The 246,644-nt window shown below is 40.8% G+C and overlaps 8 protein-coding genes, 1 long non-coding RNA gene and 1 pseudogene across 26 annotated transcripts in view; 7 read left to right on the plus strand and 3 right to left on the minus strand.

Moving 5' to 3' along the window:
• Positions 1-6,070, minus strand: part of tmco4 (transmembrane and coiled-coil domains 4) — an 8,573-nt gene extending 2,503 nt beyond the window's left edge. The window contains exons 1-13 of the mRNA XM_085145827.1: positions 5,796-6,070; positions 4,957-5,107; positions 4,692-4,866; positions 4,509-4,536; positions 4,178-4,307; positions 3,701-3,798; positions 3,379-3,522; positions 3,116-3,235; positions 1,623-1,787; positions 1,351-1,487; positions 958-1,042; positions 746-863; positions 401-518 (exon numbers count right to left, since the gene is read on the minus strand). Of these exons, the coding sequence (XP_085001953.1) occupies positions 401-518; positions 746-863; positions 958-1,042; positions 1,351-1,487; positions 1,623-1,787; positions 3,116-3,235; positions 3,379-3,522; positions 3,701-3,798; positions 4,178-4,307; positions 4,509-4,536; positions 4,692-4,866; positions 4,957-5,107; positions 5,796-5,838 (1,512 nt within the window). The 5' untranslated portion in view covers positions 5,839-6,070. The remainder of the gene's footprint in view (positions 1-400; positions 519-745; positions 864-957; positions 1,043-1,350; positions 1,488-1,622; positions 1,788-3,115; positions 3,236-3,378; positions 3,523-3,700; positions 3,799-4,177; positions 4,308-4,508; positions 4,537-4,691; positions 4,867-4,956; positions 5,108-5,795) is intronic.
• Positions 6,071-15,708: 9,638 nt separating this feature from the next.
• Positions 15,709-22,926, plus strand: vwa1 (von Willebrand factor A domain containing 1). The gene is made up of 6 exons (XM_085144751.1): positions 15,709-16,105; positions 19,275-19,832; positions 20,710-21,033; positions 21,398-21,673; positions 21,868-22,143; positions 22,706-22,926. The coding sequence occupies exons 1-6, from the start codon at positions 16,021-16,023 to the stop codon at positions 22,732-22,734; spliced, it is 1,548 nt and encodes a 515-aa protein (XP_085000877.1). The 5' UTR covers positions 15,709-16,020; the 3' UTR covers positions 22,735-22,926.
• A 4,548-nt stretch (positions 22,927-27,474) lies between these two features.
• ralgapb (Ral GTPase activating protein non-catalytic subunit beta) lies at positions 27,475-47,846 on the plus strand. Of its 13 annotated transcripts, none has more exons than XM_085144737.1 (33): positions 27,475-27,625; positions 28,617-28,837; positions 30,162-30,364; positions 30,490-30,656; positions 30,756-30,942; positions 31,276-31,407; positions 31,740-31,918; positions 32,517-32,585; positions 33,053-33,204; positions 33,474-33,720; positions 34,355-34,390; positions 35,247-35,448; positions 35,534-35,701; positions 35,820-35,934; positions 36,162-36,309; positions 36,434-36,498; positions 36,581-36,725; positions 38,094-38,224; positions 39,237-39,419; positions 39,513-39,661; positions 41,011-41,198; positions 41,310-41,413; positions 41,563-41,718; positions 41,871-41,936; positions 42,374-42,583; positions 43,037-43,195; positions 43,347-43,512; positions 43,599-43,721; positions 43,809-43,945; positions 44,030-44,138; positions 44,372-44,450; positions 44,815-44,963; positions 45,475-47,846. In XM_085144737.1, exons 2-33 carry the CDS (start codon positions 28,661-28,663, stop codon positions 45,666-45,668), a joined length of 4,695 nt encoding a protein of 1,564 aa, XP_085000863.1. In that variant the 5' UTR covers positions 27,475-27,625; positions 28,617-28,660; the 3' UTR covers positions 45,669-47,846. The 13 variants fall into 13 exon arrangements, with proteins under 13 accessions (XP_085000863.1, XP_085000864.1, XP_085000865.1 ...); XM_085144738.1 differs by having other exon boundaries at positions 41,566-41,718; XM_085144739.1 differs by having other exon boundaries at positions 38,103-38,224.
• Positions 47,847-48,936: 1,090 nt separating this feature from the next.
• Positions 48,937-129,346, plus strand: prex1 (phosphatidylinositol-3,4,5-trisphosphate-dependent Rac exchange factor 1). 3 transcript variants are annotated; one of them, XM_085144734.1, is made up of 41 exons: positions 48,937-49,429; positions 66,425-66,490; positions 66,666-66,788; positions 73,050-73,154; positions 75,341-75,442; positions 75,563-75,724; positions 78,302-78,435; positions 78,756-78,871; positions 80,501-80,650; positions 84,524-84,671; positions 90,261-90,361; positions 91,685-91,788; positions 92,680-92,729; positions 94,608-94,683; positions 95,367-95,439; positions 98,357-98,502; positions 102,963-103,055; positions 104,922-105,070; positions 105,160-105,245; positions 106,739-106,878; positions 108,022-108,166; positions 108,927-109,099; positions 109,418-109,579; positions 110,218-110,428; positions 111,392-111,668; positions 112,452-112,670; positions 117,287-117,375; positions 118,040-118,122; positions 118,858-118,948; positions 119,053-119,181; positions 119,274-119,315; positions 120,103-120,320; positions 120,775-120,877; positions 122,820-122,963; positions 124,491-124,605; positions 125,178-125,244; positions 125,414-125,458; positions 126,004-126,179; positions 126,399-126,501; positions 128,134-128,201; positions 128,322-129,346. In XM_085144734.1, exons 1-41 carry the CDS (start codon positions 49,286-49,288, stop codon positions 128,362-128,364), a joined length of 4,971 nt encoding a protein of 1,656 aa, XP_085000860.1. In that variant the 5' UTR covers positions 48,937-49,285; the 3' UTR covers positions 128,365-129,346. The 3 variants fall into 3 exon arrangements, with proteins under 3 accessions (XP_085000860.1, XP_085000862.1, XP_085000861.1); XM_085144735.1 differs by lacking the exon at positions 125,414-125,458 and having other exon boundaries at positions 48,941-49,429; XM_085144736.1 differs by lacking the exons at positions 126,399-126,501; positions 128,134-128,201; positions 128,322-129,346 and having other exon boundaries at positions 48,938-49,429; positions 125,409-125,458; positions 126,004-126,139.
• On the plus strand, positions 98,509-101,724 carry LOC146495011 (uncharacterized). The gene is made up of 2 exons (XR_014871400.1): positions 98,509-98,799; positions 101,368-101,724. It is a non-coding gene; the product is annotated as an uncharacterized LOC146495011 (long non-coding RNA).
• On the minus strand, positions 98,836-101,171 carry LOC146495012 (general transcription factor II-I repeat domain-containing protein 2 pseudogene; annotated as a pseudogene).
• A 122-nt stretch (positions 129,347-129,468) lies between the features above and the next one.
• On the plus strand, positions 129,469-170,073 carry kcnq2a (potassium voltage-gated channel, KQT-like subfamily, member 2a). Of its 2 annotated transcripts, XM_085144752.1 has the most exons (19): positions 129,469-132,273; positions 150,884-150,974; positions 151,065-151,191; positions 151,475-151,650; positions 152,941-153,066; positions 153,252-153,362; positions 154,475-154,570; positions 154,669-154,763; positions 155,384-155,443; positions 159,304-159,333; positions 159,954-160,007; positions 160,803-161,011; positions 163,240-163,287; positions 163,569-163,586; positions 164,348-164,453; positions 165,682-165,813; positions 166,363-166,431; positions 167,301-167,394; positions 167,509-170,073. In XM_085144752.1, exons 1-19 carry the CDS (start codon positions 131,975-131,977, stop codon positions 168,355-168,357), a joined length of 2,790 nt encoding a protein of 929 aa, XP_085000878.1. In that variant the 5' UTR covers positions 129,469-131,974; the 3' UTR covers positions 168,358-170,073. The 2 variants fall into 2 exon arrangements, with proteins under 2 accessions (XP_085000878.1, XP_085000879.1); XM_085144753.1 differs by lacking the exon at positions 166,363-166,431.
• A 31,519-nt stretch (positions 170,074-201,592) lies between these two features.
• On the plus strand, positions 201,593-215,882 carry LOC146495014 (neuronal acetylcholine receptor subunit alpha-4-like). 2 transcript variants are annotated; one of them, XM_085147325.1, is made up of 6 exons: positions 201,594-202,725; positions 205,246-205,397; positions 206,691-206,735; positions 206,823-206,932; positions 208,881-210,312; positions 212,254-215,882. In XM_085147325.1, exons 1-6 carry the CDS (start codon positions 202,674-202,676, stop codon positions 212,377-212,379), a joined length of 1,917 nt encoding a protein of 638 aa, XP_085003451.1. In that variant the 5' UTR covers positions 201,594-202,673; the 3' UTR covers positions 212,380-215,882. The 2 variants fall into 2 exon arrangements, with proteins under 2 accessions (XP_085003450.1, XP_085003451.1); XM_085147324.1 differs by having other exon boundaries at positions 201,593-202,725; positions 206,691-206,932.
• Positions 215,883-217,503: 1,621 nt separating this feature from the next.
• On the minus strand, positions 217,504-223,695 carry zgpat (zinc finger, CCCH-type with G patch domain). Its single transcript, XM_085147326.1, has 7 exons — positions 223,500-223,695; positions 222,463-223,121; positions 222,167-222,300; positions 221,909-222,076; positions 221,381-221,503; positions 219,989-220,400; positions 217,504-219,606 (listed from the first exon to the last, which is right to left on the minus strand). The coding sequence occupies exons 2-7, from the start codon at positions 223,074-223,076 to the stop codon at positions 219,468-219,470; spliced, it is 1,590 nt and encodes a 529-aa protein (XP_085003452.1). The 5' UTR covers positions 223,077-223,121; positions 223,500-223,695; the 3' UTR covers positions 217,504-219,467.
• Positions 223,696-223,934: 239 nt separating this feature from the next.
• LOC146495016 (TELO2-interacting protein 1 homolog) lies at positions 223,935-238,649 on the plus strand. 2 transcript variants are annotated; one of them, XM_085147322.1, is made up of 14 exons: positions 223,935-224,092; positions 224,619-225,376; positions 225,715-226,052; positions 226,150-226,414; positions 228,287-228,464; positions 228,656-228,948; positions 230,953-231,351; positions 231,499-231,658; positions 232,066-232,233; positions 232,398-232,546; positions 232,866-233,006; positions 233,526-233,730; positions 236,199-236,286; positions 237,837-238,649. In XM_085147322.1, exons 2-14 carry the CDS (start codon positions 224,651-224,653, stop codon positions 238,054-238,056), a joined length of 3,330 nt encoding a protein of 1,109 aa, XP_085003448.1. In that variant the 5' UTR covers positions 223,935-224,092; positions 224,619-224,650; the 3' UTR covers positions 238,057-238,649. The 2 variants fall into 2 exon arrangements, with proteins under 2 accessions (XP_085003448.1, XP_085003449.1); XM_085147323.1 differs by lacking the exon at positions 223,935-224,092 and having other exon boundaries at positions 224,099-225,376.
• The last annotated feature ends 7,995 nt before the right edge of the window (positions 238,650-246,644 follow it).

Here is a 246,644-nt window from a genome sequence, read left to right on the forward strand (position 1 = left end):
GTGACAAAGCTTATATAAGCTGTGGATTAGGGCTGTGCAAAAGCAAATATTGAAATGCACAGCTACCTGATGTGATGGTTATGTGGTATGAAATCAAAAGTCAATGTTCCTTTTGAAATGTCATACATGAATATGGAAGAGTAGCTACAGATCTTTTGTCTGAATTTCTTCTCATATAGGAATGAGCTACTTCATTTCTCTCTCATGAATTATTCAGGTGCCGCTTCTATTATTTCAAAAACATAAATTGACCCCCTAACAGACCAAATTTAAGACGATGCACTGCATGTGGTTTTTCTTACTCTTTGAATACTTTAAAATTCCAGTTCCTTTACCTTCAGCCGTGTTTTCATTTACCAAGGTGTACTTCATCAGATTTCAAACACAGGCTCTGACTCACCACTGAGGAAAGATCCACATTGATTATGCGCTGATCCTGGATGTTGATTGGGTGCAAGCCAGCAACAGACAGCTGTGCAGCTGAACTTCGGTACAAGAATCCCAGGAGCCAGTCCCCTCTGATAGGTATGTAGATCAGAGAGTCCTTTATTCATGCAGTCATTGAAAAACACATCTTGCTGCTGTGACAGTCGTTTGCAAAGTTACATGAGGACCATAAATGGACTCAGCTCACCTACTGGCTAAATAATTACTACAACAAAAGCATAAAGCATCTGCAAGCATTTACTGTTAAAAAAAAGGTTTCATTTGTGGATTTTTAAATCAGGAAAGAGGTCTTCCTTACCTGGAGTATCCGTTTACTATTTTTCCAGCTACTACTCTTGCCATTCTCTCCCAGGCCTTCTCAGAGCCATCTACTGGGGCCCCCAGGAGGACCACATCCTCCACTACTCCTTCACTACCTGAGGATTCAAAAACTACACAGATGAATTTTTAGAGTTTGAAAAATGCAGGATACAAAGTAGAAATGTATCCATCATCATCCTCTAATTGCACCTTGGTCACTGGCGAGCTCCTGCAGGCAGTAATAGATAACTCGAGCTCCAAGACTGAAACCTATGAGGCTGACGGGTCGCTTCCCCTTCAAACACATGAAAGGAACGGTGAGTAGGTTTAATTTTCCTGCTGTTTAGTGAACACAGACATATTCATAGTAAAGAAAAACAATTTAGAGAAGCAATGATTGTAACGAATAACAGAGTCATCCTGGTTAATGTAATCGAGTGAGTGTGTACACAGGCACCACACGTGAAGCACACACATGTTGCTGCATGCCATACAGCCTTCTTTCTTCTAAGGCTTTGAAATTCTACTGCATCGAGCAGATGAAAGGTGAGAAGTGATGTGGCGATAAGATTGTATTAACAAAGATACCAAATAATAGGCTACCTGCTGTCGGCTTCTCAAAACCTGTGCCAGGTGTTTCCCCACCTCGGCGGAACGGTTCAGACAAACACACCAGGGGTTGTCGATGACGCTGGCTGCTGCCAGCAAAGACGCAGGCCACGTCAACGCCGTCACAATCCCTGATGGGAATTGTTAGAAAGCAGTTGAAACTGTAAAGGATGACTACTGGTTCCAAAGGTTACTCACATCCCATCAGCTCACATCAGATAACACCAACAAATCAGGACTAAGAGCTTCTTGCACAGTGGTCCTACCTGACAGCACAGTGTACTTTAGGGCTTCCTGAGCCACCATGCTGACCAGCCCATCCAAGAGAGACGTCATGGCTGAGCCCAGATCCCTGAGGAAGCGTGACTCCCACACCAGGCAGTACTGTTCCCCACACTCGCCCAAACTGCACCACGGGGCCTGGAAAGAACCTGGAACACAGCAGTCGTGTTTATTGTGGGTGATCAACTAAGCTGCACTTGTATTTGAAGTGTTTTTTTAATTTGTTCTTTTATTTTCGTTAGCTGTTTTTTACGTGTAGGTGGTTCACAAATTCCTTTGGGGTTGCGTCAGGGAGGCCATGCGGTGTAAAAAAAAAAATCAGCCAAATCAAACATGCAGACCTCGCCGCTGTGGCGACCCCTTGTGAATAAGAGAGCAAGCGAAAGTAGCATTTTATGTGTAGGTGGTTCTAAATTGAGTAAAAGAGCATACGTATTAGTGATGGAATAGAGCTGCAGGAATACAGCTGCATTGTTTTATGTAAAAACACATCATAAGTGGCTTGTTTGTATAATCTCTGCTAGAGTAGATTCAGAACATTATGTGCAGAACTTTACTAGGGTTGACCACATCCGCTTGTTTATCAGCAAAAAGACTGTAGCAAATGTCTTTGACTAACGTGCTTGTTAATCTGTTTCTTTACCCCTCTGTGCATTTGGCCCTGGCACTGATTCTACTAAATTTATGCAGTGCTCTGAAAACAAAACAAACTGTTCAAAGGTCACACCACAGTCAAATTACAGCATTTGCTTCAGTTATAGAACAAATTATGTGTACATTGTTTATCACGTATAAAGGTTAACACAAAAAATGCATTCAATTATGTTCGTATTTACATATTTAAAATTTTATGAAAAAAGTTCACAGCGAGGATATGGAACAAAACTAATGGTCAGCCTTGAGGTGAATCTGGCAAACTGTCACTGTATGACTCAGGAGTGGAGAGCAGTGCTCTACTAACACTGTGTAAAGTAGGGATAGAGTCCTGCTGACATCAACTGATGACACAGTCGGGCAATAAAAGGGATACTTTGTGGATCCCCTCAATCCCACTGTCATGTCTTCCATAGAGGAAGCAGACTTTGAAGATGACAAATCCATCAATGGGTCATTGAGGTAAACAAGTCCTTGATGTATGAGGATGTATGAGATCCACCCTGAGTTCATTAAAGCTCTGGATTTTGTGGGACTGTCTTGGTTGACTATAAAATGTTGTATGGAGATCCCGTACGGTGCTTCTGGACTGGAACACTATGGTGGTGAGCACAGAGACTGTACTCCAATCACAATCCAGGGCAGACCCATGCATTTTGCCCTATGACAGCTAGGACAGGGTTCACCCCAACCACCTCCAGGAGCCCAAACTGGGTGAACGGTTAATTAACTGGATGGATGCATGGATAGATTTTTCAACTGCCCACACCTAATTACTGGAAACTGGAGGCGGTTGTGGCGAGACAGCAGAAGCAATACTTACTGTATTTACCACTACAGAGCCAGCCTGTCACTGCAATGGTCACATGAAGATGCTTCCCAGAATTCAATGGCAGGAATTCAAATTCTTCTATCGCCCCAACACACTTCTTCATCTTATAGCCTGGAGAGAAAATGGATTAATCCTTTAAAATGTGATACAATTCTGTTGCCTTTTGGACAATTAAAAAAAAGCAGGTCTTATCAAATTATGTTCAAATTCTAATAACTAATAATTAGTATCAGCACAGTCATCAGTGCTGTTACCTGTCAGTCCAGCCCCTGCTGCTCCGAACAGAGAAGCCATAATTGCAATGCCAGTGACCGAGCCCAGAGCAGCAGCACCTCCAGCCCCCAGCACAGCACCTGCTCCTGCTGCCACCAGAGGGGCTGCCAGCCCACCTGTCACACCTGGCAAAGGCAAAAAAAATTTAAAAAATCAGTCAGTACATAATACAAAAGCGAGTCAAAGCCACTATCTGTCAGCTCGAGAATTCTGATGATTTCTCTTTTGTTTTTGTTGATTTAATTATCAGCTGATTATCATTTGATTCAGGAGACTTTGAAATTCTGAAGCAAGAATAATCACCGATCACTGTTCCTCCACCCACAGTAGCAAGTCCAATCAGGAGGTAACGCCGTAGCTTTCGCCCTCTTTCTTTCTTCCGCCGCCGTGAGGACTCCTCTCTAATTGAAAAGGACAGATCATCCTTATGTGGTGAAACATCTACTTGCTGTAAAAAAAATAACGTCACATGCCTCTTCTGGCCTATTTAAGTTGACATCTTGAACACAATTAGCTGATTGTTTATCTTCATGCTGTCATTCTGACTACAAGTGTGACTGTCATGTGCAGCCGTTGTGTGATTTTTAACAGTCTGGCACACAAGACAGTTGGCCAAATGAGCAAAGCAAAAACATTTTATCATGAAGTATCTAAAATGAACTAACATTAAATAGGTTTATAACAGAATGAAATGCCTTATCGTTTGTACTCTAAACGGTGAACTCAGACACGTAAATGCATCATTCATCCTTTCATCCCACCATCCAAGCCATAACCTACTCGCTCTCTTCTCCCCCTTCCCTCAGCCTCTCTCCTAGTGTTTCTTCAAACTCCTCCAGCTCCTGTGGAGAGACTCGCAGCAGACAGCTGATGTGACGGATGAGAACCCTTGCCCTGGCATCATACTCGCCTGAGTACCAAAAAATGTTAAAATTGTTAAAATTGAATTTACAACAACTGTTAAAAGTTTTGATCTGGCTGTTTCTTGATAACAACAGGCCTTTTAATATATATGTATGTATACACATATGTATAATGATGTTTTCTTTTAATTTGGAATGATTAGCCTTAAAGTATGAAAATCCCTGGTTTATTCTTAAATGCCTCTTACCATCTTTGACAGAAAAAGACACCAGATCCTGTAACGGAAAACCAAAGCTGGTTAGGGATAAGAGGGTTTGCAAAGATAAATACAATGCAATATATGCTGTGCACTGTTATGACCCCAGTACCACCAAACTATAAGGAGAATTGTAGTTCAGGGTCATTTATCCTCTGTAAGAGTGACAAACACCTGCGTGATGGGGGTGGTCCCTGCTGCCAGCAGAGGTTCGCCCTGCAGGGTGGAGAGGAAGGTGTCAGAGCCCTCGAAGCCTAAACCTGACAGGAAGGCTCCCATAACTGGCATCACCGACTCATCCAGATCCAACCAGTGGACTAAGGCCTGTAGATACTGCTCCCTAAATACGCTGAAAAATAGAAGAAGCAGGCGCTACTCAGCACAATGCCAACACTGATATTGCATGAGGGAATTTCATGGCTCATCCTTTCATGGTTACCTATTTTCAGATCCAGGAAACAACTGGCCCAAGGAGACACCACAAAGAGCAGCATAAGCAAACCGGCTCTGTTCAGAAAACTGTCTGCCGATTATTCTCTCAGGGCTTTGGTCACATGGGCCATCTCGTGTTGTTCCTGCTCCCCCTGGGTCTGAGATGATATGGTCAAAGCTTAATGATTAACTATAATGCAAGAATTGAATTTAGACAGATTCATCTAGAAGCCAAATACACGTGTCACACTAGGAATCACTAAACTTGCAGTAATGTATTCATACATGTGGGTCAAGTGACCAGCTGTAATAATGCCATAATAATGTAGACGTTATTTTATTATAAATGCTGTATGGTGCATTTACCTACATGCCGAATTTACCACAAGACCTCAGTAGTTTAAATGCGGGCTAATGTCACCTTTTACGGGATAACTTTAATGACATAAGAAAAAATCAGTCGTAGACTGTCCGAGTTTTGAATGCAGTTTGTTCTAAGAGCCATGCTGAACTAGGTACATGTCTAACTTTGTGCCTCTCACTTGCTCCCTGATGAACTGACCCGAATTCAGCGTACTGGGGCTATTCAAATGTAATCCACTTATTTATTTTTTTCAACACTTTAATCACGCTTTTACCATATATAATATTTATGTAACTTAAACCAATAAATTTTAGCAACACAAAAGTTTAGCTGCTAAACAGCTGGCTGTTAGAGGCTTCTTCTCCGGTCAACTAGCTAACGGTTTACTGGGAACTTTTCATAACATTACCACTCCTATTACTTACTACTTACAATTACTACTATGGCACCAGCGAATATAGCAAACTCATTTTATGCGGTACCTGGTGCAATGTTGGCTTCCGTACTGCTCTGTTTTTCCTCCATGGTTATTGATATCACAACTCCGCAGACTGAACTTTTGTTGCATTGACGTGTCTGATGTGAAATGCGCAAGACAAACGCGGTCTAAAATGTGGTCAACTTACTTGATAAAACCAAGTATGTATGTCGTTATAACAATCAAATAATAGAATCGCCTCTAAAATTCAATTTTCTGTATTACTATAAAAACTGTTTTTGAGTCGCACCCGTGGCTGTCAAAAGTCCAACTTTAACATGTACGACGGTAAGTGAAGGTATCATTTGTTTTTCAACTTTTAAGTGACGTAACTTCCACGTACTCCGAGGAAGGTCCGTGGTGTGTTCAACTGTTGTATTCGTTTGGAAGTGATTTTCGAGACACTGATTAAATATAATTATTTTTTCTAAAGTTTGGATCAGGACTGAGCAGTTAAGTGCGCTCGTTTTACAAAAAACTGCTCCACACAAGGAAAGGAGAAATACCGATAAAGCCCTGCTTGTGACACACTGGTGTTATATAATTCTGACCAGTAGGTGTGAGTGTAGCATTTATTTTCCAACACAACCTTTTTCTGGTTCATAACCCTGCTAATGTTTGTTTTGTTTTGTTTTTCTTCAAATTGATCATTGTGAAGTTTTTCAAAATTTGAAGAGCATGTTGTTCACATATATTTACCGACATTATGATCCAAGGTCCATTTCTGACAGTTTGACTGCCTCCAGTGATGCTTATCCTCAGATGTAGACTGACAGTGTATGAGAAGGAGGGCTGTCTGCCAAGGACATTGTCAAAGAAGCGCATTGTAATCACTTGATCAGATGTGGCCCATGGCCAGATGTGAAACAGAGAATTACATTATTCAGTGCAGTGTTGTAAATAAATGGATTTGATCAGTGTTAAAAGCATAAAGAGAAAAGAACAGACACTTTCACAGCAGTATGTTTAAGTATATAGTGAATGTAGTATATGATGCTAGATTAGTTCATTACAGTATAATGTGGTTTAGTAAATAAATGATGATAAAATTTTAATTACTATATTGTGCATTATATATATATAATGTTACAAATTTTAGTTTAAAAAAGGGGAGGGGTGGCAGCATGGTGGTTAACGCTGATGCCTCAGAGAAGAAGAGAGAGCAGGTCCTGAGTTTGAATCCACCATCTGGCTGTGAGTTGCATGCTCCCCTGTGTCTGAGTGCTTCTCTCTGGCTATTCAGCAGATCTCTATTCAACAGACTGGTGACCCTGCTTGCATGGATAGGCTCATATGTAAATATACATATATATATTTCAAACGCAAGTCTTTTGGGGGAAAGGAAGGCCAAGGCACATGTAAATGAAGTATTAAAGTAAAATGTTCAGATTAGCACAGCATAACATAGCCTCCAGTCAATTTATACAAAACAAAAACTGCATGCTTCACTAGAAACAGCTGTTCCAAGTGACCATCTGATGAAATCACATCTTCTACAAGGTTCAGAAAAAGGTCCCTGAACCTTTTCAAACAACTGTTGTTTGTCTTTCAGTGTATATCTTATTCTTCCTCGTGGAAGGCCTGGGAACATTTGTCTAATGTGCAACATTTGGTTCATGAGCTTTGTTTTCCCCTCATTCTTTTTCATTTTTTTACTTTCGTACTTTATATTTCTGTTTTTATAACTGTGTTCCTCTGAATACAAAGCTGAAATAGCTCGGTTTAGTAGATCCGCTTTTGAAATACTCTTCTAAGAGGTCTCTCTGACCTCGTCCCAAAATGTTTATTACACGTGTATTTTACCCAGACCTTGTATATGCACTCTGTGGTCTGTGCTATGGCTGATGTTCTCTCGTATATCTTGTGTTTGCGTGTTTGCCTTCTTACTCCTTTCCCGTCTGTGTCATCAGCTCCTCCACTTTTACTGTATACCCCCCCCCCCCCAAAAAAAAAAACAACAAACAAAAAGAACAAACAAACCCAAATACAAAGACGAATGCAAACACAGGATATGTGAGCAAAGGTGGATTACACTCCCACCAGGTCTTTGTGTGAAAGAACAGCCAGTACAGTGTGGGTACTTTGTCATAATAATATCCGGGCCTTGTCACAGAGGAATCTCCAAACCTATGTGAGCCGTATTTGTCTGACCCTCAGAGCCATCCTGTTTATACAGCCCCAAGAGTATCATACACAAGCCTATGTATGATGTGATGATATATACAGTGGCATGTCTCTATTTATTTAATTTCTTTTTTGAATAGTTTGAATAATGATTCATACATTAAACACAACAAGTACAGCACCGCTAATCACAGACAGTATACAGATTAGAGGCACTGTAAAGAGTTGCTAAATAGGACCCCCATGACTTATCAACCTTACAGACATAAGCTTTTCAGCTTGTCTCGACTTGTAATCAGGGAAAAATAAAAGCCCAGGATACGAGTTTGAAAAACCTTGAGTGTTGAAAAGCAGTGATAGAAAAGATACTACGAGGTGAACCGCTGCGCCGTCTTGCATAAAATTCAGGCTATGTATTTGCACACCTGCCCTCAGTGTCCCTGGCAAACACATTTCTGCTGTTACCAGTGCACCGGTGCTACTTTTTATAACACTACTGGGATTAAAATAAACTGTTTTACTGCTGGGCAGGCTTAACTCTGATCTATCAAATTTGTGGTCTCAGTCATGCTTAAAAAGGCAAGTCCCTTGATGTGCAAATATTAATTTTTTTGCAACTGCCTACATATTCCACACAGAGTGCTTTTACACAGGAGTTCAAAAATCTGCCATCTGCCTGTGTTTCCACACAAATGCTGCAAGGAAAGGAGCATTTTCAAATCCCTGCATTATATTTTTGATCTACTTATTTTGTCTGTAACAGTTGTGGTTTCCAAATACACTGCTGTAACCTATTTGAAATATTTCACATGTCAACTTTTTTGACATCTTTTTAAGTTACTTAGATTCTTAGAAGAACATGCTACTGAGCATGCACATAGTCTTACCTGTGGTTTTGTGTGTTAGCCTGCTACCATTTTCAAATGTGTGGTAAGAAAAAAAAAGTGTGCCTGAGGCTAAAGGGGGTTTGTCTTTCTGGTAATTCATCCCAGACTGTTGTGGAAAATACTTTATTTTTGATCTTACATAGAAACTTAAGGTTGCCACCATTCAATCTGCCCATGAAATTTATACCAATGCTAGTATTTTTACTCAAAAGCAACAATCTGCAGTTAGCGGTAAATGCAAGAAACATTAGGGGATCACAGAAGAATCATCTTCTGGGTACAGTGAATATTTAATGCCCGTCCATCCTGTAGCTGTTGATATATTGTGGTCTGGACTTAAGAGAGGACCAGTCAAAACACTTGTCTGACAGTTTTAATGTTTACATTATTGCCTAGCAGCCAATATTGACACTTTTTTTCCAACCTTGGAACTTAAGGTATTTTTTTGCACACGAAGAAGACAAAGTCTTTAACTCAGCCTTCGTATCTCGCCAATCGATCACACCTGAACTAAAACCCCTCTTCCGTCTTGTACTAGAGCTGTATGTGTACATATGTGTGTTCAGTCTTACAATGGATTACTCATTGGAAAACACACAGGCAGACAGGCAAAACTCAAGCCAGACAAGTTCAAACAAAACACCTCTCCTGTCTCCCCCCTTCGCAGCGTTTTCGCTAACAGACAATGTCAGGCTTCTTCTTTCTGTCACCTCAATGCTCCACGCGAGGGGAGTTGTATGAAACCAAGACAGAGTGGAGTTTATGACCTGTGGGGCATTGTGTTGGGTGTGTATGTACTTTGAGAAGAAAGAACAGGAAGTAAGAATTTGATAACAGAGAGAGAAATAAACTGAGCATGTGTTGCATGTGCCAAGTAGTGAAAGGCCCAGGCTTAACATGGGAGGCAGCGGATGTGGATGACAGGTGATTGCAGGGACAGGCGGGATGGGCTGGATGGCACAGCTGCCCTGTTTCTGTCCTTAAAGGGCTGCAGATTGTTTGTCCGACCTGGAGAGGCGTTTGCTCTTCAAGATGTCAACCTCGCAGTCGCTCTTGATTTAAAGCGTCTGCAGCACGAAATGTCCTTCGGAACATTACATAAACCTTTGTGTGCATCATCTTTTCATGTGAGCACTCCTTTAGAGAACAGAGATGTAAGGGAGGGTGTTGGTTTGCCTCACTGATACCTTTGATAGGTTGCCAGGTCCTCCCCTAACTCAACCTGCCCTAACAGATTCCACTCTGGACGCACTTGTAATTACAACACATCCCTTCTTCTTTTAAACCCTCAGACATACCACAAAAGTGACTTCAGCCACATCTTGTGCGTGTACGTACATATGTGTAGATCTCTGTCAGTGTACTTGTGCATTTGTATAGTATACAAACGTGTTACTAATGGTAGAAGGCATGTGAGTCTGTTGAGGAGAAAGTGCGCGGGATGAGGAGCAATAAAAGGGTGAGGAACTGAAAAGGGAGGAGAGAATGGAGAATCCAGCTGCTGTCTGCCGTGGCCAAAAGAGCAAACTGAAAGAAGGATTGGGAAAAAGAAAAAGGACAATGATAGGCATGCAATATTAAAAGCAGTTGGGGAGAGGGATATTCTGGGGAAGAATTAAAAAGGAAGAATGAAAGAAAGATTTGAGAAGACGAGGCAGGAAAGAAACCACAGGATTGACTTATTCCATGAATACAGGCTCAAACACACAGTTCAGCACAGTACTGGGCTGTGTTTGCCTGTGAATGTGAGAAAATGCTGTTACATTCAGCCAACTGTAGCCTACCATCCTCCTTCCCACAGGCCGCACGAGTGCAGCCAGCGCTCGGAGAACTCTGACATCGATGAGTCACCGCCAATGACCTTTCTCATGTGGTTTCTGAATAAGTGGGACTTTAGTATTTCCCTGCTTTTGGTAAGCATTAAAGGTTCTTTGAGTACTCTGTTCTGTTGGATGAAGACCTTTATGTTATGCAGAATGAGAGAGCTGTGAATGGAATGACTTTTAAAAAAAAATTGGCTGAACTATAACAACAAAGCAGAACTCTTGTGGTCTGGGTTCCTCTATTGAGGATTTCTTGGACGCGATCACGTAGACCCCTTCCAAAGGACCTCAGGCTCATTAAGGGCTTCTTACATGCTGCTGTGCTGTTAAATTTACCCTTTAAATGTTCTTTCTGTCAGCTTCTTCATAAATAATAGGGTTTTGTTTGTTTTGTTTTTTTTTACCTCAGCTGGTAGGTGCAATTGAAAATTTGACTCTACACTGTCAGCCAGCTCTCTTAAGTTTAACCAACTCGTTGTGATGACTTTGTATTAACACTGGGCCAAAACAATGAGTGGATTTATCTTCCTTCTGTAAATAAACTCTGTCTGGCAATCCTCAGCACTGTAAGACCATTGTCTGAGCCGACCTCTAAAGGAGCTGGGCCTGGTAAAAGGGCAAAACTCCAGTGACCCAACTTGGCACAGCCGAAGGCCGTATGTGAAATTTTAGTGTGGAAACATGCAGTGGGTGTTGGCCTCACTAGCGTGGAGACTCGCTGGCTGTTGATTACTGCAAAACAGATGTTCTAACTAGTGAGATGGCTCTGGCTGCATACAGTTTTGCTCAAAGATAGTAAGCAGGCACGGGTGCTTCTGTCCAAACTTAAATACACAGTCTGATTTATTCTTCTGAAATTACGCAAAGAATTGGACAGTCGCTTGTGTTTAATGTAACTTGTCGTATTTGTTTGGGGAAAAGAGATGATTGAGCATTTCCCTAGATACAGTTAAATCTTAGCTTCTTGGAACACTTTGCAAAGAGCAAAGGTTTTCTAGAAGAGGGATCCTATAAAACCAGTATTGGCTCACTTTTACACTGACTGACACTTTTTGATGTAAAAGTTGAGACTTTAGGATAGGCCTTTGCTTAGCTCAAAATACGAGCCACTATGGACATATACAGGATAATGGTTGGTGGGGGCAGGAAAGAAGTTCTGACGCAGAACGGGATGGGGTTGTGTTGCTCAGGAAGGCAGTGGGTACTCATCTGCACATCCCACTGATGGGAAATCCCTTAGACTTTCCTGTCTATATTTTTAGTTTAATTGCTTTATTATTTGTTTATCTTCTCAAAATCCACTGCGCATGAGGCAAAGAGGCTTCTGGGCTGTATGGAACAAAATCGGTTTCCATTTGCCTGAAAAGTCCCAAGCTGGCGAGATTTTTCTGCTTTTGGAATCCATTTTATTCGTCCCTCTAATCCATCACTGTACCTACATCACCCATATTCCTCTCCAAAATCAGTGTTTCACGGGGGCTTTTCTTGCAGTCTTTTTTTCACTGAGAAGAGGGCAACATTCTTGCTCGTCTTCCAGAAATCTGCATAAGAGCCATAGTTTGCTGTGAACCAAACCTTAAATACCATAGACTGACAAGAAGGCAGAGAAAAACACTGGCAAATATAACTCTGTGGAATTCTACTTAACCATCAAAAAGTGGCATTCCTATAAGCAGCCAAATCCTCTGCTGACAATTTTTTAAGGGGTAGCCACAATCCTTGTAGGCCAAATTTACGAGAGACTATTAAAGGAGCAGTAGCTGGAGCTGCTTAAAAATTGTTTTCAGGCTTCCTGTTATTCCGCTCTGAGTGTTGTGATGAACAAAATGTTGTAAACTCTTCCATTGCCTCGATGACATCTTACTGTATTCGCCTCTCCTCCCGTCCCACCCATTCCCTCTGCAGCTATTTTTCCTCAGCTAAAAGTTCAAGTTTATTCCGCTGTTGTTGTCCCTCTTAAAATATTTGTATTCGTTACCCCTGCAACGATACGAAGGTACGCACAAATGAGCATAAACAAATCTGTGTCAAGGTCGCATAAACTGACAATGTAATCAAGCCAGGGGTAGAAAGTGTGTTGACATGAGGCTGTGCTGGGTGGAAACAGCTGGCCATTTCTGTGGATTTCAGTGCAATATCAAACACTAACACAGTTCGTGTCCTCGGCACAAGTTGGTCACGCACTGCACAACTGATGCAATGTTTGACAGTGTGAAATATGGAGAGAAATGCGTGGCTGTGTGTGTGTGCGCGCACATACATATTAGGCTATTTACTGCTCGCATGCACATACACACACCAGCGTCACTGTGAGTGGGGGTATACTGTATGAATGTAAGTGATTTACAGCTCACTGACGAGACTGTAAAAATCATCCAGCACAGTGTCAATGACCATGGGGACCGCAACTGTGCTTGTGAGAACTTGTTCAGCTCTGGAGGGGGAGGTCCACAAAAAAAACCACAGAGAAATTAATGTTGCATGTCTGTTGAGTAGAAGCAGCAGAGTGTAAATGGATCGTGATGTGACAGGGAGCTTTGGGCAAGGCTGCATTAAAATAAATAAATATTATATGTCCAACTCATCACAAACATAATTTGTCAGGGACGCCCGACTCTTTCTTAAATCATGACACAATACAAGCATGATTCAATGTTTGCACTTGTCTTTTATCGCCAGTTACAATTACACAATGTTTCCAATACAGATGATAATAAAGAAATATAGTTAATTTCAGCTCTCATAATGCTTCTGAATCACTGACTGCACTGTAGTGGGGTTGTTTAGTTTCTAGGTGTGTGTATTGGGATGGGCGTGCCTACTGTCAGTGTCTTACTGGAAGAATACAAGTATTTGAACACGATGCGTCACAGAAGAATTCAGAGCTTTGTTTGGTCCCACTTGAATTCTAACATCCTCTTCCATCCATTTATTCCCTCCTACAGTCGGGTTTCCTCCTTGTTTGTGTCTCTTACACACATACAATATTAATAGTTTCCATGTTGAATCATACAGTAGGTGACTTCATGCATGCCTGTCCGTAATTGTCCACTTTATTTACTTTCTACATGTAAATCTTACTTTAGTTTTTTAAAAGGCACAATGGTTGAACACAGAGAATAGTCTGCATGGAGAGCTGTTTACCTTTTTTCCACTCTCAAGACTGTGTGCCGTGTAATTTCACAGATTCACTCCCAGTGGTTTGAATGCTGAAAGTATTTGTGGTTGCTCTTGGTAAACCAGAGGTTTCCTTAATTTTTCGGATAGCTGGAATACTTGGTAGTCTTACCGTTATAGTAAATAAGATAAATGCAAAAGTCTAAATATTACTCGCACTCTTTGAAGACAAAATCTACAAGTATGTCACAAGAGAATATATAATAAAAAAAAGAGTTATATTTGTACAAATCCTTTGTTTCTATTCGTATTTCTGAATTTTCCAATTGTTACAAACCCTGTATTAGACGGTTCTTCCCTTTGGCGAGTCCTTTTAATGACTTGTGAGCAAAAAACTGTTAAGTGACTTTTTTGGTGGGTTCTCTAGTTCCAGACTCTGTTAATGGGGTAATTTGAAGACTCAACTCTTGTCCTGGATCAGATTCAAGATGTTGACGCCTGGATAGTGGAGCCTATTTACTATTCTGAGTTACAGGGGAGACAGGAGAGAGAAGGAGGAGTGAAAAGCTAAAGAGCGAATTGTGTCAAGTAACAGTAACCACGAGGAAGTTCAAGGAGTCCTACCTTCAAAATAAACGTATCAGTTGCTCACGTGCTTCGGCAGTGTTGACTGATTTGATTGCTTTTCCACGCTGTGCAGAAACAAGTTTATAGGCAGCTTGTTCTGGGAAATATTGAGACTCATGCAAACTTTGTTTTCCAGTTTCAAAAAAGTTCATAATTGACTTTTCTAGCAAAGCATTAGAATCATGAAAGTGGTTGGCTACACATCCAAACAAACTTACTAAAGTTTTCATGACTGGGTTCAAGCACTGATACATATGCTTGAATCCAAGTTGATATGATCTTTTTCTCCCACATGAACCCTGCTCTTGTTTGTGAAGTATGTGAAACCTTAGTTCTGCTTCATTTAGAACCCCATTGTCCCATATAACATGATACTAATTGAGAAAATTGGGTTTTTTAAGCCTTAAAAGACTAGATTTTCAAATTATTTTCTGGAGAGTTCCAATTACTCAAGTGACAGAGTGATTTTAATTTTTTGGTTAAAGTTTTGCTACTCCATACTGAAGAGGTCAGGAGGAATCTGGAGCCATCTGTAAAACTCGGTGGAGGCTTGGTCATGGTTTGGAGCTACATTTCAGTCAGTGGTGTTGGAGATCTTGTCAAAACTGATGCAATTATGAATGCAGAAAGGTACCATCAGATTTGGATCCACTATGCAATACAAGGCAGAAAGAATCTGATTAGTAGCAGCTTTATGACACCATGACAACGATAGAAAACACTCTGCCAAACCAGTAAAGGCATACCTGGATAGAAACACACAGTGGACTGGTCTCCACAGAGCCTGGAGCTCAACATTATTGGGATCACCTCGACAGAGAGTTTAACAAAAGGCAGCCAACATCCAAAGAGGAGCTTTGAATGTCCTTCAAGACTTCTGGAGAAATATTCCTGAAGACTACTTAAAGAAATTACAAGGTTGCCTAAGAGAGTTCAGACTCTTGAGGAATAGTGATAGTCTGAAAGGAAACCTTCTGAATGAACTGTTTTTAGGTTTTGTTTAATGTCTGTTTTAAAAAATTTTTAAAAAATGAAGCGCTGAACATGATTTATTTTTACATTTGTAAAATGTAAAATAAAATTATTTTGACAGTTATAAAAATAAAAGGGCCCAGGTTTGTTTCCCTTAATAGTATTATTTTTGTTACGGCGGTAATTAGGCTGCTTAACATCAAAATAACATAATCGTTAAAGACCCCCCCCCCCCCCCCCCCCCCCTTTAAAAAAGATTTTGTTCCTCTCAAGCAAAAATCCATTCCGTTTTGCTTCGCAGTAAGACATCTTATTTTGAAAGTGTTCCCGGAATTTTTGGTTTCGCTTCGTGTCCCGAGCGCGGGCGAAGTGCGTTTGGGTTAATCAGGAGCGCCCAAATCTTACGCACGCAGTCAGGAAGTTTTCGCTCCAGTTTAAGTTTAACACCCAGTGACTCCGGTTACAGACAGCGTGGTCATGGTCAGAGAAGAAGAAAGATAAGACGCTAAATAAAAAAAGCCGGGCTGAATGTGACTCATACAGGCTGAATTATGCCTCTGCCTGTGATTTACTGACCCGGAGTGCGCTCCTCAGACTGGATGTATGGTTGACTGAAGAAGTCCTAACATTTGTCCCACATATATATTTGCTTCCGTGGAGCTAACTCGTGAGAGTTCTGATGGAGGGCCACATGTTGTTTGCGTGGATGCTGATGTGTTTGCTCCTGCGGCCCTCGACCGCACAGAACAGCCCACCTGAAGGAGGTAAACCAGTCTAATTATAATTATTTGCATTGCATAACAGGGGGGCGATAGCGACTAGCAGAATAACATTTTTTTTAAAGAAGAAGATTACAAATAAAACAATGTGAGCCACAATGATCTGTAATTTTTGGAAATAAAGCGACTTAAAGCGTTGGTGCCACATAATAAAAGGAATACAGCTGGGCTCGGGGCGGATTAGGGTGGGGTTGACATTACACCAGTGTTCTCAGTAAAGTGGCATGACTCCAGGTATTGAATTATCTGTTGATGAAAACAGCCAAGAGCAGCGACTTCACATAGTAGGGCTAGGGGCATGGGTGGGGGCACTCTGAGCGACCACCCAGGCATGCTGAGGATGGCTTCAGGTGCTCCCGGGAATTCTCAGGTTATTGTCAGTTGATGACATCTCAGGGCTTTACAACAGACTTCTAATAAGGGGAAGACCAAATAGCCTCCAGGTCTGCGGGAAAAGGTTTCTTGTTTTTAAATGATAATTTGGTTAATGTTAGTAGAACATAAGAGTGCAAAGAATGACAGATTTGATGCATCTTATTTTTTTTTTCTAAACACGCACAATAAGATGCTCGTCTTTATAAGCTGTTTTTGATTCTGATCAGTAACTGCTGATTTGCAGACCCCAAATCTAAACTAATCCTATCAGCTCTTATCATAGCAGTGCCTTTGTGCCATTCTGGCAAAGCTCATGACCACAAAGTGACAGAGATTTCCCCAGGTGGTGATGGCACCGGCAGGTTTCTTAGTGAGAGTGGATATTTATGAGTTCCTGTAGTTAGGGATATGCTGATGCTTTGCTGTTCCATTTATAGGGATACGATGAGATAACTTGGTCTACGGTAATTAGGCTTTATATAAATGTACTTGCTGTTTTTTACTCTAGTTAAATAAAGGTCTTATGTCTGTAACCTTTAACAACAGTTATAAATCACTAATAATTAACCATATGTCTAATAAAGGCTCAAAAAGTAATGTTATACTATGCTCTAAACCCAGGATGTCAAACTTATTTTATGTTTACTTTGATGTGAGTGGGCCAGACCTGTGTAAAGACATTTAAGTCTATGTTTCAGCCCCACCCCATGTCTTAATAGAAAAAGAAACGCAATTTCAAGAGAAATGTTGCTGTAGTGTAGCACATGAGAGAATTCTTGCAGCACTAACAAATAAATGTGTAACAAAGTTCTAGTAGTTCATTATCCAAACTGTCCTGTAAACAGAAAATCTGTTTTCTGACTGCGTGCTGATAATAAAAAACAAAAACAAAAAAAAGAGAAACGTATGTAGTAGGTAGAATACTTTAGTGTGGTATAGAGATCTTTATCAGAAGGAAAAAGCTGTAAAACTTACATTTTTTACAAATCCTGAATTAACGCTCTCCTTCACATTTTCCAAAGCTGCCCAGTTTACTGCCCGATTCGGGCCCCCTGGGCTCTATGTTTGGCACCCCTCCTTTAGACCTTAGACTGTCTGAAAATGAAGTAGCTTATTGTATTGTATTATACTGAGGCAGTGCCTTGTACCTTCCAGAGACCAGTCATCAACCACTGGTAGCAATTCTGTGCCTTATATTTTTTGGCTGCTTCTGGTTGTTCCCATGTTACAAAGCGTCACCGGTGTGGGTAGCTCTGCATGTTTCTATTTTGCACAGTTTCATGCTTCTCATGACAAAACCCCAAGGGGGGACTTTTGCATTACGAGCTGCAGTCAAACCAGAGACACCACTACACTGCAATTGTAATGGTACAAAAACAAGGTCCTTTAAAGAAAATGTGCAAAATTAGACAGGAATACCACTCAATTTTATTCATTTAAACTTCTATAGTGCTTTTCTGCTCTTGCTCAAGCTTTATCCTTTTCATATCATTCTCATCCCAACATACAACCTATTTAAATCTTCACCGTGTTTTTAGCCAACCCCCCCCCCCCCCCATAACATACTCATATGTTTTTGTAAGGTGCTCAGCCTGAACTGCTTGCTGTTTTACTCACGCTTCATTTTTTTCCATCACGTCATTAGCTAAGATCTGTAGTGCATGCGATAACCCGAGACAGCATTCAACCACGGCAATAAAGAACAATAAAATGGCTCTCTCCAGCAGTAGGTCTGAAGATAAAGGCATACCTGCACAAACGTAGAGGTAAGGGGCTCCTATACGAGTGATGTAAGGAATTCTTTAGGTTGATAGAGGGGAAAAAAGGCAGCAAGCATGCAGGCTGGCATGTGTGCACACACGCTTGATTTGTGTGTATACATGCTTCGCTGCTCAGCTTTCAACACCTTGAAGCCTAGTCCACACCTCATGTCATGCGTTGGACCTTGACATATTTGAAAAACGAGACACTGAATTACACGCCTATATAACTGTATTTTCTGCAGAGTCATATATGTGTAGTCCAAAGTCTTCATCTTAAAAGTTTCTGATTTCTCGAGTGACGATTTTAACAGTAGGCAGGATTTCTTTTGGATCTGTGCACAATCTGTAGATCTGAAGCTAAGTTCTGCTTGTTGTGCTGCTGTTTCCTGCTCTGTATATGGTCATCCAGCATTCCTCTTCATCCCTCACATGAAACTGGCAGTACCCCCCAGCTTCATTCCTCTCCTTTTAACGCCTTTTATTTCCCTCGTCCCGCCTTCTTTCTCCACTCCCTCCCTCTCTCCCACCAGTACCCAGCACAGCTACTGTCATGCCTGTTCCTCTACTTTGGGCATTGTTGCTTCTGTTATAAGATATGCAAAATTAGGGAGTGGAAAAAAAAAAATCCACCCGTAGCTTTGTGCTTGGATGCCTTTAATCCGTTATACAACTTTTGAAGTTACAGTATCATGATGCCCGCATCAGTTTTGTACTTCCTCTGTTTGTTTTACAGTCTTCTTATCTCCAAAACCACAGCCTATTTTGGGGGGTTTTTTGCTTTTAACTTTCTTCTGCTTTCATGTAAAACAAACAATTTTCTCTATAAGATTTGTTCACTGTGACACTGTTTTTCTCTCTCATAAAAACAGGATGGAAATGTGTGTAGGGGGAAGCACGAAAAGAGACCTGTGGAAAAACAGAATCATAGAGAGAGTTGTTGGCGCAAGTCAGCAACTGATTCTGCCCGCCTGATATGCATATTAATGACTGTATTGATGTTTGTTTCTACTCCACAGTGCTGAACTGCTGTGAGGGGGACGTCCTCTTCTTGGTGGATTCCTCGGGGAGTGTGTCATCCTACGAGCACTCCCGAATGCTAGCCTTCCTGTCTGAGCTCATCTCCCCCTTTTCGCTGGGAGAGGACCAGGTAAGGGTAGGACTTCTGCAGGTGGGCACCAAACCACGTCTCGAGTTCGGCTTTGATAAATACAGCACCCAAAGCGGCCTTCAGGCTGCTTTAAAAACCATCCAGCCTCTCAGGGGGGACACCAACACAGTTGAGGCGCTGAAAATGGTGAAGGAGTGGGTCCTGCAACCTGGAAAGGCTGGTGGCGCCCGGGAAAGGCTCCCGAGGGTGCTAGTGTGGCTGACTGATGGAGTAAAACCAGGGGATGTGACTGGACCGATGGCCCAGCTTCGGGATGATGGTGTGGCCGTGCTGGTCGTGTCCACTGGCCATGGCAACTACCAGGTGTTGAGGCAGGTGGTGAGCCCACCTGTGGAGGACCACCTGCACTTTGTGGACATTGACGATATGAGCATCATCACAAAGGAATTCCGGGATGCCATTATTGGTGAGTACAGCATGGGTAGTGTCTTTATGTGTTGCAAATAAAAGATTTAAAGAATGAACAGATAATTAGAATTAGTCGTTGGACTGAACACAACACACATTCTGCTCAATAAATAATGTGTATCTGCACATGCCTGTACTACAGAGACTGGGAAAAATATTATTTATGATCGATCCTGACCAATTAAAGCTGGATTGCTCATGCGCTTGAGTAGCTTTGGGAAACCCCCCTTCCATTCAAACGCGCTTCTCCCTAATTCCACACATGCTCTTGAAGACAAGGAGACCAACTAGCCGGGACACTCTGCGTGCATGTGTATGAGTTCCTGTAATGAGATAGGCCAATCTATTAATGGATTAATGATTCACCATCTCTTTCTGCTCCATCCAACACTATGCCCAACATGACACACACACATATATATTTATATATAGAGACCTGGAAGATGAGCCATTTCTCTGGATGGATTAGGTAACTGTCATAACACTCACAAGGGTCACTACAGCATTTATACAACAGCTGTAAGATATGATGCATAATAGAAAATAGGGCTTGTGTAGAACAAGGTGGAATGCATCAGTCCTTGCTGGGTGCATAAGGATTTAATCACAGATATCAGTGCATCTGGGGAATTTGTTATTTTGTTGCAGGGCCTCACTGGGTTGGCTATTTCAGGTTGTCTCAGTGCTGTCGCTGTGAATGCATTTAGGTTTCAAAGTCTGGGAGTCTATGTGAGTAGCTGACTGAAGCCAAGGCATTTTTAGTGCTCCTTCTGTCCTGTCACCATCATTTCTCCTCCTTTTTGAAAATTAAAAATGATAACTCAACCCCAACAACGTGTGCACGCGCTAACACGAGATCCTTCCGTCTCCAACAGAGATCATCCGAGCTGAACGAATTCACGTTCGAGACGTCTCCACCAGCTCCGCCACGCTGCAGTGGCGACCCGTTCTGTCCGGGTTGACGGGCCACTATGAGATCCTCTTCAAAGAACTTCGGAGAGGAGTCGGTGGGGTTGAGACCAGTAGGCCTGATGTATTCACTGGAGGACCTCCGTACCAGAGACTTACCCAGACTGCAGACTCCAGCACTGCCAGGTTAACTGGCCTGAAGCCTGACACCAACTATATCGCCATACTGAGACCAGAGTCCAACGAACAAGCCTTTAACGAGCTCCATGTCACCTTCAGAACTAGATCAGGTTGAGTTCTCTCTATATATACGCTTGCTTTGCAAGTTGCACAAAACCTTTTCAGTGGTTTGCTATAAATATAAAAAGTCAAAGTTCTAATTTGCTTTTGCAGTCTCTCAAATTTAGGAAGTTGCTCTTTTTATCTGTTCTGCATGCAACACTTTCAATTTTGTTGACATTCTGAATGAAATGTCTTTGTTATAGGCCCACGATAAGAAAATAAAAGCTAAATCCACTGCAATTAAAAAGCTTGTGTAAAAGATTTTATTTTGTGGTTCGGTGAAGAAGAAAAAATTCAAAGTGAAAATCATCATATTCTCCTCATATTTTTTCTACTGCCTCAGCAATTGTTCTCGTCTCTCTTACACACCAGAGGTGCTGAGCCCAGCTGTGGTAACAGTTTCTGAGCCTGGACAAAGCAGTGTTCGGGTCAGCTGGGGTCCTCTCCAACCAGGGATGGTTGAGAGTTACTCTGTTGAGTATTCAGCCCTGCCCACGGGTAAAGTGCACTATGTCCAACTGAGTCGAAGTCAGAATTCTACTCTGCTCAGAAACCTCCAACCAGATACCACTTACTTGGTCACTGTTACCGCCAGGCACGCCTCAGGAAAGGAGAAAGCCATGTCTGTCAAAGTGTGCACTCAAGAAGGTGAGGTCAAACTAGGTCATAATCCCACTCCTTCATTGTCTTATGCATTCTGCATCCTAAATTCTAGATAATTGCAGTTCCGTTCAGTTCTGGAATGGTCAGTTCTCCTGCTGTTTTGTTTTTTTGCTTCACTGCTTTATAGTTCTATTTCCTTTTGAAATATAACCTAACTTTTGAATGGTCTCTGTCTCTAGCGACTCCAGCGCTGGCAGACCTCCAGTTGACTACAGTGGGTAGTGACTCAGTAGAGGTTGAATGGAACAGTGGCACATCTGGCTTGAGGGGCTACTGGCTCACCTGGGAGGGACAGCAAAGCTCTGCCCCTGGTCAGCGCTCCTCTCTCTACTTGCCACCCAACTCCCTCTCAACACGGCTCACGCACCTGCCCCCTTCGGCTAGAGTGTGCGTGTCACCCATTTACCGGACGGCACGGGGAGAGGGACTGTGTTGCACGGCACAGTTTCACTCAGGTGAGTGTGGGCCTGGTAGATTAAAAAGCACCAAGGAATTGAATTTTTTTTTAAGTTAGTTGGTTAATATATTATGGATTAGTTTGAAGTATTTCTACAAAACACTGAAGCCCAAAAACAATTATACAACGCAAAAACTCATGCACTATTTTGGTACAGTATCAAACCATGCATATAGTAGATTTCAATTAATACCCCAGTAGAGCGGAGTTCACATAAGTCTTGTTTATTGAGATCAGACCATTGAAAAAAAAAAATCTTTCTCTGGGATCCTTTTCCTGGTTTAGGTGGGTAACCCACAGGCCTCACCAGCAACAGCTACTAAATATTAATAGTCTTTAAAATTACTTATTTAAATGTAATTTTGCACTGCAGCAAGCTCTGCAAATGAAAGTTGCTCTGTATTGGGAGTGGAAGCAGAAATCGCAGTGATATTTTTCTCATAACAAGTTATTTTAATTCCTTAATAAATGCCCCATGTGTGCACTTTGTATGTAAGTTTGAGAGCTTAAAATGTATAAATACTAATATCTCAGCTGCTTCTTTCCTTCTTTTCCTTTAGATGCATTAGTGTATGGCTACCAATCATAGCACCCTGAGTCTGCAACTCTGCAACTGTACCTTACCAAACATGGAGGGACGAAGGCGAGAAGAATACTGACTTTCATCCATAATTCTTTTCCCTGCCTTTCCCCTCTGTGGAAATCCTCCAGGAGTGACGTGTGGGTTGGCTTACCGAACACTCATGTGGAAGCCATGGACACTTAAGAGTCGGGGGGGGGGGGGGGGGGGGGGGGGGGGACAGCCACATGCTGACTGCTGCAATCTGCAACACAAAGGAATAACTACTTTCCTGTTTTTATCTTCTCATCTGGTTTGCCCCTGTACTAAATGATGCTTCACATTAAGGACGTGCATTAAAGAAACATAATTTGTAGGTGTGTTTCACAGCTACGGAGAAGGGTGTGATGGGAATGTTGAGGGTTTATGTGGCTTGTCTTGAAAAATGGGTTTCCACCATATGCGGGCCATGTGTTCAAATCTGCTCCCTCCCCCAAATCCACGTAAAGCACAGAAAACATCTGATTTACATTTTTGATGAATGCAATGAATTCTGCTTCAGTTGACAGTATTCAAACGATTAAAGCTTTGGGCAGATTCAGTTACGATTGCTTTGACCTTTCAAGATATTATAAAAACACCAACCACGTGCTGAAAGTAGAGGGATGCTGTATATGATGTGCAGATCTGTGTAACTGAGAGTAGCCTTCTACCGATGTCTTGTACATCCAGTAATATTTATTAATCTGAAAATCATGCAAATATAAGAATCTATAACTTCTTCACAGACATGCTCTTTACATTTTAAGACTTTCTTTTATAGCTAGTCTCTGCTGCCCCCTACTGAAAGGATTACAGGCTTCTCTTTTACTGTATACTGAAAACATGTATTTTATGCTGACTGCCTTTGGAATTTAATACCAGCTTACAATAAAGTCATTTTGTAATTTTGTTTACATATTTGGTTGTTTATTTTAAATTTTAGCATATAACAATACTACTGACTGGAAAAACAGCCAAGTCTGGTGGGTATCGCATTAATTTTTTTTTAACTGAGATAAAAAAAGTACAAACATTAAAAATGTTAAATTAAAAATAAAACTGCAGCTGGTCTGCTGGTAGTCTCCTCTGGTGGCTTTAGTCTGTGAGGTGGACCTCAGGAAAAAAACTACTGCTGATGCTTTTTGAGCTGGAGGTGTTAAAAGTCCAGGTGACTGATTTTGAACACCCAGACTCCGCCTGCTCTCAAAGCCACTCTAATCTGTGCAGGGTCTTCTCCAAACAACAAAGCTCTAGAATTGATCTCCTGAAATAAATTTAGACAACTTTTTTCATTTTGGTTTATTATTTTATTACTGTGATTTTTTTATCGAGGCAGCTGATTTAGTCTATCACAACACTGAGAAAAATGGAGCATACCTCTGTTGAGGCTCCTTTAAATTTTAAATGAAAAACAGGTGTGTGTGTGACAGATTTTTCTGTAGGTACATGGCATCATAAACAAATGGTTCAGTGTCATGGGGAAGGACACTTCAGTAACATTAGCAGCCCTTCAAGCTTTTGTTGTTGTTTTCAGTTACTTCTTTTTTCATCACATCATTGGAGATTCTAAAACTCAAAAAAATTGATAAACTATGTTATATTTTGTCATGTTTCGGCTCTGTGCAGGCAGGAGAAGGACCCAAACGCAAAACTCACCACACAGGAATTAAACTCAGAGAAACACAGGGCTTAAATATACTGAGGGATAACGAGGGAATGAGACACAGAAGGAGAGCACAGCTGGGAGTAATCAGGCTGGACGAGACAAGGGAAGCAAAACTAGAAACACTGACATGAGACACGGACCTTCAAAGTAAAACAGGAAACACACTGACTGAACTCTAGACATGTAAACTTAACAGCAACTGGGGAGACAGAACATAGGAACCTGAAACATGGTACAGAAAGGCACAGTAGACACAACATGGAACACAGGGAAGCCATATTACAAAACCTAAGAAATAAACCTATGATAACCATAACTGAAACCTAGGAAAATAACAAACACAGTACAACAAAGGACTCAAAACATAAACCATAATATAAAAACACAAGAACTGGGTCAGAAAGACCCAGAACCGTGACATATTTGTACCTGGACAGGTAAATAGAATGGCACATGAATGTGATGGAGGCAAATCGGGAAGCCCTTGTTCTGTGGCAAAAATGCATTTAAAATGTTAAAAGCCTCCATCACAGTCATTAACGTGCATGAATGCCACGTCAACAGTGACTTAGAAAGAAAATACATCCAAGAGTTTTGGTTGATTTCTGTTTATTTTATGTTGTTGGCTGTGCAAATTAAGACTGTAGGTTTGGTTAGGGGTTACATTCAGTTTCACTTCAATTTAATTTTACTCACTAAATCAGGAGAACATTTGTCAAGCTGGGATAACCACATTTACTCAGGGCTTTCTTGACGTGATGTTCTTCTGTTTCCCTGGCCGCTGTGTCTGTGGGGATGGTTTTTGCTCTGTGTTGTAGTGTCCTGATGACACCCAGTGGATGCTCCACTGGATGATAAGAGTCAAAACTTAATACTGATCCTATGCATGGGTTAACAGTACAGCTGTAAGCTGTTTTATTAAAGATAAAAGCTGTAGCTTTTAAATATCTTAATGTGTCGGGCCACCAAGTTAATATGATCCTTGAATTGTGGTATGTCCTGAGATTTGATTTTCACCCAGGTGTCATCCACATACCTGAACCAATGACTTGGTGGTGTTCCAGGGTAGGATAACAGAGCCCTCTTTCCCACTTCTTCCATGTACAAGTTATCCAAAATGGGTGAAACTGGGAAAGCCACGGCACACCCCTGTTTCTGCCTGTAGCATTGACCTTTGTATGTGAAATATGTGAAATGAAGACACAGTTCTAAGAGTAAAACACGCTCGGTAGGTGCTGAGAGAGGTCCTGTTATTCCTCGTGAGCTACCTCCACTTCAGTGACTCAAACGCAGGTGAAGAGAAATGTTACATCATACGAGACCATTGTTTCACTTGCCTCCATAATGATGTTCTTGATGTGGTGTTTAGAGCTGCCTACCAATTGGTTGAGGATCAAAAGTCAATCAAAAAGATCAAAAGCCAGAAACTTTGAGATGTTATAGGTGACCGAGTTGATCATACAGACAATTGGTCTTTAAGGTACACATTGTTTATATATCTTCGGTGAACCATACTTGATGTAGCTTCCCCCGGTTATAGCCTGTGTTATGAGGGCTGGTCAATAACATTGTCTTGTTCTAACTGCTACAGACAATCTATCACCCTCTTCCTGTAACCACTTCCTGGATCTCTTTTCAGGGGCTCATAAGTATTTTTATCACTGAGCAGTGACAGAATTTTCTCATGATAGTCTTTCTGGTTTAGCAAATCCGTGCACCTGCCCTAGCTTCCCGGAAAGATGAAAACGCTGTTGTTTTTACTAAGCAATGTGAGTGCCTTCCTCTCCTCCATGCAGATGTTGGATGCTCAGCTGTTCATTAAAAGCTGGTTCTGTGCCTTCTGGGGGACTTTAAAAAAAATAAATAAATAAATAAATAGTATGTTTATTGAGTTTTATATTACAGAACAAGCAAAGAATAGTAGTACAGTTAACATAAGATTTATATTAAACATCATAGTCCCCAAAATAAACAAATATAGATTAAAAAATAATAATAATAATAAAATAAAACAAACAAAGCAAGAAGAGAAACAACTAAAAACAAACAAACAAAAAAACTCAGCACCAAGTATCATTTTCTAAATTAATTCACTTCATAATGTCTCAGAAACTCAGCTAAAGGTAACCCTATTTCTTCAAAATCTACGCCCTTTCCTCTGATAATATAAGTATGTCGTTCCAATACAATATATGATGCCATCTCCTTTACCCACATATGACTTGAGGGTACATCCATTTTCTTCCATTACAAAGGTATTAACCGCCTGGCTTGCAGGAGTCCAAAGTCAATTAATTTTAGCTGTCTGGAGCTAAAATCACCGTTCTTTGGATATATACCCAACACACACATTTTTTGCTTCAACAGGTATATTTACTCCAACAATCTTTGATAGAGTTTGTGTGATTGATTTCCAGTTTTTACTACAGCTATCTGGAATGACAGGCGACCAGCGATTCAGTTTGACTGGGGTTATGTAACTTCTTATCAACCACTTATATTGGAGGAGTTTCATGGTTGTATTAATTGATTGTCTTTGGGCTTTTAAACATACAGTGTCTCAGTCCGCCTCCGGTATCTCCACTTGGATGTCAGCCCTCCATGCATCTCCTTTAACAAACCCGGAGTGCTACTTAAAAAAGGCCAAGAAAGCTGGCATAGAAGAGTTCAGACTGAAGTGAAGAATAAAGATGCTCATACCAAGCGAATTGGGATTGTACAAATTACATTTTTGCTATCAACGCTGTATTTACATTGACGTTTGCATTGTACTTGTGTCAATAAACTGCTCCACCTATTTCACATTTTACTAGCAAAACCAAAGCATGCCTCGCCTACTCCCATGCCTTTACTTCCTTAAAAAATAGTAATGCATCACGCAGAGGTTTTAGTTATAGTTAATCGGAGCATAGTGAAACAAAATAAGTACATTCACAAATAGTATCTGCCCGCCCAAAAAACAACAACAACAAAGAAACAAAAACATTGTGTTATTAACTGAATGAACTGAGGGCTGCATCGGGTCCGATAGACTGTACCAAACAGTAGAGGGCGTCAACCTACGGATCTTGCTTCCCGTTAGCCCGTAAAGCTGCAATAACCAAGCCTTGACATTGCAAAGATGGAGGCTGTTATAGTTTAGACCAGGATATACAGAAAGCACAAACTGCGAGTTTCAGAGCTCTGTTATGACATCATTTCCAGCTGGTCAAGGTAAATGGAAAAAAGTAGCTGAGCTATCCGCTTAGTAAACATTAGCGTCCTTGCAAAGTTGGATAGTTAGCTAGCACAAATGACAGCCAGCTAATCTAGCTAATGTCAACGAATAGGCTAGCGTAGTGAGCATTAGCTGAGCTAGCTAGCAAGCAACATCGGATCTACTGCAGTGTAGTTTGGGATAATCGATAAGTTATCGCAAGCGGTTTTTATTACCGTTAGTTTCTTGACTTGTTCATAGAGACAACGAAGTCGTTAATTTCATATAATGTCATCTACAATATGAGGAAGATGTTTTGATGTCAATGCTAGCCATCGTTAGCAATCTGCTCGTTTTCAGAACCGTTTCCTGGTTATTCCTCGGCTTGGTATTACCGAGCCGAAGTGTAGGGCACAAATGTTTCGTTCCTGTTGTTAGTTTAAGGCTTCAGTGCAAAACAAAACCCGCATCCAACCTTTGCAATGTTGGCCGTAATACTTTTTGTTTTCTCTTACCGGAGAGAACGTAACATTAGCCAAAACATGACATATCTAGGCTGTTTGGATCTTTTTTCCTGTCACGGCACATATCAAGAAGTACGACAACAGACTCCTTATAAGGTTTTGCTGCAGTCTTCTTCTTTTTCTTTTTTTTTTTTAAAGAACTAACCCGCAGTTAGTCCACACTCATTTTACTTTCACTAATACGTGTTTTGTTGTAGCTAACAAAACATTTAATTACAAATTCCAAAATGTGTGAACTACGCATTTTCATTGGTTGGTCAACTTGTTTGACAAACCAGTCAAACAAGTTAAAGCTGAAAAACTGCTGTGGTGGTCAAGACCTAAACAGTGAAAGAGGTGTGACCATTTCTCTGTTTGCAATGTAACAGCAGTTCACAAGTAGCACGACTGTATCCACGCTGGTATTATAGTTTGGGCAAGTAGCCGATTGGTAGTGTGCCTAACTTTCCGTATTAAGCTTCCCTCTGGATTTGTGTGTCTGCAGGTGGAGGCAGGAGGTGTGAGTAGAGTACAGTAGACATCAGCAGCATGTACTCCGAGTGGCGCTCGTTGCAGTTGGTGGTGCAGAGTGACCAGGGCCACCTAAGTGTTTTGCACACCTATCCCCCAAGTGTGGGCACAGAGGTGGCAAATGCTGTGGTCAAACCTCTGGGCACAGCTGTAAGCCCAGTTGCCACAGAGAACATCCTCAAAACAGACAAAGAGGTAAGAGAAGGGTCAACTACAAGCATGTCATTTTAATGCTTTGGTAGTCTGCCGGCCTACATGTCTATCACCATGACATTTTAACTCCAGTTACCAGAGCTAAGTAAACACATGAGTACTTTTAGTGGTATCAGTGTGCTGTTGTTTTTTTTGCTGATGATTATTTACATAGAAAAATAGAAATTAGAACATACTGTGGTCCATATATTTTTGTATGTGTGGCTCTTTAGGAGAGTGTGGGAAAAACTGGTCTAAGATTATCCACTTAAATATGTAGCACCAACTACATTCATAGGTGATGAAAAGTGTAGTACATGATAATAAAGTAATTATGGGGTTTGGGTCACCATATTTAAAATAAAGGTTCTAAATACATTTTTATATCATTATCAGAATCTGGACTCCCTCTTTTTGTTTTCTTCATCTTCCACTATCATTCTGTTGCTGATGTTGCTGCACAGTGCTCAGTAAGGGTGTCAGGACTATCTGTTTTGTAGCTACTCTTGCATATGCAGGCCTGACTGATAGAAGAAACCATCTAAGTAACACTCTATCTGTTGCTTCTATTAAATGGTTGATGTTTTTGAACACATTAAGTGCACATTATGCAAGAAATGAGAAGAAGGTACTCTGCAAATAATATTTTTTATATGACAAAACAACAAAGCACACACAATTAATCCTGTAATGTACAGTATTCGTGACACCTTAAGCTTATGTGTAGGCTAGACACAACTTGACACGGGCCAATTTAAACAGTTAGCTATAAATGTAAACCAGATACAGCTCTGATCTCTTTCTTTGCATGATCCCCATAAACACTGGAACGTCTGCTGACACACCACTGTGAGAAAGTTAATGGCAGAGCTCACAGTAAAGCAGCTGCTTCAATTAATGATGTGACAGCGTGTGTCAGGAAGTGATGCGAGTGGAGCTGCCTTGGGTTAAAAATACATCAGCATTACTCAGGTGCACCATGCATCTGAAGTGCTGCTGTTGCTTTGAATGCCGCTTCTTGCTGAGGGTAGAGCATGGATAGGAATACTTAGCCATACTGACCTCTGCAGGATTCTTACACAAAACCATTGTGGGAAATTATGCAAAATATCACTGGAAACTGACTGAATACTTGTTAAGTATGCAGGTTTATGTTGGGTGGGGGCGGGGGCATATTTTGATTGTATTTGTAGGATACAAGGAGCTTTTCTAAACGTAAAAACTGTTGCCATTCTTCCTCATTTCATTAGGATTGGGTGATGTAGCTTCTCTGCAAATATAAGATAATTACTTATAATAAAATATCTAACAATGGTTTGGTTCCCAGGTGAAATGGACTATGGAGGTGCTCTGTTATGGCCTGACCCTCCCCTTAGAGGGGGACACTGTCAAGCTGTGTGTGGACGTGTACACAGACTGGATGATGGCCCTGGTGTCGCCTAGGGACTCGATGCCTCAGCCTGTGGTGAAGGAGCCCAACATGTATGTCCAGACTATTCTAAAGCATCTCTACAACGTCTTTGTACCAAGGTATGTCTAAAAACTTTATTTCCCATTAGCTTGAATTTAAGGATGAATGCCTTTTCACTAAAATCTTGGACTGCTTATATTGCTTTCATGTTCCCTCATTTCAAACAAGCTGTTTCTCCCTCCAGGCCTGAGCAGCATAGTCTGAACCACATCAGGCTTTGCCAGCAGGTTCTGACTGCAGTCCAGAAGCTGGCACGAGAGTCCGTTTCCATGGTGAGAGAGACCTGGGAGGTGCTGCTGCTCTTCCTTCTTCGCATCAATGACACCTTGCTCGCACCACCCACAGTTGGAGGTAAACAACCCTTGCTCTCCTAAACTCTTCCTTCGTTATCTACTTGGTTATTATTTGTGATGATTAGTTATAATACCCCCCTATTTTTCCCTTTTTCAGTGGGGGTAGCTGAGAAGCTGGCAGAGAAACTGATGGCAGTGTTGTTTGAGGTGTGGCTGCTGGCGTGTGCCCGCTGCTTTCCTACGCCGCCATATTGGAAGACAGCAAGGGAGATGCTGGCCAATTGGAGACATCATCCTCCTGTTGTAGAGCAGTGGAGCAGAGTAGCCTGTGCTTTGACCTCCAGGTTAGATTGGATTCAGTTCAACCTTTTGTGTTTTCAGTGGTAAAAGATTTTGTTAGAATTATGATATCTATATGTAGTTAGGTCCACAGGTTGTTGGACAGTGACAGTTTTTGGAGAGACTGCCTTCTTCAATGGAGAAGGCAGTCTCTCCACCTCAGACCAGTAGAGCATGCTTTGCAGTTACTGAAGGCAAAGAAATTCACAAACAAGCAGCAACTGAAAGTGGCTGCATTAACAGCCCAGTAGAACATCTCAAGGGATGAAATGTGGTTTGGTTTTTCGAGGTCTCTGTTAATGTAGTCTGTGTATTCCTGTCTCATTTCTTCGTTTCAGACTCCTGCGGTTTACTCATGGACCATCCTTCCCACCTTTTAAAGTTCCTGATGAGGATGCCAATTTGATTCCTTTAGAGATGGACAATGATTGCGTGGCCCAGACGTGGTACCGCTTTCTACACATGCTCAGGTGCTTATTGCCTCAACTGTATAAAAATGCCTTTGCTTGAAAAAGACATGTTCTTTCCTCTTTCTAAACGACATACATGGTGTTTGTTTGTTTGTTTTATTTAAGGGGAAGTTGAAGTTCCCTATCTGCTCTAGTTCAAGTCTATTTAACTGCATCCAAACTTTCATGTCTGGCTTTTTTTAATGTTATTTCATTTGTCGTTCCCTCCTTTATTTCCTTTTACTTCCTTCGTCTACCCAACCTTATGTCACATTTATTCAAGAAAGATTTAGCAACACTTTTAAACATTTGGCTTAATCCATTATTACGTTTGCTTTCCTTTTTGTTTCCAGCAACCCAGTGGACCTGAGCAACCCCGCAGTAGTAAGCACCACTCCAAAGTTTCAGGAACAGTTTCTCAATTCGAGCGGCATACCCCATGAAGTGGTGTTGCATCCATGTTTGAAACAACTACCCCAGATCTTCTTCAGGGCCATGAGGGGTGTCAGCTGCTTGGTGGATGCCTTCTTGGGTAAGAGGAATCCTGAGTTAAGATGAAAAGCTCAGTTGAGTGATATTTAAGACATTCAAAATGAAGCAGAGGATATACTTAAGAGATGAATGATAAAGCAACTTCAGCTTGGAGACCATTTTTGCAATCCATTATTTAATGGATTATGTTTAAGAAATATGTTGTTCCTGCTTTTGTGGCAGCTACCTGCTTTAGGAATTTATCCCCACATGTTATTGTTGCCAGAAATTATTTGAGAAACTGCTGCAAAAGAAAGCGTTACTTTGACAGAAGTGTAAGCAGCTGGTTTTTATTGTGATCTGTTTGGCAAAAAGTTTAAGTCGCTCTAAATTCAATTTCATCCTGTAATCGTAATCTGTAGAATCTTGTCTTTAACAAACAGTAAAGCCAAACACTTCTGATGGGTTTTATAGCGTAGATGGAAATTTGTGTTATTTGTAATTTATAGAGAGAAAAAGATTTAAAATGTATTTTTTTTGCCAGTGTTGTTCTCTTACTACCTTTGAGTAATCTCAAGATGGAGGATGTCAGTCAGTAATACCTGTTTAAAGATTTCAATAGAAACATACCCGTGTGTATTTTTCTCTTTACACTGTAGGTGTCTCTGTTGAAAAGAAAGCTGTACGGGAGAGGGTGTTCACTTTTTGTCCAGTGCCGCTCTCTCATGGTACAGACATCAGCTGATACGATATAATGTTTTGCTCTGGGCATGTTAGTGGATCGGTCCATTCACTGTTGGTGATGATACTCAGACTCACAAGTGATATATGTCAGATATTCAGACTAAACTACAAGATCATCAGGGGGGACTCCTGCAGGCATGAAAATGGAAAATCAAAATGGAAATCAGTAATTGGTGATTTGTATCTAACTATTGTCTTGCATGTCTGTGAATCAATGCTGTCTATGATCAACTCACGTACATTAAATAATACTGTAAATGGAAAACGGCTTCAAAATGATTATATTTACCCAAAACATGGTCTGTTCCCTGGGGGGGAAAACAGTGGTTGCTGATTTATTTTTTTTAATTTTTTTCGCTGCCAGGCTAATCAGATGACACCGCCCCACCCCCAGATTTCTGAGGAAAATTGGACTATTATACCCCGACTCATTTTACTTTTCTGTCACCAGGCATATCACGTCCCAGGGCTGACAGTGCCCCGCCCACTCCAGTCAACAGAATTAGCATGTCGCCGCCGCCCTCAATCACCAACACCACACCTCCTCATAGCCGCAAGCAGCGCCACACGGTGGTCACCAAAACTACAAGCAAGAGCTCAGCTGTAAGTTCTGTAACTGCTACAGAGATGCAGAACAATAAGTGTAACTGTTAGATGTTTAGATCTTAGCTTTCTGTTGGTCTGCAGACAGAAAAGAGTTAAATACTTGAACTTGGCACATTATTCTTTCCATGCTGAAGCTGCAGTATCTATCTATCTTTGTAGGCAGTATTTCAGTACACTTGTTCAAATCTTGTGATCTTTTACTTGAACTAGTCAAGCTGTTTTCAGCCTATTGAGATATCTTTTTCTATTCCCACCGCACCCTGTAGGGCAGTGGTGGTCAGCCAAACAAAACATCGCAGCAGCAACAGCAGCAGCAGCAGCAGCAGCAGACTTCGTCCTCCCCGACCCTTCTTTCCAGCCCCAACCAGAGCAGTTGGGAGTCTCGGCCCCTGCCAGCCCCAGCACGACCGAAGGTCAACAGCATCCTCAACCTGTTTGGCCAGTGGCTTTTCGACGCTGCTCTCGTCCACTGTAAGCTCCACAGCGGCCTCAGCCGAGACCCCAGCATGACTGGTAAGAAGCGAAGCGACGTCTCACGCTGTTTAAAATTATGCATGGGCAAGTCGGTGTTCATAAGTATGTGTTCATATGGAGTTCTGTGTTTTTTGGTCTTTATTATTATTATTTTTTTAATTTAATTTTTTGAAAAATTTGTACTCTGTTGTTGGGATATCTTTTTTGTTTTTTCACCATTTTCTCTGAAACTCTGTTGGGCCTTTCTGTGTGTGGAGGGCTTGGTTAGAAGTGGCCTCGTATGAGATTTCCAGCTGACTCTAATCCATTTGCATCGACCAACAATTTAGACCTGGTTCAAACTACATATAGGCTTTAACCCTATCCTAAGGAATTCATACAGTCATTTAATTGGTACAATCATTACTGGCAGCGGCGCTAAGAGTTAATGACAGCACATACACTTTTTAGCGTTTGCAATTGGCCCTCTTTGGCTCTTCTCACATTTCTCTTTTTGGTGTAGTGTCCTGCACGTGTCTATCATGTCTGATTAATGTAAGAAATTTGTAATGGTCAGAAGTCATGAGTAAAAAAGAAAAACCACACAATTCATGCCTGATATGAATTGATCCCAAAATATTGGATCTGCTTTGATTTTTTTTTTTCTCTCTCCACTATTTCTGTTATCTTGCAGCCTCTTTTATCCAAATTCTCCTTTCTTATAAATCTTGTAAGTAGGAATGGCAGCTTTTTTTCCCCCTCACTTGATTTGCGTTTCTTGACAAAATCTTCTTGCTTTTGAGTTGAGTTCCTCATGGTCATCGTCATCATCACCATCGTTTTCTGTTCCAACTCCTCGCCATATATAAAAGTTCACCAGCATTCTTTCAGCGTTTCTCCAGAGGTTGATGGAATGGGTTTCACCAAACTGACCACTTGTCTCGACATTAACGTTGCCAGTTTGTGACAGTACCACCCCATTTAAGTTGCCATTTTCTTTTTCCTTTGAGTCACGCTAATCCGTACTATTGTGTTTCAGACTCCCCTCGAGTTTAGCATTGTTTCTTGTATTTTCTTTTTGATGTTATCAGTTCACTTCAGTTTTGAATTATATATTTTTTTATTGGTTTAGTGCCTCAATGCATGAAGTGAATGTGACAGTCATATGATTGCAGCATTGAGGGATGCTGACACAGGGATTTTGCTTTATGTTCCTGCAGCAGTGAACGCCTGACACGTTTTTAGTACGAGCACACTACAACTTATTCATGCTTTGTGCTGGTGATAGGCAGAACTTCTATGGCAAACTCTTTGTGTCAGAGTTCCCTTTATTGAATGCTTTTATTAAAGGATGTGAGTGTGTGTTTGCAGTTAATAAAGCCCTTCCTTTCTCTTGTTGTGATAGTGAGTTAATATCTGCTTTTTGTTGCTTTTATGTTTTTGAATTTTTACTGTTAACTTTTCGTTCTAGTGTGCATATAGTATATTTTTGTCTGCTTTTGCCTGTTTTGTCATACATGCATGAAAACTGAGGACTGCAATGCAATTCAGGGTTCTTTCATTCTTTTTTTTCACACTTTGTACAGCGATAGCCACTCAAGTGTCCTTGGAGCTGAGGAGGAAGGGTTCCCAAATGTCCACTGACTCCATGGTGAACAACCCAATGTTTGATGCCAATGAGTTCCCAGAGAGCTATGAAGCAGGACGGGCTGAGGCCTGTGGGACTCTGTGTCGCATCTTCTGTAGCAAAAAAACTGGAGAGGAGATTCTACCAGTTTACCTGTCGAGGTATATACTTTTTTTTGCCAAATTTATCTGGTTTTGTTGCCATCTTCTTAACAGTGATATGGTTTTCTTATTTCCTTTTCTGCAGGTTCTACATGGTCCTGATTCAGGGTCTGCAGATTTCTGATTTCATCTGTAGACCAGTTTTGGCTTCTATCATTCTCAACTCTTCCTCTCTCTTCTGTACTGACCTAAAGGGCATCAATGTGGTGGTGCCCTACTTCATAGCTGCGCTGGAGACCATTGTGCCAGACAGGTTAGACTGGTAGTTTACTTTCATTTGAGACCATTATTTGTTTTTACTCAGTCATGTAAATGTGTTATGTTAGAAATCAATTATATTACTTAAAGCATGTCTCCATTATTTTTGTTAGGGAACTGTCCAAATTTAAGATGTATGTAAATCCTACTGATCTGAGGAGAGCCTCCATCAACATCCTGCTTGCTATGCTCCCACTGCCACATCACTTTGGCAACATCAAATCAGAGGTAATGACTTTGGCGATGTTTATCTTTAAGCTGATAGTAACAGTCTTGCTTACTGCTGTGATGCCACTGATTTCCTGTGTATTGTACACACATCGGTGGCTCTTTCTTCAAATATTAAACTCTTTAAAACCTGTTGATGATTACATAACCATAAAACAAGCCCTTTTCTTGTTGTAGAGTTTAAAGTTAATCAAGGTTGCTAACCACACTGACTCTGTGTTCTTTAGGTTCTGTTGGAGGGAAAATTCAACGAGGAAGATGGCTGGCCTCATGACCAGCCTGTGTCTTTCCTTTCACTGAGGCTGCGTCTTGTCAATGTCCTCATAGGAGCTCTGCAGACAGAGACTGACCCCACCAACACACAGCTCATACTGGGTATTTGCTGATAGCTTCATATATTTGATTGCAGTTATTTTAACTCTGTATATTGTTTGTACTTTATGATTGTGTAAAATTGTTTTATTTTTGTTTAATTATTATTTTTTATCCCTTTTTTCAGGTGCAATGCTAAATATTGTTCAAGACTCAGCTTTATTAGAGTCCATAGGCGCCCAGACTGAAACAGTAAGCTTTCTGCTAATTAGTTAATGTTTACGGTGCTACAAGCTGGACTGGGCATTAAGATTTCTGTGTTTTTCGGTGGCAGGGGAGCATAGATGGCAGCCACTCAACCCTGAGGACTCAGGGTCACAGCCGTACCAACAGTGGCATCAGCTTCAACAGTGGAGGCAGCACGGAGGCCACCAGCCCAGACTCTGAACGCCCTGCACAGGCGCTTCTCCGTGACTATGGTAGGACATGCCGCTCCTGAACATACACTAATATTTTTGTGCTTAATGAATTAACACAATAATACTTTATTTGGTCAGATAGCAGGTTTGCTGTAAGATTATTTTTAATGATCCCTGGCTGATTTCTCATTAGCTTCCAGCTCCTGTTGACTCGTTTGTGTTTTTTTTTTTATAGCTAACGTGGTTAAAGTGGTATGCAGAGTTAAGAAGCGTTGGGTAAAATATCTTTGTAGGTGATGTAAAGTGTTTGCTGTGATGTTGTTTAAGAAGAATTTGGGATTGGGGTGGGTGGAGTTTCTGCTTTGATTTGCATTTGTTTTCTCTTAATGATTGGTTGCAACAATGTTGCCCAATAAGATGGATTTCAAATGTAGTATTTACTGTGCAGGGCTGAGTGATGTTTTGTTTTCATTTTATTTTTTTCCTTTTTGCACAAATTTATGTCTGTTTTCAGTGAACAGTGCTTCACATAGGCAGTCGTTTTCCAGCAGGAAACTGGGGGAAGGGATTGCTTGGTTCCTGTGAGACACATCTGTAGGACTATAGCATTGTGTTGTGAGGCTTAGTACAGGAAAAGCAATGCTTTAGAGTGAGTCATCTGTTGTTATAAATGCTGCAGCCATTTCAGTGTTATTTGGGTTTTCTAGTCATTTTCTGTTCTGGTCCGCTCATTTAATTTCTTAACATTATCTCTTAAAAAAACACTTGACGGTGCAGAGTTCTTTGTAACAGAGGTTGTAGTAAAAAACGGAAGTAAAGAAGATTGTTGTTGTGTCACATACCTCACACAAGGTTGTGTTGCTTCCACTTGTAAAATTTCTTTTCTGGGACAAAGGTGTCCAAATAGTGGACTTTACATTGTTGTTGAAAATCAGTCTTAGGACTCTTTGTTTTCAAAGTTTTTAGCCCCTGTAAATAGTAGCTCAAACTAGGAAAGTCTTTTGTCAGATGAACTGGAATTTTCCTTCCACTTACATATATTTAATGTAATTGGGTGATAAATGTTAAGTAATTTTTAAAAATTTCAGTGTTCCTCTGTTTTTTTTAAAAAAAGTCTCCTAATTATTTGTTAAAATAAAATTTGAAAATGCTATTTTGATGTAAAAATGCTAACATCACTCAGTTCTGTTCCTCAGCAGCTTGTTTACTGCCGTCTCTTCTTTACTCTGCCTGTAATTTGCTCAGGATTGTGTGCTTTGCTGTATTCTTTCACCTTTAATGCATGTTGTATGTTAATATAAAGCAATATCTGCTAACACCTGAGCATTCAGAAATGTCTTTCTGTGTGACTTTCTAGCTTTGGTGCCTTAATCCTGCATTGCTCTATTCTTTGCAGTGTTTGGTATTTTGGGGTGTTATATGATCTAGCTCTTCCAGATACTGCGGCAGGCCTGCTGGTGCGCAGCATCCACCTGGTCACTCAGAGGCTCAACTCCCAGTGGAGGCAAGACATGAGCATTTCACTCGCTGCCCTGGAACTGCTGGCTGGACTGGCCAAGGTAACTTGAACACCATAGAAGCTCAGTGTAAGAATGTGCAGTCATTACTAGCTGGACTAGCTAAGATAAAACTGCGGTGTTCCAGTACACCAATGTTACTCAGGTCTCAATAGCTTTAGTTACTGTAGTCTTAAAAACTTAAAAAAATCAATTAAAAAAAAAAAAAGAAGAGTTTTTGAAAGAGCTCTATTCCAGGAACACCCTTAATAAAATGTCTGGGCCTATTATGGGGGCAAGCGAAACCAGCTGCGTGTAGGGCGTGCTAACTTATACCGATAGTTATTACACCCCATTCCCAAATGACACAGTGCAGCTTCACAGAGGACTTGTGATACATTTGGGTGTTTTTTTGCCACCTTCAGTCAGTTAATTTCCTAGCTCAGAATAAGGGAGTTGCCCTCACATTGTACCACAGATTATTGTAAAGAGAGTTTCTCTAACTTGTAATGACTGTGGAGTTTGTGTTTGCAATCACACTGCCAAAATGCATGAGCAATTAATATGTCAATATTCTACTTGATACAGAATTCCGAGTATAGAAAAGACAATATTCTTGTCTTTTGGCACAACCCAGTTTCATTGTTGCACTTTTTTGTTGCACTGTTGTGTCTGCACTGTCTTGTGCTTGTATCATTCTGTTCTGTCTGGTGTTGCACTGTTTTTGCTTTGTTTTGTCTTTTTGTTTTTGCAACTTTTGCCATTTTTGCACACTTGCACTTTATTTAGTCATGTGTTGATCACCTGTTATATGTAGCACCAGGGTCTTGGAGGAACATTGTCTCGCTTCACTGTGTAATGTACCACTGCACATGGTTGAAATTACAATAAAGCAACTTGACTTGACTGTTCCTTTACATACTTTTCGACTCATAATCAAATATGTTGTCATTTTGGAAAAAAAAGGGCAACATTTTTAAACCAAGTTTTTTCACAGTTGCATAAAACAAACCACAAACCAATGTATCTAATATAGAAATTTTTTTTCCTGTGTCTTTGTGTATGTCTTAATCAGGTGAAGGTGGGGGTCGACTCTGCAGACCGTAAACGTGCTGTCAGCTCGATATGTGGTTACATTGTGTTCCAGTGTAGCCGTCCAGCTCCTCTTCAATCCAGAGACCTCCACTCCATGATTGTAGCTGCCTTCCAGTTTCTGTGTGTGTGGCTCACAGAACACCCTGACATGTTGGATGAGAAAGTAAGTCTAAAGACCTTTTTCCCCTCTCTCTTTCATGTATGTCGGTAGGTAAGAGAAAATCTATATATTGTTTTGTATTTTCTTTTGCTCCAGGACTGTTTGGTTGAGGTTTTGGAAATTGTGGAGTTGGGAATCTCAGGCAGTAAGTCCCGTCAGGAGCAAGAGGTTCGACATAAAGGGGAGAAGGAGCACAACCCGGCTTCCATGAGAGTGAAGGATGCTGCTGAGGCAACTTTGTCCTGGTGAGACTAAAGCCCCTTTTTTCATTAGTACCTACTCCGGTCAGCTTGCCATGCTTTTCAGGGTTTTCCATTTGGTCATAGTACCTGGTGCCAGGTACTTTATTTAGCACTTACTCCGCCGGGCTTCCAAGCAATCGTATCCAAAAATGTGACATCAACGGACTGCATGCCACCAGTCAGTGGCATCACTTGATGAGTCATGAGAGCGTCTCATTCAGGAAAATACAAACCAAGCAACGAGGGGAACGGCTACAAAAACACAACGCTGTGGTCCCCAAGTCTGACAAAAAAGCCACAGACCGAGCACCAGGTATATCGTTGCCTCAACGCCCAGCTTTGTTGTAGCATTCATGTCACATACTAATTACGCCACGGGACGCTCGGCTACATTGCTATAACCACAATCAAGCACATTAGGTGGTATTGGATTGTAATGGAATGGGAGTCCGGTCAAGATCAGACTAGGTACTAATGGAAAAAAGGCTTAAGCTCCATTGGCCGTTCAAACCCTTTTCATTGTAAATGGTTACGTTACCATTTCATCACCAAGTCTTGTGATGTGACCAGCAGTCTGCAGCAAACACCAGATTTCCTGCTGTGGGATCTCCTTATGTTTAAACTTAAACACTTGTATTGCACCTTGGCTTCTTGATAAGCTAGTAAAAGTATGTCTACTGTAAATTGTCCTTTGTTTGCTAGATAGGCTAGACAGATTGATATCACCTCCAGTGGCAGTCAATCACACAATAAATTTGTATATAACTTAAATTTAGCTACCTGTGACAAAGCACAGCCACAAAGTCAGCCACAGCCACAGACTGAGAATCTCAGCTGCACACAAAAACAGCTGCGCAATGACTAAACTCTTCCTGTTTATAAAGGTCTATCAGAACTGGGTCCAAAAATGGAGTTTACTGAACAGTTTATAACAAAGTGTAAATAAAATTGCACTATTTTGCCCCAGATACTCATCCAGCAAACCTCTCGGCTGTGAGGGGAAACTCCCCACTCAGCATAGCCGTGGGTTGCGACTTGGTCAGTCAGCCAGCGAAATTCACCCCCATAGTGATGCTGATGACTTTTCCGTCATTAGTCTTGGTGATAACACTAAAGTGGATTGTGACTGATTCTTATAAACCAAGTAGGGTTTTTCTTCAAAATCTTTTATGACTGTGCTAAAGTGTTGTTGCTTCTGTTGTTTATTTTTCTGCTTCCTCAGCATCGTAGCTGGCCCACTTTTTCTGCTGAACCTTCATACACATGACTGTTGGATAGTGAAATATGTTGCATTCATTGACCCAGTTTGCTTGTATTTATGTTCTTTCTTGTGTTTCCCTGGTGCTCCCTAGTATCATGCAGGTGTTGGGGGCCTTCCCGTCTCCCAGTGGGCCTGCGTCTACTTGCAGCCTGCTGAATGAAGATACTTTGATTCGCTATGCCAGACTCAGTGCCACAGGAGCCAGTAACTTCCGTTACTTTGTCTTGGAAAACTCTGTCATCCTTGCAATGCTGGAGCAACCTCTTGGCAATGAGCAAAGTCAGTAGCTTATTGTCTCGCTTTTGATATTTTTAGTTAATAAATTTGAATGCTGGGAGAAAACAAAGTGTCTGGTATGCTTTTAATATGGGTCTGTTTTTGTCCTCACAGACCCCAGTCCTTCTGTGACAGTTTTGATCCGGGGAACGGCTGGTCGACATGCTTGGACCATGCAGCTCTTCCATCAACCAAGAGGGGCCAGGGCTAATCAGAGGGTGAGATCGCACTCTAGATTAATACTAATTAAAGTTAACACATTTTAAGCTAACTTAGCTAAAACATATGCACCATTTTGTCAAACTTGTAGCACCACATCTGATAACACATCTCTGTTATATATCTGTTTTCTTCTCCCCTCCCGCAGCAGGTGTTTGTTCCTGAAGGCCGTCCAACACCCAACAATGATGTGGGGATTAAGTACAATGTGAAACAGAGGCCCTTCCCTGAGGAGGTGGATAAGATCCCTCTTGTCAAAGCTGATGTCAGTATCCCTGACCTGGATGACATTGTTAGTAAGGAGGTGAGAGATCAGCTTCCCGTCGAACCCTATAATTAAGCTTCTATCCACATTATGTCTGATAACACAAAAATTAAGTTATTCTCTTACAGGTATCGGGTAAACCATGATTTGTTATATCTTAAAGAGTATTGTTTGTTATTGCACAAACATAGGTGTCTTGTATGGGCTGGGAGGAAGATTCGAGAGCTTCAGATTCACTGAACAGAATTTGCCCTCGTGTGAGTTGTTGAAAACAGGAGGGCTCATTGGGTGTTGTGTTAAATAGGTCAAATCATCTGGTTTAGATGATGATCATTTTGTGTGGTTTCTCAATCCTTTGCAGTTTCTCTGTGAAACTACTGGTGCTTCTCTAACACTGTCTCAACAAACTTTTATAAGGGCTGGAGAATGCAATCCAGTACAACAGCCCTTTAATAAACTAAAGGGCTGTTGTACTGGATTGCATTTGATGGTATGGGTGATCCATTATTAAATATTTCCCATGGTTATAAAGTACAGATGACACTGTCATAACGTTTCCTCTCACCTTTGGGGGTCAGTATCTGTTTGGACTGTGAGGGTTCTGCTTCAATTCATGTTGAGCTCATGCAGTCGACGACTGTTCACGAGGCCCACCCTACCCTGTTTTAAAGATGTCCCGTCCCCATCTTTTCAGCTGGAAGTTCAGCACGACAAGCTTCGTAATCTGATGACCAAGCAGATAGAGTATGAGAACGCCTTGGAGCGACACAGTGAGGAAATCTGGAAGTCCACTCCTTTTCCTGACCCACAGACAGACTGCAAACCCCCTCCACCCTCACAGGAGTTCCAGACAGCACGTCTCTTCCTCTCCCACTTTGGCTTCTTGTCTCTGGAGGCACTTAAGGTCAGTTACTTTTTGATGTCAGATTACAAACTCTTTGATTGATCGGTATTAAATATACATGCTAATTGGTAGGTTTCCATTGTCTTTCTATTTAAAGCCTTTTTCAGATAAACGATGGGTTGGTTCTTTTTGTTCTTTCTACTATTCCGTCAAAGTCGTGATGGAGATCTTAATATTTCTCATCTTGTAACATTTATGTATCACTTTAAATACGGCACAAGTTTGAGTGTATGTTATCGCATTAATGGATAGTATAGATCTTGAGTTGCTGAGATAATATGAAGACATGTTTGCAAGAATGTGCTAAACTGCTGTACATGAAAGAAAGATGGATGTCTAAAAGCTCTTTAATTTGAAAAAAGGTCATATTAAAAATCTGATCCTGACAAAAAATACTTAAATCTGTGAAATAAAATGTATTTGTTAGAATAATGTTTACATAACCCTTCATAGGAACCCAACAACAGTCGTCTACCTCCTCACCTGATTGCCCTGGAGTCATCCTTGCCAGGATTTTTTGATGACATCAGCTACCTGGACTTGCTTCCCTGCCGACCTTTTGACACAGTCTTTATTTTCTATGTGAAACCTGGACAGAAGAGCAGTCATGAGGTAAGGGAATACAGATTGATTGATTATTGTTTACCTTTACAATGTACTGATGTTAACTTAGTTACTTCTTCCAGTTACTTATTTATTTACACACATAAAGAGAAACAGGAAGAAGAAACTCTTTCATTATCTTGTTCTTGTTGGTGATTAGATCCTAAGGAATGTAGAGTCTTCGGCCAGCGTCCAGCCCCACTTCTTGGAGTTCCTGTTATCCTTGGGCTGGCCTGTGGACGTGGGACGCCACCCAGGCTGGACAGGACACTTGGACACCAGTTGGTCTGTGAATTACTGCTCTGATAGCAATGATGTACAAGCAGGTAAGACACTAAGATAGTCATCGCAATTGTTATTTATCTGTTTATATGTTATTAGTAACTCAATGAGTCTTTATTTGTTTTTCCAGAGGAAGCGGGTACACCGGAGGACACTGGTGGTTCGGTGTTCAACGGAGAGAAGAAAGTTTTGTACTATGCTGATGCTCTGACAGAAATCGCCTTTGTGGTTCCTTCTCTAACAGAACACTCAGGTCAGTATTCACGATCTTCAATATGAATTCAAAGATACTGAAAGCCTCTGTGCTGGTTTGGAGTTGCAATTTGCTCTCATTTGGCAGAGGAGTCTTCAGTGCACAGTGACTCCACGGTGGAGGCAGACACCAACTCAGAACTCATGCCCGGTATGCTCAAACAACCCAATCTCACACTGGAACTGTTCCCCAACCATTCTGAAAGCATGGAGTCCGCTAAAAAGGTAGATTTCGGCTTCTGTGAGTATATGTGGCCTGCAATGTTTGATGTAATGCTTGATCAAAATGAATTTACCTGTTTTATCTAGCAGAGTCCTTTAGTGAAGGCAAAGAGGTCATCGACTGGAAAATCCTTCCCCCAACTGGGGCCTGAAACAAAGGCGTTTGTGGTCTGGGTGGAGCGCTTTGATGATATTGGTAGGTATAAAGTCTCCATTTGGCCCACCACCCCTCCTCTCATACTGTAATTTAAGACTAGCCCCCTTCATAGATTATAGTCAGCCAGCAGGTTTATCCTCACAAAATATTTCAGTATAAAATACTTCATCTCTGCACTGTTAGTGCTTCTGTAAGAAGGTGTTTGCCAAATTATCAATGTGCATGAAAGTCTTAATTTCTCTGTTTTTTTTGTTTTTTGTTTGTTTTTTTAGAGAACTTCCCTTTGACCGACCTTTTAGCGGAAACCAGCACGGGCTTGGAAGCTAGCATGAGCAACAGCACTTCCTGCAGGTATTCACAGGTTTATGCTTAATGCACTTGCCTGCCGGTATAAAAAAACATGTGGTTTCTGAATTGGTTTTGGTCAGGTGCAAAAAGGAAGAACAAAAAAAAAACAATGCTGCAAAACCCAATGTGCAAAACAGGAAGTGCTATGCAGCAGGCAGAAAAGAGGAACTGTGGCAGAGCAGTGACAGCAGTTGTCAAGTGCCTTGAAAGAAAAATGAATTAAAAGCCTTTTTGTAAACATTGCTCCTTTGTTCACCATCAGCAGAATTACACAGTTATTTAAATAGACAGAGTACATACATTTGAAATGTAGCTATCTTCTTATCCTATCTTTGCCTCCCTTTTCACTTTATTCGTAATGTTGCAGGTCCGGGTTACTAGAAAAAGACGTTCCTTTGATCTTCATCCACCCTCTGAAGACGGGACTCTTCAGGATCCGCTTGCATGGTGCTGTGGGTAAATTTGGCATGGTGATTCCTCTGGTGGATGGCATGGTGGTCAGCCGCAGAGCTCTTGGTAATTGCTCATTTATCTTCCACTTACTTAACTTGTCCATCCTTACCTTACCACACTTCAGCTTTTTTCATACATCACAAGGAATCATTTTCTCACTATTAATGCGCACGCATGAGTATTGCACAATGGATGTTTTTACTTGGAAATGCACAGGAAATAAACTCCCATTTAGAAAGTGCGTGGTGTTTCCCTCAGAAGTTCTGGTTTCTAATGTAAAAGTATTGCTCATCTGTGTTATCTAGTTGCATCACCAGGCTTTGAAAGAACCCATTTAAGGCATTTATTTAACTTTCCTGTGTTGATGAATAAGTTTAACTTTGGGGGGAGATTAAAAAAAGTCTTACTCTGTTGAATGTGCTGGAACTCTTGGCCAGCAGATGGCACAGTTAAGTGTTTTGGTTTTATCTGTGGCTCTACACTTTCACACATAATAATCTAAATCCACGTAACTCACATTGGCTGTGTCGCGTGTGAGTACTGATGAGCTTCTGTTTGTGTGTCTGCCTCTCAGGGTTCCTCGTGCGCCAAACGGTCATCAACGTATGCCGACGGAAGCGCCTGGAGAGCGACTTGTACAACCCTCCTCACGTGAGGCGGAAGCAGAAAATAACCGAAATTGTGCAGCGTTACCGCAACAAACAACTGGAGCCCGAGTTTTACACCTCGCTTTTCCATGAGGTGGGGGAGGGAAAGCCTCACCTCTAACCCTCCCCCCTCTCCCCCGTGTCCTGTCCTAACACTGGCACACAAGCGCACACAACAATACACACATGCACGCACACACCCCCGTTACTCTGTACTCATAAGCCACCTACAACTGTGCTTGTACACACACAGACACACACACATGCACACACAGAATCTTTATATTTATACTGTATAATTTTGTTATTTATATGAATACATATATCAACACTGTTTGCCTTTGACTCTTAGATCAAAGTGTCAAAAACCATGCCAAGGTGGGAAAAAACAAACGACATTTCTGTGTTGCGGCTACTCACTGAAGATCTGAACGGCTGAAGTTCAACAGTGAACTTTGCTCCTCGTTTTTAGGTTCACGCTTTGTGGCAAAACAATTTCTGCTTGTCTTTAACCGCAATACAGTAGTTACACTGTTGGCCTTTCTGAACTTGTAAAAAGTTTGTCCGTCGAACCTTGTAATATGAATGAACTTCAAGAGGTTTGGTAATACAGAGTTGTGTCCAAAATCCAGATCTGCTCATCTGTTTTTGTTTCTAACAGATTTATGGTTGGATTATTATTTTTTTTTTGCCAAGGAGATAAACATCTTGTATCCACCTTAAAATGTCGTAAACACATATATATGTATATATAGCTTCAATGCAGGTAACTTAAAAGTTGACCCGTCATTGGATCTGACGACAGACTTCCTCGACGTTCACACACATACACACACATGCAGACACACACCCTGCTTTAGTCTTCCTAGTGTGAACGCACACTTGGCCACCGCAGCAGCTGACTAAGCACATGAGACGTTTATAGTTTTGTATCATTTTCTTCTGGCTTTCTTCTGTATGTAGACGTCATTTTTGACACTCGTGCTCTGTGCCAGGCCATCCCATTGCACAGCTGCCACTACATTTTGTGTGTGCATGTGTGAGTGAGAGTGTGTGTGTGTACACAGCCACGTTTGCTTGTCCAGCCAGTCACTTGACACTACAAGGAGTCCGAGACCCCTAAAAGCCCAACACGTTGCATTTAAGGTTGAATCCTGTTACTTTAAGATATACAGTTTCAAAAATGCCACGACATACGTCGATCGCGACATTAGATTTTGGTTTACTCTTAATGCTTGGAAACACAAGAGTTTACTGATAGTGAGAGCGGCTACAGAGCTCCTGGAGTTTGCGCTTGATGTTTTCAGGCCTAATTTGAAATCACCACATTTTTAAGGTTGCAAGTATCTCATTACGAAGCAGAACCAGAGCACAGTTTTTAAGTGTCTCGCTCCTCCAAACAAAATCTATGTGATAGATTCAGAGGCCAAAATACTTGATGTAGCTAACAGGATTATGTGACTTTATTTTGGCTGATCAAAGCTGTATTTTCTTTCTTTTTCTCCTTTTCTTTTCTTTGGAAATGTAAACCCAGGAAGAGATAATATTTAACATGTCAGTTATCTTCAGTTTGGATTGCAGAAATGTGCACTTTTGCCTTCACAAATGTTATAATAATTTTTTTTTTTTTAAAGAAAATACAGTTTCACTCTTATTTTTCTCACTGTACTTTTGGTTTTAATTCAAGCCCTCTCACTGTCTGCCTGTAACAATGTGAATTTATTTATCACAGAGATGGAGCAGGGCAAACACCTCTAGTTTCTTTTGTTATATTGGAAAGTCTTAATGCACTGAGCACATTTTTATGTTCATTTTATGTTTATTTTCTATTCTCTTTGGTTACCTTACATGTCCTCTTTTGTACTTTTGTGCATTTTTGGAAGAAAAACCCTGCTGAAGGAAGAATTTTATCTTGTGAAATATGAATGAAGAGGACGCGTTGTGGAGTTTTTAAACCTGTCGTGTCTAATTGTGACTCACTTTTTATGACAGTGCTGTATGCACATGCCTTTTTCGGAAGGAAAGTACATACAATGAAAGACAAAGAAACTACATACAATGAGTCACACGTTGTATCCTGTAAGTCCTCTGAAGTTTGAGCATATTTAAGGATTGCCATGTACAGAAGCAGAGGATAATTTGTAAATATGTGATAGATCAAGGCATTTACAAGTTGTTGCATTCCTCATCTGAGATGGCAGAAAAATATATGTATGTATGCGTTTTTTTTGTGTGTGGGAGGAACGCAATGGGTATTGAATGTAACATGCATCAATTAAAACTATTATTGACATTTTAATTTCCTTCCATTCATAATATTTGACTTTTTCTTCACAGGTTGAAATCTTTTTCCTCTTAATATTTTTTTTATATTCTATTCAGTGAGTTTCTTTCTGAAAGCAGATGTGTTTAGAACCTGTCAGATGAATTAGAATATTAACTGTGAATATTTGCACCGCCTGCAGAGTGAACCTGCCCTCTGGTGTGGACTGGGTCAGTCTGACTGCAAAGATACTTGAGGGATATTATCTGTAACCCAAGGCTGAGATAGTGACAGCCAATAAGCCTGTATGCCCTGAAGCTATGTTAAAATATTTATGTTCTGCAACTGAAAAAAACACAAAAAAGGATTTGGTTAACAATATTGATAAATCCAGATTATGAAAAACAGCTTCTCTTCATAGTCTAGGCCTTTTTGGCACAGGTTTGAACCTTTAATTGCCAGCAAGGTGAATGGAGGATTACCATTTGAATTTGTATTGCATCAAAATACACACCTTTCGTGACCACGTGTTTAAAAAAAAAAAAAAAAAAGCAAACGTTAGGAATTGCTGGGGAAATCAATGATGATATTAAAAAGTTAATTTTCTTGTATCAGAGCTTGTAGACCGTTCCTGATGACCCCCTGCCCATCCCGGACTTGAAAGTTGTATTTTTGCCTGCAACCACTTGAGGGCGCGTTTCTCCTATTAACGCACACTGAGACCCCGCGTGGGGATAGCTCCTGTGACAGGCAGGGGGCCTAAATGAGCATTGTTATGGTAAATATTTGACATCAATGAAAGTCAAGACCTTTAAGGTTTTAGGATTACTGTCATATTTCGCCTGGTTTCTCACACGTTGTATGTGTTTAGCTCACTAGTATCGTATTTGACTAAGAAGGAGAAACGCCAGCAAAGTTAAGAATACCTGTATGACTTGTACCTGTTAACCGTCTTCTACAAAGGCAGCTTAAAGTTCAGTATTTGTTTTAGGCGAGCTGCGTTTAGGTTATTTATAGTTTGTTGCCTTTGGGGCCCCTTTAGTACCATGGGAAATGGGATACTCGGGGAGTTTACTTAATAGTATCAGACTGTAGCGTGTACGCATTAAAAGCTACTGTGTCTGTAGCTCTCGGTGTCCAGAGCGGTAGTGAGCTCTCTCAGGCAGCGGGTCCCTCCCCCTCCTCCTCCCCCTCCTCCTCCCCTCTCTCCGCTTTGCTGCCTCGCTCGCTCGCTCTCAGCTGCTGCTGCTGCTGTGACTGCGCTCACTCCGCCGGGCTCTCTGCTTGTTGTTTGGTACTTTTGGTGAACTTTTCTTCCAGTGTTTCGCAACAGTGCTCTGCGAGGTTTTCGGGAAAAACTTCCTAATGCAAAAATGGACTAAAACAACGACCCGACAACGTGCGGATACTTAGGGGGAGAAAAAAAGGAGAGTATTTCTGTAGAGAGCGACCTTTCTGAGGGTTGAGTTACCGTCATGGAAGAGGACGACGGGCACCAGGAGAACGGTACCCCCGCAGCCAAGGACTCGGACCGACAGCAGCGGCTGAGGCTGTGTGTTTTAAATGAAATACTGAACACCGAGAGGGATTATGTTCGGACGTTGCTTTTCCTCCAGTCGGTAAGTTTGACATCCTCTCGCAAGTGTGTCTCCCGTACACTGGCAGAACATGATGCCAAACTCTAGTTACAAATCTGTATATTAGCGGATGTTTTTTATTTATTTCCGAATGCACGCTCATCTCGTGTATTGTTCTAGATGTTTTTCCAATCCCCGTGCTACTGTTTTTAAATCGGCATACACAGAAAAAGATTAAGAAGCAGCCTTTGCAAGGAAAAAACAAAAGCAAAAAAGCAACCCACCCCAAAGATCTAATCTGATCTAACCTGTCAGATTAAACCACAATAAATTTGCATTCAGTTTGGCGTGATTCTGTGTCCACGCGGGCTGCTTGAACCTTTACTTCAGCGCTGTCTGTGAACGCTTCTTCTGTAGGAACGGGCTTGGGACGCGCAGTTGCCGTTTGCTGCTTTTTGCGGGGCTTTTAATTGCGACGCAGACTGCCGCTGACAGCTTTGTAAAAGACCTGCGTGCATCTGAGGCTACTGTTATCAATGAAAACTTTTGAGATGTTAAACCGTGTTTCTTGGGACGTCTGCGGGGACTCATACATATTTAGTGTTTTGAGAGGAGGGTGGTGGTGTTATTCTCACCTTTCCATTGTGTGTTAAAGCTCAAGCTTGAAACAAACAAAGGAAAGGAGAGCCCAGTTCGCACATGCATTTTTTTAAAATACAAATAAATAGGTATTCATGAACATCACCCTGCCACGCCTCCTTTTTTCAGACAGCGATAAGAAACCGTTTGCTTATTCGCTCTTTGTACATCAGCTACCTCATGAATGAACGTCCTGGTAATTTTGCATGCTCCATTCAGCCGCCGAGCACAGCGCGAGTATAGATGGCACCCACCTGCAGGGGGACTATTCAATTTGTTACTTCCCCTTGTCATTTTCCGTTGGCCTTTCCTCCCCTCATCCCCGCCTTGTCATCTCTGGTAATTGTACAGTGAAGGTGGCTCCTGCCTCCAGCTGAGACTCATAACCACAGCGTGGTTAACTCCACCTCGCTGCATTTAATGTGATGACTATAATGCGACCTTACTTATTTTTCTTTTATATACAATGGCTTATTTGTCTGCTTCAGGGAAATTCCCACTGTCGTTGCCCCTTCCACATAAAGGTCAGCACAACTACGTCTATCTTTCTTTTGCACCCTGTCGACTCGATGGCAGACTTTGATTCTCATCATTTTCACTTTGCCTTTAAAAAACAGTTTATGGTGACATTGCGTTTCCTGGTGTTTTTTTTTTAACATTTCAACATATGACGCATTTTTGCTAAACAATGTCACGGTTCCCTCTTTCCTCTCTGCTGTCACGTGTTGAACTTCCTCAAAGTTCTTGAGGTGACCGGTGCAGAAGGCTCACCGCACCGCCGTGTCATGCCATTCGTGGTGTATGGCATTTTCAGAGTTATACCTACGTAATATATCTTCACTGTTCTGTATCCAGCTCAACAGTGGACTCAATTGAGGCTTATCTTCTGTTGCAAGATGGCAAAGGGACATTCTTTGACCTCCCTCCACTCTCACCACGCACAATGGTAATGATGAAGTCTCAAAGGTTTATCAGGGAAGTCTGAACATCTGAAAACTGTCAGTGCTTTGTGCCCTTCGCCATACCCTGGCCTATCATCACGTGAGCTGGGAGTCTTTTGATTTAAGCCACATGGTGTTTAGCAAGTGATGAATAGGCAAGTGATATGGTCTGGCTTGTGTGATGTAATGTTATCTCCAGGGTCTTTTCATAGAATGGTCTCTATGCCCATTTCATGAGCCAGTGAGATTTTGTTTTAAAAGTAAATACTACCATTTGGCAACTACTCAATACAATCCAGCATCTTTTAAAAAAACATTTTTTAAATGCCAATCATATCCAGCGATGTTCTGTGCTGCAGAAACTGACAGGTTGGTTATTTGTATCATCTTGTTAACAAGTGTTTCTTTGGATCGGAATGCATGTCTGTGAAGGCCTTTGTTAACAGTCATCTTCACGTGTGCACTAAAGAGGCCTGATGGCAAAACACACTGCTCCCCATTAACCTACATGCGACACTGTCCACTGAATTTTCACCTGGGGGGGTGGACGGGTGATGAGGTGCTTACGCTGCTAAAGGCAAACATGAGGATCCAGAACAAAACGAGAAAAGAAGCCTCGCTCTCCACCACCTCCTCCATGGCCAATCCTTTGCGAATCCCCCCCTCCACCACCCAGTGTTTTCTGTCCAGGGTCCAGCTCGGCAGAAAACCCTCAGTGAGAACCCTTGCTGGGAGCCAAGGCTATGTCACCATGCAGCTCACTGTGGTGTTGATAAGGAAAAGTCTGGCTGTGGGAGCTCAGAACATATGTTTCCAGTAAAGATACAGATAGGTATGGGCAGCCTATTTAAATAAAATGGTAATAAGTACGGTTTTTGTTCAGCTTCTCAGCTTTTTCTCACCCTTCCTCATTGCTTAGATAACTCCCACATTTCCCAGAATGCAGCTCATTCACAGTGCATTGAATACTAATGCATTTTACTGTGTAATGAAAAGTGAATTTTGCCTGTGACTAGAACACAGCACAGTTTACGCTTGAACAGCTTTCAAGTCCAGGCATGCTATTGTCACACCACGTGTATTGAATGTAATTGCCACTTTATTTAGTTTTGATTGTGTGAAACTCACACTAAGATGTGAATAATCTTAACCCTGTGAAGTCTATCTACCCCCCACCCCTTAACCTTATTCCCCTAGAAATAGGTTAGTTCCCCTCTGAATGTAGCGTTTGATTTACTTCTCATCATCAGTTATGACTTACTTAATTTTTCAGTGTACTGATTCTTTTTATGCATGTCAGCTTCTCTCTTATCTGTATCCGCTCGCGCTATGATTTTGTTTTCTGGTCTTGTTAAGGGTTTGATAGTACAGTAGCTGTTGACCATCTTCATCATCTGCATTGCCTTATCATTGATTTATTTTCCACCTCTCTTTATGCACTTTAAAAACCCAGTGGAAAAAAAAAGCCCTTAGCAGAGCAGCTTCTCAGCTGCAATGATTGCAATGACACACACACACAAAAAGAGATGGTTATCCGGCTTTGGCACCTCAGCCATTCTGCATGTCACTCATCCCTTGGCAATTACCAGCGCCAACAAGCTCATCCAATGTGCTGTAGGGAAGCGTGTGGGGATAGTGGTGAGGACAAGAGGTGAGAAGGGGGTTGGGGGTGTGTGAAAAGAGGGATTAGAGGATTCATTTTTTCCCCCTCACTGTTATCGCAGCAAATCTCTAAATCTATTAACTCTTTGAGCAGATCGGAAGCTGTCACATTTAACAAGCTGCTTCCTTTTTACGAAGATTGCTGTGCTCTTCAAGCTTTTGTGGCGATGCGTTCCCTTGTTTGTTTGTGTGAAATAATCACATCCTAGCTCGATAGATTTATGGGAATTTTCTTCAGGGTATGGTTTAATCTGCGCAGCTGGATTTTCCCAGCCATGATGCACCAAAATACTAGGCTATCTGTGATAGGAATGTGGTCGGTGGCGTCATACCTGCTAGATGTGAGGGATTTTCCTTGAATGCCATGAATATGATTGGTTGTCATTTAGGACTGTTTTTCTTTTTTGACCAGGCTGACCCATGTCTCGGTGAATCCTGGAAATGAATGGCCGATAGTTTTTTTTCTTGGCTTGTGACCTTCCTTCGTAATTCTGAAAAGTGAGAGATGGAAAAGAGTCGAGTGACCGCAGAGGTCCTGTCAGTGCTGCGGGATAATAGGAAACATCTGGAAGGACTGTGACCTTTACTTTGGGCCACACACAAGTGAGAGTACTCATCCGATGCTAACCCGCGCTGCCATGAAGAAGTAAAATTGTGTTTTGATGCTAGACTTTTTTTTTTTTTACACCTCTTTGGCTGTAGCTGAGCAAACAGGATGACACGGGTATACACATCTTAGTGCTCACAAAGGTAAACATGCAGATAGACAACTCCAAGCTTCCCCCTGCAAGCACAAGCCTGTGTCTACCTTTTTCCTACTTTCCTATATAATGTCCATTCATATTCCTATTCCCCACCTTTTTCTTAATGTCCTAATGTCCATCTTTCCCTCTCTCTCGTTCGCTGTCCCTCCTTAGTTGTAAAGACCAGCATCGGATTTCTCTGGGCTTGGGCGTATAAATAGCTTAAGATTTTAGCTCTCGTCGTAGCCACAACGCTGGTGGTTTCAGTTCACTGCAGCCTTTAGCTGAAGTCACACACACTCCACTCCACATATATGAGTGAGGGCATTGGGGGGCAGCCTGTGAAGACTGAACAGCAGGTAGAACAGTTACTGTGGCAGACTGCTGGGACTTTTTGAGGGTTTTTAATATTGTTGGGCTTTAAAAGCCCTGCTGGACAAACTTGGGAGTGTAGACAGTCTTCTTAGAGTCTTCTCATACAGCATGTAACTCGTAGGTTAATCAAACCTGTAAATAGTCCGTGCCTCTGAATGCAGCTGAATAATCGGTACATGCTTTGGCTTTTGTGCTAACTGTACTTCAGTTCATTACATAAGCTGCAAATTTTCATATAAATAAGGTTTCAAGCTGCTGCTGCTGTGCACCCATCAATCACAGTCTGGACAATTGGTACCTTGCAGCACGGGTACTGTGCCAGACGAACTTATTGCAATGTCGGGGTGGTAAATGTCAGTTTCTGACTTAATCTCTCTGCTTTTTTTAGTCATGTGTTTTGATAAGCTATTTTTTTGAAGCATAAGACTGCAGCAGGAATTTAAAGTATTCAAGTTAACAAGTCTAAACCACTGTAACACCCAGAGGCATGATGCAAAAGCAAAGAAAAGCTTCCTTCTCTTTCCGAGAGATGCTTGCAGATTATCAGAAGAAATCCCTTTTTACTATATCCAAGAATTTTCTCTCTTAGTAGTAGCATTTTAAGAAGTGGAGCTATTCAGGAGTGTGTTCTTTCAAATCTGTGATCTACAGAGGTCAGTAGCATTTCATCAGTTTGCATATCAATGTGTCTGATATCAGATCATGTAATGTCTGGTGAGAACTTGGACATTCACTGTTTTGTACCGGCTGGAAATGGTAAAACCGCGTATCTGGGGCACTGTGCTTTTTAACAGGGTGATATAAGATACAGCAGATGACATGGGCTGAATAGTAAAAGCAAGGCAACGTGACACCTCCAATGTTCTTCGAGATCACATCGTAGTCTGGACGAAGTTGGCGCATGTACTCTCTTAGGGGAGACACCGGGTGCAGCGACTGTGCAGCGTGGTGAAAAGGTAGCAGGATGGACGGATGTCTACAGAATGACTTCGCACAAGCTCTCCCTTGAGGGTTTGGTTTACAGACTGAGGCAGCAGGATTACAATGTTTGTTTGCTTTTTTAAATACTACCAGATGTGGGTCTTCTTTCAGGAGGGGGTTAAAGGTCATTTGCCTGATAGAAAAATGCTGGACTAGCACATCTTCACACAAAACCTATTAAGGGTACTGACTGGTGCAAAGATATTTGGTAAATCATGGACAAGCTTACCAAGCCAGTTAGTTTTAATTATACAGACTAATATAACAAACTGCCAGTTTGCCTCACAGGGCTTTAGAGTCACAGTACACAAAGTTCTGCCTTTTTCATTTTTTATTACTTTCTGATCAACTAGAAATGTTGTGATCTGGCAAACTGAATATTGCTCTGTCCACCTGGTGAATCCCCATCTAAGGGTTATTCCTGTTTAACTTTGAATTGTTTTTAACTCTCCATTAACAACAAGGTTCTTTTTGATTGGCCAAATAGAGTTTCCATAAGCTACTGAAAACAGCAGCATTATCTTCTTGGTTGTGCACTCACTACTTAATTTTAAGTCTGTTTCATACTTGTTAGAGACAGATATGCATCATACAAGAGAGGCTTATAGACAGCTCGTAATGCATATGGTGTCATTGTTATGTAGCTGCTATGTTGTACAACCAGGACTTATTTCATAATGATCATTTTAAACCAGAAGCTTAGACACTGCACTCCTGCTTTCATATAAAGTGGCAGACAGTACAGATTGAGCATGTCAGCTGTATGTGATGACCTGAGTGTTGGAGTGAACACCCAGAACATCACAAGATTTTCTTTTCCAGCTAAATGCCACAGCTAAAAACAAAGAACATTTTCACTGTTATCTTAAAATTGTTTTTGACACGACTCACTTAATTAATGAGCTTCGAGATAAACAATTTACCAACCAGCCAACTTTTCTGTTTTCAACCCCCCCGCTAGTCAAAGAAGCTCTGACAATGTTGTGGTAACTGTTCATGACAGCTGCTGACAAAATCTTGGGCATGGTAGCTGAAGGGCTTTTATTTTGGCATTTGCGAGTTGTGGTGACATTTTTGCCAACTCACGTGGCTTTATAAAAGGCTTGAGTCATACATGCGGGTACCGTAAAGTTTTTGTTCTCATGTGCTGACAGGAAACCTTTTAAGAAAAATGTTGTGATATGGCACATTAACATGTTAAGTTTTCAATTTTCTATCCATCCTGCAGGGACTCTTCAGCTTCCAAGAGCTTTTGCAGGATAGATAGTGGTTTTTATTTATTTTCTTCTTCTTTTTTTATTCACCAGACCTATTGTCTCTTTATTACAAAATTAAATGTGGCTCACTATTTAACTTGCTCTGCGGCTGAATATGGTGACTCAAAATCAACCTGCAAATATCACTTCTAGAAGTGGAAACTTACCTCGGCGTTTGCTGCATTTGTGGCTGCCAAAACGAGAAGTGAGATAGGATGTAGGTTTGTGCTTTCAGAGACTGAGAAGTACTTTTTTTTCAGACAGGCAGGGCTTTGACTAGCTGCTGTCTGCCCGTTTAATGGCATTCTCTATCAGGCTGGTAAATGCTGTTTAAGTCAGAACCAGCGAACAGTCTCTGTGATCTTCCCCCTTGCTTTGCCAAAGAGCCATTATGGTGTAATGTAAGCCACTAATTTGTGTCTTTGCCACCATTCAATTTCCTCCCTCTCTGTCCCTGTAACCTTGTTTATGTCTGCTCAGCTGCATGTTAGGTGTGGCAATCGTACTTTGGTTTAGCTTGGATGTGTACATGAAGGCAAGCTGCAATGTTCTCTTGGATACACACGTATGAATATCATGGAGTTTAGCTCGAGTGATCACCTGTGCTACATCAATTGGTTAGCCGGCAGCGTCACAGGTCACTGATGGCTCACTCAGCTTCATACTTGCCACACTCTGGTCCAGTCTGTGATACCCGTGTCTGTGGACCCCCCCACCCCCCAAAAAAACAAAAAACCAACCAAGTGTACAAATGTCCAGATGGCCTCTCCAATCTGGTCCATGATGTTATCTACTGATCAACACATGTCACCCCTCTACAGGAAAGCAACTTAGGAAAAAATTGTTGTGGATGTTCCCTTTAAAGACAGAATGTAATTTGAGCCATGTATGCTACAGGTAGAGACATTTGTAATAGGTTTTGAGATGGCTGTAACATTCAGTGAAACAAATACACAGATGTTTCCATTTCCAGCATGTCGTCCAAGTATATAAGAATAAGTGTTCTGTGCTTCTCTGTCTTTTGTTCCTGTAGAGAGAGTGGTAGAATTGATATTAAGCCTGAAAAATGTGTCCGATGCTGCCTAACGCATAAAGAACTGCACACATTGCAGTTTTCTTTAGTCCACATTGCAGCAGATACACAAAACGAATACAAAAGGAGTCAAACATTTGCTGGTTTCATTTATGAATAATTATTAGGACCACAGGTGTCCTCCTGGAAGTTTTCTCTTTTGTAGTTGGGAGCAGCTTGTTCAACAAAATGTGCAAAGCAACTTTGTGCAATACTGGACAGAAATGTCAGCAAGCTCAGAAATGTAAATTGTAAAATTCTAGCAACTGTGGAACCTTTTGAAAGTATAGTTTTGAAAGCCTAACATGCTTACTGAGACAGTCTCAACAATTTGTCATCTGAGGTGTCCAAAATACGTAGTCCGCATATTCATCGTGTGTCATCCATTCATTTGTACAGCAGGATTGTGATGAATACCCAGTCTTAGACAGGAAGTATTCGGTCCAGCGCTTTGTGCCTGTCCTCTGTCGCGGAGGCACTGTGTCATCCCCCTGTCGTGTTTAGTTTCCGCCCATGTGAACAGCTCAAAGAGCCCTGAAGTTTAAAGTCCTTCAAAGTGGAAGTGAGCGAGATGGGGAGGGGGGGGAAAAAACTGGACGAGACTCAAAGAAGACTTTGTGTTTTGGTGATTGGCGCTGCCAAAAAGGCTTTCTCTTGGAAGACAGCAAGGCACTGGTTGGTGGGTGAAGGGGAGCTGAGGGAGTTTTTGGAGGGTTGGGGAAAGATGTGAATTACGGCCTGAGAGAAAAAGAATTCTCCTAAGGTTTGCTGGGGTCCCTCATTATGGCAACGCCACGGGCCATTCTCTGGCTCTGCTGCACCCAGGCCACAAAGAGGGGATTTCTTCATTTATTTATTCAATTTCATGCCATGTCGACCCCTAAATGGCCCCATTCCCTCTCCAAAATGCCCCGTCTCCCTTTGTGACTAGCCACTCCAATCCTCTTTCCAAAAAAGAGAGATCCTTAATGGGTGCATTGTTTTAAGCTTGTTGTTGTTTTCTCTTGGATGAGAAGGGGTAGAAAGCTTGAGGCTGGTGACCTGAGAACTCGCTTAGAAAACGGCTGAATCTGTGGATCTGTGGTTCTGTTTGAGGTTTGCTTCAGTAGGTGTGGGAACCACAGCGAATTGAAAAGAGGCTCAGAGGGCCTGCTAGAAAAACCTTGACAAGTGTTCAAGCTTGTTCTTGATATACGGGGTCTCTTGTGAGATATCTGAATTGAGTGAGATGGCGCAGCATTGTTGCTGAATGCTGATGTAGCCGTGGGTAGGCAGAAAAAATGCCCTAGTTCTGTTCCCATTAACACTATTGGCCCTCTCATCATGGAGAGAAATAAGGAAAAAAATGTACTCTCAAAGAAGATAATCAAGTTTGATATTTACAGTAAAGCAACAATGTGCTTACGACAGCACGGTCTGATTGGATTTCTAATAGCAAGTCTAACACACTCCAAACTCTGCTTGTTGAAAGGATTTAATCCAGACAAATGGCTAAGGAAACATTTGACATGTACATTATGTAACCATTATACCACGTTGTTATTGATTTCCTATACATTCATATTTGCACTTGCTGTAATGAGAAATGGGATGCATACATGGTGATGGCAGCAAAACAAATGCTAATATCCCTCGTCACTTCTCACACATATTGCTGTTTATTATGAAACCTGTTAAAGCATTAATGTCATTGTCTAACAGGTCCAAGCTAAGCATGTGTGCTCACTGGGTTTCGTTTAACTACAGAAAACGACCTAAAGTATTTATCCAGCCTTGATGAGAATTCGTTTGACTGACAGCGCTTTACTCTTGTTTTCTTTTCTGTATAAACTTTCACCTCAGCTTCTAATATGGCAGCTGAGATCTACACGCACAAGTTTGTCGTTCTACGGTCCTTGGTTATTACAGATAACAATTGGCCGCTGCTGAGTGTCGAGCTTGAAAACAACCTCAGCCGCACACTGTGAGTGACCCTTAACATCCTGTGCTCGTGGCTGCTAACTTCGACTCCATATGCGTGGTCGCCTCCCGTGTTGCAACATGACCTAGTTTGACACTTGTTACATTACTTCTTGATATTTTCATGTTGGCTTCATACATTCATTGGTGAAAGGAAATGTGAAAGGGTAAATAAAATATTGTAGCTTTTTTTTTTTTTTTTTTATCAGTGGCGTGTTTTATTAGTTTTTTTTTGTAAATATGTAGGATTCTTTGCCAACAAGAAGGCTTTCACCTAAAAACGGATAAATAGGAGATGAGTCATGTTTCATAGTTTGCTTTAGCAGCAGGTAGAAAGCTGCGTTGAGAAGCAGACAAAGCAGACGTGAAGGCAGCAGGCATCTTACTAACTGTCCACTGGAGCGAAAACATAGCCTTCACCAACATATGGTCCATCTGCATCTTCACACCTTACTGTCTGGCCCTTCTTCGCTCTGATAAACCTCAGCATCTAGCAACACCCACCGCCCAATCAAACCCACAATGACACTTTGGCTGTCAGTCATAATAAATGCTGCCTTATGCCTTGCATGACAAGAGACATAAGCGTTTGGTATGATTGCACTATTTTGGGTTTAAGGCGATGACAAGCTGTAAACCTGAAGCTTCTGCAGTGGGTGTACGTTAAAAATGAAAATGACCTAAAGCTTATAGTTTTCCATTTCAGTCCATTCATTTTTATCCACACCAATAAATAAAAAAAAAAAATCTAAAAAAAAATCTGCAATTCCTTTGTCTTGAGAGCACGGTGTGATTTATTTCTTTGTTACAGCTTGGTTGCACGCTAGCACAAAGTCGTCAGACTTTACTTAGAACAGCTGAGTTAGTGGCCTTCAAACATGTCGTATACTTCCTTTTCACAAAAGCCACACTTCCTGTCCAGAAATGGCATCTGCTGCTTTTGTGTTGAGAGGAGCTGCTTCATTCTGCCGACGTGTTTGTTTTCCTTTCTCGCCTGACTTGAGCCGCCTATGTTCTCGAGAAGAAAACGAAATTCTTGTCGTCGAATTTGAGCGTCAAAACAAGACAAAGAAAAGCACTGGCCTTTGTTCTGTGCCATTGCTCTGTTTTCACTTCCTGTTTGCATGTCACACAGTCGCGCAGAGGCATGCGTGTGCACTTCTTCTGTTGCAGTTTGGGATTTTTTAACTTGTCTTCAGTTTTTCTTGCACACACTTTTTTTTTCCAATAAACAGAAAAACAGAAAGAAACGAGTGACTCAGTTTGGTGGGATCCCCCAAACTTACTTCAACCTGCTCACATGCTGCTTGAACAAGTGGCACATTTGACAGCATTCATGCAATTTGTGGGAGAAAGTGATGCATGTATATCCATGAACTGTACATAAACTGTCTGGCACCATCATATTTTTTTTGAGTGATATTGGAGTGACATAGACAGTCACTATGAATTTGCACTTTCCAGTGCCATCACTGCCTTCCACACTAAAGTACCCACTACTGCTGTGTCTAGAAGTGTATTTAAATTTGCACTAACTTGCACACTAATTTTCATATTTTCAGTGGACATGAGGGCAATTTACTGAGTGACAAGAGGTTTCACACACAGCATTTGACTGAAAATCAAATCTTGCTTATATCATGTACACCAGATAACTTATAAGTGAATTCAGAGGTGTGGGTGTGGGGTTGGGAAAATGCTAACAAAAAATTTTTAAGCTAGCACACATATTTCTAGGGGAAAAAAGACTCTTGTCATTGTTATATATTGTTATATTTAAAGCTTGCTTTTAAGGGTTTTTTTTCTACATATGAAAAATAAAGTTTTAACAGGCCTCTGTGCAATCCTTTAAAAAACTAAATGTAACCCATGATTTGATAGCTTGTAGATGTGCCTTTAGCAGCAATAACTTGCAATAACAAGCAATCTGCCCTACTTTTCTGTACAAGATTGCTTCACAGAGGTTTGATGGCATTCATTTATACACAGCTCTCATAGGGTCCTGCCACACAATTTCAGTTGTATATAGTCAACTGCAATGTCCTTATGTCCTGTGGCTGCAAAATCCTCACCCCTCCACCACCGTGCTCGACGGTTGATATGCTTTGTTTGGATTTCATTGCTGTGCATTATGACTTAACATCTCCACTTTGCCCTCATTTGTCCGAAAGACATTGTTCCACAAGTTTTGTGGTTTGTTTGTTTATTTGTAAACCTAAGCCATGCTGCTATGTTCCTTTTACAGAGAAGTGACTTTCTCCATGCATGCCATACTTGTTTTGCTGTTTTCTAATTGTGCTGTCATTAACTTAAACATTTAATGTGTTAACTGAGGCCTTTAGAGTCTCTTGTTTTATTTTTTTTCCGGTTTCTCTGAGCAGTGCACAGTCTGACCTTGAGGTGAATTTGTTGGGATTGTCCATTCCTACCACATTGTGGTATTGTGTTAGCACATACCTGAAAGAAGTGCGTTTGTTTAGCAGCACCTGGCAGCTACATACTCTCTTACTTCCTATGAAAGCAGCAAGGATGTACTTGGGTTTTTCACATAGTTGCGAAGAGCGATGTGAAAACTTTATCACATGACTGTATTTGGTTTCTCTCTTTGTACAGCTAATTAAAAAAGCTTTAGTTTGACTCTCACTATTTAAATTCTAAAGCAATAAACATAACTGTCATGCTTGAACTCTTTTCGATCCCTGTAAAGAGTCACAGCTAAGAAATTTTAATAATGGCTGACATTTTCCTGTGTATTGCTCTCATCATTGTGAGTTTCAACCCCAGTGAGTTTCTCTAAGTACTTTCAAAAGCATTGTGGGCTTCTCTTCATAGGGAGAAAAAAACCCAAAAAGAGTTTTTAATAATGATTGAGCAATAGTAAAGAAAACTTGAGCAAAATAATAAGAGACGCTGAAAAGTTTGCATAACAGCAGTGTGGATTTTTAAATGTCTAACTGCCAAGAATTTCATATATATGTATAAAAAAATCAAAAAAACAAAGATGTGTTCACAGTATGATGATACACTTTGAGAATGACTTTCAACTACTTCCTGTATGGAGGATGTTGGAGTTTCCAGTGTATATCATAATGAAATGTCAGTGGGTATAATGCTGCATCAGTGTGCTTGGCAGCTACTTTGTGGTTTGCCAAGGAGCTTCTGGTTGTGTTACTTGTCTCCTGTGGGATTGCATCACGAGCAGCTTTCCCTTTCTGCCGTTCACCCCTGTGGCATCATGTGCAATATCCTCGCTGTGCTCTGTGCTGCAGCTGAGCCCTCCTCCGAGCCAGTCTGACTCATTGTTATGAGTCCAGAAGTATCACAAAACTGAGTCTGTGTCCCATATGACCAACTATTATTAACACACTGATTGATATCGTTTCTATTTTTAGGTATTGAAGCGTAACAAGGTGCGCCATCTAATGCGATCTACACAGGAAAACCAGTGCGGGAGAGGCTACACTGCACTCCCTCTTTTCATCCCCCTACTGTTTTTGATTTGTTGGGGAGCTTTTGAAACACCGTCATGCCCTTTTCCATCTCCATCAAATTCATAGTGAACTGACTCAGATTTCAGACATCTAAACACAGACTTGTCAGCCAGAGCCAGTACAGGCAGGGTTATTGTTGTTGTTCATCAGTCAAGCAAATATTATTTATCAATGTCTGATCCTCCACTAAACAGGATTACACAGACACACACATGCCTCGCCTTGCTGATGATGACGTGCTGATGTCAGAGAAGAGACAGATAAGGTCACCTGAGATGAAGATGGCGATATGAAAGTAAACAAGGACCATCAGACGCATCTTGCCGTCTCTGAGTTTGGTAATTAAGCAGTAATGAGCACAACAACTGCACACAGTGGTGTAGAGTAGAATTACAGTGTTCGTAAACAACTGGCTTAACTGCGTGCTGTGGAAAGAGCGGGTCTTGTCAATATACGTATCGTATTTCCAGTTTGTGTGCATGTGCGTAATGCTCTGAGATACTGTCCTCTCTATCGTGCATGATTTGTAATATGCTGAGGGTTTTCTTAAAGTGCAGTCACATCTGCTTATTCTACGGTAGCGCAATAGAAGGAGAAATATTGGATCTTCCACAGTGACAAAGCCAATAACATTCATAACTTGTCATATATCAACTTATTTCGATTGCAGAGGAAGTCAAAACAAATGATGTCAGAGTATCTCTAACTTCTGCTTGAGCATGACTGGAAGGAAGTTACAGTCTCTGGTGGTCATTAGTGGAAAGGCCCAATAAATAGCCAAATATGAAAATAAGCCCAGACTGCGGTTTGTCCAATTATGATACTTGGCTGTTTGCGCACAATGAACTGCTGTCCATCAGATGTCAACACATTTCCAATTACACCCAGAGTACCTTTCTCTGGGGCAATTTCCTGTTTCTGATTTCATTCACGCGCTGAAAACAATTACTGTACAAACTGCGTAAAAGTCTCAGTTTGAGTAAACTTGGACATGCTTGGGGTGCATGCTCAGTTTATGCTCTGCACTGTCCTGTATTCTGGCTTCCCTGTAGCCTGCCTTAGTCATGATGGTGGACGGAGAGAGCCAATTTTCTCTCCAAATAAACCTGTCTTCTTTTGTGATGGAACAATGAAGACAGCCAATACAACTCTGGGGGGAGACTGTCCTTGTTGGGGTTAGACTTTGACTGAAAGGAATTCTTTGTTCCTTCTTCCTACCATCCTCCCTGCTGATTCCTGTCTCACCACATCTGTGTGGCACATTTGTTAAAGGAGTGATTCCTGCCTGGATGGTAGCTGTCACAGAGGAATACATGAATAACAGATACTTTACACCTCACCGTCTCCTCCACCATTGTCCCCTTGCTCGTTGTTGTTTGTTCTGTTTTCACCCTTTGCCTCCTTGGCTCTTTTCTTCACCCGCCACACCCTCACTCAGCGCTAACCCTGTCTGAAAGCAACTGAGGAAAAGCTCTGTTTCCTGCCTGTCTCGTATCCTCTGCTGGGGAGCAATCTCTCACTTGAGTGACTCCTACAGTGTGGACACGGTACAAGCTGCCATATGGGAGATTTAATTAGTGTATGCCTCAAGCACAATCAGCTCCCTCCCAAAAAAACAAAACAAAAAAACAGTCGAGAACATGACAACTACCGCTTCCCTTTAATACTGGTCTTAATTAGCGAGGTCACAGCTCACTGCCGTGAGGAGCCGTGCTTTCTATTTTTGGTGCGACTTACGCAAAAGCTAGTAAAGAGAGGCAGAAACAGAAAAAAAGGCAGAGGAAATTATAAAATTGCTGCCTGACTGCTTGGTTGGCTGGGTTCTGTCTTTAGAGTGAACGCCTGATTAGGAGTGTCAGTCTTTAATTATGGGAAGTGACTTTCTGTAACTGGTGCTATGTGGAACTGCAGGGAGCGTGAAAAGGTTTTCTATAAATGACACACTTCACCTAAATTACAAAAACTGATCCTGTTACTTAACATATGTATTTATTTAGGCAGTTTGTGTTATAAAGGTGTCATTAGGTTTCATAGGGACTATTTTCTTTAGTGGAGCATGTTCAACCTGACAACTCTAGCGTCGGATTGCACCTAATGCTGAATGTTTAATGCATTTTGAGTACTGAGCATCAAAAGCAGCCCATACTCAATGCTGGTGGTCAGATTATTAGAGATGTTATAGGGAAAATGTTTGTGTCTTTAGTCGATATTTTGCTGTAGCTAAAATCTTTTTTCCCCTTGATTATGCATTTAGATCGTAGACATATTTTGCTAAGGGGGTGATATTAAAACTGTTATACAATTCTATACCAGATAAGCTAAAATGCATGTAGCAACCAATCCTCAGTTTAATCCCTGCAAAAGCCAGAGATGCTGTGTTTTCCTCCTCTCTATCTGTGTTTGCTGTCTATCTTTAACCATAACTTTGGATGGAAGAAAGTATTGCTTTGCAACCTGCAATGAAACATTTATTGCATTGTCATTTGGCACTGTTAGTGATAATGTCCTATAACCTTTTTTACTAGAGTCATGCATTATTTATTGATCCATTGTGCTCGTGTTTGGGTTGACACTGGATCTCACAACTTGAACCATAAAGCAAACACGTAGAAGCGGCACCTTTTAACATGACATTGTTGGCATGCATAAGGATCATGGTGTCATACTTTTGTACCAAAAGTATCGGGCGAAGGCTTCTTGTTTAGAGCAGTAGTCTCACTTAAACCAGGACTTCTTTGTAACACCCTTGATTCACATGGAAAGCTATCAATTTCTAAATCTGAGGCAATGAAATGCAGGCAGACACAACAGCAGGAGCCGGGTTGATGAAGTAGGCTTCAGGATAGAGTTTTATTCATCGGTTCAGGGATGCATATCTCCTTTCTGATATCCCAGTATTGGCGTCTGAAGGGCAGTCAGACTGAGGCAGGTTAAGCCTGTGAGACACAGGGCAATAGACAGAGAAATGGGGAAGAGAGAATAAAAGAAACTGTTTGCAGATTCACTTCCCTTCTATTCACCATTTTTTTTCTTTTTTCCCCCAAGTCAGGATCTGATTGGCAGGCACCAACACACACAAAAACTGTGCTGCACACGCAAGCAAAGCTCAACTTGACACGAGCCTTATTATGAGCTATGTTGGTGTAGTGCTGTGCGTAGACACTGCAACAGTGAAACAGTTCATTTTGGAGGATGTCTTACAGTTGAATGCTCAGGCGCTTTAGGATCCATACAGCGAGGCTTTAAGTGTAAAAGGAAAACACGTCTTGTCTTATTAGACCCAAGGGACAATGAAACAGCCCCAAAATGTCTGTTTGGTACCTGAAAAGACATTTTCATGAAGCATTTAAGAGTAAATGTGGTTTTCTGTTCAAAGGCTCATGTGGTTATGTTAATGCAATGAATCTGTCTGCACTGTATCTGTTTCCTCAAAGCTAAGATCACCTATATCCTAAATTTAAAACAGTCCCAAGAGGGAAGCTGGACTTCCACTTCCAGACCACTTTTTGCATGCACAAGTCACGGTGCATGATTACCAAAACCTAAAGAGACTAACAATTTCCAGATATTCTCCTCCATTTTTATATATATAGTCATAGATGTACATTCGGGGTATCAAACATAAGGCTAGGGGGGCAGAATCTGTCTGACAAAGACTATAAGCTGTTGAACTGGACAGCTTTGGAAAATGTAAAGGAGTGTTTAATTTAAGTTTTGCAACTTTTCCTGTTGATAAAGAACCTTTCTTAGTTTTTCTTAGTAAAGAACATTGTTTAATAGCTACCCTGGTCTGACCCACTTAAGATCAACGATGTAAAATCATTTTGACATGTCTGATGAACATGCTTTAGCCGTCTGCCTTATTGACAGTAAAGTGTGGGACATTTTAAACCCGTTTTGTGTTCGTCTCCTCCACAGGCATTTCTGCACAGAATCAGACAAACTCCAGACGACCAACAGTGTCTCTCACCTGAACATGTCAAGGTATGGCCAGTTTTTTATTGCAAATATCAAAATGTCAGAAATCGTCCATGTGAAAATGCTAATTGGTCATTAATGTCTTTACTTTTCCCTCATCTCTGTGCTCCTCTGTGGTCTCCTCTTTTCCTTCCCTTCTTTGCTATATGCCCTCCTTTTACATCATCCTCTCATTTTATAGATTCTGTTTTCCAATATCGAGGACATCCTTAAGCTGCACCAGGGGGTGTTGTCTGCAGTGGAATACAGCCTGTTGCCTGAACCTCAGCCTCACCATGCACTGGGGCATGTGTTCCTCCAGTTTGTAAGTGCAGGACACACAAAGAGATTCTCGTAAAACTGCACACTGTTACAGGCACAAGCTCGTAGGCATGCATATAGGAGAAGCTGGATGTCTGAATGCCTCTTCCATGCAGATACACACACATAAGCTCTTTTCATGGACTGCCCGTAACCACAGATGCAGGGAAAGCGTGCAAAGCCTTGTGTGGAAATACCCTTTAATGCTCTCTTTCTCACATGAAGCACCCCTCCCATCTCCTGGACTCCCTATTCACCAATACACATTCTCTACCCCCACCCAACCCGTTGCGTTTTCCGCCTTCACAGAACTGACCTGCATCCTGTCAGGCAAAAACAGTCTGTCTTCCTTCAGTTTCTCTACATCAGTCTTTGCTAACATCTCCTACTTTTTACGAATCCATCCCTCCATATTCTTCTCAACTCTGCAACCCCAGTGCACAATCCTGCACCCCACCCACCCCGCTCCACTCAGTTTGAACTCGTTTGGCCTGAGGAAACAAACAAAGAAGGGTCTGTGTCCGGGGAGGAAGAGATGGTGTGTCACTCAGAGAGGGGACAATGCTTCTGCTGGTAGCACTCAATCTCAGGCTTCTTCTCTGGGTCTCTGTTTGTGTCTCTCTGATAAACTATCTTGACTTTACTTTCACTGAGGCACTAAATACATCACCTAGGTATTCTATCAGGGCTCTGCTCCACCAACCTACACGACAGTATCGCCAGAGGCAGAGTGACATTTTTTCCATCCAGCTGCAAAAATCCAGCTGCAGCCAGTATTTGGTGACTTTCCAAAGAGTAAACCCAACAATTAATAAATCCTGCCTTCGCAGCAGATTTTGTGGCTGATAACTGTATTTAGACTCCAGTCTCTGTCCATACAACACACCAACTGTTTTTGGTGAAATCATCTCGCAATCAGATCAGTTCAAACGTTCAACACAAAGTGCTCTATTGGGGTGATTGGGGGTACTCTGAGGTCTTTGAGATCTGATTATTTGATATTCTATAAGAAGGAGGAGAACAATTTTAAATTTGATTCTGGATTTAACAGGGAGCCAATGAAGAGACGCCAGTATGGGAGAAATATGCTCTCTGTCAGTACTCTCACTCCAGCATTTTGGATCAACTGAAGGCTTTTCACTGAGTTTAACCACAACCTGATAATAATTAATTATAATCAGTTGCAATTGATCTGCCACCTGCTTGCAGTGTGGATGACATTTAATAACTTCTGCAGGAAGCTGCTGAAGTGGCTTATCAGAATATGTTCTCACACATGTGCGAGCTGTGACAGTCATTTGGTTTGTCAGACGGAGCGTGAGTGTGGGAAATTGATTAAAGGAGCTTATTGTTCTTTTTTAATTTCTCCATGGTCAGACTGATGTATATGCAGAGACTTTTTTTTAGCTCCCTCGGACTGAAGCACAGGAAAGGACAACTTTGCCGGGACATCATGATGTTTTGCGGTAACACTTTTCTGGAAGTTTTCAACACAGGGAGGACTGTAACCATATTTCATATTTGATAGCAAAGGGAATTTTTGCCCATCTGGAAGTTGTGCTAATTGTAAATGACATACTGAGGAATACTGAATTACTAATGCCTTACTAATGCTTTGTGTTTTCTTGCTGTTGTTCCCGTTCATCTTTATTTGATCTCTCGGCATGTATTCGTGCGTGATAGTGTTTGCCACTCTCTTTGTGTGCGCGTTTCTCTTGAAGCATTGAGCCACCCACACTCCACCTTTTCCTGCTGCATATCCATTACACCTCCCTCACCAAGCCACGACCTTTGTCTCCTTCAGCACTCACACCTCTCAGCCAATCGGCTGGCCCCGTCTGGCAACCTCCAGCCGTGGCCCTTGACCTCGATCAGAGGTCAACACCATGACTGGGATTTTATTAACCCCCCCGCATTGTTCCACAAGGAGGTCTGCCACTCACAGCTAGGGATGAAAAACTGGAAGATTCATTGCTTTTCAAAGTCAGATGTTGCCAAGATGGTTTGGAAGGCTTTAAAAGAAAGAAAAAGAATACTCTTTGATGTCGAATTAAATAAAAAATAAATCTCTTTAACCGAAACACTGATGTCATAAAATTGTGAATGAAATAAAACATTGTGCAGTTCTGACCAACTATTATTTACCTTACTAACTAGAGGCTAACATGAATGAGTCTCTTTCCTCTTTTAACCACACGCGCGCGCACACACACACACACACACACACACACACACACACACACACACACACACACACACACACACACAGTTGTTAATCCCTTGTTTAAAGATCACTGTATTTAAACTGTGCAGAGGTGAAAAAGTGACTCATGTCAGAGGAGAAATCAGAGACATCAATATTTGCTCTATTTCAGGGAATGTATATGCGAGTGCTGTGCAAGAAGCAACAGTCATGTCATTATGCATGCTCTGACCTCGCTGAACTACACCCATTCTGCTTTGACTCAATGTGATTCCTCAGTGTGATGCTACTCTCTCATTTAGTCTCCAGAATAACATTCCAGGGATGAAGGATTCAAATAAAGACTTATGTTTATCAAAGGAACACGCAAAATCTTTGCGCTATTCTGGGCACAAGTGATGTTTTTCAGTTTTTTGGAGTAGAAATTAAAGCGTCACATTTTGGCGCCGGTTTAGGCTTATAAGCTACTTTACAGGTACCTGAATCGACTATGTTGTTGTCATCTGAGGAAAGGAAATACCTGAGAGTTTGCCTCAGTTAGAAGCATAGTTGGAGTTGCACAGAGGCATGCAGAAGGGTTGAGCAGAAGGGTTTCATTGCACATAGCAATGAGAGCAAAAATAGTTATACATTGCAAACTGGTATACAGTGGTTTCCCTAACACCACCTTCAGATTGCTAATTATTCTGTTCTATATTCTTTACCTGGCAGCAGACCAGCAGAATTCATATTCTGCTCATGTTACAGGTATTGAAGGGAAGCCTTTGGATGTTTTAAGTTGGTGATTAGGGTCATGCTGCTACTTTTCCTATGCTTAAACTGTTAAATTTTATGCTGTTCACGTTTCAATCGGACGATTTATGAAGCCTAACACGAAGTATGTATATTTTTGGAGAACAAAACATTGTTGAACATTTTGAACAATGCTGAGTTAGTTATAGGATGTACTCACACAGCATGTTTAATCCCCCAAGTCCAGTTTGTTTGACCGTTGTGGGCTTGAAAAAGCGAGCTAAGGAACAGTTCAGTTGATCTTGTTGGACTTAATGCCCAAGCACAGAACATGAAAGGCCGCTTCAGCACAGCCCAACTGAAAATCAGTGTATCAGATAACTGATAAATCTACAAGGCAAGCAAGATTTGCCAAATAGTAAGCCGCAAAGCAAACAGAATCACGAACTCCCATTGTGCTGCGCAAAGCGATTCGATTTTGATTCAACAAAAATCATCACATTGTGAAGAAATTCATGTGAGAGTGAGGATGGGAGGGATGATGCTCATATGCTCAGATTTGTGTAGTTGTTGTGTGTGTGTGTGTGTGTGGGGGGGGGGGGCAGGCTCTGCAAGCAAATGGGCATAGTACAGTCTTATAGTTTTATTATGATGTGAGTTCGGACTTTGATACTGTTTTAATGCCGCAGCTGCTTCCTGTTTAAAAGGCAGGGGGTTGTCTGATTGGGGTTTTCTCTCTATTATTGATTACTTCTCTGTATTAAAGCACCTTGAGGAGACTTTTATAATGATCTGGCTCTGTATAAATAACATTGAATTGAATTTGCATAGAGGTTGGAGTTAGGGTGGACATCCCAAGCAGCTCAGAAGCTATAACCGTACGTTATCCACAAGATGCAGTGACTCTACGATACTCTGATCACTGCTTTATAGGAATCTACAACACATTGAGTTATCTGAGTAACTAAAGGAAAAAAAAACATTGAGAAGGCCAAAAGCAGGAGTAAATTCAGTCACTGCTCTGTGGTGTGTGAGTGTTTATCATTACTGTTGTGCTGTTTCAGTAATGTGTTAATTCAGTTAATTAACTCTAGGCATTGCTTTCCCCGTGGGCTTTTTGTACAACCCAGTTGATTTTAATTCTATCCTGTTATGATTAGAACTCTTGGCATGTGTAGTACAGTTAGTAGCAATAGTAATAGCCCTTGTTACTGTGTCACTGTTGAATACAGTATGTGTGAACAAGCACACCAAAAGGATTTCTTGAGCTGCGTGCTGTATTAAGTCAGTTTGACAGAATCTGGGGTTTCACACCATATGCCAACCCAGCTGCTGCTCCCAGTAGTTCAGTGCTCCCCTGCCAAAAGTGGCTTTGGGTGTGTTTGTGGTCCTCCCTGTGTGGTTAAAAGATCCCCACCGTTTACACTGTGCAGCCTACTTGTGGTAAACATCTATAAAAGAGTTTCAGCTCCCTGGTCAAAGGGAATAAGATGGAGTAGAGAGGGGTTCTATAAAAAGAGCTGTTAGCTTTGTTTGGCTGGTGCTGTCTGTCACCGCCAATGGTTTTGTATTTTTTTTTTTTTTTTGGGGGGGGGGTAAAAACAGGCACATGCACACTGAGTGGCGAGCTGTGTATGTGTGTGGGAGCAAAACCGCGTGCATGGTTGATTTGCACATCCGCATCTACAGGAAGTTGGTTTTGCAGGCCTTTGTTATCTGAAAGGTGCCATCAGTGACTGAGTATTGTTTATTCTTTTGCAACATTGTAGCCTGGCCAGATGTGAATGCGAACACCTTCAGGCAACTGCACGTCAGTTAAGGCTGAAAGTAGCGTCCACACACCTGCAGTTTTGGATTTCACTTACAAGACTGTTTCAAGTGACGGTTTCACTCACTAGACCTCAACATCAGGCCCCACCGTGCACAAAGTTTCACATCCCAATTACTACAAAACTCCCAAGAATACATGAGATGTTTATAAGCTACAGGGTGTAAGTTTGACTTCAGCTGTGATGCAGTGTGTATGCTGCTGTCTACAGTGTTTTGCATAAATAATGCAGTTCACAGGACACTGTGTATCCACCAGCCCAAGTGTTGAATTACGTATTGTAAAGAAAAGAACATGGCAACCCGACAGAAGCTTGTGCATTAGGGTGTGTGTTTGCATTGCTACACAGTGATGCTATAATCTTAAAAAAAGAGGAACTGTTATATCTTGTATGTAGTTTATTTATTAATTTCCCCTATGATGCATGCTACTTTTGAAAAGAGAAGTGTGACAAAGGATGTCGATGAATGCTTTTGCTTCACGATTGAAATAGTTCTGAAAGTATTTCTGCAGTAGTCTTTTGGTCCCTTTGCAATCCATGTCATCTACACTTAATTACAAACCACCTACATTTAATTGAAGTCATTTCAGAAGACAATATTTCCAGTTTGCGTTTGTTGATGTGTCTCTTTTTTTACCAGTCTGTCTACTCTCAAATCATATGTGTGTAATTCATGATAAGAGATTTTGTACTTGTTTAAATACAGGACACTATGGTCCATAAAGAGAATTTTATTTACATTCTTTTCTTGTGGTTTACTACGTTACATTATGTTATAATGATTTACAAATTATGTTGAATCGGCCATGCTTGTACCGTGTATGTTGCACCAAACTGGAAAGACTTATTCCACTCTCCTTTAAACTTGAAATCTAATATATTTGTAAATAAAAAAAATAGGTTGATTTTTAAATGCAGAGTCATTCGCCTGTAATAATAATAATTAAACATTTTTAATATGCATTGTTTACTCGTCACTTTTCATCAGGGTAACGACACAAAGCATAACGAACAGAATAATGATGGCCCTTATGGCTGCAGAGACACACGCCATTAGCTCCAATATTTACATTACAACAGAAAAAAGTGGTTCTAAAGCGTGTTGTTCTCCGTATGTGTGCACGCGCTATTAAACTAATTGATTTTATCACAACAAAACCTCATGCTGCTTTCTGAGAGTTCTCAGCATGACTCGATGATGTACTGACAGCTGAGCTGCGTGCCCTCGGCATTGTTGTCTGCCTAAATACTAGCCCTGCTTGAAAGCCTGGAGGAAAAAGCAGTGAGGGGCAAATGCTCTGCTAAATTTCCTTGTTGTGTAGCTTCAGTTACTGATGTGATATAAACAGTGTGTTGACACATTACTACTCAAGGCCCAGTTTCTGCTGTCAAGTGTCTTTGTCTTGGTAGATTGATCATGTGTACAGTAGTTAGTCAGATTGGCTACAAAGTCCCTGGCATACAACCCTGAACCTGTTTATTTTATTTTATGTTTTTGCAGAGGGACAGTTTCTCAGTATACGGCGAGTACTGCAGTAACCATGAAAAGGCGTTGAGGCTTCTCATGGAGCTGAACAAGATCCCCGACATAAGGACCTTCCTACTGGTAAGACACCAGTGCTCCTCTCCTCTGACTTGTCTTGTCCTTGCACGCTCCTCGAGTCATCAAATCTGCCTTGCTTCTAAAATTTAATTGCCTTCCTTCCCTTTCTCGTTATGTCTCTAACTTCTCTCCTCATAATTATTAATAATAAAAAAATAAAATCTTCCAAAAAAAAGTTTCCATTATTGTATGCCTCATGAGTTTCATGCATCCTTTTTTGGTCCCATAATGCATCCTATTTTCTTGCTGGTATATTTCCCTGCCTTCTTCCGTTGCCCTACATTTCTTTCCTCCCAAGAGCCTCATCTTGCTTATTTCTTCATCATCCGCCTCCTTGTTTTTCTCCTTCATTCATATCACCTCCACTTCCATGTTAACACTTGAGTAAAGGGCAGAAACTGAAATGAGATCAAATGTTTCCTCCTGTGCGGACAGGATGCGACCAGCATCAAGGTCACTTTAATGCATTGTTGGTCTCGTAGTGTTTCCACTGCCAGCTGTTTCCGTGTTTCGACACTCAAACCTTTGGGCCCTGGACAATCAACTTTAGAATGGGGAAAAGGGGGGAAGGCCTTTGAGCTGGGGTCCAGCCACTGAAATCATGTGCAGATCCTGGGCCAGCCAGCTGTGGAGAGTTGGCAGCCTTTCTGGGATTGGCCAAGAGATCTGAAGCCCCACGTTACTGCCTGATGGTGTGCTTCCATGGTTTTATTCTGACCCACAGGAGTGGGAAAAAGTAGGATCGCTGTTGCTGTGCTGCACTGCACCCCCCAACCCCACGCCACTGCCCCCCACATCCTCCTCCTGGCCGTGTCATGCTACAATTGATTGGTTGGGTCTAGCGCCACAATAACGAATCCAAAATAAAATCACTGCACAACATCTGCTTTTGTATTAAAGTGGTTGTCAGACCTGCTTTGTCATCTCAAATTGTCGGATGAGCTCACATGTTTGGTGTAGCAACAACCAGCAAAACAGAAACGACACGGAGTCACTGAGATTTGAACGTGCGTGAGGTACCGGCGTAGAAAATATGGGAAGCTTTTAAAAATATATTTAGAAGAGACTCAAGTTTTGCATCTACATTTGTCAGTTTGTTAGTTTGTTAACTCATTAAATCATTTTCATGGTAATTTAAAGGCAGTATAATATGTATTGCCATTAGCTTTCCCCCCCCAGCTATGTTTAATCCCATTGGATTTTTTTTCTGGATTACACAGTTTCCATCCAAATTTAATCACACAACTGAGGGAGCTTCTGAAATTGTACCCAGAAACTGCAAGTGCTAATTGCATTGGAAGACTACAGAGAAAAGCGAAGTGAAAGCAAGAAGGAGGTCAGAATGAAGAGCAGAGGGAATTCTGGCTTTTAAGCAGGCAGATTACAAATAAGCAAAAGATAAGAGGGAATGAAAGCATGAGAAAGTCTGTATAGGAGCGGCGGTGTGGGCGAGAAGTGGCGAGGGGCAAGTGTTTAACACATTAGGAATTTGTGGAATTCCAAAGTTGCACATTTTCCCATCAAAAATGCTACTGGAAAAAGCCTAACCCTCCGCACAGACTTCTCCTGCTAGAAGGGTATTACGAGGAGATTATTTAGCTCTAAACTGATCTCTTACATTTCTACCCACTGATAAACACTAGTGGTTTATCGGCATGGCTGCTTTTGATCTCTCTTCCCATCCTGACTGGATGCACTCTAGCAAAAAAATATCAAGCATAGAGAAACCATGACTGTAACTGTAACTGCTTTTTTTCCCTTTTACTCTTAAAGAAAACACCTATATTCAGCTGCTTAGGGGGTCTTTTTTTCAAAGCCCAAATATTCTGTGGAATGAGGTGACGTTACAGAGGTTTCAAAGTGATCCTTGGTGAAAAGAGGGGATGTTTTTGAGGGTGTTTCCACTAGTGAAGCAGAAGAAATGTAGCAACATTTCAACCTTGCTTTCCTCTGAGTGAAGCAAAACCAGACGGATGTTTAACTTTGCACAAAACCACCCCCCAAAAAAACAAAACACAAGTTTAAAATAGAAAAAGTAAAGAGAAGCATGTTTTGTTTTTGCTTTACACGCAAGATTTTTCAACTTGATGTTTAGACACATAATCATTTATACAACAATGTGCATTAACATGTATTGTTTTTTTGGTGGGGGAGGTTATTAATAATCTTTATTTCCCTTTCTTCTTAAGCACTGTATGTTGCTCGGAGGGAAGAAAAGCACAGATATTCCCCTGGAGGGCTACCTCCTGACTCCCATTCAGAGGATTTGCAAGTACCCCCTGCTGCTGAAGGTACTGTGCACCTGCTACAATAAGAAATTTGACCCTGACATCAAATAATAATAATCAGAAACAGGTCTGTGATGAGACCGCCGTCTCTTATTTTTAAAACCTCCATCTTCCTCGTCTTAGGAGCTGCTAAAGAGGACTCCTAAGAAGCATGCAGATTATCCGGCGGTGGAGGAGGCTCTGCAGGCCATGAAGGCCGTCTGCTCCAACATCAATGAGACTAAAAGGCAAATGGAGAAACTGGAGGCCCTGGAACAGCTGCAGTCCCACATTGAAGGCTGGGAGGTAAGGAGAGGAGTGAACAACAGTGAGAAGAGTTTTGGTGCTGTGACATTTTAGAGAGTAGAAATTGTAGGAGAGAGCGTAAGTCTTGATGAGTGTAACCTAAAATGCAACGCAACAAAAACAGTTTGACCTGTTTGAGAAAGACCTCAACCTCTGCTATCCTCATCTATCTTAACAGTTAAACTCCGCTGCAGCCAAATCACTGCTTTAAGCACAGGGGCCACAGACAGGGCTTGAGAGCCATGTGAAGGGTCCAGTGAATTTTTCACGCCTCCCTCACCCACCACAACAGAGGCCTTGTCTTAGCGGGCACCACTGGGACAATCCACCCACACAGGGTGCCGAGGGGGATGCCAGAGGGCTTGCTGCCCAATCAGAAGAGACCTAAGCAGCAGGGCTTCAGTCTCACATGTACTGGGATGGTGATGTGGTAGGACTTTTTGGAGGAGAGAAAAGACAAAACTGAGGGATGGAACCAGAGAAGGGGCCCCACTGGGACATCCCACTATCTGCTTGCCAAAACCTGCCATTCCCTCTGAAAGAAGCTGCAGTTTGACTCTGATATGATAGCTGTGTACAGCTATCATATCAGAAAGGAAAACAACAAATGGTTTTTCAGCTTATCAGTTATGTTTTTCACTGTTAAGCTTTAACCACTCTAATGTCCCACGTCCTTTATAGACCTCAGGAAGTGGTGCTGATGTAGTTAGCCAATCAGGATGGCAGAAGATGCTGTGAAATTATTCAGTGAGTTTCGTGAACTCTCAAATGTACAGAAGCAGTTTGCATTAAGGTTTAAAATATTTTAAACGATACAACTTTCAGTTTTGTGCCGTTGGTTAAATGAGTCAGTCAGCTATTGAAACATGCAAGAAACATTTTCACTATTTTTTTACATTATCGATGTAGGATAATGGATAATTTAAATGATTTCTAGTTTAATTCCTAAATATAATAATTGTCCCTTGTGTTAGATTGTTCTGATTTAAATTTTTTCTGTCAAAACAAGGCTACCAAGTAATGGAGTCATGGAAAGGCACTTTACTCTGACCTTGCCCCCTGTAGAGCCTTCAACCTAACAGCATTAGTCTCGCTCTTCTTTCCTCTCTCCAGCCACTCTCAAAGGCTAATCACCTCCAGCCCTAATGGTGGAGGCCGCTGGTTGTAGCAACACATTACTGCTTGGATTCACTACGCACGTGCACGCATGTGTACCCTTTGCATACTGAGTCATGCATCATGTGGCCGTAAACACAGGTCCAGCCTTTCTCTGCACCTATTCCCAGCAAACCCCAGACTGGTGCAGTTTAACTTGAGCGTGAAACATGATCTCCTCCCCCAAGCCCAGTCATAAGAAAAGCTCAAAAAATCATTTTTCTCTCTATGAACTTTGGAGATATGCACATCTATCACAGATATGTAATCATGAGAATCAATTATGAATGCTTAAGAGTTTCCACAAGTCTCTGGTAGACTGGAGTTAGAAACTTCAAAGATGACACTAAAGCCCAGATCTGTTGGCTGACGTGACAGAGGGTGACGGGTATCCTGCAGGCTAAAGGGAGTAAGGTGTCCACACATGGGTGTGTTTAGTTCCAGATGATTTGGAGTGGAATGATCTGTTGAACAATGAGTAATGACTTGTCTTTTAGAGTTATCATTATATTACTTGGTAGCCTTGTTTTGACAGCTTTAGCGAGCTGTGTGTGACCTCAGGCCTTCTCTATAGAACGTTATCCAGGCTAAGTTCAATCATTTAATGTTTCACATTTGGTCATTCGTGTCTTGTGCAGGATGGTTTCTCATGCACGTATAGATTCTGTTTTTTAGCTGAAAATGTGAAAAGAAGGAAAATGATTTTCTAAAAATAAACAAGCCGAGACAATATTAGCAACTGGCCCTCAAGTTCAGCCAATCTGTCAAAATGTTAATTAGACACCATGCTGCGGTCAGTCACAAAGCATTTTATCCAGCAGATCCAGATTAATGTCAACAGCCTCACACACACACACACACACACACACACACACACACATAAGTGTAATCTAAAATCTTGTGTTTAACACACAGATTGCCGGTTCAGTGCATAACGTTTGTGTCACTGTTTTAAGAGAAACAGTCGTTTCAGTCTTAATGCGCTGTGGTCCATTTGATAGCTGACGAGAAACGGCTTTTTATGTAAGAGCTGATCACACCCTGTGAAAGTGGTTGGCGGTAGAGTAACACATTACATCTTATTGTTTAAGTGCATTGTGATGGGCTGGGCTTCTAAATACGGTTTTTAAACCTCGCTCGGCATGATTGCCGTACACAGATTTGTGCCAGATTCCCTGCACAAATTCCCTTCTATCCATATATTATCTACCTATATCTATATAGGTGTGTTTTTATATGTAGGGATGTATTTTTACCTGTTTGTGTGCAAACATTTGCATCCTGAAAGGAGAATAAATGATTAAAATATGTTTTGTTTTAATCTTTTAATCTTGTGTTTCTTCTTCTTCTTCTTCTTCTTCTTCTTCTTCTTCTTTTTCTTCTTCTTCTTCTTCTACTTTTTTCTTCTTTTTTCTTCTTCAGGGAACCAACTTGACAGATATCTGCACAGAGCTCCTGCTTCATGGAAATCTTCTGAAAATTTCAGCAGGCAACATCCAAGAACGTGTCTTCTTCCTGTTTGATAACCTTTTGGTTTACTGCAAAAGGAAGTCCAGGTAAGGGAGGCCTTCTGGGGACGTAACACATTCAAAGCCGTGTGCCAAGAGGAGTGAGAACAAGAAAGCATTCAGACCTTTTTTATTTTTATTAGCAGACCAGCTAAGGAAGCCAGACGTGGAAAATTAGAGCAAATGCCCACATTCTTGCTAATGTAGACGCATCTTTAGCATGCAAGCAAAACAAAAACACCTACGTGTGTCTGCTGGCTCCAATACCTGCAACTTTATGAATATGAATGTCCTCCAGACACACGGCACTGGCATCAGCAGATGTTTTCCCTGCCGACTGTAACCACGGTGTTTGTCCCTTTTCCCAGGGTTTCTGGAAAGAAGTCCACCAAGAGAACCAAGTCTATCAACGGGCCTCTCTATGTGTTCAGGGGCCGAATTAACACAGAGGTGATGGAGGTGGAAAATGTGGAGGATGGAACAGGTTTGTGTTCGCCCAGCAGCGTGACCTTGCGAGACCGTCTATATGCTGTCAATCATTTAAGTCTTCCAGAGTATTTATTGATCCATTTCTCACGAGGTTCTTGTTTTTTATGAGGCAACTCAGTCTCTCTGTCTGTTCCCTTTTTCTTTTCTTTTGTTGTAAAGAATCAAGCCAGTGTAGAAAATTTCATTGTGCAACAACGGTAGAGGTGCTATTTGCATACACTGCTCGCTTTTGATTTCGGGTCTTTGTTCATAAAGCCGTGCCTTTTAAAAACTGTAGATTGGAAATGAATCAGGTACTTTGTTGACAGTTAGGGTGGAGTATCATATGTGTGCGCCTAGTTTCAAACAGGATGTAGCTCACAAACTCATATACCACCTTTTTGATGTCAACAACGCAGGAATAGGTTGAGGTGTCGATAAAAATCTCAAGTGCAAAAACACAATCCTGAGCTAGGTGATAAATTATTGTGCTCTCATTCAGGGTGAGATATCATACCAGAGACGCGCGACTCATCTGCAGCCTTGGAGTGATACGGTCACCCCTGTGCTTTGCTCTTGTGGTTTAGTTGCGAGGCACCATGCTGGGTTGGTACTCGCTGTCCCCTGATGAAGAAACACTCGGTCCTTCCGCTCACGTTTCCTCTTTTTTTTCCCGTCTCTCTCTTCTATGCTGGCAATTTATTTTGCGAGCTCACATGACCTTTTTCTGCATGTTAGCTGTCACATTTAGATAGCTGAGAGGGAAACCACAAAGAAAAACAGGCCTTATTCGTAGAACTTAGGGCTACCTCATTGGAAATGCATACATGTGTGAAGTCTCAGAACACAGATTATCTGATTATCTAATGCTGACAGCTTTGATGGAGTGGAAATAACCAGCATCAAGTGACCTGAAACCTTTAGCCACACAGTTATATAAAGGTGACTTAAATTTGATTCATTTAGGTCATTTGTTGTAAAATTAGGGCAAAAGTCTTCACATTTGCAAAAATTAAGAGATAAAAGAAACGCTTAATTTGCAATCTGTAGCTGTCCCATTAGGTATACTGCATATACTTAAATCATTTTTCCTAGAATCCCTCTTTTCCGTCTAAGTGGCTGAAAAGGGTCTCGGCACAGTATGGGAGTGTGTTTCAACACCCGAACTCCCATGGAACAGCAGGCTCTGCTCCCTGTGATCTGTAGTATCTGATCTATTTTTATGACCTTTGAGCGCGAAGCTAATGCACTCCATTACCAGCGGCCATTCATTATTCAGTAGCTGTTCACCTGCAGCTAAATGGATGATAAAATTAGAAAGGGGTACGAGGAGCGATTTTTGTCGAGTCGGTGAAAAAACGGTCCTTTCACTACTCTTAGTGTGCATCCTGTGTCATCTTAATTGGCTTGTAAATCATCCCGTGAGGTTGTAAATCCTCTGTAAAGATAGCTTTAATGCTAACTTTACACATGTGACTTGATTGCAGTAACTACTTTCTTTACTTACCTTTGAGGTTCATGTTACAGGTAAACATTTGAATTGTTTTTGAGCCTTAAAAAAACTGCAAGGTCACCTTAGCCTAACAGTGTCTTTGAGTCTTTTGTTTTTCTTTTTTTCTAAGTCTTCCATCTTTTTGCTTCCCAGCGGACTATCACAGCAACAACTACACAGTGACCAATGGCTGGAAGATCCACAACACAGCAAAAAACAAGTGGTTTGTCTGCATGGCCAAAAACGCCGAGGACAAGCAGAAGTGGCTGGATGCCATCTTGAGGGAACGGGAGCAAAGAGAGAGTAAGTGGCATTTTTCTAAAAGGCCATTTCTACTGTGTAGTTTGTGGGGCAGATGGCGACAAACCAGAATCCTTTTATTTTGTAATCGTGCTTTTGCAAGAAAGTCTGCGTATGAGAGCGACTCTGTTTTCCCTTTGTTGGCGTTTTTGTATGTATTGCCTGCTGCTCTCAGTCACAAAGTCTTGCTGAAAGTCTTGCTTTTCTTGATCTGCAAGATTCTGTTTTAATCGTAATCTTTCATGCCGCATTCTTTACTTTCTTTCCAAGAATAGATGTAAATCGGAAATACACAGGTGGAGTTAATGTTACTTAATACATTCCACTATGCGGGATCAAAGATTCAGCTTGTCCAGTACCACGACTGTTTTTAGTGGAATGCAGTTATCACTTTTGTTAGACACGTGCTTTTCCTGCCTTTTTTCTGAATGTTCTAGGAATCGTTTGTCAGTTCAATAGCATGCCCGATACTTTGAAGTCTCTTTGTGGGAGCTTGTTTTGGCTTTTGCTTTTCCTGATTTTTAGCTGTAACCATCCTGTTTGGCAGCTTCTGCTGCTGGCTGGTAAGCTGCCCTACATGACGGCGTCACTCTATATGCCCAAACTATCAAAGCACCTCAGCTGGCACCCACTAATGACTGTGGATGTGCTTCTGACCTGGATACGATGTTCACATCCCGCAGCCATGTCCCACCTTGAATGAGCTGCCTGCCTTTGTTTGTAAAACAGAGGCTTAGGTGACATGACATTTGGGAGGTTACCTGGTTGACCCTTGTGGTAGAAGCTGCGAGAGGAAGAAAGAAAAATTAGTGACAGTGGCACAAAAACATCTTCATTGACAAAGAGGATAAAAAAGGCATCCTGGTCAAATGCTTAAAATAGAAAAGCTTTCACTTTTCAAAGAAAGTGAAACAGTTCTGTGAAACAAGTGTGTTTTAATGAATCTGCATCTATTTTTACTGTAATAAAACTTTTGATATGCATTTTTGGCACCCCTTGAAGTGTCACGAGGAAGTGATTGTGGCACATATTTGCATTAATGTGCAGAGAGTCAAATGCACTTAGTGTTCATTCATTAATAGAAAATAGAAACCCCAGCACCACTTCCACTCATTTTGTAATTAGCAATGAAAAGCGATCATCTTGTTTCCTTTCAACTTCTGACTCTTTTGCCTCCAAATGTGTCCCCACCTGTTCAGCACCAGCCATCTGTCTTTGTTATGTTCGCCGAGTTAGACGGTGTAAAAGACTTTGACTGGTTTTGCTGGGGCACAAAACGGGCCACCTGATAACGTTGATGGCTAAAACCCAAAAGCAATCGGACAATGATTTGGCTGAATCCAAATGAATGAAGATTTAGCTGTGTCTGCTGTTTAATGGAGGACAATTACTCGATTTAACCTTAGTCGTTTTTTAAAATTACATCTGCAATTTCGGACCCCATTGAAGGATTTGGAGCCGAGTTTGACGTTATCGGCATCTGATTCTGTGATGAAAGGGTTTCAGAAAAGGGACGAGTATGAAGGAGTGTGCTGCAGCCTGTGGTGTTGAGTTTCAACCCAGCGGAAATCGACCTGAGGCTAACAGATGCCAGATCAGTCACAGTTCCCAATTTTCCCTACTCTCTCCCCTTCTGTTACCCTCACTGCCGTACACTCTGCTTTCACTGTGCTTACCTTTCTTCCAAGCTCTTTACCCGTCTAGACAGCAGCATGTTTTACTGTAATAAATCCTGGCAGCGAACCTTTTCACATCTCTCCCTGCATGCATTATTAGTTTTCTTGACATGGGTTACTTGTTGTAGCTTTTTTTTCTCCTTTTTTGCTCCAGTCCTTTACCGTGTTAGACATATGTCTCCCTTTAAAGCCCCCCAACCCCCCAAAAGGACTTTCATTGTTCAACAACTGCCAGCTGGAAGCGGTGTTCTCGTATCAGTGTTTTTGTAGAAGTTTAAGAAAAAACGGACGTCGGATACCGTGATAGGGTTTTATCTCGTGCCATTGAGCATGGGAAGATGAGGAGTAGTACAAGACAAGCTCTGACAGCTGGAGCAGAAGCTGGGGGGGGGGGCGTCTCCGCTGGACAGGTCCCGTCTGTTGTTCAATGACACTCATTGTTTAAGTCTACTCCAGCTGCTGCCAAATGTAATATAACTCCACCTCCATCACAGCCAGTGGAGATCTCTGAAGAATCAAAGGAGAAAATTGGATTCTAGAATAAGCCGTGCAACTTTTCGCATTGTTCGCCCCACCTCCCCTCTTTTCGGTGGGTCACAATCCTACACCATCACTCAAGTTCCTGCCTTTTTAAATGTTTTTACTTGAATAATGCATTTTAAAGGGTATACGTTTTCAGCATAATTGCATAGTTTATCCCGAACACCACAGACATCTATAAAGTATTAATAATGCTGAAAATATATAATATAAAAAATACTTGGGCACAAGGCATAAAAAAAACGGAAAAACAAAAGTGAGGTCAGAGGTCGAATGTAACACGATATTTTGAATCCCCACATACCAGTATCATTTCCTAAATGTTGTCAGTATAAACAAAGTTAGTGATATTTTAAGCACAGTTTTAAAGAAAGGACATTTTATGAAAGTGTGACCTCATTAGACCTTGAAAACAAGTAAAAAGTAACACGAAAAAAAGAATCACTCCCTATATGACTACATGTTGTCAATGCAAATAATTGCAGTCAGAAAATGCATAGTTTTATATCTATATAGCATTATTAGCACATTAGCAGATCAAACTATTGACCTTGAAGAAGAGGTGAGGTCTCAAATGTGACACATATTTTAAACATCTATATGGTACTTTCTATATGTTGATAATACACACGACACAGGTGAGAATCATAGTTTTTAAGTTATAAGACTTTTAAAGGGCAATTTTCGACCAATAAATCATTAAGTTGACCTTGAAGACCTTGATGGGTGTGAGCTAAATTTGAACGGATTGTAAACATGACCCCGCTCTAACCCTTACAAAGTTTGATCTGAATTCATTTTGATGAATGACACACAACGCAAACATAACCCTCTTGGCTGAGGTAATAAAATGAATTCTTTGAGAGAATTAGCAGAAAAAATTAATTGCTAATACACTTGGTAATATTTTAGTACAAAAGCCGCTGTAAAACGTTTTAAAATAGCAAAAGATATAGGAAAAAGGTAAAATGTTGATCAATGCATTTTACCCAGTGAACTGTAGTGGTGCCCCATGTGTGTCGCTTTTGAAATATAGCACTTTGCAGTTGAGTTTGGGAGCCTGATGCGCCTCTCCGTAGAGTCCAGCAGATTAGGGAGTCACAGTTGGAGCAGAGTCGAGTTGCTTGAGTCCAAAAGTCTCACTTTGCAGTCCAGAAGTTCATCAAAGCCTTGAACAACTTTAAGCAGCACAAACGGTATACTCACTGAAGACTGGAGAGGCAGGCCTAACAATGCTTTATTCCGCTTTATAATAAAGGAATAATGTTTAACAAACAGACACAGGAACGAGATCAAGATCACGCTGACCTCTTGAACTTGACTTACTCTAAAACAGCTCGTCTAGGGGAGATTAACATCTGGGTTTGTGGCAGACCCAAGCCGGCATGGCTTCATTCCATCTATACAACAACAGACTGCAAACACGCAGTCCAGGCTAGCAGCACCGTGACGTGTTTTTGCCTCTTTGCTTTTATGTAGATAGCCGTGCAGTGCAAGTCTGTTCTGTAGTGGTTCGGCTATATTTTTCTTGGCTGAAATCTTGTTTGTTCATTGATTTCTCTTCCCACATTTTTTCTTACTCTGTCGAAGGTCCTTGTATTAAATACAGTGAATCCTCGCAGCTCTAACTTGCTTCATGTTTGTTTTTTGTTGTGTTTAGGTCTCAAACTGGGAATGGAGCGGGATGCCTATGTGATGATTGCAGAAAAGGGCGAGAAGCTCTACCACATGATGATGACCAAGAGTCGACACCTGATTAAGGACAGGAGAAAGAAGCTCAGCATTGTGCCCAAGTGCTTCATGGGAAAGTGAGTTTCTTGGCTTCCTGAGTATGGGGGTCTCTGTAGGTTTCAAGAATGTGACTGCAGTGCCATGCTGTTCACATGAGGGTCTTTACAAATTGTTCTTACGTAAGATCAGCAGGCTTTCAAAGGCGCTGGTATCCAGTCTCCCAAAGTCCTGGCAAAATGCCTAAACTGCTTTATCCCTGCATCCCCTTGACTGTAATGAGCCCCCCTCACAGTCTGCTCTCATGGGTTATAGAAAGGGCCACGTTGCTGCCTACCCCCCCACCCCCCCCCACCCCCCCCCCCCACGCCATATCATTGAGCACACACTGACACAGTGACTTTCATTAGCAGAGGGCCTTTTGCTGCTTCAACAGGCCATTCCACTTTATGTCCCCTTGATGTCTCCGTGCAGTGAGAAGAAAATGAGAGACTTGCTTCTACTTCCCTCGTTTCCCCTGCATGCACATCAGTTTTTGTGAGATCCTGAGCAGCAATTAAAATTCTTTCTGGCACCATCTCGGGGAAACAAAACATAAAAACTAGGCAACGCTTACGATGGAGACTGATGGCCGCTCTTGTAAAGAGAAATCAGGGAGCAAGCATTAACGTCTGCAACACTGCCAAAGCGGCCACTCAGTATATCAGAGATTATAAAATGCGTACCTCACGCAAAAGTGTTTTTAAAAATGTATTTTTTATGCATGAGTAAATGCAGTGGACGATAACAGAGGAATCACACCAGCGATGGTGCCCAGAAGTGAATTCATAAGACTTTAAAAATATGCAGTGGTGTTTATTAGAGTCAAGTTAACTCTTCCATGTTTTCAAATCAGTCTCTGTTTCTGCTGGGAATTATAGTTTGCCATACTATGTGCCCGTATCAGTGCAAGTGTGTGTGTGTGTGTGTGTGTGTGTGTGTGTGTGTGTGTGTGTGTGTGTGTGTGTGTGTGTGTGTGTGTGTGTGTGTGTGTGTGTGTGTGTGTGTGTGTAAGCTTTCATAGTCAGAGCATATTCCCTTTTTATCATCTTCTCTGGAAGGCAATGATTCATCACCAAATACTTTCAGTTCAGGTCACTATCAGAACACTAGCTTTCGATCGTTTTCCAATTTGAGTGTTTCTGCTTTTGCCCGCCCACCTAAAATACATTTTTTAATTTCTCTCTCATCTCTTTACACTCACTAAGTTATATCATTCTGCCATCTCCCCATTTCCTCACTTTATCACTCGTTCATTTCCTGCCAGTAAGTGCAACCACGCGATCTGATATCGTCGTGTTGGTGTTGTTCCCAGATCATCATCGTAAATGTTGTTCCAGGATCAACATTGCAAGTGACCAATCAGAATGTTGTGATGTCATAGTTTTGCGACTTTGGGAAAAACCGCCGTAAAACAAAAAACTGTACTTAAGCTGCGAGAAACCGCTTCTGTCCGCCGATCAACGGACCCTGTCCATGACCTTAACCCTTTAATAAACGGTAAGCAGAACTGATATTGTCCTTGCAACATTGGAATTTTATAAATGCACAATGGCTTGGCGCGCAAAAGAATAACGTCAGAACAATGTGATTGGTCACTTGCAATGTTGATCCTGGAACAACATTTTCATGATGATCTGGGAACCAACACCAACACGACGATATCAGATCATCTTTGCATTTGTTTTTTTGATGAAATTAGCAACGGTCATAGATTTAGTGCTTATTGCATTAAACGGAGATGCTGACACTGGTTTGATAGGACTCTGTTGTGTTGATAGCCTAAATCCATCAAGTCACTGTTGTGGAAAATTGCCGGTGTTAACACATTTTTTTTCCCTTACCAGCTTAATTTTGGTTGTGCCCATCTTTCCATTATAAGACCTCTGGCTAGGAAGAGCACCTCAAGTGTTCATCTCCATTCAAATCTGCTTCTGCTCCACTAGTCTTTGTGCAAGGGCATGGTTAAAGGGGGTTAGGATGGCACCACTGGCTATATGTAAAGTTTTAGCCATTGTGCTGTTTTGAAACCAGCAAAACAATTTACTAAATTATGCGGAAGACATGTCTTATATACTGCCTTATTGACTCTGATGAAACCGTAATTTTCAGTCCTAATGGGCGACACATGGACACATTGCCTCACAGCAAGAAGGTCCGGGGTTTGAATCCACCATCTGGCTAGAGCCTTTCTATGTGGTTTGCATGGTCTCCCCGTGTTTATATGGGTTCTGTCCGGGTACTGTGGATTCTTCACACAGTCCAAAGACATGCAGTTAGTGGGGTTAGGTTAATTGGCAATTCTAATTGCCCATAGGTGTGAATGGTCGTCTGTCTCTTTTTGTTAGCCCTGCGACACACTGCTGAACTGTCCAGGTGTACCCTACTTCTCCCCCTATCGTAGCTGGTATTGGCCCCGCTCCTCTGTCACTCTGAAAATGATGATGAAATGATGAAAATGAAGTGGAAGGTAATGAATGGATGGGCATTGTAATAATGATCAGATTTGAAATTAGCAGTTGAGATCATATAAATATAACAATTTACTGAGTTTATAGATTAAGTAAACAAGACGGTTCCTTTTCCATAGACTTTTATTCAATAAGACTTCTTTTTGCATGTTTGGAAGTTGTAGGCACTCAAAAATCAGACCACGCTCAGATTCAGTGAGCTTTTTAAAACGACTCTTTAAAAAAATAAGTGTTGGTGAAGACAGACCGCATCAGTAGGTGCTTGATTAAACGCATCTGTGGATGAAACTGAAAACACCCAAATTTAAGTTTAAAGAGATTCGGCCAAACGGGGTTAACAAGGTTGTCCAATGTATTGTTGTAACCATAACTATATGATTTTGAAACAATATTTATTGATAGAAGTTTTTCTAATAGTAGCCCCATAACAATACTGTAATGGACATTTATGTGGTAAAATATATTTTCAGGCTCTGGTGCAGTATACTTTATATTATACACTATGTACTACTGCAATGCACAAAAACACAGAAAATCCAGCTGTCTTTTTATGTCTTTCTATTTATGTCTCGTAGAATTTACAGGCTTTTATGGTTCTTTGCCTGTGCTTCTGTTGGGTGTAAAACTAACCTGTGTGTCATTTTCACAATGCATGTTAACTCTAGGCAAGATTTAATTAAGCATGTGGCGTCATAAAAGCCACAAAATTTGAAACTCAAGTAAAACCCTTAGGTTCTGACCCACAGTGTCATGCAAATGGAATAGATTATGAATGATGTTTTCAGGAAAAAAGTCTCAAACAAAACAAAACACAAAAGTTTGGAAAATTGCATTTTTTAAAATCTTGATGAGGTTTTGTTAATAAAATTTTGTTAGTTTTGTTAGTAAAATTTTTGTTAGTAAAAAGTAAAATCTGTTGGTTTCTTAAATTTTACTGTATTACTCTGTATATCTATATATTAGTATAAAGTACATATTCTCTACATGGAGTTTGAGCGCAGAGAGGGGCTCACTTTTATATCTGTTGCTAACTAATAACTCAGATAAATGGTTTCTGCTCAACAAATCATCTGTTGATATTCCCACAACTCCATTACTGTCTTTCATCTAACCCAATGAGGCTCTCTCTTTTGCATTTCTGCTCATTGTGTTCATTCCCATAACAGCTCTGTGTCCCAAAATTAACCTGACTCTTACATAACACCCACACCTAGTGTCCCCTGTCATTGTCACTTAACAGCCAAAGAACATAAATGGAGACAATGAACATCCATCCATCCATTCGCTTCCGCTTATCCTTTTCAGGGTCGCGGGGGGCGCTGGAGCCTATCCCAGCTGTCATAGGGCGAGAGGCGGGGTACACCCTGGACAGGTCGCCAGTCTGTCGCAGGGCCAACACACAGGGACAGACAACCATTCGCGCTCACATTCACTCGCACATTCACACCTAATGGCAATTTGGATTTTCCAATTAACCTATCCCCACAAGCTGCATGTCTTTGGACGGTGGGAGGAAGCCGGAGTACCCGGAGAGAACCCACGCAAACACGGGGAGAACATGCAAACTCCACACAGAATGACCCCGGCCTGATGGTGGAATTGAACTCAGGACCTTCTTGCTGTGCGGCAACAGTGCTAACCACCGTGCCACCGTGCTGCCAATGAACACACACTCACAAATATTACAATCATGAAATCATGTTTTATTCTCAGTTTGAGGGAGAAAAGGAAACTTGGGACTTGCTCATGCACATATACAGCTCTACATGTTAGAGCACTCACTTGGCATGCTCTTTTCTCTTCAAAGATTTCTATATAATCATGCATACAATGTGAGCATATGGTTATGTGTTGACTTCATACATACACATGCACACATTATGTGCTTGACATTTACACATTCTTCTCATACACTAGGCTAATAAATCTATTGCATGACTGCCTGGAAGCAAATCCACACATAAGGACAGATTTCTCACATACAGCTTTCAGAATTATTACCATGCTGGCGTGCTCAATACCAGAATTAATGAACATGCACGCACACAAACATGCACCAGCTCTCTCCAGTTCACGGTTCGTCATTATCTGGGCAAGCGATTTCACTCAGCAGCATGAAAGGCAAAGAAGGGGAGAATGTAATTTTCTCCTTCAAACATTTGTTCTGCGCACACTGGGTGTGAAGACAAGTGAGCAGAGCTTAGAAGTGCTTACATTTGAATGGTTAATGCTTGTATTCAAGCAGCTGTGAGGGATATCTGGAGGAAAGGATAAACTATTCATTTTTGTGGAATCTGTGCCATTTATAACTTTGCTCTAGTTTAAAGGACCCCCCCCCCCCCAAACAAAAACCAACAAAAAAAACCCAAAACAAACTGCAATACATTTTATCCTTAAAAATCCTTACCATAGTATGAACATACTAGATTGCATAAGAGTGCCATATGACAGTGAAGCTGTTATGTAGCTAGGATATATTTCGCTAGCTGTATGGTGTGAGCATACTAGAAAAAAAGATGGCTCTGGTATAAGACACATGGCCTAACAACAATACTTATATCAGTGGAATAGAGTGCAGAAAAACAAACATTATAAACTGCTTTTCTTGCAGTTAAATAGGGTTTAAAAAATTATATAAAGGTAGAACGCTGTGTTAGCTCTGCTAACTAGCAATGATTAGCACGTACATTAGCCACATTTAGCAGTTAGAGCCACAATCTGCAATATAAGGCAGTGCTCGCTTACATACAGACACAATATTAGTTTGAAAAATCACTTCCTCAGACGCGACCTAACCTCTTTGTAGGATTTGACATGACTAATGATGTCAGTAACTAAACTTCAGGTTGTTGCATTAACTCAGTATTGATCTGTGTAGTCATTCAATAGCGCTCCGTACATTTATATTCAAAATAAATTTTATCAAACCAAAAATGCCACTTTTCACTGCAGACCGGACTATAATGAAATCTGCCTTTTAAGTTAAATATATAAAAGTTTTGGCACCATTATGACCAAATCAGCCAATGCTTTTCAGAGTTTCTTAACTGACATGGTTGTTTAAGTACTTTAGCTATGAAGAGCAGTCATAGATGAGCCATAAACATTGCTACTTTAGAGAAATACCTATATCTCTCCATTTTTGTCTTGTGTCCTCAGTGAATTCGTGTCATGGCTCATAGAGAGCGGAGAGATCAGTAAACCTGAAGAAGGAGTCAACCTGGGACAAGCCTTACTTGAAAATGGCATCATCCATCATGGTGAGATAAATTAATGTAGTTATTTCTCCAACTCCCCACTCTTTACTCCTGTCACCTTCTAATCCTCTATAACGTTTGCATTTTAGAGCTCTGTAGCGCTCCTCGTCATTTTTTCCCCTGTTTGGTCCTACTCTGTCTTCAGGCCTGCGCCTAATGGCTCCTTTTCTCTGATTCTCATTCTCCTTCTGTAATTGGTTGACACATTCATATAACTCACAAATCCTCTGTGTTTTATGGTTGTCTCACAACGATCTGAAATTATTGTCTGGTATTGTCTCTTGCCCGAGGGACAGTCATAGGTTTACTTACATGAATTATACATTTAGAAATGAAACAAAATACTCACACTCACTTGGACAGACACTATTATAGAGAGTGTGTATGAACACAACTGCTGCTGTTGCTGACGGGGCTCTTGTACGTAAGTGCAGGCCACTGTCAGTATTTCTACATGTCATACTCTCAGGAGAAATCTGCTGAGACCTAGTGTTCATATTCTTTAATACCTGTGGAAAATCCCAAGAAATCCTCCCTCACATTTACCATACAACCATAGCGGGACACAATGATGACATGCTGGGCTCTGTGGAACAGCTGTGAGGCTTTGTGGGTAAATTGAAGAGGTTTGAGCCCTGTAGGCAAAATGTAGGTGTCACAGTTATTCAGTGAAAAGAAATCAGAGAGAGAGGTAATGTAACAGATTGGGAGACCCACAGGAGTAAAAGTAAATCCATGTATTTTACAGTTCTTATCCAATTAGATGTACATGGTTGGTTTGAGGCACTTCCATCCTCCAGTTTACACCTGAATTTGAGCAATTTTGAGATCTTCTTTTTCCCTCCACAATAATTCAGCCATCATTTTATGTACTTTGAATCCCACAGCACTTTACAATGACTGATTTGGTGGTGCATTCCTTTGGTTTTATGAGGGTATTTTAAGTCTAGACTGAGAAAACCAGCAGCTTGTTTGATTCAATGCCAGCTTGTTGTGGTGGAACCAAACTGCCTCTCATTGGCAGATTTCACGGTTAGCTTTGTGACTCTTCAGCCTATTATGTGTGAATACAGCAATATTAAGCACTGGCATTGTATTAGATATGTCATCCAGTTACAGTTGACAATCAGTAGCATATATGTCCATAACCTTAAGTCCATTTTTCAGGAGTAGATATTCGCAAAGGGAATATGTAAAGCAGAGAGTTTTTTTGGCTTTGATGTTCCACATTTCACAAAAGACACCTATGTTACAAACTCTAAATCAGCTGATATTCAGCCTGGAGCAGAGCTGAGGTGACGGTTCCTTCTTTTGCTCTTGTTTTAGTGTCAGACAAACACCAGTTCAAGAATGAACAGGTGATGTACCGTTTTCGTTATGACGATGGAACCTACAAGGCCCGCAGTGAGATGGAGGACATCATGTCGAAGGTAACGAGAGTTCTGCTTCTGGATCTTTTCATTGGTGCGACAGAACAAAGAGCAACAGGATAACAACAGTTGTAACGAATGAGCTGTAAATGTTTGCATTGGCTTTATATTAACTTTGAGGTAAAATAAGAATTCATTGGCTTGTTTAAAGGGTCTGCCTCTGCAGATTTCTTCACTTTCATACCAACAGCACAGCAAAAGTCAGCTAACATTTCTTTCCTCACATGCTTTTGCATGTTTTCATGGGTTCTCCTTCTCTATTTTAGCTTCCTCCCACAGTCCAAAAACATGCAAGGGTTAGGTTAATTGGTCGTCCTGAATTGGCAGTAGGTCTGAATGTGAGCAAGAAACGTTGTATGTTTCTGTGTGTCGCCTCTGTGACACACAGGCGACCTGTTCAGGGCGTTCCTTGCTTCTTGTGACCCTGAACTGGATAAGCAAAAGAAGACGGATGGACGGATTGATAAAAACTCTAAATGATTCTTGCACTGTCATGCTAAAGCTTAAAAAAATACAATTCAGACCCAATATCTTCTTCCAGAAATTGAGAAAAAAATCAGCTTTTATTTTCTTTCTGCCGCTTTCATCTACTATCATTACAGCTTGATCCTCTCATCACATGTGGATGGATCCTGCCGTATGATGCAGTTGGCTGTTGTTCCATTAAAAAATATATTGTTCCTCCAAAACTGTCCACCTTTGACAAACTCTCCATTTGTTCTCAGTCCTGACTGTTGTCAGGGTTTGATATAAAAAAAACAAACATTTTTTTGTCCTTAATTCATAGCCTTAGGGTAGCTCTTTTCAGTTGTTCTGAAGCCATGTTCATACCTGTTTACCCAAGGTGTGTATGATCTATGAGTCAGCAGCTCCATTTTTCTATCGTTACAGGGCGTCAGGCTTTACTGCCGGCTTCACAGCCTCCACACACCTATCATCAAGTAAGTACCTGCCCTTCTCCCTCTTTTCTTTCTCCTTCTTCATTCTTTATTCTCCGCTCTTAACATCCCTGCTCTCCAGGTGCAAACATGCATATTCATGAAGGGTTCACATTCGCCCCGAGTCACCCTTTCTGTGATGACTGAACAAATGGTATCCCTGCCAGGAATGACAACCCTCAAACCCTTTTCCCTTCCAAACTAGAGAAAACCGAGCCAGCCGTGAGCTGCTGTAGGTTTATGCTTTCAGGATTCAGTTTTTCATGGCTGGAGGCTTATATAAGCATGCTCTTAGAGGATTAAGGAGAGCCACTTACTGTGAGCATTTGTCTCTTTATCTTTACAGTATTGAGCGTTACCGGGATATATATTAGTGAATAATTAGACTTATATATTCAAATGATGGTGAACTCTCTATTTCATACACAAATGCTCACACAGTCACTTTACTGCTGAGTGCACCTACTGAGAAAATTAATTACTACAGTGTGTAGTATATACATACAGATAAACACACACTTTGTTAGCCTCACTATATGTTAATGTACATATGTAGCTAAACTAGGGTCGTTTAAATTATGGTTTACCTACTAATTACATACTAATCCTAAAATAATCCCATAAGGTGGCATAGAGTTATCTCACTTTACAAAAATCTAAATTTAAACAGAAACAGGAACCATGGGAAACTCACAATGTTCCTGTGTGATAAGCCCTCAAGGACACACACTGTACACACATTCTCTCTCTGCTCCTGTCCTTTCATACTATTCCCTGCTCATCTTTCTATCTTTCCCTCATTCACTCACCCACTGATTGAAGTGGCCGGGGTTGCCATTGGTGCAAACAAAGAGCCTTTGGTCTGGGGACAAATCCTATTAACATACAAAGGCAATCCTTCTGCCTGCCAGGCACTTATTATGTAAGATGGCCTTGCTTTTATTTATTTATTTATTTGTTTTTAATTGTAAGCAGACGCCATTAATTAAAATGTCTGAGTGATGGATGTGTTGTATTTATGAATAATAAATAATCATAAAACCGTGCTACTGTTTTATTAAACTTTGTCTGGTGACAGAGCCTCCAATGATTTCCTAATGATAGAATGCCTCGGAAAAAAACAACTACATGATAAAATGCACATAAAACTAATAGAATTAACATCGATGATGTCATGGGTATACTATGTTGTTGAAACAGAAAGTCGCTGATCATAAAACGATACTGGGAAGTTATCCACTTTGTTTCAAAAGTTTCACTGCGTTGTCAGCAGTGTCATTTGTGCCCACATCATCATTTAATATATACGGCGCTTGTTTATTCTGAATATAGTATACTGAGTATGGCTGTTAGTGGCATATGTATCACAGTCTATTTCTGTGATACAACTCGCAGAACCAAGAAATTGCACGTCGAAAAACACATCCTCTGTAGCATTTCCTGTTTTACTTGTCGAGCAGGCTGGTGCATTGTGGCTGAGCGAGCTGTGGTTGTTCCCAAATCGTAAGCTTACAGAGTGAGAAGTTAAAGGGACAGCAAGTGCACGGTGCTCATCTCGCGGTCTGTACTGTGAAACCAGGGACTGATCAGCTTGTCGTCAAAAAAAGGAAGGACAAAAGATGAATTCCCAAGTTAATGACCGGATCTCATGCGGATGACTTCAGCATAACTGACCACTAGCTGAGTTCAGCATAAGCTAAGCGATGCATCTGAATAGTAACACCAAACATCAATGAGATAGCATGCACAGCAAGGTGTTAAAGCAGCTAACCACAAAGAGGTTTTGCTACACTTGTAACTGTTTCTTTTTGTTTGTTTTTTATTGAAGTTTGCACTGAACAATAAAGCTGATCTAATTCAATCTTTTGTTGCTCCTTATAGGGACAGAGACCACCATCTGAAAACCTTTAAATCAGTAGTGCCTGCTAGCAAACTGGTGGACTGGCTACTCTCACAGGTAAGATAAGAAAATATTACACCGATGTACGCTCACGTGAATCCACTGAAGCCACCAAGGGTGCATTCAGTAATGATGTGTCTTATTACTGTAAATGGATGAATTGCTGCAGTGCATTGTGGTTGTTGTGTAAAACAACCACAATGCATTGAAATTGAACAATGAAACAAAACTAGTGGCTCAAAAATGTATTAATTTTAGGGTTGCATTTGGGTAAAAGGTGGATTTTCACTTTTTAGACTTTTGTGACTGTCACATAAACATGTACTGTCAATGCTACCATCCTGAGTTTCCTCCAAAATGTAAATGTGCACCCTTGTCTCAGTCCAGACCTTCAGGATGATGTAGCATGCGTTTTCTAGCTAAAAGCACTTTTTAGTGAAACATTAGAATTCAGGAATTTAGAGTTATCATTATAATTTTGAAAAAGTTGCCTTTTATTATAGGTATGGTTAGAATGCAGTTTTAACATTTTCTACTGTCTTTACTGAAACTGAGGGACAAGTAACCCAGTAGTGTCCTAATCTCTCCCTCTCACTTGTTCTTAGACACATAGATATTAACCTGTGCTGATTAAATTGTACAGTTTTTAATGTCACAAAGTGAAGCAGCATGCTGCATATGAGCAGGTGTAAACAGGCATTGTGAATGACCCTGTGTGCGTCCTTGACTTGGTTTCCCAGGGAGACTGCTCGTCCCGAGAGGATGCCGTGACGCTGGGAGTGGGGCTCTGTAACAGCGGCTTCATGCACCATGGTCAGTTAAACTCACTCTCAAGCACTTTTGACAGATTCTAATCATTCATATTGTTTCGATTCCCCACAGCTTTGGCTTAAATTTGAATAGTGTTGTGTTTGTGGCACTTTCTCTTCAGTTCTTATTCTCTCCCCGGTCTTTCTGTGCTTTTCGATTACATCATCTTTCCCCTTCTGTCAACCCCACAAAAATGTTGTATTGGCCACTCTCTCTTGCATGCCATCATAGGCTTAAAAAAGGGGGCATCCTAAACTTGTATACCCAGTCTAAATTTTTAAAACCTCACTCACCACATTGTAGTTGGAGCTGCTTTGGTCCCAGCCCAGCACGTTGAACATAAACAGTTTTAGGAGTGTAGCCTAACCAGAGTTGTTTGGCTTTGCTACATAGCTGTCTGGGTCACTCCACTGAACCGTGAACGCTGTTTAATGCATAAAATTGAATCTGTCTTCAGCGGACACATGTATCTTGGGTAAAGTGGGAAGCACTTAAAAGTAGTGTGGAAAGGCCGAAGAAGTGACAAGTTAACAGCACTTCCTGGTTTCCTGAAGCATATAGAGAAGTATGCAAGATTATAATAGTTGGACACACTCTAATCAGGGAGACCTGCAGATTAATTTAAATGTTAAAGTTTTGAATCCTTATCAAAGTCTCTTTAACACAGTTTAACAACATCTCTGGAGTCTCATGTGCAGTATATGTACATTATAATGTGCATAAATATATACAGGATTGCTTTTTTCAGTCCTGCATCTGCCATCTGTAAAAAGTGACTATAGAGTGACTTTTGTTTTTTGCTTGCTTAGCTTGCACCAGCTTTCACTACCATCTGTTTGAGGTTGTCACCTGTTCTCCTTTTACTCTGCCCTTCTTCGGGGTGAGGAACTCTCTCTTCTCAGCCTGTCTGCCCACCGCGCTTCACAAGTCACTCTCTTTAGTTCTTAGTCAGCACATCTGCTGCTCTTGACCCCATTTCCTTTTGAACTCCTCTTCTTTTTGTCTCTCTCCATTTTTTAAACTATCCTCACCTTCTTCATTCATGTCTCTGTTTGACTTACCGTCAAACAGAGTTACAAGGTTGTAAAACACTTCATCCGTGGGATGATAATGAGTAGCAAAGTTAATATAATTTTTATTTGTCTTTAAGCTCACCGTCACGGACACCTGCAAGCATTGTAACTTACAGAGGCCGATAATAATTTACATGACCACACATTTCCCTCCCACCACAACTCAATCTGCAGCAAGTACAGATCCATAAATCAATACTGAAGCCATGAAAATTATTGTTTGATCATTTATCTTTATCGCCTCTAGAGCAAATTGTCTTGTGGAAATCCATTTTGGCGCTTTGCACTTTATATCGACACTTTGCATTTAAAGGTGCGGCTGTACCCAGATAAAGCAAAAGTATACTGCGCTGAAAATGCTTTATCATGTATCATGACACGTTTTCCCAAATTCCTGCATCAGTGCATTGTAGATTCACAAAATCTGTTTTTAAAAATAATTTTAACATTCTTTAGCATTTCTGTAAACTCTGTTCCAAAGATCCTTAAAAAAATTGATTGTTAGATAATGTTGGCAGTTCAGGGTGTTTAAATTATGATTTAGCAGTGTGTGAGTAACTGTGCATGCATTGTGTGTGTGACAGTTTCCGGAGCGGCACTCCCCCACCAGCTGAATAGGAGTAAAAGTCTTATATGGCCACAGCCTATGTGAGTCAGAGGAAATAACTCAGATTTGTGCTTCATTTTAGTTGGTGCAAGGCCAGTGTGAGTAGGTGTGACCTCTGTGTGTGTGTGTGTGTGTGTGTGTGTGTGTGTGTGTGTGTGTGTGTAATGAGTTTGTGAACACTTTTGTTGCTCATCAAATCTCTGAGCAGCTGGGTACCTTTGGCCCTCGGTGTTGCCCGTACAAGCCTCATTTTACAGTGGCCTCAGAGAGTCATGCATCTGCACAGACACGGCAGATTAGGTAACATCCTCGGATGCATTTTTTGTGTTAGGGAAATGTTTGTGCCTCATGTCACAAATTCCAAATCCTCCTAAGACGCAAACCAGATGGACTTCTTTTGGTCTGTTTCTCTGGAAACAGACGTGACAGAACGCATCGTGACTTTTTAGAGCAAACTTCAAAAAGCTGCGGCAAGGCAATGCAGTTAAAAGACATACTGTACGGTACAATAGTGTGTGTCCTGTAATTGTAGCAGTGCTTACTGATGTGCACTTGGGCTTCAGCTTAATGACTTAACTGCTGTTAGTACTGCATAATTATTGAGACAGAATAAGTTAGCCTCTCCCTTTAATTCTGTTGCCTCAGGCCTGTAACAACATAAAAATAAAGGGAGATCTTTCAAAACATTGAAAAAGAAAAGTGTTGGGTCTTTTCTTCACAATTACTGTGATTGGACAAAGCGACCATAATATGGTTCTCACCTGTTTGCAGTGCCCCATGTGTTGAAGTGAACCTCAGTACAAGAGTGGGATTTACACACACACATGCGCGCACGCACACACACACGCACACACAATTTCTTGTGTCCTCCTGAGAGTCTTCCCAACCTTGGTTTGGAAGACTTGTGTTGGCTGCAGTCCAGATGTGGTCTTGCTCCAGATGCTCTCACTAAAATCATCAGCTAATGAGCTAATTAACTGTTAGCTTGTTTGTGTAAAAGACTCCCAAAGATTAAAGCTTCTATAAACACATGTATCTTTCTAGATTTTTTTTTTTTGGAAGTTGGGTCAAAGCTTTATTTAAAAAAGCCTTTTTTTAATCTTTCTGCTCTTTTACTTTTCACTGATGTCTTGCAAGACTGATACTGTGACGTTCTGCTATTTCTCTTTGTTATCTCCTGTGGCTGCATTCTGCACACATTTACCACATTTTTGTGTTTTTAAAATTTTTTTTACTTCAGTTTTGGAGAAGAGCGAGTTTAAAGACGAGTCCCAGTTCTTCCGTTTCTACGCTGACGAGGAAACCGAGGGGACCGGCACCAAGAGCAAGCAGCTCCAGCGAAATGACTTCAAACTCATTGAAAACATCTTAGTCAAATCCCTTGTGGTGAGCAACACTCATATACACACTTTCACATGCTCCCACATCTATACATGGATACGCAGATATTGCCAGAATCTGGGAAAAAAAACACTTCTAGCATCATCATTTTCCCACGAGAAAAACGTGCTAATAATTAAAAGGTTTGCGAACATCATTCCGATGCTCTAAACATGGCACAAAGATGTTTTGATTACCTTGCACAGCATTAACCACCCCAAAGACCAAACAAAAGCATGATGGGAAACAATGAGCCACTGTACTGTAGACTGATGCAAAAATAACAAAAACAAGGTTTTTCAAGTTATCCTGTTACGCCAGGGGTGTCAAACTCAAATATACAGTGGGCCAAAATTCAAAACTGGAACAAGGTCGCGGGCTAACATTAATATGAAATATATTTATTGAAAAAAATCTTCCTCCAGATATAACAAGGAACCTTTTCTTACAGACTCAAATAAGTTTTGCTGAAAAACTGAATATGGAATAAGCAACACTTAATACTGAACGATATATAACTTATATAAAAATATATAACTTAATATTGCACACATGCAAAATTGAAATTCCAATTAAATAACATATCACTGGAATGCATTTCTTAAATAAAAATTGTATTTGCAGCCTTCTGAATTAAATTTTAGCAGTAAACTTTTTCCCCAGGCTAATAATAAATGTAAAAATAAAATAACAATAATAAACCACTTAACTAATAAAAATATCATTAAACGTGAAACCATTCAAGCCCATGTCTGGGAGTAGCAAGACAAATTGCACAAAGAAAATGTTAATTATAGCTCAGTTTGCTACACACTGATCTACTCTGATGCGTCCAAGCCAGATACCTGGCATCTCTTCTTGGATGCTAGTTCCTCAATATCTGGGCTCAGGCTCTGAGCTGAGGAAATCCTCAGGATCGAGTGAAGGTGTTCATCGGTCAGACGTCTCCTGTGAGATCTTTTAACCATCTTCATTGAGGAGAATAGTTGCTCACATATGTAAGTGCTGCCGAACATGGAGAGCATCTGAGCAGCGTGGGTGCGGAGCCCAGGCATTGTGTCAGGGATGAAATGTGGAAATTGTGAAGCGCCCACAGCATCATACTTTGATTTCAGCGTGTCACTACACTGGAGTTCAATCAGCTCCATTTGGAGGTTTGTTGGTGCTTTTGCCACGTCAACTGCAAAAGGATTACTGAGCAGTTCAAATCGACATTTCTGGGCATCAAAGTCGGCAAACCGCCGGGTAAACTCAGTACTGAGTACACAGAGTTTTTCAGCAAACTGTGCACATGGGAACACAGCAGTAGAGATTTGCATGTTCATCGTTTGGCAGCAGGGAAAATGGCCCAGGTTTCCTTGTAGCATCTGATTCTGCCACAGGCACAATTTCGTTTTAAAAGCCCTCACTGCAGCGTACATATCTGTGATGATACGCCCCCGTCCCTGAAGCTGCAGGTTCAGCGCATCGAGATGGCTCGTGACATCACACATAAAGGCCAGCTCACACAGAAACTCTTGCTCCCTGAGCTCAGCTGTGTCTTGCCCTTTGCTTTCCAGAAACTGAAATATTTCCTCGCGTAGCTCGAAACATCTGTTCAGTACTTTTCCTCGGCTTAACCACCTCACCTCGGTGTGATACGGCACGTCTCCGTATTCCGAACCACACTCCTCAAGAAAAGATTTGAATTGGCGGTGATTCAGACCTTTGGCTCTTATAAAGTTAACCACTCGTGTTACTGCGGTCATAACATGTTCCATCTTTAGGGCTTTGCCACAAAGTGATTCTTGATGTATGATGCAGTGATAAACAGTCAGCTCACCTGCACAGTTCTCCGCTCGCATCTTCTCCCGTACCCTGCCCACCAGTCCGCTCCTTTGACCACACATCGCTGGTGCACCATCTGTCGTTAACCCCACAAGTTTTTCCCATGGCAACTTCATTTCAGTTAGACATTTGGAAACCTCTTCAAATATTTCCTTCCCTGTGGTTGTGCCGTGCATTGCTTTTAATCCTAAAAGTTCTTCCGTAACACAGAGAGTTGAGTCCACACCATGGATGAAGACTGAAAGCTGGGCAGTATCAGAGGCGTCGCTGCTCTCATCCACAGCGAGGGAGAATGCAACGAAACTGTTTCCCTTCTCCATCAGCTGGTTATTTAGATTGTTGGCAAGTTCACGTGTGCGATCGGCTACTGTGTTTCTGCTCAGGCTAACATTTGAAAATGCTTGCTTCTTCTCTGGGCACACAACGTCGCAAACTTTCATCATACAACTTTTCACAAACTCTCCCTCACTGAAGGGCCGGGCTGATTTTGCGATCTCTGCTGCCACAACAAAACTAGCCTTTACAGCAGCCTCACTTTGTAATATGGCTTTTTTAAACATAGTCTGTTGTGAAACAAAACTTCTTTTCATCTCTTCTGCTTTCCGGCGCCTTTGAGTCATGTCCAGGTCCTTGTACTTCTCTTGGTGTTTCGTTTCATAGTGTCGTCTAATGTTGTACTCCTTGGATATAGCCACATGAGCTCCACATACAAGACAAACAGGTCTATCTTTTACATAGGTAAACAGATATTCTGTCTCCCACCTGTCCAGAAAGCTCCTGTTTTCGTTCTTTCTTTTCGCCATTTTGGGAGAGGTAGCGCGGCAGTATTCGCACGGTTGCTATGACTACAGTCAACAGAGGAGAGGGCGTTAATGGGTCCTGTCCTGACTGACGCGCCAAAACGCCAACAGAGCATTGTAGGATTTGTAGTATTAGCAGTACATGCGCTGTATAAGACCGGCGGGCCAGCTCTAATAGTAGTTTGGTATGGCCTCGCGGGCCAAATGTAATTAGGCTGCGGGCCAAATTTGGCCCGCGGGCCAGAGTTTGACACCTATGTGTTACGCTGTCGGGCATAAACATGCATTTTGACTGTAGAACCCTGCATACATATATACCTGTGTGTGCCTTCTTCTGATCTCCACATCTAAATTTTATTAACACCACTATACACAGCCCCCCCCCCCCCCCCCCCACTGGAGCACGAGTAGCTTTGATGACAACAAGCACATTTGAAATCGCTCTGATCACTATGCATCTGAGTGTTTTGCTCTGAATATAATTGTAATGTAATCAGCTGTATCGGCCGGGATGAATCTCTGTTGCGCTGCTGCTGATACAAGAGATAACTGTGAGAGATGACTGAAACGAACGGCAGCCGATGAATATTCTTGAAATACATTTGAAAATGTGAGCTGATGATTGATGACTGTAGTGCAGTTAAAAGCAGGACAACACCTTTTCCTTCTTTAGTGCTTGATCTGCTTTAAAGACCTTTTAAAATGCGTCAGTCAGCATTGTGCCATTTCTTGAAATGGCTTTCAGCATAGCCATTTTCTTTTTTTAGCAGCAGAAAAAGGTAAGATTTAAATAAACAGTAACTTAGTTTTAACTCATAAGGTGTAATTTGCAGCAAACATGTCCATAATCACTCCAGAACTGAGCGTCCAGTTTGACACTATTAAATATTCTTTGTAGAAAGAGGAGGGGCTGCTTAGGGGAATATGGTATGTGCACTAACTGCCCAGATATTGGGTCACTTAGGTTTTCACTTTAATTCCAATCACATCTGTGGCGTGACGCCTACAATAAAAGCATATAATATTTTTTTACACATACAGTAAAAATCAGTCTGCACAACACTGGGTCAAGTGTTTGGGGGTTTCCACAAACTCACACAGAAAGTCAACTGTTTATTTGAGTCCATTATCTTCAGGGAAACCTAGAAGCATCATCAGCATCTCTTTTCATGTCATAGTGAGAAGTAGGCACGCCATCTGGCTTTCCACAAGAAGTGGAAAAGGCCCTTTTCCTTGATTAGCGGAACTAATCCCCCCCAATGCCTATTATTGAAGTGAAGTGCAGGAACTCTTTATTTTCCACGGTCATCTCCTCTGATATAATAGCAGAGATCCCCATCTTATCAGGACTGTGCAGCAGGAAGATGGCCCCAGCAGCTTAACTAATGGAAGCCGCTAATGTGTTTGGCGACGACAGCGTTTAACTTTAAGCCTCAACCCCAAGTGGGAATACAATATGGAGAGCAGAGAGCAACATCAGGCAAAGGCACCTGAGACGGAATGAAAGTCACAAATGGCTAATGAAACTGTGATTATGTGTGAATAGTTTGCTTGTGAGACCACCCAGAAAAAGTGCCGTAAATTGATTTCTCAGACAAACCAGGTCACTGCTATGAAGACAAGTTGCCGTTTTATAGCCAGAGCCTACAGTTGCTTTCTGACTAACAGCACAGAATTACAGCAGCAGAACCAAGGGAGACAGAAAGATGATGAATATGTGTGCATCTAAAATTATTTTCCTGTTTGCTTACTTGTGATACTAAATCAGTTCAAGACATTTTAAGCCTGACAGTCAGCGGTGAAAATGTGGAAGTAATTAGTCAATTTTCTCTGTGCTAGATTCACCCCGAGGAGGAAGGCTACGGCTTTGAGATTGAGGAAAAGAACAAGGCCATCGTTGTGAAATCTGTCACCAGGGGCTCACACGCTGAGGTAAACACACACACACACACACACACACACACACACACACACACACACACACACACACACACACACACACACACACACACACACACACACACACACTTCTTCCAGCCTCGGGGTGTCAGTTCCACTAGGTAATGGCTGTCTACTCTCCGGACGGCTGCTGTCACTCTGTCTCTCTCCCTTTTTCGAGAACTCTGCTCTGATTGGCTGCAGAGCCATTTGCAGATATATTTTTACGTTTAGGAGGGAGCAGCTTCCATATTGGTATTTGTCCCGTCCGTGCCATTGTGTCAGCCTTCACTGATGATGGGGAGGGGAATAACAGTGACAGCTCAATGGCTGTGCTAATACAAGATGGACGAGCCAATGTTTTCTTGTCTTATTGATCATTCATCCTCTTTTATGTCCTCTTACTCGCCTTAGACAGGTGACATACTTTACTTCTGGCCTGTCCGTCTCACAGCCCAGACTGTATACTGTTAATCGTTGCAATGTTGTCATGAACACACATGATGGTGCCCTGGTTGTTTTTCCTCCACAGCCTGACTATAACTGTCGTGCTCCCCACTATTTCCACATTTGTATCCTCATTTCTCCCGTGCCCCTGTGCTGCTCTGCAGCTCTCGATAATCTTCATTTTTATGCACTGCCCATCTACCACGCTAAACCTTTGCTTCTCTGTTCCTTATTACTCCTTTTTTCCTTAATTTCGAACCCCCTCTCACTCTATTATTTATTCCCCCGTGCCCTCCACTCCCCACAGTGGGGCGAGGATTGCTAGTTGTGACACAGCCCGTGTGCCAGCGCAGTGAATGAAGCTCAGCTGATTCCCATGGGGCTCTGAAAAGGGCTGAGAGGCACACACTCACACACTGAGCTCTTTCACTATATGATACTATTATAGAAAGTCACGTGCAGACTGGCACCCATGCTGTGTAATCACACACACATATACATGCACCCCTCTGCATTCAAATAGCTCTGGCTCTTCCCAGTCATTCCTACATCCACGCTGGGCCTTCAAACAGAGTCGAGGCCTGGCTTAACCAAGGCCATCCCACCGGATCTTTGCCCAGGACACTGGACTCACACAGTGAGTGCACAGAGGCTGTATTCTTCTCACAACGTGACTGAAGATGACTGCATTTAAATGCATGCTGCAGGCTGATTTGCTGTGTGTCTGTCATTTGTAAAGAGATTTCAGAAGCTGAAATCTGACTGTGAAAAGCTTGAAAATGTTTGTTTCTTTGGGAGCAGGTATACTGGTTTGTGCAGCTGCAACGCGCCGTGACTGAAGAGATTGTATATTAGCTAAAGGAATCTGGCAAGATCCGACAAAGCATCAGAGGTCGCAGGCAGAGCAACTGGCAACATTAGGAAAAAAATTATAAAGTGACGCCCTTCAATCTGGAAGTGCGTGCAAATCTAACACAAAGCAGGCATGACACTCAGGTCTAGCAATCATGCATTTTTATCATATCCAGTGGCGAATCTTTATACGCACTCACTCCATACAACTTCAGTCAAATGCTGGAAAATACACGACAAGACAGAACAGGCTGTGGGAATTTGGAGCAGCAAACAATGCTTTTCGTCTTATCGCTTGTTTGTTTGTTTTCTTCTTTGCTCCTTGGAGGCACATTATCATATACCAGCACTTGATTGTGAGTAATTCACGTTAGACAGGGGAATTGTACACAGTCTCTGTCTCACTCTGGTACTCGCTCGTAATTTTAAATTGAATTGCAGTCCCCCGACCTGAAACTCTTACTGTGCGGATGTTGCCTTTGGGAGGGGGTTCAGGCTGAAGCAAGCTGCCACCTATAAATAACCACATTCTGTCTCCTGTCTGTCCGTCTGTCCGTGCAGATGGCTGGCCTGCAGGTGGGCAGGAAGATCTACACCATCAACGAGGACCTGCTTTTCCTCAGGCCTTTCTCGGAGGTTGAAACCATGATTAGCCAGTCCTTCTGCATACGACGCTCCCTGCGGCTGCTGGTTGGCACCAAGGCCAAGGAGTGAGGGCTCATGCATATATGCTGAAATACACAATGTCCACTCATATAGACCACACTGGTCTGATTGGTATTTTCTTTTTTTTTTCCAGGATCGTAAAAATCCCTGACAACCCAGACAGTCTCTCCTTCAGACTGAGTGGCTCTGTTCCTCCTCATGTCCACGCTGTGAGGAAAGGTAACTGACTTCTGTAGCCACAACAATCAGCAGAAATATGCATTTTTTTCAGAGATAGCAGAAGAATTTCATTATTACTCCTTCTCTCATGAACACTCAGAGAATAACACGTAGGACGAAAGCACGGTACCAGAGTTTAATAAGTAGGCTACAATTTATTTTATTACCCCAGATTGAAAATGTATTTTATAACAGCGTTGCTGTATCGTTAATATCTGTTAATTTCTGTCACATGGCGAAATGGCAAAAATAGTGTGCAGTTTTGTATTTAAAGCTAAAATAAGACCATCGCTTTGTACGTGTAATGGAAAAATAATCAGTTGAGCACTTGAGCACTTTACAGCTCCCGGGGAAGTGTAGTTAAATTATTATTTCTTGAATGTAGTTATAAGTGACCCATATTTTGCCTATGAGCCAACAGTGGAGATCCGTGAACAGATTTGTAAGATGTTGACCTTGTTATTTCTGCACCAGTGCCAGTAAATGCATTAAAAGTGTTTACGGTGTCAGAAAGACAAATAATTCCGAGGGAATTCAAAGGAAAGATGAGGTAACTCTAGCCTCTAACCACCTGTTACATTCTGCTCTTAGTGAGCCTCTATTAGGTTTTTATGGCCACCTGTCAGCCAGACAGCCCACGGTCAGGGTTCAAACGCTTAATAGAGCAAACTACTTTTCAAACACACACAATGTTCTGTGATCAGAGCTAAAACTCTAATGGGTAACTGAAAAGACAGCTACTTCTGTTTTCCTTTTCGTTTCTCCTACTTTTCTTTAAGGCCTTCTTACCATACAGCCTGTTTGTCAGTCTCTAAATAGAAAAATCAGCAGTGTGTTTAGAAGTTAAATGAGGGATGAATCCCAATTTGTAACCTAGCAGCAGTAAGGCGAGGATACACACATGCACCCTAATAAAAAAAGACCGGTACAGCCAAGAAATTTGGTCCCTTGGTTTTATTGTCTTTCCTCCACTTTCTCTCCCTCTTAAACCCACCTTCTTCTTCCCTACATGTTCCTTTTCTCACTTTCCTAACATCCTCAATTACTTAAGACTCAGTATGACGTATGTTTCATTTGAATTCAGTGGCTAGTATTTTTTACCCCATTGTTTTTAAATGACTTTCTCTGGGGGATTTTCATTCATGGGTCAAGTAGTCTCCTTAATGTGGTTACTGCTGGCACCCTGGGTGGAAATGATGCCATTGCTGGTATTTTTAGATTGGGCAGGAAGGTTAATCGAGGTGTTGATTGGACTTCCAGGCTGTAAAGCCATTAGTAGCTTGAGACAGCATGTTATAGCTCTCCACAGAGTGATTTCCCATTTTCCTGTAGAAACAATAGGGGAAATGTTTTGTTGAGAATTTTTTTTAATGAGTTCACTATGTTATGCTTAATTCAGTCATCCTAAAGAAGATGTTTCCCAGTGTATGTGTGGTGTTGTAAATGGTTTTTGCCTTTGTGCGAACTCATGATCCTGTGTGAAAATATTACAGGCTGGGAGGCAGCAGCGTCTGGTCTTCAGCCGGGCCAGGTCGTCCTGAAAGTCAATGGCAACAGTGTCAATCACAGCGACTACAAAGAGGTCCTGGAGCATTTCACAGCCCAGCGCACTCACCAGGAACCTCTCCAAGCGGTGAGCTAACACAGGCCACCAAAAAACAAACTATTCTGTAACATTAGAGAAGGTTTTCTAGCGTTAAGTCTCTTTTATTTAGCCCATATTATAATTGAAAGTTAAATCCCAACAAACCACATCATCTTGATCAGTACGGTGCATGGTGTTCTGTGAGGTTTTACAGTCCTTGTGTGCTGTCATGGCTCTAACTGTAGGGGAAATCCCTGAGCGCTTTATTTAGCAGACAGTAAACCAAGTAATGCCACAAGACAACATGAATAGTGTCAGTGGTAGTTTTGGAAGTTAATATGTCGGATCATTTACTAATGGGGAAAAGCTCAATAAAAAACACATTTGACAAGCTAACAAAGAATAGAGGTCAGCCAGACATTCCTGAGATGGTTCAGAAAAACAGCATTTGCATTAGTTGACTGTTTGCTCATTTCATCTGCATTTTTGGCTGGAATGGTAGGTTTCTTAGTGAGATCCAAAGTGAATTACAAGCTGTCACTATGTCGCTACAGGTTCTACAACTCAAAATACAGTCCTGCCTGGAGTGAAACAGTATCCACAGTTTTTTTTGTTTGTTTGTTTTTTCAAACTGAGCCATGACTAAATAACAAGTGTTTATACTGAATACTAGATGGCCGATGTCAAAACTACAAACTCCTCTTTGGTTGTTTTGACATTCCTGCAGAAGCAACTCATGTCTCCAGGCAGTATTTCAAAAGGCTGCAGACAGAGCAGAGCAAGGTGTCTTCCGTACGATGTTTTTTTTTTTGTCTTATTTTATTTGGCTGATCATTTAACCAGTTTGTTGTCAGTGGTTGAGTGCATTGCATTGTTCATTTAGGTGGAATCAGTCTTTATTGCATTGTCAGGGTAAAAGCTTCTCTATCCATACTTTAGCTTCTACCCTCTAAAAATACGTGTATAAAGCCCTCTCATATTTACAGCTTGATGTTGATGTTTCTGTTTTTCATCATGTTCTCATCCACATTAAAATTCCAACAAATAGTCTACCAAACACTGCAGCCATGCTGACGGCTGGTAAAACTAATATCGGATGGGTCTGTCTAGATGAACTGGTGAGAGAGCGGCGGCCCAGACAGCAGGCGCCCCGGCGACTGATTTTTATGAGCTTTAATCTTCATCCCACAGTGTCACTGGGTGTATCGAGCATTCGAGGATGTGGAAGAGCTACAAAGAGAGAGGGGTGCAGATGAGGAGGAGGACAGCCCTTTCAAGCCTTACCCAGTGGAGAATGGCTCTGACCACGAAGAGGACAAAAGCACCAATGGAACAGGTGAAACGTGTTGCTGAGAAATTGTTTGCAACAGTCTTTTGTTTTGCTCGGATTTAAAGTTTTATCAGTGTCGCAGTATGTCTTTAATTTCTGTAAGAAGCTTTCAATCCCCAATTCCTTTGCGGTTTTTCCGCTCATGTCAGCTAGTTTCATTTCAGTCAGCAAAATGTATCTGAGCGAGATTAGTGCTGCTTTGGCAGCTTTTTGCCTTGTGTGTGAATCCAGATTGATTGCAGGCTTCATGCTAAAAACATGTGACCCTGCCAAAAACATTACATCAAAACATTATGTTCCATCTACAATGCTTTTTTGTTTTTTTCATTTGGCTTCTGACTTGGGTCATATTCACCGTGCCGGTAAAAGTGGCTTCAGCAGCAGGTAATTTGCTCTGGATATAGAAAATTCGCAGTTTGAAAATGACACTTCCGCACGCTACAGTCATAGGACGCCATTAAGTAATATTCAGTGTACACTTAGTGGCCAATTTTCCCACAGTACTGGCAGGGTTAGCACACTTGACAGATGTGCAGCACACTGTGTACCTTTACATGTGTCATTGCTAAAATGACTTAAAATGATATTGTGTTTTTCCCTCAGAGATTTTTATACGCACTACATTTTTGTTTTTTCATAATTTTGAAGTGATTTGAGTTTTTTTAAACATGCACATATCATTTGATTTTTTTCGGTTATTGTATTTTAGTTGGTTATTTACTTTCGAATGTATGTCAAGTATTTAATTGAAATCTGTGATCCACAGACTGCAAGCTGGGCAGACTCTCCCTGTGTGATCTGCCTCTGGTCAGTCTGACAGTTGATAACGTCCACTTGGAGCATGGCGTGGTGTATGAATATGTGAGCACTGCAGGCATCAAGAGCCACGTCCTGGAGAAGATAGTGGAACCCAAAGGCTGCTTCAGCCTCACTGCAAAAGTGAGTTTTGTCAAGATGAGAAGTTTGTTCAGCTAAAGCCTACATATGCATTTATCGTTAGACTGGTGGATAGTCATGCTAAATATTGCTTAAGTTTCAAACAGTAAAGTCAGCTTAATATTTTGTTTTTGCTTCTGGTTTCACTTACTGGAACTGGAAAGCAGAAAGTTTAGCTGGGGTAAAACTCAGCTGCCTTATTTCGCTGCTACAGCTAGAAATGCTAATTTGAAATTTGAGTGATTGAAATGGACTAAATCGGGTTCCTAAACTGTTATCGTCAAGGTGATCCATCCTCAGCAATTGTTCTTGTCTCTACAGATCCTGGAGGCGTTTTCTGGCGATGACAACCGCTTCGTTCATAACTGCAGCCAGCTCATCTCCCCGAGCGACCGAGTCGTTACCATGCCGCAGTACGAGTTCAGACAAATCTGCGAGACCAAGATGAAGAGTATCAGGAGGCGTATCAGCAGCTATCAGCAGGTATTGAGACATTCTTGTGTTTTCTCTTGAGCATAGATGTGAACACAGGAATGTTCCGGTATTCAGTCACATTAGTTTACTAAACACAATTTATTTTGTGACATGTGACTAAACGGTTCAGTGGAACATCCTTTTCTATAGCAATAAATTCACATTTTTGCTCCCCCCAAAAAAGACATGGCAATTTCTTTTTTTGCACTACTCCTATTGCATTAAATGCGTTTTGAGCAGCTTGGTGAAAGTGTGTTAAGAGTCTCACAAAAGGCTTTTTCAAGACAGTTGTGTTTGTCGTGTAAACCATATGCCACTACCTGGTAAACACATTTTGATATTTGTCTTATTTTCTCCTTACATATTACACAGACTGTAAAAGAAATCATATAAAATCCAAACCCATTGAATTATTAAAAATAGCATCGCATCTAAGAAACATCCAGGAGCTTCATTCTGATAAGAAAGCTAATATCTACAATGATTAAATGCAAACTTTAATTAACTTGCTAACATACCAGAACCCTTATCAGAAGCTTTGCGATATCATGAAGATGCAACGGTTGTAGTCATATCATTTTTTAATTCACTAAACTCATTACCTTCTTCTTCATGGCTTCTCCCATTTTGTTTCCCTTTTTACACAGTTTGCTCTGGAACTGAGGAACAAGGCGTGGCCCTCTGTCAGGCAGGCTGGGGTTCGCCCTCACCCACTGGGCTGCATGGACTTTGTTCCTACCAACTGCCACATCAACTTGATGCAGGTCTCCTACCCCAAAAGCACTACTTCTGCCGGCAGGACTTTCAGCATCCGTTTTGGTCGTAAAAACTCCATCTTTGGCCTGGACCCCGACCAAGGTAGGAGCTGCACACAGTCCTCCAACCAAGAAGATTAGAACAATCTCAACAGTGTCACATTTTCACTGCGTAAAGTAAGCGTTGCAGGGATTTATCCCTCTCATGGTAATATAGCTTACCACTAGCTCAGTGGTCATTTTGATGCTTTGATGCATTTGATGCTGTGACTGGACCAACCCCAGCCTCCCAGTGTAACCAAAAAGGCCCAACAAGGATTCTCATGGTAAAATTAGATGAGTAGGTTGCTATTAAGGCTCCGTTAGCCCTCGGCCATTATATTCAAGTTACTGACATGAGAAGTGAGTGAATGATGTAAGCAAAGACCTCAGTGCAGAGCAGGAATGTGTTCACTCTGTGGTGCGTTAGAGGTCACAGAGCAGAGGAAAAAAGTGAGAGATTTAGTTGAAATGGAAAGTAGAAGATGTTCAAGGAGAGAATAAAGTTTGGAAATACTTTTGAAATTTGGTTTTCAATAGGAATTTTAGAGGTTAACATGTGAACTTCTACTCTCAGCAAAGATGAAAAGGCAGTACAGCTGTCTAGACAGCAGACAGTCAGCATTGTTTCAAGATGCTCGGCCCCATCTTTCCTCTGAACACCAGCTGCCGGTCAGACATCTGCCAAGCACTTGTACTGATGAGATGTTGCTGTGGCTCTTTTTTGAAAGCTGTCGTTAGAGTTTGAACTGTCTTAGATCACCACGAGTATTAAATCTGTTTTCAGTTTTTGGATATGTCAGGTTATTACAGCTTAGCTTGGCATTCAACCCAGATAAACAGGCTTCCTTTTACTGTGTATATTAGCTGAACGATGGTCTTTTTAAGACTTTGTTTTTCGTCAACACCAAATTAAGAACAGATAAGAGTATTACTTCATAGCTTTTGAACATCTGGCACAGATGTTATTGTCAGAGCGTGAAGTCTCTTTCATTCAATCACCCGTAACATCTCTCCTCTCCTTTAGCACAACTGAACCCCATGTCCCACACTCAACATTGCATGACCAGCATGGGAGCTCCGTCCTGGAGCTGCTCTGGTTTGGATGGAGATGAAGCGGATGGCAGTGGGGAAGTGAATGTCGATGGAGGGGAGGGCTTGAATGATAGTCGCCACGGAGAAGGCGGTTTGAGTTTCCTGCTCAAGCAGGAAGACACCGAGACACAGGACGCCTACATTTACTTGTACAGTCGTTTGGACGTTGCTGTGAGGGAAATGAAGCAGTATGTTGCTCAAATAGATGTGTAAGTATTACAGCTTGTATTCATCACGTTTAATTTAACAGCACTGAACCTTATTTTCACATAAACTTTTTTCTTATCTTTTGAAGGTTATGCCTATTCTGCAGATGTTTTCTTCAATCACGTGTGCCACATATTAGAAAAAAGAAAACTTTCACTCACATCCATTCTGAAATTAGTCCCAGCATTACCGACCTTCTGCTGTTATCAGATATTTCCATTCCACTGCTGTTTTTGAGTAGGCTATTTTCGTAACCTTCTCGCTCACATTCAGAGATCTCTGCGTGAAACGCTGTTATCCCCACAGCAGCCTGTCTTTGTCTGTCCTCCCTCTGCCTTGTTTAAAGCTGAGGATTTACAAAAGGAACATTCTTCAGGCCCAAAATATTTATGGGCCAGGCCCAGTACAGGAACAGGGAGTGAGGCCAGGATAACATCAAGAGAAAGAGACACATATTGTGTGTCTGTGCTGAGGAAGGGGTGTGACAATTTGAATGAATACATGTGTATGTTTTAGTTATGGGGAGCCCATGCATTGTGTATTGTATTAGAAATGTAAGCATAACAGTGTCTTGACATGAAGACTTTAATTTGAATATAAATGACTATGGATCAAGTTGTGAATATGCTAAAAACATAACACAAAATTATGGCATATATGTTATATAAATGATGATATATGCTCTTTATCATATGCTAAAGATATGTAGATAATGTCTCCAAGGTAAAGAGCAATATCTATATTTTGTTGTTTTCAGATATATTTGTTTATATTTTTTTCTCTAGGCTGTTGTCATCCATCACCGAGCCTACACAGCTCCAAGGAGAGGGCGGCGAGCCTCCAATCGACGAGGAAAATCAGCCGCCCGCCCTGGTCCCCTGTGAGGATGGATGTGACCAGGACAAAGTGGAGCAGGGCGTCACTAAACGAGTCTGCTTCAAAGTGAACGAGGAGGACCAGGAGGACTCCGGCCACGACACAATGAGCTACAGGGACTCCTACAGGTAAGTGCTTACTGAATATGCAGCTACAGGTTACAGTGTAACCTTCCACCTGAAAAGGTAATAACAAGGCGCTGATAAGACACATTAGCTAAAGCTTCCAATAAACAGGCTTAGGTTGAAGACCCCTGGAAAACCATGAAAATATGAATTTCATTGGCCTGGAGTTGGTAACTAGGGGCACTTAAGCAAAATCATCTTAAAATGACAGAAATTTCCAATGTTCAGGACAATGCCTAAGATGATGGTGATGAAGAAGAAGGCCTTGCTGGCTTGGAAGCCTATGGAAACAGGATATGCTGGATATGCTTAGGGAGCAAACTGCACTGTCTACCAAAGATGCTGGGAAAATGGGATTTACATCCATATTGGAAAACACAACTGGACTATATTCTAAAAACTTTTTATCTTGCTCTTGATTTCAAACTGGCATATTAGAGCATACTTTCACCTTTTCTGTATATTTCTATTGCAAGTCAGCATGATATCATTTAAAGTGGTATTTACCTCATGGTTTTCCAGGGGCCTTCAAGGTATTTACCTCTCAAATTATATTTTCTACAATTTGAGACTTAAGTAGCTTATATATAACTCCACTATATAACTTGAAACACTTTGACCTTAATTATTTAAAGTAATATTTTCATTTCATTCTTTCTTTATTCATTCATCTGTTATAGCAGCATCACAGGTTAAAAACAACTCCTTAAAAACAAAAACAGCGCTCTGAGACTCCCACTTTACTCCACAAACCTATAATACTTCTCATTTCCCCCCTTTGGAGGCTATAATTCATTCCAGATGTTGCCATTTTAACTGAGATGCAGGGCTAAAAATGACTTCAAAATGCTCTGGTTGAATCTGGTTATGTCATTTGCTTGTTGCAAGTTCATTCAGATGATTTTTTTTTTTTTTTGGGAAGGAGTGTGTGTGTGTGTTCACTGAACAGAGAGCCACTGAGCCCCACCCTCCACCACCCACTAAGATATAGTTATTGGTTGTCAGTGCGGTGGGCTGGTGTATAATAAAGCGAAATGTTTGGGGCGCGGCCTCCTCACCCGCTCTGTCATTAAAGCCTGGCCACGTCATGTGAAATGCAGCTACCTCATCGTAATAAAATGTATAGCAAAATGTCGACTCTTCTGTGTGTGGTATAAACACACGCTCATGCACTCACACTTGCACACAGAGCTGTTTACTCAGGGTTTTTTGAGGCCAAGTAGGAAAAAAGTACTCTGGTCAAGGTAGCTGTACAAAGCTGCCTAGTGAATGTGGATGAATCATCCCACTTGTAAAATTTTGCATGTGATGAAAAGTGCTTATGTGTTTCACGTGTGGGTGGTGCTGTTTTTTTTTAGTTTTTGTCCAGCTGAGAGAATCAGGCAGTAAAGCCTGAGGTGGTGACAAACCACAGTAGAACTCAACAGCTGGAGGTCAGTGGCCAAGCGCAGTCTGTGACAGACGCAATGTTAGGACAGGGGAGAATGACTTTTACACACACACACACACACACACACACACACACACACACACACACACACACACACACACACACACACACACACACACACACACACACACACACACACAGGGTCAACAAAAAAATGCAAAGGGGACTGGGGTGAAAAAATACACGAAGAAAATAGTGTTTGTTCCAAACTCTGGTATATTGTGTCTCCCATAAATCACAGCTTCTCTAGTGTGTGCATGTGTGCGTGTGCATGTGTGTGGTGTTGTTCGGACCTTTCTTTGTAGTAAGGTGCTGCTACATGTTGCTTACATGTGATGATGGTGATGGAGAGAGCTGTAGGTGAGCAGACTGAGATGTTTTAATCCACAGTGAGCGCTGTGTGGATGAGAGCATCATCCATCAGTAGTGGATGTTTGATCGCAGGATAAAGTGTACTGATCTGCACTAGACCTTCTCTTTAATGGGGAGAAGTGAACCCAGACACACACTAGCAAAATACTCATCTAAACCACTGAATCCCTTCCCTGTCTGAGTCCAGATTTTATTTTTTCTATCTAAAATTTCTCCAGTCTACTTTTTCCAGGTAGCTCAGAGGTAGATTGTATCACCATTTTTTTCTTGTCCTTGCTTGCCTAATATGTAAATAAGCCTAAAAACACCTATAATATGTATCTTTTCTAGGAAAATGTGCTAGAAATATATAAAGTGTCTATTGGATTATGGAAGAATATAATCATTCAAGCTGTTTTAGTGAATATGCTGACATTATTAGCATATTTTAAACCTTTTTTTTAAAAAAAAATGCATTGAATATAGGGATGGGTATTGATAAGATTTTCACGATTCCGATTCCATTTTCGATTCTGTTTAACGATTTGATTCTTTATCGATTCTCTTATCGATTCTTTTTAAAAAAGGAGAACACTAAGGTCTAATAGCTTAGAACTTTGTTTTATATCTTCTCTTTGAACAAGATAGAAATTTAGGAGTAACATGGCCTTACAAACCCAACAGTGAGATCTTAAGAGATCCACAGCCTACGGCTCTTCAATGGGGTGTCACAGGGTCCCCAGGAAAAAAAATTGTAAATGTAAAATAATAAAATAAATATTCTTCTGTAGCAATAACAAAGTATAACATCAATTATTCTGTAGCAATTACACAAGAATATCCAGTAATGTCCCTGCCTACAATTAAACACAAATGGGTGGCAAATGGGTGCAAACCTTTGACCACAAACTTAGTCACTGCTCGGTGACATTCGTCTATCCTGGCCTGAAAGGAGCGCTAACGGTAGACTGCAGCGAGAACTGCCAGCATCTGAGCCAGACTCTGTCTGTCTTTCTCATCATGGTCATCTAAATGCACAGTAATGGCAGGTTTTGTAATAAGGCAGATCGCGCTAACATAATATGCACTGTTAGTTGATTATTTACCTGCCGCATTAACGGGAGAGGACGTGCAAACGTTACTGCTGCTGCTGGGTTGAGATTCACGAGTCCGGAGCGGAATTAAAAACACGACATTCATTTAAGGTCATCGTGTGTTTTGTGAGCAAATGCTTTTGTATATTTGTAGTGTTTCCTCCCTTAAATGAAATATCTACTTTGCAAGTATTGCAAGTTGCCCTGTTGTCATCCATTCTCGTAAAGCAAAACCAAACTTTTGAGCGTTTGAGCCGCTTAGGCGCCGTGTTTCCTGCCAGGTAAATGACGCTCCGCAACGTGGTGACGTCATTCGGGGCGACTGGAATCGATAAGGGAATCGTTTGCAAAAATGGCAAACGATTCCAAGGAATTGAAACACTGGGAACCGGTTCTCAACAAGAACCGGTTTTCGATACCCATCCCTAATTGAATAGCACATAAATAGCGTATAACAAATGGCTACAGTTTAAGTAGGAATGTCAGAAGTTGCTAATGAGTTGTTCACTATCACCCCACCTGTATTAATAATTGAGAAGATATCATCTTGTATATAATTTAATGTAAGTGAGACCATGAGAGCTGTGTGCAGAGGTGTGTTTGCTCTCCATTACTGCGGACAGGTTAATTATCACAGTCGTACTCACACTGTTGGCAGGAGATGTGTGAAGCTAAATTGGATGTCACCTTTTCTATCCATGTGTGTGTGTTTGTGTGTATGTGTGTTTGTGTGTGTGAGACAAAGGCAGAAGCCAAGTTTGTGTGCATTCCTCTGAATTCAGTGAGGAAATGCAGCTCCCTATAACGAATCAGATAGAAAAAGGGAATAATACAGTATAAAGAGAGGAACATATATCAGTTTACTGTAAGTATGTGATATTGTTTTTGCACACATTTATGAGAAGCCAGCGGAGCATTCAAGCCAAGTTATCATTGTAGCACCTCTACGGTAGCCACCCCCACCATCCCAACAGCACAAATTTACATACATTGGACACCACAGAATAACCCAGCAGGTGATATCCCGGCTCCACTCCCCCCACTTTGTCACCCTGCCAGCCCAGATAATAGTAAAGCAACACAAAGCCAGTGATGGTGTTTTGTAGGTCGTAGTCGCTCGTAGGCCATTTGTCATGGTAATTCAGCTTGTGAATCATTCTGAACTTCTCTGAGGGGGATTGCAAGCGTGCTCACTTAAAGCCATGTATAATTTGAGCCACATAAATCTTCCACTTGCTCCCGGTAATCATGGTGAATCACATCGATGTATGACTATAAATACCAGCCCCGCTAAGGCTGAAATTGTCTCCGCACACCAGCAAATGAAGAAAGGAATACAGTCCCAACTAAACGTGAAAACTAGGAAAATAAGTTGTTCATAAAAGTGTCTTTGTAAAGTGGAGAGCTCCATTTTATGCACGCGCGAATTATATCCGATTTATTTGGGAATCTGATATAGCTACAGTTTTACTGAATGCAGCTCTGTGTAAGGCAGCAGCAGTTGTTGTTGTTGTGAGAAGCGTTTAATTGCCTTTGGTTTCACATACTGTAAATCAGAAAAGGCATTTACAATCACAAGGATTATTTGGCAGCATAATTACTAGATGCAGCTTTCCAAATCCTCTCTGTGGTTTAAGAACGGAATGAGCCCTTTTTTCCCTAATGCTTTTTAACTGGGTGCTACTTGTGTTTGTGTGTGTGCGTGTGTGTGCTCATTGTTACAGTGAATGCAACAGCAACAGAGACTCCGTCCTGTCCTACACCAGTGTGCGAAGTAACAGCTCTTACCTGGGGAGTGACGAGATGGGATCAGGTATTACACGGCTTTAAGTTGATCTGTGCATGTGTAAATAAGCAAGGTGTATTTAATGTTTTGGCCCTCCTCCACATTGAATTTTACACGACACACTGATCAGATCAGATCCGATGTTGGAATGAAAAGCCAGCTCAAAGGAAAAAAGAAGCATCTCTGTTCCAAAGTTAATTGGATGTAAATAATATAAGCTAGGCTTATGCAAACATACACTTCTGGATGCTTAAAAACAAGAAATAAAAGATATTTCCGTAAGAATGAATCTGTGTGAGCCGTCTCGTGATTTACTCTGTGCTACCTCATGTTTTCCCAAGACACAGAAATCCTCTAGATATAGCTTGGAGGTGACTGTGGCTGGATATTATAGAAGCTGCATTTCATTTAAAGCCACAATAATGTGCAGCGAGCCAAGTATGTGTCCACTGCTATTTATTGCTTTGTTTTTTTATCAGCGTTAAGTCATGAACAGCTCACGCTGAGATGTTGCGTTGTAATAATTTATTAGCCTTCATTTGGTCTAATATGATGCTCAGGTCAGATTTTGCAGTGACAGATGGAGAGAAGTGTGTTTTAATAAGCCCAGATGGTCGAATAAAAATTAATACTTGTTGTAGAAAGTGTGATTATTGCCTCTCATCAGCTATTTGTTTTTATTGTCAACTAGGGGACGAGCTGCCGTGCGACATGAGGATTCCCTCTGACAAACAGGACAAGCTGCACGGCTGCCTCGAGCACCTTTTCAATCAGGTTAGTTCGACCGTTGAGTTCGGAATAAGTAATTCCTGATTAACTTTTTTTTTTGCTGTATTTCCCCAAAGTGCTTTGCCTAAGCCCAGGCCTAAGTCTATCCCTAGTTTTTAAACAGACTTTAAACTCAGCCACTAGATGTAGAAGTTAAAGATGAAGAAACAGGGAACACACATGTCAGCATTAACCATTTGGAACAGATCACTGTGATAGTAATCAGTCGGCATCTGAGCTGAGTTACCTCATGCGGCTTGCTGTCCTCTGTTCAGGATTCTGGCTTTCTCTCTCATCTCATGACTTCCTTTCTTTCTCTGTTCTCCACTCTGTCTCCTTGAACACGCACAAGCTTTCACTGATGCACGGACTAAGTTGAAGACATGCGTCCGTCGTTTCATCTCTTCTCAATGTCCTTTGATTCCCTGCTGGTGGAGTTGGGGGTGGGGGTGGGGGGGTGATAGGGGCACAGCTACTTTGGCTGCAGTAGTTCTTTGCACATGTAAACAGCAGCTCAGGGGGCCTGCTAACACAAGCCTTGTTGTTGTTAATTCTGGAAAACCTTTGCCAGAAGTTACTGCAAAGTTCTGTGTGTGAGCTTGTGTGTTTGCGCTTGAGCGGCGCAGAAATAAAAGCGGTAGTTAGAAAAGAATGAAAGGTGCGTGGAGTCTGAGGTAGTGAACTAGAAGAAAAACTGGCTTCATTAACTGAGTGTGTGCATGCTTTTATTCCTGCACGCAGGTTGACTCAATCAACAGTCTGCTCAAAGGACCCGTCATGACCAAGGCCTGCGAGGAGACCAAGCACTTTTATTCTGACCACAGCCAGCCAGGTACAGATTTGTTTGTGTGTGTAAGCACTGTCGAAAGGTGTCACTACGGTTCTGTCAGAGAGCTGGCGCACAGGCTTACAAGTTCTCTGGTTTAACATGAACAGAGTTTCGCCAAACCGAAGACTGGACTGTTCGCTGTCGTTACGTTATCCATAAGAACATCCAGGAAGACCCTTGGAACCTGCCCACCTCTATCAAAACCCTGGTGGAGAGCCTACAGAGATTTGTGGATGGTTAGTAGAAAACGCATACATGCATGCATGCCACGTGTTCATATACAGTTACAATCTCTCACTCCATCTTGTTTTTTCTTCTTTCTTTATAGATGGAAAGAACCAGATCCTCCTGGCTCTGCTCAAGTGCACAGGTAGAGCAGCGTGTCACTGGTAGAAGAGAAAATCGGTTTATATTCAGATCAGCTCAGCAGCAGATAATCAGACTAGGTTCAACCCAGTTCTAATTTTCCATAAAATTAACAGAAGAGGTGGACTATGCGGTCGCCCAGCAGAACTCAGGTCTTAAGCAGCCAGAAAGGTCTCAAAACAGGAGCATTTAAAAATATTCTAACAGCTCTTTGCATATGAGGTCATCCATCATATGAACTTACAGCCAAATTCATATCAGGAATTCTGCAAATCTTTAAAACCTCATTTTAAGGATCCCATACATACACATGTATATTTATGTAGGTTTATTTAGAAAGTAATGAACACATTTCCAGTGCAATCAAATCATACAAATCATTAAATCAAAGTTTTAGCATCATTTTTGTCAAAAAGGTCATAATCAGATGTGTGACTATGTGCTGAAATGAAGATTGGTTTCAGAGCACAACATACTCCAGTCTGAACTTTCTCCAGTGACATATGGCATTAGTTAATGGCAGATATCCTCTCATGGTATTCAAGCCAATAGAATCAACTGTACGTATTAGAGTAAGTTCAGGATATGTAATAAGAGAGGTTACAGTAAGACTGGGATACCTTACCCTCTCCTCCACAGTGAACTTCCTTTTTCTGCTACAGATGTTGTCTTCTTTGGTTTCATTGCTTTTTTTCACCCACTTCAACTCCTCATAAGTCCCGTCACGTGCTCCCTGAACTCTCTGTGTCACTGGCGTTATCATTCCTTTCTTTCTCCCCTACCAATACCAGACACATCTCTGCAGCTGCGAAGGGACGTGATCTTCTGCCAGGCGGCGACGGCTGCTCTGTGCACGCTAGCCGAACAGGTGCTGACTGCACTGCGTTCTCGCTTCAACAATGCCGGCGAGTACCAAGAAGACGGCAAGGAAACCAGCCGCAAGTGGCTAGAGCAGATATCCGCCATTGGTATTTTGCTGCACTTCCAGTCCACGCTGGCTCCACACCTGGTGAGGACAAGTTTTGTATTTTTGTTTGGTTCTTAGAAAGTTGGCTACATAGCGTTGTAGTTCGCAAATTTGCCTACTAAACCCAAAGATGCTCAATTGGAGCCTGGGAAGAGGCACGAATCCCTTGGGGGACTGCCTCAGTGAGGGCATCTGATGTAAAAATCTGCCAAATCAAATATGCAGCGCTTCCTGCTGTGCTGAGTGCTCCTGAATGAGGAAGCAGCCGAAAGCAGCTTTATTTACCTATTACGGGAAAAAAACAACAAGGTTCATAGTTTGGCGTAAATTTTAAATAATAACTTTCCCGTTGCAGCTTTTTTTTTTATTGTGTGTGTGTCTTTCTGAATCAAATACTCTGAAGTCTGTATGACTTTGTAGCCGCACAGCTGTCACCACAACTACCCAAACTCTTACTCTGGTGCAACTTCTGAGCTTTCTTTCTCTCCTCGGGCAGAAAGAGGAGCGGACCATGCTGGAGGACACCAAGGCGGCCCTGTCGGATTTGGACAAAGTCACTGTGTTCTTCAGGCAACTGGAGGATGAGTGTCTAGTAGCAAGTAAGAGACTCCCATCAACAAAGACTGACTTGCCTCATTCAAAGCGCACTGGCGTTCATGAGCAGCTGTATGGTTTCACCAATTCTGAATGAACTTCTATTGTGGATGCGTGGTCGCTGCTTAGGGTGAAATTGCCATTATGCCACTGCAGATTTCATTTTCTTTTCCATGACGAGCCGCTGAAAAGGAACTCAGACAGATCTGTGGTGACTCCATAAATCACCTTAAACAAGGGCAGAGCATTTCAGATATCAAGGTCGCCTCTTTTAATCTTTAATGCTGCTGAGAGACACTTGACATATGTCACATAAGCACCCCTATAATATAAAAACAATATTTGAGTACTTAAGAACACAAATTGCAGTATGCGATATATTGGAGTAATATTTCTTTGAAGCATGACAATAGTAAGCTTTCTCCTGCCAATTCACCAAAAGGTCCAAGCATTTATTATAGTGCAGTGCTGTAGTTTCAGCTGAGGATGCAACCAGGTTGTTCAGAGTGGGCTTTGTGGACATCTTTACATAACTGGGTGCATTTGTGGCTTTAATAAGCTTGGTATCTGCATTTACTGAAGGTGCTGCGGGTTACCGGAAACCCTTAAAGTCAAAGATACAAAGGATGACTGCATCGTTAATCGCTCCTCTTTTCAACAGCCTCAATGTGGCCAGCAGAGATTGCTGCTCAAAGGAAAAGCGCAACGTGCACTTCCCATTTTAAAAGGCAAATCTGTGGATGAAGCAGGAATTTGCTATTCTGTGTTCATGCTTGGCTGGAGAAAATATTTTGTGCACATTTGCATATATTTTACACAAAAACATCACTCGGTGCATGCACTAACGTATTGCTATCGGTCATTAGTATTGTATTCCTTATGTATGGCAGGTATGTGGGGATAGATATACTTTACAGGTCCAGTCTTGTACAGTTTGCTATTAAAAAATGTTAATGTTAACCAAGCTTCTTTGCTGACATCAGCTCAGACTGCTGCAGTGCAGGTAGATGGTTTTTGGCGTCACAGTCCATTGGACACTATTGATTTGCTAACAGCATTTTCAGAGGGATGAGAGGTATATGTAAGGTACAGACGTTTAAGCACCACAGAGTCTGAAGAACCTTGAAAGGATCACAGCCAATTCCACAAGGTTATTGCTTGGTAGGTTCTCTAGAAAAAAGGATTGACCCCAGAGGTCACGCAGCAAAGGTCATTTTTTTCCATTTTCTGACAAGTGCTCATGTATCACTGCTAGAAAAGGTTAGGAGAATTGAGCCCAAGTCAGCTTCAGATTTATAAATGATTACTTATCTTATATTTTTTTTATAGATTCATCACAATTTCTTTCAAACGTACAATTTTTTAAAATGTGCCAGATATTGATGCAATTTAAAGGGTAATTAGAGAAATCAGGTGCCTCTGTTTATTTGTCCTGCACATGGATCTGGAAGTCTGTCTGTGTTTATAAATTAGAATGCAGTTATTTGCAAACCTCCACTCATCTGTGTGAAAGTGACTGCAGCCAGTGTGAGTCAGACTGCAACTGGTCAGAGACCCGTTGCCTCCCACCTCGCTGTGCAGCTGCCTTGTGATCAAAAGTGGTCGCCCAGAGGTTGACAGTGTTAGCAGCTAGCTGCCATGAGAACTTGGAATCAGTCACCAAATGAAAAAACCCTGAAAATAAATCAAATAATTCAATAAATTCAATCTTCAGTGAGGTTAGTGAAGTTTTTCTTTTAGCTTTTGATTTAACACCCAGCTATTAATGAACTCTGAATATGTGTTTGCTAGACATATGCAGCATTACATTTTAGTACACAATATTTAAATGTATTAAAATGCAATGCAACACACTTTGCACGTTTTCATTTTCAAGAAGTGCACGCCTACGCCTTTTTTGTTTTTTGTTTTTTTAACTTCTCCCTCATCTCTGTATGTGTGTTGCAGACACACCAGTGTGTTACCAGGTGGAGGGCACCAGGCATGCCCTGAGGGTCACCCTTTACCTGGACAGCTGTCACTTCAATGAGCTCCCCAGTCGGCTGCAGAATGGAGGCAGCCTCAAACTCCACACTGTCCTGTTCACCAGAGGTAAGAAAGGCAAAGAACATAATTCCAGGGTGTAGTTCAGCTAGTAAAACATGACGTAGCGCTGGCAAGTAGAGCCGAGTATCTACTCAAAACCTTTTACTGTGGAACAAGCAACAAATCATACAATGCATCAGGCACAAATTCACTTATATACATTATACATATAGCCTTGGATCATTAAAAACACTCAATGCACCATGCAGCCTTTCAGCCTCTTACACATGTGCGTTTCCTTAGAACTTTATTTGATTTTATTAAGTTAGACTGAAGCCTTGTATTGACCATTTAAAACACTCACTTTAGCGCTCCCTGAGTCTTAGTCAGCCTAGTATGAAAGTAAAGCATTATACCAGTCTGCCAGTTAGCTGCTAATTTTCCATGCACAAGTCCTCATCGGATCATTAATCTCATGAGAGACCCCATATTGTTTACCGTGTATTTCCGAATACAACAGTGCTCCAAAACATTTAGTAGTGCAGATTTGCAGATGAACATCGCCACCTACTGGAAAAGAGTCTTGACTGCAGCCTATGGGGAAGCACAGTGATATATATATATATATATATATATATATATAATGAGGATATATTTTTGTCACATATATGCACACTCACACACGCAAACGTTACATAAAGTTAAAGTCATAGGCCAGGGGTCAGCAACCTTTAACACCCAAAGAGCCATTTGGACACGGTTTCCACGCAAAAGAAAACACTGGGAGCCGCAAATACTTTTTGACATCTAAAATGAAGATAACACTGTATATATTGTTTTTTACCTTTATGCTTTGTGTGAACAACTAAAGTGTGTTGCTTATGAAATACATGAAGTGCTACAGAGAAAATTACATTTTATTTATGTAATTAACACATTTTGAACTCTTAGACCTGATTTTTTTTTTTAAAAATGGAAAAAAAAGCACTATGCTGCTAAAAAAAATGAAAAAATAGATGTTTGCAAAATTCTGCCTAAATATGTATTTTACATGGTTAATGTGTGTGGCGGGGTGTGGTCTGCAGCGCCGCTGCAGGGGAGGCGGACGCACGTGAGCGGCACCCGCAATCACGCCTCGCCGCCTTAACGTCTGTGCTATCTATGCTGTTGTGTTGGTGTGTGTCAAGCTGTGAGCTGAAAAGCTACAGCCGGCTGTATGCGAACAGCAACCGTGTGTGAAAAGTGGTCAATAAAGAGAAGCTGTAAAGCATGTTCATGGAAACATCGTCGGGTCTGCCGACGATGCTCTAACACCAAAAAATAAATAAATAAAAACCATTTATCCAGTTATTAAATACAGTCCTTATCTTTAAAATTGTTAGTTAACCCAATTACTTTTGAGCCTGAAAATGAGAGACTGTATAAAAGGGCTGCAATTCCTAAACCGAATCCCTTGAATTATAGTTGGAAGTCTGCACTTGAGTCATATGTGGACTGTTTGGTTTGAGTTCTACTGTGGTGGTGCAGTGTTATAAAACGTGTGTCATTCTCTAAATATTCATATTTCTAACTATGTGGCTTCTATTTTTCCAGCTTTGGAGCGTCCAGAGGGAGCGTCCCAGCAGGACTGCGTTGCCACGGAGGACTTCCAGCAGCGCACTAATGCTGTTTCACTGGAGAAAGTCAAGGCCTACTACCGCAGGCTCAGGTACCTGTTTACTTTTCACTACCGCTCTTCACTGGCTTTCCTGGCACTGAAGATGTGTTTCACCTCAAGGGGAGAGTTCACCCTTTAGTGTTGCATAACAAGCAGAAACTGCACTTTGTATATTACATATGTGAAAGTCAAGCTTTCAAGGTCAGAACTTAATCATGTATCCAGAGGAGTCCTTGAGCAGTTCCCACATGAACGAACAGGATTTAGCTACATATACAGCAAAATGACTGTGGTACTGTTTCTTAAGTAGTAACGTGTTGAACAATATAAATATTAACTCTTGAAGTTTTAATGGTTTATGATTGAAGATGTGCTATATCTATTATATACCAGTGTTTTTACATCGTGTGTGGTCACTGATATGTGCACCCTAATTCCCAGAAAGTGATTCAACAATGCGGCATTAATAAATGATGAAATACTCAGTTTAGCACTTGCAAAATCTGTAGATACTAGATGAGTCAGCTCTCCAACAAAAGTGAGTCACAGGATGCAAATCAGTAATTTTTCCAACCCGATGAAGAGTTTAAAAAACTGAGAACGTAATCCTTCTCTCCTCACAGAGCTTTCTATTTGGAGAAGTCAAATCTCCCTACAGACTCCAACACCACAGCAATGAAGATAGACCAGGTAAATATATACTTATCCTAACATGTATTTCCAATTGCTGTTTTTAACCTTGATGAGTTTATAGTAGTCTGTATGGTCATTTCATATGTAGCATCTGTCTTGTTATTGTAACATAAGTCAATTTTTTATATATATATATTGTTGTGACTGAATATAAATGCAAGCACAGATACTGGGCCTTGAAGTTAGAGACCTTCAACCAAGCATTTCCAAAGTAAGATGAACTGGTGTGTCATTCCCTCCACTGGAAACTCCTCCATAGCTTGTCAAGACCCTCCCCGTTAACTCCAACTAACCCCAGCAATTATAGATGGTGTCCATTTGAACTTCTAGTGTCCCACACTGACTGTAGTTGAAATAGATTGCAGTAATTAAAACTGAATAGATCATAGTTTTAATATAGAAAGAGAAAGACCGCACATTTAGACTTTCTTGTGTTGTATTTGATGGCTGTTTTCTCCCCATTTCTGTTCTCCATCTTACAAGTCAAGTTACTCTACTAGTCCCATGTTTTAAAATATTTCACATGAATATAATTATATTATTTTGGAGTGTTCTGTTCACTTCAATACATTTTTTTTGTCTTGGTAATGAGAGACTTTTTAATTCGCTTGGTTTGAAAGCGATTTAAAAAGTCAACAGTAGTCTAAGCGGCTTGTTAAGGTGATGTCTTTTGTGATGTATTATTGAATCATCTTGTTAGCAGTGCATTTAACGGCTAACCTTCCCTGACCTTTACTTCCTCCCGCCTCCCCGTAGCTGCTGAGACCCCTCAACACGCTGGACGACCTTTGTCGGCTAATGCAGTCGTACATCAACATGCGCCCGAATGCCCAAGGCCACCAGTCAGGTGTCAGCGTGCTGTGTGTGTCCTCTGAGCTGTGTAACCGCCTGGGAGCCTGCCACATCACCATGTGTGGCACAGGGATGCAGAGGTCAGTGTGGCACCACACCACAGAATTATTATGCTGCTTTTGTTGTGTCACTGGACTGTCAGACTGCATAAAAATAACACAGTGCCGAGTCAATGACATGCCCCATTGGAACCTCACAAACTCATCCTAACCTCGCCATTCAAATTCATTTTACTTCATTTTTGGGTTTATTGCAGAGGAACACACACTATTAATCACTGGCCTTCATGTTCTTTGCAGATGTACTCTGACTGTGACACTGGAGCAGGCAATGATCCTAGCCAGGAACCATGGCCTCATACCACGCTGCATCATGCAGACCATGGACATAATGCGTAAACAGGTAAACCTTTAAGAAGATCTCAGTCCTATTAAAATCAAGACTATAAAAGGTGAGCTCAGAGGTCAAATGTGGCATGATATTTGGATGTCATACTTACAATGTGATGCTGAGAATCAAAGTTTGACCTTGTTTGAGCTTGAGGAAGAGGTCAGAGGTCCAACTTAACGTGATATTTAGAATTCCCATATACACTATATTGCCAAAAGTATTAACTCACCCATCCAAATCATTGAATTCGGGTGTTCCAATTGCTTCCATGGCCACAGGTGTATAAAATCATGCAGGTAGACATGCAGACTATTTCTACAAAAGTAGAGCTATGAAGTTGTAGGCCTTGTAACATCACAGAGCGGGGTCAGCGGATGCTGAGAAAAATATTGTGAACACGTCACCAACTTTCTGCAAATTTTCTGCAGACCTCCAAACTTCATGTGGCCTTAAGATTAGCACAAGAATAGTGCATAGAGAGCTTCATGTAATGGGTTTCCATGGCCAAGCAGCTGCATCCAAGCCTTACATCACAGAGCGTAATGCAAAGCATCAGATCCAGTCAGATCCACGTAAAGTACGCTGCTACTGGACTCTAGAGCAGTGGAGATGTGATGAATCATGCTTCTCTATCTGGCGATCTGATGGACAAGCCTAAGTTTGGCGGTTGCCAGGAGGATCGTACATGACTGCATTGTGCCAAGTGTAGTTTGGTGGAGGGGGGATAATGGTGTGAGGTTGTTTTTCAGGAGTTGGGCTAAGCCCCAGTTCCAGTTCCAGTTAGTTAGTTTAAGGTGAAAAAAGTTCTGACATGGTAACAAAAGACTGGCAAAGACATTTAATGCTAAAAAGCATAACTACAACAGCCCAGTAACATAAACGAGTACAACTGAGTATCTAAGAAAAGCAGAGTGGTTGAGAATTAACAATAGGGAGAGGTTCTTTGCATCAATTTTGCTAAAGAGCACAGGGACCACTCAGCGGTGTTAGTGCACAAATGGCCTGCCGCCATGATGATAAGTGGACGTGTCATGTGTAAAGGCGCTATTAAAGCTGACAAACATGCACATCATAGAAAAATCTCTGCTGACATTCAGGCAAGGTCTTATAATGAGCAACATTCTGCGCACATTACAGATGCATGGCACCGCATTAATTGCATTTACTGGCATTTAAAAATTGTTTTCAATATTTTTCCAGTGAAAGGAACTCTTAATGGTCATCAATCTAATTATACAAACAACCAAACAAGAAATATGTATAGATTATTTTGTTAGTTTGAAATGCAATCTTTTAGGACTTATTTAAATAGACAGCAAAGTTCAACTTAATTGAGTTGATGCGTGAACACACTGGATCAGAAATCCTATGTCCTTTGCTGGACATTTAAGAGCATGTTGTACTATATTATAGAACAATAATGAGCAGTTCTAAACCCAACTTTTCATTATTTGTCAGCAATTAGCACTTCTGTTTTTCATATTTTACTGTTATTAATTTTTCATATTGCATTTCGTTTGTTTCTTTCCATGCCTCTGTCATAAAATATGAACACACGGAGAGGTTTCTGTGTTTAATCTGTTAATGGCAGTCAAGCTGTCTGTTATGTTGAGCTTTTAGCTTATATATTTTCTCTCTTATAAGGGGGCAAGAGTTGAGCTGTCTGCTAAAAATCTCAAGGTAATGGACCAGATGCCTCCATCAGCTCCAAGGTACTGAATGAAACCATTTCTAGGCACCTCAAGCCATGCCTTTCAGATAATTGCACTGTTTATATGTAATCCAGGTGGATTTCCCTCATTTGAAGTTTTGCTTCTTCTTTTTTTAAACAGGCTCTTCAAGCTATGTTTGCCACCCTCAGATGGAGACCTCTAAGGATACTGTCACTTCAGCAAAGTCATCACAGAGAGGGTGAATGAGGAACTGATGATGACAGGAGCATAGAGACACTGGCAGTGGAAAACCTTGCCTCTCCCCATGCCCCGCTTACACAGGGATCATTCCGGCGTGGATACCACTAGAGTCTTCAGAGCACCTACAGTGAGACTGATGCAACCTGAGTCTCAGGACTGGCTATGTATTATTTTACTGGAGCTAACCATATAGAAGCATTATTCTGTTGGCTCTCTTTCCAAACCATGTCGACTTAACAACCGGTTCAAAATATTCACAACAATACGAAAAATGAGGAGGCCCCATAAAGACAATGTCCACAGTGGTTATTCTCACAGTTGAGCTTATATTATTAACTGGATTAACCAAACTACCTGTAGCTGACTGTCATCCTAAATGCAGACATTTCATTTCGCCTTGGACTGCAAAATCCAGAGAGTTGCGTGTTTCTCTGTTCAGGCTAGCGTTCCCCAGGGCTCAATGTGTGGACCCCGAGTGAAGTAGAATACTTGAATGCCCTGTAATTCATATAAGATGCAGAAAGTTAAAGATTAGACGGAGAAATGGAAGTAGGGATTGAGGGGCAGATGAAGATGGCATGGGGGTGGGGTGGGATTGCTGCATGTGGTTACTGTGCAATTACTGTAGGTTTAGTGTGAGTACTGTATTACTGCACTATATGAAGGATAGTTATTTATTGTGTCCAAGAAGGAGCGTTTTATCGCCTACTTATACTATATCGGGTATTAAGAGAATCTAAAAGCATTCCAACCTACGTATTGAACAGTATTTAAAGGACCAATGGCATGCCGTCTTTTGGATGTAACTGCTCTGGTGTATTTCATTTTATTTATGTGTTACATTAATCTTCAGGGAGTGCAAGGGATGGATGTACTGAAGCTAGCTAATCAGAATCAGGACAAAGGAAGAAACTATACAAGGTTGTTTCTCAACAAGCAGCCAAGTTATCAGGATACTGTTAAATTATTAATATATTAATTCAAGTCTTCAAGTTGAAGGATTACTTTCACTTAACTAAGACACCTTTTGTTTTTTTGTTTTTTTCAATTGGCTTTTATGTTGTCTTGAAACAATTGTGTTAACTGTAGGTATTAAAAGAAGCACAAAAATTGGTCCATTCAGTGTTAGAGAAAAAGTACTGTATGCAGTTTGCTGGTGATGTGAACAAAGGGACTGTTTGATGACTGAAAAAACCCAGTAACATTAGTTTACTGACCATTTTATTATTATTATTTTGTACATACAAGCTGTAGCAGTGTCAGAGGGAGGGAGGGTGAGGTCTTGTAGAGAATTAAAGCAGAGAGTTGCTATAAATTAAACTGGATTATTTTTTATGGAAATAATATAGTATATAAAACCTTTTTGTATGTTTAACTGTGCATTTAAAGAGAACCTGATTCTCTTTTTTAACTGTAACCTCACTGACAACTTGTTTCTGACTGTTAAAAAAGGTTTGACATGGATTTCAAGGACCTCACTTGACATTACAGCAGGTCATGTGATCTTTTTATTTTTTATTTGGTTCATGTTGGAATAGTCCCTACACATCCCTTGGCAGTAGCATTACCAACACAAATTGACATCCATCAGTTGGCATATAAACCCCATGGCTATTTGCATTGTTTTAGTTTTCTTTATCAAACGTTGCTCTTAACGCGAGCACTGTAAATATGATAAAACTCCCAGTGCAGCATTAGTTATCATAACCTGGTCTTAACTGTGCTACCGGTTCAAATTAGCTAATGATTGCAGCATGTCGGTGTAGCAGGACATACATGTCACTGATTACACATGTACTTACATTATTCTAATGTTTCAAATTGTATATACTTTACCTGCAATTTTTTTGTTGCTTGCAAATAACTGTAAAAAGGATTTTTGTTGTTGTTGTTGAAACTTTCTAAAATTATCATTGTAAATGGAATCTTAACAAGCTAGTGAATAAAATGTTCTCAGTACGACAAACTTTTCAGCGCTGATGTTGTTGTTGGCTGATCCAGTGGCGGCTGGGATGTCCTTCGGGATATTTTATTTTCATTTTGATGTTTATTTGTTTCTTTAACCCTTTCTTTTTTACAGTGGGCCATATGTATGCTCATGTATGTGATCCGTGTAGGTTTGCACGAGTCAAAAAGATGATTACATCTTTATGCTTTCACACCATGACAGCAGGCTGCGACTAACTAATACCGGGAGTGACCATTGTGACGGTTTCTTTTTTCATCTTACTCATTCTCATATTTGTGCTTGATGTCATAGTGCATATGATCTGGTGTCATTTAAATTAAAACAAAAGATTCAGTAATCTGCAAATCATTTAACTCTTATAGTTAACTGAAAACAACAGCGACAAAATAAGAAATGCTTGAGCTGAAAAAAGTTCTGACATTGTAACAAAAGACTGGCAAGGCCGTTTAATGCTAAAAAGCACAACTACAACAGCCCAGTAACACAACTGAGTATCTCAGAAAAGCAGTGGTTGAGAATTAAGGGAGAGGTTCTTTGCATCAATTCCGTTAAAGAGCACAGGGACCACTCAGCGTTGTTAGCGCACAGTTTGAAAGCCTGCAGCCATGATGATAAGTGGACGTGTCATGTGTAAAGGCGCTATTAAAGCTGAAACAACTGCTGACATTCAGGCAAGGTCTTATATTGCGCAACATTCTGCACACATTGCAGCTGCATGGCACCGCATTAATTGCATTTACTGGCATTTAAAAATTGTTGTTTTCAATATTGTGCACCTTTTTAAATTGAATATAGGCTTTGCATTATTTTGAAACTGTTGCCGTTCTGCTACTCTCGTCACTGTGTGCGCGTCATTCACTTTCAGATGGATGCAAACTGGTCTACATTGTTTCACGCTGGAGTGTGCGCAAAGCAGGCTGGGATGCTCCATTTCTTTGTCTTCTGTCTTGGCTGTTGTTGATACCTTCTCAGGCTGCATGTGTATTCCTGTCGAGGGAACACAAACCTCGAGGCATAGCTTGACATAGTTTTCGGTGTCCATTGCCCCGAGTTTAAAAAGCTTCACGCATGAATATTACATGAGAATGCATAATCCAGTTAAACCCTTTCCTGCAGTTCCTCCCGTGTTGGAGTTAAGTGGTGAAGATGGCAGGTTATCTTACGCCGGATTCTTAAAACTAACACGATTCTTTCGGACATATCATAGTAATGGACTTCCCCACCCTCCCAAGTTAGTTGAAACCCTAGGGTTGTTTAAATAGAGCACTGGAAGAAAGCTGGCGCTTGAACTTGGCCTTAATTCATTAATGTAATTCGATTAAGAGCATTTCTGGCAATAAGATGATTGAAGAATGCTTTTAAATCGCTGGTCACCAACAAAATAAAATCCATGTGCATTTCGCTCCTTGCTGTGTGTCAGATGGCCGGAAGTGGCTAAGGTAAAAGCATACACGGTGCAGTCTTGCATGCTTATTGCAATTGGTTTTTCTAGAGGTACCGACATCAACTGCATTCACCACCAGCACACACCCCTCAGCACCGGTGATGCATCCCCGCGGCAAGGGCACGGACAACTCCTCCTCAGAGTCGTCTCGACTTTAGAATGGTGCAGAAATCTCTCAACGGCGGGGTTTACCCAACTCAAGCCGAAGAGAAGAAGCACAAAGTCGGGTTTGTGGGTTTGGACCCGGGAGCTCCGGAATCCAGCAGGGATGGGGCACTGCTCATTGCGGGCTCGGAAAGCACCAAGCGGAGCAGCATCCTCTGCAAACCGAGGTCCAGTTTCTCCGCAGGAAGACCGAGACCGTCGAAGAAAAACGCCAGCTATCGGAAACTACAGAATTTTCTCTACAGTGCGCTGGAAAGACCGCGGGGATGGGCGTTCATCTACCACGCTTATGTGTAAGTGCAGTTTTGGGCTTCTGCCACAGTTGCCGTGCCTTGGATTAGGAAAGATGCTGTGGAGTTTTGCAGATCGGGTGTCTCGTTCTGCATTACTGATAATGATCGTGCGACGCAATAAAGGGTTAAATGCGGTCCTGCTGCCGAACTGCTAGAGCCTTATCACACGAGAGGAGTCACTTCACCTCCATAACTCCTGCTCCAACTCTTTATTGTTGGCTTTTGCAACTCATGCTTACGTCAGAGTGTCATTTTGGAAGACTTTAACATGTCCACGATGCTTGCAGTTAGTGTTTAACATGTGCCCACGTTCACATACGGTTGGTCTTCACTGACTGGAGTTACCATACGTTGCGGCAGCTTTCAGCACCGTGCTCCGTGGACAGCTCCTAGTACACGCTGCAGTCTGACTCCGCACAGTGATGTGGACTCTGCTAACATGCATGTGTGTGCGAGCGTTTAGGGAGAGCTCAGACAGTCTGTTGAGTTCTTGCAGCTGGAACATGGTGCTTTGCTGTTGTTTCCCTCGTCTGTTAGGTTAAGTGAGGTTTGGGTTGAACATAAAGAGTTAATGTCAGACCCCCAGAGATGCCATCATCGATATGAGGCCTCACAATCTGTAATCTCTAGTGAGCATGAAATCACAAAGGATAACAGTGTTTTAGGGTACGATCACATGATTCTTTCATGCTGAAGTGGTGCTGCAGCAGTTTCTGTCTGCCAACCTGGAAGATGAAAGATTGAAAAAAACAGTCAGAATCTATTCAGTAGACTCGCAGGACACCCAGTCTCTGATCTTACATTTCTCATTAATTCATCGCCTCCCTGCCTCATAATCGCATGAAGTCCATGTCGTGATGCGGACTTCCTGTTTAATACAGCAGACATTAGTCAAATGCTTTTCTGCGTGGACCCACTCCAGTGTGTTATGTATAACATACTAATGAGATGAAATGGTTACAGTATGTTCCCTTCACAAACACATTCTTCAAATGAAAAGGTGTGTCACCTGTATTTTGAAGACCCCTCTTCCAGCTGTGTCTGACTCCTTCCAGTTCAGTGATGCTGCATGCTTAGTAGTTAGGAGATGAAGTAGCCACAGCATTGAGGAATTCACTGTGCACAGCATATCGAATCCCCAGACACAGCTGGATGCCCAGAAGTAAGCCTGTGCTCTAATGTGAAACCACACGCACTCACACAGAGCCCTCTGGGTACTTCTGAAATATTAACCGAATACTACAGCAGCCGAGTCTCCATTTGTTATGCCTTTTTTTAAAAGATGCTCTTCATTGCTGCTCTTAGGAAGCAGTGTGAGCTGAATCTAGTGCACGCAGACATGATGTGTTTTAGTAGCCAAGCTACGCCAGACAGCCTCGTTAGAAAAGGGTCAGTAAACATGAGTGTTGTCTAAAATCAGAATCCTCCAGAAAGTTGTAGAGTAGGACACGTGACCGCGATCAACAGACACAAATACGCACCAGCCAAAGAAGCCACACAGAGTCACCACATGTCTGCCCTCTATTCCATTTGTCTGTTCTATGCATTATTCATAGTCATCACACTTCATTTAATCTCCCTGCTCTTACCTTTCCACCTTGCTGATTTATAAAACAATCATGTGATGACAGTCAGCTCTTTCCACGCCCGGTTCGGTCTGTTCCTTATCCCTTCTCCAGTGGAAAATGCATTTGGCATGAAGTAACATTTGCCTTGAATGAAGCAGTACTACAAGGTATGCTAGCAGCTTTCTTTTTTTTTTTGATGGGATTTCTCTGGAAATGTTAGTCAGGTGTTGTGTTCAGTGGCCTCGGTTGTAATGCGCGTGAATAATCAATATGTGGAACATGAGTACTATATAGCCAGAATACTCTTGGGCTTGCTGCTTTGGGTCCTCTCTCTCTTTCTCCCTTTATGTTTCTGGCTGTCTGAGACCAAGGCCAGCCTTTCTCCATCACTTTTGGTCCAACATTAGATAAGGGAAAGAGACACAGTGATCTATAGTCATGGATCCCTGTGGGAATAAATCTCTGCTGTTGTACAAAATTCCTCTTGTCTCAGTTCTTTCTTGGCGCAAATTCTGCTACAAAAGGTGTTTTCGTTAGGCTTAATGCTATTGAGACAGTAACGTAAAGCCAGTTCTCTGCAGCCTTTAACAATTTCCACAAAGCCAAGGCCTATTCCCAATCAGATGCAGTGCTGAGCTTTCTGTTATCTTCAGCCATTTGGCTTCTGCAGGAGTCTGATTATAGTGTGTCCTCTTGCAGATAGAACCAGCTGTGTGAGATACTTGAATACCCTCTGCAGCTATAAGATGACTAAATGTCTCAGTTGTGCACCAGAGTAGAATATGACAAAAAAAAAAAGACTGACTAAATGACTAAAGGCAACAAAATGACTAAAAGGCAATCAGTACAAAAAACAAAAAAATAATTCTATTTTGGTTATTGTGAGAGACAACCTAAGGACACGGCGTGGTATTCCATTATTTTGCTGATCTGGTAATAAGGCAAGGACAGCAGTAGACAGATGCTGGCTGCCAGGCTGCTGAGATGTGATTGAGTGGTCTCTTTTAACAGATGAGGGGTCTGTGATAAAGTAAAAGACCGAGTCCTAGTTGAGTTGAGTGTGCCCTATATACTATTCTAAACAACACTTAAAATACAGGCTTACTCAATTAAACACATTTAGAAGATTTTTTAGTGCAGCCTCACTTGATCATGACCGCTTTGCAAGGGTGCAGGTTTTTTATTGGAAAGTGATGGCAAAGATTGTTGGTATATCCACACATGCAGGTTAAAGGATCTTAGATGTAACTGGGACTCCCAAAAGCTCTCAGTCCTGGTGCTACTGGATCTAAGCGCAGCCTTTGATACAGTAGACCACGCTATTCTTTTAAACAGACTGAAACACACGGTGGGCCTCTCTGGTGCTGTACACAACTGGGTCACGTCCTATCTCTCAGACAGAACCTTTATGGTGAGTATGGATACATGCTCCTCTAAGATCCATAAAATGACTTGTGGTGTGCCTCAAGGGTCGGTTTTAGGCCCTGTACTTTTTAATTTGTATATGCTCCCTCTTGGCGGTGTCATCAGGTGGCATGGAGTAAACTCCCACAGTTACGCTGATGACACTCAGCTGTACATCTCCGTGTCTCCTGATGACACCAGACCAATGGATGCCCTTTTTATCTGTATTCTAGATATAAGATCTTGGATGGCAGAAAACTTTTTACAGCTTAACCAGGACAAGACTGAAGTTTTAATCATCGGTCCTGAGGTTCAGAGAGAGAAACTCTTGTCTAAATTACAGGCATTTTCACTATGCCCTTCACTACAAGTGAAAAACCTGGGTGTTATTTTTGACTCTGAGCTTGGTTTTATCCCACATATTAAACATGTAACCAAAATTGGATTTTATCACCTAAAAAATATAGCCAGAGTCCACCCTATTCTCTCTCAGGCCAACACGGAGATGTTGATGCATGCTTTTATTACCAGTCGCATTGATTACCGTAATACCCCGCTCTCTGGTCTCCCCAAAAAGAATATTTCACCTTTACAACTTTTACAAAAGTCTGCAGCTCGTGTGCTGACAAAGACCAGAGGGCGGGCCCACATTACACCGGTTTTAGAATCGCTGCATTGGCTCCCCGTGTGTTTCAGGATTGATTTTAAAGTTCTTTTATTGGTTTTTAAATGTCTTAATGGTCTCGGGCCTTCTTATCTCTCACATTTGCTTTCACCATATGAACCCTCGCGGACCCTGAGGTCCTCTGGCACTGGCCTTTTGATTGTTCCTAAAGTCAGGACACATACTCACGGAGAGGCAGCTTTTCAGCGGTATGGTCCTCATCTGTGGAAAAGCCTGCCGGAGGAGCTCAGGGCCGCAGAGAACGTACATGTTTTTAAGAACAGGCTCAAGACTCACCTTTTTAATTTAGCTTTCACCTAACGTTTATTTATTTTATGCTTATTTACTCTATCCTGTTATTCTCCATCCATTCGCATCCGCTTATCCTTTTCAGGGTCGCGGGGGGCGCTGGAGCCTATCCCAGCTGTCATAGGGCGAGAGGTGGGGTACACCCTGGACAGGTCGCCAGTCTGTCGCAGGGCCAACACACAGAGACAGACAACTATTCGCACTCACATTCACTTGCACATTCACACCTATGGGCAATTTGGATTAACCAATTAACCTATCCCCACTAAGTGCATGTCTTTGGACAGTGGGAGGAAGCCGGAGTACCCAGAGAGAACCCACTGTATATAATAACCCCCTGTTATTCTATTTATATTATTAATTTAGGTTTTACCTAATATTTATTGATTTTATTCTTATTCATTTTTTATCTTCTTACTCTATTTACATTCATACATTTATCCCATTCTTATTTATTTGATCTTTTTACCCTGTATATATCCTTATTGGATCATATCTCCAGTGTTTCCTCGGAGGGGGCCCTCTGCACCGGGGCTGTGATCGACCGTGGCTGCTGGGGCTCTGTGGGTCTTCTCAGCCTGGCTGGGGGGCTTCTTTGCCTCCCTCCTGCTGCGTGCCCAGCCTGGAGGCTGCGGTCTGTGACCGGCTCCCGGTGCAGAAGGCTCCATGTGATAGTGTTTTCTCACCCGGCTTATGTGTGCCCAGCCCAATTTTACTCTTTAAGTGTGTGTGTGTGTGTGTGTGTGTGTGTGGGCCCATGTTTGCCTCTTGAGAGAACAGAAGGGGAGAACTGAAGGAGTCTTTACTTAGAAAAAAAAAATTCTGCTATCCTCTGTCCCCGTCTTTTTTCTTTTAGGTTTTGCCTACTGCAACTTTAACATGAATGCCCTAGAAATATTGCACAATTTGATCGACTTGAAAAATTTTTGCACATAAAATAGATTTCTCTCTTTTTTTTCTCCAAATTTTCAACGACTTATGGATACTGTGAATGCTAAATGCACAGAAAGGCTACCTCTGTGGCTCATAATTAAGACAATGACAGCAGACAGCTACACTTGCAGGGTCACTTGCGTTTGTTTTTGCAGGTTGAGTGCCCCAGAAAGCCATCGTCACCCTCAAACATCCCCTGACGGTGTTCACAGAGCGCTCACTGCAGTGCTGGCACTTGTTCTTCGGACGCACTACTTGCTTAGTGAAAAATCCTTACCTCCTTATTTGCTCACCACGAGTTCGTCGCAGTCTAAATTTAGTGTGATGAATATGTCTGGGTAGGCAATGTTGTGCTGAGCGAGACAAATCAATGTTTCTTTATCTGCAGCTCAGGAGGAAATGCAGGCTTCTCTGCTTCTAACAGCAGCCCCCTCAACTTGATTGATCAACAGTCACGTTCCCACTGATGTCGTCTGGACCTCGCTGGCAACAAGTGGATGTGTGTGTTTTGTAGATGTTTGTCAACTGCAAGAGGGAATGTGATTTTCACTGTTTGTGGCTTTTTAGTGGAGGCTGAGGTACCAGAGATAAAATGATGTAAAAAGAGCACTGCATGTCTATGAGCTGTGATGCATTCAGTATCAGAGAGTCATCTGTAGTTGAAACATTGACCTTTGTTTATGGCATAGACTATATATCATCTATATCTACTGGCAGTTTTTATAAAATATAAATTTAGTAAGTTTAATTATAAATCCATAAATGTTTAGCTATGGTAAAATAGGCATCGTGTCTCTGGTTCTTCGTGTCTTTATGTGAATTTTAAACTTGGGAGTTCTATGTCATGGGTCGCTGTGCAGCAGGCAGGAGTTGGACCCAAAATGCAGACACTCAGGCACGAGGTTTAAATACAAAGAACTCAGCTTTATTTGCTGGCAGGAGAAAGTCATACAAAAGCAAACTAAACTCACAGTGAAACACAGGGCAATCCACACACCATGAGGGACAACACAACACTGTCTCAAAGAAACACAGGGTTAAATACACTGGGAAGTAACGAGGGGAATGAGACACAGAAGGAGGGCACAGCTGGGAGAAATCAGGACTGACGAGACAAGCAAAGCAGGACGCATTCACATAAGACACGGACCATCAATGTAAAACAGGAAAAATGTAAAACAGAGACGCGAACTTGACACGGTGGACACAGCAACTAAGAAACACAGAGACATAAACCATAAGGCAGAGGACTCTAAGAACCGAAAGACACAGAGGGAAACTCAAAATGCAGACACAGACTTACACAGATCAGAGGGGACACAGAGAAACATGAAGGGCAAGGGATCGAAACTAGAAACCATAGAATAACTCACACAAGTACAATAATACAAAAATCACAAAGAACTAAACATGCTGGGTCAGGAGACCCAGGACCCTGACATTCTAAGGCAGTATTGTAGCAAAGGACATTCAGAATTATGACTTCACAGAGTATAAACTGTAAAAACTTACAACAGAAAATAGTAAAAAATGATCATTGTTGAACTCATAATGAATATAGCAGTGTTTATGTGCCATAGTTACCTAATTTGCATTACCAAATAATGCCTTAAATTTATTTCCTATGAAGATCTGATGGGACATTCATTTAAAGCACATCAAGACACATAAATAAACAACAAAACCTCAAAAGTGTTGCTCAGGATGTCATAAACATAAGTGGTTTGAAAAGGTGTGGGGTTGTTTTTCAGGATTTGGGCTTGGCCACTTAATTCCAGTGAAAAGAACTCTTAATGTTTCAGCATACCTACATATTTTGGAAAATGTGATACTCCCAAGTTTGTGGGAACAGTTTGAACCAGAAGAATTTGACTGGCCTGCACAGAGTCCTGAGCTTACCCTGACAGAAAACCGTTGGGATGAATTAGAGCAAAGACTTTGATTTAGGCCTTCTCATCCAGCTTCAGTGTCTGACCTCACAAATGTACTTCTGGAAGAATGTTCCAGAACATTTGAAGCTGCTATAGCTGCAAAGGATGGGCTGACATCATATTTACACCCTATAGATTAGGAATGGGATGCCACTTAAGTTCATATGTGTGTAAAGGCAGACGAACAAATACTTTTGGCAATATAGTGTTTGTGCTTTCTTACAGAGAGTTGGGAAGCTAAGACTTTGCATAGCATAGCATAGCTTAGCATAAAGACTGTCTTGATGCTATGCTAAGTCATAAAAACCTTTTATATGGTCATTGGTAAAGACAAGAAAACAGCTAATCCAGTCTTGGCCCAACTCGACGAAGCATGTTTAGATAACAAATCTCAGTTTGTTAACCCTTCCAGAGGGAAACTTTGGGTTTTCTGTTCCAGAGTTAACTTCGACTCTGAGTCTGATGAGCTGACTGACAGTCTGATTCATTTCCTCATTCACAAAGTTGCTGTCCGTAGGGGAGCAAATTACTTTGCAGATGTTTTTACAAGCACTGTGAAATGTTTGCTATCTGCTGCAATTATATCCCAGATTTATAATCAGTGCAGAATAAAATCTATATAGTCTATTTCTAACTCTGTGGACAGTCATACAGCTGTCAGACTGTTGTTCTCTTTGCACTGCAAACATTTACTGCAAATTAGCAAGCAAGCTATTTATTTATACAGCACTTTCAGAACAACTCCCAGCTGAACACAAAGTGCTGTACGCTTGACATGCCAGAAATGGCATGTGACACAATTATTCTAAGAATCACTGTTTAAATAAAAATGATCTGTATAGTATTATACAGTCATATTTGAATTCTCCTCACAAAACCTTACTTAGTCTATATATCTGAATTTGCCTCCCATTTGGACCATGATCTATGTGTATGTCCTATATAATAAAGAGATGGAAATGACTGTCTAGAAGCTGTGCTTATGGTAAAATTATAGATAATCGAGTATCTGTAGGGACTAATTGTTTGATTGCTTTAGGAGGCAAGTCCTGTTACCTTCTTTTATCAGCAAGAGTCCTCATCAGAAAGTACTAATGAGCTGGGCAAGGTCAAGTCAGCAAATCTGCATAACCTGATCCCCAATTACAAATGCAGCTAGCTATCTATGTAGCCTTTTCCTCCGTAACATTTAGTTTCAGTGACTATACTTAGAGGAACTAATGTGATCCGAATGTAAACTGTAAGTTTTGAGCAGCATATCAATCATTGTTAAAACATGGAGCTCGTTAATGTGTTATTTCTTACTGCTGTCATAAGTGTAATATTGTAGCTTTTTGTTGTAAGCTTGCAAGCTGACTTTGGTAATAACATTTTAAAGGAATATATCATTATCATGGCTAGGTTAGTTTATATAAAGACAAGAATCAGACTGGAAAAATGCATAATAAATAATGTTCCATCTAAAATGCAGTTTAACTGGACTCAGTGTGCTGAAATCATTTCTTGGCAGTATGCGCTGATGTTCTGCTTGGCAATATCATAGATGTAAGTACATAAGACTCCAGGAAGAGTTAATTTATGGGATCAAGTGGATCAATGAGTTTTGAATAATGAGTAAGTGTTGTCTTTGTGTGCTATAATCCATAAGCAATGTTGGTCTTCACCTGGTGAAATTATAAATCAAAATGACAAGTTATGGAAATGCCATCACCTCCCCAGTGATCACAAATGGCTATGAAAAGCAAGAAGGATGGAGTTATTCTTTTCTGCATTTCTCACACATGTAGATGTCACATAACACGCAATAGTACAACAACACTCTTTTTTTGAGAAAGACTTATAAAAAGGTGTTTTGTTAGCCCTGGGTGTTTTTTCAATAACTCTGAAGCTTTTTTTTAAAGGGCAGGCATATTCAAAAAGTAGTTACCAGGTGATCAGGAGAGGCATCTCTTACTACGGTCACATCTGAAACACTGCCGACTTATAGGCAAGGCAAGGCAAGTTTATTTATATAGCACAATTCAACAACAAGGTGATTCAAAGTGCTTTACAGAGACATTAGAAACAAAAACAATAAAAAGCATGATTTAAAATTGCTTTAAAAAACAGTAGATAAAATCAGTAGTTAAAATATAAGAAATTTAAAAGTGTGGATTTGGTGCTTTATTCAAATGCAGCTGAGAAAAGGTGAGTCTTCAACCTGGATTTAAATAAACTGAGTGTTTCAGCTGATCTGAGGCTTTCTGGGAGTTTGTTCCAGATATATGGAGCATAAAAGCTGAATGCAGCTTCTCCGTGTCTGGTTCTTACTCTGGGAACTGATAAAAAACCGGATCCAGATGACCTGAGGGATCTGGAAGGTTCATACTGGGTCAGGAGGTCACTGATGTATTTTGGTCCTAAACCATTCAGAGCTTTATAGACCAGCATCACAACTTTAAAGTCTATCCTCTGACGGACAGGCAGCCAGTGTAAAGACCTCAGTGCTGGACTGATGTGGTCCACTTTTTGGTCTTAGTGAGGACTCGAGCAGCAGAGTTCTGAATGAGCTGTAGTTGTCTGACTGATTTTTTAGGTAGACCTGTAAAGATGCTGTTACAGTAATCAAGCCTACTAAAGATGAATGCATGGACTAGTTTTTCCAGGTCCTGTTGAGACATCAGATCTTTTATCCTTGATATATTCGTAAGGTGATAGTAAGCTGATTTTGTTATTGCCTTAATGTGTTTTTCTAAGTTTAGGTCTGCATCCATCACAACACCCAAATTTCTTGCCTGGTTTGTGGTTTTTAGGTGTATAGATTCAAGTTCGCTGGTGACCTAATCGTTTTTCTTTGGCACCAAAGACTATTACTTCAGTTTTGTTTTTGTTTAGCTGGAGAAAATTGTGGCACAACCAGTCATTAATTTCCTCAATGCATTTACCAAGAGCCTGTACAGGGCCTTGGTCTCCTGGTGACATTGTGATACATATTTGTGTGTCATCTGCATAGCTGTGATAGTTTATTTTGTTGTTCTTTATAATCTGTGCCAGTGGGAGCATGTAAATGTTAAACAGAAGGGGTCCCAAGATGGAACCTTGGGGAACTCCACATGTGATACTTGTCTGCTCAGATGTGAAGTTACCTATTGATACAAAGTATTTCCTGTTTTCTAAGTATGTTTTGAACCAGTTTAGTACAGTTCCTGAAAGACCTGCCCAGTTCTCCAGTCGTTTGAGTAATATGTTGTGGTCAACTGTATCAAATGCTGCACTGAGATCCAGCAAAACTAAGACTGACATTTTTCCACTGTCTGTATTCAGACATATGTCATTAAACACTTTGGTCAGAGCAGTTTCAGTGCTGTGGTTCTGTCTAAAACCTGACTGGAAGGCATCATAGCAGTTATTCTGTTTTAAGAAGTAATTGAGCTGTTGAGAAACTGCTTTTTCAATGATCTTACTTAAAAATGGGAGATTTGAGATCGGCCTGTAGTTGTTTAGTTTTTAGTGGTTCTGGAAACACACCTGACATTAAAGAAAAGTTGACGATCTGTAACAGGTCTGACTCCAAAGTCTTTGAGACCTTTTTGAAAAAACTTGTTGGCAGGACATCTAAACAGCAAGAGGAGGAGTTCAGTTGACCTAAGATGTCCTCCAGGTCTTTGCTGTTAATAGGGTGAAACTGTTTGATGGTGTTTAAACAGTTTTTCAGTGGACACAGTATATCCTGAATATGCTGTTGATGTACCAATTGCTTGTCTAATCTTTTGGATTTTGTCTGTGAAGAATTTGGCGAAGTCATTGCAGGCCATGGTTAAATGAAGTTCAGCTGCCACTGACACAGGAGGGTTTGTTAGCCTGTCAACTGTAGAAAATAAGACCCAAGCATTATGACTGATGTCAGAGAAGTAGGACCTCCTTGCACTCCTCAGTTGTAAATTATAATTGTGAAGTTTCTCTTTATAGATGTCATAATGAACCTGGAGGTTTGTTTTTCTACATCTGCGCTCAGCTTTCCTACACTCTCTTTTTTCATTTTTCTCCAGGGAGACTTTTTCCTTCCAGAGATAACCTTCACCTTAATGGGAGCAATAGTGTCCATTACATTTAACATTTTAGCATTGAAGCTATTGACGAGTTCATTGACTGAACCTCTGGACAGGCCAGGTGTTAAGGGGAAGACCTGGTTAAAGACCTCACTACTGTATTCAGTTATACACCGTTTTGTGATCACTGCTGTTGATATATTTGTGTGGGCTGAAATTTTACTTTCAAAGAAAACACAGTAATGATCAGACAGGCCCACATCAGACACAGTAACCTTTGAAATGCTCAGGCCCTTGGAGATCAGTAGGTCAAGAGTGTGTCCTCTATTATGTGTGGCCTCTGTTACATGCTGAGTCAGCCCAAAGTTGCCCAGAGTGTTACTCAGGTCTTTAGTCCCTTTGTCCTGAGGGTTGTCCACATGGATGTTAAAATCCCCAACAATAATTACACAGTCAAAATCAACACAGATCACAGACAGCAGTTCACTGACATCATTAAAAAAGTCTGTGCAGTATTTGAGAGGCCTGTAAACATTAAGAAACACAACTTTGGATGGGGCCTTCAGCTGTAAAGCCACATATTCAAAAGACTGAAAACTTCCAGGAGATAGCTGCTTACATTGAAATGATTCATTAAATAAGACAGCAACCCCTCCTCCTCTCCTGCTCACCCTGGCCTCACTGATAAAACTGTAGTTAGGAGAGGTCGTCTCGATGAGAACAGCTCCACTATTACTTTGGTCCAACCAAGTTTCAGTTAAAAACATAAAATCAAGGCTGTGCTCAGTGATTATCATTAATTAAAAATGTTTTCCCAGCCAAAGATCTAATGTTTAATAAAGCCAACTTAAGTGTTTTAGAGGTATTATTTGCCCCCTTGTGTTTGGGAGCAGTCGGCGACACTGTATAGACACAGTAAAAGACAGATGTAGCTCCTGTGGTGTCAGCTATTGGTTTCTGAAGTGCTGTCCTGAAATCCAATTGGTTGCCAGAAAATGGGTAAGACAAGGAGGGGTAGGTCTGACTGTGAAACCACACACTAACAATTTGCGATGGACATTTGCAGAGAACAACTGCATGATGTAAAAAGATTTGCCTTTGCTCTGTCAAGTGGACTGATTTGATCCAATCGACGCTTCAGTTTACTACGAGGTTTACATACAGGTTTCACTTGGCATTTGGAACCATAAGAAAATTGGTTTAAACTCAATCTCACACTTTCTAGAATCTGACACAGACACGCTCGACTCATCTCGCGTAAAACGCTGTTGTGGATTTGTTGCATTTTATGTAGAAAAAAAAATCTCTATCAACAGCTGCTGAGTGCTGCTGAGTGTGCGCTTCGGTGAATTAGCTGCTCTGACAACATTTTCATTTCCAGCTCTGCTGTGAAATAATCCAGAATCGCATTTTTAACATGCATCTGGCTACTCCTAAACAACACTGAGATATGATGAGTCAGACAAAAACATGGATAATATTGCAAAACACCTTTCAATGTTTTCTTTGCAGAACTCAAATATGTTCACTACGTTCAAGTTCACCTTGGTCACTTTCATCAGTGTATAAATAACATTGGAAGTGTGTGAGATTCACATTGAAGTACAATGACTCTGTCCTGTACATCATCGTCTATGCGATGTATCCAAAACACTGACAATATTAGTGTTTTGATGATGAATTATTCATAGTAATATTAAATGGCAACCTTCCTCTCACAGTCACATCTTCTGTCAGAGACAAACAGGGTACTAACATCTACACCTACACAATGACCATCTGTCTCAGTGTGCGTAAGTGAAGATAGGTAACAGTTTGATTAGCAGTGCAAACTTACAAAAATATGGGAAAAAACTGCAGTTATACCTGATTTCAAAAATACCTACTGACCATAGGTGACCCTATTGAACTACTTTCAAATTTGAGTTGAGTAAACAGTGCATGGATGACTTCATCACTACCACAGATGAGACTGTTTTTATTATATAATGGCTCATTTGAATAATACATAAATATTTTCACTTTTATCCCAGCCTCCTTCTCCAGCCAACACTTTTCCAGTTTCTGCTGTGCACCGCTTCAAAAATAAGTTAAATACAAATACAATCTTGCATCGTGATTTTTATTAGCTGATGTTCAGTAAAATGTATATAATCATACATTCACGCCAAATAATTATAGAACAAAAACATAAAAAAACCCACACGAGTTGAATTTTTCATTGGGCCACTGAACTGAGCAGCAATTTATTTATCTTTGTGTTAACCAAAGCACAAAAATCTTAAAGCGCTGCATTCAATAATATAATAAGAACCACACAGCCCTTCAAAGAACTCCCTAGCTCAGTAACACTTGCCTTGTACTTCTTGTGCCCAAGCAAGTAATCAGAAGCCAGGCGTGTGCTCGGCCCCAAAATAGGCCTCCTTTGCTTTGAGATTTGCTTTATCTTTCTTGTATAATAAAAAAAATGTTCTCTCAGTGAACTCATTCTTGCCTGGAAGCTGTAGGTAATCAGTGTACAGTATATTTAGTATATTTAGGTGCACTGTACAGTTTTTCAGTGATGTCGTCCTTGTGGATGGAGTTCTCAAAGGGGGGGGGGGGGGGGAGGCAGTTGCTGCTAAGAGATGCTTCTTTGTATTCAAGCAGAATAAATGAACCTTAATGATCTAATGAGCTGTACTTGATCTTTACTTTACAGGTCTTCTTGAAGAGGCCAACTTTACATGATCACAGAGACAGCATCAAAGAGAATCAATTAGGCTGGAAAAGACCTTGAATCTAACAGTGGTCACAGAAGTGTGTATATATATATTAGGGGTGCAACGATACACAAAATTCACGGTTCGGTTTCGGTTCGATACTTTGGTGTCACGGTTTGATATTTTTTCGATACAAAAAAAATGTTCATGCCTTTTTAATTTGTCATTTATTAAATTTTCACAGCACATTCTGCACCACATCTCTGTGCGTTCATCATTTGTTTGAAGCCAGCTCACCTCCTGCAACCACTTTTCTGAGAATACGCGCTTCTTTTGTGGTTCGGACTCTTTGGATTTCTTTGGAGGTGGAGGAACATCACAGTAATTGCTCAAAGGAGCTTGCTTCTTCGACATCTTTAAGAGTTCTAAACAAATGTCTGTCCTCCTCCAGAAAATCTTATGTACGCAAACACGCGTTGCAACTTCTTATCTTGTGCGCGTTTTTATTTTGACAGCGAATGCGCACCTGCGGACCACTTAATATATATCCTGCTGCTTTTACACACGCACTCACATAACGCTCAGCGATTCTCTGCGCGATCAGCCTCTCACATGTTTAAGCTTGCTGCGGGAGATTTCACTTGTCATGTTTGCATAGTAAGCTAACGATTTATAAGACGATGTCAGAGGAATTGGTGCGCAAATTATTATCACTCACCAATCAGTGCTGTCGCTCTCTATACACAGTTCGCGCGATCGCAAAGTGAAAGCAAAAAACAAGCGCAAATTCAAACGCGATTTCAATATGTCACATATTGACAGTGGCTCACCATGCCAATGACATAATTACCCAGCTACATTTCCAAAAGAATGCAAATGCATTGACATATATTTTTCCTTCCTACGATAGGCCGACAGGCAGGGCAGAGATAGATTTTGGTAGCCCGACTGGAAAAATCGCTAGCCCGGGGACATCGGGCTAGCAATTTTGCGAGCCCTGTATCTGATTGAGGAATCACTCATCTTTGGAAAAGAGAGTTTATTACAGAGAAATGGCTCTTTCCAAAATAAAAGCTATACTATACACTTCTTCTGGGCTATATTCTCAGCAGCATATTAAACATATCAGGTCCCCATAAGGAGAATCATGTGCTAACGGCTGTCTAAATGACTCGGGTAAAGTTTGTAGCATGCGTGCTTGTTGTTTTTGTCTGCTTCCACTTGTCTTTCCACTAGGATGATGTCGGCGTAAATGTGCAGTCATATTCATTGTGTTCCACTAGTGCTGTCAGCGTAAATCTCGTTGAAATGACGTTAACGCCACAACAGGGCAAATCTTCGTTAACGAGCTACCGCGGATCGCCCCGTGCATGGGGCTGGACGGCCAACACGTTAACGAGCTAACTGCGCTAACACACTAGTTCCCACCCATGTAATTGAGCATTGCTGGCACATCCAACATACTGTTTTACTTTAGTCCATGACGCGCTTACCTTCAGGGTCATACGTCACATGAAAACCAAAATAGTTCCAAACACCAGATCTGAATGAGGGTGGGGGAGGTTCAATTTGCCACGTTGCAAGGAGAGCTTAGCTTCTGTCTTGCTAGCTTGCCCTGCGCTCAGTGGATCTGTGCTTGATAGTGCATCCTAGGCGGAGTAGTCGAACGCAGATCCACTGAGCGCTCAACACAGACAGTACCATCAGAAGGAAAGTTGATAGAATAAATTAAAAATTTTGTATTGTTCGATACATATGCCTACCGAACCGAAAGCACTGTATCGAACGGTTCAATATCGAGTGTTCATGAATTGCAAAGTCAATCTTAGGGACACGTGTCTATTCACTAGTGATATTTTAGAAGAAACCAATACATTTTTGTAAGATATGTTTATTTTTTGTATTAGCCCTGTGACAGGCTGGTGACCTATCAAGACTCCATCTTTCGCACCACCCTGAATTTGATAAGGGGGAGAAAATGGATGGATGGATGGTAATCTGTGTATTCCACATATGCCATAAAGAAGATGATATTTAGATTGAAATATCCTGTTGGCCTGTAGCTGAAATCCAATAGTCAGATTTGATGACTATTTAGTTCTTATGACAATAATACATTAATAATTTGCTTTTCTGAAATCTGATACTGGTTGTTGTGTTCAAATAATTAATTTGACTAAGTAATTTGATAAATTGTGCGTTAAATACCTAATCATCACATCAGATTTAGATATTTGGTCGGCAATGCTGATTCAAATTTTCCGTCAAGACCTGAGCGAGAGCAGAAGATTAAGAGTGCAGCAGATTGATGAGCAGTTAGGTACAGAGGGTGCACACAATCATCAGGGACAACACAACAAACAGCAAAGTTAGACTGACAATATATACCCTCACAGGATAACAAGGGGAGATATAACAGGAGGGATGCACAACTGGAACTGGAATACTGAGACAGGAGAAACTGAATCAACAGAAGAATATCTGTTACTAAAATAAAACAGGAAACACAACTGAATGATGAAACAAGGGGAAACACAGGGGAACACAGGAAAATTGCAACCAGGGCACTGGAAAGGTAATATGATAAATAAGAAAGAAGTAGACAAACCATTTACCACAGAAATAAGGAACAAAACTTTAACATAAATCATTCCCAAAAACCAAAAGGAAAAATGAACTAACACAAACATATTCAAACCGATATATTACTCATTCTCAGAACATTTGATATTAATTCTTCTGTGAAACAGCTTTAAAAAGGTGGAATTATCAAGAGAAAAATCCAACAATTTCTAGGCTTGTTTTCAGATACTATCAACACCACTGCTTAAAACACAAGAAAACTAATGTGAGTAATGTGATCTAACAGGATGAACTTTACTGGCAGACTACAGATATAATGTAGTGTGTAGCAAAAGCTTTCACAGCCCGTTCACTATTACTAAGTAAGACTTGACTGCTGAAGTCATCATTGATATATGATATGACAACAATGACCTCAGTCTGACTTACCAAAGTAAAAATGTACAGAATTGTGGGTTTAGAGGTGAAAGTGCTTGTTGTTAAATATTTTAGGCCTTTGAGGAACAGTAACAAAGATATCATAAAGAACCAATCAGAAAAAAGCTTATTTATGGGCTTCACTGTAGCCACACGATTGATCTTTGCTGCTTCATTCTGATTGGCTGACGGCCAAATATCACTGCCAGGAATGGACGTGAACTGCAGCAGGAAATTCAGATAAATTGCATTTAGGAAAAAAAAATCAAGGTTGAGCCTTGATGAGGAGTGGTGAGAACTGAATGAAGCACAGAAGGAAAGACTTTATGCTCACACTTGATAGAAAATACAGTAGATCTGATAGCACTGATGTACTTGACAGACGGATTCAACATGTTTTACTGGTGATAAACTTTCTTGCTTCTGAATGGAGGACGATATCCACCTTACCTGCATTGTTACTCACGCTGACCTATTTTAAATTTTAGAATTATTTGAGAACATTTTTACGGATATGTGCAAACCTCAGTTTACTTATGTGGATACAAGCGTACCAAATTGATTCCGGGCCTTGTTAGTGTTAAGTGCTACGCAGAGATACACACAGTCTGTTCTGTGTTTATGGACTTTTGCCCTTCTTCATTTTTAAAGCTGCACAAACACATTTGTTTGTATTAATAATGGATGAAGTGACGGGACGAAGTGTGTAACGGAAAGGTGACACTTGCAGAGATAAACCTGACAAGAATTGTCACTTTACAGCTCATATCCACCCTATTCCACTTTTGGCCTTTTAGAGCATGTTCTTCCTGTGGTCTTCTTTTCCAGCTGTGGGGGGCAGTTGAATGATTTCTGACCAATACCAAACAGCACACGGAGTAAGAAACTAGAAGCAGCTGGTGAATGCAGTGGAGCTTTTAGCAGAGAGTAAGACAACTGAAGTAAATAGATTAGAAACACATTATCCAGCAGCCACCCTCTGATGTCTTTACTTTTTCATGCCAACTGATATAATATTAAATATATTACTTAGTAATATACAGTTTCAAACTCTGGCCCAGTCTCTGTGTATTCTGTGTAAATGCAACATTTTCTGAACCTTTTTATCCCAATCATCAGCTCACGCGATAACAATTATAATAATAACATGTCATACTATCCATTGGTAAATGAAATTATTTTTGCATCTATATATTGGAATGATAATGGGCTCAGCAAATACCTACTGCCATTCTACAGTATCTCTAAGTATGATTGATGTTGCTTATGGCTCTACCTTTTATAATCCTGCACTGTCCTGGGTATCAGGTTTCATGAGGCACTTTCCATTTGCTCTGCTCTGGATTTCTTCTAGCAGATCATTTCTTTTTCTTCTTCTTTCTTCTGTCTGTTTGTTTTTTTTAATTACTAGTGAAATTGACATAAACTTGACATCGTAGTCATTTATCCTGATTAAACAGATTTAGGTGGTCTATTATAGTTCCGAATCACCTTATTCTCCAACATAAGTGAGGTCAGGACCTGCCGAGGCTCTCATCTGAATATCTCTTGTGCAGCAAAATTCATATGCAAGACCATCATTTAACTATTTTATCCAAATGAATCCCCTTTAATAATATCTAATCAGAATTTTATCTGTTGTGCAATGACTAGCCTTAAGTATTTTCCCCAAGTTTAGGATAAAAGCATCAACAGTTTTTCTGCAATTTATATCAACATAAATTCTCATTAAAAAAAAGAAGCAATCCCGCTAATGACTCTGACAGAAAGCAGATAAAGTGGTTCAGCTGAGATTAGATGTAGAGATTAGACTCTGTCTAATAAGTGCGGGGTACTAAGACTGGTTGGATGGCTTGTCAGCTGATATAATTCACAGTTCAGAGGTTTGTACACTTTCATACAAATGTGTTCACAATGTACAAAATTAGCTTTAACTGACTAGCATGGTGATACCGATTACTCTGAACTGGACCCAAAAAAATATCTACATATGGATCTATCAGGTGTAACAGTGACTTACCCTAAATAAGAGAGTAGAAGCAATAACTTTACTTTGTCTCATCCGTTCCAGCTTCCTCTTGGTGTTTTCGTGTCTTATACTCTCAGTCTTTGCCACCATTGAAGAGTTCACACAAAGCTCAGAGAGTGCCTTGTACATCTTGGTAAGTATCACTTTATTTGATATTTTAACAGTATTCTGCATATAAATTAATGTCACAAGGTTAACTCCCCCATTCTGTTTTTTCCCACAGGAAATTGTGACCATTGTGGTGTTTGGAGTGGAGTACATTGTAAGGATATGGGCTGCTGGCTGCTGCTGTCGATACAGAGGATGGAGAGGGAGGCTAAAATTTGCCAGAAAGCCTTTCTGTGTCATAGGTGCGAAAACACGTTTGCCTTGTGTTTTACTGGCTGTCATTTCTCTCACCTTGAAGAACATAACACGGACACATTACTTGTTTTGCTATTGCTTCTGTTCTTAAATGCTGAAACTTTTGATACAATGATACAAAAATATTTCTCCAACTGCAAATTGGTTGTTTGAACAGTGTACAGATTAAATGAACAATGATCTTCAGTGTCCATAGTAAAGTGTTGTTAATTTAGTCTGATTTGACCAAGGTCATGGTTTTCTATTCATATGTTGTACTTCTCTTCCCAGACATCATGGTGCTGGTTGCCTCAGTATCTGTCCTGGCAGCTGGATCTCAGGGCAATGTGTTTGCCACCTCGGCTATCAGGAGTCTGAGATTCCTGCAGATCCTACGGATGCTGCGCATGGACCGCCGTGGAGGAACCTGGAAGCTGCTTGGATCTGTAGTTTATGCACACAGCAAGGTGATCTTGATGTACTCCAGTTTTGTCTGTAGTTTCCTCAATGTTTTGATTGTTAAGATTGTGTGGCCGCCGTTATCACTTATCTTTTAACCACAAAGCATGCAGACCAGGTGAAAGTAATATTTTTAGTATAGAGTAACTGTAACCCACATAAATGAGCTAAGAAAGAGCAAAGAGAAAAAGTCCAGCACATATAATAAATGGGAATTTGAAAAGTTATCATGGCTTACAAATATGTTATTTTAGAAACATTTTGTTGTCTTATCCATATGTCTTTGCACATATGCAAGAAAAATGCAGCCATTTTACCCTATTTCAATATACCCTGCTCAAAAATATATTAAAGGAACAGGGAGCAGGGCCTCACTGACCTCTTGGACAGTCTGGTGGTGCCAAATGGACTGAAACATAATGTCCCAGAGGTGTTCTGTTGGATTTAGGTCAGGCGAGCTTGCGGGCCAGTCAGTGGTATCAATTCCTTCTTTCTCCAGGAAGTGCCTGCATACTCTCGCCACATGAGGCTGGGCATTGTCTGAACCCAAGTATTTAATCCTGATACCTAATGGCAGTCAGGGTGCTGTTGCCTAGCCTGTGCGCATGTCCATGGATATGGTCTCCAAAGACCATAAGTAACCCACCACCAAACAGGGCACGCTGAGGAGGAACCCAGAAATGACAATTGGTCCAGTGATTTCATCTTCATACCTACTTTACATAGCATGTTACAGGCAGCATAAAATTCTCCACGGCTTCTCCACACCCTTTCACGTCATGTGTCCTTGAATCTCCTCGATGATCTTGAGACTTTGCTGGGAGACACCGCTAATCTTCCGGCAATGGCGTGTATTGATGTGCCATCCTGGAGGAGATGGACTCTATGTTACTTCAGTGACACTCTATTATCAAAGGTGTCTCCTCCGAGAAAGTCTATCATGGCAAGGAAGCACATTTCTCTCCGTTTAATTTAAATGAGCTTGGAAAATCAAATTATTTGCTTTTACTAATAAGCTGCAGAAACATCATTACAGGGTTTGTGGGTGTTTGTGTATGATTACATGAGAAGGAGAGATGGCAGGCTGCAGCTTTTGTGGAGACGAGGGAAATAAAGATGTTTATGAAATGCTTGGTTCGCCGCACAGGGCAAGAGATTCACATATGATGTCCAATATTGTTACAGAATAGCCATTTGTACCCATTGACAGAGGTTACATTGCCACTTTTGCAAGGCATTCAAGATGACACTTAATTACTTTAATTTCCCAGTGGTCATTGTATTGGTTTTCTCTGTAGGAGCTCATCACAGCGTGGTACATAGGCTTCCTGTGCCTCATCCTGGCCTCATTCCTGGTCTACTCCGTGGAAAAGGAGTCAAATAATGAGTTTGACACGTATGCTGATGCTCTTTGGTGGGGACTGGTAAGACTAACTCGAAAAAACAAGGACAACATGGTTCTGCAGTATTTGCTTTCTGTTTTACAACATTCATTTTTGACAAATATTCAGCTTAGAAATGTTCATTTTACTTTATTTCCAGTTTTACAAAAAAAAAAAAAGGTATTAAAAAAGCTATTTAATGTTTTTTGTTTTTTTTTTTGTACCAGATAACTCTTACCACCATTGGTTATGGTGATAAAGTTCCCAAAACCTGGAATGGACGCTTACTAGCAGCCACGTTCAGCTTGATCGGCGTTGCCTTCTTTGCCCTTCCTGCTGTAAGTATGTAGGCTTGTCTTTAGGGCGTTGAAGCCACTGATAAGGTTCACACAAAGTGCACATTATAAATGATCCTCATTTATATGCCTTTACTCTCTCTCCATTATGATGTTCTCTGTAAGTGCATATCTGCCTGATCTCACTGCTCTGCCCTATGAAAATATACTCGGTGTTCTCTGGCAGGCTCTTCCATAGGTTATGGTTTCATTTAGTTTGATATCATAACTACAGTAGTGCATTCATGCTATGGATTCAACATTATGGATTCGAAATGTATCTAATCAAGTGAGTAACCTGAAATGACAACAGGATAGCACATTTAGCACCCAACACCTAGCATTTTAGTGTCTATCAGCTAAATGTTTTCGTTTTAAAGCCCAGAAAACATCCTGTTTTATCCCACTTCAATGACTCTCATTAACCTTTTTTCTTATTCAAATCATGTAGCTCATCTCATCACTCAAGCAGGTCCATTGCCCAATAACTGACATAAAAAAGCAGCAACCAGGTGGTGAATGTAGTTGAGCTAGAGAGACAGTTTTTTTACAGGTACAGCAACAGTGAAAATCAGATTTGTATTCATCAGATCACTAAAACACCATAGAAGCAGTGTGAGGAAATAACTGCGAATATTTTTCTTCTTGGGACAGGCGTCCAGTCTTTGATAGTCCAAAGAAATCTTAGTGCAACTGATGCTTCTAAAAGGAGCTGAAAAAACTTGGCTCATTATTCACGTTTTCTTTAGAAAGCCCGAGTTTGATGATGTAGTTTCAGTGGCTAAAGTACGTGTTAGTGTTTGTTGTTCCACCTGAGATTTAAAGATATCACACTCAGCAGTAAGCTCTGAGTAAGCAGCTCCCATTCGTTCAGTCAATCATACAGGAAACTGTACTTGATCAGCAATCACTATTCCTGTCACTACTTTTGGCACAGCATTTAATATCCGCATTTCCTCTCAGGTTTCTATAACCCCAGATGTTTTGTTGGATTGCTTCGGAGAACTGTTAGGGGACGAGGAGGAGACAACTTGCTGTTGTTGCAATTCCTCCTCCTGGCCCACTGAGGTCAGTAAAGGTCACTGATTATTTTATGGGTTTCTGCTTTTGTACAGGGCATCTTGGGTTCTGGCTTTGCCCTCAAAGTCGAAGAGCAGCACAGACAGAAGCATTTTGAGAAGAGACGTAACCCCGCTGCAGGCCTCATACAGGTATACTGTGTGATAAGATCACTAGATTCAATTTTAAACACTGTTTAATTCTCCAAACAAAAAAAACTGAGAAGCCTTTTAAAAATTTCCTCACCCAGGCTGCTTGGAGGTTTTATGCCACCAACCTTTCCCGTACAGATCTGGTGTGCACGTGGGATTTTTATGAGCAGACTGTAGCTATTCCGATGTACAGGTAACCGATCAAATAAAGTGGTTGAATCATGCTACACATTATTCAGCATTTTCAGGAAATACAACTGTTTACCCATATCACATTCTGCCTTCTTTCTGAACCTTGAAAGCCGAGTTGAAAACTGAGCTCACAGAATAACCTCATCTTATTGTATTCTAAACATCTTTCTTGGATCAGAAGAATCACACACCGGTGTGGCTTTACACTTTCTGCTTTAATAATGCTTTTCTTTTTAACGGAGAAGCAGATGAGAGTCTTGGCAGTGGCACTCTGAAATGCTGTTCAAAAGACAAATACTGCCCTTGGCCAATTTGAAAAATTAAGCAGACATTTTGGTGTCCAGCTGTATGAATTAGCAAATAAGCTGCCTTGCTCGAGTCTCACAACACAGATTTCTTTTGCTTTTAATCTAGAAGTAGAAAATCATCAGTTGTTTATTTTGAAATGAGTTCACTTACATTCCAGTTGTAATTTAAGCAAAAAAGGTTATGACCAACTGAACATAACTTAAGGCAATTAGCTTAAAAAGCCCAAAGGCGAGCTTTCACCTTTTGCAACTGAGCTGATGAGGCTGTCTTGATAGAACGACTTCTTTGAAGTTCTTTTTTATCTTTTCCCAGACTTACCCCACCTCTGAATCAGCTGGACCTGCTGAGGAATCTGAAGGGCAAATCATTCAGGTATAACAATGACATTAGGAGTGACAAAGTTGTTGGTGTGATAGCATGATCTCATTATGATGACACCAACGGTGACTCAGTGATCTTGAAATAGAAGGGACCAGGGCATCAGAGGCTGAAATAACTATGTGCACTCTCCAAAATATACACTGAATGCCTTGATTGTCAAAAAGGAATAAGATCTCACCTGAACCCTGTGAGTCTGGTCTGCTTGCCGGACACTTTGCGCTGCACTTCCTGTGTCGCTAGGCATTCCTTTTGTGTTACCAGCTTTTGTGTGGACTTAGCTCATTGTTGCAGTCAGTTCATTTACTGTAGATTAACAAAAAAGAGGCTAACCAAACATTTATTTTAAAACACACCTTGTTGATGCAAACATCAACCTGTGACCATAACTAATGAATTTTATGGAACATTTTTTAAACTATTGTTTTCTTCTATTAGTTTATTTGTAATGGGCAAGCACGGAAGAACACTGACAGTTTCACTGGCTCTATAGCCAGAGCAAATGTTCAACCCCACTTGAGTGGAAAGCCTGTGCGACACTTAGAAATTTCATTAATATACATTTACCAGACAATTTATTAGTTATACCTTGGTAGAAGTTAGTTAAACCCCATTTTGCTTTCAGAACTGTCTGAATTCTTTGTAACAAATATTCAACAAGGAGCTGGATATATTGGCATGATAGCATCACCCAGTCGCTGATGTGCTTGCTGCACATCAATGCTACAAATCTCCTGATCCAGCACAAACCAAATGTTCTCCACTGGATTGAGATCTGGTAACTGTTGAGGCCATTTGACTACAGTGAACATGTTATTATGTTCAAGGAACCAGTTTGAGATGATTTGAGCTTTGTGATGTTGCTCATTATCCTGCTGGAAGCAGAAGATGTAAGCCTGTGCAAATTGTAACCTCAGTTTCCTGTTGACAGGAGGTGTCAACAGGAAATGTGGTCTTCTGCTGCTGTAGCCCATCTACCTCAAAGCTCAATGTGCTGTGCGTTCAAAGTAGGGCTGGGTATCGTCACTGATTTCTAGAATCGATTCAATTCCGATTCACAAGGTCCAGAATCGATTCGATCCACGATTCGATTTAATTCGATTCGATTCGATTCACTTCGATTTGAATATGGGAAATTTTGACAGTCAGAAATATTATAATTCAGATTAGTACATTTACATATTTTTGTATCTATAAAAAGGAAGCTGACACACGCAAGACTTTATCAAAGGTGTGAGCATCACAGCAGATGCCTTTGTGTCAAAGTAGCTGAAGATAAAACACAGAAACACATGAAGGTGATTTTTCCTGGCCTGGGATTTTATAAAAATATTCTGCAGTACATCAAAAACGAAAGAAAACCATTAATCAACATATGAACATTACCTCTGAAGTTACAGCGGTTTTATTAGAGACACGGCTAAGCATTTTGCATTTTGCATAATTTTAAAAAGTTTAAATTTGTTCAGCATTGAACGGCAGAAATTAGGTTTTCTTTTCGGAAGTATATAAAACGGAAAGAAAAAAAAAGTCGGCCGATAGCGCTGTAAACAAAGGTAGACTTGTGCGTAACAAGCAAGCGAATAATGCAGAAAACCATACAGAGAGAGAGGGGGGAGAGAGAGAGAGAGAGAGAGAGATAGAGAGAGCTGTGCATCATGGTAGAAGCAAAACAGTAAAAGTAAGAGTGAATACATGAAGATGTTTATGTGAAGCGTAGTTTGGATCTTCTTTTGCTGCTGGTTCGGTCAATATTGTTTGGAGAGACATCAAACTATCAGCTTTACATTTAGCGCATAAAGGGCGTGAACACAAAGCGCGGACCCGCCGACAGATCAGAATCAGCGGGCTGTCGGCTTTCAGCCCCGACTGTGAGAAATTCGACATCTAACTGATTCTGATCCGCGGGCTGCTCTGTGTGTTTAAGTCTTTGTGCAGAATCCGTGTTCCTGCTCTCATTTACTGTTTTAGCTGTTTGGTGGTTGTTGAAATTTTGTGAGATTTCACCTGAGATTCTGGCATTTCGGGCAAAATAAATTTATATTAAAAAATCGATTCAGGATTTTAATGAATCGATTTTACGTAATCCAAGCCAGAATCGATTTTAATCGATAAATCGATTATAAAAACCCACCCCTAGTTCAAAGATGCTCTTCTGCATACCTTGGCTGTAACGAGTGGTTGTTTAAGTTACTATAATTATAATATATTCAGACCGTTCTCTGTAAACCCCCGAGACGGTTGTGTGGGGAGAATCCCAGCAGATCCTGTTCCTATAATGCTCTAACTAACCTGTCTGACACAACAGGCATGCCATGTTCAAAGTCACTTATTTCAGCGGTTCCCAAACATTTTTGCGCCACGGACCGGTTTATGCCCGACAATATTTTCACGGACCGGCCTTTAAGGTGTCGCGGATAAATACAACAAAATAAAACTAGTACCGGTACCGAAAAAAGAAGATTTATTCATAACATACTTGAAAAGACCCAGAAACACCGAAATAACGCTAAAAACCGATAAAAACCATGAAAACCATACATTTCACACCTGGGCCTCAACTAAACGACTCACGGACCGGTACCGGTCCGAGGCCTGGGGGTTGGGGACCGCTGACTTAAATCACCTTTCTTCTCCATTCTGATGCTCAGTTTGAATGTCAGCAGGACGTTTTGGCCACAATGCAGTGAATTGCTGTCGTGTGATTAGATATTTGCGATAACAAGCAGTTGAACAGGTATGCCTAACAAATGTACGGTGGCCGTGAGAGGCCAAACGGACTGCAACCTAAGAAGACACCAGCAGTAAGAAAATATGCTGCAAAAGCACACAAAACGCAACAGAAATAAGAAAAACAACAACGAAAATAGGAAAAAACAGATTTCAAAAAGCACAATGGAATTGTTTCTGGGGAGAAAATAACCTGACGGACCAGTTGCAGGAACCCAAAACATGGTAGGTGTGTTTTATCACGATTCATATAATACTGATGACGAATTTTTAGGCTGATAGTTAGGCTAACACACTTACCTCTCATCTTTTCTTTCCTCACAAAACCGATAGATCCTCCACTTCTTTTAGGAGTCTCCCACCGCAATTCTTAGCATATTTTGTTCCTGCAACTGGTCCGTCGAGTTATTGTCTCCCCAGAAACACTTCCCTTGTGCTTTCGGAAATCTACTTTTTCCTATTACTGTTTTGTTTTTTTCTATTTCCGTTGTGTTTTGTGCGCTTTTGTGTTTTCCTAAGTTGCAGTCTGTTTGGCCTCTCAGGGCCACCGTACCAATTGCCTATGAATGCGAAATCTTAAGGTCCAGGTTTGATCCTGGAGGAATACCTGTTCGACTCGTGTTATGAGGCTCACTGTAGTTTTACATATTAAGAGAAAATGTGTCAACTTTTTGGTTGGTTTGAAAATGAAGATTCTTTGAACCCCAAGGTGCTGAAGTGTGAATAGGAGATAGGAAGCACTTAAGAATAGAAAAAAGTGCTTGTATGTGAATGAAACGATTTGAGTGCTCAGGCAGGGTAGAAAAGTGCTATATAAGAACCAGTCCATTTACCTTTTGTATTTAGTTAATAGCCTAAGGTTTCTTTTGTCAGTGGAGACAAAAACCATTGCAGAAGAGTGAGTAAATACTGGACACTCATCACAAAATGTAATCTTCATAAAAATATGAAAGATCATTTAGTGTAAGCAGGCAACTGTTGCTGTTGTTTAGAGCTTGTTTTCACTGCCCCCGTGTGGTAACATATATATTGGTTTTTTTTTTCAGGTTTGTACAGATAATTTTCATCCATGTCCATAACTTGTATCTCACATTGTGTAACATTTATGCCTTTTCTGCTCACAGGAAGGAGTCACAAACAGAAACCTCTCCCAGGCCTGTGATCTGGTTTTATCTCTCGCCTCTTTCCTTTGCCTTCTCTTCAATTCTGCTCTTCTTGGGGGAGTGTGCTTACTGTACATCAGTGTGCGAGAGTGGCGGTTTGTGTGTCTGACATGGGTGTGGCTGCGTGTTAAGTGCCTCCTTCAAGAACGGTCACGCTGCATTTGCTCACATGGTGCTCAAAGATCAGCTCACTTTGGCCTCATTCCCAACTGGCAGCTTTATTAAATATTAACCAATATGCTGTTCTTTGATAGTCTACCTTTCAGCATCACCTTGGGAAAAAGTGATTTTGAACACTTTTGCTTGATTTTTCTATCACTGTTTTTTAACACAGAAAACAAGTGTAACTATTGACAAGGTGGTAACACTTTATCGTGGCTGAATGACAAACCTCCTTATAATCCAACTGCATATTTTAGACTCACGTGTAAAATCAGACAATCATCTAAATGGCAAAATAAATAAAACCAAAAAAATTTATTCTTTAAATGAGCAATAAATTACAGTCACAGTAAAGCATTACTGGCATCTTGGCACACACTGCTGTTTTTGTGACTCTACCCACTTCTATTTTATCTTTTTTGTCTCTCCCCCACTGCCCACCACTCCAGTAATGAAAATGCACACAAAGACAGACTTTGCGGGTGCTGTCCGAGAGCTATTAGGTATAGTTGCTGCACAGATACTAACAACTGCACTGCAAGTCTGTGTGTCTCCTTCTATTCCTACCAATGTTCTTTTCTTCTTCAAGTGCAAGTACAGGTAGAGGAGTCACAGAATAAGGACATGTAGCTCTACGGAAAGTACACAATCTGACTTGTTACTATTTGTAGCGTAGTGAAGCTCTGTTTCTGATGTCTACATGAGGAGATTCACACGTAAAAGCAACAATAAGCTATTTCTAACTTTTACCCTTTCCCCAGAAAAGGCGCAGATTTACATCCTTCTTTTATGGTTTCTGTTTAGTAACGTCTTGCAGTTGATTTGCTGGCTGTCTTTTTTGCCCACTCAGCCCCGTTCAGCAGGCAAGGTGCATATTGCTGATTACCTAATGGTTACCATGTGCCATACGACGATGATTTTATTTTTTTGTTGCATGATTTGTGTTCACTTTTTTTGCATAGAGCCAGACCACAGCTCTTCCTTTTGAGACGCACAGTGTCACTTTGCTTCCCATGCATGCCTGCTTGTAGCTTCCTGCTGCTTGCCTGAACCACCGAATGCTCTACTATGTTCGTTTGTGGACATGGCTCCTTCTGCTGTAGGACATTGCCCATTTTGCATATCTGCTGAGGTAAGATTTATTATCACATTGCAGATGAATTCTACAAATTCACAAGCTAGGGCTTAAACACAGTAGAATACAGACATTTAGCTACAGGTAGTCTTTCATTAAAATGATGCTGATAAATGCAGAGTTAAACAGGCTTAATTTACTGTATTGTTATTTCCTTTTTTAGTCGGAAACTGAGTCTGAAGGACAAAGTGTTTTCCAGTCCTTCTAAGGCTCCTGTGTCCAAGGGGAAGGCCCAGTCTCCAGGTGGAGCAGATGATGGTGCTGAAGCAAGCCCCAGCAAGGTCACCAAGAGCTGGAGCTTCACCGACAAGAACCGAGGGGCGAAAAATGCCTTCAAAGCTCAGGGCAGCGCCTCGCGCAAAAACTCAGAGGGTGAGGAAACTGATCATCATCTGACCAGAATGAGTGTAGTAGTGTTGTGTAGTATAACTGAATACACAGCCATACAGTGTAGAGACTTGGAGAATTATATTGTTGTAGGTGGGAAACCTCAGAAACTGTATTCACACCATCATGAAACTGTAGAAAATGGCAGACACTTATTAAAGGAGATGTGGGTGTTGTGAATATGAAACTACATTCAGGACATGGAGGCCCTAGCTTTTGTATGGAGCCTGGAAGCAGAGGTGAGCGGGTTGCTGCTTCCTCCTGTGTCTCATCTCTGTGCTCCGGCTTCACATTTAGCTTGCATACACAAACGTGATATCTAACGTTCCAGAAGAATTCAAGTTAAGTGCACTTCCCAAAATTTCCAGGAATTCATTTGAGCCAGTATGACCTTGGCTATTTGCTCAGAGACCAAACTTTAGGAGTCAAAATTATTTATATTAAAGAAAACTGAAAACAAAACTAACTAAATCTTATGTAACTATAACACTACTAGTAACACTAGCTCAATATACAGTCATTGCCAGAAGTATACATACATTTATCATGGGCATAAATGGTAAGTGTGTGTTTTTAATGTTTTTTCTCAACTGTTCTGTTTCTGAGGTCCAGAATTGTACAGGATACATCAATAATAACTTTTTCTTAAAAGAATTGGCTGCATAAGATCCACACAGGGTCAAAAGTATACATACACCTCAACTAATATTTGGCTAAATGTTTTGGGAAGTTGCACCTTGACCAGATGCTTTTGGTTGCCATCAACAAGCTTCTGGCAGAACTGGTAGAGTTTATTTAAACATGTTGGTTTCCAAGCAGAGACCTGGCTTTTGAGCATAGCACAAAAATTTTTAGTAGAGTTGATCGTTGGGGATTTGTCCATTCATGAGGTTTAACAGTCCATTTCTAAACACCTGCAGATTCCAGGACAATCGGTTTAAACATACAAGTTATTCAGACGTGTCGCCAGTTTTCTAAGGTCCAGAGGAAGACCCAGACCGTCACCCTCAGATAAGACAAGAGGAAATTAGTTAGCATGTTCCTGAACAGCCCAGGAACCACTAAGGCTCAAACCAGACATTAACTGGAAACTGCTGTAAGGTACACAGTGAAGCAAGTTTTACATCACTGTGGACTGAGGGGGTACCAACCAAGAAGAAGCTCCTGTTCCAAAATCAAGCCCATCAAGCTCAACTGAAATATGCAGCTGCCCACGTGGACAAGCTAAATGCCTTCTGGAGGAAGGTTTTATTGTCAGACAAGACAAAGGTTGAGCTATTTGGCCCCAGTGACAAGAGATGTTTGGAGGAGTTAAAGGTGAGGTGTTCAAACCTAACAACCCTGTATGAGCTGTCAAGCATGGTGGCGGTAGCATCATGCTCTGTAGCTGTTTTGCTGCCAGCAGTACTGGTACTTTAAAGGATGAATAAAATGAATAAACGAGGACTGCCTCTAAAATTCTCAGCTGTATTAACATTACATTAAGATATTAAGCTTTTTGAATATACTTCCAAAAGCCCCAAACTCAGGCTTATTGAAAATTTGGGAATTCTACTTAAAAGCCATAAGGTCCATACCAGGAAACAAACAAGTTTAAATATCCAGACACAATTATGTCATAAGCTAGGTGATAGCTACCAGGTATACCGTTATATGCTATACAATCACTTGACCTTAGAGAAAGAACAATTTATCGAAATCAATAAAAGCCCAAACTTACCATGACATTCATGCCCATGATGAGTAAACTTTTAGCCACAGAATACTTTGGCAAAACTTGTTTGTGATCAACAGTTTATCTGACAAACATTCAGTTGCTGCCAGTAAATAAGGAGAGCAGTGCCAGGTCAGCAGCTCACCAGCTGTGTGAGTTTAGAAGTTACTGTCAAAACCTCTTTGAGTTGCAATCAATGTGGAGACTGTAGCTGAGTTATCATGCAGACATGTATGTTCCCTTCATGTATACAAAAATTTGCCACTTCTATGACAAATCAATGCCAAATTTTTAAGAACACATTCAGGAGACCGTCACTTTGGATGTCGTGTCATTATTTAGTGCTAGACAATCCCACTGCATCCATGTGTCATCAACGCCACTGTGTCACTATCATTAGAATATTTCTCTTCTCTCTCCATTTCTTTGCTTTCTGTTAAGCAATGTGAACCAATTCTCATTAGCTGTCTTTCTCCTTTCACTTCATGGCATGTTTAAGTGCTGATTGAAATGCAGGACAAAGACTTTGGACTGAAGAGTTCTCCAGGTTAGACAAGTCATCATGACATGTCTTCAGTAAAGACTGTAACATAGTCTATAATGTCTAGCTGTATAGTTTACCATACATGTTATATAAAGCTTTGAAACATATATAGTTGGTAAGCTTAAATCTAAGAGAAGAGAGACCAGCCCGTTCAAACGTGATCCAGAAACCATTCAATAGACTCCACAGTTTTCCATGTTTGGAATTGATTTGTCTGCCATTTTCATCCTGCTAGAATCCATAACAAATCTTTTCCCATGTCTCTCCTCTCTCTCTTTTTGCAGCAATTGAAGGTTTAATAAGTAAGGCATTGGGATATTTTGTTGGTTGACTTCTATAGGGAAAATTATCCAAAGACAAATCAGCTTCACCCAGTCTGAGAAACCTGCATGCTGATATCTGCTGAGATATGTTCACTTGACATGAACCCTTTGTTATGCTGTTTTTCTCACTGTGATGACTGAGGGCATGAGTCTAGCAGAGTCTCCCATGGAACTAGTTATTCCATATTTACTTGTTATGATTGTTAGAGCACCTCATGTAATACATTTGTATTTATGGTAGCAGTAGGCTAAGCTAAACGGGTTCAAGTCAAGTGGTGCCGAGATTATCCAAAACTGACCCAGAGACATGCCCCCAAACCCTGCTTTAGCTTGCATGAGGAGACCTCACTTTCCCTACCAGATTCTCAGAAAATTTCTGATTTCCACTAATTAGGCCTTGACAACTCCATGCAATATGCTTTAAATTCTGTAGACCAGCCTTCCAGTGCTAATCTGTAATTGGTGGTGGGAAGAGAGCACCTGTCTTTGAAGGTTACAGTAAAGCTTTATCACCTCAGCACTATCCTTCAATTCTGCACCGAATCCTTTTACCTGTCGTCCCACGAAGCTTGCTCACACACTCCCAAACTGGCTAACTGGCTTGAGACCAACTGTAACACGGACACTTGCACCTTTGGCGCTGAAAGCGACGGCTCTGCTCTGCTTCTGCTGGTGACGTTTGTCATGCGGAAGCAGATGTAATATTTTTTTAAAAGAGTGTCCTTGCATTTGCTTTCTAGAGGCGAGCCTTCCGGGAGAGGAAGTTGGTGATGATAAGAACTGCCACTGTGAATTCTTCACTCAAGAGTTACCACCAGGCTTGAAAGTTGCAATCAGAGCAATCTGGTAAGGACTCTCTGAATAAGAGGTTTTTATGGTTCTGTGATTGATTATTTCATGTAGTGTAAAAATAATATCTGTGGTCATCTGTGTAGCTATTTCAGTGTTTAAAGAAGTAGGCGTATTACGAGTAATAATAATAAATAATGTACAATGATGGACTATTAGCTAGAATGTGGTTAAGTTAAAAGATTCCGACAGGTTTTAAAAAGAGACTTTTTCATTTGATTCGATTTTATATAATGGATTATGCAGAAAAAAAATAGAATTGGGCTGAAAGGTCTATTGCTTTATTATGTATTCAGGTTGTGTATCATGTTTTTAAAAAGTAACTAAGTACTAAAGTAACTAATTACTTTTGAAAATAAGTCATCAGTAAAGTAATGGGATTACTTTCTTGGAGAGGTAATCAGTAATTAGTAACTAATTACTATTTTCAAGGAACTTGACCAACACTGGTTGCCATGCCAGGGTGTCGGCTGCTGCTGATGTCCAGAGATGTGCATGATGTGTCGTTTGACGCTGGTGCCTCGGTGCATCAGCCTCAGTGATATTAGATGCTCAGAAATAACTGGTCTCATTAGTAGGATGTGGAGGTGGTGGTGATTCGGAAGACAGCAAAAACCATTGGTTTAGGATTAGTCATCATAAACTGCTTGGTTATGTTTAAAAGAAGTGGTTTAAAATAGAGCTCTTCACAACTTTATGCTACATATTGCAAAAATGACATTTTGTGAAAAACCAAAAGGCCCCTTTTCACAAGTTGGGAATGAAAGACCTGTCTCACCTCATGCATTACAGCTGCCAAAGGACACATTTGTGGATATTTGAGAGACAACATATATATTTAATGTAAAATGGATGGCAACCATCAGCTACCAAAAATTTATGCCCAAAATGTTGGTTTTAAGTTGGTTACATGTAAATTTTCCATATAATTCTGTTACATAGTTACACAGTGTAAAATGTTATCTGATCAATGTGATCAAATGACTTTATTTGGTGTGCATTCAGTTTGTACCAATCATATTTTCCTAAAGCATTAATAATTTAAATAAATAAACCTTTGATTTGTTATATTTCATTTGCATTTTACTCCGCATTGCATTTTTTGTTTGTTTTGAGCAGGAGAATTCTTGGGAGTTATTCTGAAATGTCTGCTGTGATCTGGTCATTTGTTTGCCTGTCACGTGACACGTTTAACAACGATGTCTCGCTCCCTCTCCCTTCCCAGCATCATGAGCTTCCTGGTGTCAAAGAGGAGGTTCAAAGAGAGCTTGCGACCCTACGATGTCATGGACGTGATTGAGCAATACTCCGCTGGTCACCTGGACATGCTGTCGCGCATTAAGAACCTGCAGACCAGGCAAGAAGTCCTTTACTCTTGAATTAGTCATTTCTTTAAGAAATATGTGTCAGTAGTTAGTTTAGTTAGCTTAATATAACAGTGGAGCTTTCATCTACTAAGAAAGTGCTTTTAGTGGTCACTGGATACACACATGTTGTGACACACAAGCCATTGATTTGCCTGTTTCATTTATCCACATACATGTGTTGTATTCAGATCTGTTACATATATCGGTAGCTTTATGTCCCATTAGCGGTCACTCCTTCAGCTCTGAACGTGCCACAGATTGATTTTGGATATAACAATGATGTCTAATTCACATTGTTTTCTATGTCAGTTTTCCCTCCTACAAGCGAGCTCCTCACACCTTGATCACCTGAAGGTCTAACATGTACAAGAAATATATTCCATCAGTGAATCACACACACTTTCCATCCATGAAACAAGCCAGACTCACCGTATGTCTCGTGTGTGGAATATATTGCAGACGTGTTCTCCATACCTGATGTGATTCCCACGTTGCTTCATTCTGCATTGCACTCATATCGTCTCTGTGTGCCTTGCCAGGATAGATATGGTTGTGGGGCCGCCTCCCCCAACAACACCTCGCCATAAGAAGTCCACTGAAGTTCCTAGGTTAGGTTAATAGACTGCACCTTTAGAATGACCATTTTATCAGCATTATCCTCCTTATGCCATAGTAGCAGTTACATGCTACCTTACTGGTTCGATTGATGGAACCCCTTTTGAGTTCAAGCCATTGACATGTCTCATTGAGCTAGCGGGATTGTGATACATGAAAGCAGGGGTGCAGGTGCAATAGTTAATAAGTGAAATGGCTTAACAGACTGCTTTACGTAGAACATTTTAAGGATGTTGTTCTGTTAGCGCTGGTGACAAATGATATCAGCTGCTGTCAAGGAAAGGCTAAAAAAGACATTTTGCCGTTTGCTCACTGAATCTTAACGAGCCGTTTCACATGGCCTCGCTCAAGAGGGGTTTGAAGTGCTAAATGCTTGCTCTCTTAGCAGAAAGACAGAGGGAGAGCTCCCCCAGTAGGATGCAATGGAAATGAAGCATGAAGCACCACCAAAGCATGCCAAGTGATGCATTTTGGCCGCAGACAAAATGTCCCTTCAGTTTAGACTCTGTTTTGTTAAAAGAAAAAAAAGAAAAGGGAAAAAAAGATCATCTTACTCACATTATGCATGCGTCCACACAATCCACCTGAACTCAGTAGTGTCTCAGGAAACGTTCACCTTCTGTAAGGCCATCATTTATTCATTCAAACATATTTATTTGCAGCTTGACAACAATCATCACCTTAAATAATTTCATTACTTTTCAATGCAAGACTAATCTACATTTTGGCATAAACCTCTTGAGTTAAAAATATTGGGGTCAGACCCTGTGGCAAAACAGAGCATATCTACTATACATATAAATATACACTTGTATAATCATATTATAATCTAATATATGACACTTTTTTCTCTAAATGTTAGAGTTGACCAGATAGTTGGTAAAGGTCCCAAAGGTGAAGGAGATGCTGTGGAGGACCAGAGTATGATGGGACGTCTGGTCAAAGTGGAAAAGCAGGTAGGAATGTTTCACCCAGGTCTGTGAAGGTCAGTCTGGAAAGTTTTTCTTTTCCCGCCAACATCAAGTTATGTTGATTCCTCTGATGGAACACCGTTTTCTGTCTTTCTGCAGGTGGTCTGCATGGACAGGAAACTCGACTTCCTGGTTAATGTGTATGTGCAGCGTATGGGTATCCCCCGTTCCGAAACAGAGGCCTTTTTCAACTCCAGGGAGCCGTATCCAGCCCCGCCTTACCACAGCCCCGAGGAGAGCAAAGAAGAGAAGGAGGAAAAAGAGGAGGTACAGGAGGTGAAGACATGCTCAGCAGCTGATGTCCCATGCTCTGACGGGTCCTTGGAAAAGAAAGACCCTTTACTCGGTCGATCCGTGGCGAGATCAGTTGGTACTCCCTCTGGGAGCAACAGCCGCCCCTGTACCTCCTGGCAGCACCAGCTGCAAAACCCCATCAGCCAGCCTGCCTGGAACAGCAGCGTGTCCAACACCCCTTCGCCAGTAGGTGGCAGCGGCGACCATTCGCCCACCCTGTTCCGCCTCCCACCTCCACCTGCTCCAGCTCATGACAGATCCTCTTCGGGTCAGGGTGGCAGCGGCAGAGAGAGCGGCTCCCACAGCAAGAGGCGCAACAGGAGGCACAGGTGCCATCGAGAGGTCACCGCAGTAGATAGTGACACATCCCTCACCATCCCGTCGGTTGACCATGAGGAGCTGGAGCGCTCGTTCAGCGGCTTCAGCATCTCCCAAGCCAAGGAGGACTTTTTTGGGCCCTCGTTCTTTACAGGCTTAGGAGGGGGAGCCGGAGCAGGGACCGAAGCCGGAGGTGGACCTTCACTCTGTGCCAGGGTCACACCATTGCTAGCAGAGGGCGAGTCGGACACAGACTCTGACCTCTGTGCTCCCTCGCCTCTGTCTTTCACCGGAGAGGTCTCAGATGGAGAGAGGGGGTGGGCTGGGCTGAAGTAGAAAGGACTACTCTGCTGGCAGACCTGCTGATTGTGACAGAGGCTGATGCCCCGATTGCCAACATGACCGTATCATTAGACCTCATGGCCACAGGCTTACTGTAGATGATGGCTGATACAGACTATATTGGGTCAAGTGGGCGGTTATGAGCAGTTGTCTTTTTGCGATAACAGTAAAAACGAGTTCTCACAAAAACAACGGGATTATCCTTTATCAACGTTTAAGTTTGTAATGTAACACTTCACTGGCAATGCTTGATTACGGTTACTTTTGTATCCACTCAGAATTTGATTAAATAGCTGTTTAGAAACCTTTCTTTAACTTAGACAAGAAGCCTTTTCGTTATGGTACTTAGTGAGACGACACTTACACAGTGTGGATTTGTATGAAACAATAAAGAGAATTGCCATTTTGGTTCCTCTTATGAGACGTATGAGTAGCATTTCAGCACGTCTTCTGTTAAACACTGACCACTTTAACATTCAAAAGCTTGCTGGAGTTTGTAACGCGAGACTGTTGAAATCTTATCATGTGGTTAACGTAGTGTCTTGATAACTTCTATACCTTAGGATGTCTTGAGGTGTTATGTTGCCAAAACCTTAGCTATGATGATCAGTTAGATTCTTGCTGATTTAAAAAAAAAAAGAAAAAATGCTTCATTATTAATTCAGCCTGGCATTTATGTAATACTATGGAAGAACTCCCTTTAAAGTAATACTGAATACTTCTGTAAGGATACACTAAGGAACCACCTGCATGGCATGATAAATGATTGATTTAAGGACTGTGTTAAGTAGGCTGCAAAAACCAAACAGTGACAAACAGTCAAACTGTGTTTTTCTTCTATACAGTAAGAGAGAGTGGTGAATTTTAAAAAAAAAAAGTGCATGCATGACTGGTTTCAAGCTATGTTTTAATTTTTCTAAGGAGCTTTGCTTGAATTCCAATCATGTAAATGCAGCCTGAGCTTGCTAATTTCAACAGCTCTTCTTTTCTGGGTAAATATGTTCATAACATTCTATACACATAAAATACAAGAGCAGATGTTTAATGCTGCACAGGTATGGGAACAGGAAGGGCATTTGCTTGTACATTTTGTATTGTTATCACAAGGCATGCAGTGTTGAAGCTGGATTGAGTGCACGTGAAACTTTCTCACTTGTTACTGACATGATGGTATTTAGCCTGCAGTGCATTGAACTTTCATTTAGATTCTCTGATGCTACGTCAGTTTCAGACTAAATGAGGAAATGCAATAAAAAGCAAGCAATGCAATCAAGAACTCATCCTTTAAAATTGTTGCCTTATTTCCACACCGAAATTTTAGAGGTCCACTAATCAACAATTTCATTTTTAACATTTTATAACGGTAGTGTACTTAAATTGTTATGGGAGGTTCTTTGGCCTGAGAGCAGATGTTTCAGGTTGCACATTTAGCCATTAATAATGCTAACCTTTGAAGCACGAACAGTTCTTGTTAAAATTAACCAATGCCAACATTTTAACATTTACATTATAACCAAGGAAGTGTAATTCAATAGAGACTGTTAATACGCGGTCCATATTTTTCAGCAAAATCAGGAAGCAACTTGCTGGCATGATTTTTACAACCCATTGAAAAGACATGTAGGGTTTTACATGATACCGTAGATCAGCACCATTGTGTAACTGCACCTTTGTCTTGTTCAAAAATAAAACTTTGTGCATCACTAAAAATTGGTCTTTTGATGCCTTTTTTAAAATTAAGAAAAATGGTGTCTTTAGCTATGGAAATGGTGTAATGGAATACATCTGTCACTAGATGGCAACCAAGAACTTCTGGAAAGACAGAAAGACAAGTCCCCTTAACTGGAACTAAGGATGCCAACCACTGTCTCCTTAACTAAAGCCAGTCTTAAAACACATCTTTTTAAGATAGTCTGTTCTGTTAGTTTGTTGGTTCAATTTGTTATTTAAAGACTTTCAAGTCTTTGGTGTTTTCCTATTTTTTTTAAAATCCAGACTTTGATTTTGACACTTAATTGCATGTAAAGTGTCTTGAAGGTCTTCGAAGGTGCCTATAAACAAAATGGTTTATTGTAATCATTTGTTGTTGTGACAGATCAAACACGTGCTGCAAAAGCCAGGAAAAATGGACACGTCCAAATACTTTTGAATATATAGCATGGTTAACACATATTTACACACTTATTGTCCTACTTATCTGTCTACATCAGCAAAAAGTAAATTTATTACCTGATCAGATTATTGAGCAGCCTAACTAGTATTGGTTAACAGCCATCATTTATTGTTAGTGAAATAGCAAAGGCAGGTCACAGGATCAGCCAATTTGTTAAGTGTTGTGAGGCCAGGATTTTAGTTGAAAGGGTGATACAAATAGAAATGGAGTAGCCCATTAATAAAAGTCAAGTGATGGTGACACAGCACCTAAGGCTTGTTTACTCTTGGAAGCACCTGGAGAATTGCAATCAGTTTAATCACCTACAATGTAGACCAAAGGACAACCAACCAGCAGACACAAGGACTTACAACTGATTCTATAAGGCAAATAACTTAAAAAACAATGAAAGTCTGTGTTTTGCTGTGGAAAACACTAATTAAAAACATGACACCACAGCCAATCTTAATCTGAATCCTCAGGACTGCTTGGCTAAATCTGCACAGGACATTCATTCAAAGATGAGAGGATTGGAATTTAAACAGTCTGTACAGATGTAGGAGACTCACCCTTTGATGATGGATGGTGGAAAAGCTGCCAATCAATAAACCCAATAGTGACTCGAATATTACAAAAGTGCTCTCAAAAGAGAAACCAAGAACAGATGGACTGCATGTGTGCTGACATGTTTCACCACTGTGTTGCACAGACAGAAAAGGATTCAAAATGTAGCTCTTCCAGTAGCCTCATCAACACCTAAACCACTCTGTCGCATTTACAGTGTCAGATTTTCTGAAAATAACGCTTGTGCTCACTGAACAGATTGCACTTTGCATGTATAAGTAAATTAATTTATGTTTTTTGTTATTTCATGAGATTTTTTGTTTTAACCATATTTTGTCAGAAGTGACTCTGTGTCCTTGACTCTACCCGTGTTTGTGTCCAGGTCTGGCCTGGTAATCATTTATTTATGTATTCCCTATAGTGTTAAATAGCATCAGCAAGAAGTCATCAATGTCCAACGAGGGCAGAGATAGGTGACCTTCCTTTTTCTCTCTTTCTCTCTCTTTGTACATACAGACACACAGGTCAGTGGAGGTAGCAAATACTGGCTGTGTAAATATAAGATTGGGCAACATATATCACAATTTGCATTGATTACATGCAGGCTGCATTTCAACAAGACAAGGCAAGAGGCAATCTTTACTGCTTCATGATTGCATTTTCATTATACTCAGCCGGCATAAGAGTGTGGCTCTAATATTAAGCTGTAAATAGGTGAAACCAATAAATGCATACACCACAACATACATAATCATGTATAGGACAGACGTGTATGAATGGACAGATGCTTTTCATCAATCATCAGAAAATTACAGAATTGATTTTAATTCCCTGAAAGCCAGTCGTCCATTTATCAGACTGGAGGTGGGATATGACACATTAATTGATTTATAGCCTGACTTTACTAATTAGCTGGCTATAAATTGGCATAATTATTTGTAACTATACTTGCATGTGAACACCTTGCTTACATGTATTCCACAGGCTATTTGTGAGTTGTGACCAAACATATTTTTCCCGTAAGACAATAGAATAAAAAAATGCAGCTCCAAAGCCAAAGCCAGCTATTTTTATTTATTTTTTTTTTTTTTTAATGTGGTTAAGCTTAAGACAAAGGTATGGTGGATTTCATTGGAGGTGATCTCTCTTGGAGGCTCCACTTGGCCACACTCTAAAGAGTATTTGAATCTGACTCACTGACCTTACCGTCCTTTCTTTAGCATCCTCTGCTCTGCTTCTGTGAAGGTTTCATGAAGCAGATATAATCAATAAAATCAAACTACTGAGAAATGCTATTTCAGTCAGGCCCGCTTTAGATAGTCTTGTTTAAAACTGAAAAAGCCTAATTATACGTGACAGTATGCTTCTTCTTTCCATGTACATAAATGGAAAACCCAAGGCGGGAAGAGCATGTGGAATACTCTCCACTATGGAAACAGAGCAGGATTTAAGGATAACAAATATCACACTGATAAGTCAGACACTAAATTAAATTGAGAAGCTGGGGTGGAGGTGGATAGCAAAGTGTCTTTTAGACAAAGCAGCAACAAAAGGCAGGCAAGAGCAGCTTAAGCAGTTTAATCTGAGCCAGCATATTCTGTGATTGACAGAGCTTAACTTTTCGTCTTGCATGAATTATTGTTGTGCTCATTTTCCTATTTCATTTTGTTCTGTGCTACTTACAAAAGCCAAAAATCACCTTCCTCATTATGATACAGTGCGACTTGATTGTGTCATATCAGGATATGTTTCACACCAAATGATAAAAATTTCCATGAAGAAACAAAATAATATGCGTATGTGTCATGAAAGAGCAGTAATTAACGGTTTGATGTAATCACTGCTCCCCGTCCACAGACGCTGTAAAAACACTATACACAGTGAATATGAAAGGCGTTTCTATCAGTGGCATCGATTAATGCACAGTCAGGGAAACAATGTCTTGATGGTCACGATGAGAAACGTAAAAATACAGAGTTGACTCTTTTAAGGGAAAAATAAAGAGTGTATTGATTCTATCTTGTTTACCTTTTATGTCAATAATATTCAAGTTAAATTATTTTTAATGTTAATGGGGTATGAATGTTTTTTAACTTCTGAAGTCAAACATGGTAGAAAAGGTCTGACAACTGCTGAGTTAGTAAAATAAACAAAATCATTTATTTCGAGCACTGAGGATATTCATGTTAACACTGCTTCAGTTAGATCAATCTTCCATTAGGGACACAAAGAAATGTATAATGTCAGGTAAAAACTGCCGTAGCTTGTGGGCGTTATTGAGTACATAGTCCTTGAATTGCTTACAGTGTACAATGTAGTAATTGACTAGGCTGCTTCATTTTTCAATAGAGAAGAGATTTGAGTTTACATGGGGGAAGGTCAGAAATTTTTCATCTTTCTGTGGTGAAATATGATCGATTATGAAGTTTGACAACTGTAACCCAGTAACAGAAGCAACTCAGAGCTCGTTTCTTTCAGTGCAGATTCAAAGTAGACTGAATGCCTTATTGAAACGATGCAGATTCAAAAACGAATGAGAAGCTTTACATTCATTTCAAATGTAAACGAATTTAATACAAACCATTTCTAGAGTTCATATAGACTGTATACAAAAGAAGGACATGAGACAATAGTGCTTTACTAAATCAGATTCTATTGAGTTCATTATTAATTCAATAAACAATTCCTTTCAAGTATAATCATTGAGAGGAGGAAAAAACAAGGTATGCTTTTTGCATGGAAGGACAATATGATCAACTCTATACACTGTAGTGCAGCGGTCCCCAACCTTTTTTGCACCACAGACAATAATGATATGACCAAGACAAAAACTGTGTTATTTTGTAAATATAATAATAAACACGAATTCACTGTGTAATTGTATAGCTTTATTAGCAGTGCCCTCCTGAAATGCGCCAACAAACATTGAGAACATTGAGAGTAACGTCCTCCTCTCTGCCACTTAATGATCTCTGGTCACTGTGGTAACGCGTAAATATTTTTTTCAAAATAAGGCACACAACTACAACACGGGAAAAGACCCAGGGAAACCAAGTTAACGATAAAAACCCTGAAAACCATAAATTTCACACCCGAGCCTCAACTCTCATGGACCGGTAGTGGTCTTTTGCCCGGGGGTTGGGGATCGCTGCTGTAAGAGATGAATGTAGCTTCTGGGTCCAAAAAATAAAACCATAATGGGAGTACCTCAAACCTGCATTCCTTTTTATTGCCACCAGGAGTTGGGACAAAGTCTTTGAAAAATATCTTTCAGACAACCCCTGTAAAACCTTCCAGCTGAGTTTACAGTCTTTTAATTTCATATTAAATAAAAATTAACTAATAATCTTGGTAATTCTATGTTCAAACAAGGAAGACTTATGAATGACAAGTTGTTAGCCAACAAGCGTGCAGTTGCACAGTCAGACCCATCCCTCTTTTGTTTCATAGGCTGAGATGGAGAAATTTCTTATTTTGAGGCATCAAAACCAGACTCCAGAAACTAATTTGTAACAAATGTTTAATTTGTGTTCTTTATTGTGTTTTTAAGTAATTCTTCATGTGTATTACATATTCCATTGACTTCAATTCAATTCAATTCAATTCAATTCAATTTTATTTATATAGCGCCAAATCACAACAAATGTCGCCTCAAGGCGCTTCATAGATACAGAGAAAAGCCCAACAATCATATGACCCCCTATGAGCAAGCACTTTGGCGACAGTGGGAAGGAAAAACTCCCTTTTAACAGGAAGAAACCTCCGGCAGAACCAGGCTCAGGGAGGGGCGGCCATCTGCTGCGACCGGTTGGGGTGAGAGAAGGAAGACAGGATAAAAGACATGCTGTGGAAGAGAGACAGAGATTAATAACAGATATGATTCAATACAGAGAGGTCTATTAACACATAGTGAGTGAGAAAGGTGACTGGAAAGGAAAAACTCAATGCATCATGGGAATCCCCCGGCAGCCTACATCTATTGCAGCATAACTAAGGGAGGATTCAGGGTCACCTGGTCCAGCCCTAACTATATGCTTTAGCAAAAAGGAAAGTTTTAAGCCTAATCTTAAAAGTAGAGATAGTGTCTGTCTCCCGAATCCAAACTGGAAGCTGGTTCCACAGAAGAGGGGCCTGAAAACTGAAGGCTTTCCCTCCCATTCTACTTTTAAATACTCTAGGAACAACAAGTAGGCCTGCAGAGCGAGAGCGAAGTGCTCTAATAGGGAAATATGGTACTACAAGGTCATTAAGATAAGATGGGGCCTGATTATTTAAGACCTTGTATGTGAGGAGCAGGATTTTGAATTCAATTCTGGATTTAACAGGAAGCCAATGAAGGGAAGCCAAAACAGGAGAAATATGCTCTCTCTTTCTAGTCCCTGTCAGTACTCTTGCTGCAGCATTTTGGATTAACTGAAGGCTTTTCAGTGAGTTTTTTGGACATCCTGATAATAATGAATTGCAGTAGTCCAGCCTGGAAGTAATAAATGCATGAACTAGTTTTTCAGCGTCACTCTGAGACAGGATATTTCTAATTTTAGAGATGTTGCGCAAATGGAAGAACGCAGTCTTACATATTTGTTTAATATGTGCGTTGAAGGACATATCCTGGTCAAAAATGACTCCAAGGTTCCTCACAGTGTTACTGGAGGCCAAGGTAATGCCATCCAGAGTAAGAATCTGGTTAGATACCATATTTCTAAGCTTTTCAGCGCTGAGTACAATGACCTCAGTTTTATCTGAGTTAAGAAGCAGAAAGTTAGTGGCCATCCAAGTCTTTATGTCTTTAAGACATTCCTGCAGTTTAACTAATTGGTGTGTGTTATCTGGCTTCATGGACAGATAGAGCTGGGTGTCATCTGCATAGCAGTGAAAATGTATGCTATGTCTTCTAATGATGCTGCCTAGGGGAAGCATGTATAATGTAAACAGAATTGGTCCTAGCACTGAACCCTGTGGAACTCCATAATTAACCTCAGTGTGTGAAGAGGACTCTCCATTTACATGCACAAATTGGAGTCTATTAGATAGATATGATACAAACCACTGCAGTGCAATACCTGTAATACCTACAGCATGTTCTAATCGCTCTAATAGGATATTATGGTCAACAGTATCGAATGCTGCACTAAGGTCAAGAAGGACAAGCACAGAGATGAGTCCACTGTCAGAGGCCATAAGAAGATCATTTGTAACCTTCACTAAAGCTGTTTCTGTGCTGTGATGAGCTCTGAAACCTGACTGAAACTCTTCAAATAAACCATTCCTCTGCAGATGATCTGTTAGCTGTTTGACAACTACTCTTTCAAGGATTTTTGATATGAAAGGAAGGTTGGAGATTGGCCTATAATTAGCTAAAACTGCTGGGTCTAGAGATGGCTTTTTGAGTAAAGGTTTAACTGCAGCCACCTTGAAGGCCTGTGGTACATAGCCGATAATTAGAGATAGGTTGATCATATATAAGATCGAAGAATTAATCAATGGCAGGACTTCTTTGAGCAGTTTTGTAGGAATGGGGTCTAAAAGACACGTTGATGGTTTGGAGGAAGTAATTATTGAAGTTAACTCAGAAAGATCGATTGGAGAAAAGGAGTCTAACTTAACATCAATGGTACTAAGAGTAGCTGTAGATAATATTACATCTGTGGGATGATTATTGGTAATTTTTTCTCTAATGATAAAAATTTTATTTGTGAAGAAGTTCATGAAGTCATCACTAGTTAACGTTAAAGGGATGGTTGGCTCAAAAGAGCTCTGACTTTTTGTCAGCCTGGCTACAGTGCTGAAGAGAAACCTGGGGTTGTTCTTATTTTCTTCAATCAGTGATGAGTAGTAAGCTGTTCTGGCTTTGCGGAGGGCTTTCTTATAAAGCAACAAACTATTTCTCCAGGCTAAATGATGATCCTCTAAATTTGTGACACGCCATTTCCTCTCCAGATTACGAGTCATCTGCTTTAGGGTACGTGTTTGAGAATTATACCACGGGGTCAGGTACTTCTGATTAGAGACCTTAGTTTTCACTGGAGCTACAGTATCCAGAGTCGTACGTAGTGAGGAGGTGAAATTATTAACAAGATAATCGACCTCTGTTGGGGTAGCGTTCAGATAGCTGCTCTGCTCTGTGTTGGTACAGGGCATTGACGATGATAACAGTGGCTGGATTATATTCTTAAACTTAGTTACAGCGCTTTCAGAAAGACATCTACTTTGATAAAGTCCACTCTCCACTGCTGCGTAATCAATTATTGTAAATGTAAATGTTATCAAGAAATGATCAGACAGGAGAGGGTTTTCAGGAAACACTGTTAAATGTTCAGTTTCTATGCCATATGTTAAAACAAGATCTAGAGTGTGATTAAAGTGGTGGGTGGGTTCTTTTACATTTTGAGAGAAACCAATTGAGTCTAACAACAGATTAAATGCCATGTTGAGGCTGTTATTTTTAGCATCAACATGGATGTTAAAATCACCCACAATAATTATTTTATCTGAGCTCAGAACTAAATCAGATATAAAGTCTGAGAAATCAGACAGAAACTCTGTGTAAGGCCCAGGTGGACGATAGATGATAACAAGTAAGACTGGTTTCTGAGTTTCACAGCTGGGGTGGACGAGGCTAAGCATCAGGCTTTCAAATGAATTAAAAGTCTGTCTGGGTCTTTCATTAATTAATAGACTGGTGTGAAAAATTGCTGCCACACCGCCCCCTCGACCTGTGCTTCGAGATTTCTGGTAGTTAGAATGACTCGGGGGTGTTGATTCATTTAAACTAACATAATCATCCTGCAGCAACCAGGTTTCTGTAAGGCAGAGTAAATCAATTTGTTGATCAATTATTAAGTCATGTACTAACAGAGACTTGGAGGAGAGAGACCTAATATTTAATAATCCACATTTCACTGTTTTACTCTTTGGTTCAGATGTGGATACTGTATTATTCTTTCTTTGTAAATGTTTAAGTTGTTTGTTGCTGGTTTTTAGTTTGTTTTTTGTCTTTTTGGAAGCAGACACAGTCTCTATGGAGATGGGTTTTTGGGGGGGGTAGCAGGAGGAGAGAAGCTGCAGAGAGGCGTGTAAGACTGCAACTCTGCTTCCTGGTCCCAACTCTGGATAGTCATGTTTTGAGGGGTTTAATAAATTTGTCGATATTTCTAGAAATGAGAGCTGCTCCATCCAAAGTGGGATGGATGCCATCTCTCCTAACAAGACCAGGTTTCCTCCAGAAGGTTTGCCAATTATCTATGAAGCCCACATCATTTCTGGGACACCACTCAGACAGCCAGCAATTTAAGGAGAACATGCGGCTAATCATGTCACTCCTGGTCTGATTGGGGAGGGGACCAGAGAAAACTACAGAGTCCGACATTGTTTTGGCAAAGTTGCACACCGATTCAATATTGATTTTAGTGACCTCCGATTGGCGTAACCGGGTGTCATTACTGCCGACGTGAATTATGATTTTACTAAATTTACGTTTACCCTTAGCCAGCAGTTTTAAATTTCCTTCAATGTCACCTGCTCTGGCCCCTGGAAGACAATTGACTATGGTTGCCGGTGTCTCTAGCTTCACATGTCTGAGAACAGAATCACCAATTACCAGAGTTTGACCCCCAGCGGGTGTGTCACCGAGTGGGGATAAACGGTTAGACAAATGAACGGGTTGGTGGTGTACCTGGGGCTTCTGTTTAGGACTACGCTTCCTCCTCACCGTTACCCAGCCGTCTTTCCCCAGCTGCTTGGGATCTGCCGGGGAACAGCTAGCGGGGCCTACGCTATCTTCGGCTGCACCAGCTACAGGGGCCTGGCTAGCTGAGGGTGAGAGAAGGGTGCAAAGCCGAGTCTCCAGTTCAGTAATCCTGGCCTCCAGAGCTGCAAATATGCTACATTTGTTACAGATATCATTACTGCTAAAGGAGGCCGAGGAGTAACTAAACATCTGACACAATGAGCAAGAAAGTGCAGGAGGGACAGGTGAAGTAGCCATGGTGCTAACGGGTCGGCTACGAGCTAAGCTAGCGAAACAGTACAGAGACAGTGAGTGAATACTATAAATTAGGTAGTGAGTACACAGAAAGTGTGCTTCGGATGAAGCACGTGAAGATTATACTGTGAAAAAAGAATGTATTCCTGTGCATGACCTGTTTTGGAACAGTCTCCTGTGTTTGTGTCATCTCCCCTGTAAAACTTAGAAACAGGACCACAGTAACAAATGGATGACCATCTTTAATATGCAATATAAATAACATTTTATATTTTTAAATATGCATCATGAATGCACAACACAAATGTTGGCTTACATTTAATTTCATTATGAGTATGTTTTTTCAAAAGTTATGACCCTTAAAAAATTTAATTTAGGATTTAAATGACTTGGCGATAATTTGATTTGGGTCTATTTACTTTTTACAGTGTCCCAACTTTTTAAAAATTTGTTTGTGCTCTTAAGGAAAAGCTGAATAGATCTGTCATCATGGGTAATGTGAAGACTGAAACTGTAAAATGAAGCTGACAGATATTCATATCATACTTTAAGTCTAATAATATCAGATGCCAATCATTATTACTCAACTATTTATATAACTTCACACAAATTAGTGAATCTTCAGGGACATTAGGGAAAGCGATGCAGTGCATCATCTGCATCACATCCTTCTCTGCCCTTCCTGCTCTGTTTGACTATATTTAGAATTTCAAGAGGTTCTGCGAATGCACATATGCGTATTTGCAAATGTATTTAAGTTTACACCCCGACTTATACAAATACTACCATATAAGGATTGCACTCATTTGTCTTAACAAAGCTACAGCATTAAACAAGATAAATAAGACAACCCAAAATCATTAAAAAGAAAAAGAAAAGAGTTGCTGAGCCCATTATCAATGTCGCCCAATAAATCTTTATTTATGAACAGCACATAATTTCACTCAAAGCTAACAAAAATAATTAAACTCCAAGTAAACAACGAAACAATGATAATAAAGAACAATAAAAGTTTTCTATTTATAAGAGGAGCTTAATAAATAAACAATATTCATGTAAAACACTCACGGAAAAGAGTTTTCATTGAGCACACACTGAGCTAAACCAAGAGCTGTGTAGACATGGACTTGGGTGAAAGCTGACCTTGCAGGTAATGATTTCATTGTGGCAACCACATCAAAAGACCAGAAACTGGACAATTTCTAAAAGAAATACTTTATACAATGATTTCCTTAGTTGGAAACCATAGAGACCAAGCAGACTGTATATCTGCTTGACACGACGCATTAAATATTTACGTATTTACAGAAGCTAGACACAATGCATAATCATGTATGCTATTTCTGTGAACCACAGTAGTTTGCACTCTTGCATTTGGAAGTTAAAGCATGAATTAGGCCACAGAGTGACATGGATAATCCATACAGATTCAGAATAACTGTGTGGATCGAATTCAACTTTTTATTCTAAATGCACCAGTGCTTTCACAGTGGCTACATGAAATGCACTTTGAGTACCCGGATGGTCACAAAGCCTAGCCTTTGATGACCACCTTTTTGGCTAAGCAGCAAAAAGGGAGGAACCGTCAGCCAATTCTTTAGTCGGCAGGAGGAGGATCTGTCATCAGGATATGTTGAGCCAGTGGTAGCAATCTAATAGATGCAGATTTTATTGCTATTGGGCTATTGGACTTTATCTTTCAAGCAGACCATCAGATGCTTCAGTCTGGCAATGACTTCAGGGTTATTAATCATGTGAAGGGATTGTCAAATTCTCAGGAGCTGGTTTCAATGCACTCATCCTAATGGCTTTGCACACATTCAGTAGCATTAAAATTTTATTCACCTGGAATAAAAGAGAAGAAGAGAAGGGTAAGAGCGGTACAAATAACAGAGAGAAAGAGAGAAAACAAACAAATGAAAAATTAAGCAGCATAAAAATGGCAGTGTGATTGTGAGGTGGAGGATAATGCAGGCTTTTGTCTCGGATAGGAAATGATTTGATAATTTATTGATGCCTTGATTATTTCATTGGCAATACGCCAGCACTAATTAACAGCTTGGCAGAAGTTAAAGTGTGTGCGTGGTGACCTGGCCTGATTTAGTGATTAATGCTGGAGGGAGGCTTGATTGGCGTATGTTGAGTTAATGTAATTTCACAGAGGTTCAAATGAGCTGCAAAGCTCTCTAAGCATGGGCCATTTAGTAGCATTTGTGGGTAGAGACAGTGTTTGAATAAAGCCAGTGAAGTCTGAAGGCTCTAAAGGCTTTTGGGTGGGGGGGAGTGGAGGTCCTTCTTTTTATTCCCTTGATATTCACATGTGAGGAGAATGACAAGCTGAAGGTCAGAGAACCAGTCAGCTGTTTTAAATAAGCAATGAGATAAACGTGAATGAAGAAGGCCGAGAATGGGAGGAGGTCAGAGCATATGAACTGAAGCTCACATAAAAGATGTGAAGACATTAAAATAGGCAAATCAAAGGGCTTGGAGCAATTCCAGTGTGAAGTGTGAAGTGCACAGCTGTCAACGACTGCACAGGTAGGTGAAACAAGTATGTACAGATTTCTGATGCAACCATGAATAGCATACAAAGTCATGCAAAGACATAATAACTCAAGTCAATGATTTTACTGAAATGAAATCATCTGGATACAAATGGGTACTGTCTATTGTAAAAGCTGCTTGAATCTGTTGCAGAGATGAAAACATAACATGAATTACTACCAGGAACTAAAGTTTTCAGAAAGTTTTGGAGGCTGAGTTGAAATATAACGACATGATGTTGGCAAGATCTGACTTTACAAATAGTTAAACTAGTTTGAATTCAAAATTATGAGCAAAGCACAGAAAAATAAATTGTTAGCAATTAAAAAAGAATTAAAAACGAATATTGCCTGCTGTTCAATATGAACTGGCACTGAGAGCACTGGAGCAAAACCTCCACTCAAAGCTCAAACAGTAGGTATATAAATGTGCATGTGGAACAAGGCTAAAAAGTAATACACACAGCACTGATTTGAACTGAGTCGACAGAAGGTAACTGTACAGTCTCATTACGTACCTGCACGAGGCTTGAGCCATAATCATCTGAAGGTTAAAGAGTTATTAGTGAACCTTAGCTACATTATGAGAGGTGGCCATGTAGAGCACGGAGATCATAGTGTATATCCTTTTTATCGTGTGTGTTTTTATTAATCTCTCTCCTGTCTTCCTCACCTCACCCCAACTGGTCGCAGCAGATGGCCGCCCTCCCTAAGCCTGGGTCTGCTGGGGCTGTCTTCCTGTTAAAAGGGAGTTTTTCCTTCCCACTGTTGCTAAAGCGCTTGTTCATAGGGGGTCATATGCTTGTTGGGGTTTTCTCTGTTCTCTTTGTATTATTGTAGGGTCTTCACGTTACAATATAAAACGCCTTGAGGCAAGTGTTATTTTGATTTTGTGCTATATAAATAAAAGTGAACTGAATTAAGTGGAATTGAATATTAATATTGCATAGAGACATAAATATTATATGTACTGAAAATAAAGTAATTTTTTTTCAGTTAATTAGTTAATTGGCAGGTTTTTAAAGGGTATGTGAGATTGGGAGAAACAAAATGCAATCTAAAATAAAAGAAACAAAGCCTAAGATAATGGCAGTGATATGCACCATTCAGCTTTTATTTAAATATATGGAGCACCTAGCATTAATATGTCCATAAATTATCCTCAATGCTTCTGGTAATGCCACGGCTTTAGTTACACTATTAAAAGCATTTCTTTCATTAGTTTCGTTCATTAGCCCCATGCTGAATGGTTACGTCACAAGGTACAGGTGTTTCACAGTTAACTCTGACAACATCCATATTCAACTTTGGAGATGTTTCTCCAGAGCCATAAGTATGACATTTAAAGGTAATACATTGTTATCTAACTTTGTTCACAGCATGCAACTTCAGCGGGAGGCATTATTAGGGCAATATTTTAAAGAAGTTGGTTTTAATAATTGACTTCGTGTCACAGGTAAGCCTTTATCACTAGCAGCTTCTCAGGTGTAATCTCTTTTTTCAGTAAATTATTGTTAAAGGTATCATCCTGTTTCCCATCCCATCGTTGCCTTTGGAAACATGTACCTATAAGCCGTATAGTATCCCAAAACGTGTAAGCTGCTTCTTTGGCCATAAAAGGTCACACAGGAATACACACATATACACAATGCTTGCCTGAAGGATCTGAAAAAGGATGGTCAGCATAGAGTCCTTCAACTTTTAAAGATCTGGTCTGATAAACGTGCGGTTTTTCCCAGCTTTCGGCTCACCATCCCAAAAGAAAACGAGACGGAGGGTTTGCACTGAATTGCAATCCCCATAATCCTGTATCTTTTTTTCAGATGTTATGAATAACATGAAATGGGAAATGCTGGATATGGGAATACCAAACTCAGCACATTTCATAGCCTCTTTGCTTTTTCTTGACATTTTCAGATTCAAAATGACTTAAGGCACTCTTACAGAGAAAACAAGCAAGATGTGGTCTGACCACTGATGCATTAGAGTTACTTGGAAGAGCTCTGCTGTATGCTGTATAATATAAAAATCTTGAGGTTTAACATAGTGCGAGATTCATAATTATCTGTCTTCCTGGAAAGGCTATATGCAAGAAAAGCACTAATGCATTCAAGGTACTCTTCAGAAATTGCTGCACTGCTGAGATATATTCCCACCTTTTACTAGCCTACTGGATATTCCAATATGCACTGCTCAGCCAATTCAAACATCATATATAAAGCAGTAATTTAGCAGGAATTTAACTGACCCTGGTTATTAGAAATGAGGTACTGACTGCCCATGAGCCAAATGGCGCATGCACCACCTGTCCTTGGTTTAAATACACAGCTTAAGAAAAAAAAATCAAACAATTAATGCTAAACTTTATAAACCTAACTACATTTTTACAGGAAAATGTTGGCAGTGCTGCCATGTACATCTCACATCACAGTGGGTGGTGGGGGACAACACGATAGGCAACCCCAGGATGTCTCGTCAAGCTCAGCAGCACAATTATCGCTCATCCATCTTTAATATCTCGACGTCTTCTCCATTTCCGCCAACAGAGACAAACTCACCTTGTAATTATTATCACAGCTGGCATCCAAATTGGATGAATCATATTTTTGCTCTTTCAAAAAGAAAAGACAGATGTGGACAATAAAAAAAAAACATGGACAGAGACAGCTGAGGCGTTCGCAGGTGTGAAAATAAACACATTTTGTGAAGTTATCACCATTTAATTCTCTAATCTATTTTCAATGGCAGCTTCATCTGTCTGTGATAGCTGAATGCAGAAGTTACTACGAGCATGCTATGTTCCTTGACCGCATTCAGCCCTCGCTCATCTCATCTGGTTTCAAAACTCAAAGATGCTCAGCTCCAGGTTTCAGCAAGGGACTGTGGCTACATCCAACTTTTACAGTATATACAGTCTGTGCATGTTTTTTTTATTAGGTTGTCATGGAGACTGCAGGGTACTTTCTGTCACGGATTCTCCTGGAGATGTATCAGGGCTGAAGACACTGTAGCGATAACATGTATAGACCCCAAAGACTGTGACTCTTCAGCACAGCCTGATTATAATTTTTCCCTTTCCATCTCTGATGCAAATTGTTGCAATACTGTTGATAGTAAAGACAACATGGAACAAATGTGAAGAGAGACTGGATTTATCCTTTCCTTTTCAGCAGTGGTATGGTAGACACCTAATATTTTAGGGTTATAACAAATGTATTTTCACTCTAGACTTTGTCCTTGATGCGACTGGGTTTGTCCCCCATCACAGCTTGATTGTTTAATGCACATAATGAATGCACGGCACAGTCTGTGTGACACACACTTTAGTTCTTGCGTCACAGTGGGGCTAAGTAACAATCAACAAGTGAGCCACTACGCTAAGCTATAAATTTAATTGTGAAATGGAAGCTTCTTGGTTGGGAACACCTTGATGAAGACTCATAAATCTGACTCGAGGTACATTTATGAGGAAGCACTTGTCGCTAGGAGCAACAAAGACACCCAGAGTCTCGCATTCATTTTTGGTTTTGGTTTAGATCTTCTTGTACATAAATATTATTACTCACAATATCCCCAAAATAACGATTTGAAATATAATTTGAAATTCTGCTTTCATCTCCTTTTGGTTGAAAGACAGGATAAAACAGCTGGCCCCTCTATTTGGACATCATTAAAAAAAAAACTTCCATTAAATTAAAAGTCCCACTGGATAAGAGCCTGAAGGCATGATTGCCCAGGACTCATCAAATGAATTAGGAGGCATATGTCAAGACCAAGGGCTTTGGCTACACAGCACTCTGAATTAAATGAAAAGTAACTTTACATGATTAAAAACAGACTGATTGGCCAAAACCTAATTGTCAATTGCGTTAAAAATAAGTCGAAAATTGTTACAAGCATGTGTCATGTGGTCATTCGTTACTACTTGTTTCTGTGTCTAAGGGGAGCAAAAGCTAGCACTTATCTACTGAGAACATGCTGAAGTATTGATGAGAGCCCACTCCCACTGGACTTCAGATGGTAACCTTAACATCAGGGGAACAGCATTAGTCACTCAGGCTGCACTTAAGCATTCCCCATTTAATTAAAGCTATCAGCATGGGGTGCTCTTTAAACTGGGCAATCTGTAGGCATTACTGAAAGACACAACAATGGGCACATGAATATTGAAATTAACAAGGCGGCGCAGCATAAAAGTTAAAATAGGTGGTGCTATTTTAACTTGTAGGGTTTTTTTTGTGTAAGATATTTTTTTGTAGTTGTAGTTTTTTGCTGTTTGCAAAGATATTGTATGATATATGTTGCCTTTCAGATGTTTAACAATGTTTCATTCAGAGTGAAGATAATCCCTGATTATACACTTTGCACAGAGCTTCAAGAGTATCTTTGAAGTATAGCAAATAGCCAGTGTCTTTTTAATAACTTTATTTTCATTTTTGGAGCAAAGCAAGATGAACTGTGTGACTGATGTTTTTATTTTATCCATCCATTTGCTTCCGCTTATACTTTTCAGGGTCGCTGGAGCTTATCCCTGCTGTCATGGGGCAAGAGGCAGGGTACCCCCTGGACAGGTAGGAAGCCAGAGTACCTGGGGAGAACCCACATAAACATGCACAGAAAGACCCCGGCCTGATGGTGGAATTGAACCTAGGACCTTCGTGCTGTGCGGCAACAGTGCTAACCACCATGCCAGCATGGCTTTATTTTAATTTTAATTTGCTCTCAGTGGTTGATTTTTATAGGCAAAAAGATTATAACACAATATTAAAGAAAAAAAAATGTACTGAGAACCATCCAGCAGCATCCTCTGAACTTACCCCTGCTTGGTACCACACGAGGGATTTACCACACCGAGGTCCAATGTGAGGTATGACTTTATTTTCTTTTTTGCTTTGTTCATCTTCCTTGGTCAGTGGTTTCTCAGAATGGGCCGGCTCAGTGTCATTCCAGAGGGATTCATTCTTATAAATAAAAGATCAGTATGAAAAAAAATACTTACACAACTGGACAGTGTCTGCTACATATAAGGTAAAAGAATGTGGAAGGTAACACACAGTCCCAACATTGGAAAGCTTAGTCTCATCATCCACGGGCTGTTTATCATTGCATGGTTCGGAGGGAAAAAAGCATCACTTGCACAAAACTTGCAAGATATTCATGAGAGGACAAGAACTCTGTAACTGATAGTATATGTGTAATATTCACTCACAAAACAGACGTCAAATGTGAGACGTTGTGTGTAAGTAATACATAGATGCAGATTATATTCTGATTATTTTATGATGAAGCCAAAAAGAGCACACTTTTCAAAAAACATTAAGGAACATTTTTGATAAAACATCAGATGTCAATGGAAAAAAAATGCTGATGTGGTCTAAGTAATGTAGTAGAAATGAATAAAACCACGTAGTTTAATAGAAATTATATTTATCAACCAACAGAGGGTTTAATTAAAGGACACCTGAAAATCAAAGTAAAATATAATTTTGAAGAAATTTCCCAATGAGATGGTAGATGGTGTCCTGGGGGGTCTCCTTCCAGACCTGGACCAGGGCCTCAGTGAGCTCCTGGACAGTCTGAGGGGTGAAAAACTAGTGAAAAAAAGTCATAAAAGATGTTAGTGCCCTCCACCTATAAAAGCATTCTTGTTTGGGATTTGCTGGTGGACAGTCCCTGAAAGCTCCTGTATGAATGACTAGGCAGTGCACTTCTGAAGACCAGTCTGATACCTTCTAATATCTGGAATTTTTTTGCAACTTTCCTGATTCAACAAACATGCTAATTTGTGGAGAAATGGGAAACAAGGCTGTTTATTTTCTTCTTTTTTGAAAACAAAATTGACCATATGTTGAAACTGTCCTTTCCCCTTGGAACAGTTAATTATGACACTTTTAGTGTCTTTGAAGAGAGACCTGGAAATTTGTGCCTACATTCCCCATAATTCCTACTATCACCGCTGCAGATAGAAAAACAGCTCAGGACTATTGTATTCTGGTCAGCACAGGCTGCTAGGGGAGCATTTTATATCTGTTAACTGTCTGTTCCTTTTCTTTCAAATACTGAACACTGCTGTTATAGTTTGGGATAAATATAGTTTCAAGTACAGTCGGGGAATACTGTGGGGCAGGGCATCAAGGTTTCATTTCCGTGCAGTGCTGCAATGAAAACAACATTTTCAAAATGGTGGCGGTGACTTAGCTTTGCCCTTGCAGCAGGCGCAAGTGTATATAAATAGTGTGCTCCTCCAGTTTACATTGTTTATGTGTAGAAACAATAACAGACATTTGCTTTTTTTTCTTGTTTTGGACACGTCTAACTTTGACCTCGGCTTACTTTCCAGTGCACACTAATGGCACAGAATACAAAGTTGCTAATGTGTCCAGCAGTTGTGGGCATCTATACGTTGTTAAAAATCAGGTCACATATACACACACATACGCACACACACTAACATGTGCACACACTCCCCTGATCCTCCTTATAGTGAGGAGATGACAGCAGGTGGATTTGGGGAGACATATTGAGATGGATAGTGACCCTAAACAGGGACAACTAGTGAAAGAAACAGCAAGAGAGGGAAGAAAGAAAAGGACAAAAAAAAAAAGTTAGTACAACAGTGGGAGGCATAAGGTAGAGAGAGCATGGGAAAGGCAACATGGCTTCACAGTCCTGCTAAGCCAAGCAAACACAATATGTGCAGAGTGTTAGTGTGGCTTTGGCTTTTGGTGTGGAAGCTGTCTCTATGAAAGAGAGACGGAAATATTAGACTCAGAGAGTAGCAGTCAGTCATCTATGCTGAGAACTTTGATGGTCAGCTCAGGTCTTTAGGCCCTTAATACAAACAAAATAAAGAACTTTAAAATGTTCAGTAAGTTTAGCTTTTTAAGAGCAGAAAAATACTTCAGATAATGAGGAGACTGTAAATACATGGTTGGCTGAACTTGTAGCGGTGTATTCAACTATTGAATAAATTGGATTTGCAGAAAACAAGCCCTGAAGCTGTTGACACCCCCAAAAAGCTGAGCAGCACAAATGACATCCCTGTCAATCTCTGAGGAGTTCTGTGCCTGCAGACTCGTTCTCTCCATTATTAAGACAAGATGAGAGTTACTTTATTGTTTGTGCACCTGCTGTAAACTACATGTATTAGATGCCTGGTATTAAAGACATTTTTTCAATGTTTCAGAAGATCAGGAGATGAGATTTTAGTGGGCCTGCCAAATATGAGCAGTTAATAAACGAAGTGTTAAAGACAAAGGCACGCAAACCTGATGTGCCAAGTTTTCACACTGTATACAAAGCCTCATTCTGTGTGACTTCCTATATCGAAGAGTTAAAGAATCCTTCCAGAATTTATTCTACTTGTAGGTTTAAATGCAGTTATTATTAAAAGAGTGGACCTCTTGATTCTAAATGCAAACGCAGGATTATGAGCAGATGTGCAGACTTACTATTTGAAACTTTGGCTGTGTTTGATGTGAGAATCCGCCATTGTGACAATATGACAGAAAATAAATTTTAAAAAAATATTTATAAAATATTTCTGGACATTCATGCAGAAGATCTATGCAAACTCAAATGTTCAAACTTTATAAAAATCTAAGTATTAAATGAAATTCTTTATACTTGGATAAATACGTCTTTGTTTTTTATTTGCTTTAAGGTTTGTCTGGTGTGTTTTCATTTACTTCATCTTATTATTTTTCACCCTTTTCAGTGACAATTTATTGCCAGTGAACTAGACAACTGGCTCCACCACCAGCTGCCTATGATGAGGTAGCTCTCAGTGCTCACACAGTTGTAGTGGATGGCAATGGACTGATGGGCTTTATTGGTTTTCGAGAAACCTACAAAGAAAAGGCATCATCAGTTTTATTATTTACCCTTGCTTCTCTTCTGCACTTATACTTACCACAGGCAGAAAGGCTTTTTGGTCGAGGTGAAAAGAGAGCTCATTAATACATAATAACAGTAAATGATTTCTTGATACTTGCTAAACAGCACGCAGCCATTGCTTATGTAATAAACTGAATCGTGTCAAAAGGGAAGAATTATGTTGCCTGTTCAGTCATGTTCAAAGATGTATAGAAAAATATAAATACCTATTCTCCCACCCACCTGCCTACCTACCTACAAACCTACAGTAGGAAGGAAAGAAGGAAGGAAGGAAGGAAGGATATCACTGAAGTGCAACTGCATGAATGTGCCTGCTCTTATAGTTACAAATCTGTTGTTTAGTATCCCAGTGTGTTTTACAAGCACACACAGCAAACTCAGTACTGATGTAAATGTTTATAGTTTATGTAGTAATGAAACTGCTAAGTGAGCTAATTTTTCGGTGTCTTGAAGCATTTACTTCTAGTGACAGCATGGAGACTCTTGGTCAGTAATAGGAAAATAATGAAAATAATGACATTTCCATTGCTCACCCACATCATTTTTATGCAGAATCATAAGCACAAAAAACTGTTCAAAAATCCTGAAAACCACAGGCTAAAAATAGGAAGATACTCCACTACATAAAAGAGTAATGAACCAATGAACTATTGAATTGAATGAACAAAGCTAACACAAAACAAAAGAAAAAAAACAGGCAGGAAGTAAAGATGTAACTAAAGATAAACAAATCAGAAAAGTGGTTTTCAAAATAAAAGAGGAATCAATTAACCAAGAATGTCACTTCTGCATAGGCAGATGGAAAGGAGAGAGGACCCAAAAGCAGACACGAGCTGAGGTGGATGTTAAGAAAAAGTGAGCCTTTTATTTGGCTGGATAAAGGTACAAACAAAAAGCAAAGAACAACAAGAATGGAACTAAGAAACCTATACTGGAAAACCTGAACACAAAACACTGCATGAAACCTTGAAACACGGAGGGAGAAACTCAGACGAACCAGCAACAGACGAAGGAAGACAGAGGACTAAATACACATGAGGGTAACAAGGGAATGAGGAACAGGAGGGAACACAGCTGTCAGGTTTATATTATTGGATTGTCATTTATGCTTAGAAATATTTACTCATATATCCTTAGAGTTTTATAATCAATTGCATATTGATAGAGGTTTGATCCTTAGCAGTCTGTAAAGACTCTGTGTGCCTTCCAGAGTGTTCTGGCATACACACTCACATCCTGGGGTCACGAGAAGAGGTCGTACCTTGTTTTACTGTTTTATGGTATAGCAAACACAAGTATATCTGTTTTAGTCTAAGTGCCTTTTGTTTAGATGAACAGCTGGACTTCCAGACCAGCAGGATTAGGGAAGTCATTTATGGGGTCACATCTTGACCACACACACACACACACACGCACACACACACACACACACACACACACACACGGACGGTACTCTTTGTCTACATGTAAACATGTATACCTATGTAAGACTCCTATGTTAATGAACCTATGCATATTCATGTAACCTCAATAAAAGAGCAGTGTTACAAGGGAGCAGACGAGAGCAACTGGGGTCAAGCGAAGGAACGGCACTCGTCCAGTTCTCTCCCTCATGCATGAGTAACACAAAGAACTTTGCCTACTAGTGTCTTGCTTTTGCTGTGTAGTAGAATTGTCTTGAACGTTCCAGTGAATAGGTTTATGCTACGAACCTATCAACAGCTGGGACTAATCACACACAGAAGACAGGGAGGAAACAAAACAGAATACACTAACACAGGACTGTCAAAGTAAAACAGGAAATATGCGAACATCGAGAACCAGGGTGACCAGACAAGACAGAAGGAATTCAGGGGAGGCACAGTGACAAAATCTAAAGCCTAGAAATCACAACATCCACAAGCTAACTTCAGAAGCTACAAATACAAAAGACTTTAGTCTTTTGAGAACCACAAAATAGAGATGGTAATGATCAACACAAAAACACTTGGTCACCAGACCCAGGACATTGACAAAGAGCCAACCAAACGTGATAGGTTTGTGGGAAAAACCCAACAAGAAAATCAATGTCTCAAGTTTACTAGAATAATTTTGAAAAGACTTAGAGTTGCAGAGTTTGCCGAACCTGACCGAGTGCAGGAATGAACAGCTGTACAGCTGTTGCCATGCCTAACAGCATCCCCTTAGATTCAAGGTCCAGTCACTTTTATTTATAAGGAACATTTAACAACAGCAAGTTGACCTCAAGTGCTTTGACATAAAAGGCAAATGGCAGTGCAATAAGCACCCCAGCATAAAATGCTCCCTCTCGTGTAATGTCATTGATGTCATTGATTGATGTGACCATTTGCAAAAAAAAAATCATGCATATGTTACTGAGAAACAGAGGGGCATAAGAAAGGAGTGGATAGAGGCCAACAGTCATCCAGGCACAGTGTGTCACATTCAGTCATGATGGATGAGGCTGCTTGTTGCTATATGTTAGAGACAACTGGGGACGCTCTGGATCCCGGTGTCACTGCGTGGGATTCTCACTGCGGCCAAGACAAATGAGTCTTAATATGCATTGGAGATTTCCCCTAATTCACTTGACATTTTGGAGATGTCTCACTAATTCCACCCTGTCCACATTTATATGCAACAATCCTGCACTACCAATTCACGCTCAGCTGAAAGATTTGGCATAAATAGGAATACTGTGATTTTCAAGAGAAAAAAAAGCAAGGACATGATATGAGGATAATTTTCTAAAGGCAAGCAATCTTGGCAGGCATCAATGGACCAAAGATTCTCAGTCACTACAACTTTTTTGTCTAAAGCAAGTTTTTATTTAATATAATGCTTGATAGTTTCAGTTGTTGTGGCGTTCTGACCCTGTTGTACTCTGAATTTAGGTCGAGTATTAAGGCTATACTCTCTTTTATATGCCTCCAATTCCAAAACAAACAAAACAGCATAAACAAAAACACTATGTAATATTTGGAAATCCCATAAATCCTTATTTTATTAACAATGGTACATAGAAAACTATCAAACACTGAAATAAAAATAGGTCATTTTGAATTTGAGGCCAGCAACATGTCTGAAAAACAATGACAAAGGGGTCTGTGTATCCACTATATAACATCCCCTTTTCTTTTAAGAACAGTAAATATCTGACATCTGAGGAGATCAGTTTCTGGACTTCTGGGAGAGGAATGTTTTCCCATTTTTATCTGATACAGGATTCTAGCTGCTCTGTAGTCCTGGTTCTTTGTCACATTTTTCGCTTCATGACACGCCAAATGTTATCAAGTGGTGAAAAGTCTGGACTGCAGGCAGGAAGTTCACCACCCATGATATTGCATGGCTATTACAAAGCCACACAATATCAATACAGTTCAGAGAAGAAAGATTAAACAGGTTTCAGAGAAAAGTGAATTTGTGCCACTGAACTGTTTCCCCGCGGAGCATCCTCAGCTGTTTCTTAACTGACGTTGCTGACACACCAGGGACTTCACACCATACCCCCTCACATACAACACTAACTTCTAAACACATCCTCTAGAAATATCACATTCTACAGCCATACTATTGATATAATGCACGAAGCAGATACTTATCATAACTTACTTGCTGCACAGACATCATTGCAAGTTGATTTACAGCCACATTAGTAGGTAATGTTAGTTTTTATTACATTATAAGGCAATAAAGAAACATCAGAGAACATACCAAAAATAAACATGAATGCTTCGCCCATGCAGTCTTCTCTCCTATGCTGTTGCTTTTGTAATCATTTCAGTTTTAGTCTTCTTTGAATTAAAGTGGAGCTGGAGGCGAGAGTGTCTGTATTAGCGCTTGTCATTGTGAGGTTGTTGAATAAGACTTGCTCCAATGAATGACAGCCATTCTAACAACTAATGCTTTTTTGCCTTTATAGAAGAAACATACAATCTCTAAACAAATGCTGCACCTACATGCATCAGTTATTTTCACCAGCAGAGTGTTTGAAAAGAATAGGCCTACATAAATCACGCTGCACCATTGTTGCTGTTATAGATAGGTTTTATGTGAGCGCTCAGAACCTCTCTGATACTGGTAGACCTCATGTAGGTGTCAATAAAGATCTGCACAGGGACACACAAACACACACACACACACACACAGCAACATCACTATCTATACATCCAAATCTATGCAATTCAGGAAAACAGGACTACTGACATAATAGTATTTTTCTCACAATCTGAAAAAAGGAGAGTTTAGCTTTAAGTCATATTTAGTAGGTGTTCCTTAACCAAGCCGGACGAATGGGCACCTTTGGGAACAATAACAGTGGCACTTTTGCAGCTGCCTCCTATTTCCCATTTGTAATTATTCTGTGCCTCAAGTGATCGCATACTGTGATGCAAACATGTGTCATAAAAAGTAATATTGCATTTGTGACAGATTACCCAGCCTCCAGGGCCATGCTAATACCTGAAATGAAGAGAGAGTGGGAAGAAGGAGGAGCATGAGGAGATGAGTGTTGTAATTAAACTCCATATGAAAAGTTTTGCAGCACATGTTGCTGAATTAGTTTGTCTTCAAACATAGGCTAGGTTTGTGTTTTAGCTCCATCCCTTCATGTACACATCAGCAGAAATCAATAGCCCAAACTGAACATGGCCGTGAACATAACATCCTGAGTCAGCAGTGGCAGCAGAGTATTGTAGGGGTTAAATCTTTTGTGTAGAGTAATTAAACTGTAATTGAATTTTGCCTCACCCAGTGTGCATTAGCTGGTTTTACTGTATTAGACTAAACCTCTAGGCGCTATTGAGTTAATCAAGTCGAATATGGATATTATGTAATCTCAACAAAACCACTTAAAGTGTTGCCCCAAAAACAACAAAACGGCAACACATCGTTGTTAATAAATATGGTTAAATGAAATGACCTGGAAGCATGGCAGGTGCTTCAGTGCCTCTTTTTTTAATGTCCTCTGGCACATGACACAGAGCTAAACATAATGAAACAAGAGGCTGTGGTTACATGACATAAATATTTAATCCATTAATTTCCCTTAATAGCCATCTTATTGATTTGGCAGGTATTTGTTTAGCTCTGTGAATCTGGATATCCTCTGTCTGTTGAGGGCTGTAATCGCAGTTATTGCGGTGCAATTAAATGTACAGTTACTACATTTTTGTGATTATTTAATAGAAAAAAGAAAGCTGCACTAACAAATATACATAGATTAGTGCGTAATTACATCTTCTAACAAACCGATGCATTCTCATAAACCTAGAATTAATCTGGTTTGTGAAAACCGCCATCTTTATTACAGTGATGGACATTGCTGTTCCACCTAGTCATGCTTTATGTATGTTGCCATAGATCAGCAACAAATGTATTATGTTTTGTATTTTTAATTTAAAGATCTCACTGACAACGAGGTGGCTAAACAACAACAGCAGCTGGTTAACATTATGCCAGTTAATGTTAGGCCTGAGTTTCCGAAAAGGCACTTTCCCTTTGATAAACAGCAGCTAACAGTGACAGAAAAGTATGTATATGTATTATCATTATAATAGAGTGATCTGCAGTACAGTCAGTCTCTTATAATAAAGTAACCTGAAACCTGGTGTAGCCTACAATTTTTGGTTGCAGCAAGAATTAAAGCAACACCATCTGGCCAGTCAACAAAATCTCCACTACATAATCACACTACATAATTAAATATCCTGCCATCAAAAATATTTTTTCGCCATGGTTATATCATCTTAAGTCCTTATGATTCATAATTGATGATTTTTTTCCATCAAGGTGAAGTAAAAGGGTTCAATTAAAAGACACGGGTCAGGATTCTTGTGGACTATTAAACATTTGTTCGATAGTCCATTGTTGTGTTTCATTTGCTGTGAAGGAAAACATGTGGCATTCCTGCTCTATAGATTTCCACCTGGCCTTGTTCAGCACAATAACTGCTGTTTTGTCTCTTCACAATATTTACATTGCGTATCTTTATGCCCCAGGTTTAATTGGTACTGACTGTAAGTCAGCCTTACTGCACGTGTATTTTGGTCTGCGACTGTTGGTAAAAGCTTTGGAAATCAAATTTATAGCAGTGGCTTAAAACTAATTGCATTTGCACATCGGTATGATGATGCAAAGCTATGCTTATTCTGTTAGTTCAGTTATGCCCATTATTACATTACTGTTGTTTTTGTTTGTTGGTTGTTTTTTTTTCTGTTTTTACAGAACAAATTCATTGAGTCATTACTTATTTAACTTTTGTACCAGAACACAGATGCTTCCATTGTGTAACTTTCAGTGCCAGTTAGTGATCTCCAGGAGGCCAGCCCTGGAACAAAATTAAAGAAAAACTGATGGAGAAGTACAGTGTCAGGGCAAAAGAAAATCTTGGAAATAAAAATGTACTTTAAACATGTCGTTCTGGTACAACAGCCCCACTGTTATGCACCCGGCTAACGTACCTCAGATTATCAGACAGGCCTGTAAGATAATAGTCTCAGTTCAAACACCGCTGTGTGAGCTGTACATCAGGTCAGTTACTAGGAAGACCAATGTGATCCTGCCCTGGTTGTTGTACATTTTGTTTAGAGCCAGGTCTGCTGCTTTGTTACAGACAATAAAGTTGTTCAGTTCTATTGTAAAAAAAAAAAAAAAGAAAATAAAAAGAAAAAAGAAAAAAAAGGAACAACCCCAAAACAAACAAAAATCATCAAGTGCCAAAAACTGCATCTTCTTGCACTTAAGGCTGCCTCTAAAAGCCAGTCAGCTTCCATTAACTCTCATGAGATTGACATAAATGGTAAAAGATATTTACATCATGGAAAAAAATCAAAACAGATGGGGAATCGTGACATAACAACAAAATCCTGCCAAATGTACTAGGCAAACATAATTAAGTTAAACAATTTCAAAACCCATGCAGTGTGATGCTTTTCTATATTTTAAATGCCAGACAAATGTCTTTGTGAAAGTCTGAATAAGACAAAGGGCACAAATGTGAAGTGTGTTGTAAATGTTAAAAGGCAGCATTAAAAAAGAAATACACTACCTCAAGGTTATTAGTTTCTCGATTTTATTCCGTCTTTCCACGACTGTTGGCAAATGATGGAGATCGCTTTTATGACTGTGCTGCATCATCAGATAAGAACTACATTTCCTTTTATGGCCCTACAATAGGAATCTCTTCTCCTTCGAGCAGTAGTATTTTGAAAAATGTGTAGTCCCAAAATTGACAATGAAAAAGACCATTACATGGAAAGGTGTACTTAGTGTATCATTACTATTATTGGCAACCATGAATGTCATTATAATGTTCTAATAAGTCAACAGTAAAATGATGATAACTGATCTATTCACAATCAGAGGAATAAAACCCATGACAACTATTGTTTCTGGACATAGCATCATTTGATTTAATGGTGGTTGTGCCACCACCATATTATATTATATTATATTATATTATATTATATTATATTATATTATATTATATTATATTATATTATATTATATTATATTATATTATATTATATTATATTATATTATATTATATTATATTATATTATATTATATTATTTTGATTTACACTGTAATCAAAATAATATTGATCTCAGACAGCATGGGCAACAAAGAGCGTGATGCCACTGAATCTTCATAAGATAACATCATAGTTAAAAAGCAGCCCCTGCTCTCATTTGAGAGGAAGCATCCAAGAGGCCTTTATCACGTAGCTGCATGCTCTGTACCTGACTCCGTGATATTTTGTGAGGACTGCATGTATCTAGCTAACAGATGTCGTTCACCCCACGGCATTGCAGGTGCCCCATCTTTTTTGGTACGTGTTCATTGGGTATCTCAGTTCACCCCTGGGCTAGTGCAGTTAGGTTCACAGTTGGCATCCAACTGTATCAATATTTGCCTTTGCCAGCAGCATTCAGGATGGCTTGAACATTCATCTACTGCTTCCAATTTGAATCTATGGTAAAAGAAAACTGAACACAAGACAATGCAGTGGGAAAAGCAGCAATACTTTGAGATTTTTAAAGATTTAAAGCTTTCTGTTTATATCCCATAGAGGCACGTGTGAAACCCTTTCATTTTAAACAGATATTACAGGGGGAAAGTGCTGTAGGGGGTTTTGTACAGCCTTTGAAGAGGCAGTAGCCATGACTGACAGGTGATCTTGGCAACCCTAGTAGGCTAGGTGTTTATGCATGCATGGCTTGAATCCCTATGTCTGTGTGGGTTTGTGTGTCTGAAGCTGGATGCATGTCTGTATAACAAAGAAAGCTGTGTGAATCACTGAGGCAAAACATGCACTGTTGGGTGAAAGCTGACCTGGCAATCTCAGATCCAGGGATTGTTTCAGGGAGCTCTCCTCATAGAGACTGACTTCAGCGGGAACACACTTTGTGATCTGATCAAAACTGCAGATACTTCACTCGGTTTGGAAGTCCATCCAAAGTACTTGTAATCTTTAAAGTTTAATGCTCTAATGAACACCGACAACTGTCTGATTAGCATAAACTCTCTATCGTGCCTCACACTGATCTTTTATAAATACATCCTATCTAACATATAGCTGTGGTCAGAGTGAAGCTTCAGTCTGATAACTGTTCGTGTACTCATGGAGTCGGAGTTGTAAGTGTTACGTTATTCTGTGCTCAAGTAAAAGGTGCTTTCCTTTTTCTTCTTTCAAGGTCAGAATTGAGTGGTTGCATTTGATGAAGGACTTAGCTTTTAGATTTAATCCTTTTGTTCAGTTTAAACAAGGTCTACTGTATTTGCCAAGTTAGTCCAGTTCACTTTGGTGGAACTGAAAGCAATCAGTCAAATTGTGGGGAGGTCCAGTCAACTGCAAATGCAAAAAAATGCATTGCTATTTCAGATACAGTGAGGTAATGCCAGCATTACTACATATGTACAGTACTATGAAAAGGTACCTACGCCCTTCTTGATTTCTTTTTGCATATATGTCACTTAAACATTTCAAATCATCAAACAAATTTAAATATTAGACAAAGATAACCCCAAAAGCTTTCCAAACCTACCTGGCCCTATGTGTGAAAAAGAACCCAGAACAACATCTGAAGAACTGCAGGCATCACTTGCCACAGTTAAAATAAGAGTTTAAGATTCAACAATAAGACAGAGACTGTACAGACGTGGCATCCAGAGAGAAAACTAGTCAAAGTCTGGACTTAAATCTGATTGGGATGCTTGGGTATGACTTTAAACAGGCGACCCATGCTGGAAAAACCTGAATTACAACAATTCTGCAAAGAAGAGTGAGCCAAAATCTTCCACAGTGTTGTGAAAAACTCATTGCTAATTAACACAGATGCTTGATTGCAGTTGCCAATGGTGGGACAAACAGTTATTAGTTTGGGGGGAAGTTACTTTCTCACATAGGTTTGGATCTTTTTTTAATAAGTAGGATCAATAAGTAAATAAAATCATCAGTTCAAAACTTATTATAAATATTTGGAAACACAAAAGTGTTTTTGCATTCAGACAGATTGAGCCATATAAATGTAAAGTATTGTACTAATTTAATAAAAGAATGCTCTTCATGTGGAGTTTTTGTACAACAACCATGATCTGTGAATTGGTGTGCACATTTAATGCAACAGGCTCACTGAACATGGGAAAAGTGAGACATATTGTTGACACTGTGTTTAATATTCTTAAGAAAATTTCAGGATGCTCATCATCTATTTTGTAAATGCATGGCTCATTACATATGGAAATGCAATATTTTTTTAAAAAATGTAGTTCTTTACAATTCAAGAAATGAGCAGTTTAGAGGGGTCTGTGTTTCATGTGGTTTATTATGGCTTTGTTTTAATGGTTCAGCCAACTTGAAATCAAATTAAGCTGTATGTGGCCCACGAACTAAAATGAGTCAGATACTCCTGGGGTAGAAGGAGATTTCCCAGACTGATGATTGATCAAAAGCTAAAAACAATTTGAAAACTGCAGGGTGCTACAATTGCAGTACTATTTGGTGAACTAAGATAAATCACTTAACAACTTCTGTGCCATCATGCACAAATGTGCCCAGCACCCATTAAAATGTTTTGGCTCACTTGCATCTGGAGATTAGCATTGAGATCTTTTCTTTAACTGCATATTTTTCCCATCAGGTCTAATTTTTGAAAATCAAATAATACCTCATGTGTGCTGGTGATCCCTCAGCACCAACATAAGGATACCACTTATAAAAATGATGTTTCCTCAGTGAAGATTTTGGTAAAAGCAATGCAATTTGTTTATTGAACCAAATAATAATGTGTGCACAATTAGAATCAGCCACTATTGTCAACAGTGAATAAACTGCATGTTTGATGGCAGACGGTGCTTATTTACCACATATCAGTCAAGTTAGCAAACTTCAATTTAACACCATGAGTGATGCACTGTTTAGCTTGAATCAGCATCAGTAAAGCAACAGATCACATTTCAAGTCATGACATTTAAGCACCAAACTGTGATTTGAGCTTTAAATTATGCAAATTTCATTATGTTCTCTTCACCAAAGTGGCTGAATTATTTATTTTTCTTGGTAGCTCCGGAAAGCTTGGAACAGGATCCAAACAACCATGCTGGAAGGGTCTGTGAACCTCGGTGAGGTACAGTCAGCCTGTTAGTATGTGGCTATACAGTATCATACAGTCCATGCTTCTAATTCACCATGGTTGCATGCTAAATTAGCTCATTTGCATCTAACACAAAATACAGCTGAGTCTCCAGAGTGTTATTAGTTTTGCACATACCTGCTTGTAAATCATAGGATTGGACAAATTAAAATGTTGATCTGGTAATTGTGCTAGATGAAAAATCAAGGCGTCACAAAAGCAATCACTCTTCATTATGAGAGGGAAAAGTATAGACTGCTCCAAATTGCATGCCACCCCATTTAATGGTTATCAAAACACATCACTTTAAAGCACAAATGTCAACCTTGTGGTACTGTCACCAGAGGAAAAGTCCAATGGACAAAGCTTAATATACAGGCTGGCAGACTGCCACCGCAACACCCAGATTCCCAACCCTGACATGTGTTGCACATATACAAGCCAGCTAGGTTTTATCAAATGCCACATGGTTCAACTTTGGAAGTGACTATTGTTAAGGATAAACATTTGAAATACCTACTGTGCACTGCAGTTGAGATTGCAGCCACTCATCTTCCTAATTTAAAGGGACGCCACTAGGTCAGCACGTGTGTTTAGTTTGTGACCATCTGGAGCAGAGGTCAAAGTGTTTGTTTGGGGATCAGCAGAGGTGCTGCAATATCAGAACAAGATGAATTATTAAGGAGGTTGCAGGAAGAGGTGACCATACCGTATTCTCCTTTACCATTCGCAAAGCAAGAAGCACAGATGGTTCTTTTCATCTGATGAGATGGCCGCGGAGGGAGACTATATGTGTCTGTATGTGGGTGTGAGATAAACTAATATGCGACAGCCACCAGGCAATTGGACTGTTTGTGCACCCTGCCCTTTTACTGTAAGTGAAATTTCCTCTTCCAGTGCTCCCTGCTGCTACATTGTCCCACTTACAAATTCCTGCCTGACTCCTGTCAGCAATCCAAATAAATAATCAGCTATCAAATCTCTCATGGCAAGAATGTGCATCTGTGCTCGTGGTGGCAAACTGGCGAGAGGAATCTCTTCATCTGTCACGTCACAGTTAGTCATCGCTGGATCAAGAGAACTTCGTCTTTGATTAGAAAAAATCAATGCGTGCTCTGCAGAGGCTCTTCTCTGTGGGCTCACAGAGAAGCATATCTGACAAAGACAACTAAAACAGCAAAATATATCTTTGTTTGCACATCTTTTCTTTCACTCTGTCATATAACACTCAGGAAGAACTGTCAGAAAGTCAAAAGTCAGCTTCTCCTTCACCCATCCTCATGTAATGATGACGCTTGCATTTTTTTAAGGCTCTCCAGTTATTTTCTCATTCTCAGGTGACATTTTGACATTGCTGGAGAAAGATGAAAAAGATATTCAGCAACAGGAAATACACCTCAAGCAAATGTGACTGTCTCAATAGATGGCTAGCCTTGGCATCGAGCTCTGCTGACGTATAAAAGCTGAAAGGAGACTGGGGGGAAGTAAGATGCTATAGAGAAAGAGAAGTCTTCATCTGTGTGTGAGATGTCACATGAAAAATTGACAGCGTGTGAGGGTCAGGGGTGTTTAAAAGAAAAAGGAGAGGGGGAGAAAGGGTGGGTGGGGGGAGTACTCGTGGGAAACAGTGCAGAGGGGAGGTTGAAGAGTATCCAGAGGTCCTGTGACTCACTGGCACTTTTTAACACAGTGGACTTTGACAGGTAGCTGCATATACACTGTAACACAGCTCACATACAAATAACTGGTTAAGTAAACCACACAGCGCTGCTGCTGTATGTACCAGTAATCAAAAAGTCGACATCCACTACCCCATCCTCCTACCAATCCCACCCCACACTCCTTCTCACACTCTCCCTCACACACACACACGCACGCACGCACGCACGCACGCACGCACGCACGCACGCACGCACGCACGCACGCACACACACAAACACACACACACACACAGAGAAAGAGACTGACAAAAAGTTCTGTTTTCAATGAAAAAAGTGAAGAAGAGAGAAAACTGGAACAGGGAGAAAAAGAAATATGTAAGTAGGAGGGAAAGATAGAATACAAAGAGAGAAATGAGGTGTGTGTGAGAGAGAGAGGGGGAGAGAAAGAGAGAGAGGGAGAGATGAGGTGAGGAGGCGGAGAGATGAGAGGCGAGGGAGGGAGTAATGTTGACAGGGAGGGTGGAGAAGAGAAGGATAAGCCAGCCACACTTGGATGAAGGATTCCAGTGGAAGGAGGAGGAGGGACTTTGAAGTGTTGGATAAGAAAAACTACACTATGTGTCTGTGGGTCCTTCATACTGCTATGACTGGACAAAAGAGAATGTGAAAAGATGGAGAGATGGAATCAGGAGGACTGCCGGACCCTGGGTTGACTCAGACTGACGTGACCTCTGCGTCTGGGTGTTTAACCTGATCTGAACCCCTTGACGACCTGCTGTCACGGGGCAGACTTTCCAGGTTTGATCACTTCTGCTATGACTGAAATCCAGCAGAAGTTGGCGGGAGTTCACTGATAGAGTTGGGTACTGCTGGATCACTATGGATTTCTACAAATGTTTGAGCTTACTTTTCTTCACTCTTCCTCCACAAGGTAAATAATTCCCCTGCGCTGTCATTAAAGTTGCATCATCTGTCATTTTATTTTTCAACATAGGGGATGCAAAGGATGTTAATGTGTTTTTCATTTTTGCTGAAGGCAGAAGTATATATTGAAAGGAGGGTTTTTTTAGCTACTAATCATCTCAAATTAGATTTTTTTTCCACTCCTCTTTTTTCTGTTTAAAATATCACGCTGCTCAAGTTTATCAGCATCAACAAAGTTGGCTTACAAAGTAATTTACTGCATGACTCAAAAGAACTGCCTGTATTTGTGCCATTTCAATAGGTTTGCCCTAAATAGCAGGGCAATTCAGAGAATCAAATGGCCTTGCTTTTCTATTTAATATAAGCCTCTCTTCTTACCCCAGTCATCTATATTCAGTCCACCCCAGTCTCATTACTTATTAGACAGGCAATGATTTTTGCTGAGGGCTAATTTGGCACAATGAACAATACAACCATAAAAACACACGACCTTTGGGACAAAAAAAATGTTTTCTGTAGTTTGCTACTGAAGGGTAGAAACTGCCTGTGTTGCTACGCGAGCTTTGTAGCCTGGTAACAAGCTTCATCTGCCTGGTTCAAGTGTAGTATTCACTTGAGTGAAAACTAATTTGCTTCTGATGCAATACTGTCCTATGAGACAGCATTGATCAGATGAGGACAGATTTGGACCCAGTAGCTCTGACACGTCCAAATAACTCATCAGGCTTTGCTGTAACTTCAGAAAACTGTAAAATACAGCAATATAAGAAAAACTTCACGATGATGAGTGAAAGACACTGGCATCATCACAGTCTGCATCAGTCTTATTCATAGTGTATTGGAGAACACACCATGTAGAAGTAAACTCATCTAACAGTTGCCTACTTTTTCCTGCAAAGATTATTGCTCTAATCTGCATTTTTTACCAAAGTCACAACACCCTGTGAGCTCTCCCATATAAACCCATTAGTCCCAAGGCTGATTTGAAATGTACTCGAGCCTCGGTTTAGTTTAATATTGGTCGCATTCAACAGATAATGCTCTAATTTGATGCGATAAAACAAACGTCACCTTTGACGGCCTCTCTCGTCTGAACGTGTAACAGCATTTCAAGGTTGTTGGGTGTCTGGAAATGTCAAACAGATCCAGGTGAAAACAGGAAGACAAGTCATGAAAGGAAAAAGAAACTATATCCATTTAATAAGATATCGATCCCAAGCTTTTAAAAGTAGTGGATGCCAGTTTTCAGTCAACTGAAAGACAGCCCATCAACTTTGATTGAGTGGGTAGGAGGACCCAAGAGGAAGGCCAGCAGCATGGCAACAACACCTGTATCGCTATTTTAAGGATACAAGTAAGGGGCGTTTGGAATAATATAGCCTTAGAAAAGTGGCAGTCACTAATGGAAGCCTATACAAAGGTCCTCTCACGTCCTTTCTATAGGGGTCTGAGCCAAGCAAAAGTGTGTTTGGCGAATATATTAATGTTGTCCAGAAACCATAAGAATCTAGTTTGGAAGGGTCCTCTTTAGGATTATTTTTTTCATGTGATATTTGACAAAACAAATTAAAATGCATCACAATTCATATAGAGTAGGATATAATGTACAGTATAAGGTCCATAGAGAAAGAAAGGCATTGAACTGTGTGGTACTGCGAGAGATGATAAAATATCAGTGAGGCCAGTTAAATCAATCACTGCCTCTGAAAGATTGCAAACACAATGAATTACCTGCACAGATGCAACAAGGTTTATAATGGAAAAGTGCCCAAGTGAATGTGAAAGGAAAGAACCAAAATGCAAAGGACGTCGTCCTGTCGAAGGCACAGGATGATCCCTTTGTCTTTAATTGTCCCCAGACCTCGCCGGGTCCTTCTCAGTGCCGAGGGATCTGATTGAGTTGCTTCATCAGGACGGCTGTTAAAAGGAAGAAAGGGAGAGGGAGAGAGTGGAGGGTGGGTGGAGGAGGGTGGTGAGGGAAACGTCTGGACAGATCGCTCCATCAGCACGTTTGTTCCTTCCTCTTATTCCTTTTATGCAACCCCCCCCCCCCCCACCCCAAACCCTCCATCCTGATTTGTCCCGTCTCTCAGATCCCGTCTCATGTAACCATAGGCCAGCTGTATAATAGAGGTCACCCTACTTTTAGATTACACTTTGTATTCTTTGGTATCGTAGCATCAGCTCAATCCATTATTGATGAATGTATTGTGAATGGAAGCAAATATTTTCAACATTAATAGGATTCATATAAAGTTCTGCCCTGTATTTCATGAATATATGAACAAAAATAGAAACAATTCAAAATTGTTATGAGAATATGCACGAGAGCCCTGCACAAAATCAACTGGTACAAATCACCATGGAGTTAAAAAAAAAAAAAAACATAGGAAAAAATATCCTATGCATTGCAGTTGCAGTTCTAAGTAAAGATCAATTGGTCTCGTTTAAATTACATAAACAGGACGGCACACGATTAATCTCAGCTTCTTGTTTTGTTGAATTTTTTTCTCATTTCTGGCCTCAGTGTGTTTCCAACTTGGACCCCGTGCCCACGCTGAAGAGAGGCTGCTCCAGAATCTGTTTGCAAATTACAATAAGCTCTCCCGACCTGTGAGGAACACTACAGATACAGTACTAGTCCACTTTGGACTATCTATCGCTCAGCTAATTGATGTGGTAAGTAATAGCTGACATCTTTGTTAAGTTTCCATCAACATCTACGACTGGACATTTAAATCTAGCTAACACTGTGCCCTTCAAAAATAACACGATCTGTGTGTTTCTTCTTTGAGGAGAAAAGAAACGACTGCGAGACATTTCGATGTTATGGCTCCATAATGGGACTCTGATCTTTAAATAGCTTTTTTTTAACTACCTGTAATTAAGTTACCATTTATGTAAATATCTAAATACATATATCACTAAAGTTGTAAAGATTTAAAAAAAAAAAAAAAAAAAAAAAAAAAGCTATCCTTGTAATTACAAACATCCTGGCTTGTTGAATGGGCATGAGACATTCATTATTATGAGTGTTATGTTGGGAGGAGATTCTGTCTTATGTGCTGTATATTGGTAATTACTAGCTGAAAGATACACCATGCAAGAGAGATAAATCAGCGGAAATGAAAGCACACCAACAGAAGACAATGCATTATTTTCCCAAATTAAATTCACTTGTCAAGTATGCCAACACAGACAGTAAATATTCAAATCTGTCTCCTGAGCAGCAATCCAGACACAGCTGCTCTAGACAAAAATAACGTCGCTATCCCCTCTCGTCATGTTGGTATCTTTGAATTCCAGACCTCCTGTGGTTTTAAGTGCAAGCTTTTAGTATGCATTTTACACAAATGTCACTGAGATTCTGTTGACTAAGGTAAAAATGGTTATATAATCACCCGACTGCCATGCAGAGCCATTTAAAAGTTACCCAGTGCAAGACTGTGCTGCAGGGGATGACTTTCCAGGTTTATGACACACAATTAGTTGACAGTACTTTCTCCACCTGCCTGCTGGTGAGAGTCAACTTTAGATGAAGTTGTCTTCTCCTGCACAGTGCATTCACTGACTGCTGTGTCTTAGAAGTTTCCAGGGAAGAGCTGGAGAAAGCAGCTTGCCAGCAAAGAAGTGAAAGTGTTTTTTGTTTTGGTTGATTTGTTCTAGAAATGATTCATGAATGTGTGTGTGTGTGTGTGTGTGTGTGTGTGTGTGTGTGTGTGTGTGTGTGTGTGTGTGTGTGTGTGTACTTGTTTAGACGTCTTTGTGAGGACAGAAAACTGTCATACTACTATACTTGTGGGGACTAACACTCACTTATGGGGACAAAATGCCCATCCCCATGAGTTTGGGGGCGGACCATAAAAAAAGAGAGAAAGAAAAAACTCAATTCTATCTCAGTGGTAATAAAGTGCTGATGGACGTTGAATTCATTGTAATCAGAGTAATCCTCTTTTCTGTTTTCCATAAAAGGATGAGAAGAACCAGATGATGACTACAAATGTCTGGGTTAAGCAAGTAAGAAAAGATGATAGAGAAAAGGCATGTGAAATACAATCCAATATAACGCTGCGGTGCATAAATATGATTAATGTTTTGCAACAGGAATGGAACGATTACAAACTCCGCTGGAACCCAGAGGATTATGAAAATGTCACCTCCATACGTATCCCCTCAGAGATTATCTGGAGACCCGACATTGTCCTCTACAACAAGTGAGGAAGGAAACACCTTTTTGTGTTATATGAAATTTAGATTCTTTTCAGGCCCACAGTGTGCTTCCTGTGCATTTTAAATGTCAACATTTCAATGTAAAAATTATCATATGGCAAGTAATGCTCAGATTCTGATGGTTTAATTCCAACAGATGGCATGACTTGAGGGAAAACATGAAGAATCTGCTGTTGTGCCAAACATCTTGTCCTGTGCCAATGTCATAAAGTAATTTAGTTGAAATATATGTGAACAAGGTCACTCCTAATGGATGTGGTTACAAACAAAGCTCAGTATGACAGAAAGTAATATATTTGGCTGGGAATAAGAAGCTGAAATGTAACTGGATGTATTTCAAAGATAAAATGCATCTAGTATGAGCACCTCAAGTAAACCTGGATTAATATTTTTTCCAAAAGTCGGCTAATAGGAAAGAAAATTTCATGAAAGAATTTGCTAAATATCCAACTTTTAAGTTATTAAACAGTGATTGTTGTTTTCATGGTGAAATGACTGAACCTTTGTCACTTATGTCTTTTAATTAGTAAGGCAAAACATGGCGATCTCACTTGTGAAGTGCATTTGTGACACAATATCTCAAAGACTTTTGTAAACAGCATTGATTTAAACAGCAAAAGGTTACATTGTGAATAGCCTGCATGTCCATTCAGAGAAAATAAACATCAAAAGGGTTTTCTGATTACATAGGTTCAAGCTATTTCCTCTGTAGACTTGAGCTGAATGGTTTGGAATGAGCTCTGCACCTTGACGTGTAGATTGCTGGTTCACACGATGAGGGTGGATGTAATAACTGGTATCAGGTGTGTAAAAGCAGAACTGTTGTGTACACAAAGGAGATTTCAGATCTGAGACAAAACTGTATCTTCAAGTTCTGTTTTCCTCTGGCACATGAAGACCTTATTCACGTCTCGAAAATTATATCATGTTAGCACTGAATTGTTCCATAAACGTCTCTAAACAGAAAATCATAAGCTGTGTGGAAAGTGGTAGCTGCTTGCGGATCCAAATGCAATGTGCAGCATAAAGCAAGCATTAAGTGGAGGATTGATGAAAGGGAAACAGTCCAAAATAAGAACGGGAAAATGGAATAATGAGGAATAATTACACCAGGATAGGAAACACTAACAAATACTACAAGACTCAGAGAAACATTAGGGAACACACAGAAATATGGAGCCACTCAACAAAGGACAAGGGAAGACTGAGACAATAAATACAAAAGCTAATGAGGCTAGTGGAAAAAGATGGGGAACACAGCTGGAACAAATCAGGGATAATGAGACACAAGAACTGCAAAAAAAAAAAAAGAAAAAAAGAAAGAAAATGACAAGGAACACCAAAATAAAACAGGAAGTAACTCAATGGAGACAGACTCAAACACAAGTAGGGCATAAAGATATAACAAAAAGGCAACAACAGACTGTGAATGAGCTGAATAATGAACAAACTGGACACCAACAGAATGTTAAAGACATGACATCTTGCCCATTTAGAGATGTATACACATAAACATAAGTGTCATTGACATAGATGAAGACATTTTCACTTTTTATTTGATGACTCAGAATACTTAATCTTTTAAATACATTTTAAATTAGTCTCGACCCCTGAATTTCACTGGGTTAGAAACTGTAAAAACTGATAACACCACTTCTTCAACTTTCTCCTGTATCTATTGAGCAAAAAATCTTAGGTCAAATTCCACTTTTTGTTACTTGAGTTTTCCAATGAAAAAGACTTAGTTATCTCCATGGCAACTGAACATCTACTCTACCTGTGAGCTGCGACTGACCTTGAACATTTTAAAGTAGTGCTTGAAGAAATCACCCAGAATTAAACTTATAAAATTCATTTATTCAAGAGGGGCTAAAATGTAATATAAGTCTGATATATGTGTTTCCACCTTTCTCCCCTGGTCTTCATCTGCAGTGCCGACGGTGACTTTGCAGTTACTCACTTCACAAAGGCGCATCTGTTCTACGATGGCCAGATAAAGTGGATGCCACCAGCCATTTATAAGTCTTCATGCAGCATAGATGTCACGTTTTTCCCTTTTGACCAGCAAAGCTGCAAGATGAAGTTCGGCTCTTGGACCTATGACCGTGCCAAGATCGATCTGATCAGCATGGCCGGCGATGTGGACCAGATGGATTACTGGGAGAGCGGGGAGTGGGTGATTGTCAATGCAGTGGGCAAGTACAATACAAAAAAGTATGAGTGCTGCACAGAGATCTATGCAGACATCACTTACTACTTCATCATCCGGAGGCTTCCATTGTTCTACACTATAAACCTTATTATCCCCTGTCTGCTTATCTCCTGCTTGACTGTGCTGGTGTTCTATTTGCCTTCCCAGTGTGGCGAGAAGATTACCTTGTGCATTTCAGTGCTACTGTCCTTAACAGTGTTCCTCCTGCTGATAACAGAGATAATACCATCTACATCTCTGGTCATACCACTGATTGGTGAATACCTGCTGTTCACTATGGTCTTTGTCACGCTCTCCATCATAATTACCGTCTTTGTGTTGAATGTACACCACCGATCCCCACAAACACATGGCATGCCTCACTGGGTCCGCAGAGTATTCCTGGACTTGGTACCTCAGGTCCTCTTCATGAAGCGTCCGCCAGGCACCGCAAAGCAGCACTGCAAGAAGCTTATTGAGATGATGCACCGTCCAACAACGATATCTGCCACAGGCAACTCTCAGGCCTTCTGGACAGGCCTAGAGACTGGGTTGATACAAATGGCCCAGGCTGAAAATATACTCCCAAGGACACAGTCTGACAGCCCAAGCATCCTCGTCTGCTCACCATCTCCACCCTCTTCCCCTCTTGGGAAGCACAATGAAGAAGATCACCCACTGAAGGCCGACATTTTCAGCCGATCCACATCTGGTCAGTATTCAGTTCTCTCAGAGAAGCAACCCCTACGCAGACACAACTCAGCGGCCTCGTCTTCTTCCCAATTGTCATTGCCCCCAACTTTGCCACTGGGTCCACTTCGCAACCTGTCGAGGGAAGAACCAAGTAGACTGGCCCCAAATGGTCGCTCCCACAGCGTAGAGCAAATGTGTGACCAACAGAAGTCGCTTCCTCAGAAAGCCAGACATCTGTGTCGCTCCAGCAGCGTCCAGTACTGCTGTCTGCATGATGATGGGGTCTCTGGAATAATGGGGCAGTTGAAAAAAACTCCTCCTACAGATCAGCTAGCAGAAACCCTAACAGCAGAGTCCACAAAAGATGCAAGTACCCAACAGGATGCTGTGATTCCAACTATTTCTCCAGCTATGAAACGGGCCATAGAGGGAGTGCAGTACATCGCTGATCATCTCAGGGCAGAAGATGCAGACTTTTCAGTGAGTAGACAGAAACAATCAAGCCTTGGTAATAATGCTTTTAAATGTTCTGTTTTAAACACAAGTGAAATCCTTTCAGAAATTAAATAAGGGCTTTTAGCACAATTTTTGATTTATCTATTGCCAAATCCCAACAGCAGTCACCTCAAGGTGCTTTATATTTTAATGTTAAAACCCTACAATAATTTGAAAAAGAAACCCCAAAACAATCAAATGACCCCCTATGAGCAAGCGCTTGGCAACAGTGGGAAGGAGAAACTCCCTTTTAACAGGAAGAAGCCTCCGGCAGAACCGGGCTCACGGAGCTATCTGCCATGGCAGACAGGACAAAAATCACACTGTGTAATTTTGAGCTACCATTTAGAGACTGAAGTACATGGGAGAATAAAATCCAATATCTGATCTGTCACGATTTGTTCAAATTTAAAATTAGTCAGATCCCAGCAGGAGAAACATGGTACCTCAGTGGGGGACATTTCTAAAAGGTCAGTTTGTTTGTAAAAAAAAACAAAAACAAAACTACCTCGCATCTTTTGCCTGCCAGTCATTTAAGGTGTCAGAGGAACATTAAATAAAAATAGCAGATTCTGACTGGATCTCACAGGGGTGAAATGTACTTCCATGCAAAAAGCCTACATGTATGTTCCCTGTGCTCACTCCCACCAAGCAGTGCTCCTCCCCTTCTTTCTTTTCTCGTGCAAAAGAGGTTGAAAGTAATCCGGAACAAACAAGTAACCCTGTTATTTTGCATGTCAGAGATCCAGCTAAGCTGAACTCAGCCACTGAGTGACAACAAATAAATTGTGTTACAGTTCTCAGATAAATGTGTGCTGCATTGCAGAATAACTGGAAAAATAGTGTGTTTTAAGCAGTGTGGGCTGTCCTTTGTGTTGCTGTTATTTGCTTTTTATCATCTATGTATGCAGAGCTCCACTGCATGCAGCATTGTTCACATATACTTTTTCCTGTCTATGCTGTGTACTAGGAGGAGGCTTTAAAAATGTTATTGACTAGAAAAAGAACAGGGCCAAATCACCCCTGCCAACACGAATATATTTTTAAACTACTGATTCTGCTCACTGTAAATCATACAAAGTATAATAAGACTTTCAATATCATATTTGTTTCTTTTCAAAACATTTGTTGTTGGCATTTACATACATGTTTATATACTGCTCCCATGGCTTTTGCATATGTTGAGGATGCGCATACCCAAAAACTCAGAAGGGATGCAAGAAAGGAAGAGCACATAAAAAAATAATGACAATCAAGTATCAGACCCATAAATGACAAGTCAATCTACCATTACTCATTATTAAAAAGCAAGATAAAAGTGACATGACTGAGTCAGTAATAACAGTAATCAGGATTTTCTGATGATAAAAGAACACTGTCTTATTTAGAAGCTCTTACGGGCAACTCAGTGTGAACAGTCGCACATACAAATGCTTATGCAACCTAATTAAAATTGACCATTAGACAAGTGACTTTTCTTTATTGCTTTCAAACATAACCCTGAAACTGTACTTGGAACAAGTATTACGTGTCAAATGATTTAAAAAATGTAGCATATAGTGATAAAATGCTAATTATAAAGTTTCTGAGAGGGGGAAAATAAGTTTCTGGAGGATATATGTGAGCAAATAATAACCTATTGTATTCACTGACATCAGTCACCGTCGACGCCACAATACGCTTTCGAGCTCTAACCAGAATAGGCCTGTCTTTAAAACAATGGGACCTCCGCAATTTGACCTTGAATTTTTCATAAGAGACACAAGCAAGGATTGACTGACATTTAAGAGATAGCAGACTCATAATGAAAAAATCAGCCATTCGTGAGAAATCAATCAAGGGTGAAAACTGACAGCTGGTAGAAAAGGAAGGTGGTGTGGAGTGAAATTTGAAATGTCCCCCTGTGCTGTTTCCCCTCTCTGCTAGGTCAAGGAGGACTGGAAGTATGTGGCCATGGTCATTGACAGGATATTCCTCTGGATGTTTGTGCTGGTGTGTATACTGGGATCTGTGGGACTCTTTCTTCCTCCTTGGCTGGCTGGAATGATCTAGAATCTCTGCATTAAGGGAAAGAGAACACGGACAGACAGAAGGACGTGTTCCCCCATTCTCTTAACAAAAAAAAAAAAGGTTTACCACATATCTTTTTATTTTCTGTTTTTCAAAGGGAATACTTGTCACATTTCTCACTCTTAGGCCGGGTCATCGGAAGGTTACTCGCTAAAAGACAAGATGAAATATCTATCATCGATTTCAGTGGGCATATAAATTCTTTATGAGGGCAAAAGGCCAACAGCAAAAATATCCTTCCATGTCACTCCGTTCTGACATTGAGCTGTATGGCTCAATCAGATACTCTTGTAAAAACAGTGAAAATTTGACTCTAACCCATGAAGAACTATGGATGATGCCACAGACAGACAAAGACTGTGTAAAGTTGAATATATAGCTAACTTTTAACATTCCTTCAGTAATGTCAGTGTTGCAGTATGTGGACTGTGGAACAGATCAATGTACAGTGCTTTCGCCAAATACAAAAAAATACATATGTTCATAAAACAATTGTTTCTTTGAAACCTAATTGCCAGAATTCTTGGCTGGGTGCATTCAGGTGTCCTGCTTTGTGCAAGAGTCACTCCACAGGTAAGCAAACATGCAACTTTGCAACTTTCTAACTCTAGCACATCTATTCAGCCATTCTCTTTGCTTTTACTGCAGATCGTTGTCATTCTTTCCATCTGTTTTGCATCTTTTGGTTTATAAAGTAGAGCAGAAACTGATATGGATGATGACAATAAATGTGGCGATGCTGGTAATATTATTATTCTACCTTAGCGTTGAAGATTTTGCGATGAATTTGTTACTCATTAGTTCCAACATTTAATTCCAGCGTCCTCTCCGCTTTCATTATGACCTGACTTTTGTCGCTTCCCATAATGGATCTTTTCAGTATCTACAACAGCTATATAAAAAAAAGATAATTAAAATTTATTAATGAGTACACCACTATTCTGTGAAAAACTATTTCATGCACAGAGCAAAGGTTAATTGTACTGCAGTGTTTAAAATAAGTTGGCAGAAGAGGGTTTCACACTTAACTGCATTTAGTTTTATTCATTCGCTGCTTCCACAGGAGGACCTGCTTTTTGGATGTTTTTTTTTAATACGTTACAGAAATTAATCTCACGTGTCCCTCTGTCCTCAAAGAATAGCTAAAGCAGATACTATATTTAGGAGCACTTATAAAATTTGCAAGAAGTAAAGCAATCATTAAATAATTATGGGCCTTAACAGAACTGTACAGCTGACCGGACAGATTTTTTTTGCATTAAATAATTATTTCATTGTTTATTTTAGTTCAAAAGCACATCTCTGTACATTTTGCACACACATTTCTAGTTTAGATGCTTCACTTTAGTTTCAGTTCAAGTCCATGTAGTTCTTTAACACCCTCACACTCTTTGTTGCGTTTATTTTTTGATTTCTTTGCCTTTGTGCCAAATTCACCCTCACCTTTGTCGTGAAATCCTCGTTTAAAATGTTTTGTGCGTGTGTGAGATGTTTTTGAAAGCCTTGTTTGATTTCTTTATGTCACATAAACAGTTATAGGCACATGTCTACTTATATTAATTTCATGTGAAATAAAATAAAGCTAAATGGAAAGCATCTAGATTAGGTATGTGAATCTATGAAAAGGCTTTTTTAATATTTCTATTTTAGAAATTTGAACTGTTGGCCTAAATAACTTAAAGAAGTGGAAATGAAACAAAAACAAAACAAAACTGATGAAATATGAGGAACAGAACAAACGTGTATCACTGAATTGTGTGTGAAAAGAAAAAGTATTCAATTACTCCACTTTAATCCTGTGTTCGTACATCAGCACCCTGCAGCGCCACATGAATAAAACTCCACATCCGATTAGATTTAAAAGCATGTAATGTTACACCTGAATACCCAAAGTAATGACCTCAATTTTGACCTCAACAAACAAACTATTGCATTTCCACTTGCTCAGCAGACGACTAACCACTGATCATTATGTAAATTCACAGACAAGAGAAAACAGCAATTTAGCACAATATGGAAACACTGCACTTTGAACAAGGTGAAATAGCTGCCGTGCTCCCTGTTTATTCGTACGTTTCAGCACAAACTCTGGAGAAAAAAAGGTGGCGATAGCCTGAAATACAAATGAGTACTCGGGCTTTGTTGCAACATCAAAAATGTAGCATATGATAAACATGAGTTTAAATCTTTTGTCTGCATTCAAAGATTTATATATGAACGGATATTAATTTCCATTTATCCCACCAGTTTTCCAAGGATACACAATACCACAGCATATTGTTATTATAATTCTAAAATGAAATGAGCGTGGTCTTTATGAAACCACAAGCTAATTTTCATTAAATGATAAGCCATGCCTTTTCAGCACAGATCTCATGCATAATTTCAGCATTAAATACTCGTAGAAAAGCAAATGGCAAAACTCCATAAAGGTCCTTTGTGTTGGCTTCCTCAAGGAAGCAATGCCAAATGCCATGCAAGTACACAGTGTTATTAATTACAGCTAAATGTCATGTTATTGAATTTACCTTTATGAAAAATTGACCTTCAATGCTAATTTCAATTAAGTGATTGTCTTCTGAGATACATATGCCCCTGCTTGGATAATTAATGTAGACATTTTGATTTCAAAATGTTGGTTATTTCCTGCAAAGAAGATGAACTTAATGATAGCTGCTTCCTTATTAATACTATATATATAATGGGTATGGCATGGTGTGGGGACTGTCCTTAAAAAGTCTGTGAAAATTGGACAAGCAAAGGAAAAGAGAAGAACTGTGAGGCCTAAAAGCTATCGATGAAAGTCCTAGGTAAAATCCAGCAAAGACTAGACACAGGAACCGAGAGATGCATCTGGACGGTTGACTGTACGCTGAAGCCTCAGCAGAAATGGTCTCAGCGGAAGAGTGGCTGTCAAGAAGCCATTCTTAAGCAAGGGAAACAGGGAGAAAAGGCTGAGCTATGCCACATTGCACAAGAACTGAACTGAAAATCAATGACAGCGCAAGGGAATGTAGTGGGGTAAATCCAAAATAGAATTTTTCTGCTTCAAATTGCTGTCAATATGCAGGATGTTAGGAGAGACGCATAACAGTGAGTATCTACAGTCATTTGCATTGTATGGTGGATGCTCTGTCATGGTCAGGGGCTGCATTTCAGCCAGTGGAGTTGGATTTTGTCAAAATTGAATTGGAATTTAGAATGAAGAAAACTGCTGTCAAAAAAACATGCAAAAATCATGGAAATCATCTGATTGGTTTCATTTTTCAATATTACAATCATCCCAAACACACTAGTAGTGTATTAAAAGCATACAGTGGAATAATATCAGCAATAGATTTGGCCTCCCCAGAGATCACACCTTGACATTAATAAAGCAGTGTGGGATTATCTACACAGAGACATCCAAAGAAAAGCCTTGAATGTCCTTCAAGATGCCTGGAGGGCATTCAAGGCTCTTTTCCAGAAGACCGCTAAAAGACATTTAGACAAAGACAGTTTACCTAAGAATTCAGACTGCGTCGGACAGTAAAGGTGGTCATACCAAATATTGTTCTTCAAGCTTATTAAAATTGTACAAACTCTGTTTTTGCCTTGTATATTGTATTTCCATTTGTGTTTGCATGTTTTAGTATTTTGCTGTGTGCCATTTTTTCTAGCAAATATATGTAAAAATGAATAATGTCAGTCAGCTTTGCTTTTACCAGGAAATATATTTTCTGATCTGAAACCAAAATTGAACTCTCTCAGCAGAACTCCAGAAGTTTTATGTCTGGTAAACAGCAGGCTCCTTCAATCACCTCATTCAGCCCCACAGTGAAATATTATCCCTGCAGTGAACACAAAGGTGCTTCTCAGTGACAGGGACAAAGAGACGGGTCAGGACTGAAGGTGGTGTGAATGCATTAAAATCCAGAACAGTCCTAGAAGAACAGAGTCTCCAGAGTCCAGCAACCTGAAACTGGGATGAAGGTTCACCTTTCAACATGACACTGAAATGAAGTCCAAGTGTGGTTTCAGCACAATGCTGCCACTTGAGTGGCCCAACCAAAGACGAGACTTAACGTCAGTATGCCACCTGCAGATGCCAGCTCAAGGATGGTTCCCATCCAGACTGACAGAGTTTAAATGGATGTTTCAGGAGAATGGGACAGAGTCCTCACATCCCATCCAAAGCTAAAATTGATTTAGCAAGAAGACTCAGTTCTGAGACAATATTCCAAATACCTTCGTGTGAGTCATTGATGTGTTATTAAGTGTAAACTGATGGAAAAACATGTCAATTTCATGCATCATACAAAATTGTAAAAAGAAAACTTGTTAACTGTTAATTGGTAATAAGTGTGCATACAAGGTAGATAGCAAGGGCTTCAATGTATAGAACAGAGTGCCGCATATGTGAAGAGTCATGTTTTCATGATTACAGTGTATTTGTGTCAGATGAGAATATTTTGTATTTAAACAGTATGCATTAAGTGCTTTGGGAGTCACTCGTGCTTCTCTGGGAGCATTAAAAGCATCCTAGAGAGATTTTCACAAAGTCACTTTCATCTCAAGTAAAACTCACGATTCGAAAACTAGTATATTGAGCCAAAATCTTCACAAGGGAACAGCATCTGCATCCAAGATTCAATGCCAACTGGCTGCGCCTGTTAGGGAAGCAGTCAGAACATCACTGGCAAACTCAGCCATTAAAGCATTTCTATAATGACTGTAAACCAGAGCAAGAAGAACTCTACCTTTAAAGTAACCTGAATGAATACAATGCAGGTTTCATGGTCATGTTCAGACGTAAAACTTACAAAGATAAAGTCAGACAGATTACCATAAACACTGCGGTCAGACAGTGGCTTTTATATCGAAGCAGTTTTGACTATTTACTTAATACTGGAAGTCCTATTTCATTTCCTCCGTGTTAATGAAACAAATCAGCCTCAAGCTGGAGGGTCAGCTGGAGGTGAGACCACAGGTTGGAGCCCAGCTCTGGGGCTTTAAGATCAGCCAGAGCAGGTGCAGGGGTCTCTAGCCCTTGGCAGGATTTTACTTGCACCTTTTCAAAGCCTATTAGCTCAGGAACACCACTAAGTGTAAAAACTGGAACACTGAGACAGTTAGCATGACTTTAATAATCTATTCTGTCAGTTCAGGCACGAAATAGTTTGCTAGATAACTGAATCAGTTCACAGTTTTCAGCAATATTCATCACAAAGAAAGTGAGACATTTGTATTCATGCGTGAGGTTCACTGTAAGAGACTGAACCAGATATCTGATAATAACCTTATACTTTTATAACATTGGGCTCTTCTTCTTTTTTTAATCTGTAAGATGTGTGCCAATAAACCTGTCTGTGCTAGAATGACATCCACCTGCACCATATGTTTTTATTTCCTACCCTGTATATGACTGTACATAAGAAAATATTTACAATATTTGTGACAGTGATTGTGAAACCTAATGAATAGGGCATAAAAACACACTTTTCTCAGGAGTATTAAACAAAAACATTAGAAAGCTCAGCTGATCTACATGTTCAGAGTAACACTCTTTTAAAAAGTCAAAAGCAAATAAAAATGAGCAGAGTAATGTGTTACCTATATAATATGAACACAAGTAACATACAGTAATAGAAGTAATTTCACCTCACATAATCGTGAGGCTCCGCGAAGTGCAGTTAAAGACTGCCCCAGCAAATTCTTATGGCACGAGTGTCTGTGGGAGTGTGTGGTGCACTCATACACCCAACCATGCAGACAGCACACCCACAGTAGGACACGCAGTGAATCTGCCTCTAGCTGGGCACTAACTGGACCCTCATAAATGGGGTAAAGCGTGAAGCACAGACCCTCAAGGGATCCTATTAAATCAACACACATAGTGCATTTAGCCCATGATCAGCGAATTCAGCGTCACCCCTGCAGTCATCAGCAGTCAAAGTGCTGTCACTCAACAGACCGAGGTGCAAGCGGGGGCTTCCCTCAGGGTACGGAGAGAAGAAGGTTTAGGAGTTCTGCCTCTGTGGCTTTCCCGCCTTCTCCAGTAGACCCCCGTGCACAGGCTTACACTGTATCTCACTGCAGCTGTTACTGCTTTACCGTGGTTGTACAATCTGTCTTCCTTCAGGGACGATATGATTGCTCACCAGTTCATCTAGTTGTCTGTCATGGTCTCCGACTCACACTAAACCTCACTGGACTCATTTGAGATGTTAAATGGAGGTGTTTATAAATTGAAGTAATAGCGTTATTATGCCTCGCCACATCAGTTTTGAAGTCGCTTATAAAAGGACGAAGGCCTGATCTACGGTTGCCCAGCACCACGACTCCAACCTTTTACTTCACGTAGCCACCACCCAACCCCACAGACAATGTGTGTCAGACTTTATGAGCAGGCAGGCTGCTCTCCAAATTCATTATTTAACAGAAAGGTTACGATTGCAACTTCAAAGATGGTGTGTACGAGCCGTAAGAGGCGTGGGCGTAACTTCAAAACTCTGCAAAGGTCTTCCAACTCCTGAGGATGTAATTTTAAAAGTATGAAAGTTCAAATATACGGCACCAACCACTGGAGCGGTGCTCGGCCAGAGCGATCGAAACCTCTGCCAGAGAAGCCTAACAATGGGAGCACATTACAAATTCTGTTACACAGTCCATTCAGTTTACAGTGGAGCTCAGGTGTGCGCGGTTAAGAACAAAGGAAGGCACACAATAGGTTCTCCAAACAAGCTATATATTTTTCTTTTTTCAGTTCGGGTAAAGAAAAATACAGCTAGGAAAACAAAAGTTCATTAAAAATGAAAAATATTTTTGAACATTATTGAGACCTGTGCAGCTGAAAATCAAAAAAACATCAATGCTGAGCGGATAATGCGCCAGCGCTTAAAAATAAATGAAGAGCAGCGGATTCACTCTGCATCAAGAGACGGCGGTGAGAAACGACTGGAAAAAAAACAAGAGTCTTCAAATACAGTGTAGCAAAAAAAAAAAAACCTGACATAAGGTCGGGAGCAAAAGTTCATTTCAGGCTCACGGTGCTTTCCTTTATCCTCCATGTCTTTGAGAGACAACTGAGCTCAGAACTCAGTCATCTTCTTGTGTGTGTCGGCCTTCTTGTTCTCTCTCTGGATGGACAGCTCCTGGGCTTTCTGCTGGACCAACAGCCGGCGGGCTGCTGACAGTTTCTCCTCCAACTGCTTCACTATGGATGGGTCCCTTTGCACACATAAAAATAAATAAATAAAAACCCAGACAGATTAGGAATTGAGACGAGATGATGAGTCAAACTGAATTTAGCTGCGTTGGCCACAGAACCATGTGTCTAACCTCGCAACTTCACACCTTATTTACATTTTCGCGCAACTCCCACAGTCCTTCTTTGTGAACTCACATTAATTGCCACTTTAACTGTCAGGAACATTATAGCAACTCAAGTTCCACATGCTTCATATCTCACAATAGACTGTTGTATTGTGTAAGCAGAGCAATATATGCAATGGTTTCTAATGTGACAGCAGCTGCTGAGGCTCTGTGGAGAAACAATTGGCTAAGGTTGCAGTACAGCTAATGAAGACTGTGCACTGACCCCAGTACTGACCTGCCTGCCTGTCTGCTGAGTGACTCGCTCAGCTTCTGGATCTCCCTCTCGGTCTGGGACACCCTCTCGGCAGCCTGGAACAGCCTCACGTTCAGACTCCTCTTGGTGCTTTTTCCTCCCCGGTAAGCCTCCACTCCGGTTGCCGCTGATGGCGCAACAGCACCCCCCTCGGGAGGATGAGCGGTCTTGCCTCCAAGCTTGTGGTTGAGAAAGTCAAAAACGGTCTGGCCCCCTCTGGTAGCAACCCGAGGCTTTCTGCGCCGCTTTGGGCGGCCTGTTTGTGCGCCATCCTTGGCAGCCTTGCTCTGGGTGCGTCTCTGGGTGAACTCAGCACACTGATCCAGAGACTTTCCTTTGGGCAGTACCACCGCCGTTACTGGCTCCACTCTGCCCTCCTGGAGCTTTCCCAAGCCTGAAAACATAAAAGACAGTGAGTGAAGAAGAACACAGTGTAATGCGCTTCTTACATCTGTATACATAGATTTTTATTAGGATTCACTGTGCAGTGAAAATGCATTTGTATTCATTCTGAATATGTTAACTAAGACACCAGTTAGCCAGTATGTAACTTAATGTTAGTTTAGTAGTTGGAAGAACCAAAAGATACTGGGAACATTTTTGTTTTTTGTCTTTCATTCCTTTAATAATAATTAATCAATGTTATTTAATTAGTTATCTCTATTTTTGGTACTTGCTCTCCCTCTTTTGTATGACAAAAGTAGGAAGAAAATCATGGAAGAGGCTGTTTGTAATATCTAAGCTTTTCCCTAATAAACAACCCACCCCTCCCACACAAACCAAAAAACAAAGTAGGTCTGATTGGAAATCTTCAACTCAAACTTGAAGACCAATCTATGTCTTTTAAATGTGCTATACAAAAACATCTGACTTGACTTGATTTTATTTTGGATAGACATTTGTCTGGTGTGAATATACCACAAACCACTTTAAGTTAATATGAAAACTTGTTTTGTTAACGTGACAAACATACAATCATGTACAGAGCAATGTGAAAATAAAACTGGACAAAGCACAAATTTAAGCATACACATTTGTGTGTCTATTGTTAGATGACACACTTTTGAGCTGTGATGCATTGTATATGATTTTAAAGTGCACCTTACTGCCCTCTCGCGTCTAACTGCTTCACCCAAACACCACTGTCTTACACTAATCACACACCATCACAACCTCTCCTAATCTTGGTGCTACTTTTTCTTGTTTCTGAAAGTGTCTTAAATGTATGTTTTGTCCTATTTTTAAAACTCAAGAATTAAAAATAAAACAAAATGACTGCAAAGAGTTAGGTTAGCTGATTTTTAAACAGCATGCCAGCAGTGGACATTGTGACTTCTGAGCCTCAGCGCTGTGTTGTGCACTGTTTGCACTCACCTTTTCCATATTCGTAGCCCATTTTGAGCATGAGCTTGGATCCAATGCCTCTGGTATGCGCCTCCCAGCCACCAAAATTAGCACTGCTTGATGTTTCAGTGGGTTCCACAGCAGAGTCTATAACTGTTGCACAACAAGTAAAAATCAGAGTAGACACAGTCAGTTTTTTTTTCAAGTCAAGAAAACCCTTCTTCATATTAATAACTGGCCCAATGTGACAGATACATTTTTACTAACATCGTTCTCTATGATGTCCTGACATGAAACTTTTTTTTAACATAAGCTACTTTCAGCTGTTTGTTTGTCAGAAGGAGTTACCACAGTTTTACTGACAAAACCCCAAAGGTGAATCGAGCAGGTGATCGTTCACTTGCCAAGAGAAATCACGACACCATGCAGCCTCTTCATTTTCTTTTTTTAAGTGAGTGCCTCTGAACCCCATTGCCTTTTTTATTGGCAGGCAGACTTAAAGATTATATTTTCTGATGTTGTGGCTGATTTGTTTTTTCTTACAAAATGTAAACACACCTTTTGCATATCCCATAGCATCATCTCCATCACCGATGTCATCTGAGTCGGACTCTGATGAGAGCGGGTCATCTTCCCTTAAAGGTGGGATAACGCCGTCGGCCTCGACCACGGCATCTTTCAGCAGCAGCGAGTCAAACTTTACAGTGTAGAAACCGCTGTCAATTTCTAAAGTGAGAGGAAGGCTTTGAGTTATTTCTTTATACTTCTTCATACTTTTTTTGTGCTTACATTACAACCACTCTGTGAACAGAATACCTTTTATTTTGCCTGGGTGCCAGATACCGTCCTCATGACGAGCCAAGCAAGATGAACCTTCTTCCAGATTACTGAGATCAGAGTCTAGGAACTCTCTGAGCTCCGACACATAGACCACCTCACCGTGAGAAAACCTTTGATAGTGAAAAAACACCAAATATAACTCTCTGTGTGTACAGATCTGAGATCCAAGTAGATGATACAATAATCTTGTAAGGGACTGAACTGACAGAAGCCCCGAATTTACATCACGCTGTCGGTAATTTATGGTCACCTCAGTGAAAGTGATAATTTACCTGCAGTTATCCTGAAAGCGACATTTATCCTCCAAGTAGAACGGGCAGGGTTTCATAGACTTCTGGGTGGGGTAGATGTAGAGCACTCGCACTTGTGCCTCATCTCCATCTGGCGGTTCTGCCCCCACTACCATGGCATTGTGATACTCCAATGTTCCCCATGTTGTCCGATAGGGGGCTCTTACTTTGGTACCACTTAGTGCATCTTCTTCTTCCTTGTCCTCTTCTTCTTCTTCCTCTTCCTCTTCATAATCCACCTCCCCCCCGCCCCCCTCCTTAGTCCTCTCTTTGGAATCTGAGCTATTACCCGAAGACTCCCCAAGTTCAGAGTAGAAAGCAGCAAACTCAGCATCAAGTCCACCGTTTGCATCAGTAGCTGCTTCTGATGCATTCACTTGCAGTCCGCTACTTTCCTCGAGGCTTGCAAGCAGCTGACTTTTTCTGACAGACACCAGGCTGGCCTCAGTGAGCTCTATCAGCTGACAGAGATCTTCTTTCAGTTTGAGCAGGTCTGAGTGCTGGGTGGGGTCCAGGCCGGCAGACAGGGCTGTCTCCACCTGCTGCAACTGGGCACCATAGGCAGCGATGGCTGCCTCAAGGGGTTCTTCATCCATGCTGTCCCTAGGTACGAGCCAGGGCAGGAACCGGCAGCTTATCCCCTTGCGAAAAAAAAACAAGATGCAAAAGATAAAAGGGGAATCTAGATATAAGAAGAAAGATCATTTCGAAAGTCACACTTTATAGGCCACCTATTTATAGCAAGAGAAGAAATTTCCAGATATTTGAGTGACAACAGGACAAAGAGGAAGCATAGCTTCGTGAATGTTGGTAAAGGTCTGAGGTAGACAACAGAACCACATCTAAAAGATGTGATTTCATTGTAATAAGAGCATCGACTGTGTGTTTTGGTGTGTTACAAGGTACCCTAACATTTGTCAAAGGATTTAACGTAGCAAAATAATCATGTCTGTAACATCATCACAGACTGTTTTAGCTGTTAGCCGTCTTTAAGCTAACTTTTACAACACTTGTATTACCTTTGTAATTAGGGTAGCTGTCTCATGTCCACCACAGCGACAGAAAATGACAGCCCCAACAAAATCTTCTGTATTCAAAATATGTTTAGTTCAAATAACTAAATACAGATACTAGAATTGTGCAGCACCGGCAAACATATGCCTATATGTATGAGTCTGACGTCCGATCGGTAGTCAAGCTCGCTTAAATGAACGGACTTCCTTTGGGAATACTCTACTTTCAAAATAAAGCTAACATCGTTAAGCGTCAAACCGTTTCGAGAGCTAAAAATTGTCAGAACAAGCTTAAAAATGGGAATTTCTCTGTAGCAAACGTCTTTCTCATAAAAAAAATTCTATAAATTCCCCGATGTTTTTATTACACATTTTATAGGGTTTCTATCATAGGAAGAAAATTCTGTTTTATTTTGAAGACAAAGACCCAAAGTCGGAAGCCTTAGTTTACGTCAAACATGTGCGTCGTTGGCGCACTCATGATGCTGGTTATCGGTACAGCTTCATCTGTCTGTAAAAATCTAATTTTTCATTGTAAAGGCAAGCATTTCCAGTCGCTTTCACGGAAGGGGGCTCCACTTAAACCTAACAATGTGAAGGTAGGCCGTGTTGATACTGACGCTGGTACCGCAGTGGTGCTTTAGAAGCTGGATGCTGTCCGCATGCTGTAGTTCAGCTACATGGTAGACTCGTCTTCTTCGACATGCTCTTGTTAAGTTTGTATTCCGTATCCTAAGATCTACATGAAGCAAACAAGTCTTCCAAAAGTGTTATAGTTGTACTAACGGATGCAAGGGACCAACGCTAGTGTTTGGCAACACAAAACATCATAACTATCAGTGATGCTGGTGCATGCAAATTCGGATGGATTCTTTTATTGACAGTAAGATGTAAAGCATTGTAATGCCATTTATATACAAAGTCTGTACCTGTGATCATACTGTAGAAGTAGGTTTTTATGTAATTAACCTGTAAATATAGGCCTTCAAAGTTACCAGCTAACCAAATCATATTCAATCACAAAGACAAAGTAACAAAATAAATCAATAAAATTATATCTTCTTGAGCAGCACAGACAGCTTCCCGGCTGCTTACAGCACTTACCCTCGTGTTCTGCATTTCTAGCCATTCTCCGTCACCTAAGCGCCCCTGCAGTGATGCCTCCAGCCATGTCTCAAATAAGCGATCCAAAGATTGCTTTTGCCTACTTGCGCCCAGCCTGTGTCCTGCTTACCCGAGAGCCCACAGTGGTTAATGTGGAGACACTCAAAGGCCAGTTAAAAGAAGTCAACGATGCCACGTTGCAGCAGCTTCAGGAGTACGTCCTATTCCCTCTTCGATTTGTCCTTAAAGTCCCCGGGGCTAAGAAGGAGCAGCTGGTCCAGTCTGTGACCGAGGCAGTAAGCTATGTTTTGGAGAACACTTGCATCCACAGCTGGGAAACCCTCCACGACCTCTTTTCCGAGCTTTGCCTGTGCCTGTCCTCTTCAGCTGATCCCGGGAAGCCTGCAGATACGTCAGAGGAGCTAAAATCAGCTGTTCTGAGGTGCCTGGATGCCCTGCTTCATGCTGCTTATGGTGATATAGTGTTCAAACTCTTTGAACCGATTATGCTGCCTGGGCTGGGTGCTGCCGTTTCACTGCTGCTGGCTTTGGGAGAGAAGGAGAAATCTCGAGATATACAGACAGCAGCCTTGAAGTGCCTCCAGGCTTTGACTCTGCAGTGTGACTGCACCCAGGAACACGTAGTCCCATCATCAGAGGAGCGATGCTCTGTAGGCAGCGCCATGGCATCATTTTTACCTGGAATCACCATGGCTACGGCCAGGATCATTACAGGAGATTTGAGGCAAGGCCATGCAGTCACAGTCCGGGCCATCAAGGTACCACATGTTTGTTAATCAGATTTACAACAACAGCACAATAATGGCTTAACACTTTATTAGACGATAGTCATCATATGTAATCGATGATCTCATGCAATTTCATAGTTCGCAAGTGAACATTTACCTTGTTAACTGACTTGAACATTTAATAAACCGTATATTAAAAAAATTATTATGTGATTGTTTGATTTGTTGAATGATTCAGTTGATCTAAACCTTTCATTTACAGAGCATAAAGAGGGCTTGTATAGTTTTTCCAGAACTAAAGGAAAATTTGACAATATCATAGTACAAATGCACTGCAGTGATCTGATTATGTGATCACCTGTTGTCAGGTTTGGTCCAGGACTGTGGAGCTTGTCATGGAGGATGTCCAGCTCCAGTCCACTGAGTCCTATAAGACTCCCTCTGCAGACCTGGGGAGGATCGGACAGCTCATAGTCCTTCGGACACCGGAGTGGGTGAAGAACACGGCAGGGAAGCTGTCTGTCCTGCTCAAGAAGATAATCTCATGCACTTCAGCGCACCAGCACTGGAGGGTTAGAGTGGCAATGGTGGAGTTGGCCGATCACCTGCTGGCCAAATGCAGTCGCTCACTGACTGATTGTGTAGGATCACTACTAGAAGCACTGGTGGGGGCAATCAATGATGTGGAACCTAGAGTCAGAGAGAGGTTTGATTTGATTGATATTTTTTATAAAGAAAAGGAAGAAATGAATCATAATTAATGGATACAAGATGTTTACTAATGCTGCTATTTTCTCCTCTAGGTGTGAAGTTGCTCTCAGGGAGGTATCCCAGAGGAATCAGAGGTGCAGCGGCAGCAGTGGCACTCAGACCTTCACTGACATCTTATCTGAGAATCTCCACTCTTTGGCCACCTCCCTACCCAGACTGATGAGGACCTCTGATGACCAGAAGAAGCTCTTTGTTCTCAATGTGTTTTTGGGCTACTTAAAAATCTTAGGACCGCTTGTCTCTGTGGTGCTCAACTCGGCTGCACATCTGGAGAGGATTTCCAAAGCCTTAATGCAGGTAATGTAACAATAAGGTTACACTGCTTTTGATGTTATTATGCAACAACAGCCATGGATTTAAATAAAAAGTACACTTTTATCATATATATATATATATATATATATATATATATATATAGATAGATAGATAGATTTAGAGATCTGTACAGCAATTTGTGTCTTGTTGAGCATGCACCAACACACACACAAAAACAAAGAACACACATAAGCTTTTTTGCTCACTTTTGATGATGATGTGATAAGGTGTTATCTCATCTATACATAAAAGTACTTCAAACCCCACATGCACATGTAATGTGATCTGTGTGTGTCGGACAGCTCAGACATGTGTGTCTGACGATCTGTAAATGAGCATAGTAGACATAAAAAAGTAAAGTGAGAGAAATCGAGTTGCCACAAATATCTCTATATCTAAATAATCCACGCAATTTATATAGTCGAAAAAGAGTAGAAAGAAGTTTACACTTATTTGATCCCATCTCCCTTAATACTCTTTAATATTTAGACATTTCATTCGTCAAATTCTAACAAATGTGCTGTTGTAGCTACTCACAGTGAGTTTTTCTTTTACATTTTTCCCATCTACCAAAGAGCAATGATATCAGGGAGGTGTCTGCACAGCCCAGAGGACACTAAAAGGCAATTCCCATCTCAGCCAGTCTGTTCACCATGCTGCCATCTGTCAGTATACAGAAATATAAAACATTAAGCAGTTTCCTTCTTTCCTCATTTTCTCTACTTCCTCAGGCTGTCAGTTTACTGAATGATCCTCAACACTTTACCACAAAGAACAACTATTTTTTTCCCTAGTTTTAAGTGATATAAAGTTTTGTTATACAACCATTTATTTAATAACAATAATAATAAGGATTATTCTTGACTCTTTAATACAATTTCAATTCAATATAAGAACGAAGACATGTACAAATATAGTATAATTTAGATGTGTACAGTAACTATGTGAATGAGTGTGCAAATAAGGTCCAATTTGTAGTGGATTTGTGGAAGTTTTTGTTGTTTTTGAGTCTTTTGGTGAGTTTGTGTATGTCAGTTCTTTGGTTGTATTGAGTTGAGGGCTCTGACTGCTTGCAGTGTCTGGTGGTTACGGTTTTGCAGCGCAACCGTCTGCCAGATGGAATCAGGGAGAATAGAGCATATGAGGGGTGGAAAGTGTCCTTCACCATGCTGTTCGCACGTCGGATGATGTGTGTGTCGTAGAGTTGGGAGATGGGTGGGAGAGGGCCTCCAATGATCGTCTCTGCTGTCCTCACTATCCGCTGCAGAGACGTCTTTTCAGCAAAAGTGCAGTTCCCATACCAGATAGCAATGTAGCAGCAGAGGACACTTTCAGTGTTTCCCTGGTAGAATGATGTGAGGATGGGAGGAGGGGACTGGCCTTCTTCAGTTTGGTGTTCAGGTTCCAAGAAAGGCCATCATATGTGCACTCCCAGGAACTTTACGCTGTTGACCATCTCAACAGCAGATCTGTTGATTTGCAGTGGGGTGTGGGTCGTTGAGCTCTTCCTGAAGTTAACAACCATCTCTTTAGTCTTCTGAAGGTTCAGTCCACCAGGTGTTGTACCCCCTCTCTGTATTCAGACTCATCGTTGTTGGTGACCTGGTTATTAATGCAAAAAATAATATTTTTAAATGTAGTCTCTTCAAGACTGCAGCCCAAAATATAGTATTTGACTTGTCAATGTTCACGTACAAAACCAAAATGATATATGTCTTATTTTGTGTAGAAATACAGGGCACCTTGGCATTAGTATTTTGTAGTCTGTAGTGCGGCTGCTTTAAGGTCCAATCTTGAATGTTTTTAGATTTCCTAACCCCGTTAAATTTCCTAAAGCTTCTGCATGCTTTACAGGTGCTGGAACTCGATGTGATGGATGTTCGCATTGTGGAGGAGAGGAGTTACGCTGCTGCCGTAGAGACGAGCACCGGCTCCCATGATTCCTACACCACTCACACACAGAGGAAGCATTTTCTCTACTTCACAGATGAGAAAATCTTCTCTGTGCTCATGGAGATCTGTCGCACATTAGGTATAATTGCTCTTTGACTTGGACTCAGTTAGCCACTCCTATTTTTTATCATCATTGTGCCTTTTCCATTGTGATTTCAAATGAATTTAAAGCAGTTATCCTCTAAAAACAACGACAGCTGGTATAAATACTCGTGGGTTGTAGCTGGCTCATTTCTTTAGCTCTCACAGATAACGTTTATTTGTCTTTAGGTTATTATGGTAATATCTACCTGCTGACCGATCATCTGCTGGACTTGTACTGCCAGTCTTCAGTGTACAGAAAGCAGGCTGCCATGGTGTTAAATGAGACAGTTAGAGGTGCAGCAGGTATCGCTGTGGCAGACCAGAGTCAGGGTTTGGAGACCAAAGTTCGTGAAAGCCCTGCCACCCAGGAAGATATTAAAGCAGCAGCTGTTTCTATCATTGAGGAATACACCAGCCTGAACAACTGGCATTTGATTACAGTCAGCGAGGAGACGGATAGAGACCGACAGGATCAGCAGGTGAGGATATTTCAGTCCTGGGGCATCATTCATCAAGCATTTCCACACATAGTATATCATTTATTAACTTCATCTTGCCTCTAAGTGGAGTTCCTGACAAGTAGTATACTGACTCATCTCCTGTAGAGATGATTACAAAGAAATGTGCAAAATGCACATCCAGTTGTACAAACAGCAGAGCTGTTTGTACATAGATTCTACAAAATAAATCTAAGCAGTAAAACCTGGTTTAGACTAATTTAACTGAAGACTGAAAACATAAACAACACCCCTCATATCTTATATGAGGGGGTGTAAACATAGGCAAGGAATAGAGGGCACATTTTTGGGTGTTGCAAGGGCTTTATTGTACAGAGTGAGGAGCGATCAGCGGATATATATTTGGCCAGTTCTGGTTCCAGCAGCCTGTTACCATGTTTTGCTGTTCTACATGCACAAAAACACTTTACAACTCCAAAGACACAAAGAAGTGAAATAATGTCTTTGTGATGGTCTGGCTTCACACGTCTGGGAGTGTCAGGGACTCTTCGTTTACTTCTGCACAAACTTTTTTTTAAATCACGTGGGCTCTGGGCTTTACCAGCTCACGTATCCACGCCTCTTTTCACACTGATTTCTCAGCAGACTGAGCAGAAGTCAAAGCTGCTGCGAGATTTGAAGTAGCTAATCTGAAGTATCAAGGCTGGATTTTTGGAGCACGAGAAAATATCTGCAAGCCTCCACCGAACAGAGGCCATACACCTCTGGCAGCTTTCTGTTAGTTAGTAGATAAACTTGCAGTTTCACTCTGTCAGCATACATGTTTGTCAGGAGGAATTTTTGACCCCTATAGAGGCGCTTTCTGTTTCTGCACTCAAGTCAAACTGGGTCATAAATGGAGTGCAGCATGAACCTAGCTTTCTTACTAAAACACATGGTAAGATGTTGAATGCTTTTTCATCCTTATAAAAAATCTTTTACACAAAGAAACAGAATGACTCTGTTTGAGACAAACAAGCTGCCTGCATAGACGGGCTCAGTAAAAGATGTCGATAGTTCGATTGGAGAGATCATGCATGCTACTTCCTCTATAGCTGAGAATTCACAGGACATTTATAAACAACAGTGATTCCCAAAGTGTGGGCTGGGGCCCCCTGGTGGGCTACAAAGGTACTGCAGCTGGGCTGTAATAATTCTATTAGAGCTCAAAGCTATATACTTAACTTATATTTATTTATTATCTATTAATTGATGTATTTATATAAAATGTGAATCAAAACTGGTACTAGGAAATTATTAGTTTATGATTTTACTCATTACTCTGACTTAAATAGAAAAAGAGAACACATTAGACTGGTTTTGTTCTCTTTACTCTGGCTTCCATTACGTTTTAGAATTGATTTCATTTCACTGACTTTTAACGCTGTGAGTCGTGACGCTCCTGCCTACATGTCTGATCTTTTTGAACCCCCTGCTCCCTCTTGCAGACTGAGATCATCTAATCAAAGGCTGTTGGTGGTCCCACAAACACGTTTTAAGCCTGGAGGAGAGTGCTGCATAAATAAAGTCATTGTAATGATAATAATTATCATTATTATTATTAAGTTTACTGCTCTTTTATTCAAGATTGTCTCTTAGTGGCAGGTGGGCCACACATTGATTTTAACACTTTACATATGAGTGCGTAGGATGAGCATTTTATAACAGCCTGTGTGGTTTTTGCTTATGTAAGGAAATACATCAGTTTCCCTTGTATTTTGATTTGAGTGAAGATCCTAAATTGGCCCCACTCTTGACTTTGAGCAAGGCTAATCTGTGCTATCCCCACATGAGCACAGTCAGATATAATACAGGCTTTTACTCGGGAGCAGGAAGGCTAAAGGCTGTTTAACGTCTAATCTAACTGTGTCAGACATTTGTGTTCTCACGTGCATGGATAATATCTAGAAAACCTCAGGTCTGCAGTACATGTGTAAAAGTGGTTAGAAAGCAGTGCATTAACATGTGTTTTGTCTCCTTGCGTAGCTGCTCAGTCCATCCAGACTCCTCTCCATATCCAACAGTGATGCCGGCAACTCAAATACAAGCTCTCTCCAAGTGGTTCCTTCATCATCAACATCTGCATCCACGATCCACCAGCTCAACAGCAACATCTGGCAGCTGTGCATCCAACTCGAGGGCATCGCCTGCTGTGCTCAGGCGCTGGGCCGCGATTTCCGTCCCTTGTTGATGACCTCGCTGTATCCTGTGCTGGAGAAAGCTGGTGAGGAGACGCTGCTGGTCAGCCAGGCGGCACTGAGCTCCATGTGGGACATCAGTAAGGCCTGTGGATACGCTTCCCTCAAGGAACTGATCAATGAGAACTCTGACTACCTGCTTAATGACATTTCACTCAACCTTCAGAGGCTCAGCCAGCATCCACAGGTAGTTATGACGTGTTTTTGTTTTTAGCCCAAAATGGACACAGAAATGACTGCTGGAGGGTTTACCCGATTTCCTCCTTTGTCTGTTTAAGCCTGTGATGCCCTGAGCTTGTACTGTATTTCATTATAATCCTGTCTTGTTGGCCAGGCTCCACGGGTGTTGACAGTTATGTTAACTCACTCTGACTGCAGCCTGCTGCCGCTGGTAGGGGACATCGTTCAGGATGTGCTGACGGCTCTGGATCTCAGCTACGAGCGCACAGCTGCTCTTTTCTGCTCCGCACTGCACGCACTCATGAAGGCACTGGGTAAGATTTCAACAGTGATGTCAGCTTGAGTCTCACGTATGCTGGGAGTCAAAGAGGACAAGGAAGAAAATGTAACTCATGTTTTCTGCAGAGCCTTTCAAAGTTTCTATCAATGAGTACACTTCAGGATAAATAACTTTGCTTGTTATCAAATTATCAGAATCTTTGAAAACATTTAATACATCATGATGGTTTAAATGCTGAGTCGTTTTCTGCTACATAGTCATAATAATATTTATACAGCGGCACTATAGGTTACAAGCCCTCACAGTAAAAATATGTAAATTAAATGTCACTAATGGCTCTTTCCAAAAAACATCAGTGTTTGTGTCACACTGATTTGATCAGCTGACTTATTTTATTGTAACCAAACCTATGCTCATATTGTTGTCTTGTTTTTCCTTTAGCGAGGTGGTTTCCTTCCACTTGTAGCAGGACCAGTAAGTCTGCCAGCTACAGGCAAAGCTCCAGTGACCGGGAAGACCTCAGCATTCGCCAATTCCTGCTGAATTATTGTAAACAGAAAGAACTGGCAGAGGGCATTGGAATAGAGGATGATGACACCGAAGACCGAGGTAATAGGTCTGTCTAAGGGCCAGTGGAATATAAGCTATAGGTTGTAGTGGTGATTATTTTAGATTCAGAGTGTAGAGGAGATGGATCATTGTAATTAAGAGTCATAGAAATCTGAACCTCACTGCTAAACTGGCGGTCTAACTGTACATGTGCTCCATTGCAGAGGTCCTTCCCCTTGAGTGTGAGGATGTTGAAGATACTGGTAGTCCTGATGTGAAAGCAGAGCTTCCCTCCCACCTCAGCATCGCTAAGGATGTTATGGAGCGCTGCATTCATCTGCTGTCTGATCCCAGCCTCAGGCTCCGACTCAAGGTACTGTATCAGTAGTTTTATGTAGAGTCAACTGTTGGACTAATAACAAAAATAATCATTCTTGTGAAGGTAGGACCACCAGCGTTGGTACAGTTCATCCTGTCAGAACTGTGTGGAGGACTGTTCACTGGTGTAATGCTCATCAAGGAAAAACATTCAGTCTGGTCCAGGAGTGAAACAGAAATAAGTCTGTGCTGAAGTTGTGCCTGCTCAGGAGTTTGGGCTCTCAATGAAGACCTCAGTAATTAGTTTCAGCTCACATATAATCAGGATCAAAACAGAGATAATTGTTAGGTGTGTTGTGCGTCTTTGTCTTTAGGTACTGGACGTGCTGGAGTTGTGCGTTCAGGTGCTGAGTGAGAGGGAAAATGAACTGCTGCCTATGGCTCATCGCTGCTGGCCAGCACTCCTGCAGAGACTCACAACTGATGACCCTTTAGCAGTCCTCAGAGCCTTCAGGGTAAGTAAAACAAACCTCTCTTTTCATTATGTGAATGAAAATTTGAGTCGTCTTTAGTTTTTTAAACTCTTAATAGTGAAAGAATGAAAGATGCTGCCCAACAACAGGCTTATTTCATTCAGAAATAGTTCTATTATTTACTTTTTTGGGTTGTAATGTGAAGACTCTTTAAACTAACATTTCTTCTATCAGCACAGAAAAATCACCGTGTGGATGCCTTCTTAGAGGCTGCTTGTTGGTGTAAATCGGGGTACTCGTCAGCTCCTGTCATCAGCTGGACTATTTTTGAATTTGTTATTCATATTTTCATTGATGAACTGACAAATTCAAACACGTTAAGTCTGTAAACAGTCATTTATTCACTCAGAGCTGCTGCTGGGAAATTGTTTCATCAGCGGTTGGATATATACGAGTTTTGTAAATACTACAATTCATCCAGGAGTACACAACGGGAAGATTTTATTGAATTTTGACAGCTTGCTGCTTTTGTACATTACGTTTTTGTACATTTCATGCCAGGTGCTGTGCGTGCTGGGTGAAACATGTGGGGACTTTCTGAGGAGGAGGGTTTCTAAAGAGGTTCTGCCCAAGCTGAGCGCCTCTCTGGCACAGCAGGCTCCGATCAGCGCCAAGGCTGGGCCTGTCTACACACACACCCTGGCCTACAAACTGCAGCTGGCTGTATTGCAGGGGCTGGGCTCACTGTGCCAGAGACTGGATCTGGGTAAGATAATAGAGACACAGTGCTCACAAACAGCACAGTTTCACCAAGACACAACATAGTGCATCATCCTGTAGAACTGTACCTGGGATCTGGCAATGATCAAAGCAGCCACAACATGGGCAAATCAGAGCAAGACAACTATTCTTAGTATGATGCCTCACTTTATGGAGATTGGTGCAACATGAAGCCTATTTATGTAAAAATACATTGAAGATAGATGACCTCTTATCTTATCTTATCTTTATCTAACCTCTTTTCAGCTGTAATATTTAACTGAACACAATGAGAGCAAAGAGCTACCAGGATTTGTTTGGCCTACTGTTAAATGCCCCCTGTTCAATACTTTACTTTTTCTTTTTACTTTTTCTCTGTGCTGTTTTGATCCCATATTTATTTTGGGTAAATACATGTTATCTATCTTATTGAAGCCTATTTGATCACAGGGCTGTAACTTTCTTGTAGGAAACAACTTTATTATTTATAAATAAATGAGTTATAGTCAGCTTTCTTCCTGTGAGTGAGACAACAGCAATACAAGTTTGTGTCTGTACTTTAGTACAGAAGATGTCTCTATACTAAGGTGAACAAATTAGGTTGTTAGCCTAATTTGACATTAAAGCTGCGTGTGGGGAGATGAGTCCTCAGAAAAAGCCAAAGAATTTATTGAAGCTCCTTCACCACCAGGTGGCAGTCTGGTCAATCAACCATTGGTGTCCCAGCATAAATCAGGGCATCTCTGTTTTATTATACAAACCTTAAACAGTGAAACAGTTTGACATCCTAAACGCATGACAGTGATGTTATTACTAAAAATGCCTCTTCACTGTGGCAGCTCTGTCATTCAACATATTTTAAACATGACTTTGATGATACGGACCACAGCCAGCTGTGCCAGCAGGATGCTGCTCAGGTCCAAACTGCACACACAGCTCTTCTTATACCCAACTGAGAAACGTGATTGTTCAATCAGCGAATGCGAAGCCCTTTAATTGATAAGCTCAGAGAAGTTGTTGTTATTTTGTTTACTTTGTGCTCAACATACTTCCATTAGCATGTTGAAAATATTCAAGGCCTGCAGGCTTCTGCCATTACATTACCAATTATGCAATTATGAGCTGCTTGTGTAATTTTTGGTCACCTGCGCAGTGTGGAGGTGAACTGTGTGAGAGAGTGAACATCACGAATGTCACACCAGAGCTGTCTGCAGCCTTTCCAGAGACAGCGTTACATCTAACAGTGACAAGGACTGCAGTGTAAAGACAATTGTTTCATTTTCTAAGAAATCAGGTTGTTTGTGAAACTGTTCCTTTAAAATTGCTTGCGGCACTTTCTGTACTGCAAACTCTCTCATACAGTATAGTGTGCAGATAAACAGGCACGATACACGATGTGTGTTTGAGATGCTCTTTGTGATTATTTTGTGAAGTCGGTTTCAGTGTGGTCTGTGGCTTCAGTTCACAGTGGGTTTGATTTGATTTGATTTTTTTATTGATTAGCATTCAAATATCTCAATTAATACAGAACAAAGATCTACCACAAAGCAAGAAAGCATGAGACAAGGCTAATCAAAAGGTATTGGCTGAAGCATTTGCTTATTACGCCAACCCTTTTAACAAAATATATTTTTGCATACAGCTCCTGTACACAGGGCTCGAAGCAAAGAATAAAACAAAGCAAAGCAAAAACAAACAAACAAAAAACAAACAAACAGAAGATTAACCAGCAGTGGTGAGGGAGAGGTGGTATGTAGTGGCATTGGGCAATTTCAAGAATAAATGCTCACCTGGACAGGCAGAATTATTGTTGGTAAGCTTTAACGTTCTGACCTCTCAAAACTGCTGTGAAATCCTCCCTTAACCACCTCAGTAGTTTTACTGAACTCATTAGGAGTTAGCAGAGGTAAAGTCCAGGATTGGTCTACTTTTTATACTCTTTCATATTTTTTCCTAGTTCCTCTTCTTTCCCTCCTCCCTTCTTATCTTTATCCCATATTTTTGGAACAGGATCATATCTTTAAAGGTTTTGTTCTTTTCGATATAGAAGTGTCATTATGTACATGCACTGGACATAATCAGAAAAGAAGCACTCACAACAGTAACCATGTATGTAGTGAAGCCTGGAGCTGCACATGTAACGTGCCCCACTTTCCTCACATCCTGCTGCACCACTGCCTGCTGTTTCAGCCCATCCACCACCCCAGCATCAACCTGTGTGCTCCTGGAGTTTCATGAGTAACATATTTGCAGGGAGTGATCCACCCAAAGACCAGACACTGAGCTCAAACTGTATTCTGCTGCTGTGATTAATCCGTGAAATTAACTTGGCTTTGTTCCATTTTATTTTTTTTAATCTTTTTTATTTTCTTTTACAAGTTGATTTGTGTTGTAATTTCTGGATAAAAGATAAAAGTATTACAATTGTTATATGAATAAAATATAGTAAAAATGTCCTGTGTTTGGTTTTCTCAGCTGAAGCAGACCTAGATGTGGTTTGTGAAGCCTGTCTACCCTACCTGAGCTCCAGACAACCCATCAGACTGCAAGAAGCCTGTTTAAGGTAAGTCTTTATTAAGGACCGCTGTAGTCTTGGAAAGTAACTAAATCCTTCATTTAGTTACTAATGTGTTTGAGTGTTACACACAGACAGAATGCCATAAATGAAAACTGTACCATCCAGTTGACATTGTATTGCCATGTTGGTCATTAACAGCCACGTGACATGATTTATCAGTAAAATCTGAATTTAAATTGAATGCTCAACATCATATTTGGAGAGGTGCTGGGTGTTACACAACAAAATATGACTTCAGGAGTCATTCATTGTCTCTGAACACTGAATATGAAACAAAGCACTGTGGCTATAGCTTTTTTTTCCCTGAAGGAGAGGAACATGGGACCTGAGAATGGAATACCTCAGGAATAATCAGGTTCCTGCATGTTCTGGGTAAAGACACCAGTATTTGTGACTTTAAAATATATTACCTGTAATATAAGACTTTTAACCCTTTACTGCAAACTTTAGTAAATCAGTTTGTGGGCCTGATTTAAATATCACCCTCACTCATTTTGTCCCTTGAGAAAGGAACTTCCAGAAATACGCAGATGGAGTTCAGCAGTTGTGGCTAAAACCAACAGGAGCAGTTTTGGAAGCCCTGAGGATGGGTGTCTCCTCCACCAAGGAGCCACTAAGAAAATACATGAAAATTGTATAAATATGGTTACAGCTGTTGATTGGGATTTACAGGAGTACAGTACAGGAGCCGGCATTGCCACATAAAAGATTTCATTTTTGCTGCTTGATGCTATGATGATGATGCAGTGTACATAAAGTTAAAAGATTAAAGCTAATAAATCAAATTTCATTTCATTCAATTTTATATGTGTGCATGAGCTAACTTGTAAAGCCCTTTGGTTTAGCTAACTTCAGGTTGGCACACAACAGAGCTAACTTACAATAGCTAGCAATCCCAACTTGGCAAAAGTGTTCCTAGCCAGGTAAAGAGCATAAACAGTGAGGAATGACTGTGATGACAAGTTTATATGTGGCATATCATCACAGGTCAGTTGCCTTACAGGCGTGAATAGAAGTGTCTTCAGGACATGTAGGGCTGTGATCTCCCAATACTGTGTGTATGAATCTGAAAGGGAACTCAATTCACCTTTACACTGGCAGCTGATGCAAAAAGTGTGCACTGTGAGAGCTACAGTAATGTAAAGGACAGATGGAAGTTGTGAATAAAAAAAAAAGCAAATAAATAGCTCAGAATGCAGTATGCAAGCAGCCTTTAATAACTCACATCATTCTGAATTATTGATCTAAGTGTTTGGGTAGCAACATAGCAGCCACAAGTAAAACACATGGTTTAATATACTTAAGTATTTTCCTGCTTGGAGGTGATTTAAAAGACAAACCTGCAGAGAAAGGCAGTGTTGAGTTAATGAGCTTATAGTTAAACTGTTGGTCCGCATGTTAAAGCCAGCAAAACTCTTTCAGTCTGTCACTTTGGATTATAGGAAGGTGTTTTCCATACAATAGATATTACGTACAAAGCAACACACAGCTCAGAACTAATCCCGTTCCCATGTTTCTTTCCCTTTCCTGCACAGTGTGTTCCGACACTTAATCCAGGTGGATCCGGACACCTTCTGGTTTACTCTAAATGAGCTGCACTGCCCGTCCTCTTACATCCCACACCACCCCGACCTCCTGCCGGTGCAGCTGAACGGCATGGGCAGGCCGAGAGACGAGTTCTCGGACAACGTGTTCAAACTGCTCAAGGAGGAGTTTGGCTCCGTTACTGACACAGTTAACCAGCCAGTCAGCTAATGAGCTGCTGCTTGATGAAATTGACTCTTCTCACAAACGGACGACTTATTGAACCACGACTCCAACAGGTCAATTAGCTGAAAGAAATCTGTCAGCTGTGCCAAATAGCTGATCACCTAGCTCTGTGGAATTAAGAGCTACTCTGTAATTTACAAAATGTTACTTAGTCATCACCTTGATTCTGCTAGCCCACAATTAGTACTTACTGTACATTAACATTAGGTGAAAATGGAGCGCTACTGAGTTATGTTTGATTAAAAAGAGAAAACAAAAACTAAAGTATCTGATATTTTTGTCTCTTCCCTTATTTTCCCGAGGAGGGAATCTCAGCAGATGAATTCACACACATTTTTACATCATATGATTTGATTTGATATACCTTTATTAGTCCCACAAGGGGAAATTTCATAAGGCTGAGGACCTATTGCACGCAATGGCGGCGCCATCTTACCCTCCGACCATACATACATTACACAAAACATCACATGGGGAAGACAGGTTAGAGAGGTATAACAATGGAAAATGCACCACATGAGGAAAGATAAGGAGAAAAAAATAACTCCCCCCAGACTGAGCTCCAACAGGGAGATCAGTTTGAGACCAGAAAAAAATACCTTTGCACATAGCACTTGAAAAAACTCTTAATACACCAAAGAAACACATGACAAGCAACAGGGGTGGGTAAAGGGTGAGAGACAGCCGATTTAGACAGTACATCTGGGCCTGCAGCCTGTGCACTGGTCTCCTTGATCCACAGTCAGCATCGGAAGGGAATAAGCGTCGAAGGCGTTTGGAAAGGGGGGGGGGGGGGTGTGTGCGTGTCCAGAGTTCAGCTGAGACAGTGTCCTTCGCCCTGCTAGGCTAAGTAAACAGTCTTCCAGCCAACCCAGGTGGCCTTGCATGGAATGGGAAGGAACAGTCTAAACACAGTCGTTACCAGGGTGTTTTTGTTCGGCTCCAGCCTTGCGACTGCAGCTGGCGCCGAGAGGGTATCCGCATGAAGTGATGGTGCTTTTTACTTTAGTGCAAACAGCTCATATGAATTTCAAAGCAGTTCTACAGTCCAACACTGGTCTCTCAATCTCCCGTTGGAGAGCCGCGAGCTTCGCCATACTTGTGTTCTGTGATGTTGTCATTCTTGTGCTCAAGGAGCCGATTCTGAGAACTCACGACAGTGTGCCTCCTCGAGATGTCATCCAATTTGCGCTCAGAGATGTTATTCCGAGCTAGCCCTTCCGAGATGTAATCCAGTCTGCACTCAGAGATCTTATTCTGAGTATTCACAGCAGCCGTAGCCTTTCCAAGATCTTATCCGTGCTGCACTCAATGAGCCCATTTTGAGAAACTCACACCTCTTCCCATCGTTTCAATCCCAGCGGGCAGCCTTGTGGAGGTTTGAACAGCCGGTTCCGCTTCCTTAATTCTTCGATAAGTCAGAGCCAAGCCAGCTCCGATCAGCCAGAACCCTGTTACCATTGTTCCGAATAGGTAGATATCTTCAGCACTCAGGCTCACCCAAGCCCAAACTTCTCGTTGAGAAAGGGGTGTCAATTGCATTTAAGGACCAGTTGATCCAATCCATAATTCTTCTTTTAGGTTTTAGAGAACAGACTGTGAGAGTGTTCCAGGGAAAAGTAATACAAAAAACACGAGACTAGACAAGGACATAAGAGGCTAAGCAGGGAAGCTAAGGGAGAGGAGGAGAGGAGAAAAGTGCGACCGCCTTCGTCAAGAGCAAGAGCAGTGTGACCTTCTTGGCCAGGCTTGGGACCAGCAGTAAGAGTATACTAGCTTTGGAAGCCCTGAGGATGGGTGTCTCCTCCACCAAGGAGCCACTAAGAAAATACATGAAAATTGTATAAATAGGGTTACAGCTGTTGATTGGGATTTACAGGAGTACAGTACAGGAGCCGGCATTGCCACATAAAAGATTTCATTTTTGCTGCTTGATGCAATGATGATGATGCAGTGTACATAAAGTTAAAAGATTAAAGCTAATAAATCAAATTTCATTTCATTCAATTTTATATGTGTGCATGAGCTAACTTGTAAAGCCCTTTGGTCAGCTGTGTCGCCTTTAAACGTGCTATAGAAATGGCACTGGACAATGGAGAAAGGATAAACTGAACCCATTCATAACCATTCATGGCCAGCTTGATCCAAGCGGTCCTCGGTAGCCATGACAACGAAGACATCCCACAAATCCCGCTGGGCAAAACCAATGATGCACACCCTGCAACTAAATATATTATTACTCTCTCTCCTACAGTTTACATAATCTGACGAATTCTGCAAATTAGTCCATGACGTCATTTAGCCACTTTTAATGACTTTTCGGAAAGTACCGATTTTCCTTACTGAGAAGCTGGTAACACTGTTTGAAGCAGACACACATTGCCAGGGTTGTGGTTGGCACGGCTGACTGGGTAACACCTTATGACCAGCTAGTGACAATGGCACTAGCATTTACAAGGAACTTGCTTCTGACAAATATTGCAGTACCTCCGCCTCTTTAGGTTTAGTCCTATATACATTATACCCATCAATACTTATAACCCTACTTGTAATAGATTTATCATCTGAAACAATAACATCTACATCAGTCCAATGTGCCCATACACGAAGCATATCCATCTTGGAACGTAAGCTACCTACATTCAGTTGAAAAAAATCTAAGACCTGATCTAAATTTAAAATCAGCAGGTGTTAAACTCTGGAGTATCAGGACCAGGATTTGGTTTAACATTCCCAGAGATAAGAAGTAGCAGAAGAATGACACACTTCTGCTGCAGTGAAAATAACATTTTTTTTTAGTTTAGCATAAAATGCCAATGACATATATTTCACCTCTGTAATATTTTGGACATTTATAATTGAGCTATGTGTATATATTAGAGCTATTTGTTATATTTTGTAACTGTGTAATATATTGTTTTATTTAATTTTGTTCAGCCTTTTACTGCTTCTATTGTCTTGGAGCAACTGTAACCACAGCATTTCCTTAGGGGATTAATACACTCTTGTGATTCTATTGCACTTTCAGCTCCAGCATGCAGAGAATGTGTTAAACATTTTTCCTCTGCCACCTAATAAAAATATCCAAAAAGAACACAGAGGCTTCCACCTGACCCAAATGACCACAACTACCACATATGTTTAGTGTCAGTTCATCTGATTATTAATTTTTAGGATTCAGATGTGCTGTCTCTTCTATTTAATGTCAGACACTTGCAAAAAAGTTTGTATATTGGAAAACTAAAACACTGAAACGCTAAGTTCAAGAATCAACAGAGAATACAGTGCTTAACCATTTTAATTTGTTAAATTTGTAAGAACATTTTTTGAACATTTTTTCTGCTTCAAAATTACTTTAACAAAGTAAGAGTCAAAGCATGACATCTCTCATGATCAGGGCTGGACTGGGACAAAAAATCAGCCCGGGCACTTTGACTAGAGACCGGCCCACCAGGTATTATAGGAAAAACCATAAAACCTTTGAATGAAAACAAATGTCGTTGTGACAGTGATGTACACTGTCTTGTTGGTACATATGTATCAATCTAAAAAACTTAAACCTACACCATCCTCCCTATTCTGGTATTCTAAACAGTATTTAGCTGAAACCCAAAGACTGCTTGGTTGAGTTAACTTCCTGAACTATCTACAACATATGGTGGAAACCTGAAATTAAGACAGAGAAGACTAGAGGTGAGACATGACCATTACTGAATATTAAAAATAATAAATGACAGATTTAATGATATTTTCATAAACTTTTTATTTACCACATCAATAAACAGCATGGCAGGGCAAAATATTTTTTCTAACATGGCAACCTTTTGAAAGTGAAAGGAGACAGAAAGACAGGTGAGAAAGAATAAAACTTAACTGACTTTTTGATGGCATTTTACACAAAGTACTAGTACAGTATCTAGAAAATATGGGAAAATACTAGCATCATGTACAGTACTTTCTTCTGAAGAGATTATGTTGGGACCCTGAAAAAAACTTACTATGTACAATAATGGATTTCTATAAATTTGACATCAGATGAAAACTTTGGTTGTAAGATTCGGATAATTATTTGTTAAAAGCTAGAACTTTTAAATGAGAATAAGAAAGAAAAGTATTTCTTTGTGCCCCCCTTTCCTTGTTAATGCTCTACCTGGCCCCCTGGCAAAACTTTGCTAGACACGCCCCTGCACAGTTACCAGCTGTCAGCTACATAGAAAAGGATCCTGGTGTAAGTTGTCTCTCAGAAACAGTTCATAGCTTTCCTTCAACCCATTCATGTCACCTAAAAGGTAAACCTGTTTCTCCATCACCTGTTCAGCTCTGATGATTCAGTAAGGACATCTCCTGGTTTCATCACCATCATCACCAGATAACCAAACCGATATCATGACCAGCAGCTTTTATGGTCATGGCTCCAACAAACATCAGCTGATACTAGAAAGTAATATTAAATAAATTCTAACAACAACTGATCAAGTTTAAAGGCGCTTCTGCTGTTTAACGCCATCTCCGCTAGTTTCCTCTTTCTGGCACAAAGCGGGAGATAAACAAGCAAGAGAGACGGGACTTGCGGCAGAAACGCTGATCAGCTGATCATTGATCAGTTTCATGATTGAAGTAGCAGCAGGAGAGGGAGCGGGGAGAATGAGAGAAGAAGAGGCAGCTGACAGCTGACACAGAATAACTCCAGCTTTTTGTCTTTTTTTTTTTATTGTAGCTGAAGTATGGGACAAATCGTGTTTATTTTCAGCTCAATACTTAACGCATAATATTAACTCTGAATACCAGAGGATTCCGTTTTTTACAGGACGGTAGGCAACTCTACTAACTAACCATATGAATAAAAGTTCACCAGTAACATCATAGCACCCTCCCAACTGTATAGAAACTCTGTCATGCTAGCTAGTACACAGTAGGAGTTATTGTAACTGACTGTAAAAAGTTAGCACAACGAAAATAAACTACACCTAAACTTGGTTTATATCTGACCCAGATAGACTGCAGGTCATAACTTCTTACCTGAAGCTCATTTCACCTGACAGTTGGACCGGTGGCCGCCTTGGGTCTCTCCACCTCTGCCTCCCCTTTCCCCCATCCACCTGCTGGCCTCCACCACTTGCTAATTTTACTGAATCTGTGAAAGCTCCACCATAGCCACTACCAAACAATTGAGTTATTTTTACATGTCTGCCAGCATTTGTCCAATCCGCCACCTTTCACTGTTTACATGGTTATGGAAAAAAAGATAACAACAACAAAACATCGGCCCATTTAAAACGAAAAATTACCATTGGCCCACCATTTGCCCGGTATGCCCGATGGCCAGTCCAGCTATGCCCCACAGACAGACTGAGGCCCCGCCGCTATTTTTTGGTAAGTAAAATGTGTTTGTGTCCACTGTCCTTAGCTAGGTCCTGAAATCTAGGCAGCTAAGATGAGAAGTGGGCTCTTCGGGGAAACTTGTTTTGTAAAGTTGGTTTAGCTAATCCGTAGAGGCGAATGAATTGAGCGTGACTAAAGAAATGATGAGAAAAGCACTGGGTTGCTCTTTTGTTCAGTCATTGATGCTAGCTAAGAGGATGTAATAAAGGCAAGGTAACAGAGATCAAAAAGGAGTGGTTGTTGAGAAATAAGTGGAGAAAGAGGTGTGCAGGCAAAAAAAACAGGTGTGAGTGTGTAAAATTTGGTGAGTATTTGAGTGCAGAAATGTGTGGTCTCCAGCTAATGGAAAAGGCTGGTCGCGCGATGTGCACGTTGCGCTCTTTAAATATAAGAATTTTCCCCCTTCGGTATGTCTGACATGTGGCGGGCTAGCAGGTTAGTAACATACAGGCCTGGGTTCGAGCCCTCGGCTCATTTGGCTCTGTGTGTTCATCTGCTAGGGGGAGGTCCAGGCAGGTGATCTTGGAGTGAAAATTTCAAGGGATGAACCTTGTTCAGCCTGGGCTTCCCCTGACTTTTTGTTTTGTTTGTTTTTTCTTTTACCTGCCAGCAACAAACAGACCTCCTTGTTGTCATGGCTACCAAGGACCACTCTTCTTGTGTCAACAAGTCATTGCCTGACAAAACATTATTTCCTATGTTTCCCTGTGTTTTTTTTTTTTTTAATATCTCCAATATCTTTACATCTCTTGCATCTAGCAACAGGGTTTACAAACGCCTTATCCTCTTTGTCCACTTAAAATATCTTTACACAACTATTCTTATATTTCTTGCAACATCTGCTGTCCTCTTGCCCACATTACTCTTCAAAAACACTTTTGTAATGTCAACCACATTTTTGGAACTAGATAAATAAAGCATATATAAAAGTCACTACCAAAAACTCATTGCGGCTTCTACCTTGTTATAGGAATGTTGTTTGTGACTCAACATGACTTGATTTCCAACCCTGTTGGAGTCCTGGTTCAATAAGCCGTCCGTTTGTGAGATAAGTCAATTGTTCCTTTCTTCCTAGTACAAACATATTGTTGTACTAGGAAGCAAAAACTTTTCTGTGATTAATCTGGCAGATTTGAGGTTTTTGTTTTAGTGATAGATTGATTCTGATAGGTAGGTTTGGGTTGTTCTTCCCTTTCTAAGAGAGAGAGAGAGTTTTTCTATACGTGAACATGTCTGGAATTGGGCCTAATATTTGTGTAACTGTGCACTTAGAGAAAACCTGTCAGGTGTCAGCCCTCTGGTGATGGTGTTTTGTGTGTTGATGATTTAATAGTCAGCTCTCTTTTAAGCAGGCCTGCAAGATGGGAATTAAAAGCACCATAAAATCTGTCATTGAGAGCAAATATACTGTGAGCTTCTCCAGATTACAATGGGCTTCAGAGGAAATTCACCTGCCTAGGATGCTGACCATATTAGATGGTAAGTGTCTAAAAGGATTGTAGCGATTGAGTCTATTCCTAAATCATAGTGAACTGTTTTTATTTTTGTAATGACGTCATATTGCTGTGGGTGGATACTCAAATTAGTGCACGGTTTTCCACTCTCAGCAATAACTGGTATGAATGTGTGTGACTGGACTGTGACTGGACTGATGATGTGGACTAAGTGTGACTGACTTGAAATTGAGATTAAGGACAGTAACCATTTTAAGATTAGTCACTTCTAATGCCTAATCCACCCCAAACAGTAAAAAAAAAAAGGTGGATGTATGTGTTTGTTTGTTGTTTGTTTGTTTTTGCAGGAGCGGGAGGATGATAGAGACCAGAGGAGGGGGAGACTGTAGGTTCACATGAGTATGTGTGGGCCCTGCAGACTTAACCCTTTAACTGCCACTTTTCTGTGATTTTTGTGTGAAGGAAACTGTTTCACTGGCTGCTTGTTGGTTATAGTATCACACTGTATTGTTGGAAAATGTTACAGTGGGAAAAATGTGTGTGCAATGTGAAATACATACTGTGTTAAAATCCGTATCACTCCTTTCTTAGCAGCACCTCTGGAATCTGTTAGTCCAGGCCTGACCTCCAGGACGCTCCACTGCTAATGTTTTGTTTCTCTCTAAGAGTGCTTGTGGAGGATTTGGCACAGACACAGACAGACATGAGTGCAAGATGTGCAGTGATTACAGAACATTTTAGTGTTGGGCTCATTATCATTACTATTCTCATGTTCTACTGCGTGACTGATTTGACAGATTTTTGAGTGCCGTGTATTACATAAAATCGGTTCGAGGTCAGTAAGCACAACAAGAATTCATACATAAGGCGCACCAGATTATAAAACGCATTGTCGATTTTTGAGAAAATTAAAGGACTTTAAGTGCCTCTTATAAAGACTCGATCCTGCGTCGTTTAACTCTGGAATTCATCTGCTGGCCTCTTAACGCTGTGCACCACACAGCCGCCAGAAGAACACAGGCAGTTCTGTTCTAGTTAAAGTGCATCCCCGCCACCTGCCATTGTCACAAGCTGCTCACAAGGCGTTACCCAGTCAGCCGTGCCAACCACAACCCTGGCAATGTGTGTCTGCTTCAAACAGTGTTACCAATTCCTCAGTAAGGAAAATCGCTACTGACTTTCCTAAAAGTCATTACAAGTGGCTAAATGACATCATCGACTAATTTGCATAATTCATCATGTTTATGTAAACTGTAGGAGAGAGAAATAACATCGTGGAAGTGACATAAAGTGGGTAAACACCCTTATATGATTATATTTAGTTGCGGGGTGTGCAACAAACCCTTTTGCTTGCGCCGAGCAGGATTTCTGGGACGTCTTTGTTGTCATGGCTACAGAGGACCGCTTGGATCAAGCTGGCCATGAATGGTTATGAATGGGTTCAATTTATCCTTTCTCCATTGTCCAGTGCAATTTCTATAGCAGGTTTAAAGGTAACCCAGTTGACCAAAGGGCTTTACAAGTCAATTCATGCACACATATAAAATTGAATGAAATGAAATTTGTTATATTAGCTTTAATCTTTTAACTTTATGCACATTGCATCATCATCATCATTGCATCAAGCAAAAATGAAATCTTTTATGTGGCAATGCCGGCTCCTGTACTTTAGAAAAAAAATCAACAGCTGTAACCATATTTATACAATTTTCATGTAGTTTCTTAGTGGCTCCTTGG

Source organism: Neolamprologus multifasciatus, chromosome 20 (assembly GCF_963576455.1).
Source record: "Neolamprologus multifasciatus chromosome 20, fNeoMul1.2, whole genome shotgun sequence".
Lineage (NCBI taxonomy): Eukaryota > Metazoa > Chordata > Actinopteri > Cichliformes > Cichlidae > Neolamprologus > Neolamprologus multifasciatus.

Coding starts and splice junctions, on each gene's coding strand:
- kcnq2a (XM_085144752.1), top strand. CDS start 131,975: ATGGTGCAGAAATCTCTCAACGGCGGGGTTTACCCAACTCAAGCCGAA. Junction 151,192..151,474: donor AAAGCCTTTCTGTGTCATAG/GTGCGAAAACAC, acceptor TTCTCTTCCCAG/ACATCATGGTGCTGGTTGCC. Junction 165,814..166,362: donor ATTAAGAACCTGCAGACCAG/GCAAGAAGTCCT, acceptor GTGCCTTGCCAG/GATAGATATGGTTGTGGGGC.
- prex1 (XM_085144734.1), top strand. CDS start 49,286: ATGGAAGAGGACGACGGGCACCAGGAGAACGGTACCCCCGCAGCCAAG. Junction 73,155..75,340: donor ACATAAGGACCTTCCTACTG/GTAAGACACCAG, acceptor TTTCTTCTTAAG/CACTGTATGTTGCTCGGAGG. Junction 80,651..84,523: donor GGAACGGGAGCAAAGAGAGA/GTAAGTGGCATT, acceptor TGTTGTGTTTAG/GTCTCAAACTGGGAATGGAG.
- ralgapb (XM_085144737.1), top strand. CDS start 28,661: ATGTACTCCGAGTGGCGCTCGTTGCAGTTGGTGGTGCAGAGTGACCAG. Junction 33,205..33,473: donor CTACAAGCAAGAGCTCAGCT/GTAAGTTCTGTA, acceptor CGCACCCTGTAG/GGCAGTGGTGGTCAGCCAAA. Junction 41,414..41,562: donor GGGCCAGGGCTAATCAGAGG/GTGAGATCGCAC, acceptor CCCCTCCCGCAG/CAGGTGTTTGTTCCTGAAGG.
- LOC146495016 (XM_085147322.1), top strand. CDS start 224,651: ATGCCTCCAGCCATGTCTCAAATAAGCGATCCAAAGATTGCTTTTGCC. Junction 228,465..228,655: donor GGAGATCTGTCGCACATTAG/GTATAATTGCTC, acceptor ATTTGTCTTTAG/GTTATTATGGTAATATCTAC. Junction 233,731..236,198: donor GTGCCAGAGACTGGATCTGG/GTAAGATAATAG, acceptor TGGTTTTCTCAG/CTGAAGCAGACCTAGATGTG.
- zgpat (XM_085147326.1), bottom strand. CDS start 223,076: ATGGATGAAGAACCCCTTGAGGCAGCCATCGCTGCCTATGGTGCCCAG. Junction 222,301..222,462: donor CGCTTTCAGGATAACTGCAG/GTAAATTATCAC, acceptor TCACTATCAAAG/GTTTTCTCACGGTGAGGTGG. Junction 222,077..222,166: donor GCACCCAGGCAAAATAAAAG/GTATTCTGTTCA, acceptor CTCTCACTTTAG/AAATTGACAGCGGTTTCTAC.
- vwa1 (XM_085144751.1), top strand. CDS start 16,021: ATGGAGGGCCACATGTTGTTTGCGTGGATGCTGATGTGTTTGCTCCTG. Junction 16,106..19,274: donor GAACAGCCCACCTGAAGGAG/GTAAACCAGTCT, acceptor TCTACTCCACAG/TGCTGAACTGCTGTGAGGGG. Junction 21,674..21,867: donor CAAAGTGTGCACTCAAGAAG/GTGAGGTCAAAC, acceptor CTCTGTCTCTAG/CGACTCCAGCGCTGGCAGAC.
- LOC146495014 (XM_085147324.1), top strand. CDS start 202,674: ATGGATTTCTACAAATGTTTGAGCTTACTTTTCTTCACTCTTCCTCCA. Junction 202,726..205,245: donor CTTCACTCTTCCTCCACAAG/GTAAATAATTCC, acceptor TTCTGGCCTCAG/TGTGTTTCCAACTTGGACCC. Junction 206,933..208,880: donor GACATTGTCCTCTACAACAA/GTGAGGAAGGAA, acceptor CTTCATCTGCAG/TGCCGACGGTGACTTTGCAG.